We start from the raw sequence: 233,490 nt of genomic DNA, 5'->3' as shown, positions 1-233,490 counted from the left end.
ATATAGATGCCAGAAGACCAGTGAACAGATTTATGAATGAAGGTAATATGCTATGAGATAGTAATACCTTACCATATTTTTATTATATTTGTAATTTTTGAGCAACGTACTATGCTATGACATGTGTATGATCTAAATTATGGCATTTCTATGTAGTTTTAAGTTATATACTATGTAAATGTTTGAGCAGCATGGTATAATATGAAGTCTGAAAATTTTGTTTTGTGTGAAAATTCATAGAAACCGTCATAGTATAGTATGTCACCTGAAAATAAAAACAATGTCATAACATAGTATATTGTTGGAAAAAAATATTTATATATATTTTATAACTTGTAAAGACACGTCATAGAATGCAATGTCGAAAACTGCTATAAGATAGCATGCCAAAAAAAAATTCCAGAAACACCAAAGTGTTGTGTGTCAAAAATGTCAAATTTTGACATGCAAGAGAAATGGCTGAAAACAATTTATTATAGCTTGTAGACAAACGTCATAGCATACAATGTCGAATAAAAGGCCCCATACATCTTAATTCAGCAAGTAAGAAAATGGCTGAAAATTCCACAGTATAGGATGACGAAAAACGGCAAATTTGTCATGTCAAAAAACTGACTGGATAAAACTTCATTCAGCGTGTAGAGACATGTCATAGTAAACAATGTTCAAAAATATGCCAAAAAAGTCGTAATACAACATGTCAAAAAAAATGGCCAAAAATGCCATAGTATAGTTTGGTGCTTTGGCTTAAAACGCTGAAAACGTTTACTTTTTGGACCATTTTGTCAACAGGCTATACTATAAATGTAATCAACATGCTGTACTATGAGTTTTGTAACATTTGGAAATGTCACTTTTTGACCATTTTTCCCTGAGCTATAGTCTTGCTTTTTTTTTTTAAGCTAAACTGTACTTTGGCTTAAATCGCTCAAAATATTGACTTTTTGGAACATTTTTTCACCAGGTTATACTATAAATGGACTCAACATACTGTATTATGAGTTTTGTAACATTTGGAGACATCACTTTTTTGACCATTTTTCCCTCAGCTATAGCCTTGCTCTTGTTTTTTCGCAAAAAACTACTTTGACATAAAACACTCAAAATACTGACTTTTTTCACCTTTTTTATACCAGGCTATACTATAAATGGACTCAACATGCTTTACTATGAGTTTTGTAACATTTGAAGACGTCACTTTTTTGACCATTTTTCCCTGAGCTATAGTCTTGCTCTTTTTTTTCGCCCAAAACTATTTTGTCTTAAATCACTCAAAATATTGACTTTTTGGACAGCTTTTTCACCAGGCTATACTATAAACTGCATCAACATACTGTACTATGAGTTTTGTAACATTTGGAGACGTCACTTTTTTGACCATTTTTGCCTGAGCTATAGTCTTGCTTTTTTTTTTCCGCTAAACTGTACTTTGTCTTACAATGCTCAAAATATTGACTTTTTGGACTGTTTTTTCACCAGGCTATACTATAAATGGACTCAACATACTGTACTAGGAGTTTTGTAACATTTGGAGACGTTACTTTTTTGACCATTTTCCCTGAGCTATAGCCTTGCTTTTTTTTTTTTTCGCCCAAAACTATTTTGTCTCAAAAAGCTCAAAATATTGACTTTTTGGACCATTTTTTCACCAGGCTATACTATAAACTGCATCAACATGCTGTACTATGAGTTTTGTAACATTTGGAGACGTCACTTTTTTGACCATTTTTGCCTGAGCTATAGCCTTGCTTTCTTTTTCGCCCAAAACTATTTTGTCTTAAAAAGCTCAAAATATTGACTTTTTGGACGTTTTTTTCACCAGACTATGTTATAAACTGCCTTAACATGCTGTATTGTGAGTTTTGTAACATTTGGAGACGTCACTTTTTTGACCATTTTTGCCTGAGCTATAGCCTTGCTTTTTTTTTTCGCCCAAAACTATTTTGTCTTACAAAGCTCAAAATATTGACTTTTTGGACGTTTTTTTCACCAGACTATGTTATAAACTGCCTTAACATGCTGTATTGTGAGTTTGGTAACATTTGGAGATGTCACTTTTTTGACCATTTTCCCTGAGCTTTAGCCTTGCTTTTTTTTTTCGCCCAAAACTATTTTGTCTTAAAAAGCTCAAAATATTGACTTTTTGGACATTTTTTTCACCAGGCTATACTATAAATGGACTAAACATACTGTATTATGAGTTTTGTAACATTTGAAGACGTCACTTTTTTGACCATTTTTGCCTGAGCTATAGCCTTGCTTTTTTTTTCGCCCAAAACTATTTTGTCTTAAAAACCTCAAAATATTGACTTTTTGGACCATTTTTTCACCAGACTATACTATAAATGGACTCAACATACTGTACTATGAGTTTTGTAACATTTGGAGACGTCACTTTTTTGACCATTTTCCCTGAGCTATAGCCTTGCTTTTTTTTTTTTCGCCCAAAACTATTTTGTTTCAAAAAGCTCAAAATATTGACTTTTTGGACCATTTTTTCACCAGACTATACTATAAACTGCATCAACATGCTGTACTATGAGTTTTGTAACGTTTGGCGACGTCACTTTTTTGACCATTTTTTCCTGAGCTATAGCCTTGCTTTTTTTTTTCGCCCAAAACTATTTTGTCTTACAACGCTCAAAATATTGACTTTTGGACATTTTTTTCACCAGGCTATACTATAAATGGACTCAACATACTGTACTAGGAGTTTTGTAACATTTGGAGACATCACCTTTTTGACCATTTTTGCCTGAGCTATAGCCTTGCTTTCTTTTTCGCCCAAAACTATTTTGTCTTAAAAAGCTCAAAATATTGACTTTTTGGACGGTTTGTTCACCAGACTATACTATAAATGGACTCAACATGCTGTACTATGAGTTTTGTAACATTTGGAGACGTCACTTTTTTGACCATTTTTGCCTGAGCTATAGCCTTGCTTTTTTTTTTTTCGCCCAAAACTATTTTGTCTTAAAAACCTCAAAATATTGACTTTTTGGACGTTTTTTTCACCAGGCTATACTATAAACTGCGTCAACATACTGTATTATGAGTTTTGTAACATTTGGAGACGTCACTTTTTTGACCATTTTTCCCTGAGCTATAGCCTTGCTCTTTTTTTTACGCTAAACTGTACTTTGTCTTAAAAAGCTCAAAATATTGACTTTTTGGACCATTTTTTCACCAGGCTATACTATAAACTGCATCAACATGCTGTACTATGAATTTTGTAACATTTGGAGACGTCACTTTTTGACAATTTTTCCCTGAGCTATAGTCTTGCTCTTTTATTTACGCTAAACTGTACTTTGTCTTAAAAAGCTCAAAATATTGACTTTTTGGACGTTTTTTTCAGCAGACTATGTTATAAACTGCCTCAACATGCTGTATTGTGAGTTTTGTAACATTTGGAGACGTCACTTTTTTGACCATTTTTCCCTGAGCTATAGCCTTGCTTTTTTTTTTTGCCCAAAACTATTTTGTCTTACAACACTCAAAATATTGACTTTTTGGACCATTTTTTCACCAGACTATACTATAAATGGACTCAACATACTGTACTATGAGTTTTGTAACATTTGGAGACGTCACTTTTTTGACCATTTTCCCTGAGCTATAGTCTTGCTTTTTTTTTCGCCCAAAACTATTTTGTCTTAAAAACCTCAAAATATTGACTTTTTGGACCATTTTTTCACCAGACTATACTATAAATGGACTCAACATACTGTACTATGAGTTTTGTAACATTTGAAGACGTCACTTTTTTGACCATTTTCCCTGAGCTATAGCCTTGCTCTTTTTTTTACGCTAAACTGTACTTTGTCTTAAAAAGCTCAAAATATTGACTTTTTGGACCATTTTTTCACCAGACTATACTATAAACTGCATCAACATGCTGTACTATGAGTTTTGTAACGTTTGGCGACGTCACTTTTTTGACCATTTTCCCTGAGCTATAGCCTTGCTTTTTTTTTTTTCGCCCAAAACTATTTTGTCTTAAAAACCTCAAAATATTGACTTTTTGGACCATTTTTTCACCAGACTATACTATAAACTGCATCAACATGCTGTACTATGAGTTTTGTAACGTTTGGAGACGTCACTTTTTTGACCATTTTTCCCTGAGCTATAGCCTTGCTTTTTTTTCGCCAAAAACTACTTTGTCTTAAAAAGCTCAAAATATTGACTTTTTGGACGTTTTTTTCACCAGACTATGTTATAAACTGCCTTAACATGCTGTATTGTGAGTTTTGTAACATTTGGAGACGTCACTTTTTTGACCATTTTTGCCTGAGCTATAGCCTTGCTTTTTTTTTTCGCCCAAAACTATTTTGTCTTACAAAGCTCAAAATATTGACTTTTTGGACGTTTTTTTCACCAGACTATGTTATAAACTGCCTTAACATGCTGTATTGTGAGTTTGGTAACATTTGGAGATGTCACTTTTTTGACCATTTTCCCTGAGCTATAGCCTTGCTTTTTTTTTTTTTCGCCCAAAACTATTTTGTCTTAAAAAGCTCAAAATATTGACTTTTTGGACATTTTTTTCACCAGGCTATACTATAAATGGACTAAACATACTGTATTATGAGTTTTGTAACATTTGAAGACGTCACTTTTTTGACCATTTTTGCCTGAGCTATAGCCTTGCTTTTTTTTTCGCCCAAAACTATTTTGTCTTAAAAACCTCAAAATATTGACTTTTTGGACCATTTTTTCACCAGACTATACTATAAATGGACTCAACATACTGTACTATGAGTTTTGTAACATTTGGAGACGTCACTTTTTTGACCATTTTCCCTGAGCTATAGCCTTGCTTTTTTTTTTTTCGCCCAAAACTACTTTGTCTCAAAAAGCTCAAAATATTGACTTTTTGGACCATTTTTTCACCAGACTATACTATAAACTGCATCAACATGCTGTACTATGAGTTTTGTAACGTTTGGCGACGTCACTTTTTTGACCATTTTTTCCTGAGCTATAGCCTTGCTTTTTTTTTTCGCCCAAAACTATTTTGTCTTACAACGCTCAAAATATTGACTTTTTGGACATTTTTTTCACCAGGCTATACTATAAATGGACTCAACATACTGTACTAGGAGTTTTGTAACATTTGGAGACATCACCTTTTTGACCATTTTTGCCTGAGCTATAGCCTTGCTTTCTTTTTCGCCCAAAACTATTTTGTCTTAAAAAGCTCAAAATATTGACTTTTTGGACGGTTTGTTCACCAGACTATACTATAAATGGACTCAACATGCTGTACTATGAGTTTTGTAACATTTGGAGACGTCACTTTTTTGACCATTTTTGCCTGAGCTATAGCCTTGCTTTTTTTTTTCGCCCAAAACTATTTTGTCTTAAAAAGCTCAAAATATTGACTTTTTGGACCATTTTTTCACCAGGCTATACTATAAACTGCGTCAACATACTGTATTATGAGTTTTGTAACATTTGGAGACGTCACTTTTTTGACCATTTTTCCCTGAGCTATAGTCTTGCTCTTTTTTTTACGCTAAACTGTACTTTGTCTTAAAAACCTCAAAATATTGACTTTTTGGACCATTTTTTCACCAGGCTATACTATAAACTGCATCAACATGCTGTACTATGAATTTTGTAACATTTGGAGACGTCACTTTTTTGACAATTTTTCCCTGAGCTATAGTCTTGCTCTTTTATTTACGCTAAACTGTACTTTGTCTTAAAAAGCTCAAAATATTGACTTTTTGGACGTTTTTTTCAGCAGACTATGTTATAAACTGCCTCAACATGCTGTATTGTGAGTTTTGTAACATTTGGAGACGTCACTTTTTTGACCATTTTCCCTGAGCTATAGCCTTGCTTTTTTTTTTTCGCCCAAAACTATTTTGTCTTACAACACTAAAATTATTGACTTTTTGGACCATTTTTTCACCAGACTATACTATAAATGGACTCAACATACTGTACTATGAGTTTTGTAACATTTGGAGACGTCACTTTTTTGACCATTTTCCCTGAGCTATAGCCTTGCTTTTTTTCCCAAAACTATTTTGTCTTAAAAACCTCAAAATATTGACTTTTTGGACCATTTTTTCACCAGGCTATACTATAAATGGACTCAACATACTGTATTATGAGTTTTGTAACATTTGAAGACGTCACTTTTTTGACCATTTTCCCTGAGCTATAGCCTTGCTCTTTTTTTTACGCTAAACTGTACTTTGTCTTAAAAAGCTCAAAATATTGACTTTTTGGACCATTTTTTCACCAGACTATACTATAAACTGCATCAACATGCTGTACTATGAGTTTTGTAACGTTTGGCGACGTCACTTTTTTGACCATTTTTCCCTGAGCTATAGCCTTGCTTTTTTTTTGCCAAAAACTACTTTGTCTTAAAAAGCTCAAAATATTGACTTTTTGGACTGTTTTTTCACCAAGCTATACTATAAACTGCGTCAATATACTGTATTATGAGTTTTGTAACATTTGGAGACGTCACTTTTTTGACCATTTTTCCCTGAGCTATAGCCTTACTTTTTTTTTTTTCGCCCAAAACTATTTTGTCTTAAAAAGCTCAAAATATTGACTTTTTGGACCATTTTTTCACCAGGCTATACTATAAATGGACTCAACATACTGTATTATGAGTTTTGTAACATTTGAAGACGTCACTTTTTTGACCATTTTTGCCTGAGCTATAGCCTTGCTTTTTTTTTCGCCCAAAACTATTTTGTCTTAAAAAGCTCAAAATATTGACTTTTTGGACGGTTTTTTTTACCAGACTATGTTATAAACTGCCTGAACATGCTGTATTGTGAGTTTTGTAACATTTGGAGACGTCACTTTTTTGACCATTTTCCCTGAGCTATAGCCTTGCTTTTTTTTTTTTCGCCCAAAACTATTTTGTCTTAAAAACCTCAAAATATTGACTTTTTGGACCATTTTTTCACCAGACTATACTATAAATGGACTCAACATACTGTACTATGAGTTTTGTAACATTTGGAGACGTCACTTTTTTGACCATTTTTGCCTGAGCTATAGTCTTGCTCTTTTTTTAACGCTAAACTGTACTTTGTCCTAAAAAGCTCAAAATATTGACTTTTTGGACGTTTTTTTCACCAGGCTATACTATAAACTGCATCAACATACTGTACTATGAGTTTTGTAACATTTGGAGACGTCACTTTTTTGACCATTTTTCCCTGAGCTATAGCCTTGCTTTTTTTTTTACGCTAAACTGTACTTTGTCTTAAAAAGCTCAAAATATTGACTTTTTGGACTGTTTTTTCACCAGGCTATACTATAAACTGCATCAACATGCTGTACTATGAGTTTTGTAACGTTTGGCGACGTCACTTTTTCGACCATTTTTCCCTGAGCTATAGTCTTGCTTTTTTTTCGCCAAAACTATTTTGTCTTAAAAAGCTCAAAATATTGACTTTTTGGACCATTTTTTCACCAGGCTATACTATAAACTGCATCAACATGCTGTACTATGAGTTTTGTAACATTTGGAGACGTCACTTTTTTGACAATTTTTCCCTGAGCTATAGTCTTGCTCTTTTATTTACGCTAAACTGTACTTTGTCTTAAAAAGCTCAAAATATTGACTTTTTGGACGTTTTTTTCAGCAGACTATGTTATAAACTGCCTTAACATGCTGTATTGTGAGTTTTGTAACATTTGGAGATGTCACTTTTTTGACCATTTTTCCCTGAGCTATAGCCTTGCTTTTTTTTCACCCAAAACTATTTTGTCTTACAACACTAAAATTATTGACTTTTTTGACCATTTTTTCACCAGACTATACTATAAATGGACTCAACATACTGTACTATGAGTTTTGTAACATTTGGAGAAGTCACTTTTTGACCATTTTTCCCTGAGCTATAGTCTTGCTCTTTTTTTTACGTTAAACTGTACTTTGTCTTAAAAAGCTCAAAATATTGACTTTTTGGACTGTTTTTTCACCAGGCTATACTATAAACTGCATCAACATGCTGTACTATGAGTTTTGTAACGTTTGGAGACGTCACTTTTTTGACCATTTTTCCCTGAGCTATAGTCTTGCTTTTTTTTCGCCAAAACTATTTTGTCTTACAACACTAAAATTATTGACTTTTTGGACCATTTTTTCACCAGGTTATACTATAAATGGACTCAACATACTGTACTATGAGTTTTGTAACATTTGGAGACGTCACTTTTTTGACCATTTTCCCTGAGCTATAGCCTTGCTTTTTTTTTTTCGCCCAAAACTATTTTGTCTTAAAAAGCTCAAAATATTGACTTTTTGGACCATTTTTTCACCAGGCTATACTATAAACTGCATCAACATGCTGTACTATGAGTTTTGTAACATTTGGAGACGTCACTTTTTTGACCATTTTTCCCTGAGCTATAGCCTTGCTTTTTTTTCGCCCAAAACTATTTTGTCTTAAAAAGCTCAAAATATTGACTTTTTGGACTGTTTTTTCACCAGGCTATACTATAAATGGACTCAACATACTGTACTATGAGTTTTGTAACATTTGGAGACGTCACTTTTTTGACCATTTTCCCTGAGCTATAGCCTTGCTTTTTTTTTTTTCGCCCAAAACTATTTTGTCTTACAAAGCTCAAAATATTGACTTTTTGGACCATTTTTTCACCAGGCTATACTATAAATGGACTCAACATACTGTATTATGAGTTTTGTAACATTTGGAGACATCACTTTTTGACCATTTTTGCCTGAGCTATAGCCTTGCTTTTTTTTTTTCGCCCAAAACTATTTTGTCTTAAAAAGCTCAAAATATTGACTTTTTGGACCATTTTTTCACCAGGCTATACTATAAACTGCATCAACATGCTGTACTATGAGTTTTGTAACATTTGGAGACGTCACTTTTTTGACCATTTTTCCCTGAGCTATAGCCTTGCTTTTTTTTTTTCGCCCAAAACTATTTTGTCTTAAAAAGCTCAAAATATTGACTTTTTGGACGTTTTTTTCACCAGGCTATACTATAAATGGACTCAACATACTGTACTATGAGTTTTGTAACATTTGGAGACGTCACTTTTTTGACCATTTTCCCTGAGCTATAGCCTTTCTTTTTTTTTTTCGCCCAAAACTATTTTGTCTTAAAAAGCTCAAAATATTGACTTTTTGGACCATTTTTTCACCAGGCTATACTATAAATGGACTCAGCATACTGTATTATGAGTTTTGTAACATTTGGAGACATCACTTTTTGACCATTTTGCCTGAGCTATAGCCTTGCTTTTTTTTTTTTCACTAAAACTACTTTGTCTTTAAAAGCTCAAAATATTGACTTTTTGGACCATTTTTTCACCAGGCTATACTATAAACTGCATCAACATGCTGTACTATGAGTTTTGTAACGTTTGGCGACGTCACTTTTTTGACCATTTTTCCCTGAGCTATAGCCTTGCTTTTTTTTTTTCGCCCAAAACTATTTTGTCTTACAACACTAAAATTATTGACTTTTTGGACCATTTTTTCACCAGGTTATACTATAAATGGACTCAACATGCTGTACTATGAGTTTTGTAACATTTGGAGACGTCACTTTTTTGACAATTTTTCCCTGAGCTATAGTCTTGCTCTTTTATTTACGCTAAACTGTACTTTGTCTTAAAAAGCTCAAAATATTGACTTTTTGGACGTTTTTTTCAGCAGACTATGTTATAAACTGCCTTCACATGCTGTATTGTGAGTTTTGTAACATTTGGAGACGTCACTTTTTTGACCATTTTTCCCTGAGCTATAGCCTTGCTTTTTTTTGCCCAAAACTATTTTGTCTTACAACGCTCAAAATATTGACTTTTTGGACCATTTTTCACCAGACTATACTATAAATGGACTCAACATACTGTACTATGAGTTTTGTAACATTTTGAGACGTCACTTTTTTGACCATTTTCCCTGAGCTATAGCCTTGCTTTTTTTTTCGCCCAAAACTATTTTGTCTTAAAAAGCTCAAAATATTGACTTTTTGGACGTTTTTTTCAGCAGACTATGTTATAAACTGCCTTCACATGCTGTATTGTGAGTTTTGTAACATTTGGAGACGTCACTTTTTTGACCATTTTTCCCTGAGCTATAGCCTTGCTTTTTTTTTTTCGCCCAAAACTATTTTGTCTTACAACGCTCAAAATATTGACTTTTTGGACCATTTTTTCACCAGACTATACTATAAATGGACTCAACATACTGTACTATGAGTTTTGTAACATTTGGAGACGTCACTTTTTTGACCATTTTCCCTGAGCTATAGCCTTGCTTTTTTTTTCGCCCAAAACTATTTTGTCTTAAAAACCTCAAAATATTGACTTTTTGGACCATTTTTTCACCAGACTATACTATAAATGGACTCAACATACTGTACTATGAGTTTTGTAACATTTGAAGACGTCACTTTTTTGACCATTTTTCCCTGAGCTATAGCCTTGCTTTTTTTTTTCGCCCAAAACTATTTTGTCTTAAAAACCTCAAAATATTGACTTTTTGGACCATTTTTTCACCAGGCTATACTATAAACTGCATCAACATGCTGTACTATGAATTTTGTAACATTTGGAGACGTCACTTTTTTGACAATTTTTCCCTGAGCTATATTCTTGCTCTTTTTTTACGCTAAACTGTACTTTGTCTTAAAACGCTCAAAATACTGACTTTTTGGACGTTTTTTTCACCAGACTATATTATAAACTGCCTTAACATGCTGTATTGTGAGTTTTGTAACATTTGGAGATGTCACTTTTTGACCATTTTCCCTGAGCTATAGCCTTGCTTTTTTTTTTTGCCCAAAACTATTTTGTCTTACAACGCTCAAAATATTGACTTTTTGGACCATTTTTTCACCAGACTATACTATAAATGGACTCAACATACTGTACTATGAGTTTTGTAACATTTGGAGACGTCACTTTTTTGACCATTTTCCCTGAGCTATAGTCTTGCTTTTTTTTTCGCCCAAAACTATTTTGTCTTAAAAACCTCAAAATATTGACTTTTTGGACCATTTTTTCACCAGACTATACTATAAATGGACTCAACATACTGTACTATGAGTTTTGTAACATTTGAAGACGTCACTTTTTTGACCATTTTCCCTGAGCTATAGCCTTGCTCTTTTTTTTACGCTAAACTGTACTTTGTCTTAAAAAGCTCAAAATATTGACTTTTTGGACCATTTTTTCACCAGACTATACTATAAACTGCATCAACATGCTGTACTATGAGTTTTGTAACGTTTGGCGACGTCACTTTTTTGACCATTTTCCCTGAGCTATAGCCTTGCTTTTTTTTCGCCCAAAACTATTTTGTCTTAAAAACCTCAAAATATTGACTTTTTGGACCATTTTTTCACCAGACTATACTATAAACTGCATCAACATGCTGTACTATGAGTTTTGTAACGTTTGGAGACGTCACTTTTTTGACCATTTTTCCCTGAGCTATAGCCTTGCTTTTTTTTCGCCAAAAACTACTTTGTCTTAAAAAGCTCAAAATATTGACTTTTTGGACGTTTTTTTCACCAAACTTTGTTATAAACTGCCTTAACATGCTGTATTGTGAGTTTTGTAACATTTGGAGACGCCACTTTTTGACCATTTTTTCCTGAGCTATAGCCTTGCTTTTTTTTTTCGCCCAAAACTATTTTGTCTTACAAAGCTCAAAATATTGACTTTTTGGACGTTTTTTTCACCAGACTATGTTATAAACTGCCTTAACATGCTGTATTGTGAGTTTGGTAACATTTGGAGATGTCACTTTTTTGACCATTTTCCCTGAGCTATAGCCTTGCTTTTTTTTTTTTCGCCTAAAACTATTTTGTCTTAAAAGCTCAAAATATTGACTTTTTGGACATTTTTTCACCAGGCTATACTATAAATGGACTAAACATACTGTATTATGAGTTTTGTAACATTTGAAGACGTCACTTTTTTGACCATTTTTCCCTGAGCTATAGCCTTGCTTTTTTTTTTCGCCCAAAACTATTTTGTCTTAAAAACCTCAAAATATTGACTTTTTGGACCATTTTTTCACCAGACTATACTATAAATGGACTCAACATACTGTACTATGAGTTTTGTAACATTTGGAGACATCACTTTTTTGACCATTTTCCCTGAGCTATAGCCTTGCTTTTTTTTTTTCGCCCAAAACTATTTTGTCTTAAAAAGCTCAAAATTTTGACTTTTTGGACCTTTTTTTCACCAGACTATACTATAAACTGCATCAACATTCTGTACTATGAGTTTTGTAACGTTTGGCGACGTCACTTTTTTGACCATTTTTTCCTGAGCTATAGCCTTGCTTTTTTTTTTCGCCCAAAACTATTTTGTCTTACAACGCTCAAAATATTGACTTTTTGGACATTTTTTTCACCAGACTATACTATAAATGGACTCAAAATACTGTACTAGGAGTTTTGTAACATTTGAGACATCACCTTTTTGACCATTTTGCCTGAGCTATAGCCTTGCTTTCTTTTTTCGCCTAAAACTATTTTGTCTTAAAAGCTCAAAATATTGACTTTTTGGACTGTTTTTTTCACCAGGCTATACTATAAATGGACTCAAGATGCTGTACTATGAGTTTTGTAACATTTGGAGACGTCACTTTTTTGACCATTTTTCCCTGAGCTATAGCCTTGCTTTTTTTTTTTCGCCCAAAACTATTTTGTCTTAAAAAGCTCAAAATATTGACTTTTTGGACCATTTTTTCACCAGGCTATACTATAAACTGCGTCAACATACTGTATTATGAGTTTTGTAACATTTGGAGACGTCACTTTTTTGACCATTTTTCCCTGAGCTATAGCCTTGCTCTTTTTTTACGCTTAAACTATTTTGTCTTAAAAAGCTCAAAATATTGACTTTTTGGACCATTTTTTCACCAGGCTATACTATAAACTGCATCAACATGCTGTACTATGAATTTTGTAACATTTGGAGACGTCACTTTTTTGACAATTTTTCCCTGAGCTATAGTCTTGCTCTTTTTTTTACGCTTAAACTATACTTTGTCTTAAAAAGCTCAAAATATTGACTTTTTGGACGTTTTTTTCAGCAGACTATGTTATAAACTGCCTGAACATGCTGTATTGTGAGTTTTGTAACATTTGGAGACGTCACTTTTTTGACCATTTTTCCCTGAGCTATAGCCTTGCTTTTTTTTTCGCCCAAAACTATTTTGTCTTACAACACTAAAATAATTGACTTTTTGGACCATTTTTTCACCAGGTTATACTATAAATGGACTCAACATACTGTACTATGAGTTTTGTAACATTTGGAGACGTCACTTTTTTGACCATTTTCCCTGAGCTATAGCCTTGCTTTTTTTTTTGCCCAAAACTATTTTTTCTTTAAAAACTCAAAATATTGACTTTTTGGACCATTTTTTCACCAGACTATACTATAAATGGACTCAACATACTGTACTATGAGTTTTGTAACATTTGAAGACGTCACTTTTTTGACCATTTTCCCTGAGCTATAGCCTTGCTCTTTTTTTTACGCTAAACTGTACTTTGTCTTAAAAAGCTCAAAATATTGACTTTTTGGACCATTTTTTCACCAGACTATACTATAAACTGCATCAACATGCTGTACTATGAGTTTTGTAACGTTTGGCGACGTCACTTTTTTGACCATTTTTCCCTGAGCTATAGCCTTGCTTTTTTTTTTCGCCCAAAACTATTTTGTCTTAAAAACCTCAAAATATTGACTTTTTGGACCATTTTTTCACCAGGCTATACTATAAACTGCATCAACATGCTGTACTATGAGTTTTGTAACATTTGGAGACGTCACTTTTTTGACCATTTTTCCCTGAGCTATAGCCTTGCTTTTTTTTCGCCAAAAACTACTTTGTCTTAAAAAGCTCAAAATACTGACTTTTTGGACTGTTTTTTCACCAGGCTATACTATAAATGGACTCAACATACTGTACTAGGAGTTTTGTAACATTTGGAGACGTCACTTTTTTGACCATTTTCCCTGAGCTATAGCCTTGCTTTTTTTTTTTCGCCCAAAACTATTTTGTCTTACAACACTAAAATTATTGACTTTTTGGACCATTTTTTCACCAGGCTATACTATAAATGGACTCAACATACTGTACTATGAGTTTTGTAACATTTGGAGACGTCACTTTTTTGACCATTTTCCCTGAGCTATAGCCTTACTTTTTTTTTTTTCGCCCAAAACTATTTTGTCTTAAAAAGCTCAAAATATTGACTTTTTGGACCATTTTTTCACCAGGCTATACTATAAATGGACTCAACATACTGTATTATGAGTTTTGTAACATTTGAAGACGTCACTTTTTTGACCATTTTTGCCTGAGCTATAGCCTTGCTTTCTTTTTCGCCCAAAACTATTTTGTCTTAAAAAGCTCAAAATATTGACTTTTTGGACGGTTTTTTTTTACCAGACTATGTTATAAACTGCCTGAACATGCTGTATTGTGAGTTTTGTAACATTTGGAGACGTCACTTTTTTGACCATTTTTCCCTGAGCTATAGCCTTGCTTTTTTTTTTTTCGCCCAAAACTATTTTGTCTTAAAAACCTCAAAATATTGACTTTTTGGACCATTTTTTCACCAGGTTATACTATAAATGGACTGAACATGCTGTACTATGAGTTTTGTAACATTTGGAGACATCACTTTTTTGACCATTTTTGCCTGAGCTATAGTCTTGCTCTTTTTTTAACGCTAAACTGTACTTTGTCCTAAAAAGCTCAAAATATTGACTTTTTGGACGTTTTTTTCACCAGGCTATACTATAAACTGCATCAACATACTGTACTATGAGTTTTGTAACATTTGGAGACGTCACTTTTTTGACCATTTTTCCCTGAGCTATAGCCTTGCTTTTTTTTTTACGCTAAACTGTACTTTGTCTTAAAAAGCTCAAAATATTGACTTTTTGGACTGTTTTTTCACCAGGCTATACTATAAACTGCATCAACATGCTATACTATGAGTTTTGTAACGCTTACGACGCCACTTTTTTGACCATTTTTCCCTGAGCTATAGTCTTGCTTTTTTTTCGCCAAAACTATTTTGTCTTAAAAAGCTCAAAATATTGACTTTTTGGACCATTTTTTCACCAGGCTATACTATAAACTGCATCAACATGCTATACTATGAGTTTTGTAACGTTTGGCGACGTCACTTTTTTGACCATTTTTCCCTGAGCTATAGTCTTGCTCTTTTTTTTACGCTTAAAACTATTTTGTCTTAAAAAGCTCAAAATATTGACTTTTTGGACCATTTTTTTCAGCAGACTATGTTATAAACTGCCTTAACATGCTGTATTGTGAGTTTTGTAACATTTGGAGACGTCACTTTTTTGACCATTTTTCCCTGAGCTATAGCCTTGCTTTTTTTTTTGCCCAAAACTATTTTGTCTTACAACGCTCAAAATATTGACTTTTTTGACCATTTTTTCACCAGACTATACTATAAATGGACTCAACATACTGTACTATGAGTTTTGTAACATTTGGAGAAGTCACTTTTTGACCATTTTTCCCTGAGCTATAGTCTTGCTCTTTTTTTTACGTTAAACTATTTTGTCTTAAAAAGCTCAAAATATTGACTTTTTGGACTGTTTTTTCACCAGGCTATACTATAAACTGCCTCAACATGCTATACTATGAGTTTTGTAACGTTTGGCGACGTCACTTTTTTGACCATTTTTCCCTGAGCTATAGCCTTGCTTTTTTTTTTTTCGCCAAAAACTATTTTGTCTTACAACACTAAAATTATTGACTTTTTGGACCATTTTTTCACCAGGTTATACTATAAATGGACTCAACATACTGTACTATGAGTTTTGTAACATTTGGAGACGTCACTTTTTTGACCATTTTCCCTGAGCTATAGCCTTGCTTTTTTTTTTCGCCCAAAACTATTTTGTCTTAAAAACCTCAAAATATTGACTTTTTGGACCATTTTTTCACCAGGCTATACTATAAACTGCATCAACATGCTGTACTATGAGTTTTGTAACATTTGGAGACGTCACTTTTTTGACCATTTTTCCCTGAGCTATAGCCTTGCTTTTTTTTCGCCCAAAACTATTTTGTCTTACAACGCTCAAAATATTGACTTTTTGGACGTTTTTTTCACCAGACTATACTATAAATGGACTCAACATACTGTACTATGAGTTTTGTAACATTTGGAGACGTCACTTTTTTGACCATTTTCCCTGAGCTATAGCCTTGCTTTTTTTTTTTTCGCCCAAAACTATTTTGTCTTACAAAGCTCAAAATATTGACTTTTTGGACCATTTTTTCACCAGGCTATACTATAAATGGACTCAACATACTGTATTATGAGTTTTGTAACATTTGGAGACATCACTTTTTGACCATTTTTGCCTGAGCTATAGCCTTGCTTTTTTTTTTTCGCCCAAAACTACTTTGTCTTAAAAAGCTCAAAATATTGACTTTTTGGACCATTTTTTCACCAGGCTATACTATAAACTGCCTCAACATGCTATACTATGAGTTTTGTAACATTTGGCGACGTCACTTTTTGACCATTTTTCCCTGAGCTATAGCCTTGCTTTTTTTTTTCGCCCAAAACTATTTTGTCTTACAACGCTCAAAATATTGACTTTTTGGACCATTTTTTCACCAGGTTATACTATAAATGGACTCAACATACTGTACTATGAGTTTTGTAACATTTGAAGACGTCACTTTTTTGACCATTTTCCCTGAGCTATAGCCTTGCTTTTTTTTTTCGCCCAAAACTATTTTGTCTTACAAAGCTCAAAATATTGACTTTTTGGACCATTTTTTCACCAGGCTATACTATAAATGGACTCAACATACTGTATTATGAGTTTTGTAACATTTGGAGACATCACTTTTTGACCATTTTTGCCTGAGCTATAGCCTTGCTTTTTTTTTTTCGCCCAAAACTACTTTGTCTTAAAAAGCTCAAAATATTGACTTTTTGGACCATTTTTTCACCAGGCTATACTATAAACTGCATCAACATGCTGTACTATGAGTTTTGTAACGCTTTGGATCGCCACTTTTTTGACCATTTTTCCCTGAGCTATAGCCTTGCTTTTTTTTTTTCGCCCAAAACTATTTTGTCTTACAACACTAAAATTATTGACTTTTTGGACCATTTTTTCACCAGGTTATACTATAAATGGACTCAACATGCTGTACTATGAGTTTTGTAACATTTGGAGACGTCACTTTTTTGACCATTTTTCCCTGAGCTATAGTCTTGCTTTTTTTTTTATGCTAAACTATTTTGTCTTAAAAAGCTCAAAATATTGACTTTTTGGACGTTTTTTTCAGCAGACTATGTTATAAACTGCCTTCACATGCTGTATTGTGAGTTTTGTAACATTTGGAGACGTCACTTTTTTGACCATTTTTCCCTGAGCTATAGCCTTGCTTTTTTTTTTGCCCAAAACTATTTTGTCTTACAACGCTCAAAATATTGACTTTTTGGACCATTTTTTCACCAGACTATACTATAAATGGACTCAACATACTGTACTATGAGTTTTGTAACATTTGGAGACGTCACTTTTTTGACCATTTTCCCTGAGCTATAGCCTTGCTTTTTTTTCGCCCAAAACTATTTTGTCTTAAAAAGCTCAAAATATTGACTTTTGGACCATTTTTCACCAGGCTATACTATAAACTGCGTCAACATACTGTATTATGAGTTTTGTAACATTTGGAGACGTCACTTTTTTGACCATTTTTCCCTGAGCTATAGCCTTGCTTTTTTTTTTTCGCCCAAAACTATTTTGTCTTAAAAAGCTCAAAATATTGACTTTTTGGACCATTTTTTCACCAGACTATACTATAAATGGACTCAACATACTGTACTATGAGTTTTTTAACATTTGGAGACGTCACTTTTTTGACCATTTTTCCCTGAGCTATAGCCTTGCTTTTTTTTTTCGCCCAAAACTATTTTGTCTTAAAAACCTCAAAATATTGACTTTTTGGACCATTTTTTCACCAGACTATACTATAAATGGACTCAACATACTGTACTATGAGTTTTGTAACATTTGGAGACGTCACTTTATTTGACCATTTTCCCTGAGCTATAGCCTTGCTTTTTTTTTCGCCCAAAACTATTTTGTCTTAAAAACCTCAAAATATTGACTTTTTGGACGTTTTTTAACCAGGCTATACTATAAATGGACTCAACATGCTGTACTATGAGTTTTGTAACATTTGGAGACATCACTTTTTTGACCATTTTTCCCTGAGCTATAGCCTTGCTCTTTTTTTTACGCTAAACTGTACTTTGTCTTAAAAAGCTCAAAATATTGACTTTTTGGACTGTTTTTTCACCAGGCTATACTATAAACTGCCTCAACATGCTATACTATGAGTTTTGTAACATTTGGCGACGTCACTTTTTTGACCATTTTCCCTGAGCTATAGCCTTGCTTTTTTTTTTTCGGCCAAAACTATTTTGTCTTAAAACGCTCAAAATATTGACTTTTTGGACTTTTTTTCACCAGACTATGTTATAAACTGCCTGAACATGCTGTATTGTGAGTTTTGTAACATTTGGAGACGTCACTTTTTTGACCATTTTTCCCTGAGCTATAGTCTTGCTCTTTTTTTTACGCTAAACTGTACTTTGTCTTAAAACGCTCAGAATATTGACTTGTTTACGTCACTTTTTGACCATTTTTCCCTGAGCTATAGCCTTGCTTTTTTCCAAAACTACTTTGTCTTTTAAAATATTGACTTTTTGACGTTTTTCACCAGGCTATACTATAAATGGACTGAACATGCTGTACTATGAGTTTTGTGACGTCACTTTTTTGACCATTTTTGCCTGAGCTATAGTCAGAATACAGTATGTTGAGTCCATTTATAGTAAAGCCTGGTGAAAAAAACGTCCAAAAAGTCAATATTTTGAGCGTTTTATGTCAAAGTAGTTTTTGGCGAGAAAAAAAAGCAAGACTATAGCTCAGGGAAAAATGGTTAAAAAGTGACAACTCCAAATGTTACAAAACTCATAGTACAGTATGCTGAATCCATTTATAGTATAGCCTGGTGAAAAAACGTCCAAAAGTCAATATTTTGAGCGTTTTCAGACAAAGTACAGTTTAGCGTTAAAAAAAGAGCAAGACTATAGCTCAGGGAAAAATGGTCAAAAAAGTGACGTCTCCAAATGTTACAAAACTCATAATACAGCATGTTGACTCCATTTATAATATAGCATGGTGAAAAAATGGTCCAAAAGGTCAATATTTTGAGCGTTTTAAGCCAAATTAGTTTTTGGCGAAAAAAAAAAAGCAAGGCTATAGCTCAGGGAAAAATGGTAAAAAAAAAAGTAACGTCGCCAAATGTTACAAAACTCATAGTACAGCATGTTGACTCCATTTATAATATAGCATGGTAAAAAAATGGTCCAAAAGGTCAATATTTTGAGCGTTTTAAGCCAAATTAGTTTTGGGCGAAAAAGAAAGCAAGGCTATAGCTCAGGGAAAAATGGTCAAAAAAGTGACGTCTCCAAATGTTACAAAACTCATAATACAGCATGTTGACTCCATTTATAATATAGCATGGTGAAAAAATGGTCCAAAAGGTCAATATTTTGAGCATTTTAAGACAAAATAGTTTTGGCTTAAAAAAAAAGCAAGACTATAGCTCAGGGAAAAATGGTCAAAAAAGTGACGTCTCCAAATGTTACAAAACTCACAATACAGCATGTTCAGGCAGTTTATAACATAGTCTGGTAAAAAAACCGTCCAAAAAGTCAATATTTTGAGCTTTTTAAGACAAAATAGTTTTGGGCGAAAAAGAAAGCAAGGCTATAGCTCAGGGAAAAATGGTCAAAAAAGTGACGTCGCCAAACGTTACAAAACTCATAGTACAGCATGTTGACTCCATTTATAATATAACCTGGTGAAAAAACGGTCCAAAAGGTCACTATTTTGAGCGTTTTAAGACAAAGTAGTTTTTGGCGAAAAAAAAGCAAGGCTATAGCTCAGGGAAAAATGGTCAAAAAAGTGACGTTTACAAACGTTACAAAACTCATAGTACAGCATGTTGAGGCAGTTTATAATATAGTCTGTTGAAAAAAACGTCCAAAAAGTCACTATTTTGAGCGTTTTAAGCCAAATTAGTTTTTGGCGAAAAAAAAAGCAAGACTATAGCTCAAGGAAAAATGGCAAAAAAAAAAGTAACGTCGCCAAATGTTACAAAACTCATAGTACAGTATGCTGAGTCCATTTATAGCATAGCCTGGTGAAAAAAACGTCCAAAAAGTTAATATTTTGAGCTTTTTAAGACAAAATAGTTTTGGTGAAAAAGAAAGCAAGGCTATAGCTCAGGGAAAAATCGTCAAAAAAGTGACGTCTCCAAATGTTACAAAACTCATAGTACAGCATGTTGAGGCAGTTTATAACATAGTCTGGTAAAAAAAAACGTCAAAAAAGTCACTATTTTGAGCGTTTTAAGCCAAATTAGTTTTGGGCGAAAAAGAAAGCAAGGCTATAGCTCAGGGAAAAATGGTCGAAAAGTCACTTCTCCAAATGTTACAAAACTCATAATACAGTATGTTGAGTCCATTTATAGTATAGCCTGATGAAAAAACGGTTCAAAAAGTCAATATGTTAAGCGTTTTAAGACAAAGTAGTTTTTGGCGAAAAAAAAGCAAGGCTATAGCTCAGGGAAAAATGGTTAAAAAAGTGATGTCGCCAAACGTTACAAACCTCATAGTATAGCATGTTGATGCAGTTTATAGTATAGCCTGGTGAAAAAACAGTCCAAAAAGTCAATATTTTGTGGTTTTTAAGACAAAATAGTTTTGGGCGAAAAAAAAAAGCAAGGCTATAGCTCAGGAAAAATGGTCAAAAAAGTGACGTCTCCAAATGTTACAAAACTCACAATACAGCATGTTCAGGCAGTTTATAACATAGTCTGGTAAAAAAAAAACGTCCAAAAAGTCAATATTTTGAGCTTTTTAAGACAAAATAGTTTTGGGCGAAAAAAAAAAGCAAGGCTATAGCTCAGGGAAAAATGGTCAAAAAAGTGACGTCTTCAAACTTTACAAAACTCATAGTACAGCATGTTGATGCAGTTTATAGTATAGCCTGATGAAAAAACGGTTCAAAAAGTCACTATGTTAAGCGTTTTAAGACAAAGTACAGTTTAGCGTAAAAAAAAGAGCAAGACTATAGCTCAGGGAAAAATGGTCAAAAAAGTGACGTCGCCAAATGTTACAAAACTCATAGTACAGCATGTTGAGTCCATTTATAGTATAGCCTGGTGAAAAAACAGTCCAAAAAGTCAATATTTTGAGCGTTTTCAGACAAAGTACAGTTTAGCGTAAAAAAAAGAGCAAGACTATAGCTCAGGGAAAAATGGTCAAAAAAGTGACGTCGCCAAATGTGACAAAACTCATAGTATAGCATGTTGATGCAGTTTATAGTATAGCCTGGTGAAGAAATGGTCCAAAAAGTCAATATTTTTAGCGTTGTAAGACAAAATAGTTTTGGGCGAAAAAAAAAAGCAAGGCTATAGCTCAGGGAAAATGGTCAAAAAAGTGACGTCTCCAAATGTGACAAAACTCACAATACAGCATGTTCAGGCAGTTTATAACATAGTCTGGTAAAAAAAAATGTCCAAAAAGTCAATATTTTGAGCTTTTTAAGACAAAATAGTTTTGGGCGAAAAAAAAAAAGCAAGGCTATAGCTCAGGCAAAAATGGTCAAAAAAGTGACGTCTCCAAATGTTACAAAACTCATAGTACAGCATGTTGAGTCCATTTATAGTATAGCCTGATGAAAAAACGGTTCAAAAAGTCAATATGTTAAGCGTTTTAAGACAAAGTACAGTTTAGCGTAAAAAAAAGAGCAAGACTATAGCTCAGGGAAAAATGGTCAAAAAAGTGACGTCGCCAAATGTTACAAAACTCATAGTACAGCATGTTGAGTCCATTTATAGTATAGCCTGGTGAAAAAACAGTCCAAAAAGTCAATATTTTGAGCGTTTTCAGACAAAGTACAGTTTAGCGTTCAAAAAAGAGCAAGACTATAGCTCAGGGAAAAATGGTCAAAACAGTGACGTCGCCAAACGTTACAAAACTCATAGTATAGCATGTTGATGCAGTTTATAGTATAGCCTGGTGAAAAAATGGTCCAAAAAGTCAATATTTTTAGCGTTGTAAGACAAAATAGTTTTGAGCGAAAAAAAAAAGCAAGACTATAGCTCAGGGAAAAATGGTCAAAAAAGTGACGTCTCCAAATGTGACAAAACTCACAATACAGCATGTTCAGGCAGTTTATAACATAGTCTGGTAAAAAAAAATGTCCAAAAAGTCAATATTTTGAGCTTTTTAAGACAAAATAGTTTTGGGCGAAAAAAAAAAGCAAGGCTATAGCTCAGGGAAAAATGGTCAAAAAAGTGACGTCTTCAAACTTTACAAAACTCATAGTACAGCATGTTGATGCAGTTTATAGTATAGCCTGGTGAAAAAACAGTCCAAAAAGTCAATATTTTGAGGTTTTTAAGACAAAGTACAGTTTAGCGTAAAAAAAAGAGCAAGACTATAGCTCAGGGAAAATGGTCAAAAAAGTGATGTCTCCAAATGTTACAAAACTCATAATACAGTATGTTGACGCAGTTTATAGTATAGCCTGGTGAAAAAATTGTCCAAAAAGTCAATATTTTGAGCGTTGTAAGACAAAATAGTTTTGGGCGAAAAAAAAAAGCAAGGCTATAGCTCAGGGAAAAATGGTCAAAAAAGTGACATCTTCAAATGTTACAAAACTCATAGTACAGCATGTTGAGTCCATTTATAGTATAGCCTGGTGAAAAAATGGTCCAAAAAGTCAATATTTTGAGCTTTTTAAGACAAAATAGTTTTTGGCGAAAAAAAAAAGCAAGGCTATAGCTCAGGAAAAAATGGTCAAAAAAGTGACATCTCCAAATGTTACAAAACTCATAGTACAGCATGTTGATGCAGTTTATAGTATAGCCTGGTGACAAAAACGTCCAAAAAGTCAATATTTTGAGGTTTTTAAGACAAAATAGTTTTGGGCGAAAAAAAAAGCAAGGCTATAGCTTAGGCAAAAATGGTCAAAAAAGTGACGTCTTCAAATGTTACAAAACTCATAATACAGTATGTTGAGTCCATTTATAGTGTAGCCTGGTGAAAAAATGGTCCAAAAAGTCAATATTTTGAGCGTTTTAAGAAAAAGTACATTTTATCGTAAAAAAAAGAACAAGACTATAGCTCAGGGAAAAATGGTCAAAAACGTGACGTTTCTAAACGCTACAAACCTAATAATACAGCATGTTGAGTCCATTTATAGTATAACCTTGTGAAAAAATGGTCCAAAAGGTCACTGTTTTGAGCGTTTTAAGCCAAAGTAGTTTTTGGCGAGAAAAAAAAGCAAGACTATAGCTCAGGGAAAAATGGTTAAAAAGTGACAACTCCAAATGTTACAAAACTCATAGTACAGTATGCTGAATCCATTTATAGTATAGCCTGGTGAAAAAAACGTCCAAAAAGTCAATATTTTGAGCTTTTTAAGACAAAATAGTTTTGAGCGAAAAAGAAAGCAAGGCTATAGCTCAGGGAAAATGGTCAAAAAAGTGACGTCGCCAAACGTTACAAAACTCATAGTACAGCATGTTGATGCAGTTTATAGTATAGCCTGGTGAAAAAAACGTCCAAAAAGTCAATATTTTTAGCGTTTTATGTCAAAGTAGTTTTTTGGCGAAAAAACAAAAGCAAGACTATAGCTCAGGGAAAAATGGTCACAAAAGTGACGACTCAAGATGTTACAAAACTTATAGTACAGCATGTAAAGGCAGTTTAGAAAATCATAAAAAGATAACATTTTAAAATTAATAAAGATTTCAAATTTTAAAAACATCATTGTATAGTATTTCATCATTAAAATTTGTTAAACCATCACATCACAGGATGTGCTTCCAAAAATATCATAAAATTCTGATATCATACTATGTCTGTAAAAACATGATGAAAATAACCACATTATGAAAAGGAAAGGTTGAAAAGAAGTTTTTTTTTTAAATGTGACAATATAGCATTAAAAGTTATTAAGTTAAGAATCATAATGACACATCCCATAAGAAGGTTAATGAAAAATGTAATTGCATAGCACATCTCAAAAAACATTGTAAGCCTCTCAAACATTAAACAAACACACCAAAAAAAAAACTCAATAAAGTACCTCATTAAAAAAGTTTGTAATATCCCAGAAAATGTCACAGCAAATGTCATTGTCATAGTAATGTATGTCGTAAAAATTTGATAAATTTTAAATATGTCATAGTGACGTGCTAATTTCATTCCAGACATCATAGTGTAGCACGACATGAAAATTTCATAAAAACATCAAAGCCATACAGTACATTAGCATCCTGTGCCACAGTGTACATACATTAAAAATCCATGTACAGTCAATAGAATAGATATTAGTTTCCCTTTTTGTTGGCAGACAACAAATGCATTATGTTCAAATGAGAATTTAAAGCAGCAACAAAAGCAAATCACATCTTGAATGAAATGTTTTGTTCCAATAATAAAATATTCCAGGACATGATTAAGGCTCCTCACCCACTATTATGAATATGATAATCTAATAGTGCAGAATTATAGTAACATCTTATCAAATAATTAAAGGTCACAGTATTTTGTTGTGGCTTTTCTTTCATTTTCAGCATGCAGTTCCATATTTCACCACAAAGAGGCATCAAAGTACAACAACGCAGTTATGACAAAATGAGGCTTTTTTTTCTGTGTCAGCACTGACCAGTATTGCATAATTAGAACTCATCCAGCCTATATTGGTATGAATAATTCAATTAAAATAGCAATTTAATTTGAAAATGTAATGGGGATAAACACATACATAAATGTGGAGTAAAGTGGGAGAATAATACAAAACTGCCTTATGTAGTGCAGTGACACTGCCTCCAACACATATTCTGATATAATGTGTTAATAACAATTTCAGCAAGTTTTAAAGCAACTTTTAGGAGCTGACAGTCTTTACAGAAAGTCGAACTGCTTTTCTGATGTTAAAATTGTGCGGCAAATACGTTTTTTATTAAAATTATTATTATTATTGTCATTCAAATGCCCTGAAAAGTATGCTCAAATTAAGCATTTTTTTTTTTTTTGCATTTCTTCAACCTTAACTTTACGCTATACCTGACAGTGAAGAGATCTCCTGACCCTTTTACATGCACAACATCGGTTACACAACTGGACTTAAGACTTTGTTTTCATTCAAAGGATAAATTCCTAAGTGCTAAATCAGTTCAAAATCAGTCCCACATGGAAAGGTGAAGAATGTGTGTCAACAAATAAACCTGGAAGTTGCTCAGATTATATTCACAGATTATGTTTGCAGCCAGACGTCTGATTTCCTCTCTGATTTCGGTACAAGGTGACCGGCAGGCTGGTCAAAGTGAAGACTGAAACTCAGCCTTTTCATTGAGAGCCACATCAGACGCAGAGGGGATGAGTCTGGATAGAGTTGACAGACACGCACGCACACACTCACACTCTCACACACTCTCTCTCTCTCACACTCACACACACACACACACACACACACACACACACACACACACACACACACACACAGGTTTGTTCTTTGATAAGATAGGTAGATGTGTTAATGCACATGTTGGATTGAGTTGAGGCTCACGGTGTTGGAAACTGAGCTTTCAAGGTATTACTGCAAACTGCTGAGTCACTCACACACACACACACACACACACACACACACACACTCACACACTCACACACACACTCACACAGAGCCCTTTAATTAAGGCCTGAAGCCACCTCCACATACAGAGCATTCTTTTAATCAGGTTCAGACTCTGAGCTTCTCATCTGTGTCCTCCTTCAAATAAGAACAGGATCACTGCGACCAAAGCGGAGCCAGATTACCTCTCTGTATCATTTCCTTTGCTTCTTTGGCCGTTTGTACATCAACAGACACCATGACAACAGTAGCCGGGCTAAATGACCTGAACCTTGTTACACAACTAGATCGATTTCTCTGCAAATGCACACTTCAGTGTCTGATATAAGATCTGTCACCATATCGGAAAGTATGTCACAGGATCCAGTGGTCAGGTTTAAGCTTTAAACCTGACCACCTTCGGTCAAATATTTCTGTGAGTTGTGAGCACTTTAAGCAAAGACTTATTTTTACCTACAGAGATGGTTTAATCCTGGATCACATCACTTTTCTTGTGCTGCCTTCTGGCGCCTTTTACACATTTTTAAATCTTTGAACCATGTGCAAATTGGTGCAATTTGGAAGTAAAGGCATTGACCAACTTGACAGGAAATGTCCCACAAATTGCAATAAATTATATTTAATATTTAGATTTTAGAATATTATTTTTTGTTTTTAAAGATAGAGAAACATGTCTAGGAAAAAAAGCAGTGGAAAAACTATCCAATATTTATATATCATAATTACATTTTGAAAAATTATGCGTCAGAATAATTTCAAATTTTAGGCACTTTTTTAAAAAATTGTTTCTTGTTTGTTTGTTCAATGTTTTTTTGTGTATTTTTTAAAAAACTTTTTCTGCACATTTCCAGATAGTTTTCTTTTACTTTATACCAAGTTCTTGATCATTTTGGGGTCATTCACTCTCAAGTGGCTTGTTGCCTTTTTCTCGTGTTAAAAACAAAATCAAGCAATACTGGACCACATGAATTCATATAGAGCCCTGGAAATGATTCCTTTTATCTTGTTTTTACACAGATTGAATCTTGCATTGGGTTGTAAAGACAAATGTCAGGTTTTGCAGTTAACTTAACAAATATCACAAGAACACATCCTGCACAAGAGGCACATTTTAAAAAGGGCAAGCGGGCATAAATCTAGATTTACAAAGCTGTTACTGTGTATATACAGCTCAGATATAACGTGATCTCTCTGCTGAGAAAGAGTCTTTGATGCCAGAGGAAAGGCCCGTCTGTCATCTCTGATCAGCAAAGCTTTAATGTGAGCTAATTATTGATGGATAGTTGTATTTATCACTTTTCAATCAATCGTCTGCAATCACACTTTCACTTTAAGGTCTAAGTAACAACTGCAGGTTTGAAAGCTCAAAAGCACTAGCTACTCTGGTTTTTTATTTATCTCTTTTTAAATATATATATATTTATGTCTACTCTCTGTCACAGAGAGTTGAGAGTAACGTAATTTCAATCCTCTGTTTGTCTTGTACATACTGCAGAATTGACAATAAAGCTGACTTTGACTTTGACTTTGACTACTCTTATAATGGCTTTGTTATTTAAGTCTGCATTGATTTGTTTGTTGTTGTTGTTGTTGTAGGTTTGGATGGTTTTTTTTGTCTTTTCTGTCTGTTTTTCTGGACCTTTTAACTGTTCTTACCGCAGACTGTACCCAATACACATGGCATCTTTTACAGCACAAACTCAACTGTACGTCTGACTTCTTATTTTGTCAGTTTATTGAGTTTAAAAGAAAAATTGCATTACTATTTATACACATAAATACTGCAGGGAAATGTTAGAAATTAAAGTATTAGTAAGTAAATATCTGTTCTGTTTCTATGTCACATGTTACACAAGGTTATTCCATTAGTTTTGTGTCTTTTTCATCTGAAGTCTAAATATACTTGTAAATCACTGAAGATAATAATTCAAAATTTCTTTAGAAAAAGGAAGTTTTATGATCTACTGCTGTTTTCTTCAAATGTGTTTTAAGTATTTTATGGAAGTATCTATACTTAAGTTTTTATATTTCTGTACACTTTCACTTTTTCTTCACTGTATTTCCCCTCAGCATTTTAGTTTAACAAAATAAGGAAGGAAGGGAAGAGGGGGCGAATGGACGGTTGAAGGAAGAAAGATAAAAATGGATTTCTTTCTTAAATCCCTTAAGTTGTACACAGAAATAAGCTTCACAATTCTCTGAATTCTGACTACCCCTTTTTTTGTCAACAGAATTTACTTGTACTTTTACTTTCAGTACTGAAGTACATATAATATTATAAAATAACTTTTCTTATTTAAGTACAGTGCACATTATAGGTCCTAAGGACTTAAAGACATTTAGGTCGTTTACTAAAGTAATACTCTAATTGGTAACTTTAATTTCTACCACAGTCATTTTTTTTAAACTTTTTTTCCTCAGGTGTGACTCTCAGGTACTTCAGCCACAATAAGGCCAGTTTCTCAGTTTGTCTCCACCTGATATTTAAATAAAGTTATGCTTACCTGATGTATAAAAGCACTTTTTATGACCTCAGAGTTTTAATGGTGGGTTCAGCAGTTCATTTATAAGTGGGTCAATCAGGCTACAAATAGAAGTTTACTGTGTAAAAAGAAACTAGATCCACCTATAAAATCTATAAGGGCGTCTATGCGGTCAAAACGACCTCAAATAGGCCTGTGGATAAATGCACTTCACCTCTGTAATCAAGATTATATGAGAAGACTGGAGTCCTCCTGGTTCATTAGAGGTATAAGGTTGTTGAGTCCTTGTTGAGAAGGACAGAGAATAAGCTTTCCTCCTCCCTCCTCCTCCTCCCTCCTCCTCCTCCTCCTCCCTCAATCAGGCTTTATAAATGAGAGAGCTCAGGGCTGCAGTTGCTCCCGATGTGAGCCCCAGTGAGCTCCTGTGCGTTCACGTCTTTTTTTTCTGCAACGGATTCCTCTTTTATTAAAAGGTCAGCGTGCAGAGAGGATGCTGCACAGGAGACTGATGATTTTGTCAAGGTCACTCATTCATACGAGACAATTAACTTCCTAGAAATACCGAAAACTACGTGAGAGTTCTCTCCGGACTTTTTTTGCTTTTAAAAAATATTTTAATATTTCGGTCCTCTGAGCTCCGCCTCCCCCCGGACAGTGCGTCTCCACCGCGCCGCTATGTGCGCGCTGCTGTCGGCGTGGCTGTGCCTGCTGCTCAGCCTCCTGCCTCTCGAGATCCAGTCCCGAGCTTTGACTCTGCAGAGCCTCACTCACAGACACAGGTATCACTGCCACACTAAAGCCTGAATGCTGATCTAGTTGAGAGCAGAAAACGAGAAATAATTATTGAAGACTTTTATGTGTGATTTAGAGAGTCATTTCTGCAGTGAAACAGCTGTTTCATCTTTAATCCGCATAATTCAATGTAATGAATCTTCAAAATGATGGGAAGGAATACTATTGCCAATTAAATATCAAGATATTGACATTTTAAATCATCATGGACCTCTGGTAAATCAGTATTACCCGATATTGAGTAATATAGTAACTTTATCATATTAATAGACCTACTACTGTGCTGCACTTTTAATGCAACAATCATACTACACACAACCAACACCAGGGAAGGCAGTCTGCAATACATGCACAGAAAGTGTCAGCATGGGAGGAACTTTTACTTTGTAAAATCTCAAATTTTCACTGAACTTTATAAAAAAATGTTGTGGTGAACTTGCTATTTATGATGTTGAAAGTTTCAGCTTTGATTTAACATTTGCTAAAGGCATTTAAACAGAGTTCTTGTTGGAGTTTGTAATATTTAATATTCTAAATTCCAACAAAAATGTCCATTGTTATTGTAATTGCATATCAGTTCCAAATATCGGTTATCGGCCTCATGAAGTACTATTAATCGGTATCAGCCCAGAAAAACCAATATCAGGGGACTCCTAATATTCCAAAAAGAAATTGTAAACAAACAAACAAACAAACAAACTGTTGGGCACTGTTAGAAGTTTAATTAATAGAAATTATATTTACATTTATATTTCATTTATCCCCAAATCACAGTTGTCTGCTTTTACAATCTTAACTACATACTACTAACAACTTAAAAGAAAAATCATGAATACTTAATTTCACAACATATTTTTCTGATGATCTAGTACCTAGTGCTGCAACTGTTAATTTATCAATTAGTCAGTTGACTCAAACCATGCAACAACTTTGATAAGTCACTTATCAAGTAATTACACAAAACTTCTCTTATGTGATGTTTTGCAGCTTCTCTGTTTTATGTTATTGTATATTATGTTATTGTTTGGGGCGTTAGGTCGAACAAAGAAAGACGCCTTGGGCCATGGGAACTTGCAATGGGCACTTTTTTTTTTAGGCTAAATTATCAACCAGTTATTTAGCTATGAATATAATCATTAGCTGTGGTGAAGGGCTGCAGTTGGGGAACATTAAATGTCTGTGTCTGGCCTTCTGGCAGTCATTAATGTGAGAAAAAGGTCCATCAGTCAAATGAGGAAATTCCTCTCAGCAGCAGAAGCTGTGATGGTGATTTAGTGGGATGTGGGATAAGGATACATGTCCATACTGAGGGGACAAGCTGCAGACAGGGCACGATTTTATTTTGTGTAACACCATGCATTTATGTCTGCCTACATGCTATACAGTATTATTACAAGTTTGGTTTTTGTATTTTTTGCAAGATTGAATATCTGATGCTAAGTTTTAAATTCTAGCAATTATTACATATGAAAAACAGGCTTGTAATGGCTTTCGTAGGTTGAGGTGCAGAAGAAAAAAACCTGGCTAAAGAGACAGAGGAGACAGGATCTCAGTGTGATCCAACACTGATGGATGTAACATAATACTGCTGCTGGCACTTCACTAAATGCCTTGAAAGAAAAAAAAAAAGGACAGAGCAAGAAAAATGAAAGGACAGTGTTTTAATTTAGAAAAGCCAGATAGGAAAAGCAAAGGAGAGAATAATGAGCACACCCTGTAACAATAACTGTTAGTGAAACAGTAGGGATCTGACCGGGACAAAAAGTTTTCTTTGCGCAAAGTACTTTTGAGGAGTTACGACAGGTGTGTGTGTGTGTGTGTGTGTGTGTGTGTGTGTGTGTGTGTGTTCAGTGCCTCTGTGAAGAACCCCATGCTGCGCTCTAACTTGGGAGGAATGTTGAAGAAGCTGCTTTTGCCCTCAGACTCTCCACACGTTCACAACCTGGTCCACCACACACACACACACACACACACAAAAGAAAGAGAACAAAAGTGAGTGAGAGGTCCCACTCTGAGGTGAAGATAAAATAGTACAGTAAGAAATATGCACGCACGTTTACTCATACAGTTACATACTGTTATCATGCATTGCTGTAACAAATGTTCAATCTCAAACTTTAAGCAGACTTTTTAGCCGTGCTACAGCAGCTGCGTAACTATTGATGGCAACTTTGGTCTGTCGGTTTGTCTAGCATTTATGTTTAGACTGAATATCTAAACAACGATGGATGGGCTGGACTCTTATTCCCCCCCACAGACACTATTTGTCTTGCATTAACTTGTGTTTTGGACTATTATCTCTGCACATTGCACATATTTGTTCTGCTGTGAACTCTCGCACACCACCTGACCAATAATTTGAACACCCTGCACAAAACAATGCAATTTTTCAAACTATATTTATGTTTTTCAGTTTTGGAGTAGTTTGCCTTATTTTAATTTCCTCTTAATATGTTTAATGTACGTTTAATCTCTTTACTAAAAAAACAAAAGCAAATTCCTAGTAAGTGAAATCCTACTTGTTAATAACTCTTATCCTGACTCTTCAGATTGTGATTCTAAATGACAAACAATTGCAGACATTAATCCCAATTTGGTGTTCCCCTGATTTCTCATATATTGCTGTTAAAGTAACTGTCATTAGAGTGAATTATTGCCACAACTATTGCATAATTATTCTGATATCTGCTACACTACCTAACTAACTAACAACCTAAAGGAAACTTTGGGGATCCCCTGAACCAAATAGTTACAAAACTAAACTACATTCGCATCTGTTGTAGTCCACTTTGTGCTTGTCATTGTGAGCATGTTAGCATTAGCATTTAGCTAAAAGCAACGCCAAAGTCTAACATGCGTGTACATGCCGGTTATTCAAACACTGGTAAAACCACTAAATATAGGCGATAGACTGCATTCCAATTGCCTGTGAATACAGCACTGCAGCAGATGAGACTGCCTGTCTGTCAGCTTGTGTGTGTGTGGTGTTGTTTTGTTGGTGTGTCCGTGTGATGTCACCAACAGGCCAAAGAACAGGTAGATAGCAGTAGAAATTGAGGTCTTTAAAAACTTTTCAGTGATTTCTTCTCTTTATGTATCTCTAACTAATTCAGTCTCTCTTTCAAACTTGGTGCAGACTAACTTGGAATGATGTTAAAGTGCTATTTAGGAGGAGAAGGACGGTAATTAGAGTCGGCATCTCATTGCAGCTCACCAATAAGGAGCTGAAATTACCACGTTCATCTGGGTGTTGTGTTCCTATCAATGCCAATAGGAGCCGGAGGTGATAAATACCCATGTCTACTGCAGAGTCATTTGACCTGGGTGTGAATGACGATCAAACGCATTCCGATTGAATTAATAAGCCAGATGTTAGCGTGTATTAGCGTGATTTTTGTGCAGTGGGAATGAGGCTATACACTGGTAAGCAGTTCAGTGGCCTATATTTCCTTGTACTGAGAGGCACATTGTCGCCAAGTGCCTTTCCCTCCAGAGACAACTGTGGCCTTTAAACCATGAATGTGTGTTTTTGTGTTTAGGAGCGAGATAACGACAGTGGATAAGTGCACATGAAGATTCACATGCAGAGCATTGTAGGTGTGCATATTTGAGACCATGTTTTTATATTAATAAATCTTGGTTGCCAAGCAGTCACATTTCACTTGCACGTGTGTGCCCACTAATGCCCCAGCAGCCAACATTATGACTGTGTGTGTGTGTGTGTGTGTGCGCACGTGACTTTTGTCCAGAACTGCCAGAGTTCAGTATTCATTAAAAATATTCAAAGCTAATAGAGCTGAACAATCTCACATGCTTCCAGTCAATGGTGTAACACAACAAAGAGTTGGTCAGGGAGTGTGTGAGTGAGTGGATGAATGAATGTGTGTGTGTGTGTGTGTGTGTGTGTGTGTGTGTGTGTGTGTGTGTGTGTGTGCGTGAGTGTGAATGTGTGTGTGTGTGTGTGTGTGTGTTGGCAGTGAGAGTGCAAGGTGTCCGGCCAGGAGAGTGATCAGAATACCAGTCAGGATTATCAACAGGCCAAAGATTATATGTTATTCTGGCCCACTTTTCACACCAAACAAACAAACATTATTTCGCTTTGTCTAATCCGTCCCTTTTTATTTTTTGTTTCTCACTTAATAAATAGCCAACGCACTTATGAATGGAAAAGTCTGTGTTTGGACACATAAATATTCTGAAGATATTTTTCCATCCAAATGCCATTTAACAGAGCTCAACATTAAGAGCATTAATATAGCTGCAAACAACTATTCCCAACTATTTGCAAAGTATAGTATTGCAAAAATCGGCTCTAAAATCAGTGGCGTGAAACAGAGGGACCTTACTACCTACTGCAATCAGCAAACCTTACTGAAGGCACAAAGTTTCCTAGCCTCTCCCCGAGGCATGTCCTTGTAGTTGAATCTCCCCTGTTGCCATCAGGTCATTGTTATGCATTACCTGCTTGCAAAACAAACCGCCATTCAAAATCTTTTATCCCTTCAGCGGTCAGACTTCTAAATTCCCTGTGAGTGCTATACACCTATACACTGTTTTCCTGTCATGATTGCTTGGCTCCTGGTGCACTTGCCTTATTGTATATTGTGAAAGCTGCTATGTGTGTTTTTGTGTGGGTTTGTCTTCTAGTTTGTTGACATGCTGTGTTCACACTATGAGCAACACAGCAACAGCGTGACTAGCTACATTATCACAGAGTCGCCTCTGTAGTGCTGCTCAAACGCTTGTCGTTAAGTAGTAACAGGTTTGTGTGTGTTGCCACAAAGAAACTCCACAAAATGCCATCTAAAGTTTGCGTATGGTAGGAAAAATAAAAAAAATAAAAACTATGTTTTTGATCAATACCTGAGCTCCATCTTAACATCACATTTGACGGTCCCACCATAATGCCAATAAAGCTACCATGGCATCAGCTAACTAAGCAAAATATCCCAAAAAATCTGTTTGGTTGACCCTTCACTGCGTTACTGGAACACTGAATAAGGTTTAGCTAAGCTCAACTTCTATTTGTGCATCACACCCATCCACAGTGACGTGTTGGGCGTCAGTTTGTAGCATCGTGTCACTGACTTCCACTCAAAGTGACTTGTAGCCTGCTGCTGTTTTGCGTAGTGCAAACACAGCATCATACAGGTGTCACTGCTGATATTGAGATGCATTGTTGAGGAAGTGTAGTGCCTGCCCTCCTATTAACACTGTTAGCTCTGTCAGCACTGTTGCCCTTGTTAGCACTGTTTATTGAGATGGCACCATTAGCCGCTAGCCACCAGCTCAGCCAACTCTATGTTGAGAACTGAAACCCCAAGCTGGGAATCATAGATGTGCTCTGAATGTGCCATACTGTTCCTTTAAATCTCAAATAAACCCTTTAATATTACCAAAAACAAAATGTTCAGTACATCCCCTGCCTTAATCTAACTGGGTATTTGCAGAGTTAATTAACTGTAGCACTTCATAGGACTTTTAAATTCCTCTTCGAATGCAGTTTAATATTTTTATTATTTTTAAAAAACATTTTCTAATGATAGGATATAAATATTTAAATGAATGCAACCTGGATAAGCTGCTTTTTTTTAAAGAAGAAACTCTTTTAAAAGTCCCAAAAGTGACTTTTAAGACTTTCCATGACCTGCAGATACTTCGTCTAACTATAAACGGGCCTCGCTGTGCGTCAGGGTAGAAAATAGCTTGTGGCTTGATGTGGGATTGCGCTACATTTGCAACTACATCCTTAATACAATTATGGTTAGTTAGTTGTTGTTTACAAAAGAGTTGGTTACATATGTCCTCCGATGACTTGATACAACCGCTTATTTCTGTCACTAAAAAGGGGCATGAGTAAACAGATTACTGCGATATTGTTCTGAGCTTGTTAAACAATCCTCCGCTTCCTCAAAGCTATAGAGCATTAAGTGTTCTTTGTCCCCTGCGACTTTACATGATCTATACCAAGTATTGCATAATTTTTAACAGGTCACGTGGCCAAACAGAGTGGTTTTCTGTGGCGGCTAAGCTCTTGAACGTCTGAGAAAGTGTGAGGGATGAATTTTTAGAAAGAACTGCGAGGACGTGAGAAAAAAGTGTGAGAAATAAAGAACTTCAAACACACTCATGATGAGTGGTGGTATAGGAGCCTCTTACCACAGTCTACACTGTGTTCTGTTGTCGTCCATTTCTTGCTCAGTTCATACTGTTGTTGATTAACTGGAAATGTATGTGTATTAAAAGAAACAGCTCGTCACTCTTTAACTGTATTTGCAGGTGAAGGTGAGTAAGCAGCATTTAGTTGTCTCAAGTTTTTAAAGAAACACAGACATTTTAGGAGATCTGCTTGTTTGCTGCTGTTCCCAGAGTCAGACGAGAGCATCGTCAGTTTTATCACATACTTTGCTTGTTTTGTATAGTTTAGCAACAGTTTTGAGGAAATTCGAGAACTAATGCATGCCAGCGAGCGCTTAGTGCCGGTAGAGGAAAATTCCTGGCGCCGTGCCTGACACAGACAATCAGACGCTCAGTGAAATCAGACGCAGAGACAGTGTGGCAGCAGACCTCCACCTGTTCACCACCCTCTGTCTATCTCTTCTTCTATCTTTCCTTCTCACTTTCTTTTTTAATCCACTCTTTCTCTGTTTCGTTCCTTGAAATAAAAAAGAGACCACAGGTTGAGTAAAGTGGAAATTCCTGACACTACAAGCCTGACTTCCTGTGAGGCATTTTTCATCTTGTCGCAGCGATTCAGTTTCACTCAGAAATTCAAGCAAGCGTGTGTGTGATTTTGTGTTTCACTGCTTTTGCATCTAAACATTATCTCTCTCTTTCTGTTTCTCAGGTTGAATTTACCCAGAACCTCTAAATACCCAAGGTCTTCTAACACCGCCATCACGCCTACTGCGTCTGACCTCCCTGTTGCTGTTGACAACCACATCACTGAGGGAGACAGACATATCATCTGGAGGACCCTGCTGCACAAAGAGCCCCCACTGAGGCTGTCTGACTCATTGCTTGACCAAAGAGACAGTGTGCAATGGGAAGCGCCGGCCTGGCAGCGTGGGTCACGGGGTCGTCGTCACGCCAACACTGCCGCCGGGAGGGGCCATGGCCATCTGATGAGGGTGGGGTGTGTTCTGGGTACCTGTCAGGTTCAGAACCTCAGCCACCGTCTCTACCAGCTGATTGGACAGAGTGGGAGGGAAGACTCCTCCCCCATTAACCCTCGCAGTCCTCACAGCTACGGCTAACACCACACCTCGAGTCTACCAACGCCTTTATTGATAAACGCTGGCAAGTTAGCCAGCTCCGCTGCTGCATCAGTGACAGAATTAGGGCTCAAAATAAGCCTCTGATGTCAGTCCTGTCTCCGAGACATTACGCTCGTAGATTACTAAATATTTTTCCAAATTGCATTTGGATGAAAAATATAATCTCTGTCTAGATTATGTTCAGAAGCAACATTTTTTAAGATTGAAGATTTTAGCAGAAAACAAATGGCATATGTTGTCAGAGAACTTTTTATTTAAATGTTCAATATCAACATTTTATTCACACAAACTACAACAACATTTTCTCATTATGTTGATAGAGAAATATGTGCAGCAATACTTTTTTCCTAAAACTTATTTTCTGTTTCTAATTAGTAACATATACAGGTAATTTCAAGGAGACAGGATTGGTCCTTTATGTATCTTCTGATCTCAGCTGCTTAGAAGAAAACCAACAATTATGACGTATGACCATCATTTTAAGCGGCAGTAATAACATTGTACCTATGAAATAAATTGCTGAGAACTACCCAAACTGCATCGATGCCACAAGAGTGTCCCAACAGTTTATACACTTACTTCAGGTGCGCTCACTTTTGGGTTTACTTGCAAATAATGTAGTTTAGATAATCACGCTAAACCTTTGGCTTGCTGTATCATTTGACCTTATCCAAAACATTTATGGGCAAATTCAAAAAAATTGCACAGCTATCGCAGCTGCTAAACCTGACTGCTAATGACAATGATAGGATATACCCCTAACTGCATTACAAAGCATATTAAGTCTCGGTATTTCTGTGCACATATTTAAATTAGTCAATATGCAAACATTTAAGGCAAAATTTTCTCCTTTCTATGTAAATGAGCCTTATTGCAAAAACAGTTCAAATCTCAAAGATGAGGGCTAATAGCTACAAGCTGTAACAGGGAAATTACAGTGTTGGTGGAGGCTCATTTGTAAGGGGTGTTATCCTTGGTTTTGATCATGGCAGCAGTGATTGTAAATTTAAAAAAATGCCTCTGCACCTTGTTAGTCAGGACTTGTAGCTCACCTTATGAAAAATTTCTGTTTTGTTTTTCTCTCTTCTGTTGTTCTTTCTACTATATTCTGGTCACAAAGGCAACATTTATACTTTATACCACATGGATAATTTCAATTAGTGGCCAATAATGGCAGCTGCACTAGGCTTCAAAACTAAAACGGCATCTTTGAGCTACAATATCATTAGCGCAATATCTTCCGTGAATGGGACCTTGAGATGGGGCAGACGGCGGTTGCAAGTAATACGCAGCTCATATCAGCGACCACAATCGAATTTTCACAATTCGAATTTTTTTCTTACCCCATCAGACCCCGACGTAGTGATGTTACCATGTTCCCAGATCTAAGCAATTATTCTGGTTGTTACAATGTTATCATTACCGATAGATATGATGGTCAACACAAAAATTTGTTGGAATTAATCTGAATTTTTGTCTTGTTTAGCATGACGGCCTCTAGTTTCATGGATGTGTGGGCCAGTTTACTGCAGTGAAACCAGAGTCCTAGGTGTTTTGGCATTTTTATGATTTGTAACAGCCATTTAGACACGATGTACCCAACGGTGGAAAACTGTGAATGAGAGAAACCTCTTTTAAACTGGCCTACCTGACTAATGTCTACTATCGTCATCGTTGGTGATCCTGCTGATCTGAACTTCCTTGAGCTCAGAGTTAATCCACCCTGTCTGTTAAAAGCACCTTCAGCTCCCTCTGCAAACAAGTAGCTTTACTTCAGTGCGCACAGAAACCAAGAATAACCTCCAATCAAGCCCTGTTAACCCTTAACCCAAAACCCCACAGAGCACACAATTAGCCAAAATAACCACTAACCCTAATCCATCTGTCGGGACACTTCTTAACAGATAGCTTGTCTTTTAAGAAGGACAACGATACTGTAGTGGTTTTTTTTCTCCTGCAAAACGTAAATCTATGACGCATCATTTTGTTTTTTGTCACTGTAACGTCTGTTTGAGCCTTAATTGCTTTGTTTGTAAGGCCTTGCAATGTTTTGCCTTTCTGCTATCCAAATTAAGCCTCACTGTGAATGTTGAAAATCAAAGTGTTATTTAAAGCTTTCTGCTTTTCTGTGTCTTTTCAGCATAACAGTGTCAGTAGTTAAATGTTAATGGAATTGCATGAAAGCACTTTATTCTCCTTTACATTCAGTATGACTTGAATTTTAAAAATGTGTTATTTAATTAACGAAAGCATTTTGCTGTAAATACCCCACTTTACTAACTTAATGTTCGTGTGAGCGCCCCTTCAAGGCACAAGTGTCCTTTTGTAAACCGTCTGTGTCGCTTTTTATCTAATGCTTTGTTTTTACAGTAGCAGCATTGTGTAATAAAACTCCAGTCAAAGCTTCACGTGGTTTTTTATCTCTCTAACGGCCGCCTGAGGTGTGAGGATGACGTTTTTAATGTGAATGCTCAAATAGTTTATGATTGGAAAATGTGTCTCATGCTGGTGATAACGAATAATTATCTGGGCTACACTCTACACACACACACACACACACACACACACACACACACACACACACACACACACACACACACACACACACACACACACACACACACACACACACACACACGCACATTAGAAGGCCTGTGAAAGAAAATGATAAGGCGAATCAAAAGTCCAAACCAATGCAACAGAACCAAGCAGCCTTAAGCTTCTTTCCCGCATGCAGTCTAATCCCTAAAATGTGCGGGAACATTTCCTGTTCTGGCTCATGTGTTAAGATCAGAGAAACCACTGCCAACTTCCTCAGATCAAGACCCACTGTGCGTTCCAACACCCAATATTATCATACTATTTAAAAAAAAAAAAAAAAAGATTTAGTATGTCCCAATTCATAGTATGCCAAAAATACCAGGATGTTCTACTACATCCAGTCGGATTTTGCAGCACGCAAGCCAGCATGCTTTTCTGGCTATTCTGACCCACAATCCTCTGCACAGTGGAAGATACATGACATGGATGAGCCCCAGACAGACAACAGCTTGACGGCTTATTATCAGCTGACAGAGGCCACAGCAACACATGAGGGCACATCCCAGTGACTGATGACCCGTCAAATGATCATATTGATAGTTTGAGAGAACAAAATAATCATAAATATTACTAACAACAGAATTACCAACAATACAACACTAACAATGACAAAAAATGATTTTGTAATTTTACTGCGGTGAATTTCATATGTTATGGACACGTATAGCGCCACTCAAAGCCCTACTTGTCGTATTCACCCGTTCACTCACATATTAGAAGCCTCGTGCTGCTCAGTAAACCATCACATCGGCCGTCAGGGGTAATCTGGGGTTCAGTATCTGGAGAAACCAGAGATCAAACCACCAGAATTCAATTAGCGGGTAAAAGACCCGCTCTACCTCCTGAGCCACAGATGGCGTTAGAATCTACAATGTACGCAGTTATAACTTCAAAGTTAAAACTGCATACGATGCAAAGTAACGACAACAAATGCTGTTTGTGCTTTGATCCTTTAGGTAGCGGATAACCTATATGAGCAAGAGGGTCAAAGTTCAGGGTACAAGGATATGACAAAGTAATGTGTCCTAATCAGTGTTATAGCGTGATTTATTATGTTTTGGGAATAATGACACAATAAAACCCATTACTAACAGGGTTTAGGGTAATGTTATTACATTTAAAATGTCTCTTAACTAAGGATGTACGATAATGGATTTTTTTGCTGATAAAAATAACTAATTTGGCTGATAATCAATACATATATATCGTTTCTTATCCCCCCCTAATCTTAGTGATCACCGAGTCTCCTCTGTAGTGGATTTAACATCATATCACGCATATTCTTATAGTGGTGGTCTACCAGCACTTAGAGAGAATAAATACAATGCTTTTCAGTATGTAATATATAAACTGATTATGCAAAAAGTACATCAACGTATAGTTGTTTATTTTGTAGCTGTTCACTTTTCAAAATCAGTTTGTGATACTGGCAGAAATCTGCATGTTGGCTGACTCTGATAATTAATTTTAAAGCCAATGATTCATATCTGCTGATACCAACAATGTACCGATGTTATCATGCATCCCTACTCATACATCCCAGATTAAAACGTTTTCATTTTTCATGCCGCTTCCACCAGTACACCACCAGAAAAGATTATCCAGCTCTAACTTCAAAGTTAAGATGACGCACATTTCAATGTAACAACAGCACAGCTCTCTAGGTTGATCTCTGGCGAGCTCAACAAATAACATCTTGTTTAATCAAAGTAACAGATGTAACAGAAGGCTATATGAGCATATGGGTCAAAGTTCAGGGTGCAATGTTATGACGAAGTAGTACGTCCCGATTGTGTGCATACTGCATGAAACAGTACGTACTTTGTAAGTGCAGCTGCAGTATCTATCAAAGCAAATAGAAAAAATATGCAATTTGAAAGGCAACCAAGTAACATTTCAGGGAAAATGCTGGTTAGGCTGTTTTGTGAATGAAAGCTGCAAGATCGTAGGGACAAGCACCAACAAAGTAACGTCTGTCTCACGAAAGGGACTCTCATATGCATTAAGTGAACCAATCACAAGACTCAGTTGATGATGTATTGAATCCACAGATTGTTTAGCATTTACACCGATGCTTTCACAGGTGATTTGCTAACTAATATGCAATACAAGTTGCTTTTTTTGACAAAACTAGCTCCACACCAGCCATGTTCCTAAAAATACTAAGAAAAATACTACATGTACATCCAGCCAATCCTTTTCTTCTTTTGTTCAGTTTCATGTAGGTTGGCATGAATGTTGCAGTACTGCCATCTACTGGACCGCCACTTTTCCAATCTATCCCAGCATTGCCATGGTACGTGAGCAAAGGTGCAAGATGTTCTTGATTGTAGTGCATGTGTGAATATAGTGAAAATCACCAGCAGTGCCAGAAAGGTTATCCCACTACTTTACTGGGAACTAAAGAGGCTTTATACTACACACCTCCTCATGAACATGTGGCACTCATCAGGAACTCACATAATCAGAATCAGGTTCATTGCATCACAAAGAAGACAGATTTAGAAGGTAATCAAAGTGTAGAGACCGAGATATCTGTTACAAATTTATAGCCTCCAAGCTGAAGCCGAGATAAGCCTCATGACATCATCAGGGTTATTTTTGGACTGCTTCCTAAAGAGCTACAGAAGACATTGTTTTTAAGCCGTGTAGTTCTCCGCACGACCTAACCGATTTCCACATCTGACATAGAGAGAAAAAGACTTCACACATTTTTTAGTAGTCCTCAAACAGACTTTGATGAGGGAAATTTAGTTCCCCTTTTAGTAAAAATGTGGTGGCTTGGTGTGGATCTAAATTTTATCAAATTCAGCCAATACTTTCAAAATTTGGGGCCAGCTTGTAGGGTGGCCAATCAAATCTCAGAGATGGGCCGATCCTTTTCTGATAGCTTTTGCCAGGTGTGTGAGTAACAACAGCAGAAGTGTTTAACTTGGTGAATAGTTAATTTTAAATGTTCTGACATGTTATGCAACAACATTCAATGACACTATTTACAGTGTAAGCGAGGAACCTGGGACTGCTGTGACTGATGCCAAACAGGGCGGCGGGTGACTGTGACTGGCAGGAGTCAACAAATGTTTGGACACTGGTCAACTTCACCTCGTACAACAAACAGATCTGATTTCCATGAAATCAGTCACAAGAACTGATGTATGATCCAACTTATGCAGTGAACCAGAACATTTGATACTGAGAAATCGGAAACCAGTCAGATCCTGGTGTACGTATTATCAACATACCGAATTCCCCAAAAACTGGGACGCTGTGTAAACCATAAACATAAACAGAATGCAATCATTTGGAAGTCCTTACAGTGAGAAGATATTTGATGTTCAGACTGATAAATATTTTTGACTTTTTTCTTAATCGTTTGAGACCTGGACAAATTGGCTTGATTTTTTTTTTTAAAAAACATGGGAAGGCAGCAATGACCAACTTAGGATAAAATGATGCAGAAATATGCAATAAACTTGTAGGAAAAAAATTAAATTAGATAAAATTAAAATGATAAATATAATATAAATATTATTATTATATAAATATAAATATTATTAAATGTATTTCTTTAAATATAAATTATTATTAATTATTATCATACATTATAATAATTCTATAAAATAACTTTCAATTCAAATTTAAATTTTTCTTCAGTTTTTGAAAGAAAGTGATGGCAATCCAGATTTCAAAGGGTTAATATCTGGGCTGTCAAACAATTAATTTTTTTTTAACTGCAATTAATCCAGAATTTCTATAGTTAAGCATTTTTTAATCGCCAAAGATGGATCCCATGGCTGAACCATTTGGGAACCACTGGTATAAACAGTATAGAAGACATATGCAAGTTTTTAACAAATAAATAGATCTGTAAATCTGTGAAAATGTGCATTTTTCAGTAACAAATCCATTATATGGTTAACTAGAAGGGCACTTGCAGAGCATCCAAAATACCCCATCTCGCAATGTTAACAACAGTGAAAAATAATTCCTGTGTCTGATTTGGATCCACTCCACAATTAAATTATTTCTTCCTTTGCATTTCTGCACCTTTCATCCAAGTTTCATGAAAATCAAGCCTGTAGTTTTTCCACTGTGTGACCGAAAACAAACAAAGAAACCAAAATCATTACATCCTTGACGGAGGTAAAATAAGCAACTTGACTGTGGAACAAAGAATTACTGAGTCATCCTACATCAGTCCAAACAGGCAGCCTGCTGACTACAGAAAAACTCCTCCTAGGATCGACACACAAACACACACACACACACACAAACACACACACACAAGGTCAAAGTTCAACTCAGGGTACCCCATTTAGTGAAGTTTAGTTAAAGTGTGACTGGACGTTAGTGTGCATTTAAGTGAACTTAAAGTCCATTATTGTTTAAACCGGCAGGATATACACAGCCAGGAGGAACAGCACAACACAAACTTCATCTGCCCACCATGAGTGTCGTCAACATCGTACGTGTTGCTTCAATACATACTGGGACTATTTTTACTTTTTAAAAGCTATTTTAAACACTTTTACTGCTTGATTTTCTTTTAACAGCACATACGCTATTAATCTTGGAAAAACTTGAAAATGTTGTCTGCACTGTCTGTAATTTCACATGCAGGGTCCAGACCCATCTCTGGTGTATCGGCCAAATTTGGAGGAGAATGCAACCAAAGAGAAGGAAGAATACAGAAACTTTGAGGTAAGAATTCAAGCCGTCAGTTAGCTGATGACAATTATTTAATGCTGCATTGATTTACAGCCTGCAGAGTGAAATTAAAGAAACTTTTATTGCAGTTATGGGAGTGTTATAATTATGCAAAAATAAAAAGAGCCTAAAATTTATTTTTAAAATGATACAGTTAACTTGATGAGAATGTTTGTAAAATGTGGCTGATCTCTTCTGCTGAGGAGGTGAGGAAGGCAGAACTCTGACTTAAATTAAATGCAGTACGTTTTCTGAAAGACAGTGCATCTCAGGAGGTGATCTATGATTATTACTGCCCGTGCACTCAGTTATATTGAGGGCCAGGGAAGGGTTGCAGATTATCCTTTATTTCCCCCATAGAGCGGTGATTTACTTAAAAATTTGAAGACGGTGTGCATAAAAATCTCATGTTGTTCTGAAAATATTGCTGAGTTTCTCTATTAATAATTAATGCAGAAGATGTAGATACACTATTTTTGGCTGGCACAGGATTTAATCTGTAATCTGACATTTTTACTGATCTTGTGTTAAACAGCATTTAAACTGTGTTAAACACATGATCATATTTTTTTTCTTCTAATTTTCCTTCATCCTTATAAAAGTTTATATGAAAAATATATTACATTTCAGTTTGTATTCACACATTTTAAGCACTGTTTTTTTTCTTTAATCATGTAAAGTTCCTGTAGTGGTAGGTTGCTACATCTACTTTCCTTATAATGTGCAGTTTTGGGGGATATATTGTTGTTAAAAAACAAATAAAACATTGCAAAGGTGGGCTAAATTATTGGCAGGTCAGTGGAAATGCTACCAGAATGAAAAATCTAAATTTGTTAGCTGAAAGTTTTGTGTGTGGTTACAAAGAATGGGAGATGCGGGTGTATTTAAATATATAATTAATCTTATACTTTCAACTGACATGAAAAAATTCATTACTTAATAAAAAAATTTTAAACTTGAGACGCTGTAAAATCGATGCTTTTGTTGCATATGTGTGTGTTTCAGAGTGGAAGTCTAATTGACCGTGTGTTCAGCACATACAAGCTGATGCACACCCATCAAACGCTGGACTTTGTGAAACAAAAGGTGAGTAAACCAAAAGCAAAGTGCACAGACATTGCCACCAAAAGGCTCTTTAGTGAGATATGAGGGTAAAAAACACATCAAATGTTACATTAAATTTCATAGTGGCTTATATTTTTTCCTCCCATCTGTTTAAAAAAAAACTTTAATACTATTTTATGTAGTTTTTTTTTGTTGCACAAAACTTTGTGAACTCTGCTTTGCTCTGGATGACTGACTGAGCAAACACACGTCACTGAGTCTTCTGCAGTGAAAGCCAATGGCAAAGAGCCAGGAAATGTTCTATCAGTGTTATTTAATTAACCTCATTTTCGTTTCTACCAGAGGTTACAAAGGAGCACTTCCATGTTTGATTTATGTGACCCAGCTACAGAAGCTTCCCATGAAAGATTTTCAAATTATTTGCAGACAAACCTGATCCCCCTATCCCTGAAAATTCAACAGAAAACAATATTTAATTTTTTTTTTGGTCCAGTTTTTCCCCACAGAAAACTTCCACTGTAATTATGTGACTCTTACCTTGCTGCAGCACTCTGCATGGAGCGTCTGTAACCACACTCAGATGACAATGATGGACGCCATTATGTCTCTGGACAAGCTGGTGGATGAGTCGGATCCTGATGTGGACTTTCCCAACTCCTTCCACGCCTTCCAGACGGCTGAGGGCATCCGCAAAGCTCACCCGGACAATGGTACCATACAGGGAGAGAAACAGAAACTCACACTGTGTACAAGTACATATGTAAACACATCTATGTATTCACAAAACCTCCTCAGACTGGTTCCAGTTGGTGGGTCTGATCCATGATGTTGGAAAAATGATGGCTCTTTGGGATGAACCCCAGGTAGGACACATGGCCATCACAACGCCTGAACTTTAATCAGTTATGAAAACCATGTTTTTATATATTATTACATACAATAATAAGGTAAAATCATTTATAAAAACATGATTTTCACAAGGCACAGGAATGAAGATTGGGTTATTGAAGGGGGGTATTGCACAAAAGTAGAATTTAGATATAAAGGGTAATGGAAAAAGCGAGGCTTGACCTCGTCTCGTTGCTTAATACGTTGCACGTTTGCCTAACCAGGATGAGAAGGTGCTACTATGTCGAAGCTGGGTTTAAGTATTCTGGATAAATGCGCGTTCACGGCTGTCATGAGTAGACTATGTGTGTCGATCACAGCAGAAATGCGTGCAGGAGTTTTCAGTGAGTGAGCAGCAGCTTCTCATGGAAATGCATGAGCGGGTAAAGCATATGGTGTGCAAAAAAATTGAAAATATGGACGTTATAATCAAAAAGGGGAGAAAAATAGAGGAATATATTAATGCATAAGCACTTTATTATTTAATACAATACAACGCTGCAAACATTCGGATCGTTTTCCGCCCGCGGGTCTCGGGTTCGAGTCCCCGTCAATGCGACTTTAGTTTGCTTAGATTAAATTTACATTATTTATTTATTTCCTTTAACTTCAGCTGCACTGACACTTCGTTATTACCATGCAAGGAGAGACTTATGTTTTACAAATCAGTCACTTTGCCTTAAAAGTTAGCAATGTAAATTAATAACGAATGAAATGTAAGCTACTAAGACGATTAATTATTCACACTTATAAAGGCAACGAGTATTTAGACGCTTTTGTCCTCCTCCACCGTGTGTGTGTGTGTGTGTGTGTGTGTGTGTGTGTGTGTGTGTGTGTACTCTGCAGTGGGCTGTAGTTGGTGACACCTTCCCAGTCGGCTGCAAGTTTCAAAACTCCATTGTGTTTAGAGACAATACCTTCCTGGATAACCCAGATGATAAAAACCCCAGATACAAGTAGGTATTTTCATGTCACTTTGTCTGTTTGCCTTTAAAATATTAAGTTAAAAGGGCAGTTGGTTTTTTTCCAGGTTTAAACAGTAAAGAAAACATGTGTATTGTATTATATTACAATTCTGCTAATATAGCCCTTATAAATCTTACACACTGGATCTCTGAATCCCAAATATGTTAAATCCAGATGTAAAATCCATCAATCTTAACCCTATGAAACCTGGATCGACATCACTTTTCTTGTGCCACATTAATCCGCCTGGCTAGATTTTTTACAAAAGTAATTGGGGGAAAAGGCAATAGGCAACTTGGCAAGAAAGTTCCCACAAATTGCAATAAATTAGTTGATTTCTTTTTCAACTTTTTCTGAGTATTATTTGTTTTTATTAAGCTAATTTTTAGGTAATTTTCTTGTACTTTCTACTAACTTCTGCTAATTTCAGGGTCATTTCTTAAGTTGTTCATTTCCCTACACACCAGTTTTCAAAGGGTAAATGAATGTAACAAAATACATTTTGTATTTGTATGCAAAGCAATTAAATGTCCCCCGTTCTTCTATTCCTGTTTTCAACAACACCTAAAGTCTTGTTTGTTGATGTACTGGGAATTTTTCCCAGTTACATAATAATTTTGTTGTTTGTTTGCTTTTTAGTACTGAATACGGCATCTATGAATCAAACTGTGGGCTCGACAAAGTCCTCATGTCATGGGGTCATGATGGTAAGAGATATTACTTTCAGCCCTGACTGTTTTTCTATGATACCGTACCTAAACTCTTGCGTTGTTGTCCTCAGAGTATCTCTACAGAGTTCTGAAGTTCAACAACTGCTCCATCCCAGAGCAGGTCAGCACATCATTACATTACTTAACTGCTATGTTTAGTGCAATTAAAAAATTAACGCAGAACAGAAAATGTGCAATAAATCTCTGCTCACCTGCAGTGCTTTCAGGCTCAGTCGTGGCTCTCCTCTTTTTCTGTCTCTCTTCAGGGGTTGTACATGATTCGCTTCCATTCATTCTACCCCTGGCACTCCCACGCAGACTACATGCATCTCTGCAACGACAAAGACCTGCGCATGCTGAGCTGGGTCCAAGAGTTCAAGTGAGCATCTTCCTCTCTCTGATGCACATCGTTATCCTGCTCGCTGCTTTGACCTGAAGCTGCATCCTCTGTCTTTTTCACAGCAAATTTGACCTGTACACAAAGACCACCGAGCTGCCCGACATCGACAAGCTGAAGCCGTACTACCAGTCTCTGATCGACAAGTACTGTCCTGGAATACTGAAGTGGTGAAACAGACACCGAATTCAACAGCAACACTATACAGACACAGAGAGTGATTATCTGTGTTGAGTAACTCAGACTGATTCCACGTGTTGTTGGCTTTATAATAACACTAAAACTAGATATCTCCTTTACACACGTTACTTAATGATAATGTCTATAACCTGACAATGAAATGACACATTGTATATAACTCATAACTGTTACACATTTTCAGATAAAAATTGCAGAGAAGTATTTCTATTTTATTGTACTTTAATACGTGATTTAAAAAAAAAATTAAAAACACTACACCAATTTGTGTGATGTTTTGTTTTTAACATTGACAAAAACAAAAGACGCGTGAAAACAGGAAAAGTGCAAAGCTGTTTTTGGTTGGTACGTACAGAAACAGACCACAGTAATGAAAACAAAACAAACACACACACACACACACACACATACACACACACACACACACACACACACACACACAAACGTATTTATATACAAGTGCATCGACACACAACCCAAACAGGAGACAAAACACATTTTTACTCTTTTAACAGGCGACACAGCGAAGCCACCTTGTACTTTGAATTCTATATTTCACTCTTTTTAAACGATGATTTGATCTGCGTGACTAGATTTCACTCCGAATGTTCAACATCCGTCAGAACCAATCAGGGTTTTTTTTTCAAATTATTAACATCTGTGAAAGCCTGCTGAATTGAAGGCAAGCTTTGCAGGATTTGTAGCTCACTGTCTGTAGAAACAACATTCAAACGTGGCCCCTCTTCCTCAACTCAATGAGACTGCGAGGGCGGAAAAAGGTCAAGCGAGTGGTGACAACAAGTATAAAGCAGTGAATCACAGAAATTAAATGTTATTTTCCGATTGTTTCCTGTGGTTGGCACAATTTAAGACAAACACCTTCACACAGCCCTGCAGGACGTTGCCGCGGTATTGGAAATGTGTGAATTCAGCTGAAGTGCACACCTCATCCTGTCCGCTTGGTTTCTCTGCTCTGCGTGCGCGGCTAAACCTCACCCTCGATCCAACACACCTGCAGCTCACATCCACAGAGCAGAGAGAGACGACTGGCTGCTACGTTTTCTGAACTCGTGCTGCTATTGGCTGGAGGCTACACACCACCACCCAAAGGTTGACGCTGCCTTTCTTATCTTGTTTGTAAAACGTTTATTGTATGTCGTGTCCTCTGTTTTACGTATACTGCCTTATTTAATTTCTTTAGGGACCTGGTCCGAGAGAAACGGCATTTTGTTTAGCTGTGTATATAGATGATTGACAATAAAGCTGACTTGACACCTAGAAATGTCCAAAGCAAACCAAAATAAGACTAAAATTAAAAAAAAAAAAAACAGGCAGAGGGAAGGCTCTCTACGACAGACACTGCCAAACACTGCTAGTGGGTCATAAGTGAAGACTGAGAGGGATTATTTTAGTGTCAGTGTATATATTGTTTTTTTGATTTTTTTTAGGAAAATCCTTTAAAGTATATCTAAGCTTTTGGTTTCTGATGAGAAAACACATATGCAGGTGGGAAAAGGCAAGTAGAGTGATTTTTTCTGCAATAGGCTGATCAGGAATTACAATCCTCTTTGGTCAATTCGGACAAATTTTACGAAGGCAGCTGGTGATCACAGTCTACTACGGGATTACCTGCATCTTCTTCAAGACTTTCCAAGGATCTCATCTTTGTCTTTCCCGTTTTCATCATCACCAACAGTCTCTTCCTCCTCGCCTTCACCCTCCTCCACCACCTCATCTTCACAGTCCTCTCCCTCCTCCTCCTCCTCCTCCTCCTCCTCCTCCTCTGCTGCCTGCTGTTTACCTGACTTGTCTGAGGAGCCGCCAGGTGCATTTTCCGTGTGATCACTCACAGCCGCCTTATGAGCGTTCGGGATTGCGTGTTTGTTCCTGTTCTGCAATCCCTGGAGCAGAGAGACAGCGGCGCTGCAGGCAATGAGGGTCCAGATCAGGATGTGGGTAGGAACACCTCTGACCTGAGAGCGCACCCACCTCACCACCTGGGCAACAGTGGTGTTGGATGTGCGACGTGCAGGTGATTTGTCCTGAAGGCAAAAGAAGATCAATATTAATCAATATTCAATAGATTACTGAATGAAAAAGGGGCATTTCCTAGCCACATCTTTATTCAAATGTATTAAAAATTTTCTGGAAAAGGATATAAATCCTCCATAGCAACTATACAACAATAATAATTTAACAAAAATATACCCTTTGTTGTGCAATTTATTTAATCTATTTTTGAAAAAGTTAACTAAAGGAGCCCAACCAACATCCTCTGGAAGCTCCTTTGCATGATTTTATGTCACAGAATGTGAAGCAGATTTTTTTTTCTCTTTTCAGAAAAAGAAAATTAAAAAAATAATAATAATTTTAAGGAGATCCCGCCTAAATCATACGTACCTTTCTGAAATTCAATGCATCACTGTAAAATCATATCATCATTCTTGTTTTCCATAACTTCCAATATTTTGTTTTTAAGAAAAAATTACCTTAAGTCCATACTGGTTAAGCATGCTCTCCAGAAAGGTGTTTCCCAGGTGCACTGTGGGATAGAATTCCTCATCGTAGACCCTCCTCCACCAGCGCTCTGGGAGGGAACTACCAACAAAGACCAGCCACCCAATAAATATCCTCATATTTTAAGGACAAATATATGTTTTTTTAAATTAGTGATCGCCAAGGGCAGTACAAAAACAATGACAAAAACAATTAGATAAGGAATTTAGATAAGACAGGACAAAAACAAAAACAAGCGAAACAAACATACAAAACAGGATCAGGCATGATAATATTGGTTATAGTAACTGGTTATTTTATTAAGCTATGGGTGGTTATTGAGGTCACTCGTGTATGTGTTCAGGTGCATGCGTGTCTGTAGCCGAGAAATATGAGAGCGAATAAGCAAATAATACTAAGAGGAAATATAGAATGTAAATAATGCTGGGAGGGATATACATAATACTGCATACACATAATTGTGAATATAATAATAATAATTAAAAAAACAAAGTAAATTCAAATAAAATAAAAAATATAGAAACGTTTTCTAAAAAAGACAAGAAACTTAAAAAAACCTACCTTAACTTTCTTGCAAATCTGCTTAAAATGTTTAATTAATCATGTTAGCGGCTGTTTATTGAGTTTAAATTTGGCAATGATGTTTCAGCATGTGCTAAGTGACGTCTTTCAGCGCACACATTACCTCAGAGCCAGGAATAATCACATTTCCTCAGCGCCTGTAAACGCACAGAGACAGAAGAAGAGAGCACTGACCCGTCAACCTTTGGTTCGGTAAACCAGTATCTGTAGCGGTGAGCTCTGACGAAGGCAGGAGGCTGCTGGTGGAACGGATACTTTGATGCATCTGTCTGGATCAACTCTATCACTGCAGAATATAAAACAAAGATTTTAGAAATCTGCTTATTCTTACAAAAATAAAAGAAATCTCTGACGTCTTTTCAATGGTAATTTGACATTGAATCATTTAGGGTAAAGAACATTTCCTGCACTGTGCTTTAAGGGTTGAAACATTTTAATGTAACAAGTTTGTGCTGTGTCAAATGTCAAACATTAACACCTGCCACAGATACTGTACCGATAGAAAATGTTATTATTTCCATCAAAGTAAGGGCAGTCGAGCAGTGCAGGCATTGGTGTCTGCAGTCACTGCTAGAGGGCAGCAAAGACAAGTTTTTCAGATTCTACACCAAGTGGCTTTTAAGAGTTTTAGGGCCACATTGAGGATTTTTTTTTCTTCGTAATATTATGAAAAAAAAGTAATAATTTTACATGAATAACATCAGAATTTTATGAGAAAGGGGATATTATATTAAGGAAATAAATATATTGCCAGCAAATTATAAAACAGGCAAGAGCACAGGCAGCTTCACGTGCCGTGCCACACAGTCAACTGGCCAACGGATTTTTGTTTTGATATAAGAAAACCAAAATCAGGAAACGAGGTGTTTCCCCTCTGCCATTTAGAAACAGGAGGCTGCCTGTGCTCTCGCCTGTTTTATAGTTTGCTGGTAATATTTTTATTTTCGTAATATCCCTTTTATTGTAAAATTACGACTTTATTGGCGTAAAATTACGACTTTATTGGCGTAAAATTACGACTTTATTCGTGTAAAATTACGACTTTATTTTTGTAATATTACGACTTTATTCTTGTAATATTATAACTTTATTCTCGTAATACTGCCAATTTATTCTCATAATATTATGACTATTTTCTCATAAAACTACGACTTTTTTCTTGCAAAATTACAAATTCTTTTCTCGTTAAACCACAACTTTATTCTCATAATATTACCAGTTTATTCTCGAAATTCCGACTTTATTCTCATAATATTATGACTTTATTCTCAAAATCAAACTTTTTGTTTTCTTTAACATGACCCGAATCCTCTGTCCTACTTTTTAGCACCGACGCAGTGATCTGGGGGACAGATACACTTCTCATCAAAACTCAGACAGTGAGGTCACAGAGGGCCTTTTAAATAAGCTTACAACAACAAAACACCGTTTGTATTATTACTGTTTGTGTGTGGTGAAGTTTTAAACCAATAAAATGCAGTGCAGTGCTTGTTTTCTTTCCTATTTGATTCTGTTTTGAGCTGCCATTTAGGGGGATAAAAGAGTGACAGGAAACACAGTAACAAAATAAACTGTATCACTGAGTCTGAGGGTGCGTACCATCTCTTTTGCCCTGCAGCAGTTTGTACACGAGGCTGCTGAACCACGGAGCCTGCGTGTGAGTCCCGAGGGCGGCAAACCACATCTGCCAGTCCAACCTTGGCTGGTGAGGCGTCACCACAGCAGGAGGTGCACTCATGTTTCCAGGCTTATACATAAACTCTATCTCCTAGAAGAAGAAAAAAGAAACAGACTTATGAGGATAACTTACATTGTAGCAGGACAGTCAGTCTGCACAATTAAAATCAAATTAAATTCTTTGGTGCTGCTTTTATGGTAATATTATAGAGTGAGCTCCTTAAGCCTCCTACAGACTGTGAGATTTTAGCACAGTTTATCGCAGCGACACTGTGCCACATGGCTCTTACTAAACCTGGATAGGACATCAAGTTTGATGTGTGCAGCAGGTACGATGAGAACGCCTACATAATCGCAGGCTACGACATACACCCATCGACGTCAGTACGCAAGAACAAAACGTCACTGCCGTGCATCATCCATCAGAAAAAACTGTCAACACATAAATATAGCCCTCGCTATAGTGACGTTTATGTGTGTCAAAAAAAGTCGGAAGAAAAGGAGGAGAAGGAGAATGTGAATCCTGACTGAGGAAAAAAACAACTTGGCGTGCCAATTTAGCTCAAAATAAATGTTTATAGTATCTTCTAGCATTTAGTAGTGTGGCGCTGATGAGTGCATCATTTCATGCTCCATTTTTATTGGTTGGTCAGTAGATGTACGATATAACAGCAGTGACACAGTGAGATGGTCATCCCAAATTTCTGACACTGTCAGAATTTTATCGCAGGCTGTTTTTTATCACAAGTCTGTAACAACGGTCATCCTTGAACGTCTCTCACCATGCGATGCAGGACCGCCGTTTTAGAGCCACGACCAAAGGTATCATCTTTCATCTGGGACAGCCCAAAATTGCACAGTGTATGCTGGGTTTCATACAGCATGTTTAAATCTTTTTCTCTCACCGTCCACGAGACTCCATCATGGCTTCCCTCGATGACGACCTCTGGCCGCCCGCCGACCCCAGTCATCCTTCTGAACAGGCCGTATGAGTTGGACAGCTGAAAGCGATCCGTCAGCTCATAGGCCCGACGCACTCCCGGCCACAACCTGGCATTAGAGTCATACTCTATGTAGGTGAACGGCACCTGAACACAAGAACAGAAAAGGAGGACAAAAGAGAAAACATATGAGGTTCAGCTGCATTAGAGCTTTGATTTTCTGCCCAAATCCAACCGGACCTAACTCACGGGGTTCGGAAAAGGCTGGGTTATTATTCCTCAAAAATCCCTCAGGCTTGAACTGGGTCGGATTTGTGCCACTTTCACATTGTGTTTGTTCTGAAACTTAACATATGTGTAATGTCATGAATAACCACATTATTACCAAAAAAAATGTTGATAATAATAATTATTAATATTATTTTATCTTTATTTATATGACACCTTTTAAAACAGAGTTCACAAAAAGGTTTGATAATCAAAGCAAAAACAGAAATGGGATAGAAGTCCAAACAACAACAGAAAGCCAAACAGACCTATTGAGCACGAGCGAGACAAAACTAGGGCAAATAATCCAAGATGCAGGATGCAAAATGTTAATATAAAATAATACATACAAATAGACAAGCAATAAGATAAATGAAACATAAAATTGGTAAAAAAAATAAATTGGGACAAATAAAAATAAATAAGAGCTGACGGCAGACTCTTGAAATAACAGCTGGAAAAGAAGAAGTGGAGTGAGGAAACATGTCAACCCTTAGTTCAGAGTAAATGTTTTATTTTTTTTCCAGAGGAAATTTGGGTTTTTAAATCGGTCTAAAGGCCCAAATTGCTCCTGTGGTTTGGGCTTGTGCAGAAACTATGCAGGTTCGTGTGGGGCTGGGCCTGATGTCACTGATCAAAGCTCTAAACTGAACTACACATTAGCATTATGATGTGTGTGATGTATTTCCAGCGTCACCCACCAGGCTAATAGTGAACATCGCGGCTGTGGCGGCAGCAAACACAGTCCACTGGAGAGTTCCCCAAAACCTCTTCAGGAAACCAGAGACACATGCACATCTGAGAAAACACATTATTTTTAATAAAACACACAATGTAGAAAATGCATCAAACTATATAATCAAGCAGACTCAGAGAGAGAGTCCTACCTGAACATGGCTGTGACCATTTCCCAGGTAAGAGAGAGGACACCAATCCAGATAGAAGGGATGGTGACGGTCTTCAGAAACTGGTTAAACTGGTGGTATGTAAATGCTGAAGGACAAACATGTTGATAATAAACAGATATAACGCCACACGGTTGTACGCCTCCGCGCACCAGTCAAGTTACACTTACAGTTTACCTCCATGTCTGTGAAACATGGACGTTTTACACATAGAGGAACCGTACAATCAGCACAGTTTAAGGTGGTTCTTGAGGGTTCTTGTATTTATGGCTAAAACATAGATGAGGTCACCTTGACCTTGACTTTTGACTTCCAGATTCTACTCAGTTTTAGTTGTGAGTCCAGGTGAACGTTAGTGCCAAATTTGAGAAAACCCTCTCAAGGCCATCTTCAGATATTGCGTTAACGAAAATGAGACCGATGCAAGATCACAGTGACCTTGACCTTTGAACATCAAAATCTAATCAGCTCATCTTTGAGTCCAAGTGAATGTTTGTGTACAATTTGAATAAATCCCTTAAGGTGTAAGAATGAGACGAAGGTAAGGTGACCGTGACCTTTTATCTTTGAACACCAAAATCAGGTCATCCTTGAGTGTATTGGAACGTTTGTGCCAAATTTGAAAAAACTTCTTCAAGGTGTTTTTTTTTGTTTTTGGATTGATGCATTCACAAGAATAAGACAGACAAGGTCACAATAACCTTGACCTTTGACCTTTGACCACCAAAATCTAATCGGTTCATCCTCAAGTTCAATTGGATGTTTGTGCTAAATTTGAGGAAATTCCATTATGGCATTCTTGAGATATAGTGTCCACTGGGCCGAATGTACATATGGACGGACAACCCGAATATACATATTGCCTCCGGCCACAGCTGTTGCTGGTGCAGAGACATAAAAATTACAAAATCAAATAGTTTGTATTCATATAAATGTACACATACCTGTCCTGGAGGAGATGCCGTTTTTCTTTGTGTCCAGCTGCAGGTCAAAGCAAACTATGGATCCAAAAATCATGATGGCCCAAACTGCCAACTCCAGCAGGTAACACAGCCACGACCACAGCTTGGAGTCTGACCAGAACAAATACGCTGTTAGGTAAACTTTGGAGGAACGAACAAACAAGAGCTTATCAATGTCTATGTGGATGGTTACATACAAGCTTTATTAGTCAAATCCTAAACTTTATGATTGGAAAAAGTGATCCTGATTTTCTGTATTTTGTCTTTCTTTTTAACTTTACAAGTTCGACAACGCCCTCATATGTACAACAGCAGTTATGTTTAACATACCATTGTTGCTGATCTTGTCTGCTTTGCGTAGCCAAAAGTGCACATGTTGGTCGTCCAGAAGCGACAGACAGAGGGCCAAAGTCAGCAGGTTAAAGAAATTGTAGTTGCCGGTCAAAATGATGAGCACTTGAAGCAACACCTGCACACGAAAAAAAATTACATTTTGAAAATATTTTTGCTAAATTGTAGATTTCAGAGCCAGTTTGTGGGAAAAACTTGATTTTTTACCAACCTGCATATAAAAAGCTCCGAGACGGAGTCTGCGCAGCGGGCTGAAGAAAAGCAGGGGTGCAGCGATCTCGATAATGAAGGTGCCCATCACACTCAGCTTCTGCCACCACACCGGCAACTGGTGGGCATACCAGGCCAGTGGGGTGGGGATGCACTGAGTCTCGTAGTGATACGTCAAAGCTGTTAAACACACGGCGAGAAGGATATTTAATCAACTGAAAAATAAAAAATTGTGATAGCTCACTGACAAAAGGAAATAAAAACTGTTAAATGTTGAATATGCTGATGTCACTTCTTGTTTAGGGATGTAGCCTCACACACACTCTACAACAGTGATTCCCAACTGGTGCAGCCACTGAGTCCAGATTTCTTTTTAGTCATTAAGGTCCATACACAAGAGATATTACCACATATGCCATTTTAATTGACAAAATGTAAATAAAAAATAGACTTAAAACAGAATTCAATAAAAATGTATTACAAGAATAAAAGTGCAATGGGTTAAAACCAGGTGCATTTCTAGGATTTGAGGACATTGCGGGCAAAACCTGGACCTCTGTAGGGAAAAAAATGGTGATTCTTTTTTTTCTAATACATTTTTGGGCTTTTTTTCCCCCTTTAATTTTTTGTTGATTTTTACAACTTTTTTTTCCTTTTTTTTTTAAGCGTTTTTACTTTTTTTGTGGTATTTTTTAAGAAAACATACCTTCCAAAACCACAGGCCCACCAAAACAAAAAAAATCACCAAAAATGACACCATTCATCACAGCCAGAAACATCAGAACCTATAATTAGATCCAAGACATTTTTAAGACATCACGTGGGAAGAACACTTCATGCTTTTTCCCTGAGTCACTCAGGGAGGCTCAAAGAGAAATATTTGTACCTTTGGGGAGGATTAAAAAAAAACCCAGCCACCCCCTCCTCTGATATATAAGTCACTTAGGGATACTCTTATTTTTGGGGGGAAGAAAGGCCACATAATACCAATAACAGGGCAATAAAATAGTTACTATTCTCAAAACAAAACAAAAACTCTCTACAGCAGGAAACCATACATCAAAATAAAATCTCTAAACTGTGTTTTTCACAAACTTAATATGGCTGTGAGACACTTCCACTTGGAACCACAATCCCCTTTTGGACTGGGAACCACTACTAAACAACACTTTCAAAAAGGACACAAAAACAGACTCTCCTACATACCTGTAAGGCCCCACCATGTAGGACAACGAGACGTGAGTTTCACCACGCCAGAGGCAAACATGAGTCTGAAGAGCAACCAGCGGAGCAGCCAGAAGGTCACGCGATCATGCTCTCTGACCCCTCGGGACCCTCTGATTAATGTCAGTGGAGCAGTAAGGATACAGAGGAACCCCGTCTCCAGAAGCAAGTTGTCCCTGTGTAATGATAAATGGAGCGAGCAACATAAAATTAACGGAAAGAGTTACAAGACAGACAGAGAGGATAAAATAATCTTGTTAATAGATGTTTACAGTGTTGCTGCGGAGCAGCAGAGACAAATATTACTACGATGTTACAAACAGGGGACCGAGGATGACATAAACCTATCAGCAAACTGCCAAATCTATCTTGGTATCCTTTAACCAGCTGCTATTCATAACAACATTGTGTTAATTGCAAATAATAAATATGAAGAACCACAAATCTACCAATCATCACTCACCACTGGAAGTAGAGAAAAACTTGGCCCACCTAAAACGAGAAACAAACACAGCCAATGAGAGACGGGACACCGTGACAGCAACCTGTGAGGGAAAACTGGGTTCGGTCTGTTTTATAAACTCACCTGGTACATGGACAGGTACAAGGCCCAAAGGCAGAAAAACACCACGCTGTCTCGAAAAGCCTCCACCAGCATGGCGGCAAGACTCAGCACAGCACCGATGAGACACAGCAGCTCCATAGCGGTGTGCGTGTCCAAGCCTAGGCGAGGTCCCAGCCACAGCAGGGTGGGAGAGGACAGCAGCTGCTCCCCGAGAGACTTACCGCTGTATCGCAGCTGCCAACGAGCAGGCAACAGCCCCTCGTTACCATAGAGACCTAGACACAGGCAAAAACATGGGAAGCAACAGCGTGTAAATAAACATAATATACATATTTTGTGACCATTAGCACAGATGGATTAATAATTTGACTACCAGGGCCCCCCTGGCCTTCATTCGCATAATGTCACTCAAATTAACATTAACAGCAACCAGGAAAAGACTCAAAAAGACCACAAAGAGATGCAAAGGAACTGCAAAGAGACACAAAAATGACTACAAAATGGGGTGAAAATACAACAAGGAGACACAAAATTACCTCAATAATGCACAAAACAATTACAAAAAGACACAAAATAACCAAAAGAGTCACATAATAACTACAAACATGGGCAAAAAAAAAGACAGACACAAAACTATTACAAAAAGACAAAAAAAAAAACAACAACCAAGAGAGACACAAAAAACTTCAGAGTCAGAAAACAACCCACCAGGAGACACAAAACAGCTACAAAAATGGGCATAAGACCCACAAACAAATACAAACTGCAACTGACACACACATAATAAAAAAGAGACACAATTTACTTCAGACACAAAAAGCCTATGAAATCACACAAACAACAAAAAAGACACAAAGTAACTACAATTAAAGCTGCAAGCAGCCATGAACGGGCCTTCGCACTTCCACACGCGTCATGGTATTTGAATTTCCTACAAACTGACGTAGGACTGAGTCGATAGCTGCAAGAAATCCTAAACTTAACAGGTGTAGATTACAGCAGTGAGAAGTATCGGCCCTGAATAAACAATATCGGTTGACCCCTAATATTTATCAATTTGATAATCAGATTTTTAAATTATGTTACAGAAAAAAAAGAACTTTTTAAGGTCTTTTTTTGTCTTCTTACTTTTCTTTTTTGTCACTTATCATCAGGCCATTTTCTTGTAACGTCCTACTAAAATTCTTGTAATTTTTTTGCCCATTCTCTTAGAAGTTGTTCATATGTTTTGAAAGAAATCAAGCCAATTTACTATTACTACTATTACTATTACTATTATAATTTACTACTATTTAGACTTTACTCAGGTTTCAAAGGGTATAATACATCAAAGGGTTACATTAATTAAAAAGTGCATTGCGGAAACAATGGCACTTTGCCCACACTCAGAAAAGTTCATTTTAAGTGGACTGGATTTGAGAAGACAAGTTGAGGTAATTTTGTTATGATTCCACATCTTTTTAAATTCAGTCCACTTAAACGTTTTAACACTAACTTATTTGACTTAGAATAATTTCTTCTAACAGTGTATAAATCCACAAAGATGCAAATTTGTTCAACATACACAGCATCACACACCAAATTCATTTCCTAAAACCCATGGGCGAGGTCTTCTGGACTTTCCCTGGGCGACTAAAATAAAGCGTACTTCACTGACAGAAAACACGGGGTTTGTGGGTAGTGTAGTACAATAAGTTACTACCGTGCGTGCGTCTTTACAACAGGTCTCTCAGCAGCAGTTAGCTTGTAAAGTTAGCAGAAGGCAAGTAATGTTTTGTCTCTGCAGAAAGTTGTCCACCACAGGGACACAGAGCAGCTAACAAGCTAACACACACAGAGACAGTGAGTGAAGTGAGCTAGCTGCTTCTCAGGCAGCAGAGTTGAGTCTCACCTGGTATCTGCACGTACAGGGACACAAAAGCAGCCAGATAGATGACCGCCATGCTCCACAGGAACATGCGCCGTGGCAGGATGATTTCCCCCATGTCTGTGCCGAGCTGCAGGGTGAGACAGCCCCGTCTTTCACTGCCAAACTGGGACGGGAAACAGGGAGCGGGATTCAAGTTATGTTAGCCCCGGGACACGTCGCGAGCCGCTGATGAGAACTTCGCGCGCACTGCCTCGGGATGTCGCTGCAGAGTTTAACCATTATGCTGCATTCAGGTACCATCGGAATCGACACAACACCTGGATGACTTCAGATTTGGAAATTTTCTGACTGCCAAAAAAAAAAAAAAAAAAAAAAGAAAGTATGCACACAATTCTGAAAACTTCAAGGTGAGTCCAGTGTTTAATTTTTCAAATTGAGCAGGAATTAAGGATTAAACTGTAGATTTAATATTTGAAATATACCACTATATATATATATTCTATATATATATATATATATATATATATATATATATATATATATATATATATATGTTCATTCCAGTTTGACATCAACCATTATTAAAACATGTCGCTGCAGAGTTTAACCATTATGCTGCATTCAGGTACCATCGGAATTGACACAACACCTGGATGACTTCAGATTTGGAAATCTTAAAAAAAAGAAGAAATAATGCACACAATTCTGAAAACTTGAAGGTGAGTGCAGTGTTTAATTTTTCAAATTGAGCAGGAATTAAGGATTAAACTGTAGATTTGATATTTGAAATATACCACTAACCCCCCCATCCCCGACCTATGCCCCATTACTCCTTGTCATATTTGTATTTTTCTCTTGAAAACTTTCTTCTTAATATATATATATATATTAAGAAGTTTGACATCAACAATTATTAAAACATGTCGCTGCAGAGTTTAACCATCATGCTGCATTCAGGTACCATCGGAATCGACACAACACCTGGATGACTTCAGATTTGGAAATCTTAAAAAAAAGAAGAAATAATGCACACAATTCTGAAAACTTGAAGGTGAGTCCAGTGTTTAATTTTTGAAATTGAGCAGGAATTAAGGATTAAACTGTAGATTTAATATTTGAAATATACCACTAATTCCCCCCTGCCCTATGTCCCATTACTCTTTGTCATACTTGTATTTTTCTCTTTAAAACATTCTTCTTAATATATATATATATACATTCATTCCTGTTTGACATCAACCATTATTAAAACATGTTGCTGCAGAGTTTAACCATTATGCTGCATTCAGGTACCATCGGAATCGACACAACACCTGGATGACTTCAGATTTGGAAATCCTCTGGCTGTCAATAAAAACAAAGTTAAAAAAAAAAAAAGAAAAAAGAAACAATGCACACAATTATGAGAACTTGACGGTAAGTGCAGTGTTTAATTTTTCAAATTGAGCAGAAAACGTGCAAACATTTGGAAAAAACTGTAATTTTATCATCAGTTAAAAAGTTAATTGAGAGCACATTGTTTTCAAGTTTTCATTGTGTATTCCTGTAGTTCATATACAGCTGACAAAACAAAAACTTTGAATCGTGGGGCACCAATTGTAAAGTGGCACATACTGATTTAATATTTACATTTAGGTATTTAAGACTTAGATCTAGGCTAATATTTTGATTTAATTTTTAGATTTATTTATTTAAATTAAATATTTAGATTTAGATATTTTAACTTGGATTTCGATGTAATATTAAGATTTAGATTTAATATCTAGATTTAGGCTAATATTTATATTATACATTAAGATTTATATTAATGTTTAGATTAAATGTGCAGATGTAACATTTAGATCTAAGGTATGAGATTTTATATTAAGGGTAATATTTAGATTTATTGTTAGATACTAGATTTAACACTGAGATATAGATTAATATTAAAATTTAATATATAGAATTGACATTTAGATTTAATAACTAGATTTAACTTTAGCATTACATTTAATCTGTTTTTTAACAATAAAAGGTAACAGGTCACAAAAAGTCCACAAAAAAGGCCCAAAAAAAGTTCACAAAAATGCTGTAAATCTGATTAAATTACAGCTCAGTGTCAGTGTGCCACTTCATATTTGGGAGCCCACATTGAGTAGCTGTGGGCCCACAGTATTGTATCAGTATCTGATCGATGCGTGGGCAAAAAAAAAAGAGTTTCTTCCCTCATTAAAGAAGATGATCAAACGGATGCATCTTTGTTTGACTGAGTTTATTGTGCAAGACTTACCAGGCGAGCATACAGATTCATGGCAATAAAAAGAGGGTCTGCATGCTGCTAGTCAGAAAGCAAAAGCATCTAAGTATGTACATTCAAGTTTTAGACACAAACATAAGAAACTGATCACAGCAGATTAGAGTACCAATAATTCTCTGACACAGTGAGTCGAAACATTAGGAATTCATTGCACAAGCAAAATGAGCTGCAGGTTTCATAAATTTTACGTTACAAAAATACTAAAATCTGATTTTAGAGAACATTTACAGTTTATTTTCAGGTGGCACCTACACCAGAAGATGCTTTTTTTCCAGCATTAGACATACATTTTTGACAGATCAGTTGCAGTATAATAATTCAAAATGTGATGAATCTTGACGAAAGGTGTGTGAAATATGATACTGCCAAGAGGAACTGATCCTGGAGCTGCAAGAGTTGCCTCAGTGCACACTGCGAAAAGCTGAATTTAGTCTTAACTGTCTCAAAGATTTTATCCTATGACACATCCCTGGTGCTAGACCCCAAAGGGCAGCGTTATACCCATCATCACTTCCCCTCTCACTTCCGATTTAAGTGAATAAAAGCCATACACATTATGCTGTTTGACCATTTTAAGATTCAGCATTATAAATTCTAATACTTTTCATTTTATAAAATAGTCACTGAAATACACAGAAATTGCTGTTTTAAAAGAAAAATCCTTGCCCTACAAAAATACGTGCATATGTCTGTAATCCTGGCCTGTTTTTTATTAGTATTATTATTATTATTATTATAGATGACATCATTATTTGACACTTTATGAATACATTTGATTATCTGTAGGATACTGTCTGTGAGCAATACTGAGACAGCAATTCAGAGGATTATTCATAAACAAAATCTAATTTAGACGGTATTACTGGACATCAAATGAAATGTAAAATAAATTATAACAACATGGCATCACAGGGTTGTCTGGGTTGTTTCGATTCTGGCTTCAAAATTTCTATTTGAATGTGAATTGTCAGAATTGAAATACTTGCCTTGCTTGACACAGTCATCATTTGGCCACTCTGAACTGAACAGATGTGCCTTTAGTCTGCAAGTTACTCGAAACAGGGCCAAACGTCTGACTGTTTTTTAAAGTATCAGATGGTAAACAACTGCGTCCCTTTTGGCATGGCCATTTAGTGGCTCCTCCTGTGAGCTGTGGATGGACAAATTGATCATAGCTGCCTCGCTTGCGCCCACACAGAGAGGAATGGCCAATATACTGTAACTTTGGGGGTCCCCCAGCATGGACGGATTTAATACACAGGCAAAATTTTATGCATAAGGGCGCTTTTGTTGATTTTAAACGTCCATATCTCCTGCACAAATGCTCACTTTAAACATCGGGAAAAACACAGAAACATCCTGTACTCCCGTATTAATCCAGACTGCACGTTTTCGAGTGTGCATGTTGTACTTGTTCTTTATTACCTGTGTCCAAACCTTTGGATCTTTTACAGTTTTAAGGCAGACATAAATGACTAATATTTGGATGGCTAGACTCAGAGAGCGTGTTCACGCAGTTTGTGCGTCCTGCAGACAAAACGAGGCTCCGTGTTTCACTGTCACGTGGCCCCATCTGCTGCACTAATGCAAGTCTGTCCAACATTTGTCGTTGAAGCAGTTGGCTCCTGGTCCGTTTCCCGGATGCAGATGACGGCATCACCACTCACATTAATGAGACACTGAGCCTTGAGGAGAAACAAATACAGGAAGATTAAACCATAACAACCTCAAAGACTGTGAGGTCTGAGGATGCAGAGATTACCTTGTTGTGTATCATGTAAAAATAGATTGTAAGAAATACTTCAGGTGTGTGTGTGTGTGTGTGTGTGTGTGTGTGTGTGTGTACCTGGTTCTTGTTTGGATTTTCCATTAACACACACTCTTTCATGCTGTAGGACACCACTGCATTGCCACCCAGGGCTGCTACATGGGCTCGAACCATCGCAAATACCTCTGCTATGAATGAATGGAGGAAGCCACTGACACCGCCTTCCTGCAGAGGACAAACACACACATTTCATGTGTGCAGCGATGTCTACACCATTAACAAGTGGTTCTCAAACTTTTTTCTGTAATGTACCCACTTTGAAATATTTTTTCAGCCAAGCGTCTCCTGACGAGGACCTCCTTTATAAGGTAAGGTCTTTAAGAAAGGCCAAGTCAATCCTGGCCGACCCGAGCCATCCACTTTACAGTGTGTTTTCACTGCTTCCATCTGTCCACTGATTTAGCAAGCCAAAATGCATGACTAAACAGACTGAAGAACTCATTTTTCCTACCGCCATCGTTTTTTTAAATGATTCAGTGTGAATTTAAATGTATCGTTTTTATTTCATGTATTGTATGCACTAATGCACTTCTGCTAGCTGCACAAGAATTTGCCCCCTTGGGGGACAATAAAGATTTTTTGACTTGAATTGATGAGCGCAAAATACTTCTGGTTAAAACAAAAAAAAAAAGCCTTTATATAGAGGTGCAATACAGCGCTGCAGCATCAGTGGCTGATATACAAACAATAACATGGTAACAGAAAAACACTGAATTACTGTATTCATCGTTTAGAATCCATCACTTAATTATTGGCAAACTAATTTTTCATTGTCATGTAATAACACTAAGACCACATTGTAGCTGCATTGAACTGCATCTTATTGATGCGTTTTACTCTCAATTAAGTGGGGCTGATATTTTTAAGACCTACATTTTTAGTTTGGCTTTTAATTGAACTTTATGTATTTATCTATTGACTTTTTAGTTGAACATTTTAGTCTGTTTTACTACTTGGTATATGATTTTATTATTTTTAACATATTTATCCATTGTTTTATTTTATTCTTTTATTTTTCCATCTATAGCTTTTATCCTGACTCTGGTGTTTCTTTACTTAAGGAAGCCTTTGCTCAGTTTCTGGCTTTAATGAGTCCTCTTATTTAGTGCTTGTATGAAGCACTTTGTGGTACAGTTTTGTTTATATGAAAAGTGCTATACAAATAAAGTCTTATTGACTAACTGACATAATGACATAATTTAAGAAACACTACGACTGTATAAAAGAAACAGACGTAGCCACCGTGACGTCACCCATCAGTTTGTGGACTACTGTTTTGAAGCGTTGAGTGCATGTGGTGCAATATTTTGGCCAAGAGACAGGGGACATTAGGTAATGCAGCCGTCAGCCTTCATCACCACCAGTTCAGTTCTCTGATGCCAGTTTTGTGTCTCTGGGCCTAAAGACATTTATACAATCAGACTCCTTTTTGCAACAAGAGGAGTCACCCCATACAGGCCATCAGGGAGCATGCAAGCTTGAGGCACATTTGCATTGGCTTCACTTTTCAGACCCAGAGTCTACGTCCAATTCTTTTCTACACTTTGTATAAGATTCTGGGGCATTTGCATGTGTAGTGTGTCTTTGCAGTCGTACCTCACGTAACGATGTTGTCTCTCTGATAAAAAACATGTTGATGATCCCAAGGTATTTAATGATTCGTGTCCCAGGGAGGAAGGAGAGCGGTGTCATCTTCACCACGGTGACTGAACTGCCCCCTAACGAGCGGTTGGAGCGCAGCGAGCGGGACCGTCCCTCAGGCACGGGACTGGAGCGCTCCAAAGATGAGACTGCAGGTTCAGAGAGAGCAGGGAGACGTCCAAAAGAGGGAGAAAACAAGAGGCCGGGAGGGGGAAAAAGAAGACGAAAAGGAATGGAGATACCAGAAAACACTCAAAATAGTGGAAAAATGAAAGCAGATATGAAATTTAAAGCAGAAAGAAATGTGGAATGTACGTGCAAAAATGCAATGCTGTTAGCGTTTTCACAGCAGGAGTAACACGTTTGCACTTGTCTGTGAGTATGTCTGTGTGCGTTAGAAACATATGTGACTTGACATGCAGTTGTGTGGATGTGTGGTGACAAGATAATCACTTGGAAAGCGTGCACTGCCATGCATATCATGCATATGAAGCAAACAGACGAGACAGTTAAACAGTGTCTGCAGACAGAGAGACAGACCTGGGCACAGCTGTGTGTGTTTTACAAGTGTGAATACAGCATTTGCAGTACAGTGAAGTACATGAGATAATATTTATATCTGTTTGCATTTGTGAAAGAGGTTTGAGAAATGGAGATGGACAGAGAAAGCTATAAGTTGAGCTGGGCACATGTACATGAGCCAGAGTGTGAAAGATGCTCCATTGTCTTACTGCAAATTTACCTGACGTGGCTTACATCCATCAAACCAGGAACCTTCAGAGCCACACATTAGATTGTAGTTCACTTACTGTGCACAGGACTGAAAATCATACCAGATCTTGCAGAAAAGCATTGCCCCCCGCCCGCCCCACCTTGATCTCGACCACATTGCACGTGTTTAAATTTGTACGTGTACAGCACATCCACAAATCATGTACGTCTTCTCATCTAAAGTACATTCACTTATGCAAATGCAGAGAAAAATCAAATGAATTCTTCCAGTAATTATCATCAAAGTGCAGCAAGCCTTACAGATCCAGAAAAATACAAGCACGCTGAATGCAAAAAGATTTGACTTTCTATTAATTTGTCAGCATGGTTGCCATGGCTACAGGCATTTCAAAGCCAAGCTGCTGACTGTGGATCCCTCTGAGGGGCGGTGCTTCAACGTTCACACTCTAGCTAAAAAGCTGGTGCTTGATTTAAGATTGCTCCGCCCCCCAGCGGCATGCATGGAGGGCTGTGTGAGTGTATGCGAGCATGTATATGTGTGCGTGTGTGTGTGTGATTGGTTGATACTGTGTTCTGTATTTGTGGGTATGATCACCGGAGTGTGCTAGAGACTGTGTCCTCCTACTTGTCTTAACTGATCCTCGTCTTATGGTGTGAGCTTTCAGCCTAAGCAGCTCTAGCCAGGTGCTGCATCTGTCTGCAAAGGAACCGTAATCAACCGAGGCAGCTGGAGAGAACACACATACACACACACACACACACACACAAAAACACACACACACACACACATACAACACACACACGTAGCCCACACCCGAACATACACAAACGCAACAACAACAACGTGAACAAGAGAAAAAAAAAAGGACACAGAAAACGAAAAAGAAAAGAACAAAAGTGGATGAGGTTTGGGAGTGGTGCAGGATAACTCTGTCCGAGACAAAAGGATGAAAAGTCAAAACAGGGCAGTGTAGTAGTTTTGGTAGCAGGGAGAGATGGTTGAGGGGAAGGGGGCTCACCTCTGGATGAGACGTTGGTACTCTCTGGGACACCTGTCACACACACACAGACATCAAAGTCTACCTTTGCGCTTTGCAGGAAGCGAAAAAGGTTCAGGATCAATCCCTTGTTCTCGCCACAAGGCTAGCACAGCATGTGTTACTTAGCTTTCACCTCCAAATCTGTAACGCTCCAGTCAGCGTGCTAGCTATAGACAGAGCTTGCTGCTTGTAACTGTGTTCATATCATGTGACCACAAAGTAAGCCATGCTGCTTTAGGAACATGACGCCTCATCTAGACAACTTCACACGGTCATCTAAGTTCACATCAAAACAGAACACACGGGGCTATGACACATCACTGTTTGTTTACCTGGTGAACGAACCACAACCAGCTGATTTTGGCAGAGTTTTGCAGCTGGGGTGAGTAAAGAGACTGTACCTAAAGTTGTTAGTGGAGGAGATGGGCAATGCCTGTTAATGAAGCAGGGCAGAGGAGGAGGTCGCGGAGCAATAATAAAAAAATATGATTAAAGGCTACCTGAGATTTTGGATGATGGCTGAATGTTGGTGGATGACGGGTCTGCACATAACTCCAGGGGAAACTGCAGCTGCTCTTCTGTCTCACTAACTCCTGAAAAGAGGAATGCAAAATTACACAGACGCATGATTTTAAACATAAAACACAATAGAAGTGATGTTTCTTAAATGTTTAGAGTAGCATGGTCTTAGACTTTGCTGAGACAAACCCTTAAAAGCCTTTCGATGTTTCTGCTGTTTCAAGGCATGTTTAATATTGATATCAGCCTTATCTTAGTTCAGCAGCTGCATGACTATGAGAGCAGCAGCTCCTCTCAGATATAGAGCTTATAAACTGTCCAAAGATACAGTAGACTAATCTAATTTAGAGATCTAATTTAACTATATATTGTAATTAATACATCAATAATTTTGGAAATTCAGATTTTTATATTTCAAGAGACAGAATAGCAACATTAATCTCCCTTTTTTCCATACATATCCATACCTGGAAATTACAAAAATACATTTTCCATACTGTGTAGGAATCCTGAATTAGACGGTCTGACTTTGGGTGAGTAGAAAACATTAAAAACTTCCCCCAAACCATAAATTATCTCCTTTAACCATACAGACCTCTGACGGTGGGCTTGTCTGCTGATTTCTCTTGAGACTGGTCTTTGTCAAACGTCATGGCAACCGCTGTCACTGCGACCTGGGAGACACACAGACACAGGTACAGTAAAGAAAGTAGAGACAAGTAAAGAAAGCCTAAAATCTGACAAATCAATTCTGTTTTGTTTGAAATTTCACAAAGCAGAGCCAGCCTGAAACCTCTCACCTGTATGAGTTCTTCTTCTGGCACTGCTACAGTGAAGTTGAGCTTACACAGACAGCACGGGATCATGGAGCGCAACTTGAAGTAAAAACTCTTCAAAAAAACAAAATGAGTTCACTTTAATATCCACGTTCAAAACACAACCACGATAAACATCTGGTGAGAGTACCACCTGATCAATGATGGTTTTCTTACCTTTAGCAGATTCTCACACAGGTCAGTGAAGATCTTGTTCAAGCCTTGGTTAGTGAGATTGGCATTACTCAACCTGAAGACCCTCACCGATGTAAACATCTGTAAGACAGTAACAGTAATACACAGAATAAACAAAAGAAACAGCCCTGGTTTTTACCTAATTGCACTTTATTTTTGCAATATGTTTTATTTCATTCTGTTTGAAGCCCTAATGTTATTTACAATTTGTCAAATCAAACTGAATATGTGGTCATTTCTCTTATGTGCAGACCGTGAACTAATGACTGAGGAGTCATCTGGACCCAGTGGTTGAACAGTTTGGAAACTGTCAGAAAGTACAGTCAGTTGCTAAAATTATATGTAATCATATTTTTTAAATGGAAATGTTTGATGCTTCTACTGGTTGGAAAATATCAAATGTGCAAAATGGCAGAAAGTGCATGTGCATTAAAAACGGGCCCCAAAATTGTGTTTTGTGAAAGCAACAAAAAACGTTTGCTGTAATCTGTGAAGGTTGTTAAGAGTAACAGTAACCTGAACTCCTGAAGTCCAGTTCAAAATCCCAGGCATGACCTCAGAGTTGCAGCTGTAGAAACCTGAAGATATAAAAGTGGAAATGTTAACGTGGATGATGAAGCAGAGAAACCAGCCCCCACACCCTCTCCCCACACACGTCCACTCTGTTTCTGTGTTCACGCAGTCGGCCACATGAAGTGTCGTCCCACTACCTTATATAGAGTGTAACTAAACCCTCCAACGGCGAGGATGCACAGCTGCCGAGTTACTGACCGTGTGCAAAGCCGTATTGATATTCATATACAAATTAAGTTCATGCGACTACCCTTAGGAATGTAAACTGCTCAAACTGAGATTTAATATTAATGACATTTAATATTGTTGTACAGACAGTAATGTCTTAGATGCTACATTTATATTTAGGATCAAATATGCCCTTTTCTAGTATGTTAATTTTAATTTTAAAGTGCTACAGAACTGTTGCAAAAACTGAGTAGCTTTTAAACAGAGTGAAAAGCCAAATGTTTACAAAAGTAAAAGAAAATAAACGTTTCCTAATAATCTCAGCCCTATGTTTTATTTCTAATTATGTATTTATCATTTATTAATTTACTTATTTATTTAGAGATTTGTTTACTTATTTTAATGGCAAATGAATTATATAGCTGACCAAACTTCTGGTAAACAGCAGCACAGCCTACAGATCCAATAAAAAAGAACATAAAAAGGGAGTAATCTTGATTTTTCTGCATGGTTACCACATACTATGACGGCTCCTTTTTTGTTGCAGAGAGGGAAGTTTGTCCCAAAGATTGCAGCTGTATTTACACCTTACACCCTAATGAAGGGAGCTTTATTTAGCTTTAAAATTGGCTCCACACGGAGTGACAATCCGAGACAAGTGGGAGTCAATAGGGTCCCGTTTAGAAAAGGCATTTTTTTTAGAGCTTTGACCTGTTCAGGAGATAACTGACTGAGCATGTGTGATGCAGTGAGTCGACCGAGCATACCTGCGGGAGTAGGTGCATCAGTGAGGAGGGAGTGGATGTCCTCCACAGCATCAGTGTCATCAATCTATGGAAACGGCCACAAATAGTTACACTTCACCCTGGAAGTAATTGCATACACGTTTTGTTTTAGACATTCACCTCCAAGACGAAGGCATCCTTCTTGCCATGGGAGAGGTCCAGTTCTGACAGTTCATCTGAGCTTTCCGAGTGGGAGCGGAAAAGTCTAGATCGTTGCCTCGGCTCAGGAATCGGAGAACCCACCACCTCCTCCGTCAGCTCCTGTAAGAAGAGGGACGCAAAACCTAAGCAGACGGGATGTCAAAGTGAACACCACAGCAGGCCACATCTGCATCGCACATCTGCCCCGACCGCACTGCTAGTAGAAAGTCTATGTTAATAACGCACCACATGCTCACACTCACTCGAGTACCCAATGAGCTTCACCATCTCTCACACACACACACACACACACACACACACACACACATGGTTGGTGTTAATTTGAATATGGATCTGGAAGAGTAAGGAGTGGCACAAACACACACACACACACACACCATAAAAACATACACAGGTGAGAGTGTGAATGGGCAGGGTAGATGGCCGTAATCACAGATTCGAGTCTACAGTGGGTTGCCCTCAAGTTGACTCTGGAGTGGTTTACACATCTACCTGCTCCCAAACGTCCCGAGTTAAGAGCAGCCATACAGTTACAGTAAAAGTGAAGTAGTATTGCGATTAATAAAGTGAAATATTTGTCATGCTTTGCTGTGTCTCACAGCTAAAAGTTGCCGTGCTCAGTACCATGTTCATGCCGCAGAACACCTCAGGGTCCAGGGCAAATAATTTCTTTAATGACCAGAGAGAGACAAGAGGGGTAAGTTTATCATGATTCACAAAAAACAGACTATATATGATGTATGATAACGTACATGATTTTAACACGAGTGGAGCGATTTATACTTAAATAGTTCAGCACAAAATAAATCTGTTTGTGTACAAGAATCGCTAAACTTTTTGTGTATAATAAAACCTTGTTAACTTGATAAAACAGTGTATGTGACACAGAGGCACGAATCTTAGGTATTTGATAGGGCTGCACAATATATATATATATATATATATATATATATATTTTGTCATCACAACTTGTGCAATAAAAGCATCGCAATACACTGCGATATTGCAATAAGATTTTTTTGAGTGAGTTGAAAGACTATTAATACAAACTGAACTTTAAAGGAATACTTAAACTACAAAATACTCATTTGTATGTCAGTCATGCTGTGTACCTTTAATATGTGAAAACACATAATTTTATAAACTCTCATAAGACTCATGCAGTATAATCCAAGTCTCATTTATCCAGTCATACGTGTATGTGGTCCCCAATTAATCAATCAATAAATAAATATGTTTTCTGTGGAGGCAACATGGTTTTCTTTACAAATTCAAAGAAAAAAAACTGAGTAATTGATACACAAATGTTAATTTATGGGTGAAGTATTCCTTATAATGTAACTGTAATTCATTTTGGATCGGTGCCTTTTTGTGTTCAGCTCAATATGTTATTTGTTTTATAAAAGAATGTTGGCAAAAAAAAAAGTTTTCAGCATAAAAAGCAATTTGTTGTATTTTAGCTTTACTTGAAGTAGCAGAAAGGCAGAAGTGAATACTTTGATTTTTGTTTATCTAAAGTAATATTGTTATTGCAATATTCAATAATGTTATTCTTTTTTTTTTCAATCTTTTTCTTATCAACAGCAGCAGTCAAAGCATGTCAAGGTAAAGATAAAAAAACACCTTAAATTACAAGACTGTTGATAAATAAATTATTGAATAAGTTTCAGTGTAAACAAAATGAACCTTTTTGGACTATTTAACATTGTTATTTGCCTGATATCAGACAGAATTTGCAACTCCTTAAATGTCAACTCAAACTCAATTTATTCAAAGGTCTGGACCCAGGCGACGGTGTATCTCACATATTTTCCTCATATCATGCAGCTTTAGTATTTAATGGCTATAAACTGTATTATTCTTACATCTGACTTCAAAGTCCTCAAAAAAAATACTGGGAAATTAAAAATATTTGAAAAATATTGAAAAAAGATCCACATTTTTTTCTGGGTAAATGCAAAGTTTCCAGCACATCTAAACATCTTTTTTAAATATTTTTTTGTTTTTCTGTTTACAGTATTTATATTTCGGGCTAAAACCCACATGACATGCTGGCTACTGTCGTGTTGAAATAAACATTGTATAAATTTAGCAGCGAAAATCTGGAATATTAAGGGATAATTTGCAGACTTAATCACAAATCTCATCTTCCATACATTAATTTCCTGTCCATGCATCCATTGTGTGTCTCACCGGAGGGTTTATTTGATAGAGCTCTTTGTTCCTGGCTATCGTGTCATTGATCCTTTTCTGGATGGTGAGGATGTGGTGCTCATTGCTCAGGTCACCAGGAGTCTTCCCCGCTATCTGGATGCCACCTGGTGCTGGCAGGGCTGTCAGGTACACGCCTGTAGCAGACTGAACAAACATGTAAATTTTAAGGACAGTGTTGCAGCAAACACTTTTATTGCTGATTAAGCTGATAACCTGAAATGTTGACCTACAGCCAAACCCAGGAGCATGTTTTCTCCGACACTGATCTGTATGTGTAAGCCAAACAGAGCGTTCATGCTCCGCAGCTTCAGCTTGTTCATCAGCTGCGTGTGTAGCTCGTACTCCATGAAAGGCAGCAGGTTGGAGATGGCTGTCGCGTTCACTTCACCCTGGGCCTTTTTTTTAAAACGACACAGTCTGGAAGACAATTAACAGTGGCATTAATACACTTTAATAAATGTCTTGCATGCAAGGCTCCATTTTGCGTAGCCTGTTACTGGGTTTTTTTTAATAACAGTGTTGCTATTAAACTTAATAATTTGTGATTTTATTAATGAATTTCTATACGATCATCTCTATGTGAAGTCAAGCACTGGAATGAAAGAAATAATATAATTTTAATTTAACTTGGCTCTTGGTGTGAGACTTTTTTTTAAGAAATTATATGACACAGCTGATCAGTTACTGATCACACTAAAAAAGGAAGTTAAAAAATACACAAAGCCAAAGATACAACACAAAACAAAACATACAGTATAAAAATAAATTAATTAATAATTATAATAATAGTAATAATAATCATCATCATAGTAACTGGTACATATATGCAAGTTTATGCAAATAAATTAAGCTAAATACATGACTTTCAATTCATAAGATATAATTTACCACAATAACTGGTACCACAAACACAGGCACACACACATACAGGCACACATCAACACATATGAGTGTGCGTCAATGTGCGTGCACAAAGACATCAGTACATTTATCTTAGTTATCATATCTGACAAGAGTCGCTGGAAATATTCCATGCTGTATATGTTCATATCCATTTTCTAGCTGTTTTGGTGGGTGGTACTTCTCAGTTTTAGTAATCATAGCAAAAGACTGAAACCATTTAACTGTGAGGAGGTTCACCTGGCCTGGATGAGGCAGCCCTTCCCTGTGACAGCCGCTTCTGGCGGCAGGTCGATTGTCGTGAACAGCACATCAGGAACCTTAAAAACAAAATCAATTACTGCAATAAATTCATACTTTTTCATCAAAGTGCATTAATTCAAGATATGATAAACATGCATGAGTCTTTGATTTAGGCAAACAAAAATTATATTTGAGACCTTTTGTCGCCTGCAGTGGTAACAGTAGGTGAGCTGGGCGGGAAATGGCATGTTGATCTCATCATATGGGATGTGGCAGAAGCCACAGCTCGGGGGAGACGGCTCCTCAAACCTGAGGAACAACACACACCACCTGGTATCAGCCTCCGTAGATCAATGGCTATGCAGACATAAACTGTACATATGTACACACACACACACACACACACACACACACACACACACACACACACAAGGATTAACATCAGTTTGATCAGTCTCTGAATCACAGCAACCTGTGGTCGGTGATTCCGATGTCGAGGCAGCCTTCACGCATGTAACGAGGATTCAGGATGGCGGCTGTGCCTGATGCTGACAGGATACACACCTCCTCGCTGTGTTGAGGGGAAACGGAAAGATCAAAAGAGAAAGAAATGGAAGAGAATGAGGAAATGACGTGAAACCTCATGTGTCAAAGACATCTGGTTTGTAACAGAAACATCAACTATAGACAAAGCAGGCAAAAACAGATAAATAAGCAATATTTCTCCATGTATGTGCAGGTCTAAATATACTAGTGAAAATGGTCTGCTACAAGCGAGACATAATTATGCGTACCCTTTAACAGAATATTTTCATTTATTAAATATTTCTATTATCAAAGCTTCACCACAACACCATTGCTTCAGTGTGAAGACAGTGGCGGCAGAATGAACAGGAACGGGAGGAGAAGAGCTGGGCAATGTGGAGAAAATCAAATTTCACAATATCCCTGGCTAAATACCGAAATATTGATACTGCGACAATAATGAAGTGTTGACTATTAGTGCTTTCACAAAATATTTACACAATGGGATTTTTGATAAATAATCACGAGTGATTTGGATATAATGAAAAAGTGGGTAAAGGAAAATAATAGAACAGCTAGAACAATCTGTGAAGTTCAGATATTTTACTGTTATTTCACTGTAAATAAAAGATACTTATGATATTACAGTATCCACAATCCAAGATGTTATCTAGTCACATCACGGTACGGATATAATATCAATGTATTGCCCAGCTCTATCCACGAGTTAGCTGATCGTGGGTGGCGTAGTTCTCTCTGAAGGTGAAGAAACAAAAATAAAAAAATGCTAAAAAAGGACACCAAATGTACTTTGGTAGTCAAAAATATACCTGGTTGGCCCGCCCACGTAACATCTATTTTTGGGACACAATGATTCATTACTACATACCAGATGCTAGTGCTCTCGCTGTACCCGACAACAGCATGGCAACCCAGAGCTTTGGCGTGAGATTTGATCTCTTGGCGAATCTCTTCCCACCAGGCGTCACGAGTCTCTGGCTCATCTGCAAAACACAAAATTCTGAATGAGACAGCTTTCACAAAAAAGAAAAAGAAAAACTCTGGCTGAATTATCTAGCAAAACATTAAAGTCTAGCTAATGATGAGTTATCACTAAATCTAACTAAGTATTGTCAGCATAGTCTGATTTCAAAACCGCCTGACAATGCCAAACTTAATCAAATTAATTAATTAAGTAATCATCTGTATCTAATCTGATAAAATAAGGAGACATCAGACAGTGCACTTTGTATTTTCTGATGATACATGAATAAAATGGTGTATCAAAGCAAGCCAAAACCAACTATCAGTTTGTGAAACAAAGTGACGATGAGAACGATGACATGAGAGTTTGAGGATGATGATGAAGGCAAAGTCAATGGTTAGGTTACTTGTGTCTCTTCTCACTGGCTTTCCTTAAATGTGCATTGTCTAAAAATGTATCGTCCCTCTTCTCTTTGTCTCCTTTCAGCCAGCCGCACTAACAGAAAGGACACAGGAGAGAGATTCAGTCACCAGCCGGCTGTGGTGGTCTGACTATTGAAAGGAAATCTTGCTGGCTGGTTAAACAGTAATTATATAAAAGATCCGGTGGCTGCTGTGGTTAGATTGTTCCCATCATTGTGATAAAAGGATTTCAATTCAAAACGGATTGAGCCTTCATCATACTTAGGCTAAACCATGGGTGTGTTTCAATAGTCTCATGAGGCTTTGCATCAATACCACCTCTGTTTAATTGTTCATGAGAGCCTTATCGCTGCCAGTTGTGAGTTTAATCTCACTAGTTTCTGAGTCAATGAAACAGCACATTAAAAAAAAAAGCTACATTAGAGTATTGAGCCGCACCCAATGACTCCCTGAGAGGGCCACATGCTGACGAAGCCCCAAAAAAAGAGAACTTCTGGGTGAGACGGGGAAGAGGAACGAATGAGGGGAAAATAATGGGAGATCAACTGAAAATGAAGAATAATGACTGATGGCCAGGCATCAGGCCCACGAGGTGGGTTCCTTCGAACCGGAAGCAGCATGTCACACAGGCACAGGCTCACCAACGTGCACGCTCATGACCATGTGCACGCTCATGGGCAGAGAAGGGCCATATTCATTCACCAGAGTCCATCAAATCTAGTCTAGTTTGAGTGATATCATCCTTCCTCCAATCCCCAAGCTCATATCTTTCCTTCCATCCCCCTCATACATCCCAAATCCACTTTTTAATTTTCCTCAGCTGCCACCCATCAAATCAATCTGCCTTCCATGCATCCATCCATCCCTCCTTCTCTCGTTCTCTCTCTTTCTCTCAGTATGAATACGGCCCAAGTGAGTTAGGGATGCACATGCCCGGTCAGTGGCTCTTTGTTACAGAGTAAACCTCCTAAACCTCCTCTGGTCTAGACAGGTTTGACTACGATGCTGATTCAGGAAGCGTTAGAGCAGCGCTGGGATAACATTAGGAAAGAGCTGCAGCTCTTCTGTGCAGCAGGATGAGCTGGGTAGGGAGGGGGGGAGCCAGGCCAGGCTGGATGGGGTGGGGTGGGGACACAGCGCATGCTCAACTCAGCTCAGCGCACACTCACACAGATTAGAGAGAGGAGGATGGCAGCTCACTGAATTTATCAAATGACAGTGATACAATATCCAGCTAGTGTTGAATTTGTGGATATTTAGGCAACGTTGGTTAAATGTCAGGCGCTCGCTAAGCTAAGAGGACACACGTTTAACTTCACTGAGCTGCCATCACTCCTGTGGGTGAGAGCAGTAAAAGGGGGAAATACCTGCAGTGACACTATTCCAGTCTAGCAGTTTGTATGAGCGCGTGTTACCCAAGGCTGGGCCAGAACACACCGTTAGTACAGAAAAGAGAGAAAAAGAAAAGAAGAGACAGTCTAACAAACAAGCACAGCACAACAGCAGCACTCCACAGTCACTATGCAGAGACAGACAGCACTTCACTATGCAAAGACAAACTGTGTTCAGGCCTAATAACACAATTCTAAAGAAGACGACTGACGAGGAAAAGAGGAGAAAAGAGATGAGCAAAAGCTACATGTTTGTTAAAAAATTTTAGGAAAAAGAAGCTATAGAGTACAAAAAAGGAGCATGCAGTAGCAGTCTATCGCTTGCATACTTTCTAAACTTAAAAAGGTGTCCTGTGGAGTTTTTGTGTAAGCAGCTTACGTTTTCCCACCAAAACGCAGTGTCAAATGGTACATCGACCTGCACTTGTAAAGCACCTTTATAGCCTTCCAAACCACTCAAAACGTTTTTATACTTCACATTCACCCACACATTCATACACTTGCAGCCAAGGCTACCATACAAGGTGCCACCTGCACACTCATACATTGATGGAGCTGTCATCAGGAGCAATTTCGGGTTTAATTTCTTTCCCAAAGATACTTCAATATGCAATCTGAAGGAGCCGAGGATAAAACCACTTGTCTACTGATTAGTGGATAACTACTCTTCCTCCGGAGCCACAACCGGCACATTGTTTAATCAAATTATTATGAAGATTATTTAATTATTTAATGTGACCAAAGGCTTCCGTCCTACATTTTGTGTATACTTGAGGTCTAAACAAACCCTCCTTAGAAAAGCAAATATTTCATTTTAAATTTTTGCACTTTATCGCCACCAGTGGTCAATGTATTGCATCATCCACATGCTTGTGCATGTGTGTTAGAGCTGGGTCGTTTTCCAGTGTTTTGCCAGTCCAGTCAACAAGCTCAAATGTTTGATTTTATGCAAACTGGCATTTGTCGTTATGAAATGCTCTGGTAAATTAAAGAGTAGCCTACATCGTCAGCCAACAGCGTCACAGTGCTAAATCCAATTTGTATAGCATTAGTAATAATAAGCCATATGACAACCAGATTAACATGATATTATGTATGTTTATGAATCGATTAACAGCGCCACTAGTGTCTGACGGGACTTGAGCTAAGCAACATTTCATGACGGAGATCATATTTCCGTCGAGGTGGAAGGAGGAACAATGAGCACACATTGAGATCATGTGTTTTTTGGGAAAAGAGACGAGATATGGCAGAGTCTCTTAAAAGAAACACAAGGGCAACATATTGTATTTGAAACAGATGAAAGAGGTGTCTTAACTGACTGTAAATGTCACAATATGAAGAGGAGGAGTGGGGCTGCCCCTTAAAAGTTGAAGATTTGAATCATCAGTCGGCGAGAGATGGTCAAGCTCTCTTTTTTTAAATTTTTTTTGCCTGTCCGTGTGCTGTGCAGTTTGCTTCTTGTGACGTTTTGGTCTCCCAATTTTGCTGCAGAGTGAACGCTCCTGACTGTCAAGCTACTCTTTGATTGAAGATGATGCTAAATCCCATTTAATCCCGTTCTGTCTCAGACCCTTTCAAATTTTTTTTTTTTACACCGGCGCAGCCCTAACATGCATCCTTATACTCAATTTTTTAAAAAAAAGGGAGGGGCCTGTTTAATGCTTCATAGTGCACTTGTGGTGACAAACTCCACAGGGTACCTTTAATGTTGCTCTGTAGATGATACAGTAATGGCAAAGCAACAGTGAACAGGGCTCCTTTCAGACTGGTTTTGAAGTTAAATATGCAATTTGGATCAGGGAGAACTATTCAGTTTACACTAGTTTAGACAAGAATAGTGTAGGTTTAATCACTGTGTTAGTAATGTCCTTTTTTTGGATAGCTCGTTTTGGTTCCCTTGTCCATTTCTGAAAAGAACCCCGCTCATCCTAACTCAGCCAACATTTATCAGCCCTCCCGTCTCCCTTAATTCTCAGACCACCTTGATTGTGGTCAAAGGCCTTTAAACCGAGCAAAGGGAAAAAATACTGAGGCTACAGAGTGGACTCAGGTAAAACCCTCAATAAGCAAGTGTCTTATTGTCATTGATATAAATCTAATTTTAACAGTCTACATAATACATGAAAATACGGGTTTTGACAAAAGATAAGAAGCCTGCGTGAAAAAATAAAACACCACAATAGTAGGTCACCATAGCACCACCTGCAGCCAACAACACCAGACAACAGAAGCAGCAGGCAACAGACTGCAGCCATGCACCACGATTGCACCTCACCTCCGGGGGCAGCAGCACAGCACACAATTACACAGCAACCAGAACACACACACACACACGCGCACACACACACACACACACACAGCCATCACATAACTGGCACAAACTACACGTTACACAAAGCCAATCAGTCAAACCACAAGGTGAAAGTTGCCCCTATCCATAAAACTTTGACACAGCTGTTGATAACCTATGCTGACTTTATTTCCATTAAAATGCTACAAAGCTGCAGCCTATACTGTAAGTATGACCAGGAACAGCTTTCACCTGCTTTAGGACTCGAACATAACTTAAGTCTCTCAACATAATTTCTCTAAAACAATCAAACAGATTGGACCATACACAGGAAAACTGTTCAACACAAGAGGTTTGTGGGCAGCATTAACTAACAGCTCAGTTGCAACAAGACCGCACACTTACACGATACTGTAGGTCAATGGAGGAGCTCACTCAAATCGTTTCACAGGACAGTGGACAAGCTACATTAAGACATAGTGTGTTTGTGTGCGCTGCACTTACCAGGGTTGTGTATGCGGTCCAGCAGTTTAACAGAGCGGGCGCTGACCACTCCACCGACATGAATCAGAAAACCAGTTGGGAAAGACGTCAAGGTGAAGAAGGGGAACTCCTGCCGACAGAAAACAGACGGGTCAGTTATAGAAAGGAGAAAACACACTTTGAATGATTCAAGTGTATTTTTCTACTCATATTCAGTGACTGCTCCGTGATTCTAACATTTTGTTATTTTTCATGACTTAAGGTGTCTAAGTTTAAACATTACTTTTACTGTTTCTAATGTGGAGCAAAACATGCAAAAAAAAATATTATTTTACAACCTACATAAAGTTCAAAAGTTTTAGGGCTTCAACAACATTTTTCATTAGGCTTGTGCGGTATCTATGTTTTCATACCTTCATACCTCTGACATTTCAGCGGGTGTATGGTATATGACAGTATTTGTGTTTTTTAAAAAAAAGAAGAAAAAGAATTACGGCCTCACACTAGGGTTGTGCCATATCATACTGATGGTGATTATACCTGTATATTTTTTTACATGATGAGAAAAAATCATATCATGATAATGGCAATATTCTGACTTGTTGACAGAATGATGTCATATTGTCATATGCACAGCAACAACAAGCATCGCTTAAAACAAAATTGCTAATGGCTCCGCACTGAAAATATTAAAGCAATCTTTATTATCACATTTTAAACTATAAAACTTGTAGCAATTGTATGTTCTTGAAATTAATAATATTATATTTTTCAGTGATTCGTCATATCATCAAGAATATCTCACACCACCTTCATCAGCACTCTCCTTGAGGCCTTCTTGGGACATTGCGTTCACGTGAGTGAGATGGACGCAAGGTCACAGCCTTCACTTTTGACCAGCAAAATCTACTCAGATCATCCAAATAAATGTTTGTGACAAATTTGAAGAAATTTACTCAAGGTGTTCTTGAGATATCACATTCACAAGAATGGGAGATACAGACAGTAAACCCGAAAAACATTAAGCCCCTGGCCGCAACTATCACCAGCGTGGAGGCAGCGTGGAGCTGCTGAAGTCATTGTTGCACATATGATATTATCTACCCTACTATGCTGTGTGTCTAATATGTAGTTAGCCTACTTACACAAGTCTTGCTGGGTTTAAATACTAATGGTCTACACAATGATGAATAAATAGGACAAAAGCTGCCTTCTTACATAGATTCAGCAAATATCAACACATCAGCAGGCTGAACGCGAATTACTTTCTTGAGGCAAATAGCGCACACAGCGTTGTCTGTGTCGGCTTCCTCACTTTTATCATCAGAACTAAATCCAGAATACTTGCAGAAAGGGGCAAAGGCATTTTTTTTTAACGTAACATTGTGCTCACACTCACAGTAGCCATCTTACTCAGCTTAGCTGCCTGTTCCACCTGTACACTGTATATAAAAATAGACCATAGACAGCTCCCCCAAAGTGTAACATTTTAATTTCAGTCGCCCCCTGGTGTCTGTCTGCAGTACAGATCATAAAGCCCGCCCCTCAATGTAAGTGAATACGGGCTAATCTAAAAACTAAAAGTGCACACCAAATACATTTTTCCCAACGATGGTTTCTGTATCTGAATGTAGTGGTAATCACCCTGAAGTTTGTTCAAGTAGTTTTATGATAAGCTCGATTTTAATAAGTTATTCAATTCTACAAAAAGGGGATTTTCTGCCATGACTGACAGCTGTGACAGCCAATCCATGTGCTCACATTCAATGGGACTGCTCGCGATTGGTTGGACAGGAGTTTTGGCGGGAACTCCGTCTCTCAATAACATCATCAGCACAAAATGGCAGCATCTGTATCCGGGATATTTCAGCTTCACTTAAACGTAATTGGGGTAAGTGGGTAAGCGTCATCCATCTATGGTTCCACCAGTAGACACTGACCTCTGGTGGTGTGTGCTGTGCACTACAGTACATCGGCTCAATACAACATTTCTATATCAGTTCAAAGAGGAGCGTCTGTATTTTTGACAGTATTGAAAATCATACCTTTTGGATTTCTAATGCCCTGGAGCACCATAATATCTTAATACCGCCCAAGCCTAATCCTGATAACTCATTATCTAATCTTTAAACAGCAGCTACGGGCACATAATTAAATATCTCTGATTTAGTTGTCTCTTTAGGAATAATAGAAAAACAGATGTCTCAGACCAACAAATTTAGATATACTGTGTCATGTGTACAGACTTGGGTAATAATAATCCTGTTACTGTCAGACGAGGCCAACATGCAGCAAGGATTGAAGTGATGGTGTCCCCCCCATGCAAGGTTTACCCCTGAGGAGTCCCCACTCGCTCCATTCCAGCCTACACTTGCAGGCACAAACTTGAGCATTTCAAATAGATCTGGAAGTGATTGAAAAAAATCTACTTTCAATTAACCCTACATTTTTTGTATCATTGTTTTTCATTCAATCCTTTCAAATCTATATAAATGCATTAACTGGAGTTGAAAGTGAAGAACACACACACACAAACACAAAAGGTCCTGTCTGAGGATCAGGACTCTGTTTTTACATGCTTCTCTGTCCACTAACGTGACAGCTGGTCCTCTGCTTACAGTCAAATAATGTGAATGCAAATCCATGCCATCACTCACAAGAGGATCTGCAAATATTTGGACTGCCTGTTAGGATCTTGTTATTCATCCTTGGTAAAATCGATGTCCACCTTTTACAGAATATCAGAAGGGCGTTGTGATTTCCAATCATGCAGGTTTATGTGATGAATGGATCTCATGGGAAATAAAAATCAGGTGGGACTACCAATTCTTTCTTGTCCAGTACTCCAGCAAGGAAGACAGCGACTAATTTGACTGACAGCTCCTCCCACTCAGAGCAAGGAGGCAAGAATGAGGTGATGAGGTGAGCGTGCTCATTCCCATTGTTGGCTCAGGAAAACCAAATCAGACTCAGGAAAGGAAGTCAGAAAGGAGGGAGGTGTTTGACATGAGTATCCAGAAGGCACACACACGCAGAGTCACGCAATCCTTCAAATTTGAAGGGAACGCAACTCCTAGCCTCCGGCCCTCTGCCTAACATGTCTGTGAATCTTTTAGAGTGCGGTGGGTGCCGAGCATTCACACAAGCAGCGGTCACACAAAGGCCCACTGCCATGTTGCTAAACCCATCCGGTCCCTCTGAGATCTACAAACAGCAGAGGAGGGAGGGGTTAGGAGTTGATTCAGACTTGGTGGTGGCCCTCAGCTGGTCAGGGTGTTAGGGGAAAGGTGGAGAGTGAGAGAGAGAGTGTCACACTGATGGGACATACCCTGGCGTTTAACAATAACCCAGAGGAGGACGCTCCCTGAGTAGCACAAACGGTCAAGAGGACAGAGAAAGGGAACATTACTTGCTCTTACACAGACCCACTCCCCATTAAACACTTGAGTGTAAATTAGTGATCTTTCACAAATAATGCAGCTGTGTGGAAAGCAGTGTGTGACACAGAGTATATCTCAGACCATATGTGCGGACTTCTGAGGCTGATATGCAACGCAAACTGGATTTCAACCATCAAGAACACAATGTTTTTAAGATGTTTTGGAAGCACCCGTAGCACTTTATGCTATTTCTGAAGTCTCTCCGCAAGATGTACATCTTACAGATGGAGCAATCTGCATGTGTGAGCAGTGTGATGGCAACTTCGCCGAACGGCAGTATCTGGCTTGCTTGCAGTGTTCGTACTGGCAGCGTTGTTGCTGTCACGCTTCCACAAGGCAGCCAGCTGCTATGAGCACTGTATTTCCACAATTATAAGCACATTTTTCTTATAGTTTGTACAAGCTCCTGCATTGTCAACACTGTCCTGCAAACATTTCACAATAAAATGCCTTGTGTCAACAACTGATCGGATTCTGTCGACATAAATGCTGTCAGAGGACTTTTATTTTAAAATGTAAACAGGAAAGTTTGAGTAAAACTGATACATTGGTATTTCAGGATACTTGACCTTTGACCTATGACCGCCAAAATCTACCAAAGTGAGAATTTGTGTCAAATTTGAAGAGATTCCCTCAAGGTGCTCTTGAAATATCACGTTCACATAATTGTGCCGGATGATGTGACGCACAAATGGACATTCAACCCGAACACAAAATGCCTCCGGCCTCTGCTATCATCGGGGCAGAGGCATAAAAATGAACACCACTGATACTGCAGTCTTGTAAGACTACTTTTTATATATAGCTTACCATTTTTTTTCAGTTACTATTTTTTATATTATTTATAATTTCTGTTTGGTTCCTTTGGCTGTTGAATTTTCTAAATCTCATTTGTTTGTTTTTTTATTTGATTTATTTAGCACATATTAAAAACAACAATATTAACAATTTCAAGAAAAGGAGACATGCAGGGGCAACCCAGAAAACCTTCAAGGGGCTTGACAAGTGAGGTTCCACACAAAAAAAATGTGTCTCACCTACTATGATTGTCAAACTGTCAACTGGCACAAATTGTATTTTTTTCCAGTTGCAAGTTGGATATATTGTATCTGTATGACTTTAAATGCTAATAAAAAGACCTCAAGCAAAATATAAAATTCCACGCCTAGCTCGCTGCTTTGACTTGTGTCGCCGCTTAAGGTTATAAAAATATTTTTTAAATTATTTTAATGATAATATTTTTTTCCTTCTCTTTCATTGCAGTACTGTGGCTGGTCAATCAAGGGCCAGCCTGAAACACTACGTAAAGTTTGTGAAGGGAAACTGAACACTTTGACTAATGTTTTGCAGTGCATGTCGGTCTCAAATGTCTGCATATAATGTCAGTAAATACCCTTATGAGCATGCGTGAGTGTTGAATAATCATACCCTCTGCTCGAGAGCCGTCTGCGTCTGTTGTCTGAGCAGAGTTTTCAGAGGTCCTGCCTCCTTCCCCGCACTTCCCCCGCTGCCCATTCCTGATCACAGAAAAGAAACATGCTTCAGTTTTGTCACTTTTACCACATAGATCATCAATCTAAAGAGCCAAACTGTCAGTTGATTATCACATTGCAGTATTTATGTTATTAAAGCAAATCAAGTAAAAGCAACAGCTGGAAATGCACACATCTTCCTCTGAGGACTTGCTTCCTCCTCATGCTAAGACTAACCTACTCTTAACCTTTTCTTTAATTCAGACATTAATACTGGACCTAGAGTGAGGTTTGGATACATCTGATAAACACATCAAGCCACATGCTGGGGATGGAGCATCCTGAGTCAGAGGTCAGAGGTGTTGTCTTACAATGAAGAGTTGCACCATGCATGTTATTTGTTTCAGAAAACACCACTCAAGTCACTGTTCTCAGGTTTTGTTATTTGATGATTCACAGCAGTCCTACTATACCGTAGGCTGCCGGCAGCAGGTTCTCGGTGAAGGACACGCTCTTTCTGAGCAAGTCAGAGTCTGAGTGGATGGTGAGGGGAGGGGGCAGGGTGGCTCTGGAGGCAGAGCCGTGAACGCAGCCCGCTGAGTCAGAGCCGAGGAGGGACAGATTGTCTGTGGAGAGGGAGCTGGGGCAGGGGAAGAGACCAGGCCTGCGTCTCATTTGCTCAACTATCCAGCAGGGAAAAAAAGATGAAGGGGGCACAGAGAAACACAGATATATTGAGAATGGACAAGCTGAGCAATGAGGGGAGCGGTCAAAAGCACAATATCTGAGAATAAGGAGAAGGATGTGAAGGAAAGACAGTGGACAGTAGCATAGAGAAAGAATAACCTGATTATTGGATTAAATTGCCATTTTGTTTCACTGAATTTACTGAGCATGAAACTATGTTAATGTTAGCCTTTCTCTTGTTGATGTTGGTGTTTTGTTTCGCTCTCACCACTCACTCATCCAATCATCTATGCAACGAGTTACACAACAATCCAACCATTGTGTCATTTTTAGTTGGCATGGAAGCTGTTGTGGCAAGTTAATGATTTTCAGGACAAATGAAAAAAACAGAATTACAGTTGTTATTTCTACAATCTTGCAACCCGCCTGATAGACATTTTTAAAAGCAAACCTTCCTTTTTAGTCTGGCTTTTAATTCTTTATCTATAAATCTACAGATCTTTCCATCTTTTTTATGATAAAGCTTCTGGGGTCAGTGGTTAATATTTCAGGGGTTCAGTTAACGGCGAATATCCAAGCCAAGACTTCCTCTTCGGTGCACTAGTCATTGTTTATAGTTCAGGTAGCACCTTGAGACCGATCCAGGAAACATTTTGGCTAATCTCTATAAACAGATCTCTGTTTACCTGCATGCACCCAGAGCCCGCTCAAACATGAAGATTAGTCAAAGGATTACAAACCGAAGCCAAAACACTTCTAATACAGAAATCCTGTTCTGTTGCCCACAGATTCTGCATGCACATACAGACACCTGCTTAAAGAGCTTATTTCTGAGTAAACAACCTGTGCAACTGCTTTACTCTCATTCACGTTTGCAGACATTTTTAATTGGTGTCACTATCAAGCTAGCAAGATTACGAATATATAGTTCTGATTGGTTTACTGGTTGATTTATTTTTTTTGGTGGGAAAATATCATTAGTAGGAACAAAAGCAGGCTGTGAACAAATTGGAAACATGAGAGGTAATTCAGAGGTCTGAAAATGAACTACAGAGAGAAGGAAAGCAAAGAATAAGAGCATGATAACAAACATGAGTGTGAAGGAGCCATTTAGTATGTGTATTCATTTTTATACTGTTTTGTAGTTTTTTTTTATGTATATACTGTAATATTTTAACAACAAGACGGTAGTATGGGTGTATTGTCTATGACGTCAAATTGGTCACAAGCGATGGAAATCAGGTATTTCATGGTGGAGGGAAAAAAATCACTTTGAGCATAGGAGGAGGAACATATGGTTTTTACTACAGCTGTACCCGCCTCAGAATGATGTCAGCTGAATCAGATTCACCTGTTCAATATGAATATTTAACAGTTTGGGTTTTTTTCTCTCCATATAACGTTTGAAAATTGATCAGGGCTCAGCAGGAAGTTTGGTGTGACAGCTGCATTCATGTAATAAAGTAAATAAGCCAGTAACAACTTTCTCAAACAACAAATTTCTCAGAAGGAGGAGACTGTATCCTATTAAGTTGCTGTGAGCTGTAAATTCACTACTTCTAAGCAGAAGCGAGAACATCATTTTATCTTGGAGCCTTAAAGTGCAGACTTTATTTCTCCTCTGTGCTGCTGCATTGCGTCCGCAGCCTCTACCAAAAAGTAGCGTGAAAGTCAAGAGCTTTTACTCTGCAGCAAAGACCAAAACGTCCCTATAAGTGCACCGCACTGCACACTGACTAGCAAAGACAGTCAGCAACGACAGCTCAACCTGTAGCAATCTCTGTGGACTGAAGGGTCTCCAACTGATAATCTGAATCTCTGACTCTCGGGGGGAGCCCTAGTTCTTACCTTAACCACAGCACAGCAAAAGCAGCAAAACAAACTTCACGTTTTCACGCATTAAGAAGGTAATCTACTCTGTCTTCACTCTGCAATAAATGGTAACAGCACTGTTTTGGACATTTACTTAATAACTGGACACATAAAGAACATTCTTCTCACCTACACAAGGGACCGACATTTCCATTTTACTGACAGTCACAGCAGAGTGAGAGCAGGAAAAGCAGCAAAAAGAGAGGCATGAAACAGGTAGAGAATATGAGAATAGATGAAGGAGAAAAAAGAAAAAAGAAAGGAGATGGAACAAGGAGGAGTGACGTCGGCTTTTGGGACTGCGGGGCCCCTCCTGAGGGGTCAGGGGAGCGGCTCTGGTGAGAAGGTTCAGGCATTTGTAGCTACACTGCATTAAAATGAGCTCAAGTTATCGCTGGGGCAGAGTTTGACCAAACTTACCTTTCCCTTAATGATTAACCATAACAGCTGCTAATGAATAAGTGGCCTTAGATCAACAAAAGCCCCTCATGAGACACAGTGCTTCCACTACAGATGACAACAACAGAGGGGCACAACTGATAAAGGGATGTGGTGAGTCTTCATACAATTAAGCTCATTGTACACCAACTAGACTTCATGTTTTTTTTTCCAATTGTGTGAAAAAAGAAGACTCACCAGGCCACTGAGGACAAGAGAGAGGATGGACACCACTAAATAAATATTTACCATATACAATAAAATAATGTTAAACTCAAACATGAAAAAAATAGAAACTAAATAAATCAAAAACAAAAAAAAAATAAATAAAAAACCACCACCAGAGTAGCACCACAATGAGGTGAGGGAGAAGGGAGGGATGAGAATGGGAGAGGTGGACGGGGCCAAGTGTTCTTACCCGTCTTGGGCGTCAAACTGAGGTCTGTGTCTGATGATGAGGACTGGCGGCTGCATGGCTTGGAGGGAGAGAAGGGGGGAGGAGAGGAGGAGGTGGTGGGAAGGGCTCTGAAAGGGGTTGGCGGGCCGGAGGACGAGATCAGGTCCTCAGCAAATACCGGCCTGCCAGGAGAACATGACACACACACACACACCCATGTCAGTCACCACCTCAACCTTTGAGTGTGTGTGTGTGTGTGTGTGTATATGGGAGTGGGTCAGCGTTTCCAGTAAGGTGCTTGTTTTAATGTGAGATTTGTTTGCTCTCGGGGTGTGTTTGAGGTGCTACGGATGGCTGGAAATCAAAAAAGGCAAGCGGGGGAAAGGAAAAAATTAGATAAACACAAATGAAACGCACACACACGCACACAGTAAACTAAAGAAAGCAACATGGCAAAACACAAGAAGGTCAGATTCAACAGAGGATGACGAGCTGAAGCATGTGTCCCAGGAGAGTGACGCAAAGGTCAGGTGACTGTGGAGAGATCCCAGGCCCTTGCAGAAGGATGCAACTGGGAACCTGACTACCCAGACTCTATCACTGGGAAAAGACGTGACAGGTGGAGTGACTTTGGGTCTGCCTTCCTTCCTCTGTCTACACAGTAGCTTTATGCTACCAGCGTGGCTGTCAACCTACCAAATTCCAGTAAAATTATATTCACTTTTTTCCTTCCATACAAACTTTCTACTCTCTGTATTAAAAACTTCTTCTCTTTCTCTTGTATCTTTTTCCTTCCCTGCCTCTGCATACCAGTGAAGATGAGTGTGGGAACAGAGACAGAGAAGTTCTGGGACAGTCTCTGGGAGCTGCAGGCCGAATGCACTGGGCTGTTGTGGGTGGAGCGGCATCCGTGGGCAAGGGGAGACCTGGACCAATCAGCACGTGGAGGGAGGAAGACAGAGGACCGATTTGGACACAAGCAGTGAGTAACGTCCCAATCCGAATGTTGCCGGAGAGCGAGAGAGGGAGAAAGAGACGCACACAAAAACCAATACCACAACATTGCAATAGAGTGTAAAAGGAGACAAAAAAAGGAAAAGAAGTTGGTATTTACTCCCTCTCTATGCCCGATATTCCATGTAAAGCCACATCAAAGAAGCAGGATACTCATGCATAGCTCTCAGCTATAGATCTCACACAAACATACACAACAGGGATGCAAACACAGCAGAAAAATGTGACAAAGGATACAATCTCAGAGCCAATCGGCTATAGGTTTGATGATGATAACAAGTTATTTCGGGGGTTCCAGTGTAGCCGGTGGATATCTGGATGACAGATATCCACACCAACACTATATCTTCTGCGCAATGTGATTGTTTACAGTACAATTATCAACTTGAGACTTGAGAATGGAGTTGGAGTTGAGAGATGACTGATCTTCAGAAACAGATATCTGCATATGAATACAGATGCATATTTTTGAAAAAAGCAAATAAAACCTGATATCTGTTTTCAAAAGTGCTAAATAAAGATTATTGTCGATATAAATTGTCATCAGACAATAGCCGATAAGTTCTTGGTAAGCATTTCAGTCAATGCTTTCCGCCTCTTTTTCTCTCTACACAAACTGTTTACCCGCGTGCAACCAAAGACCACTCATGAAAAAGATTAGTGAATATTACTCAGCCAACAAGCCAAAACCAAAACACTTCAGGTGCAAAAATCTTGTCCTGTTGGCAACCGATTTTGCACACGTAAGCAGATATGTGTTTACAGAGTTTGGCCCAAAGAGGCACAGTGACACATTTTTAAAAATGCATCTGAACAGCCATTAACAGGAATATGTGGAGCAGCGGCAACCTTTACAAAATTACCAAAAGTTGTTTGCATCCCTGAAACACACAATCTCACACACACTGATGCACAGACAGGCTGTAAAAATGCAAAAAAAATAAAGGAGGCACACATTCACTCAACTGTAGTTATGCTTACAGTGATTAGGCGTGATCACAAGCTAACCACTCAATAGCGAGGGAGAGGACACAGAACAAAGTGAAGGAGCACACTGTTAGAGGATGAGCAGAACACATGCGATACTCACTAAAAGATGCAGCACTAGAACATGCAGAGGCAGAACGGAAAGCCATGCAAGAGCTGTCTAAAAGAGCAGACAAGGGAGGAGGGGGTTGAGGATGGCTGTGTGTGTGCTGGACATGTGTGTGTCTCAGGACATGTTGTGTGCTGTTAGTCTCATGATGCAATACAAGTGACACAAGAGACACAAACTACAGAGGGGAGTCAAAGATTCTGAGACACACACAGGAGTAACTGCTATGCTAGACTTTACAAAGGCTAACATTTAGTACATTTTGTCCAAACGCTCTCCGTCTCATGCACACACCGAACATCTTTTCCATTCTCACAAATTTGCAATGAAACTTGCACATAAAAAGAGGCAGGGTCCATGCTTGTGTTGTTGGTTCATACTCACTCCTTTCCATCCTTTGAGGGAGAGTTGCAGGCATTGGAAGCAGGGGCTGTGTTAGGGTGCACATGTGTGTTGGTGCTGGGGGCGCTTCCAGAGCTGAGTTTGTCCAGCGTGCAGGCAGTGCCTATGGCGCGGACCACCAGGCCCGACTCCCCCTCCAGGTCAAAACACTGCAAGTAGCCCACCACTGCATTCCCGCCCATCTCCAGTACCTTAAGACCTATTTTCCTCTGCAGCTCTCCTAAATAAGGGGATAACACATAGCCACATTAACAAGAGGGAGTCAGAACAGAGAGGACCAGATAAGGGGTTGACTGATTTTGGCTTTTCAGGGCTGATATCAATTATTAATAGTTAAATAGACCGAGAAACTGTTAGTTGGATACATTGCATTTGCAATAAAAATCTGTCAATATTTAGAATTTGCGATATAACAAACTCCAACACAAAACTCTGTTTAAATGCCTTTGAAGAATGTTTAATCATAACTGAAACTTTCACATCAAATACAGCAAATTCCTGATAATCTGTCGACCCCTAGACCAGATTATTCTTCCTACACACAAACATGAAAAGAGGATAACTGGGAATTTTCTCACCTGACATAAGTGAGATGAGCCTCTGACGGGCCTCATTGGAAGCCCGAGGAGTTCTTATACGGTCGATCCACTGATACTCTGGATCTTCATTCACCACAAGTTCCTCCACAAAGCCATGCACCATCACCGCCCTGTAGCACCGTGGAATGGATGTGGCTACCGTACAAAATCAGACAAACACCACAAAGAGTGACAGGACTTTAGATTAAATGGGAATCGTCTTATCAGCAGTTATTCCACTTTTAGCACATTTCAATAAAAGACAGTTCCTTGATTACGAATATTCAGCTGGAACTGACACAGCTTGTAATTTTGCTGATTATGGAAATGACACATTTCTGTCTGTGCACTCGTTACAAAGACATCAAAATGATGACGTCCTAAAATTAGACATTTTTAATGCCTTGCAATGTAGGCAACATCCCTTTTTACTGTCAATCTGCATTTCAAAATGTCTTGTGAGGTATTTTTAAACTGAAAAAAAAAAAAAATCAGACATACTGCAGAAGAACTTGACTCCACAGGAGGACTGTCTGAAGCGGTTCAAATCATTGAAAAGCTCCACTTTGACGAGGACATTGATCTCTCCTCGGATACCTAAAAATAAATTATAGAGAAATACATTAACATGTGGAACATGAGGAAAAACACTGTGCAATAATCATGGTCAGAATTCATTTAGTTTAATACCATACCGTGGATTGTATCATAGATGGGAAACCAGCCAGAGATGACAGAGGCAGCCTCACTGCACAGCAGCGGGTCAATGTCTATGTAAACTTTCCCTATGGCATCATTGGCGCTGTAAGTGTCGTGGTCCAACACTGTGACCTGCAACGGCTCATCCTGCAAGTCCTCATCATCAACCTACACAGCAAGAGGAGAGGAAAGGGCGACAAAAGGGAGGAGAGAACAGAGGTTTATTTCTGAAATTTAATGCAATTCAGACACAATGTGTGATGCATTAAAATAATAATATCACAGCTTTTTGTGTGTCTAGAGGAGCTCAAAGGCCTTTTACCTCAAATTTGAACCACTCTGAGTTCCACTGTGGATTGAGGGATTTGGGACAAACGTCAGTTTTGAAAGTTGTGTTTCCAAACTTAACCTGGGAAATAAAAGGCAGAAGACACATCTTTCAAATGTCTACAATGAAATGCAAAACATAAATTATTACAGATGTTTTCATTGAAAGAGGCCACAAGCTTTGCTCTTAAACCTTCACTCACCTCTACAAAAGCATCAGTAAGGTCACTGGCTCTGTCCATGACAGGCAAGTGGCGCCCTGCCACGATTTTGGCCTTCAGTTTTCCAGGCATGATTCAGTTTTAAGTTGATCTGTAAAAAAGACATATTTATTACAATGATAGAATTGAACAGAATAGAATATACCTCATTTAGAACATACAAAATAATGATAAAATAAATATTATATGTACATAAAAAATAAAAAGTTCAACAGATTTTCAATGAGCAACATAAATTTACATTTTAAGTCTGAAAAGGAGCATGAAGAAGCAAACTGCTTGTGTAGTCCGACTCTGCTCCTGTACTACTTTAATCCATTGCTACACGATCAATCTCATAAACCAACTCTCTGCCCAAGTGTCCTTGCCACAACTACACAATTCTACAATATAACAGGGATAATACCAACACGACATCAGATATTGGCTATAAAATGAAATATCAGAACAGGCCAACATGCTGATTTCTGCCATTATCACAAAATTATATTTTGGGGGGTTTTAATGACAAAATGAACATCTGCAAAATATAAACCCTAAGTTCAAGTATTTTTCTTATTTTGCAAATTAAGGAATATTACATACACTGTAAAACATTGTATTTTATGTGTCCGTCTGTTGGTCAGCCTCACAACAAGAGTATACATAATATGATGTTAATTCCACTACAGAAGAGACTTGACATGATCACTAAAAATAGGTGAGGGAAAAAGTGCATATATCAATATTAGCATCCCTTATGAGCCAAATGAGCTGTTATATATTGGCACATCGGATTTTGGCTAAACAAAATCCCTAATATATAATCAACTAGATCAAAAAATGAAAAACAAACAAAAGAAGAAAAACAGTAATATCACCATTATTATGCTTTACATTCCCATTCCTTTTTTCTGTACCTTGCAAAATCTTTTTAGACTGATGGATATTTTTACTTTGTTTGACTTCTTCCTCAAGTCCATTCCACAATTACAGAAATAGATATACACCTAATTGTAAGATTGGTGCGAGCACATCATTTTTTCAGATCACATTTTCCTCTTAAGTAATAACCACCTTTTCTCTCCAGTTATTTTGCACATTACCAGGAGGAAGATTATTTCTTGATTTGTGCATTATTTGTGCAGTCTTAAACTCCACCACACCCATGAATTTCAATGCATGTGCATTTTTAAAAATAAGTTATTAATGTGTTTCCACCATTGTTTGCAATGCTTATGGCTCTTTTTTGTAGCATGCATAATAATTATAGGGTGCTTGTAAATACATCAATTGCTTTTTAACCGACACCTGGAGTCACTAATAACAGTGAAGACTGAAGACAGAGCCACTTAACTACATGGACATATGTTGTTGACAGTAAGGAGAGCCCCCTCCCCTATTAACTAACATATTATTAGCTAATAAACTAGCTTGCTTCAGCTAAATTAAAATTTAACGCTTCCAGTTTAGCTCTAAATACACCACTGACTTGGTTCAAAGTTACCGTTTGTGGACACGACAGCAACTGACAGTTAGCTAGTTGATGTTAGCGAAGCAAGGCTAGCAAGAAAAGCCACTTAGGTTAACTGCATTGCAGTCAATCTCTTTAGCGCTACCTGATCGGCCATGTTTTTACAATCGCACAGCAAAGCCAGCAACTATGTTAGCTACTATATTATCGTGTTAACTCCCAGTGCAAACCGTGTCGTCCTTACCAGTGCTACAGTATCAACACACAGCTGTCACAGCGGCAGCGGGCTCGTTTTACTCGGACATTTTTACGGTTGACAGCCCGCAGTTCGTCTGACATCCGTGTATCTCCCATAACACGAGACGCTCAGTCCCGAGCAGGAAGGTGTCGTACAAGGTAGAAATTCATCCGCTTGATATTGCGGCTGAATAGATGAAGCTGTACGGGTGAAGTTACGAGCGACTTATCGAGTCATTTCATATATCGCTGGTTAGCGCGCAATGCTAACAGCTAGCTGCTGCTTGATAAGGATACAGCTCGTGATGAATGAGTTTTCATAGCGTGTGCTGCCTTCAGGTGCACCTCGTACACTCGGGCTTCAATTTATAACGCTACATCTATGTTCCTCAGATCAGAAATATAACCAACAAATAAACCTTTAAACAACAACTCGAACTAGAAAAAATAAAAATATATATACATTTGATTCTAATAAGCATCAATAGTAGATTTTTGCCTGTTAAATTGTATTTTACGCAGCTACGCCCTACTTTAATTTTAGTTTTCCCAGATTACCTAAAGGCATCATTAGAGTTTGTCTTGGACATGCGCAAAATCAACAACCTGGTGCCACTACATCCTCCAGGTGATACTGGTTGAAAGCGCTCACCTTTTTTTAATGTATATAATGTCTCTGTGTATAGTTTTATTGTACAGTCATGCTTCAAGCTATATGTATGTGTTTGTTTATTATTATTTATTTGTAGTGTAACAGACATGAATACATTTGTCTTTTTTGTAATCATTTAAACATTGTTGTGTTTATGTGCTGATATGTGTATATTGTTGCTGTTTTTTGTTTGTTTCCTTTTTTATTTCTACGATGGTTGTGTTGTTATGTTTTTTTTCTTCATATGATGTTTGACTGATCCAAAGACTTAAATAAAAAGTTGACAAAAATGACAAAATAAGGTCACAGGGGTGCTGAATGAGAGGCAGGGTTCACCCTGGACAGGCCACCAGACTATCACAGGACTGACACATAGAGAGATAAACAGTCACACTCACATTCACACCTACAGTTAACCTAATCTTCATGTCTTTGATTGTGGAAGGAAGCTGAAGGACACGGAGAAAACCCACACTGACACAGGAACAACATGCAAATTCCACACAGTTAAGGTTCAAACCTTAAACACTCTTGCTGTGAGGCTACAGTGCTAACCACGGCACCGCTGTACATAAAAAAATAAAATACATGCATACATTTAGGGGTACAGCACGGTACTTTCCTCACAATATCAACCGTTTATGTCCTTTATCTTAGCCTTGCATTTCCAGAGCACCTTCAATGTCAACACTTTTTACAAATTAAAAAAAAAATCTCCCAAATATTGGTCTAGTACAGGGGTAGACAACCTATGGCTCTGGAGCCACATGTGGCTCCTTAGTCCCGCTCTAGTGGCTTCCAGTGGCTTTGACACAAAAAAAAGAAATCATCTGATTAATTTTTTTCACATTTTAATTTTTTATGTTTTTTTTCTGTTCTAGGTCTAAATAAATGCTTCCATTTTTCCTTTTTAGAAAACCCACAGAATAATTGAATTAACTTAACTAAAATTTGTGTCATATGTCTATGGTCTGACGCCTTTCTTCTAAATTTGCCAAACCTCAATGACGGTGGCTTGTCTCGAGTTTCCCTTGCTAGGCTAGTTATGTACTACAAATCCAAAAGTCTCGGAGGAAAATAGAAAATGTAACAGTGTTTAAAAAGACTGAGAGACTGTAGAGCAGCCATATTGTTGTAAAACGTATTAATAAATACTTATTTAGACAAATAATGTTGATAGACTTATTTAGACCAAATAGGCTGTGTTACGTTAAGTATAAGGCTCAATTATGTTTTGCGGCCCCAGACAGGTTTCTAAAATTATTTTTGGTCTATTATTTGTTTTTTTTCCGTTTTTAAGCATCAAATTAATTACATATTATCTGATGATACCTTAGACTGACTGGGTCCAACTCACATTTTTCCAGTAACATGCAACTGAGCGCCTCACCCTTAGCAAACATAGGCCAGTAATCTGTGTATTTTCTCATTTTTTCTCATTGTGAAGAGATCCCACAGGGTATTGCACAGGGTGCTCTCTGGAGAGGTGCTGGCTAAGGCGTATTTGTCATGAAGTACTCTAACGCTGAGCCGGCTGTTGTATGGATTTGTCTGAATTAGATCACAAAGCCGACAAATTGTCGCCTCTGTCCACAGGGGGGAAGTCAGACCATAGGTTGGTGTTTTTGGTCTGTATGTATCTATGAAGACAAATGTCTGTGCCATCCCTGGTACTATTGAAAGAGAGTCATCACTCAAGATTTAGTTACACATGTACGACCACCTGAATGTGTTAATGTAAAGACCTCCTTTCACCTGGATCCATTTTAAAGGTTACATTTTTCCGTAGCTTTTTAACATTTCTACTCACTATAAAAAAGGAGTTGTGGATCCCAAAATAGATCAAGTGTAAAAGTTGCATCACATGCCGTCTGGTGCAGTTACACTGAACCTGCCGCTATTTAAAACACAACATGCTTTTGTTCACGTATGCCCACAAAACATGTCACCACTCCGACAGACATAAGCATGTCAGGGGCAGCTGACAACATCAAGGTCAATGGTTTCAAGCCTTTTAACTGGTTCAGAGCACATTTATTTTCCAAACTCAATAAAAAAAAACATTTTAATGGTGGATTTTACTCTGAATACACTCATAAATCATTGCTATTTTTTTTCTTGATTAGGATGCTTATTTTATTTTTTGTCCATTTCGATGGATGAAGAATCTGAATGCAAAATGATAATAAAAATGACAATAAATTATCTTATCAGACTTTTTCTCAACAAAACATATACGATTATTTATTTTTGTGAATAATTAACATAAATCAATCAAAAGTGATGTTTTAAAACACAGTTTTTATTGTTTTTGTCATTATGATTCAAAATATCCACAATTTCTGAAATATCTCCTGAAAATAGTACGTGGAAAACCTCCAGAGATTAATATTCTGTGAACATAATCGATTTGCTGCATTAAAAGCTGACTGTTTCATTAAATTATCAAATCTGAACAATATTTCCTTGTCTAAACAGTATTTCCCCTTTTCATTTTCCAATGACACTCGGATCCACTGTCCTTTCCAATGAATCAGTATTTTTGGGAAAAATCCAGAGTAAAAGCCCAAATTCTTTAATGATATTTTAAAATGTATAAGCAATATAACTCCTCATGTTTGCTTTCAACACAGTTTGAAATTATGCACATTATTAATATGATTAATTGACTGAAACATGCCTTGAGCTTCCTCCTTTCCTCAGGGTCAACAGCTCTTTAAAAAGGGGGCGTGTCTCCACTGCAGTCCACTTTAGATGATGTCAAACACTGTGATTGGCTTACAGACATCCCATCAAATAAATCTGTGCTTTTTGGTGGTGTCAGATGACACTAATCATAGATCTAGACTTCCTAAAAAGTTATGTCCCTTGGGAATGGATGGGGGATGTAAACGGGTCGTAGGATGGTGACAGCTATGTGCCATAAAAACTTTAAATATATAATAAACACTGAACCAATGTTTCTCTCTGCATTATTTACATTTTAGCAGACACACAGGCTATGACCCAAATTTAGCCTCATGCATGTGAATGTGGTGACGACAGAGCAGACATTTATGACATGCTTTCCCGGTAATCCCACATAAACCTGTAAACATCCTGTCAGAAATGAGAAAATTATTGTTTTAGTGAATAGCACTGTCACCTCACTTCAACAGAAAAGTCCTTGGTTTGTGTTTGTTCCCACAGTCCAAGATGTAACTGCAGGTGCAGGTGTAACACGTGTTAGTGTATATTTGAAATATATATGTTTATCAGAATCAGAAAGACTTTATTGATCTCTGGAGGGAAATTGTGGTTCATTAGTCGCTCCAATGTGAAGCATAGAGAATTATAAAGGTAGAAATAAGTATCAGCACAAAGTATGTAACAATCTAAAATCTAAAATAAATAAAACAATTAGCACTGGTGTGTAAATATTTAAAAATAATCAATATCTATAATGTGCTGAGTGTGTAAAGTGAGTAAAAATAGAAAACTTGTGCCTTATGCTACAATGCAATATATAAACTTGTGTGTGTAAAGTTAGAAATTTAAAATATTAGGAGCAGAGGTGACAACTCAAGTCATGTGACACAAATTCACAAATTTGATGACTTAAGACCTCAATTGAAACTGATTTTTATTCAAATGACTTTAACACCACAGACTCGTGACTTCACTTGGACTTTTGACATGAAAATACTTGATACCAAAGCACCAACAAGTATATTATATAAAAAAGTATACAACAAATCCATGTATTTTTCCTTTACTATTCGAATCAGTTAATATTAACTCTTTTCATTCCCAGCAAGTCAACTCTTAATTTCCAATCCAACAGCATCCAGTCAAGAAGCAGGAGAGAGCCATGAAGAACTAAAGTTATTTTAGTGACTGTCAGATGAAAAAAAATAATTTCTGACTGAGAGGTGGGCGGTGCCACGAGGCCAGATATCAGCGTCTTTAGAAACAGAAGAGATGTCTCACTATGTCCTTTTTTCAAGGTACCAAAGATGTCTTACTGACAGAATAGTTGCTGCTGTTGAATAAAGTCTGCTCTCAAAACCATTTAGATTTCTCTGGATAAAACAGCAATAAAACAAATATGGCCAGTCAAAGCTTTTTTTTTTCATGAACAGCGTTTGATGATAATTTTGTTAAAAATCAAGCCATTTTTTCAAGAAGCATAATGTGACTGTGTAGTTATCAGCTATGAGTGACGTGTAGTTATAAACTAAAAGCCATACTTGAGTAAAAGTTCAGATTTGTTTCCAGAAAGGAAAGAGGTTAAAGTCGCCTATCATTTGAGTAAAAGTCCTAAAGTATCTGATATTTACTATACTTAAGTAGCAAAAGTAATTTTGTGATTTTAAATGTACTTAAGTATTGAAAGTAAAAGAAAAGGTAAATGTTGTTAATCAAAAATTAAGCAGTTAGAATTCTGAGAATTATGAAGTGTATTTCTTTGTAACATGCATCACCTTAAAAATTGAACTTACATTAAAATTGAAGAAAAACATGGTCTTTTTTGGCAATTTAAAAGGTTTAAAGAACAAATACACTTTTTCCTTTCCTCCCATTCCTTTATTTGCCTGTCCCCTCCATCCTTCCTCCCTTCCTTCCCTATTTTGTAGAAGTAATTAACATGTTTAAGGGAAATGTAAATTATATATATCATAAATGTATATATCATAATTAGGAAACGTAGTGGAGTAAAAGTTAAAGTTGACAGAAATATGCATGCTAAAATAAAGTACAAATACTCAAAAGCAGGTAATAAGACAGTAGGACAGAGATGTGAAAATAAATATTGGGTTCAAACATGCAGCTGCAAAGAGACAGGAAGCAGCTGGATGTCATTTTACTGCTACACAAGGAGGGAGTGGTCATCTCTACACTTTTTTTAAGCCAGAGGATTTAGTGGAGTGATTCATCTTCTTTGTTGGGGATCTTTGGTGCACAAGTCCCACATATAAAAGCCAAATGCTGTTAAATGCCATTCTGGTTTCATACTATTCTGATACTGGAGGGGCTATTTCCTGCTTATCACTGGACTATTTCTTTCTTTTTTTTAACTTCTTTTTCAAATCTAACAGCATCCTAATTATTTCTTGCACACGGCTGCAACAATGTTTAACGAGTAAGTTCTGTCATCACACAATTTTAAGTATTTTATAGCAAACGTTTTTCCAGTGTTTATTGGCCTGTGAGGTATTTTTGTCTCGGGAAAATAACATTGTCTTTTGTATTCTTGTGTATCTGTGATTTCTCTGGTCCAACAAATTCCACATGGCCGTCACAGTGATGTAAGTCACATGTCTTACTGTACTGTCTAACCTTAATAACAGAGACAGAGTTTGATTTAAACTCCTTTTCTTTATTCCTTTCTCCTCAGTATGAACCACCCTCCATAGGGCCCAAGGTAGAGGCAAAGGTAGTGTACTCATTGTTCATCTTATTTTAAAAATATGTTAATGAATAATGGTGCCATATTGCTGACCTGTTGTTTTGAGTTTGCATGTTTCAGCTTCTCTGGGAGAAAACAGTATTGCAAAGTAAAAATATAAAGAAATAACAATAAAATAAAAAATGTGTGCTGTATTATATTGACTAATAAATTATAATTGTCTTCTTTACAAAGCTCACTAATACAAAGAAACAATGATAGGCCTATTTAGGATTAAACTTTAAGTTTCTCACTCTCTTTCTCAATCAGTTTTAATAGTTAATAAGTTGCTTTCATTTGATCTTACCTGGTCTGTAGGTACATAAATCCTCACTATAAATGTCAAGTAAACTAAAGTTTGTTGTGCTCTTTTGTTCAGTGTCATATGTATGTATGTCAGATGTATTTATGCATGTGCAAGGTAAGGAGACATTTATAAACTGCTGCAGTCTAATGAGATAGACATAAGATACATCGTAAGTCAAAGTAACGTTGTCAAGCCACATATGTGAGCAGCTGCTCTAAAAAGAGGTACCAGTAATTTTGTAAAACTATGAACCTATCTGAACTAACTTGCAATTTTTCTGACAAAAGGTAAATTTAAATTGTATTATAACAGATTAAATGTCATGTGCAATGTGTAATATTTTGTGTTATTTTCAGCCCAAATCCAAGATTTCAGCCTCCCGGAAGCTGTCACTGAAGGTAAACTCATGACCTTACAAACTGTACACCAATCTGTCGTTATGATTTTTCATGCAACACCCCGAAAAATTTTAATGTGATTAATTTCCATGTTGATTTTGATATATCCAGATCCTCTTGCTGGCTCGAGCAACAGAGGAGCTGGAGGCTGAGAAGGCTGCGAGAGAAGAGGAGAAAGTTCGCTACCTGGGAGAGAAGCTTCCACCGCTGCAGCTCATCGGTTTAAACATGGAGGAGCTGCATGTGAGACGGTTATGGCCCTAATACTAACCTATCAAGATTGAAGGGTATGACCCTTTACAGGCCCCAGCAAGAAAAAACAATTGTATTTTTTTGTCCTCGGGGCTATAATAACAACAAGCAATCTTTTTCTTTTTTTTAAACAGACCCCGTAGTTTTTGATATTGACCTAATGGTTGAGATGGCCTGGTATAATACAGAGAAAAAGTCAAAATTAGAGCAAAATTACTGTAACAGTGGTTGTAATATGTTAGCATACCAACATATTTATATTTGTGACCATGGAATTAGTAGTATTACTGGTATTATTATTATTTCCACTCATATTTAAGATTACAGTGCTTTGAAAATGTCACAGAAATGGTGAAAAAGGAAAAACACACTGACATAATTTCTTTCGCCGAATATATAACAGAATAACATAATATATATAGTATTAACAACAGTGAACTTTCATTTTTTTTTTATTTCATGAAAAAATGTAAATTTATTGTCTTAGCATCCCTACTTTTACCATAAAAGGCCAATTGGTAATCATTTAGCAAAACATGGTTTTAGAAAGTAAAAAATCATATTTTTTTTCCATTGTAGATATAATAGATAACATTAAATGTATATTTAACAACAATAAATCATCATAAGAGAATTAATATTTTAGAAATGATTTTAATTTCATTAGCGTAGCTTCGCTAACTTCACCATAAAAGGCCAAATCGACCGTTCGGTGGGGCGTATTTTTTAAAAACTTATTTGACCTTATTAGATTTTAATATTTTGTACCACCACACAAAGCTCTCATGTCTGGAGTGATTTTTCTTGTTTCTAACTTCCTGGCAGGCAGACTCAGACACAGCGACATCCAGTGGATGTTTTTGGCATAACATACTTACACCGAATGGTAGAGACAGTTGAATAAACACATTTTTCATTATTTATTTAAAATGTGTTCTACCAAATGGCTCATCAGGATTTTAAAGATATAAACATAATTATGTGTCTTGTTTCTGTACTGAAACATAATGTGTACCTTTGTTTGCTTTTATTTTTTAGCAACTCTGTAAGGAGATCCATGAAAAGATTGATATCGTGGATGAGGAGCGATATGATTTTGAAGCCAAAGTCATCAAGAACAACAGAGATGTAAATTCATGCAGCATGAAACATCAGATTTACATGATTGACATTAAATAAGTCCATCAAGAGAAAGAATCTTAAAGTCTCCAGCTAAGCTTTTCTCACCGTCTCCAGATCCACGAGTTGAATCTAAAGGTTCGCGACCTCGGAGGGAAGTTCAAGAAGCCGGCGCTGAGGAAGGTGAGAGTGTCAGCAGATGAGATGCTGAAAGCTCTCTTTGGATCCAAAAACAAGGGCTCCATGGACCTGAGGGCAAACCTCAAGTCGGTAAAGAAAGAGGACATCAAACAAGAAAAGGTACGCCTAACCATGCTGACAAATTTAAAATGTTTTAAAGGAAAAACCTGACGGTCTGTATGTGTGTTTTGATACATCAGGAGCTGAACATGGAGGTGGGTGACTGGCGTAAGAACGTGGAGGCCATGTCCGGTATGGAGGGCAGGAAGAAGATGTTTGATGCATGATGACAGGGAGTACGAACCGATACCGGTACAATAAATGAAAAACGAATACATAATGTGAAAAAAAAATGCTGCCCTTGTCTTGGCAGAAGTGTAGAAATACACACGACTCTGAAGTCACTGCAGTTTTTATTTTGTTCTTTGTAAAACAGCGCTGTGAATACACAGTATATTATTGCCTGGTGATGCTGTTATGAACATGAGTATCAGAAATTTGTATAATTTGCTTCCCTTTGATTCACTTACACATATTCATGATAGATTTAAAGCAAACACACAAAATCAAGGCAGTAATCATGTAATATTTTCCCACAGTATATTGACAAAAAAATAAATAAATACATTTTTTTTACCACACAGGGGCATTTGTGGGGAGTGGCCTGAAATCTGATTGGCCATCCCAGGCGCCACCCCATTATGATTGACTATCTGCCCTGTCAGTTTGAACTGTTTGCCAAGTACCAAATTTTCGATTGGTGCAATTCAGTCTTAAACCTGAGAGGCAGTAATGTGCCAGAGTGTTTGGCCTGACTAAACTCCATAAAACTGTTAAAAAGTTTCACACCGGCTTATTTATTTTTAATTTGGCACTTAAATTTTGTTGCCACTTTATACTTGCTATTGTACTATTTACTTTTGGAGGGGCAATTAATTTTAATAAAGTATGGAAGCTTAATTTTACATTTGTGTGGTGTCACTCTGTTATGTTGTGATTGGTATGTCTGTTTGTCTTTTAAACTAAACCATAAAAAGGAATGAAAGACACTCCAGTGTTAGGAATTAAAGTAGGTATGGGTAATGGAGACAAAAATGGTTAAATGTTGACATGTGCGCCCCACATGTGTTTAATTGGGCCACCCCAATAAAAAGTCTGGACACGCCACTGCTGCCACAGGCAACCACACACTGCTGATCAAAATAATCATTACCAAATGTAATTGTAATCACAAATAAACTTAACAAATTGCCATTATTATTAATACTAGTTCTATTACTACAGTGTAGTGGAGTTTTACATGTGGTTTGTCTGCTGTTGCAGCAGAACAAAGCTGACAGGCAAATTCATACAGTTAATGTCCTTTTTTAACATTATATTTGTCACAAAGCCCACATGAAGATGTTTTTCATTTATTGCATATCTGTATTCTGCATAGCTGTACTTGCTTATGATAAATCATATAATATAGTAGGTAAAAAGTTGTCAAATTTTTTTTTTTTTTTCTAGAGGGGACCCCTCTCGCAGATTTGGTCCCTCACATTGCTGACTTCATGGCCAAGCCTTTCGTAAAGTACAGTAACAAAAAGTAGCCTCTGAGCTGATACTGCAGAGCAGAACATTTCTACAGCCAGTAGTTTTTAAGTATTGTTAATAATCCTTCAGGTATAACACTGAATTTTGTGTGTGAGTGCAACAGACTTGACATTGTCCTTTTACAAAGTTATTAAAGGGTGTTGCTTTTGTTTTTCATGTGTCTTCAGTGAGCTATGCCATTGACTTACAGTGACAAAGCATATTTTATGTCAGTGCGAGGATATACTTAGCCTCTCCTCTTTGACTGGAATGAATTCCTCTCCGACAATAACAGTAAATACGGTCACGCGTGGTATAGTAGCCGTCCTTGGACTGACATCGGAGAACACTAGTAAGACAATGGAGGGGTGACAACATGGAGACATTGTTCATGAGCATCTGTGAAAATAAAGCATGTGTGGATGCCATTGTGCAGTCAGACTGTTATTTCTGCTGTGTAGAGCGTTTTTATCACCATTTTAAAGCTTAAAATGGTCCTCGTACAACACAGCTGCACAGCGTCGCCCCACACTTGCGTTTCTCTTAAAACGTCTTGTTGAGAAAATGATACTTCTGCCAGTTGGTGTGTGTGCTGTTGTGAAACTGCTGAATGAAGGCTGCATATACTTGTGTATGCAGCTCATGTTAGCCAGCCTGTGTTAGGGCCGTTATCCCTAACACACCTTATGGAGAGTTTACCACATGCTATATTTTTATACCACACATTTGAATACCCTAAAAAAATGAACATTTTAAATATCTGACTTTTCTGTTTTGGCTGATGTCTCTGTGTGGAGGAAGCATAAAAGTTACACCATGCTCTAAAATCACCCACAGTGGGCCAGAAAACCTTACTTCCCAGATTTTGAGTGAAATGATGAAGTGTAATACAATGAGGGTTGCGGAGGTATGGCTGAGTGAATATAAACACAGTGTCAACATTGTCTGAAATGTCACCCCAGAGGTATGACACCTAATAAATCACATAAATTACAGCTGGTTTTATCTAAGTAAATAAGTCTTAATTAACCCTTAGGGACTGCTTGCATGATTATGCATTTTTGTTTGATCTTGGAATTTAAAGCTCAGCTCCTACAGTAAGTCCAAAATACACTATGTAAACAAAACTGTTACATTCATACTGTTAAGTGCAAAAAAATGCGTCATTGAAACCCATTCAAACTGCAATTTTTGACTCCACAGTCATCAAAGCACAAAACATGCACTGTATTTTTTCTGGGTGTCATTCTGGGCTTTTGCTGTGGAATTTGTGATTTTTTACTATTTTTCCATCTGATGATGTCATTTTTTAAAACTATATTAGGCAAATGGAGAACATACACACTTTTTCTACTAGGTGCACTGTCACAATGTTACTGCAAATCATTGACATACTCCTAGGCTGTGATAAGAAAAGAAAAGAATATACTTAGCATGTAGTATATTGAAAATCCTTTTTTTTTTTCATTTAAAAAGATAGTGGCATCGTGACAAAAACCTGGCATTTGAATGGTTAAAACTCATATCGGAAATTATTTTTATAGACTCGTTTGATTTTGAATACATTTCAGGGGGCCTGGAGAAAATAATCAAATAATTAAAAAATAGAGAAGACGAAAAAAGATTCTGAATTCTGAAAAAATAAATATGATTTCTGTTAAATATCTTTGTTTTTGTATCCTCTTAAGCTTCGTTTTTTAACCAGAGCCCCAGCTAGAAAACAGCTGATGTAAAAGACAATGGACGCACTTTGAAAAAAAGCACGTTATAATGCCTGATTAGAAACTATAGTGCTGATTGGAACATAGAGCTTTAGCCAAAACACAAGAATTAAATTATTTACTAATGGAGGGAATGGATGATTTTTTCTTTAAAATATACTAACAGATCAATATATTACCACACATACCATAACTAAGAATAATACACAAAAAGCACATAAACTCATTGAATTAAATTAAATTAAATAACTGGGTCATGATTTCTATAAAGACATACTGCTGTTGAGTTTTTCAAATGTATTGTTTTGCAGCTTTGAGCCCCACAAGCTGTGTGCCATCTACTTCCATTATACTGAAGAGACCAATATCTTCAACACTTGGCAACTCACACCAAAATAACCTAAATTAAAAGATAACACATTGGGTTAAGAAGAAAAATATATAGTTTGGATTTTGGAGAACTGTCCCTTTGGTGCCGACATGATGCACACCAACAATAAAACCATCAGATTTATGTACAATCTCACACATCCCACATTACATAACAGTGTCTTTACACTGACAAATACTTTATGTGCAATATGCTCTAAAAATGCCATTTCATTGTGATCATCAACAGTGAGCAGATCACGAGGAGATTCTCTGATTTAAGTGACTTTCCCTCAGACTGAAGATCTTTACAGTTCCCTCGGCTGGAGAATTTTCCAAGGATTCATCAGGTTTTTTGGGTCGAGGGCATCCTTGACTCTCTGCATGACCTGGACCGTCATGGGTCCCATCTCCTCACACAGCAGTGCTCTCTTCCCTAAGCCCACTCCGTGCTCCCCTGTACACGTACCGTTCATGGCCAGCGCTCGCCTGGAGGGAAAACAAACATCGATCACTGCCTTCGTAACATGTTTTTGAAAGAAAGTAAACCAATTTGCTCAGGTTTCAAAGGGTTAATGTAGGTAAATACATACCGTATCTGTGTATTTAGATTCTGACAGTCAGCAGTGTTTTCTTATTTGGGATTTGTTCACAGAATCCACGTACACTAAAAAGCACCCTTGCACACATTTTGTACCAACATGTCTGTGCAGAATAATGATTTATTGTGTTTTTTTCCCAATTCTACAGTTGTAGAATATCATAGGATTTATAAAATACATTTTTTACATTTACACTATTCTTTAATAATTGTTTTGATTAATTTACAAAAATGAAACCTAAAAGATGAGAGGTTTTGGAGAAAAAATTCAGAGCTGCAGCCCCAGAGGCCAACCACCCTCACTCCACCACGGCAGTTAATTAAGCAAAGACGAAAATATTCTTGAACAGGATCCCAATGTAACTAAACAAAACGTGAGCATTAGTTTATTGGTATCAGAGACACATTACCTGGCCAGTCTCTCCGTGAAGAGGTGGACCCTGCGCAGCTCCTCGGGGTCATCGGGATCCACCACCATAAGACAGTGGAAGTTACCATCACCCACATGACCCGCTATAGGACCTGAGAGGAAGGAAGATAGCATTCACACTCATTTCACAGGAAAACACACAATTTTTATTTTACTTTCTTTTTCTTTCTTATTTTATAACTGGCTGTGGAAACTGCGAACAGCACTGTACACTGTGTGCTAAAGCTTAACGGCCTTCTCTGTCCGTCTGCAGACTCTCACATTGATTGTTTTTTGTATATAAGTCTACTTGAGCTGGTTCTCTCTTATTTGTGCACGTGTAAAAAACAAAAATCAACGTGGCCTGCACTCTCACAGTATTCTCTTGACGTTGGTCCCCAAGGTTCGCTCAGACTTTGGCAAAAAAGCTTTTGAATATGCCGCCCCGTCCTCGTGCAACAACTCACATAAGGACCTGAAACTGACTGAGCTGATCACTATGGGGGAATTTCAGTCACTTTTAAAAGATGAAAAAACAGCACTCTTGGTCAATGTGATAGCTACTCGAAATCTCACTGAAATCAAAAATTGCTCGTATTAATGTATTTGACTGTTCTGTGTTTCATTTGAACTGGAAGTTACACTTGTTCTTTGTAATGTGTGACGGTGTTATTTGTCTTTATTGTTGTATTTATGCAGCCCTCTTTGCCAGATTGCCCTTGAAAAAAGAGATTTTTAAATCTCAGTCTTTTGCCTGGTTAAATAAAGGATATATATTCTATCCCCTGTCTTGCATTAAGTACAACTGTCTTTCTATCTTGTTTTGTAATATAATTTGCAAGATAATGCACGTTAAAGCAACAATATTTAACTGTTTGATGAAGAATATTCATGACTCTCAGATTATTTGTGAACATTGAAGACAGCTGAGGGCATGTGCCCTTTTCTATCAATGAAAAAACTATTCAAGGTTCCACAATGTAAAATTTACATTTACTTCACGGTAACGCCACAAAGATTGTTGTCTGCAGTTTACTCACCTGTAAGTCTGTTCTCAATCAGGTCCTCCTTTGTCTCCACTATAATTTGAGGCAGACGAGACAGAGGGACACACACATCTGTAGCGTAGGCCTGTGGGACAAACACACACCACCACACACACGTACACTATGACGGATGAAAAAGGTCACAGAAAACAAGATGCAGTTGACGTGGGGGTCTACGGGGACTTTCTCTGTTTTCGAGGCGGCCCCAAGTGGCCATTAGAAAAACTGCAGTTTTTGGCACTTCCTCGTTGGCTTCATTTTTCAGCCCTGGAGGAGTCGCCGGAGTTAGGACTCACACTTGTGTACTTGTACTAATCACACATAGATGGACACACATACACACACATACGGGACTTTTAATAAATAACTACATCAGCATATGTATGTGTGTCTTGTCTTATGTCACAGTGGGAATGGACACCTTGTCGGGCATTATAAGGGTCAGCAGTTATCCTAAGACTCCTTATTTTTGGTGTAACACTCATTCGCTGATGGTGTAAAACTGCTGATTTGTCCACAGCTGAAGTGGCAGACGACTGTCTTTACCTTACAGCCGGGTCTGAGAGCCAGAGCAGCGTACCAGGCGTCATGACGAGCTTTCCACAGCCGGTTACGTGTTTCTGCATCTCTAGCCCACTGAAAATCGGAACCTCCGTTACTCTGAGTGATGTACTCTGTCGAAACACACACACACCAACATCTGTTTAGTTTTGCACCTGCAGAAGAGGGTCAATTATTGCTAACTACTCTAACTTTCTCAGAGCCTAAAAAGGCCACGTTATGTGTCTGATTTTGGAGAAAATTTGCTATTTTACAAGAGCTCAGAAATCTTAAGCTGTATAGCAAACTTTTTTAACCTACATAAAAAAAAATGAAAACCATTGATACTGCAGTCTTGTAATACTGATCCCTTATTATGAGTGGGTTACCTGCTTTTTTTTGTAATTTTCTACTTGTTTTTTCATTATTTGTTATTTCTGTTTTTTTGTATTTTGAATTTTGTAAATCTCTCTTGTTTTATTTTGTGTCCCACCTGCTATCATCACATTGACTTTGTTTATATGTACTTGTATATTGTGTGTGCGACTGATGTTATTCTGTTTTATTGTGTTTTCTGAATGGCGCAGTGGGGATGGGGCTTTGTAGCAGCAGAAACATTAGATGGGTGTATCTTTATTACATCAGTGATAAACTGTATTTGTATGATTTTAAACACTAATGAAACATATTTGATAGTATTTGATTCTTATTTATGCACATATTTTTTTATCCAATGGAGTGCTATTGATTAGAATATTATTGATTTTTTTTTTCTTGTATTTATTTATATCATCATTTAATTGTATCTGAGGCTTTGGCAATATTGTTTTATAAACATTCATGTCAATAAAGCAAATTGAATTGAAATTGAAGAATTCAAAAGACCTTGAGCAAAAAAAAAAAAAAAAAAAGCAATAAATAAATCCATGATTGTTTTTGCTTGTGATGTATGCACTCACACACCGGTTGTGTTGACCTGCTCCTCGAGGCTTTGCTCCGAGCCGTGAAACTCCAGGAACAGGGTCGGGGTCACGGGGTAGGACAGAGAGCTGAACCTGTTGCACGCATCAATCATCACATCATCCAGAAACTCTGGATCAAACACATTCACACAATCACCAAGACAAATGTCAGTACTGGAGATCATTCTTCTGACTTCTGCCGCTTCATGGGGAAATACATATTTCCTAATTGCCAATAAGTGATACTGATTCTATGTTTGGACGATTATCAAGTCAGAATCAGCAGAGGGAGGCGTGTAGAAAAAGATGTTGTGGATAAATAATATATTAATTCCAGGCAACCAGAGAAACGATCACATGAAGTGTTAACATTGTTATTAAATATTTTCCTAAAGTTTTACACCTTGTCCTGATTGGCTCAGTCTCCTCTGATTGCACATGAACATGTTTATTCGGATTATTAGAGGGATATCTGTGTAACACTCTTAAATAAAAACCTCAGTGTGATGATTATTCTTCCTCTTTTACTTGGCTTTTCTGCAAAATGCACAGACATGGTGGTACATCGTTACACATTTCTGCTCAGCTCTGCTTTAAAGCACTACGGTACAATGCATATGTGTCCTGTCTGTTTACTTCTGACTCCCTCTTGTGGCTTAAAGTGGTAACAACACTCCACTATGCCTGAGCGCTGACAGCCAGAGCGCAGAGTATTTTTTCAGGTATGGCCTCTTTTTTGAACTTCTATTGCCTCTAACACATTAACACCTTTTCAGTCTTCATAGATAGTTATCACTGGAAAATCTTATGCTGTAAATCTGACGACTCTGTCGAACACCAGGGACCTATGCAAACCGCCAGGAGGCCTTTATTGTGAAGCAGCTCCAAGAGGTGCAGAGTTAGAGGATTTGTGAATGTAATTTGAAAACTTGGTTTTGTGTGTGCAGTTTTGGGAAAAAGGTGGAAGGTTTCAGGAAATGTGTCTTTAGAAATTATGAAAAGCAGGTCAGTCCTGTATGTGCTAAAATGCACTATAATGCACACGTTTTATCATTTATTGTTTTCTGTCTTGTCTTGTAGCTTCTTTGTTCCTTTTTATTTTTTTTCTTATCTTTCTATTCCTATCTTTAGAGAATATATTTTATGTTAATGTATTGTCTGATAAAATGAAAAAACATAAAGTGTTAAAAAAAGAAAAGAAATTGTGAAAAGCTGTAACTGTCTGATAGGAAAGGTGCAGTTATCTGCTGGGAGGGTGTTTGGTGGTATGTCCTCACCAATGCGAGCGATGGGTACTCCTCCTTGTAGGATCTGCACTGTGCTGTCCACAGCAGCCTGCACAGAGGGAAACGAGCACACAGCCGACACCATGGCCTCTGGGATGCCGTACAGACGCAGGGTAGTCTTAGTGATGATTCCCAGGGTGCCCTCTGAGCCCACAAACAGGTTTGTCAGATTGTAGCCTGCTGCCGTCTTCCTTAGGACAGATAATGACAGAGAAGAAAGGTGTAAGATGCACTAGGCAAAAATGAATATATGTGGGCGTGAACAAGGTTCCTACAGCTTAAGGCAAGTACTTAAGACTTCATTAATACCTCTCGAAATGAAATTTAAGACCAATTTTCCAAAAGCAAAACTGAAGAAAAAAAGCATTAATTGACATTGATTACTTGGGGTTAGGACAAATATTTATTGCACCATAAAACATCACTTTTTTGTGTCGTTAATGTGAAAAGCATTCAGTAAATTGTATTTTTATTTTTGAATTACCAATTATTTGAGATTTTATAATGCAAAGTCAGAAAAAACTGATTCATAAAATCCCAAACCCCATGTCTTTGCATTTTTAAGAAATATTGATTTAAGACATTTTTACAGCAGTTAAGGCCTGATTTTTAAAGTAATGATTTTAATGCCTTTTAAGACTTTTTGAGGATCTGCAGGAACCCTGGCGAATGGCTAATGTGTACCTGGGGCGTCGGCCCTTCCCGGCCGTGTGTATGATAGTCCCATCAGCCAGCACAACCTCCAGGTTTACAACGTTTTCCCTCATAGTTCCATAACGCACTGCGTTGGTACCTGACGCACTGGTGGCAGCCATACCACAAAGAGACGCATCGGCCCCAGGATCTGAGATAATGACAGCACATCAGTAGTGCTCCCTAAAATATTTTCACAAAATGAAAATCTACAACAATCCTCACACACGTTTCAAAACAGTGTTTGATCTAAAATTCAAAACTTATCAAAAAATAAAAATTACCTTCAACTTTTTAACATTTAACCTGGTTTTAAATGCTGGCGTGAGCAGTCTTTTCCTGTTTTCTACCTACTGCACTACTGGAAAATACTGAAGAAAATACAGAGAAAACTGACCAACAGGAAACCACAGGCCGGTGTCTCGCAGGTAGGCATTGAGGGCTTTCCGAGTCACACCAGGCTCCACTGTCACGTTAAAATCCTCCTGGTGGAGATCCAGAACCTGGTCCATGCTCCTCAGACTGAAGCACACACCACCCTGAGGGCAGGGGAAACAAACATGTCAACGTACAGTACACGTATGCGTGTATGTATGTATTAAATTTCCCATCATACTGCAGTTACAGTTAAAAGCTATTACTCAGCAATCTAGATACATACTGTAATTCATTTTTTTTCATTCAGTGGTGTTGTTTGGCCTGTGTATTCAATATATGTATATGTATTATACATACATATATATATATATTTATTATACATATATATATATATATATATATATATATATATATATATTATGGCTGTCACAGAATTTCTATAGTTAATCATGGTTACTCACATTGTTGTCATTTCCATTATTTTGCATTAAAAAACTGTTATGCAGTCAAAAAAAAGACTAGGCCCAATATTAATTTTTTAAACCCCCTCGGATCAAATCATCAGTCATTTCGTCCTGTCCTGCACCACAGCGGTCTGCTGACTCTGTGGTTTCTTTAAAAGTCTAAAAAGACACAAGTCTAAACAGGCATTTGGGTAACTTGTATGCACCTGATCTGTATTTTCTTGTTTTTTTTGTGTGTTTCTTGTTTGTTTTTTTAACTTTGCAAAATAGTTTTGCACTTTTAACTACCTGGCTTTGAAAGTCACCTGATCTTCTTTCTTGTGTGTTGTATATTACCTCTGTGAGGCACTTTGTGACCGACAGTATGTCTGTGACTTATTACTGCTCCTATTGCCAAAGTATTAACGCACACACGTCCTCTCTCTCACCTTGACTGCGCTGACCCCTCCCTCCAGGCCAGTTCCAGTGCCAAAGGGGATGATGGGAAGGTTGTGGTTGTTGCAGACCTTTGCCAGGGCGCTGACCTCCTCCACACAACGAGGGAACAACACCACATCAGGGGGGCAACATCTGGACAACAGCAATGCAACACTCACTCACTAAAGGTTCTCCACTAAACAGCACACACAACGTCACATCATTTTACGCCGAAACGAAACACTCCCGAGCCAAACTGCTGCTCCTCACTCCAGTCAAGAACGTAGCAGTGATGCACCTAAAAGCTGGTTTACCATTAAAACTCAAAAAGAAATAGGAGAAGGTGCTGTTATTAGGTGTCATCATGTCAGTCCTTGAATCACAAATATTCCCTTTTGGTGTAATGCCACACAACTTCTTACTGTATTATTTTGTGTTAAAAGTTAATTTTGCGTATTATTGGAAGAATGCTGACAATACATTATTATGACAGAGACTCACCTGTGTACAGACTCATCTTTGCCGTGTTGCTCTCTGACAGCTTCGCCCAATGAGACGCCGTCCTCGCCACATATCGACCTGAATGCAGAGAGCGCGCTGTCAAGAGCAGCACTCTGGACACACACACACACACACACACACACACACGATTACACATAGTGATGATAAAAGAAATTCAACACAAAGTGAAGTTAGGAAGGCAAAGTTGATGACAAAGATATATATTTGACCTGTGACCTGGGAGTATTTCATTAAATAAATTACGTGAAAAGGTCATATGTTTGGAATACCCTGGAGTCCGGCGTTGTGTAAAAGTGTATTACCCCATCAAATAGTACGCCCCTGCCCTCGATGGTAAGGTCTGAGAGCGGCATATGGACTAGATAAGTAAAAAATACTTCAAGTTTTGCTGATCTTAAAAAAACAAACATACAAACAAATATATATGGTTATTTATTATCAAAATAAAGTAAGATAAAAACAACTTTAAAAAGAATATGTTAGTGCTTCAAGTAAAAAATAAGTGCTGACATAACTAAAAAACACTAAGACACACTTGGGTTCGTAATAAAACCATAACATGATAACTACTACAAGTATCAAACCATTAAAATCTAAGGGTTAGGTTCAGGTTTAGATAGCTGGAAACACATATCGATGAGGAAACAGTCTTCCACACAACACAGAAACTCAGTCAGTCTATGCTACTAATTAAAGTTACTAAATTTAGCACATATTTATTTCTTTATTTCTTGTTTATTTAATGAACATCAGTATATAATACAAATGTAAATATGCCAGAGGTAGCAGGAGTGCTAAATTACATCCATAAACCCTTGGCAGGTAACAGACAAACAAAAACAAAGAAAACAAACAAACAAAAAAAAATTCATACAGAGGACAAAAGTGCAGTAACAGTCACAATGTAAACTGGCATAAAGTGCATAGTATAAAGTACATGGTGCAAAGAGCCTTATCTATGTGCAAAGTGCTGTATTCAACACATGTTGGTTGGGCGCAAGTATCATGGATCGCTACATAAAAGAACAAGGAGCTATATTGCGGACACAGCGCATAAGAAGAATTTAAATAAACTGATCGTCTCCTGCCGCCCAGAGTGGATCTACATGCTGGAGACTTCACCAAAAAAAACAGCAGGTGATTCATATATACATGCATAGACATGCATACATCATTTTTAATTTCTGGCTAGGTTGTTGGGGAGGGAGGGGGCCTAGGGCACCAACTGTGTTAGAGCCGCCACTGCATCATTACTACAAGGTCACATAGATAGCACAACTTAAATGGGCATTTAAGGTGGACTTTTCCAGAGCTAAAATACAGCCATGTTAAGAGGCTAAATAGAGCACAGTATCAAACTCGTATGTGCACAATTTACGTTGTATCACTGCAACACAGTGTGCAACTCACCACAACAAGTGTGCAAAGTAACTTAACGTCACCACAAAATACACAAAGTTTCCACATTATCTGCACAGAAAGTGCAGCTAACAGCAGCTAGATTAATACGTTTGCGTATGACCGACATGTTAACACACTGCGTGCTTTACAAGCTCTGTCACTGAGTTAATATCACGCTGTCACCTTTATTATCGCGAGCTACATGCAGGTACAAAAGTAAGCACTCTGCTCCAAACTTACTCCGGCGGTGTTTAGTGATTTCACGCTGCGACTCTGCACGAGGAGCGGCCGGTGAGACAGCAGCCGTGTGCTCGCTGTCAAGCCGAGCAGCATTTTACACCTGGCACCGAAATAATGTCACTGAACTGTCACAGTGTACAGCTATGATCAGTGTTTCCCAAAACATTGGTCATGACAAAACACACTGGTTTTCACCGGATTTCCGGTCAAAATATTTCAGAATAAAACACAATTACTAAAGCTTTGATGCACAATTACAAACTGTAATTGTTATGCAAAATTTATACAACTACTACGACCAATAATAATAATCATCATTATTATATATATTACACACATATAAATATTTTTAAAATAAAAGTTAATCACACACATATATTTTTAGAATAAAAAGTATTTTAAAATATTATTATTATTATTATTATTATTATTATTATTATTATTATTATTATTATTATTATTATTATTATTATATAACTTGGGGGAAAAAATAATTAGATTAAGTTGATTTCAGAATCAGAATCAGAAATACTTAATTGATCCCCGTTGGAAAAATGTGGTTTGTTACAGTCACTGTGATGCCGAGTATACAGAATTATCGCAAGCACAAATAAGTTCCAGCACAATTATATAAAAATATGAAACATAAAATAGAAATACAGTAAGAGTAAACAGTTATCACAGTATGTAAATATTTATGTATTTAAAATGTAGTATGTGTAGTATGTTGAGTATGTAAGTGTGTAAAAATGTAAATGTAAGCAATACGGTAATAGACAATTTGCACTAATATGTGCATGTATAAATTATAATGAGGTTAATGTGTGTAAAATATAAAACTGTGCCTTATGCTACAATGCAGTGTTTAAAACTAGTATGTGAGTTAAACGTGTGTGCAAAGTTATAACAATGAACAAAAGAATATATATAAGCAAGAATAACAATAGGAATATATATAATGTGTAACATTTTGAAGATTTTTGTTGGAGATAATAACGTTTACTTTGTCACACAGTCTGAACGTCCCAAAATTGCAGTGCTGATGTTTTTGGCAAATCGTATGCTTATATTTTGAAGTCCACCTCACGTATTTCCGGTCATGTTGATAGCGCTTGCGCAATGACGCTCTGTCGTCCGAGGGTGGCGCTGCAGTGCAAAAACAAAAACGTCAAGATGGGATCAAAATAAAGTTTGGGGACGTTGCAGGTGGAGCAGGAAGCTGCCTCCGTCTCTACTGATCTGTCACTTATTCACCTGTAAGGTAAGTTTATTGTTGTGGCGTCTTACCAAACCAAGCCCGCAGTATTTGCCATAAAATCGCCCCGTGATGCTTTATGGGTATTGTGGTCGTTACATATTGGTTTTGTTAGCGTCAGTAAGTTAGCAGTTCAAAGTGCACACAGCTGTCAAGTTAAACTGTCTGTGTAAAGCTGCTTTGCTCGTGAAGTCGCTAAAGGGCGACACTCAACATATTATCTCCAACAGTAACTTTTATAATTCATCTAAACAAAACAAAACACCCAAATGTATTTTATTGTCATAAGTTGAAATGGTTTTGAATGGAGGCGCTTATCACCCATCAGACGTGCACTGTGGATGAAGCTGTGTGAGCTGAAAGTTAATGTTTAGCTCCAGTCAGCTTCACCAGCGGTGAACTTACTGTAAATGTACCGATCTTACCACGAGGAAGTAGCAGCCAAAGATCATAAGTCATCCTCTGATATCTATTCTGTGCTTTCACAAACAAGGCAAACAGCCAGAACAGCCAGTGTAGTCCAGAAAAGTGCAGAATACTTATGTTTAATATCACTAATGACATATCATTAATGTATTAATTAATGTGCAAATTTTTTAGTGCATGGAAAATAACACATTTTTTATGTATTAATCATGTTTTCAGGGAATGCACAAAGTGTATTTTGATCCATTTTTAGATTACTCTTAAATACACTTACAAAATATAGTTATAAATAAAGTAAAATAAAAAAAAACACATTTCAAGTACAGTTTAATTGATTAGATATTTATCTGTTTCAAGTGTATTAATATAATAATTAAAAATACTTCAAGTAGAAAAATGTTGGATTAAAGTATTTTTTGTTTTTTAGAAAAGTGCCGCATTTATAATAAAATATGTACTTGAGTATATTTAAGTGCATCTTAATGGGATCTCAAAGTAGTACATTTAAGTACATTTAATTGTATTTAAGTATCTCTTTAGTAGCAATAAATTACATCATAGTAGTACATTTTGTACATGTAAAATAGCACACTTTTAGTACACTGCTAATAGGTATATTGGGTATACTTTGATTAATTCTAGTTCTGTGTACTTCTTTATAACCTCGGAGTAGGCATATTGTTAGTGCATCACTAATAGCACACTTATAGTATTTTTTTTTTATAAGTATACTTTTGATTAAGTTAAGTTCAGGGTACTTTCTTTGTACGTTGGGTCTGGTGGAAGGACATCTTTACCACAGAACTGGACACAGTCGGTTAGGGACGATTGCTTAACAAGGTCGCTACAGATGTGATGACATTCATAAAGTCAGGGGACACTCTTGCTGTATGTGGATGTTTTTAAGCCGTCGTAAATGTGTAACCATCCCCTGAACAGCTGTATTCCCTTTTAGAGGCCATGTACCCCGTAGACCTTCCAGCTGTGGATGACACCGACCTGACGTCAGCATCTGAACGAAACCTCTCCGCTCTGGAGTCCAGGCCTCCTCGTAATAAGTGGTTTCAATTATCACATTCTTCAGAGGTACCATAACACTCTGAATGACCTCACAATTTCATAATGGATGTGTTTTTACTGTATCCACATGAGAAATTGCATAAATGCACATAGTATTCACCCTTTCATCTCACCGTCACTGATTCACTGTTAACAATTGATTTAGCAAATATCTGCAAATGTGCTTGACAGATGAAACCTTTGAAACATGGAGCAACATCACTTCTCTTGCTTTTAGATGCCTTTCAAAAATATTCAAACCTCTGAGCAAATTGGTGTGATTTCTTTCCAAAAACATGGGGAAAAGGCAATGAGCAACTTGGTTGGAAATGTTCCCCAAATTTCCAGAAGTTAGGAAATGTATTTTTAAAAAGCTAGGGGGAAAATGTATTTGAGGAAAAAAGAAAAAAGGCAGGGCATCTATATTCATAGTTATTATTATTACATATTTAAAATTATGATATTATAATTTATAACACCTTTTAAAGTTTATTTTCTTATTTTTGCTTTTTTTACATTTTGTTCTTTATTTTTTTTATTTTATTTTTTACTGATTTTCCGGTAATTTTCTCGTACTTTTTTCTGATTTGTTACTATTTCCTTTTTTTATTCCCTTCTTCCCATGTTTTTGAAAGAAATCAGTTTCAAAGTTTCAAAGGGTTAATGTTTCATGTTTCCTTTAAAGTTAAGTATACAGCATTGGGTTTGAAATTACATAAAGAAAAGTATGTTTTGGAAAGAGAGCAGTCTTTGTTGCTACTCTGGTGTCTCGGATGTAGTTGAATGCAGTAAGTCGTCTTCCTGTCTGTTCAGATTGCGATAACAGCGAACAATGTGCAGCGGCTGCAGCTGTTTGAAGAAGACCAACCCGCCTGTACGCTGCTGGCACTTCACCCTCCTGATGATCCAACACAAGGTTGGGAACTAAGACTCAGTGGGTCTCATTCATCAGTGTGTTAGTAATAACTTTAATCTCAGCACATTAAAAGATTTTTTTTCTCTCTGTCTTTATTTCTTCGCGTAGTTTCCGCAGGTCAACAGGATGCACTTATCGACAGTAGCTGTAACCTCCTTATATGGTCCTCACAGGCTGTTCATAGGTTGGGATGTATGTTAATTGCTGACTAGCAGGAGCACCGTCAATTTACAATTGATCGACATTTATGAACGTAAACGCGTGCTTACGATCAAATCCGAGTTTCCTGCAGCGTTAATGAAGGTTTTTAGTACCAAGGTGTTCTATGTGCAGATTTACTAACATGTCATGAATGAGACCCAAAGTCTTAATTAGACACCTGTTGGGACGAACACTAATGTTTTCTGCTTTACATTCCAGTTGTGGCTTTATTCCTGCATGAGAAGTGGTGGTGTGTGGACGATGTTTTACGAACGACCAGCAAGTCTAGAAGTGGCTTGATTTCGGTAACTGCACATCTGTTTATGTGTCGTCAACATCACTGTGACACAGTGATAGACAGAGCAGGGTCCCGACACAGAAAGAAATATGAAATAATCTGTCTGTGTAATCAACCAACAATCACTCTTATATATGTGTCACATGAAATCATACAAGCTACAACTCAGCTCTTTTAACCCTTTGAAACCTGGGCAAATTGGCTTGATTTCTCAAAAAAATATGGAAAGAAGGCAATGAACAACTTAAAAACAACAAAAATATCCAAAAAAAGCACGAGAAAAAACAACAGGAGAGTTAAAAAAAATATATATATAAATATTAATCTATTAATAAAAACCCAACAACAGCAGGGAAACAATCTGGAAAAAAAACTTAAAACTACAAAAATTTTGTAATAATAATATTAATATATATATATATTTATTTATTTATTTATTTTTTTTTTAATAATCTTATAAATTTACTAATGCCTCATAACTGGCGAAACATTTCTTTCCAAGTTGCTCATTGCCTTTTTTTCCCATGTTTTTGAAGGAAATCAAACCAAGTTACTTAGGGTTCAGGGGTTTATGTAATTATGAAAGGTGGCTGAATGCAACACAAGAAAAGTGATAAAAAGGGTTAACCTTTACAAAGCAATAGAGACCTTTTTTTACCTGTGTTTACATTTAGTCTGTAAAGCATCAGGAAAAGAAAACATGAAACTTGCTTTAAAAGTCAAGACAGAATTCAAGGATTTATTCGAGGCTCGCCTCCAAGATGTTGTAGGATATACAAGTTAAACCTGCTGCTCTTGTTTTGCTGCAGAGAAAAACACATTTCACTCATGTTCACCCCATTTTGAATGTTTCTGTCAAACTCGACACAAACGAGATATCGCATTCACAAGACTGAGATGAATGCATGGTCACTGTGACTTTTGACCTTTGACCTTTGACCACCAAATTATTATCAGTTCATCCTTGAGTGTGCTTGAACATTTGTGCGAAATTTGAAGAAATTCTCCGAAGGCATTCTTGAGATATCGTGTTAACAAGAATGTGCCGGACGTATGGATGGACAGAAGACCTGAAAACATAATGCCTCTGGCTGTGGCTGCGCAGACATATAAAAAACAAAAGTTCATATCTCTGCATCCAACGGTATACCATGCTGAAGTTAGTTTCAAGTTGGATATTTGACATATGACTCTGAACCCAGCAGCAGATTTTAGTGAATCTGTGTATCATATTTATATTCGGAAAATTAAAAAACAATGACACACAGATTAAGTAAACACAGCAAGACTAAATAATACACAAATGGTCATTTTGCGGCTGAAGTATTCCCCCAAAACATCGTTAATTGCATATATATACTAATTGAAATCTCAGCTCTTGTGGTTTAAGAGTTAAGCTGTGATTTCTGTGCTGTTTGTTCTCATCAGTGTTCACGTGCTTCCTAAGACCGAGTGTTTTCTGCAGGTGCAGTCGATCACGGAGCGGGTGATTGTGTTCCTGCTCAGTCGGGTGGTGGAGAGGTCGTCACAGGAGGAGGTGGCGTTCTCCCTGCACGCCCGCACAGAGAGCTGCAAACTGCTGTGGAGAGACGGCCAGGCGGTCGGCTTCTACACCATCAAACACAAAGGTAGGATGCTGCCACCTTACAGAAATAAATATTTTAACTCTGGTTGTTGTTCCTCTTTAAGGTCATAATCGATTAACTGTATCTGACCTGTTAATTGTACGTCACTTCACATGACAGGACTTTATATCACTGTGGCTGCTGCCTTTTTATGTGGAACTGCACACATTTTTGTTTAATAACATGAAAACATATTGATTTTGTACAAATGGATGATGCACAAATATTAAGTAACATTAAGATTAACTCGTTATCTGGAGTAAGCATGGGAGAAGAGATAAACTGCAGCTTTGTAAAAAAAAATGTTAAAAGGTATTTTTTTATTGACTATTAGTCATATATTATTTTGTAACTTAATTTATTTTATGTATCTATTTATTTATTTTTTGCTGATATCTGTAAAACCAGAAGATGACACATTTTGTATCATGATGGTGTCTTGTAATCCTAAACGAGATGACTGGCATGACACAGAAATAAAAACAGGTCACAACCATCCGTATGTCACAGCAGGATCATTTTCAGATGTATAAAATGGGGAAGCAAAATGCTGCTGGGGAAAGTTGTGTAATCCAAAATAAAAACCAAACGACTGTGATCACCAGGAGTGTGAGAAATCCTTCTCATTTGGTCAGGATGAGAGTCTTTTTTTTTAAATCCACAGCAAAACCAAACCAAAACATTTCACCTGAGTTTCCGTTTCTGGGTCTCATTCATAAATTTTAGTAAATCTGTGTAGATTTGCACACTAAAAACCTACACAGGATTCATGTACGCTGCAGGAATTTACTACGATGACGTGTTTATTTCAGACAGTGACTGTTGTGCGGCTCGTGTTGCAGGCGGTCTGTGTGACAGCTGGAGCGGCAGCTGCTACCTGCTGCCTGTGCTGGACACGGTGCTGGTGAGGAGGAGCTGCAGGAGGAGAGGCTTTGGTCTTCAGATGCTGGAAGATTTCTGCTCCTCGTTCTCCACAGAGAAGTTTCTGGGAGTCAGCTCTCCATTATCACCCAGCATGGCGGCAGGTCAGCTCTAATTTATCCCCCCACTAAGCCCATTTATTTCTTTATTCACACTTTAGTTCTCCTTTTTCATGTTTCTCTAATCTAGAGGTGACTTTTGTCATATTTGGCAGAATACATATATCCTCTGCTACATCCATTTCATATGAGAATAACAAAATTACTTGGATATATTCACAATACAGTAATAAATCAAGTTGTTTTGTCTGGCTTTGTCAATTTTAATCTCACTTTTCCCCCACTGTGGACGCAGAGATGATTATCTGGCAGCTGGGATGTCAAGTCAAGTCAATTTTATTTATCAAGCCCATTATCACAAAACACAGTCTGCCTCAGAGGGCTCAGAATCAGAATCATTTTATTATCCCATGAAGGGAAAACACAAACACAGTTACACAAAAGACAGGTATTCAATGACAATATCAACAGTGAAAATAAGACCCAATTAAAAGTCTAAAAGTCAATAATAAAAGTCATACAAAAAAAACCAATATAAAAGCACCATAAACATATACAAAATCACTAGCAAATGTTCAGTCCAGAGCTCGTACCAAAAATGGGAGAATACCACCAAGTATTGCGAAAAGTGCAATGGTTAAATGTGCAAATAAGCAAAAACAGTGCAGGACGAACATGAGAAACATACAGCATACGACATTTGTCTGCCCTTAGACCCTCACATCATCGAAGGAAAAACTTCCCCAAATAAACCCTGTAACGGGGGGAAAAAAATGGTTGAAACCTCAGGAAGAGCGACTGAGGAGGGATCCCTCTTCCAGACATGCAACAGATGTCATGAACAACAACTGAATTACAACAACGACAAAACTGTGTTTTATTTTTAAGATGAAGGTGTCTGACTGCTACACATATAATCATTTTATTATTTCTTTTTTATTTTAACGAACTAACTCTATAACAACCACTTAACAGGCTGTGTTTGTGTCCCCTGTGTGTTCAGTGTGTAGGAGCTTCCTGCAGCAGCATGAGGAACATGTGGAGCGTCTGTACGAGGTGGAGGCTCCAGGGGGCTGGACTCAACGCCGAAACATCTGGCTCAACATCCAGCTAGGCCGCTACCCCCTCAGTACAGATTATATTTATTATATTTTTTGTGTGTTTTAGTTGCTTGAAACATTTTAGATTTCATACTGCAAAACTAAGTTTCCAAAAGTTTCCAAGTGTTTCTGAGGTCGTCCAGGTTGTTGTTTATTTGTGTTTTTCCAGGTAATGATGAAGACTGTAGGACGACGTCAGCGGAAACACACAGGAATAAAGGAGATGACACCTCTCAGAAGGTGGGAATATTTCTCTGCTTATGTTTGAATTATGTTGACATTTTTATATTTATCTTTTTAAAAAAGCTACTGGTGATGCACTTTGACTGATTTTGTTACATACAAATTATTTATTTATTTATTTATTTATTAGAATTAGTAAAAATGATAAACAGTTTTGGAAAAGTCATCTTGTTGCATGTGAAAAGAAATTGTGTCAGTTATCTCCCCTTACAAGAACAACAAATTTAATTATGTCACTGTTTTGTTTACCAACATGTACATTTCTTAATTTTCTCTCTCTCCGTATATGCCAGCTAGCTAAAATTCAGTTTGATTAAAGTTTGAATGAGATATATTTTAAAACTGCTGGCAAAGTGTGAAAAGAAGGGAAAAAAAGCTTTATGAATCCTTGAAAAGTCATGAAAGGTTTTGAAATTTTATTTATGAAAATGTGTGGGATTGCCGTCATTATGAGCTTCAACAAAGTGGAACTTTTGGTGAGCTCATCTATTGTCTTTTTACATGAATTTGTCCACTTTATGTTGATGACTTTCGGTTGCATGTTGGGATCTAAGAGTCTCCTCTGTTTTTATGACACAGACTAACAATTGTAAAGAGGACCTGACCTCTCCGAGCACCCGTAATGCGAACAGTCCGCTGGTAATAGGCTCCTCCGTACAACAAATGAAACGTTGTGATCAAACTGAAGGAGAAAGCTCCCCGAGCAGCGAGCACTCTGGAACAGGATGTATTCCTGCAACCCACGCCGATGATCTGGACTCTAGATGTCCCACTGGACCACCACAGTCCCTGAACACAAAACAAGCTCTGAAATCCAAGCCAGAGTTGGAGGAAACACAAAAAAGTGCCAAAAGAGTCAGATGGACATAAGGATACAGACACAGGCATTGTGTGCAACAGCAGGAACTGTTCATACTGATGAAGTGGAGGTTTTGTCCACTCTGTGCTCTGTTTATGAAGTTTACACACCCTTTGGGCTGATGGATTGGGGCTGCACGCTATCCTCCAAAGACCTCTCCATCACTCCTCTGTTGCCTTTGTTAAAGGAGCTATTTGTAATTTGCAGCCACCCAGTCCAACTGAATAGGGGGCAGTATTTCACCCTTTTAATGTTAGGCATAAATAAAGACGACTCATAACTGACAGCAGAGCAAGAATACAGCTGGTCAAAATACTGAAAAATATATAAACACATTTTATTATTTGATAAATACACTGATTTTTTTTTTTTTTTTTGCAATTCAGTCTTAAACCTGAGAGGCAGTAATGTGTCGAGTCGAGTCCAGCTTGATTAATTTTACAAAATACATTGATACTTTTAAAATTCTTAAAGTTGGCACAGACTATTTTATTGTACTTTTGTTTGCATTTTATACTTGCCATTGTACTATTTACTTTTGGAGGAACATTTTCTTTAATAAAGTATGGAAGCTTTATTATACATTTGTGTGGTGTTACTCTGTTATGTTGTGATTGGTAGGTCTATTTATCGTTAGAACTACACTGTAAACAGAGATGTAGGACAGTACAATGTAAGTAATTAAAGTAAGTATGGGTAGTGAGGAGGCAAAAATGGCAAATTAAAGCTATACTGACACCTGTGACCCATACTGTCAGTGTCCCATTTCAGCCACCCCATTAAAAAAAAAAAATCTGGACACGTCACTACATGACAGTCATAGGAGCTCTTATATTTTGATAATATTTTATTACTAGATGATACTTGTTTTAATGTCCTTTAACCCTTAGGGACTGTTTGGCGCATTTTACGCACGTTTCATTCTTCGTTTTTTGATCATTTTGGTTGTGTTCATGTATGTGGAATACATTTTGGCAAGATTGTGTATTTATGTTTAATCTTGGAATTTTTAGCTCATTTCTTACAATAAGTCATACACACACACAGAGAGAGAGAGACACAAACACACACACACACACACACACACACAGAGACACACTGTGTTAACAAAAGTCTTACACTCATAGTGTTAGTTGCAAAAATGCGTCTTTAAAGCTCGTTCAAAGTATAAAAACATGAATTGTATTACTTCTGGGTTTCGTTCTGGGCTTTTTTCTGGGTTTTTTATTATTTTCCACCTGATGACGTCGTTTTTACCACATTTGGCATGTGGAGAAAATACTTGCTATTTCTACGAGGTGAACTGTCACAATCAGTGTTGCTGCAAACGACTGACATATCCCAGGCTGTGATAACCAAAAAAAATGTTCTTTGCATGTATCCTTGAACCTCATGCAGCACACAGTTTCCTCATCTCCTGCACAGCTGACAGCCGCTGTGAGAAAATCAAGCGCACCCCTCTCGCGCAGCTGCATGTAGGAACAGGAAGTGTGGAAACAGGAAAAATCTCGCGGAGAGGAAAAGTTACAGTGCAGTAAATAAAAAATGAGTCGCATTTATCACAACGCGTCTTTACAGAACAAACCGGTCCACACGGAGAGACTGGAGCGCGCGTGGTGTCCCTCCGCGTATGAAAGGTAGGACTGAAATACTCAAAGTGAAAGGTAACGATCCAAGTATTCAGAGCAGTTGTAGTTACAGTGTGTCAGTATGATTCACTATGTTTCACTGTGTGTTGTTAAAAACATCACTAAACTGAACTGAAGAAAATGCACAGTTTACATACACACTTCCTATTCATCATTTTGTCGACAGTAATCAGTGTTTTGTATATTCGTCATTATAGTGAATCCGCCAGGCAGCATTGAATCTCGGTAAAACTACAAACCTGTTTAAATAGTTGCTGATAGCAAACGCCCTAATTCATGTGTTTTACTTCACTTAAGTTTACACCTTAAGTTACTTTACAACAGAGATACTCAATTTAAAGCCCCACGGGCCAAATCTGGCCCCAGATAGGCTGCCAGGTGGCCCCCTGACTATTTTCTAATTCACAATAAAAATAAAGTGATTCACTCCTGGAGTTGTTTTTGTAATTTCAGTACACACAAGGTGCTAGAGTGCTTAAAACAGCGTAAAAATAGAACTTGTTTATCAAAAAAGTGAAGGATCCCCGCACCCTAGCCAAAGTCCTAAATTCCTAGAAATGTCCAAAAATCCCAGGAATGTCCTAAAAATGTTAAAACATCCTGAAGTCCAAGAAACATTCTGAAATCCAAGAAATGTCCTAAAATCTTACAACTGTCCTAAAATACTTGAAATGTGTTAAAATCCTAGAAATGTCCTAAAAACATCGAATTGTCCTAAAGTCATACAAAGGTCCTAAAATCTAAGAAACATACTAAAATTCAAGAAATTTTCTTTAAAAAATGCTGCAACTACAGCTACAATCGTAAAACACTTAAAATGTCTTAAAATCCTAGAAATGGCCAAAAATCATAAAAATGTGCCAAAATTCTAGAAATGTCTGTAAATTGTAAAATATATGCTTAAACACAAGAAATGTCCCAGAAACTTATGCTGCGACTGGCCCCTGGCCTCCTGTCATTTTGCAAAAGTGGCCCCAAAGGAAAGTTGAAAGGACTTTTTTTGGCACTGGTTTGTCTCAGTTATTCAGGTTTCTTTGTGGAAGAACAGAAGTGTGAAGTGTCGCCACACAGCTTGATTTTAAGACTCTGTGTTTCCTCTGCACAGCGGCGAGGGAGTTCTTCTGGAAGGAAAGCTGCTGGATGTTTCCAGACATGCTATCAACGATGACAACAACCAAAAGGTACGACAGGATAAATTCAGCTAGCTCTTACCTGGGGCTGTGAGTCTGGCACTGCAGGAGAAGACATCATTCATCTGTTCGTGTTCAGTGTTAAACTGAATACTAACAGCTCTCTCTTTTCCGCCACAGAGTTCAAAGCTAATGTTTGTTTTCACTGCCCGGTTGGGCAAATGGGTCAGAAATTTACTTGCCAGAAGTCACTTTTAACTTTCCTGTATTCAGGTTGTTTTATATATTAGCAATTTCAATTTAATTCATTTCAATTCAATTTTATTTATGAAGCCCATTATCACAAAACACAGTTTGCCTCAGAGGGCTTTACAGCATACAGCATCCCTCTATCGTTAGATCCTCACATCATCTAAGGAAAAACTCCCCAAAAAACCCTGTAACAGGGAAAAAAATAGTAGAAACCTCAGGAAGAGCGCTGAGGAGGGATCCCTCTTCCAGGACGGACAGACGTGCAGTAGATTTCGTAAATAATTAAATAACAGTAATGACAAAAAGGAAAGAGAAAGAGAGAGAAGAAGAGAGGGGAAGGGAGGGAGGGAAGCACAGCCGTAATGGTAACAACAGCGTGTCATATAACAATAGTGATAGATGTAAAATTACTAAATGCACTCTATGGTAACATATGATTAGCAGTTTTCAAATGAGAGGAAAAAAATGAAGTTAATGTGATGTTTAATCTTTGTTTCAGTAAATGAATCAGAATGCAGGCGGGATGCTGTCGGCTCTTGTTGTAGCACTCCAGCGACATTTTTTTAGAAACTTGCTGTGCTTTTGAAAAATGACCAACGATGACGATTTACGAGTCCTGTGTGGAATCTTACTTTCCGCAGACATTCAGGCGATCATTGTTGTTTATTTTGTTTATTTGGTTTTTGAGTTGGCCAAGCTGTGAGTGTGTACTCTTGTCCTTTTGATTTTGGGGATGACAAGCAAATACTGTGGAAAATCACTGTGCAAAGTGACGCATCATCCATTATTTTCTACACGTCAGCTCATCATTTTCAGAGTAAATAACACTGAAAAACAGAATCATTTTTAAAAGCCTCTTCTGTCTTGAATAATAAATTCATGCCGTCAAAGTGTCCCCTGGTTTCCTCTTTTCTTCATCTTTTACTGAACAGTACAACCGTGTCTTTCACCATCAGCTGCTGACAGCAAAGACACAACTTCAGGTTTTGCCCAAATCCGAAGCTTTTTGGACAGACTAAACAAAAGCTCAGACGGACAAAACATACACCTTGTGTTGTTTCTGTCCCTGGCAGGCCCGTTTCTACGTGCTCTACGTCAAACCCAGCCGCATCCATCGGAGGAAGTTTGATGCCAGCGGGAAGGAGATCGAGCCAAACTTCAGTGACACCAAAAAGGTTAACACTGGCTTCCTCATGTCCTCCTACAGTGAGTAGATAACAAAAACATTTGAGCTGATGTTTACATATTCCCTTTCCTCTCCAAACTTTATTCTGTTTTTGTCTGCTATGTAACTTCAGATTTGTGACTCTGTGTGAAATATCAGAATAGCTGAGTGAGAGATCACAAGGCCAGATATGAGATATTATTTGCCATTATTTGAGTTCATAGGCTTAAAATCAGCAGAAGGCAAGAGATTAACACAAGTGGACTACACTTGATAAACTGTGTATATCTTGGGGCCTGGCCATACGAAAAATCATTTTTTCACGATATTTTTGACCAAATACCTGGATATTGATACAGCAGTTATATTGTAGGGTTAACTGTAGGTGCTTTACAAAATATTACACAATGAGATATTTGATAAATTGTCATCATCAATGACTAAAAAGCAAATAACAGAACAGCTAGAACAGTCTGGTAAGGTTAAAAAAAAATACATCACTTTGCTTTAATCATTTTATTGCCAAACATTTTCTAAATCACAGTAAAAAATAAAGTGATTCACACGGTACTGTACTTTTACTAAACATAAGGTGCCAGAGTGTAAAAACAGCATTAAAACAGAGCCTGTTTATCAAAAAAAGTGCCAGTCGACGATCCCGACAGAGGCCCTAATGTCCTAAAATCCTTCTAATGTCCTAAAATCCCAGAAATGTCCACATATCTCAGAAATGTCCCAAAATGTTGAAATGTTCTAAAGTCATAGAAATGTCCTAAAATCGAAGAAATTCTCTAAAATCTTAGAAACGTCCTAAAAATTAAGAAATGTCCTAATATCCCAGAAACATCCTAAAATCCTAGAAATATATATGGGGCCGCTGCGACTGGCCCCTGACCTCCTGTCAGTTTGTCAACGTGACCCCCAAGCAAAGCAGTTTGAGTGTCCCTAATATACAATATCCGAAATCTAACTCAATATCACATCTCAAATCACAGTATCGATCCAATATTGATATATTGCCCAGCTTTCATATATCTGCAGTAATGTCTGGATTATGTCATCAAATTGTTAAAACAAACAACCTGCATTTTTTGCCCATTTTCAAACACAGCAGATTGTTATCTTCAGTAACTTCGTGATCAACAAACGAGGGCAACAAAGAGTGTGTGATATTTTATAGCTCCCTGGAAACATCTGTTTTCCGTTCATCATTGTGTTCATTGTTCCTGTATCTGGTTTTGTTTTTTTCAACATGTTTTTCTCTAAATGTGATGCATGTGTTGTCAGATTCGGTGAAGATATTTTCTTTATTTGCTCGTGTTTTTCATATCTGTGTGAGTTTTCTTTGGTTGCAGTGTGTTGAGCTGTTTGGTTTGATGGACATTTTCTGTCCCTCCAGAGGTGGAAGCCAAAGGGGAGTCGGACCGTCTGTCTGAGGAGCAGCTGTCAGAGATGGTGAACAAAGCTGAGCTGATGAAGATAACAGACAAGCACCGACCCGGCGGGACCTGGGCCTTCTGGTACCCCGAGTCACAGATGGATGAAATGGAGCTGGAAACAGGACAGGACATCCGGCTGAAGACCAGAGGAAACAGTCCTTTCATATGTGAGTCTGTTATCATACTTCTGAGAGGCTTCCACATACATTGTTTGTTTATTTATTTGGTTCCTTAATATTTATATTTTTCTTAGTTTATCTTTATTTTTTCTGTAATAATAATGTAAAATTTTAGATATTTGATTTGGGTTTATGCCTATATGTAAAATTAATTAGAGTATAGGTTTAAATTAATAAGGAAGCTGGTTAATTAAAATTCAATGACTTATGGAGAAGGGTTGGGATTAAATAAATTTGTACTTCTTCTCACTCCTTTCCAAATATGTAATCTGTAAAAAAAAAAAAATATATATATAGATTAAAATGTGTCTGTCTGCTAATAACCATTTCTCTATTTTCATTATATGTTCAAAATAAATTTAAAAAATCAAATCAAATCACTAAAGACAGCACATGTGCATCCAGTGTGCCTTTATATCGTGTAACGGATGTAACCGCTTTGTAATCACCAACATTTTGATTAGTAGCTGTAATTTAATTACATATTTTTCTTCAGTGTAAAGGATCAATAAAGTTGTCTGAATCTGAATCTGGAAACACTGAATAAGGAGCAGTAGTTTACATGGCAACAGTTCTTGTATAAAACATTAAAATTTTGTTGTGGTTGGGCCTTTCAGTCACACAACAACTGTGTCCCAATTCGGGGTCTGCGTCCTTCGGAGGCTGCATTCGAAGGCCGATAACGTCACAGCTCTGCGCGAAGGCTGTCCCATTTCGTCCCAATTCGAAGGCTCCTTCTTATGCAGCCCACAAATGCGGCTTTAATTTAACACATCGCTACTATCCTTCACGGCCTTCCATTTCCCAAGATTCCTTGCGCGCCTGCGATCTTCAAAAATAATTGTCATACTGGCGGCACAAAGCGATCAGAGATCAAAATCAAATGCCAGATATGTTAAACTTAGAGGAACATCTCATAATTTCCTTCATAATACGTGACGTTAGTAATGTTAACACGTAGCCACCTAGCATACTAGCTATTGGAATGTAGAGCCAGTTCGTCCTTCGGAGTCGCCTCCGAAGGAGTCGCCTCCGTAGACCGCGTAGGCTGCGTCCTCCGAAGGATGCAGACCCTGAATTGGGACACAACTCTCTCTGACGAGCTTTACAGCAGGAATCAGCTGATGTGGGGGTAAGGGCGGGAACATCTGGTGATGCGAGCAGGAAATCCTCTGAAGGCTAGACGGTCCCATTTAACAACCGTTGATGCGGCCTTCGGAGGTGCCTCCGAAGGAGTCGCCTCCGTAGGCCACGTAGGCTGCGTCTTCTGAAGGAGGCAGACCCTGAATTGGGACACAGCTAACAACAGCGTTTTGGGGGCCTGAAAATACCATCTTTTGATAAATTTGAAACTTTGAAACAAACTTTTGAAAATACAAACGTGGTTCCAGGTTGTTATCGTTTGAAAACACAAACCCCTTCTGTCGCTGTGTTAACTGGCAATATAGATAGAGATATTCATTTGAAGGTAGTGGAAACACAACGATTCTTATTTTCAGTCAATTTCACATTAAAGAAAACATACTTATTACATCATATTTCATTGCTGCCTATATATCCTGCACACTAGACCTTTATGGATACCCACGTAAAGTCTGAAGTGGATCTTTGTTGAGGGATACAGCAGCACAAGATTTCGTCAGAGCTCTGTAATTTGTTCATAAGATGGATCTGATTTTCAAAGCCAAAGGGTCTTTTTGGTTTTCATGACCCTCACACTGATGAAGCCTGTTCCGATGTTGACCTCCATGGGAGCGGGGAGAGAATGAAATTAAATTAGAGTTTTGTTTTTCCGGTCCCTCGCAGTTTTCACGAGTACGCTCGAGGGAAATGAACAGCGTTTGACCTCTCTCATATTAAAAAACAAAGTCATCCAACCCTTTGATAGAGTCGAATGCTTTGATCTGCTCCCATTAGACAGTTTTTTTTTTAGACAGGTCTTGAAAACACCTTCAGGAGTCATCCAGTGTGATCAAACCACAGCCACACAGTCCTGATAAGGAGGATTAACTCCTGATAAATAGTAACTAAGGATGTTTTTTCTTCCAACTTTGAACTTTGATTGATGGTTATGTCATGAATATTTAATGTTCAAGATAATTATTTGTGAAGTTAAGTTTCTAGGGCTTTAAGATCTGTGGACATCTGTTCAGACTTGCCTTTGTTTGGTTTTTGCTTATCGTATTTATTTTCTTGTACTTCTTCATTCATATGTCTTGTTATGTCTGTGTTGTAAGTCTGTCGCTGTTTTCTGAAGCGCTTAAACAAACTCACTGTCGTCTCTGCTTTCCAGTCTCCTTAGCCAAAGTTGACGGCAGCACGGTGACCAAGTGTAACTTTGCTGGAGACGAAAAGGCTGGAGCATCGTGGACGGACAAGATCATGGCCAACAAAGCAGACGCAGCCAGCACTCAGAAGTCTGGAGGAGAAGGAGAGGGAGCAGACGAGGACGAATGGGTGAGGACCATGGATGTATTATATACATACAAACCTGGAAAACTGCCTTGATTTCTTTCAAAAAACACGAAGCGTAGTCAATAAGCAACTTGTCAAAAAAAATGACACAAAATTTGCAAGAAATTAGTAAAAAGCGACAAGACTATTCCTTGAGATACACAAAAGAAATAAAAAAAGGTAAAAGAACAAAAACTAAAATAAAATATAAAATAAATATAAATAACAATTATAAATTTGTATTTTTTTTCTGTAACCTAATTTTAGATCATTTTAAATATTTTTTCTTAAAAATTCTACCTGGTTATTTAATAATATTTTAATGAATTTAAGGTCATTTATAAGGTCATTTATCTCGCCACCTTTAACAAATCGTTTAGAATTCACGCCAAAATAAAAAAAAACAACAGTTTCCACCGTGAATCCTCATTTTTGCTACTTTGCTTCATGTATATGAAACATCTGTGAATCAAGACAATAACATATGTTGCTTTGTACTTTCACAATTATATAAGCCCTGAGTCTGGGAACTCATCATCTTTGTCCACGTGACACTTGGATGGATGTGGAAAACAAGCTAGAATCTGCGTGTGCTAACAGGAAGTGGGCAGCAGGATCCCTCTGTGGCTGCATCTGTTGTTCACAGTCTTAAATAAACACTCGTCCCACTTTGTTTCTCTCTCAGGATGACTAAGGAAAACCACAACTCTCCCATCAGCCTGAAATCTTGGACTCATTCCAGTCTCCAGGTTGCACTGCTTCAGTTTTGATCCATTCCTGTGTTTTGGATTGTATACTGGACTCGGACGTCTCACTGGGGTGTTTAACCTCTTACATATGTGGCCTTGGGGCTGGAAAGCTTGCGTCACTTCTGCAATATGGGACAAGACTCTTCCAGCTCCACAGAGTGTGTCTAGCTGAGATGCACACTATCTTAAAACTTTGGATCAGATCCCAAAATTTACCCTGATTTTAATTGCAGTCCCAGATATCTGTTGTCCTGACAGCTACGTGCCACAAATATACAGTTTGCTTTGTTAACGTACAGAATTAAAAAAAAACAAAGAAAAGCTCATGTGAGGGTTTGTACCTACAGGTGATTACTCCTTCGTGGCAGGTAAACTGCCCTCTGAGTGAGATTATTTGTAACAAATACACACAAAGTGACACTTGTACTATAAAAGCATTCAGAGGGAGCTGTTTATGTGATTCTCATATTCAAAACAAATTTGCAAATTGTCATTTACATTTATTATATCAATTACTTGCATAATCCAGTTCGGGTCACACGCTCTGACTGCTTGTAGAGCCTCTGTAAATAAGGAATCCACGTAAATATTGCTTGTCATTATTAGAAATTACAATTTTAATTTTCATTGTGCTCTGTAATGTTTAGTTTTGGGCCTGAGGACGATTAAAAAACTCAAATTTGTGCTGTAAAAATAGACCTATTTTATATTACATTTTATATATGATAAAATGTGTATTTTTTCTTTTCTTTATATATTTTTTCTTTCTCGTTTTACTGCTAAATAGCACACTAAAATATGTTTTTGAAGTTATTTGAGGTGAGAAAATGTGTTTTCAGGCCTTTAATACTTCTCCCTGCTTCGGAAATATTGAAGATTTAGAATAGAGTCAAACTTAGCAGATAAATGAACCTCTGACCACCACGAGACCACATCAACAGGACGTGGGCTGGTCTGTTTGGAGTCGGATGGATTTTTACATGTTTGTTGTCCTTTGGCCGGATCTTTTTTTCACCTTGAGCGTCTGTATTTCACTTGCATTCTGGTTGAGTCTTGTTTCAAAACATCTGCAGGGACACATTGGGTGTTTTGGCAGTGCCCTGCAGGTTGTAGACTTCCCACTCCACAACAGTGTAAACAGCATTACAACTCGCTCCAGTTTATTGTTTTCAGCTGTTACATTAAAAGCATTTCGCTCTTCAGTGTGTAATTGTGTTGCTATGTATTGCAAAATGCCAGCGGTTAATGGAAGTGCATTATTTGTTTGTTCAGATCTACAGTATTTACACATTCTCCACATATGTATTCAAATATTCAGGGGAAACTTCATACAAAGTCATTGGCGGCAGACAAACAGACGAGATGCAGGTGGAGTGATATGACCAGGCCACAACAAAAAGGGACACACCATGGCAAAGTTGAATAAAAGATGTTCATAAAATCAATTTAAACCAAATTAGAGGTTAAGGACTGTCAGTAGTGTGTGTGATGCATGAGTGGAAAATGTGTGTGGGTGTTGTGAAGCTGCATTTGTCTTTTGGCAAATGTTAATAAGACCTGGCAACCCTTTATTGATTATGTAGAAGCGAGGCAGCAATAGTCCTCACACCTTTATGCTACTGCTACTGGGTTAAGTGTGGTGTCTGTTTTAGTTAACATTTACACTTCATATTTTATGTTACGTTGTTTTTGTTGAGTTAGGTCTGTATATGTGAACTCATTTCTGTGGTATTTTGTGTATTTTCAATTTGTCCTGTTTTATTATTGAAAAACCAATAAACAGACATTTTTAAAAAAATTGCATAATAGCAAAGCAAAGAACTAAGGAACATAACTAAACAAGAGAAGAGCAGGGAGCTGCAGCAGCAGTGTGGAGGGTCAGACGCTGAGCTACAAGCTGCACACATGCTTCAATAACCTAAAGCGCTCTCAGGTGTTTCCAGTTACTCTAACGAGCAGCAGCAAGGAGAGCACAGACAGGTTATGGTTATCCCATAAAACACAGAGCTTTTACTAAAAAAGACAGTGACCACAGGACAGTTAGTGGCATCATTTAACCCTTAGGGCCCGCTTTAATTTTACACACACTCGTATCCTTCTATGCAGAAAATGTGCTATTCAAAATCAAGCTTTAAAAATATCATAAATTAATGATTTGAATGATCCTTTCATTGAGTTTGTTTTTTAACCAACATCTGTCCTAATCATAAATATCAACTATCATTGATTTTCAGAATTTTAACCCTTCAAATGCTTTTGTGTCACTGTGTTTCAGATTTACTATACTACATGCAGAGTAGATTTTTTTTTTATTATTACAGAATATGTCAACCATTTGCAGCAACATTCATTGTGACAGTGCAGAAAGTGGAAATAGCATGTATTTTCTCCATATGCCAAATATGGAAAAAATGACATCATCAGGTGGAAAATAGTGAAAATTACAAAATGGCAAAATCCCAAAATTAAGTAATACAATGCATGTTTTATGAATGGGTTTAAAATGCAATTTTTTTTGCACTTAACAGTATGAATGTGAATTTTTTGTTTTTAAAGTATTTTATTGTGACTTATTGTTGGAGCTGAGCTGGAAATTACAATATTAAACAATAATACACAATTTTAATGTATGGACACCACACACACACAAACACACGTGTCCGTTGTAGACAATATGGCATCAAGGAATCAGACAGCAAAAGAACAGCGAATGCATGTTTTCCTGGCTATTCTTTGTCGTGCAGCATCCAGGCAGAGGCAGCCGGGGTCATCGTCAGGCTACGGGCCACACCTGGGCCAACGGCAACTTGCTACAGACTTTCCCTTCCCTCCCTGGCACTGCTGCTGTTCTTTTTGGTTTCCACACACATTTTAACACACCCAGCATACACAACTGATTATTGATTTGCATGTTTATTCAGTTTTTTTAAAAATAAATAACGCTTTTAATGTTTGTAAACTTGTCTGGTCGCCCATGTTTGTTGCAGCCTTTGAGCCAGGTTGTAACAGGAAGAGTCACACATTTGCATGAGCAAAGCAGTGTAAAAAATAAGCAAAGTTAGTGATGAAAGCCATATGGATGTGTGTCTGGTGTGTTTTGGAGGGGTTGAGAGTGCAAAACCAAAAACCATGGATGCAGAGTGGATGTCTTTTGATGCAGTTTTTGTAGCCTGGAAGGCCCAGGTGAACGTTATCAAGCCGACGACCCTGATGAGGCAACGTCAGTCTCCAAGATGGGGGAGGGGCGTCTCAAATTACTGAACTGATGAATGGATTTCACCATTCTTGCTTCAATTTTTTAAAAGCTGCCTGCATTTCCAGAGTTTCTTAAGTATCTAAATATGACCTGTTACTTTCACCTGTTAAAACAAAAGTCACATCACAGGACTAAAGGACTCATATTTAACACAATGTCAATGTTTTATTATTAAAAATACAATTTCAGCAACATACAAGAATAATTTGGTTTCATGATTACATCATAAATACACATATAGACATGTTCCCTCGAACAAACAGATAAAAGTTTGTCCTTTGGCTTGTGCAAACCGTTGAGACACTGGTCAAGAAATTGGCAGCATCAAAAAGCTCATGAACTTGAGCCGTTATAATTAACTAATGTAGAATCATTCAGTTTGTCCCCAAAATACACATCTGCTAGAGATTATCATACGTTTTAATCCATTTTCTACTGTAAACAGCTTTGATTGAAAAACATATTATTAATAGGTAACAGGAACAAGAGGAAACAAGTGAATTCAAAAAGTAAATATGTTATAATTTTAATAAAACACAGAAATGTTTTCAAATATATAACTATACTGTGAAGTTGGCTGATGCTATATCTGCATCATGTGCAAAAAAATGACAAACAGTGGGGTAAAAGCTTGTTCCTCTGACTGTTGAATATACTGTATAAATAATGCATATACATAAACATTTCTTTTTCATCACATTTCTTATGAATTATCAGTACTAAACTATGCATCAGACTTGTGTGCTGCCAAAGTTCAGTTTGGTAAACTGTCCGCTGGTAAATTGTTTCATGATTCTTTTCATGATAACTGAGATTCAGGTATGGATTGATCGGTTCTTCATTTTGAGGTGGATTAGTGGGGGAGGAAGGTCTGCAGAGCATCCAGCACCACTGATCTGTGAGGCTCGAAAACGATCAAAGATGGCGTTTCTGCTCTACGAAGCTGTTTCACTTTCAAACCACTCGAGTATCGGGTCTTTGTTCTCGCTGACCCACTGGATGTTGACTTGAGTTTGCTCTATGGCCTGTCTCACCGCCCAGGTAACAGATCCCGTGTCATAGTCTGCTGCAAAACGCTCAAGCTGTAAACACACACACACACACACACACTCAGAGTTAGTACCGTGATGTTAGATGTTAGTGTAGCAGAAAGAGAGTCAGAGATAAAACAAACATGCTTCCACCCAGATAACTCAAGGTGACACAGAGACTTCTGATAATATATCAGGGTGTTTCTGGTTACTCACTGGATATTATCAGCTATTGGTGTGTGACTGGAAAGAGGAGTTTCCTCCTGATGTAACTGTATGCTGGTATTATTATTTTGACATAATGAAACATCAGTAAATTACCTCAGCCAGTTCAAAAGGTGTCGAGAACCTGCTGGTCACGGCCTCTATCATCCCGGATGGATACCTGGCAGCAGAGGACCAATATAAGAAACAGATTTCAGTATATTCAGCAACACCACAAAGCAACGTCACCATGACCATTGAGTTAACAAAAACAGAACATTTTAGCACACATGAAGGCAGACTTTATTGCACTTTATTGTATAAGACTGCATCAGTTTTGGTTTGGTAGCCCTTATAAACTGTTTACTGTAAAGTATTATGAGTTTGATTATTTTCTGACAGAAACATCATTAAAGTCTGGTTAATCAAAATGTATGATGAGGATTAGGGCCATGGAAGAGGAAAAAAAATAGATTTCATGAGTAAAGTTGTATTATTACAAGAATAATGTTGTAATTTTGAGGAAAAAAGAAATTGTTTTTCTTTAACATGGCAATAACCCTCTTTTGTAAAATTATCTATTGACTCCAAGAGAAATTTTTAATTGCTGCTGATTTTTTGATTCTGATCAACTTCAGGTGCCACTGTGTGCTCATGAAATGAAACCATCTGTTATGTCTATATTACTTTGATACTGATCAATTTAGCTTCCTGGTAACGGTACAAACAGAGAGGGATTTATGAAGGACAGCTAATGATAAGCACTGATTAAATAACAAGACCTTTGTATCTGATGACACCACACAAGATTTTTATAAGCCACTGTTTATTGCAGTCTGCTGTTTTATGGCAGTTCTTGTTTATTTAAATGACTGGACTGCACGTCAGTGTCAAGACGCCTCCGTAAACAGCAGCCCGCAGGCTCTCAGATCTAATCTGTGATGAGGCGGTGAGCAGCAGCACGTCCATTAGGAAAATTAACAATTCTTATTGCTTAAACCTAAACAACCCAAGCAACACAGGCAACAAGTACTAACCAGTCAGAGGGGGAGTAGGGTGTGTCTTGCCTTAGCTATCTTAGGAAAAGCAAAGTCCACTACCCACTGCAACCTCAGAGTCAGATCAGGGGGGCGCCCAATTATTGTTTGTATAATTAAGTTTTTGTCAGATATCAAAATATGCTTGAAAATACACATCTGCTTGAAAATACACATCAACATGAATCCAACAGACTGTTAGCAAAAATAAATCTGCTTTTTCATAAGCATGGATAAATAAATACACCGAAATAAAATACAAATAAAAACCATCAAAACTCAAAATTATTAACAAAAAAAAACAGAAAAAAAAAATTGGTGAATTTTTTCAGTTGTACTTGTATAAACTGTTTATAATTATATTTATAACAAAAAAACATATAAATCATATTTTATCAACCTTTCCTGTGTTTTTTATGAAAACAATCTTAATTTGTGAAATAACATAAGGTGTGGGAATATTGTAGTGAAGTCAAAGTGCAATATTTCCCTCTGAAATATAGTGGAGTAAAAGTATAACGTAGTATGAAAAGAAAATACTCAAGTAAAGTAAAAGTACTTAAGTACAGTACTTAAGTAAATGCTCTTAGTTACATTTCAGCACTGCTTACAGTGATCGGGTGCTCAGAAACATGACACCAAATGAAAGATAATGCTGCTGTGTCTGCTGGGTGTGTTAGTGGGCAACAGTTTGCTGACATGTTAGGAATATCAACTTGACGAAATCACAGTATGACAAATGTGTGTGACTTGTGGAGGAGTTCTGTCCCCAAGTGGCCAAAAAAAAAAAAAAAAGATGCAGCTTTAAAGAGCTGTACACTATAAAAAGAAGATTTCGCTCAGAGTTCTCATAATCTCACGGCTGTGTTAGTTTGGCTTCCCCACCTTGTCGAATCTGAACATGTTCTAGGGAAAACCATGAATGTTTGTCATTTTCTTGGAAATCTGTCTGAATAAAGATGACTAAATTTAAACATCCGCATCATGTCTTCCTTTTTATTGGTCAGACCGACACTATCTCAAATACTTGTTCATGACTCAGAAACAGATGCGACAGTAGACTGACTCAAAACAGCAACCTACCCGTTCGCGATGTATTCCCAGTTTGCTCTGACAAAGTTCCAGGCCAGCGCCTGTCCCGCCACATTCTGGGCTATACTGCTAATAATGGAAGGAACATCCATCAGTCGTATCTTCTCAGGGTTCAATGTGTACTCCAGGTATCTGCAAGATAAGAAAGACTGGCTCTTCACTTAATGACAGCTGCATGTTTGGGATTCACCTTATCAAAGGCGTGTCCACAGCAAAAGAAGTTATCATGTACAAAACATTGTTTGTATGACACACCAGGACTTTGTGTTTAACCCTGGCTGTGTTGGCTTCACCTGTTAAGCAGCCAGATCTTTTTGGTGCAGGAAAGAGCGCGACGGAGCTGCACTTTCTCTGAGGTATCACTGGAGCTCTGTAACTTCCCCCAGGCAAACTCCCACTCTTTCTTCCCACCAGCGGCCACAGCTTGGCAGTAGATTACAGACCGCAGGTTGGGGTGGATGCTGAGTGACACACAGACGCACACAGTTGTTTTCCTCACATCAGGACTGTGTCTTTTTCAAAATGTCTTCAAATGTAACACATTTTAATACAGTGGTTCCCAACTGGCCCAGCCACAGGGTCCAAATTTCTCCTTAGTCATTAGTTCAAGCTCCACATATAAGATACCACATTTTCAATTTCATTTCACAAAATGTTAACAACATTTGGGCTTAGCACACAATGAGTAAAACTTACTGCAAGAATAAAGTGCACTCACTTAAAACTGGTGACAAAAAAATACTGCAAAGGCACAGCATGTTAATAGGCCAAATTATACCAAGAACAGGGCAATAAAATAGGTGCTGTAGGGCAAAAAACAGGTTGGTGTGATAAATGAGGCCTTTAACAAAGTTGTTAGGTATAAATGTCAAAATAAAGTATGTTTTTTACAAACTTGAAAACATTAACAAGTCACTTGCGGTCCATGAGAATGAACCACAGAATGGACCCGTGATCCACCAGTTGGGAACCACTGCTTTACCGTATGTATATACATGCATGTGTGTATAGGGTGAGCACATACAGTATACACATTTAATGAAGAGTCAATGGGCCTCATGCAGCAACGTTCTCGTCAATTTATCTTATATCTTTTTCTAAATTTCTGTTGAGAGAAAAATAAAGAGCAGCCAACTTCATAGGTAATGCCCACTAAACATGATATAAGGACAGGAGTGTACTCTAGTACACAACCAATATCTAAAAAAGTGTCAAAAGGAAGAACTTCAGTGGTAGTGAAATTTATGTACTGTGAAATAAAACTTAAATAAAATAAAGAGTGTCAGTGCTGGTGTTACTGGAAAATCAAAACCCAGTCATTACAAAATATAAGGGATACTGTCAGTGGTAGAGGAAGTATTCACATCAAGAAAAATGTATTCAAGGATTTAAAGAAAAAGTAGAAAAAATATGTAGAAAAAATTAACTAATTTAAAGAAAATCTAAATAATTACAATGATCATCAGGTAGATCTATATGATCTCTAAAAATCTAAAAATCAATCTTTGTGTAAGGCCTGCATCTCAGAGCAGTGTACGAGCCATTCAGCCACATCATCCGAGGGTTTTTATAGTTTGTGTTTGGATCAGTGGACCAACAGTATTTCTTTAGCCCACAGATGTTATAATCCAGTCATTATGATTATTTTAAAACATATATTTATCTCAATTTGATTATGTAATATTTTCAGAAACCTGTTTTATGCAGTGATTTTCATCTTGTACATTTATGTTATGTTATATTGCTGCAATACATTCTCATCCCAAGTCGTCACATGTTGCCGCTTTGCAGTGGACTTCTGTGTCTACATGTTATGTTTTAGGTATCATTCTGTGTCTGCTGTTGATGTTTCACGATGCCGCTACCTTGATGTCAACCCAAGCACATGGTGGGAATACACTGCATGTGGTTATGCTTAGACAACACAAGCACATGGCAAACAATGCCAGAACATAAACAAATGCACTTGCTGCCTTATATTGTTAGGATTAGGCGAAGGAGGCACATGGTAAGGTGTAGAAAAAAAAACACTACATTAAAATTGGAAGCGAACACTGGACTCCCACACGAAAGTCCAGGGGCCCTATAAGGCCCTTGTGCTCTGTATATAATGTCATGTTATGCTTAGACAACAAACACACTTGGCAACAAAGACATAATAAATAAAAACAAATATAAGTCAACATTTGTTTGTATATGGTGTTATGCGTGAGGCCCAATGTCTCTCTACTCTAAAGTTGCACCTGGATTCCAAAAGGCTAGAAAGTAAGTGTACAGGAGTTTTGTTTTTCAACAATAGGATCATATTCTTCATGGCTGCTGTAGTTTATGAATTAGTGTCATGGGGCGTTTCCACCAGCAGGTCAGTTCAGATCAGTTCAGGTTATTACTAATTTTTGGGGGTTTCCATTGTGAGAAGATGCTACCTTTAGTATCTTTGGAACATAAGTCTGCTGGCAACTTTTAAGGTGGAACTTTTACTTGTAATGTTATCAATGCATGAGTTGACAACGCAATTTGTCTCTCCTGCATGACATACACGTTTAGTAATCAGTCAAATTTTCTAGCATTTAAAAAAATTAACATAAATTCCAACCAGATTATGTAAACTGCAAATGTTCTCATCCTCACTCAGAGAAAAAAGAGCATGTCAGAACATTGTTCCTGTGCGCTCCGGCAGCACTAAACCCCTGCTCTTGCCTTACAAGGAGTCAAAAATCCAATGAAGAGAGACTCTCACTGCAGCTTGCTCTTTTAAGTTCTGAAAAAGTCACAGTGCAGCCCCGTTCTGTGGATGATAAATGGGATGTGGACTTCACTTTGTATTACTGGTGAACAAGGAATTACAGCGAGTGCTGGACAAAGGAGGGACAAAACCCCACCCACATGTAAGAGTACTGTCTGCGGTGGAAACGCTAAACAGATCTAGGGTCTAGGTACATGTTCGTAGGTGTTATTTTTGGTTCCAAAGGTAGTATACTGAAAGCCTTTGATGGAAACACAGCTTTAGAGTACATGTTAACATAAAATTCGTGCCAAGTGCAGCTTTAAAAATAAGAAGTACAATGCACAGTGGTAACAACAGCCACCAACAATTAACACAAAAAGTGATAAAATGACACCTACCTTTACTAAATCAATGCTGCAGAGTAAAACTACAGAAAATAATGACAGCTATTACAGTGAGACAATTGCTTTTGGAAACAAGTAGAGCTGTGCAGGTTTAGGATCATTTCAAAAAGGTATGAAGTAGACAGAAACTGTAATGGTCAAATCCTAAATAAAAAATACTTGATACTGTGATTAGTGTACTTACGGGTTGGTAGAGTTGCTGTTCATCCACTTAGCAAACATATTCGTAGCCATCTCTATGCATTCTGGGAGTCCATTGTAGCATGCCAACTGTGTGGCGAGGATCTGGTTGTACCTTGAAATGAAGCACAATTTCATTTGATATAATTAGTGTACAGGCAAAAAAGACGTTAAATGTGATGTGTTTTGAGGAAGTCTGAATAGAGCGTCATTTGGGAGACAAGCTAACGTGGTAACATGAGCACAGATATTATGTTAGCAAAACAATGGATACAGAGTAACATTAGCCTTCATATGGAGTAATGTTTGGGTCCACCAGCTGAATGTCCAATATTCAGTCTCTCTTAGTTCTGCTTTGTGAATTACTGCATATCTTAGCAGTTATATATGAATGGTGCCAGCAGGTGGGCTTATATACAAAAATAAGGTTGATGGTTTACAGCCAGGCTCAGTACTGAACGATATCTGATTTGTAATTCATGGTAGCAGAGTGTTATTAAAAGTACACCTGGAGAGTTGATGAGTTAAATATTTCATGGTTATAACTAATCAGTACTGCCAAATTTCCTCTGCATGTTACTTTTTAGGTACTACCTCTGTTGAGGTTCCAAGCAGAACCTGCTGTTGAAGGTGGAGTTAAAACACTGCAGATTACTAACTGGTACAGACGCTGGACAGTCTGAATAAACCTGTAATTTTTAAATCTTCCATCAGTAACGATGGTAATATTTTTAATTCACTCATGTCAGAATTTTAAAAGTAGGTGACTGCAACACTACGATGTACACTACGCCATGCACTACATGCACTACGCCATACAATATACACACAAAATATACTACATACACTACACTGTGCACTACACCATACATTATGTACACACCCTACGTCATACAATATGCCATACAATACGTACACACACAAGTACACTACACTGTACACTTACACTGGCTTACTCTATGTACATTATGCAACACAATACTTACACTACCCCATAAAATATGTACGCACTACACTAAACACTGCGTCCGTTATGCAGTACACTACGCCATACACTACACCATGCAATACATGCACTATGCTGCACATTACATACACTATGTCATAAAATACATACACAAACAATATAATACAATATACTACAATACACTACATACAATATGCAATACAATACGTACACACACAATACATTATGTACACTATGCTGCACAATATGTAGACTGCCCCATACACTATGCCATACAATACATCATATAATACACACACAAACACCGTACACTACCTACACTACACCGTACACCACACCATACAATATGTACATGCACAATACACAACATACAATATGCCATACAATATGTACACACACAATACACTATGTACACTACGCTGCACAATATGTAGACTACCCCATACACTATGCCATACAATACATCATACAATACATACACTCACACACACACACATACACACACACACACACACACACAATAAACTACCTACAATACACCGTACACTTCATCAAACAATATGTACACTATGTCGAACACTATGTACACTACACTGTATACTTCGCCATACAAAATGTACACTACGCCATACAATTGATAAAGTGCAGCCCTTCCTCTGTTCGGTTGCTAATATAAAGATTCAGCAAATGTTGCATTTAAGATGATGGCACGGCAGTTTCTCACATCATTTCTCACGTTGGTGACCAGTCAAAAATCCCACCTACACTGAGAGGGTACTATATGCAGTGATAAATGAAATAGAGAAAGGTACCTGATACCAGAGGTGAGTTCGGTCAAACTGAACCATGCAGTGGTAATGGAGCAAAAGCGCTTTACAGTGGATTAGTCTTATGTAAAAACATCTTGTTAGGTTGGTTGCTTTAGCGCTTGGTAAGTCGTTCTTAGTTTACTTGGTAAAGAGCTACACATACAGAGGTAATCTATAAATTAATACCAAAGAATCTTTCAGTCACGTTTAAAGTCTTCTTCTTTCTTTTTTTTACTCCAAATAAGACTTCTTGAGAACTTGTTCCTTGTAAGCACACTACATATTGGAACAGGTTTATACTACACATCTGTTGCTAATATGTTTATAACAGATGATGTGTATAATAACAATACAAACTCACATCTGTTCTGCATTGGTTCTCTAGAATGGATTGTGAATTTGTAGAGCTGTAAACTCATTTGTCCTTACTGTAAGGAGTGATCCTTTGGGACGGTTGAATGGTCTGTGTAGTTCCTGAGAGAGTTGTACAGGCCTTTAACCTGTTCCCGGAGGTACGCCTACAGGAAGAGACAGCAGAGTTACGGGAACACATGCAGCAATATAACACTTTTACGGCACATCTGTTTATTGCTCAATATGAGTCACTTCAGTAAGTAATGTTACAAAGCAGGATACATTTTTTATATCACAAGTTATAAAGGATGTTTTGATATCACATGCCTGCATGGGTCCATACACCTCAGAGCGGTCAAACATGAGGACAATGTACTTGAGGTTCTTGACTGCCAGTTTCCAGGGAAGGTACGCTCTCTCATTTCGAAGGAAGCGTGTTGAATTAAGAGCCAGAGTGACTTCGACCATTTTGGCCCTGAGGAACAGAGAGGTTGGACTTGGTAAAATCAGGGAGGCAAACTTGCAACCAGACATGATCTTAAAAACAGGTGTGATCACAACACACATCATGCAGAAAACTACAGTATAGCAGTCTGGATCAACTGAATCCACATTATTACCTTGCCAAGAAAAATGCATCATCGAGAAGCTGCCCTCTGTTCATCAGTGGGATCCGCTAAAAAACAAGAACAAGACGAGGGACAGTTGACATTTCAGTTTAACAGCTTCCCAAATAGGAAGGTATCTACAATAGTACTCAGTCATTACAGCAAAATCAATATGAGAACAGGAAGTGAAGACTTTAATGCCTCCTGAGAAGGGCAAATAACCTAAAAGTTAAGTACTGATCAGTCAATCAATCAGTTAAATAAAATCATGAAAACATGAATTTAGTAAATCAAAATAGTTCTGTCAAATTGCAGTCGCGGTAGTTATAAATAAATATCAATGCTCAGGACAAGTCAGTGTCACCATTCTCAGCCCCTTCTTATTCCGTAAAATATTGCTGCATTGACAGTGCTTTTGGCTTAATCGCAATCGCAATGCCAAAATGCATGAGGGCGTCAGGTGAGTATGCGCGAACAGAACCATTTGTGGTGTTATTATACGCTGGCAAGATGACACCTGCTGCATTTGCATGAAAAACAGCAGGACGTCGTCAGGTTGAAACACTGACACAGCGTAATCCTACCATGTGCATTTGTTGACATCCCGGTAGCACCATCCTGGAATGTCAATAACAGACACAGAAGTCCACTGCAAAGAAGCAACATGTGACGACTTGGGATGCGAACGTGTGGGCTTGAGGGTAGGGTTACATTGAAGTTTTACGTTTTCAAAGTCAAATATAGCCCCACCCTTCCAAAAATTGCCAGATTCATATGGTGGAGGGGTTTGCATACCCCTCCAAACCTGTGTTGTCCACACCAAATAGCTCCTTGTAGGTTTTCCTAAAGCTCCTGATGGCTTGTTTTGGAGGGGTTTCCATGAAATTTGGTAGAGATATTCATGCTAAAGGATGAATTGCAATAAGTCAAGTAATACTACCACAAAATCTGACAAAGCTTAACGTAATGACCTTTGACCTACTGGCTGCACTTGATGGAAAGTCCAGGTATCTACAGAGTCATTAGGATTTCATGGGAACTATAAATGTCTGTGCAAAATGTCACGACAATCCTACTGTTGGCAATCAACAATCCAAGACATGTCAGTCTGGACCAAAGTGGTGGATCGCCCAGTCCAACGCATTGCTGTCCTTGGACATCATTTACATTAACCACATGCTGATGACGTAGTTAAGGCAAGTACCAGAACATCCAAAACATCCATTATGTAATAGGTGTCCATGACGACAGGCAGGACTGTTCATTAAATCAACAGTTGGAAAGAGTCAAGAAATTGAGGCTCTCATTCTGGATTCAATATAAATCCTGTTGTGCAAGACTAAATTAACAGCCAGGGAAACGTATCAGCAATGAATGAGTTTTTGTTTGACACCTCAGATTTGAATAAATGAGTCAAGATGTCATTTAATCGCGAAATCTCAAGGAATATCAGGGCTAAGCCTTCAGGGGTAACCTGTCGCCTGTTGTCATTTACCTTCTAGTAAAAATCAGCTTGTAAAATGTCCTCATTCCTCATTCAGTCAAATAAACAACATCCACATATAGGTTTTTTTGTGATCAGTTCTATGATTTGCTAACTCATTATATGGCTCAGTGCTCACATCTGGGTTTTGCTCCAGCTGAGTCAGGAGGCGTTGCCAGTTCTCTGGGTTGTAATTGACTCTGTAGTATCCAGTAGAGTTGATGTTTGCCAGGATCCACTCTCCAGCCTTAGAAATGAATTCGCCTTTCTTTACTGTTCAAAGGGCAAATATCATAAATAATCAATAGCACAGTATGAATACAAACAATGTCCAAAGTTCAAGTTTTTTTTCTCATGAGTTTTTATATCTAGTCCTCTAGAGATCTAAACAAAAGGTTGTTTGTCTAACATGAAAACAAATCAGTTAATACAGGGTTTTAGAAGAACAGGGTGTTTATTCCAAGGCTCTGTTTTGTGCATTTTGTTACCTGTGGTGCTGGATTCCAACCAGACAAGGACAGGCTTAGATGTATTTGACATGACTCTGATTGGAACGTACCACCAAGAACTGAAAAGACAGAAAATAACAGACAAAAAAACATAATGAAACATAATGATTATTCAGCTTCTATACACTTACACAAGGAAATGATTGCCGCTCTCATCGCACACAAACTGGCACATCAGGTTAGAGTGGGAATGAAAACCTAATAAAAACAATTAAATATGCACTGTAAAATCTGACAAGTTCATTTTACTTAGAATAATCTTAGAAACCAATTGCCTTGAAAAGGCAAGTAAATATAACTATTATTCTTAATTTATGTTTACTACTTGAAAATTGACTTAATTTTGTGACATTGTTGCAAATTAAAAATGATAAGTGAAATTATGTTGTTCTTTCTAAGTGTTAGCAACTTCCGTAAACCAAGTAAGTCTGAGTTAACTTGATCATTTCCAAATGCCAATAGTGAATTTAGGAGATATGTGAGTTTCTTTTTCTAAACATGTTTAAGAATATGCAAATATGATTGCACAGAGACATAGCTCAGTTAACTTGGTTCACTGAAGTTGTTAAAAGTTATAAAGATTGATTTAATTAAAGTTGCCTTCACTTCACAAAATTAAGTACATATGATTAGATTTTTAGTAAACTCTAACAATTAGAAATAAAGAAAACATTGATGAGGAATTATAGTTATTTTTACTTACATTTTTCAGGGAAATCGATTTCCTAGATTTTTTTTAAGTAATCAACTTGTCAGATTTTACAGTGTATACGTGAGCAATGAAGAGTCAAAATATCAATCTAGAAAAAAGCATTTTTTTAAAAAAAGGTGATTCACAGTTATCTGTAAATGGAGCATGGAATCTAATCTTCTGCATAATGTGCAGATACCATCATGCATGAGTTCGGACCTGTTATGGTCTGGGGATGGCCTAAGCAACAAAACTATGCCAGGTCACATTATTGTGCAACCAGTGTTATGGAGCACATAGTTACAACACATTGTTTCAAAACACTCCACATGGCCAACAGTGTAATCTATTGTAATCAGATGCAGTGATTTCATGCAGGGCTTGCAGAGAAATACTTGGTTAATAAAGACACCACTGAAGCATTTACTCACTGTATTTTGCCAAGCAAAACAGACACATGAACCTAACTTTTAAATTATTTGGTGACATCTAATTTCAGAGGGACATAAACACTGTGAAGTGATACGCTCACTGGAGGACAGATTTATGATCAAACTTTGGTCTCTGGAAATATATTGAAGATTAGGGATATTTTTCAATTTGCGATCCAATAGGTGGTGCTTACACTTGAGATGTAAAAAATAAATACTGTAGGAGGGTATCATTATTTTGGAACCACATTTGGACCATAAGTTTCCTGCTATGCTGCATTTTCTCACATTTCTAACACCTAAAATCTAAAATGTCTGTAAAGTTGACAGGATTCTTCACACCGGTGGCTCATGTTGACCATAAACTATGGTCGATGTGTGTATAATGACACAATAATATTACATTATTATTGTAATGTTAAACCTGCATCGATTGATTTTTTGGCCTATTGAAAAATAATGAATAATGACACTAAAAACCTTTGTAAAGTTGTCATGAATTTTGAAATTAGCTATAGAGACCAATGTTTTGTTTCGGTACCTGAAAACGTTAATTTCGGCTCTAAAGTTGGGTGTTTTAACATGGGGGTCTATGGGGACTAACTTGTCACTGTGGCCATTCTAAGAATTGTAGTTTTTGGCACTTTTTTGGCTTCATTTTTCAGTCCCAGAGGCTGCCACTTAGGGAAACTGCTCCCTGAATTGGTTGATAATTCACTGTGGATGCATGGATCCACCTTTCACATAAAAGATGGCCGTTTGATCCATTGTTTATTTATGAGACAACTGTAACTGTGTCATCATTCAGTAAAAAGTATTCAACTTTCCACCACTCTTGGAAGCGGTGGTTATCACTGTTGACGTTATGCCTCTTTACTGTGGCAGGAAATGTCTGCTGGTAGAAAACTGATCTGTTTGTTTGTTCATCGTCTGTTTATGAAAACACATCCGTTCTCCCTGCAGCGTTCCTACTAAAGCCCCGCTATAGTGAGGTGAAGTAAAAATGCAAAGTGATCTTGACATTAACCAATATTTTCTGATGGGTCCCATATAGTATATTTTGAAAAACAAGCCAACAGCCATTTAAAATTTGTTCAAGGGTCACAATTGGTCCCTAGGGCGGTCTTTGGACATGTCTGTATTAGAGGGACAGTTCATAAATGTCATGATGTCCTTTATCAATCACTTATTACAAATCAATAAATACACCAGCCACGTTCTTCTTTTCTTGCTCTTGTGACTTCCTCCATTGTTTCTATACTAAAGATATAAATCTATTTAAATATACTAATTTTCGCTCAAGAGTTAATTCCTTTAACACATGTTCAGATAAAGTCAAGACCTCAGTTATCTAATTCTCTTCATGTTATATGGAAAGCAAATATAAATGACTGTAATTACAAAACCTATAGCATCTGAGACACTTTGAAGTATAAACTTAAATGAAGTTGTTATGATCATTATCTTTGTCCTGATCTTCCACCAAAACCTTTGACACTGGAGCGAGGTCCATTGAGCACATACCTAGATTCGGAAGAGTCATTGAACAGGAAGTGCTTCTGGTAGACTTCTCCATTGGTAGTGTTGATGGTAATGACAGGATAGCCAATTTGATTGGTCCAGGTGTTCATCACCTTAGCAACTTCGGTGTGACCCCCATTATCATGCTCGGCCTGTAAACATGTAAAATATCAGACAATATTTGGTGATTTAAATACCTGATCAGTGACATCAGCATTATCATCAGCAGCATTATCATCATTGTTATAACAAACAAAACATGCTTACAGCTAACAACAACAATTTGGCATGTAAAAAAAGGTGATTAAATACAAGATTTTACCTTTTGTATATATTTCCAGAGGTCGCTCTGCTCTGTGTTTTGATACCTGAAGTCTGAGAGGTATGCCTAAAACACAAAAACATAAAGAACCAGAGAGAGGTTCCAGTTAACAGTTTCATCCTGTGCTTAAATGATTGTTTTCAGAGGGAAAGTTTGCATTCAGAATTGCTGCTGAGAGTTGGATGAAAGTATCCATACACAGCTGCCAGCAGCAGATCCCAAGAGGGGGATGTTGAAATAAATGTCTGGCTTTAATAAGTTATCTGTCATTTTCTGGCCAAATGCGATTAAACCGCAATGATGTCGTAGGTTTGTATGGGAGTGTTTAGCAATCCTGCACCTGCCTGCTCCTTTTTGCTGGAAATTACAAATGCTCTTAAGTATGGACTGTGAACCTGTTTTTGTCTTTTCACACTGCAAATAAATACGTAAAAAAAAAAAAAAAACAGATGTTAGACTTCCAAGCAACAATGATGGTGTTATTGCAAACCCCAGTAATGAGTCCAATAACCAAGCGAGCCGTTAGCATTTCAGCAGCTCCAGTTCCCTCATTTCAGTTGGTTTCTGAATGTGTTTTCAGTTAGAGGTTTTAAATGACTTCTTCCTTTCACACAATCTGAACGTGAAACGTTCCCGTTTTTTTCTATGAAATAAAATATGTCAGTAAATGACTCGCAAATTTCGAAGCTCTTGTACATCATAAAGCGATTGCAAATGGCTAAATGAGACCACAAGATGTTTTTACACTGAATTGCTTTGAACACGCCTTTACAGCATCATAGCAGTGGACATGACTGTGTTGTAGTTTGTTTTTGCCCAGCTATAATTTACTACTTACTTACTACTACTTACTTAGTACTTAATTTACTATTTACTACTACTTTACTTTTGGTGATTAAGGAAATTATATCAAAATTATATGTGTATATATGCATTCTACATATGCAATAAAAACTGTAAATTACTACTGAAAACTATTCAATCAGATGAATGTTTTGAAAATTTCTTATGCAGTGATGATTGCTGGGAAACGTGTGTATGTTGTTGTCCAATCATAAGTCTCTATTTGATCACGTGACAAAACGACGAAAGCTCAGCACACCTGAGCAAGCTAGCAGTCATTCAAACACAGAAATGCGGTGGCAAGAAAATACATGAGAGATGCAGGAGGAAAACAGGAGGAGAAAGTTTCAGAGCTCCCTTAAATAGTTTCTTTTGGATTTTTGACAAACAGTTACCAGCTCACGGACACCCCCACTCGCCGCTGCCCTCAGAGGTGAGTCAGCAAAACATGTAGCAGTTAAGCTAACATTAGCAGCAAGCTACGTAACGTTGGTCTAAATAACCGTAACGTTTGGCTGCTGTGTTAGATGTGATTTTTAAAACAAGGCATACATGTGTTGTGTAGGCTAAATTGCGTGCTATTGGTAAAGTCGTGCATCTATGAGGTGGATAATCGGCCTATAAATTATTATGATGAGCTAACTAATAACCTGGTAGATGCTGTCTGTTCATAGCATTGGTTAAACGTTATTATTTACATATTTTCGGTCGCAGGTGCAACCAGTCAGAGACAGAGTCAGAAACATTCAAACAGGTGAGTACAAGTGATTTTTTTCAAGGGGATTTTGGGGTACCTGTTGGGCTGTCATGTCCCTGTTTCAAAGGTTGTTATTATTTAGGAGTCAGGTCGCTGCCCAGCACCTGTTTCATTGTGTGTGCGTACTTTTGTGGGTAAACTGTGCGCGTGCCACTGTGGCTGGACAGTTTTAACGACATATTAATGTTTGTTGATAAGAAATGTAGCTTTCTTGTCTCTTATTTACTAGTCTCCTGCCTTTATGTGGGAGAGGAGTGTTGTTGTAGTGAGTCCTGATGTTGTTGTACTAAAAAAGCCTGAAAAAGTCTGCGGTCATTTCAGCAGACAGTTAAATTTTCATCTCCTCTGCTCTCAGCTGCTTGTTGTTGTTGTTGTGCTTGTTGTTCACTTTCTCTTTGACCTCTGAACTCTGAATTCCCACTATTAAATCCAACACATGGTTGGTACTTTATATGTACAACTAATTGTGTCTGCATATCGCTGTGTGTGCTTCTCAACCAATGAGCCCAAAGGCCGTCATAATAACATGCACTGGGTTTGTCATTACTAACTTAATTAGCTTCATTAGCAAAACAAAACTGGGGAAACCTTTCAAGTGTTGCATGTATTTTGTCTGTTTTGATGATTTCCCCCATCCAGTCTTTTTTTTTCTTATCACATTGAATCATAATTGTCTTGGTTTTTCTTGGCTAGAAAGTGACGGCTGATTTGTGTTTAAATTTTTCTCTCTATTCTGGCAGCCGACAACACAACAAGACCATATTTTAAGACTCCTAAGTAGCCTATAACCCCATGGCAACCCATGTTATTCTCTGCTTAATCCTTTGTTTTGCCTTCAGCTAATACCATGAAGTTATTGTGATGTTGGCCTAAGAGGGTCTATTGTCAATAGATTGGATTTGGCTACATTAGACTGTGTGTCAATATCTGGCACCCTTTGACCCTTTGAAACCTGAGAAAAAGAAGGCAATTAACAGAGAAAGAAGAAATGACCCAAAAATTACTTTTTAAAAAAAGAAGGAAAACAAAATTTGAAATAGGTGCTTAAAAAAACAAAATAATTCTTGAACATTTTAAATATTTAATTGTGATAATTATGATAATTATATTTTTTTCCTTATCTTATCTTTATCTGAACATTTGTTACTAAGTTGTTCATTGCCTTGTTGTTATGTTTTTGGAGGAAATTGCGCCAATTTGCTCAGGGTTCAAAGGTTTAAATACTTGTGAAAGGTGTTTGAAAGTAGCACAAGAAAAGCGATGTCACTCCAGGTTTCAAAGAGTTAATCCATTAAGAAAACTTCCATGCAGCACTGACAGTTTTGTAATGAATGAGGAGACTCTCTAAAAGGAAAAATGCAGTGTTGGCTTTGTGTAGTGTGCTTTGCTTTTTGCAGCATTCAGTAAATTGTTGTTGAAGAAAGTAAACCAGACACACACAATATTATAAGCAGCTGATGTGATTTCAGGAGGTTTCAGTTTTTTCATTACCCAAATCAAAGCATCAAATACTGAAGTTTGGTGTGGTAGTTTGCATATCCACCATGTTGTAAGTCAATAATCAAAAGAATGCATCTTCTCAGGAAAAAAACCCGAAACTTTACCCCAGGTATATTCTTAGTCTTATCATTCACCTCGTGTTTTGAGGTTAAATAGAGAGTTAGAAGTCACCTTCAGTGCTGAGTGTCAGGGTCAGTGTGCAGAACCCCAACACCTGTATTCAGAAGAATTACAGCACAGTTTCAGCCCATGTAAATAGATTAAAAGTTGTTGCTTACTTTGACTCCTATATTGAAAACCCTTTCATCCACGATGTCTGCCAGCATTCTCAGCACAGCCGCCCCCTACAGAGTCAATAGCAAATACATGTTAATAGATAGATAGATAGATGGAAAGAGAACGTATTTATTACTTGTCTCGTGAACTCTCTACCTTGCAGTAGGTTATGGAATCAAACATCCCAATAATCTGAAAGTATTCCTGGACCTCTTCTGGCGGAGGAGTGAGAGGATGGGCTGTTTCCAGAGAATCCTGCTCAAATGCATCATGGAGGTTGCTCATGATGTGTGTTTCTTTCTAAGGAAAACCAAATGACACAACAATGTATTGTTTGTTTTGCACCAAGCTTTATTTTCGACTATATTTTTTTTATTGACCATGAGTACTGCAAGTTGAAAAGCTTTGCAACAGATAAGAAAAAAAAATTTTCCTCTCATTGAAAATGAATGAAATAGCAGAAATACATATATAATTCTTGGACGCAGTGTCCTCATCAGACAGAGGGCTTCAGCTATGGCAGGGAAGATCTGGACTGAACTTACCAATTGAAATGTAGGCTCAACATGGTCCACTGCCAAGAATGACATGTAGGTGGCAAAGCCCTCATTGAGCCAGATTTCATTCCACCATTTCATTGTCACCAGATTTCCAAACCACTGTCAACAAAAAGACAATATGGATAGTTGAGGTGACAGTGATATGTAACACTAAGAAAATAATGCAAGATGTTGTTGGAATAACGTTTTTGCCATTTTGTCAGTGCTCTTATGCAAAAGTACTTGTCATCAGTGAGAAACGGTTAGTGCTTTTATTTTAAAAGTGACAAGTATAATTAAAGACATTTTTCTAAATTTTAGCAACTTCAGTAAACCAAGATTACTGTGCTTTTTATCTGTATTCTGTTGTTGGAAACTAGTCAGTCTTATTTGTACTTTTATAAACGTGTTAACAAAACAAATCTCCTGACTTCATCATTGGCAAAATCAAGTTAAGTCAGACTAACTTGGTTTACTGAAGTTGTGAGCACTTACAAAGAACAAGGTAATTTTACTTACCTCGTTTTTAAGTTGCAACAACTTCACCAAATTAAGAAAATTCAGCTAAATTTTTTCAGTAAAACTAACAATTAGAAATAAAGTAAACATAAATCAAGATTTATAATCACAATTACTTTGCTTTTTCAAGGCAATCATTTCCCAGGATCATTTTAAGAAATGTTAACTTGTTAGATTTTATAGTGTATATTTTGTGTGTTTTTGATATTTTTATACTCTGCTCTAACCTGATGTGCCACTTCGTGTGCGATAAGAGAGGCAATCGTTTCCTTGTGTAACTGTGAGGACACGCCTTCCTCAAAGAGCAGGCCTCCCTCCTGGTACGTGATCAGTCCCCAGTTTTCCATTGCTGCAGGATTTAGGTCTGGCAGTGCAATTTGATCTGGAGGAATCACACAGATATAGTCAATAATCTAACCCTACTTTTGCTTAACCAGCATACATGTGCACAGATAGATCCCAGGTGGTGCTCGAGCACCAGCCTCTGACTCTTCTCAAATATAAAAACCTTTAAGGTGGACACCCAATATTAGTGTCACCAAGTCAGTATCTGACCAAATGTCTCCTTTTTTTGTTCCTGAGATATGACATTGACCTTTGCGTGAAATTCTGAGTCTTGAGTCAAGTCATGTCAAGTCAAGTCAAGTCAAGTCAAGTCAAGTCAAGTCAAGTCACAGTGACCTTGACCTTTGATCACAAAGTTCATTTTTGAGTCCAAGTGGACGTTTCTGCCAAATATGAATAAATTCCAGCAAGACATTGTTGAGGTGTCATGTTCATGAGAATGAGACGGATGAGGTTACAGTGACCTTGACCTTTGGCCACTAAAATCTTAGATCTTTAATGATTCGAAGTGGACATTTTTGCCAAATTTGAAGAAATTTTCTTGTGACATTCTTGAAATATCATGTTCATAAGAAGAGATGGGACGTATGGGACAGACAGATGGCCTTTAGCCATGGCTATCACTGGCGCGTAGGCATAAAAACATGAGCCTTCCACCTGGGACCCAATTACATTGGCTAACTGAAACAGTATTGCTGAATGCAGTTTTTATGATAAAATAACAAAAGCAGTAAAAATGTCATCATGGAGACAACAAGCATCCGGTTTTTAAAGTCTATCCTATTAAAACTTGACAAAGATTACCAAGCTTTTTCTGTTCGTAATTAATTTCAAAAAAGCTCTCGTAGAACTGAAGAATCTTTCCGGTGATGTTGGCCGCATATTTAGTGTGTCCTGCTTTAGTCGCTTCAGGGCGAGCATACGTCTGTAGGGGCAAAAAATAGAGGCAAGTTAAAACACCAAAGCAGGAACTAGCCCCCTGCATACTTCTGTTCTGTTCTACTTGTGCTTAATCAAAAACCTGCAGTGGCCCCGAGGGTCAAAAAACAACATTTCTAAAAACACTTCAACATTTCTCTAAATACTCTCTGAAATACTGTAGTGTTATGGGAAATGTTAAAGCGTTTAGAAAATGTTAGAGGCATTTTGGGAAATGGATTAGTGTTTTGGGAAATGTTGTAGTGTTTTGGGATATATATAGTGTTTTGGAAATTGTTTTGGTATTTTTGGAAATGTTGAATTGTTTTGACCCTCAGGCCCACTGTAAAAAACTGTGGGAGGTCAAATACCTAAATGCTACTACTAATACTACTAATACTACCAATACTAATAATAAAAACAATAATAATGTTTTTTTAAACTTAGCTTGCAAAAAATGACAGTGACTGTAGACAAGGTAAACTACACCAAAAACAATGACACATTGAATCATTTTGAATATCTTCAGTGCACATACGTTAATTATCACGCGCTCATGTGAGGAGGGAGTTGCATCAAACTCTGAAACTGTGAAGGCAAACAAGTATGTGGACATCTGCGGTGTTGGATGAAAATGAGTGTATTTCCATTCGTCGTCTAAGAGACTGGAGTCTGAAAGAGAGGAAACAAGGCAAAACAATATAAGGAAGGATATCTTGGAATTATTTTATTACTGTTTTACTCTCGGAGGAGCCATGAGCTGTAGTTCATTGTACGTATTGGCTTTGTCAGAGGAGACTGTTTTTACCTGACTTTTCCGCATTCCCTAATGCTGTCGTGTCTCTTCTGTGGATGATTGTCACATCAAACTCTGCCTTCATTTCTGGCTCATCGAAACAAGGAAACACAGTCCTGGCCTCTGATGGTTCCATATTGGTGGCAACAAGGAATCTATGAAAACAGATACAGTCAGCCTTTAACAATTAGGTAGAGACTGCAGATAAAAGTAATGAGGAAGCGAGTCAGATATCATAAAGGACCTGTTATGAATCACTCTGAATTGAGAAACTTAGAAAAATTCACCTTAAACATCTATCCAAGGCTTTCCCAAAGTACCTTGACAGCTTTTCTTATTCCACTTGTACTCTTACATGCAGTGTGTTGTTTGAAAGATAAAATGCTTATGTTTTTTTCTCCAAACAGAATCAGTGTAAGTGCTCCTGTCACAGATTTATATCAGTTTAAGTAAACTGAAACAAGATGTTTGCCTAAATCTTTCTTGAAAAAACATGCTGTAGATGACTGGATGACTGGGCGATATTAGCTGGAGAAAAAAACAATGGTGACATTGTATGCAGCATCACACAGTCCAAATTCACTGTAGATAACAATATCATAGAAAATAAACCTTTTTTCACGTTTTCTAAGGCTGTTTCCAGGAACTTATCAAAAAAACAGGCTAAAATTATGTACTTAATGTGTGAATATGATGGAAAAACAAATCAATACAGACATAAATGTCTATTTAGGAGCTTGCTGTTAATAACAACACTTATAGAAAGCCTAAGTTTAAAAGAAAGATTGTTTTTCCCCTTAAAATAAGAGCAGCCATTTGTTTATTATTTCTGTATTTCTGTATTAGTTTGTGGTGCAGGTAAAGGGTTAAAGTCTGCGATGGAGTTTCAGAGTGGCATTTACTACAAGACCCATAAGCCTCAGCCAATCGCAGTAGCTTTTCTTGCCTTGAAACAATGTCAAAAATTCAGTTTTTGACATCAAATTCTGACTGTTTGTGTCGGACAGTCTGAAGATGCTGTGTGGTGAGTTTGGTGTGAATTGAGTTAAAAATGTTGGAGGAGATAGGTTTCATTAGTTTTACAGTTTTTGTTAAAAACAGAGTGATGGACTTCACAATTTGCACTAGGTTGTAGTTTACAAAAGTGTCTTCACAACTGGGCCTACAGTTTAGTTTAGTGAAAGTTGCAAAGCTGTAGGCAACAGGTGACTTGTTATGACTTTTTAAGCACTGAACTTTAAACAGTTGCTTTACTGCCACCATCAGGACTATTGGTCCCCAATTCCCGTTAAGTTGGACATCAGACTGAACCTACGTGCCAAGTTTGGTTTATTTTCATGCGTGGAAAGTTAGGTTTGCTTGGGGGAAGGAGAAGAATATTGGCAAATACATGAGGAGACAGCAGCAGAGTTACCCGGCCCTCAACAAGCAGCTCCTAAACAACAGCCCACACCGTTAAAGACTGCAAACACATCTGATGTTCGTAGTTTTCTGGAAGGGAACTAATTGGCTTCGGTCCAGATGTAGGACAATTTGTATGATCATTTTTGGTCACTTTATTTATTTTCTGTCTTAACATCTCAGAAATCAAACTTGTGAGTTGTCGAAGTTTGTTTTCTTAAAAAAGCTAAACTTTGTTTGGCAGGCACGTTAAAGTAGTGTAATCTTTAGTATCTTTTCTGGGTGATTAATCAGATTGATTCAATATTGAGCACAGCGGTTCATCCTTGATTTTGAAGGTTATATTATTTTATTTAGGGTTGTTGGCGTTAACGTTTGTTGCCGGCAATCACGGCCAACATTCCTCTTTTTAAGAGACTGTACTTGGCTGTGAATCTAGTAGACTTATACAGTACCAACCATGTCATGCTAGCCTTACAGGAAGTTACTTAAGCTCAATAGTTGGGATGAATTTTGGCGAACAAAAATGGCATGGCCATGTCACCTCAATATATTTGAATGAAAATGGGTTATTTGCGTCTCCCTTTTTTCCCTTTTAGTTTGTTTAATTGTGTTAATCACCCGCTGACATTCTCGTCTTAAAGAGTCTGTACTGTTATAAAGTTAGAGTGACGATACCAGTATCATACAAAACTACGAGACTGAATGATCCAGTGATCCATGTCATGCTAGCTTCCCAGGAAGATTGATCATTTGACAGCCCTATTTTCTACAAACAAAACTTATCATCATTTGAAGAGAAAAAAAACATTAACATTTAACTTAGTTTCTTACTTACCTCTGTGCGTTTTTATCGTCCTCAAAGGCTGGAACACCTTCAGCATATGTGCTTGCATACATGCCATCAAGAAATGTTGACATTTCTCCCTCGAAAGCTAGAAACAAACTGTAGTTCCTTCCTGCCTCCAACACTTCGTTCAGTTGGATCTCCAGAAAGTAACTTCCGTCGTCGTGCTTTTTCATTGCAGAAACACCGATCTTCTCATTGTTGTCCTTGTTCATCACCACTGGATCAGAAAGCTTCAGGTCAGTGCCGCTGTGGAGGTAGATGGTGTCTGTGCTCTGGGCACATTGAAAAGTAACGGTAGAGTTCCCGGTGAAGAGATGTGTCTGATTCGGACTGGTGACGTTCACCACCTCGATGATGCGGGTGTAGAGGTGAGGCTGGAGGAAGACCTTGTAGCTGAGAGGTATGAGATTCTTTGGCAGCCGTACGACAGGTGGAGGACCTCGGGTGGTGGACGCGAACGTTGGCCGGGCCGTCGGATTCAGTCCACTGATCTCACTGTTATATAAGATGATCATGATGACAATGCCGGCGATGACAGACACAGTCAGAACAACAAAAGCAGCGGCGAAAGCCTTAGATATGGAGGATTTTTTGGGCATGGTGGCTGCTTCCTGTGGTCAGTTGTGAATGTCCTGCTGTTCGACTGCTCGAGATGAGTCTGATGAGTCCCTGAGCTTGTGTGCCTTTGGTCTGCAATGATCTGTTCACATACAAGTAACCTCCCTCCCATAAACAGGGCTTGGCCTTAGCAATTAGGGTCTGTACTTTGATTAAGCATTAACTCAGGCCTTCCCCAAGGAGCAAAGAGTAAGCGTTATAGTGTGAAGAGGGCGATGTTTATTGGCCTTGTAAATAATCAGTCAGATTGTGCTCTCAAACATCTGGAGGTGGTTACTGTGGTCTTACCACTAATGCATGGGTTAGGTAAACCTCAAAGAACACTTCATCCTCACTTACACTCCCGTCACACACACTCCCTCACATTCCCTTAGCGCACGCTGCTCGAAACCATCATAATCGCACGCCTGAGTGGAAACAAGAGCTGCCGCTGAAGAAAATCCCTCACAAGGAGAACATCAGCGTCACCACAATGGATCGTAGGTGACGGTGGCCACAGTTCCAAGATGCAGTGACGTTCCCTCCAACACCTGCCCTCCACGGTCGGGTAAAAGCTCAGCACAGGGGGTCGGATGATGCTTTCCAAAGATGCATGTCAACAAAGATCCTGTGCGCCTAACAAACTTGCAACAAACGAGAAGCATATGACGGGAGGAGTGCTGAGTGGGCTGGATAAGAGAGGAGAAAAAGAGGAGGAGAATAGAGAGCAGAGAGATTTCGCTGGAAAGCCCAAACTTCAGGGAATCATGACCAACATGACCACCACATACACACGCACATTCCTCACCTCAGGAGAGGAAACACAGGGAGACAAATTTAAAAAAAAAAAGGGGAACAGTGTAGGAACAGAGCCTGGGCTGGGTGCGGCGCTCGTTGTTTGTACTCAGAACAGATGTTCCTGTTGCAGGATCAAGGAGATCAGAGCAGCCCGAACATATTGAAACACTAAGATGGTGCAACAATGGAGGTGAATCATCATCGCAGTTAGACTACAGCCAGGTGGAGGAGCAGCCAAGCCAGACCATATGCCACATTATCTCTGATTAATGGCCTGTTATGGGGTGCGATGATGGTTATGACACTTGTGGGAGCTTTTTTTTCATCAATTTGAAAAAAAAACTTAAAATTAAATCCCCATTCATTTCATCACTAGTGTAATAAAAGCAAATAAAACCCACAGAAACAGTTCCCCAGTGTTTACTAAAAAAGATGTTCCAGTGGACTCCATAAAATTCAATTTATTACATATTATTTACTATGTGAAAAAAGTGGTCCAGACCAGATGTTACAACATCTGTCCAAATGTCAGGGCTTTCTACTCACACACTGTTCGTGTGTTGATCAGGAGGTACGTTCTGGGATCAGAGCTGTCATCTGCAAAACGATTCATGTTTTTCAGGGAACTTCAAGCTGATCCCTGCACACACAGCAGGGACAGTTTTACACACAACCTCGTGAATGACAATCAAAGCAACATTGGTAACTTTCATGAAAACAACTTTTTGTCATATTTACTGACAATGTCACTTTCTTCTGAAAAAAATTAAATGAGACAGATAGTCTGTGGGGAAAAAACATCTGATGGCATTGACTAGAACCTAAGCACTGATTTATATTTGGTCAGCACTGCTGAGGAGAGAAGGGCGGGTGTATCTCTTGATCATCGTATACTCTAATATTGAGTACGTTGTGGCAGCAGTTGGTGGGCGATATGAAAACGCACAAGTTTAGCCTGTAGTTCGAGCAACAGTCACAAAAACCAGCGAAATTACATAATTTGGCAGAGTTTTTACCGGGGGAAAAAGAGATGTCTAGGCACTGGTTAGATGGAGGAAAGTTTACCACGGTTCATCTACACATACTACTCACTATTGCTGAAGTACTCAAGATCAGTCTTTTAGACTTTTAGAGGGTCTTGGTCTCATCTCGAAATTAAACACGTTTTGACTCGGTCTAGTCTCGGTCTCGGATATAGCAGATGGCTGCTACCCTTCCCCGCCAACCTTCATTGGGAACCGAGAAGTACGTCAATTCATCTGTCATCAAGTTTCTATCTATCTGTCTGTCTGTCTGTCTGTCTGTCTGTCTATCTATCTATCTATCTATCTATCTATCTATCTATCTATCTATCTATCTATCTATCTATCTATCTATCTATATATCTATATATATATATAGTCTTGGTCTCCCCCTGCTTTGGTCTTGGTCTTGACTCTGTAAAGGTTTGGTCTTGTCTTAGTCTTGGCACACTCTGGTCTAGGTCAGGTCTTGGTCTCGGTTAGTATGGTCTTGACTATAGCAATACTTCCCACACGGTTTTGTCAAGAAGCTGGTTGAAAATCTGCAAAGTATCCCTTTAATACATTTTATTATCTTGCCTTTTCCCCCGGAGCCTTTGTGCTCTTTTATGTCGCAGGTTCTCATGAATAGTTGCACCTGGGTTGTCGGTCATTGTTTTGTTTTTCAATTGTGAAAATTGAATTTAATATTTAGACAGTTTAAGCAAATATGAAAAAAGTTGTTGTTTTTTTTTTTTATAAAAGTTACCAACTACAGCTTTAAGATTTAATACAGTTCTTTATGACGAGTCTCGTGAAATGTTCTACACTCAAACCTTACATCATATCAATCAAATCTCACTTATACAATGAAATATAAATACTGCCAAGCACACATCTGCTACTCGCACAACAAATGAGCACAAGTACTGGAGTGAAATGTTCAGAATCCATAGGTCCATCAAGAGACAATGTTACACAAGTGCATGTGTAAAGTTTCTGTTGTACGACCTTTGGGAGAGAAAACTCTGCAGTCAAATCTTGGACAATAAGGACCTCTACTGATTAGACAGATAACTGCAGAAGCACTGATTCCATCTCTTAGCTGTCAGAAGCAAACAGTTTTAGCTTTTTGTAATTAGAAATGAAAATAAAAATCCAGCTTTTTTTTGCTTGTGCTCTATTATAGTTCTCTTTGAATAGTTTGGAGGGCATTCTCCACACCTCGACATCACTCTCTGTCATCAGGTCTTCTTTTTACATGCACACTTGGCTCAGGGTTGTAGTTTATGTTGTCAGTTTTTCAGCACAGAGCTTTGGTGGAAATGAATCTAGGCCGACACAGCACAGTGCAGTCAGCATGAAGCACCTTTGCTTTTTGGAGATAATGGGCAAATTAATTGAAACAGTTGTCGACACGTTGTGTATCATTGTCCTGGGAATGTGTTTCGAACTGTGACAGCAGCTTTCTGTTTAAGAATGGGGAAAAAAACTGCAGTCCCTTGATTTAATTTCAAGTGTGAACCTCTACACTGTAAAATATGACAAGTTGAGCTTACGTTAAATAATCTCGGAAACAGATTATCTCAATAAAGGTAAGTAGATATAACTATAAACCTTTGTTTATGTTTACTTTATATCTGTGTGTTAAGTACTCATGAAATTCATGAAATTTACTTAATTTTATGAAGTTGTTGCAGCTTAAAAATGACAAGTGGAATTACTCTGTTCTTTCTAAGTGTTATCAACTTCAGTAAGCCAAGTTGGTCTGATCGAACTTGATTATGAAAAAGAGGATTTTGCCAATAATGAAGTTAGGATATCTGCAAGGTATGTTTTATCAGCATGTTTAAGAATATACAAATATGACTGACTTGTATGCAGCTGGCAGAATACAGATAAATAGCATAGTATACCTGATTTACTGAAGTTGCCAAAACTTAGAAAGACTGATTTAATTAAACTTGTCATTTTTAAGTTGCAGCAACTTAACAAAAAATTAAGTAAATCTTACTATAAAATGAAGGAAGCCCCATACATCATGGATCTATTATAAATTGCAAATGGGCACTGAGAATTGTCATTGGTAGAAACTGCTGTCATTTATAAATACTCAGAGTGTAAACATGAACAGCGCCACTCTGCCATTGCAACCCCGCAGCTTGAATGACAGAAAGAAAACGCCTTTATTTTCATTCTTTCACAGCAGTTAAAAACCTATGTTGTTACAAAGCAGATTTTTTTAGCCCATTAATTTGCATTTTTGGCAAAGGTTGCTCTAATATATAGGTCTGTGGTCTGCACAAGGTTGGGGCGTGCACATCCCCTGAAGTCTGCATGTAGTTGCAGAGCACATATCCCCAGGTATGGACTAGTATAACAAAATTAAAAGTAAACATAACAATTAGATATAAAGTTAACATGAATTAAGGTAAATTTTAAAATTTCAAGGCAACTGGTTTCCTGGATGTTTTTAAAGTAAAATCAACTTGTCAGATTATACAGTGTGAGAACATGTTCAGTTCATTCAAATGGGGACAAATATGGCGCGATAAAAACAAAACATCACTAACGACCACGTATGGAATGTACTTAATTTCAAGTCACACAGTTGACTACCACAGCCAGCTGTCTAGATGCTGAACACAGTAACAGGACTGTTCCAGGATCGCAGACAGCTCCCCGTAGCTCTCCTCTCTCCATGTGGGAAGCAGCCTTTCATTGTTGAGGGCCTGAAGCTTTGGCGTCCCCTCCCGGAGGACGCGGTAAAGGCAAGGCCACCGGCTCTGGATACTCAGCCTGGTCCTCCGGTCCAGCGTGATGCCGCGGACGATTTTCTTGGCTCGAAGCTCGCGCAGGGCAGGTAGATTCAGGCAGGAGAAGACCAAACCTCGGCTGGGCGACACATCCAGGAACTCCAGAGATTGAGACTCCAGTGTGTACGAGATGCCCAGGTTCCTCAGCGGCACCAGGATTTGCAAAGTCAAACACTTGAGGTTAGGCAGGGATTTGGTAAGGGTCTGCAGCGTTGTAGGAGTCACTCCTTTAAAGACCCAGAAGTATTTGAGCTCGAGGACTCTGAGCTGCTGGAACTGGGTGAGCAGCGACACAGACACATCCGACCAGTCGAAGTGTAAGCGCATCTTGGAGATGCGCGGGCAGCTGTGAGTGAGTTTGGTCAGCAGTTCCTGGAAACTGGTCACCTATCAAATCAAATCAAACAAGTAAACCATCTGCTGGGAGATTTGTCTTTATAACAAGTGACATATTAGTGTGGACAAGAACACATCAAAACAGTGACTCCCAATTTTTGGTAGAAACTCGCTCCCGACATGTAAAGCGATTGCATTTTTTAATCCACTGGTAGCACTATCTCACTATAAACTAGAGATGGGATCACACCAGCTGTGACACCAATTTGCATCTTAACCCTTTGAAAACTGAGCAAATTGGCTTGATTTCTTTTGAAATACAGCAAGAAGGCAATTAGTAATCATAAAAGAAATGACCCAAAAATTAGCAAGAAATTAGTAAAAACAAACAAGAAAAATACCTGATAATTATTTTAAAAGGCAGAGACAAAAAACAAAAAGAAAGTTAAAAAACAACAGGGAAATGACCTAGAACAGTACTTAAAAATGTATAATTCTGCAAGATAATTTTATACATGCAATTTTGATAGTTTTTATGAGTTTCTTTTCCTTAGCTTTTTAAAAATCATATTTTAAATCTACTAATTTCTTGCAATATGTGTAACATTTCTAAGTTACAAGTTGCTCATTACCTTTATCCTATTTTTGAAATCTGAAGAATCCAATCTGCTCAGGGTTCAAAGGTTTGACTACTTGTGAAAGGCATCGAAAAGCAGCACAAGAAAAGTGATGTAACTCCAGTTTTCAATGGGTTAATACGAATGTGGGCCAGGGGGACAAAGTGGGGGGGCCAGTACTCGTCGGTTCAATTTGCGGTTTTGCCAGTTTAGTCCAGTATATGAGCTTAAACATGCAAACCAGATAAATGGGCATCCGTCCTTATGTTGCAGTCTGGCAATGTTAAAAGTAGCCTACCCACTGCCCTAAATCTGAGTCCAATTGCATTAGTAATAAGCAATATGACAGCGTGAATATGTCAATATATATGTCAAAATATATGTCAAGTTTTTAATCATTCATTTTAAGTAAAATCAGTAAAATTAAGTTACCTGGTCCATCTTAGTGATGCTGTCCTGGTGGGAACTGGAGCTGGAGTGCACCCTGAGGTCCAGTGGCTCTAGAAGAGTAAATGTCCAGTTAAGGTCCAGGTGGCTGAGGTCTCTGCAGTGGACATTATCCAGCAGGTGACTCAGCAGCTCGCCCCACTTGTTGCAGCGATCCCCGAGGTCGAAGCTGGCCTTCAGCGTGAGCAGGCTGGCTCTCCGGGAGATCAGGTGATGGGTGTAATGGTGGACCCAGGATTTCCACCTCTCGAACTCTCTGTTAGAAACAAGAAGCCCCTCCTGACCCAGATGGAAGACGCCGCGACGGGAATAATCTGCCACCCGCCACAGCTTCCATGAGCGGACGAGGCAGCTCCAGCTCAAGCAAACCAAAGCACAGCTGCATTTATCCACCTCGTTCAGAAAGGACAGGACGTGCAGCTGGCACTCCACTGGCAGGAAGTTGAAAGGGAAGTAGTCGTCCGCAGCTTTCCGACGGCTGCTGACAGGGATCAGGGGTCTTTTTCGCGGTGACATGATGACTGATGATGAAAGGATGTAGGTGGTCATTGGCAGAGGTCCGAATCTGCACCGGTGGTCTTGTGGTCTGACTTTGCCATTAATTTATCCGGTCTGGGGAAGTCTTAGAGATAATGAAAGGAAACAGAGAGGAGATGATTTAACAGGTTGACTATTTTGTTTCCCTTTTCAACTTGTTCAAGGTAACAGGCAGAACACCTGCTCTGGTTCATATGATGGATTCAGATTCAGAGGATTAACATCAGTTTTCTTGTGCTGCATTCAAACACTTTTCACATGCATTTAAACCTCTGAAACCTGACAAAATTAGTTTGATTTCTTTCAAAATGTGGCTGAAAAGGCAGTCAGCAACTTGACAAGAGATGTCCCACAAACTGCAAGAAATTAGTAAAAGGTGTCCTGAAAATTAGTTTAAAAAAAAAAAGGGGGGGGAAATTATTAAATATTAATAATAATAAAAACAAAATAGGCACAAATGTCCACTCTATATTCATGGCCTATAATTCTAAATACAGTTTTCTGGAAATGTTTCCTTTTTCATTATTACAATTTGTGTGTGTGTGTGTGTGTGTGTGTGCTGTGTGTCTTTAAAACATTAGCAAATTAGTAGTTTTTTTTTAGAAATCATTGCTACAAAGGCAATGACAAACTTGGCAAGAGATTTCCAACAAATGACATGAAATTAGGAGTAGGTGACAAGAAAACTACCGGAAATTTAGTTTTAATAAAGAAAGAAGGTTAACAAAAGAGATAAATGATCCTGAGTTAAAATAATAATAATAACAATAATAATAGTAATAATAGGGAAAAATGTACACAAAATTATATTTAATATGATTCGAATTGCTATTTACTTTTTTGAATATCTTTTTGTTTGTTTACCTTGTCTTGTTCGTTTGCAGGTGTTGTTTTTCCACATTTTCTATTTTTTTCTTTCTTCCTTTGATAATTTTGGGTAATTTTCTTGTAACTCCCAACATTTTTTTTTTTTAATTTTATTTACTTAAAAAAAGGAAACCAGGCCAAGGCTTGCAATTTAGTTTCAAAGGGTTGAAGTCCTTTATATAAAACTTCAGGGTGGTGAAAACTGTAATCGATCTCATGTTATTATCAGTTATCTGGAAAGTTGACCAAATAGCCCACTTCTAACAGCTGCTGGTGTAACATAAGGACTTAAACAATGCCTGAACTTACGAAATGTGATACACACGTGCTCACATTTCTCGCGGTATTGAATTACAGTTCAGTATAATGGGCCACAGTAGCTCCAATATTTCCTCTCCTTTGCTAACAATTACCCTCCAGCTTCTGCCAAAATACCGGACTCATTCCTAAAATCTCAGCGTCTCCCCGCACAGGCCGGAGAGTCGTGTGGCTGTTTTACTCTGTTATGGAGGAAAAAGTCTTTACCTTTTGGTCGAAACGCGCTGTTTTCCGTCCTGAGTTTAGAAGCTAAGCTGCTAACGACAGAAGCTAGCAGAAAACAGACAAAGGAGTTAAAAGTCAAGCCTAATGAAAGCGCAATGTTGCGGATTTTTTTAGAAATTGTTACACACCCGAACGTATAATAAACTGTCAAGCAATTTAAACAAATCCCATCTTTAAAGAGCAGCGATGCTGAACTAGGCCGGCTAGTTAGCTGCTGAACAGCTGAGCTCTGTTGTTGTTTTTGTTGTGCCTCGCTGCTGATGACGTCATCAAAATGCGTTGGGATGCTCCTCTTCCTGTTTTTTTTTTTTTTTTAAACAAAACTTTATTTAGAAACAAATTCTGGCAATAACACCAAGTTGGACGTGTGGATAATAGAAATTATCGACTGGACATAAATCAAAATGAATAAAATAGCAATTAAATAAATGCACGCACTGTTCTCTCTGTTCTCATGCTGAGTGATCCTGCTCCAGGATCAGCTCCAGTGGGATCCAGTGTCTCATGTTTCTGGACTTTAAACAGTTTGATCTGAGTCAGTTTGATGATGGTGTGTTTGTGATGGCAGCAGACATTTAGATTTGACAGTTTTCACTTTCTGATTTTTATGTTGTCGTTTGATGTCGTTTGTTTATTTGATGGGTTCAGCTGTGTGAGATGTTAGTTAGCCTCATGTAGTGGGCAGATATTGGAACTATCTATCTGATCGGTGAATCATCCGATTGGATGTCTAAGATTTGGTGTTATACAGGAAAGGTGTGACACTGTTTCAGGACAGTGAAGTACAGGTGAGTAAAAACAACATCAATTCAAGTCATCTCAGTGCAGAAATAAAAACAACAACATTTCTGTCTGATTGGCTTGCAGCTGTCACTGGTTAGACTGGTTAGACTAGACTCATTCTTGATGGGTTTTTTTTTTTTTTTTAGACTTGGACAATGAAGTTATGAGCGGGTGACACCGTCGTTCGGATCAGATGCACACAGACATGAAGGACTGACAAGGAAGAAATGAGCAGCTTCTTCTCTCCCAGAGTTTCCTCCTCACACAAAGGTGGAAAGTGTCTGTTAGTCGACCTGAAGTGAGTTCAGCAGGTGAGAATCCTACCAGAGGAATCTGGAAATGTTTGATTGTCACATTGTGGTGCATCACTTTCCATCGCTTTCTACTTTTAAGAGACAATTGAAAACTCAATTGTTCCGAGAACACCTAGGCACTTAACCTGACTCTTCTCCTCTTTGCCCTTTGGGGTAGATTAAGTCAGATGGTCCAAAACCCAGCACCTAATGATTATCTAGCACTGACAAAGTTGTGTGATGTTGTATGTTGATTGTCATTGTAAGTAGTGATACTGAGATTGCTGAATCTCAGATGCTGAGATTGCTACTGGTTATTACTTTGTTTTCCAAAAAGGGGAGGGGTGCAGCACTTCTTCTGCCACTAGACGGCAATACCTGTGACCAATCACACCTGAAGCACTTTTTGCACTTACTAAGGGTTTTTTCCTTAAGTCTAAATTCTTGCTTGTGTTTTACGTCGCTTTGGATAAAAGCGTCTGTTAAATGAAATTGTAGAATTGTAGAATCACTGTTTAACTGCACGACAGAGAGGTTTCTGGATGCTGATTTAAAATATGTTTGAAATATTTTTGTAGAATTTCTCTCTTGAAAACAGTGATTTAGAGAGATTTAAATCGCTAACTCTCTCGGTCCATACTTTGCCTTCACAAACACTGGGATCATCTGCAGTTGGTTTAATGGAGTTTCCTAAAATCAGTCAAAAGAAAATTGGGGATGCAGTGTTTGTCAGTTACGCCTCAGAGCTCTGGACACTTTACTCCACACTGTCGCCTTTAACTAGTTCTGATTTAACTGCTTTGTTTTTTGCTTCACACTTACATACTGCTGCACCTTTATAAAATGTTTTATTTTCCTTAATTTCATGCATTTTATGCACTCTATTTTTAGATTTATTATTATTAATATTATCTCAGTGGGTTTTATTTTCCATCTTATGTTATGCATTCTGTGCATTCTTTTTTTTATTGTCATTTTTATCTTACTTTTACTAGTATTATCAAGTGGGTTTTAGCCATGTGAAGATGCACTCTATGTATTCTTTTCTTTTCTGATCTGATCTTATTTTTACATGTGGGTTTTGTCATGTCTTCTATGTCTTTTCATGTGATGCACTTGGTGCATATAATTTCTTTGCATGTTGGGCTGCATTTCTTGTATGAATGGTGCTATACAAATTTTTATTATTAATATGTGTCTCTGGTAAAAATGAGCTGCAGTTTGATTGTAATCTGAGTTTACATGATCAGTGAAAAAAACAGGGAGTGTCTGAACGTGTCTGACAGGTTCAATCAACTTGGCTCAGATGCTCTGTTTTTTTTAACTATTAATACTCTGAAGTGCATGGATGAGGTACTCAATAAAGCCACCTTCCAGCACTGACACTGATCTGATTTCGCTAAAGACCCTTTAGCACAGTACAAGTCTCAACTTTTCCAGAGGGTTCAAAATCCTTTTTAGATGGATCAGAGCCAGCTCAGGGTGTAACTTCATGGCTTCTGAGGGCCCCTCAGCCGACAGGGGCCCCCGAAGGAGCACAACATATGAACGATCCCGTGTCTCTCTGTCGGACTTTTGTTATAATTTGAATATTTAAAGATGAATACCAAGATTTAGAGGCATGGACCTTGTTTGTCACCTGTCTGCACCCATAAATTCCCCCAAATGCATTTTGCTCTTAACAGTCTGTCAAGAGTTTAGATTTTATATTATCACAAATTTTAGGATTATCCTGTTTAACAAGGTTTCTGTCACCCCAATGCTGTAAAGCTTGTTGTAATTTGCAGGTTTATCTCACCACATCACGCTTTTTGTCTTGTCATTTGTCTCAGGGGTGTCGAAACTTTTTTGAATGGGTCCCAAATTATATAATATGAAAACACCTGGGGGCCAAGTGTTTCTCGCATCATATAGCTTATTTAAAAAAACAGCAACACAAACAAACAATTCAAATGCAACAGTTTCTTCTTTCACTGAAGATGTATTCAGTTTTTTCCTGAAAGCAGCGTTCCTCACTGTCCACTTTACACTTCTTTGCTGTGGCCATGTCTGCTTTATGACAAGGATTATCTGCTGTTAGGTAACCATTCAGTTTGCTAGTTTACTCTCTGTTCATGAAAACACATTAGTTACTGCTTGATGCGTGTCTATGAGCTGTATTACAGTCCTTCCATTGTGAACTGAAGGGAAAACATGCAAAGTGATCATGCTTGATTAACAAATATTGTGTGTCAGGCCAGAGTATAATTTGAAAGTCAAGCAAAGAGCTGCTTAAAATTGGTCCGAGGGCAACACTTGGACCCAGGGCTGGACTTTGGACTTTGTAATACAGTGCGTGCTACTAATTCTTATTTGTTTGCTATTTTTTATGGTTGTGATGTTTATGTACTTATGTAATTTGTTTGTAATTTGTTTTGCAGGCAGGTGTAGCCAGCCTGTGGCTGCAATCTAGCACATTTACATGCAAATGTTCATCAGTGTGCACTGTCCCTTTTCTTAAATAGATTTTAAAAAATATGTTGTGTCTGTGTGAAGGTTTGGGCTCTGCTATGAATCAGGGTGAGGACAGAGAGGGGGGACTCGCTCCCTCTAAAACCAGTCTGTGTTGGGAACATGACAGCCAGACCAAAGCTCAGAGGTGAGATGAGCATCTCTAACTGTCCATGACTCAGATCACTTCCCCATCAGTATTCACAGTCAAAGATCTGTGTGTGTTGAACAGACCAGAATCTCCTGGACCTGGACCTGAAGCCTGCTGTGTGTCCTCTAAGAGTGACTGGTCTTTGGATGGACCTGTTAACATCAACGATGGACATCCATTTGATCAAAAGTAATATTTTTTTCTCAAATTTTGATGTCACCAGTTTCAAAACATCCAAAATTCAAAATAATGTTCAACAGAATTTCAGTGTTTTCTGTGAATTCATCAGTGTTCGTGTTTCTGTTAGGATCCAGCATGAGAGACCAGATCTGTCCTTTCAGAGTGACTGGTCTATTGTTGAACCTCTAACCTTTAAAGATGGACACCAGTATGAACAAAAGTAATCATTTATCACAGTTGTTATCAGTTTTAAAACATTCAAAAGTCAACACAATTTTCAGGAAAAGTTCAGTTTATCTGTGAATGTATTAGTGTTTGTGATTCTGTCAGGATCCATCATGCGAGACCAGACTCTCCTGGATCTGAACCTGGACCCAGTTGTGTGTCCATCAGGAGTGGTTGGTCCATGGACAAACCAACTGTGTTTAAAGATGAAAAGCACTCTGATAGTCTGAGGTAAGAGTATAAACTGGAAGTTAGTTACAATTTTAATACATGTAAAGGCAGAAAGTAACACAAGCGACACAAAACATATTTGATGATATTTGATTCCTCTTTAAGGAAAAAAAAAGTCTACCAGCGTACACATTCAAAAGCAGTTAAATATTAGGTGCTGGACAGAACAAAAATGGATACAAAAATAGAGTCCGCACACTAGATGATGCTCCCATTATCATCATCAGCATCATCTAGTGTGCGGACTCTATTTTTGTGTTTTTGCATTATAGACTGTTCCTTTACCACAATCTCTCTGGGCAACACTGCAGCTCATCGTTTGGCCCAAGATAAATACCTACCAAATATATTATCAGCTGCCAGCAAGAAAGCTGTGAATGGTTACAGGCCGGACCTCCGACAAAGACTGACTAGATGGATATTGTTACGACTATTCAAGGGATGGAAAGAATAACTTTTTTATTAAGTTTACGGACTGATGAATTTCTAAGGTACTGGGAGAGATCGATTGTATATGTGACTTCACAAGATGATCACTGAATAATTACCATAGGAACTGACTTGTATGAACTAATTAATTAATTTTTATTTTAGTGTCATACCACCTAGTTGCCCATCCCCCATTGGATTATGTGACACCTTTACAACAAAGAAAACAATAGTCAACAGAACGTATTTCATTACATTGCTGTATTGCTTGTATTGCTGGCCAAAAATCATAGTTAGAGCTTATATATATATATATATATATATATATATATATATATATATATATATATATATATATATATATGTATATATGTGTGTGTGTGTATGTACGTGTGTGTGTGTGTGTGTATATATAGTCTTTTCTTGAATGTATTTATTTATTATTTATTTATTTTAGACACACACACACACACACACACACACACACACATATATATACATATACACGCACATATACTGTATGTGTGTGTGTGTATGTATATATATATATATATATATATGTATGTATAAAATAAATAAAATCAATTCAAGAAAATAAAAATAAATAGGCATATCCATTAGTGAAATTGCTTGGAAAAAATGATTATATTTATAATAATTATTATATAGAATAATGAAAAATTCAGTATAATTTTCGGCATTGTTGTATCTCCTGCACGTTTATCAGTGTTTGTGTTTCTATCAGGCTCCAACAGCAGGGACCAGTCTACCGTGCACTCAACTCCGTATCAATGAAGAGCCATGGGTCTCTGTATTGACCTATTGGGTTCAAAGATGGACTCCACTCTGATCAAATGGAATTATTTATCTAAATTGTTGTTTTTAGTATTAAAACAGTCAAAGGTAAAAATAATTTTCAGCAGAATGTCAGTATTCCTTTAAATTTTTCAGTGTTTGTGTGTCTGTCAGGCTCAAACAGCAGGGACCAGTCTACCGTGCACTCAGCTCTGTTTCCATGAAAATAGACCACATCAGAAAGTTAAACTCCAAGATGCAAGAAAAGTGTTTTACCAAGTAAAGTACTCTTTTTATAAATGGCTAAATATAAACAGTATCTTACCCAGAAAGATTTGTAAAGATGTCCTGTGTTTGTAGGAGGATCCAGCTGTGTTTCTACCAGGATCCATCAGATCACACCACTGTAACACTGTGTACCTTATTTGTTTAAAGTCATCAAATTTGCTCCACAGAGTTCAGCAGCAGAGATCAGAGGTTCCCAGTTGTCAGTCTGCCCGGCAGCATCAAACACACCTGAACTCCATATTTATGGTGTGTAAACATACAAACACAACATTATTTCCTACAAATCACAATCATATGTTACTAAACGGCTTTTATTATTACACTGCACTGGCAACTTAATCTCGGCCTGGATTGTTTTTTCAGATAACATTTTTATGAATGAATTCCATTTTACATTCATGTATCAGAACGTGTTTGAAAAGTTAAGGCTGATAGCTTGATGAAAACTGAAAAGAAGGTCAAATCATGACAGAGCCTGTGAAAGGCAGATACAGACACAGATGTTGTACTTTAAATCAATGCAGACTTTTCCTGTATGAAACCAGACAAGGATTTTTGTCTAAAAAAAAAAAAACAGAACTGTGAGAGTTTCAACAGAACCAGAACACAGTTTCATGATGCTGCAGTCAGCATATTTTGTTGTATGATCATATAATTATGAGTAAAACTAATAAACTATGGGGAATATTTTCAAAGAAGACAACATCTATAATGCATTATGAAGGCATTCGTTGTGAATTATAATGCATTTATAATGCTTTATGACTACAATTATAAACACATAATGCTTACTGATGCACTATATCAACAGTCATAAAACATCATAGATGTGATTTATGATTTATACGTGTAAAGGGTCTTTTTTGATGCCCTTGACTAGTTATAAACTAGAGTTTGACTGATAGGGCTTATAATGCATTATAAATACCTATACTCACCTACACACACATCAACAATCAGCTCTAGTAAGGGCTCATAGTGTGCTATTACAGTCCAGGCAGTATCATTTAAGTTATTGTATTTGTTACGTAAAGTGAGGTACACATTGATGAATATATTATCACGTGTGCTTCATCATAATGTTTTAATTGTTGGTGTTAAGCAGAATGTGACACATTTTCATGCATTTATAAGAATCTATGCCGCATCATATGTGATCAATACCTACCAAAGATCCTTTTTATTCTGTTCCAGCTGCTGGAGGATAACATTGTCAAGTTTGTGAAGAAGGAGCTGAATAAACTCCAGAGAGTTCTGAGTTCAGATTACCCAGAATGCTCAGAGAGTCAGAGTGAGGATGACGAGGTGTTGGAGGATGAAGAGCAGAGGAAGAGCAGCAGAGAGGCATTTCTGAAGATCACGCTGAACTTCCTGAGGAGAATGAAGCAGGAGGAGCTGGCTGACTGTCTGCAGAGAAGTAAGATGGTTATAGTAGTATATATATATATATATATATAGTATTTATTATATGCCTGATTTGTCTGATGCACCTTTGAGGATGGTATGTTTTGTTTTTTTGTTTTGTATATATTTTGTTTATATATGAATTACTCTGGGTCAGAAGCAGTCACAAATTTATCTGATGTGATGAAGAGTTTTCATGAAGGAGAAGAAATATCTTGTTTTAAAGGTTATATTCATTAGATTTATTGAAGCCTCCATTGATTGAGCTTCTTATTTGTCCATCCAGGAGGTGCTGTAGTGTGCCAACTTAAACTCAAGTCTAACCTGCAGAAAAAGTACCAGTGTGTGTTTGAGGGGATCGCTAAAGCAGGAAAACCAACCCCTCTGAATGACATCTACACTGAGCTCTACATCACAGAGGGAGGGACTGCGGACGTCAATAACGAACATGAAGTCAGACAGATTGAAACAGCATCCAGGAAACCAGACAGACCAGAAACAACCATCAGCCAAGAAGACATATTTAAAGGCTCACTTGGAAGACACAAACCAATCAGAACAGTGATGACAAAGGGAGTGGCCGGTATTGGGAAAACAGTCTTAACACAGAAGTTCACTTTGGACTGGGCTGAAGACAAAGCCAACCAGGACATACAGTTCACATTTCCATTCACTTTCAGAGAGCTGAATGTGCTGAAAGAGAAAAAGTGCAGCTTGGTGGAACTTGTTCATTACTTCTTTTCTGAAACCAAAGAAGCAGGAATCTGCAGGTTTGAGGAGTTCCAGGTCGTGTTCATCTTTGACGGTCTGGATGAGTGTCGACTTCCTCTGGACTTCCACAACAATGAGACCCTGACTGATGTCACAGAGTCCACCTCAGTGGATGTGCTGCTGACAAACCTCATCAGGGGCAGACTGCTCCCCTCCGCTCGCCTCTGGATAACCACACGACCTGCAGCCGCCAATCAGATCCCTCCTGAGTGTGTTGACATGGTGACAGAGGTCAGAGGGTTCACTGACCCACAGAAGGAGGAGTACTTCAGGAAGAGATTCAGAGATGAGGAGCAGGCCGGCAGGATCATCTCCCACATCAAGACATCGCGGAGCCTCCACATCATGTGCCACATCCCAGTCTTCTGCTGGATCACTGCTACAGTTCTGGAGGACGTTTTGAAGACCAGAGAGGGAGGAGAGCTGCCCAAGACCCTGACTGAGATGTACATCCACTTCCTAGTGGTTCAGACCAAACTGAAGAGCATCAAGTATCATAAAAGTACCGAGATGGATCCACACTGGAGTCCAGAGAGCAGGAGGATGATTGAGTCTCTGGGAAAACTGGCTTTTGAGCAGCTGCAGAAAGGCAACCTGATTTTTTATGAATCGGACCTGATTGAGTGTGGCATCGACATCAGAGCAGCCTCAGTGTACTCAGGAGTGTTCACACAGATCTTTAAAGAGGAAAGGGGACTGTACCAGGACAAAATGTTCTGCTTCGTCCATCTGAGTGTTCAGGAGTTTCTGGCTGCTCTTCATGTCCATCTGACCTTCATCAACTCTGGAGTCAATCTGATGACCGAAGAACAAACAACTTTCCATGCAGTCAGAGAGAAGCCTAAACGAACACATCTCTACCGCAGTGCTGTGGACAAGGCCTTACAGAGTCCAAATGGACACCTGGACTTGTTCCTCCGCTTCCTCTTGGGTCTGTCACTGCAGACCAATCAGAGACTTCTACGAGGTCTTCTGACACAAACAGGAAGTGGTTCCCAGGCCAATCAGAAAACGACCAAGTACATCAAGAAGAAGATAAGCGAGAATCTGTCTCCAGAGAGAAGCATCAACCTGTTTCACTGTCTGAATGAACTGAATGATCGCTCTCTAGTGGAGGAGATCCAACAGTCCCTGAGATCAGGACGTCTGTCCACAGATATACTGTCCCCTGCTCAGTGGTCAGCGCTGGTCTTCATCTTACTGTCATCGGAAGAAGATCTGGACGTGTTTGACCTGAAGAAATACTCTGCTACAGAGGAGGCTCTTCTGAGGCTGCTGCCAGTGGTCAAAGCCTCCAACAAAGCTCTGTAAGTGCATGTGCAGTCGTGGCTGAAAAACATTTTTTTATTTCATTGTTAATAATACAGTGAATTTGTTTTTGATTCAGAACCTTAACATATCCTTTTACCTCATAAAATAAATACTGTCGCATTACTGCCGTGCTCAAATGACGTTAAAGGACACCCTTGAGTGTTATGTTACAATTTTACAACTATTACCAACAAAATAAAAATGTGTAATCAAAATGTATTCGAGTTCTGGGGCTATTAGCTCTCAAAATACACAGCTTTTAGCGACTCTTATTACCGTTTCCATGGAGATACATGGAGACGTACTTATCGCTGGAAAACAATCAGACACATCAGTAAAATCCTGTATGAAATCAAACCTAGTTTATTACTCCAGCAAGTAGGTCGAACCCTTGTAACGACCTATCAACGGACACATTTTCTAGTCCCTGTTGAGTCCGCCGGCCACCTTGTGCTTATGCTTTCAAGACATCGTGAGGTTTCCCAACTAAATAAATAAAGCAGATACAAACAGAAATGCTCAGTTTACTCCATCTTGGTACAGCTGAGATCACATTACATCAACAAACTTTACCTGTATTTTTAAGCTAGTAGTCTCGAATCACGGCACAGCTGATGGAGGATGCTGAACATTTCCAATAACTCAAGAGCAAAAGTCCAAAGGCTAAAATAAATGAAAAAAGATAGCGGCATCATCATTTACAAAATTCACAGCATGCCATTTAGCCTTTTAAAATCAATGTTTTCGATGCAATGAAATCACTCAGCCTGTATTTCCCATCAGTCCCAGATCTGGACTGAGTGTTTTTTAGTTTGCAGTTAAGTTTGCTGTTTTATGTTCATACATGCAAATGTCACTTTTTGTCAGGATTTATAACGTGTCTGTTCAGCACATCGTGGTTTATGCTGGTTTATGTCCTCTTTGTGTTAGTTTATAGTTTACACCATTAGTGAGTGTAAGGAGTGAGTGCACCTGCAGTCGTAGGTAGTTGTGATAGATCTTTGGCATTGGTTTTTCTGGCACCAAGTACACTTATGAACCTCCATAAACACCAACATGGTGTTTGTTATGATTGTTGTCCACGTGAGTATTGAAGTCCCCTAGAAGACCTATGGAGACCCCGGTTGTTACCCTTTCCAGTACGCCGCTCAGAGCCTCTAAGAGGGCCACGTACTCCAGACTGCTGTTCTGTGCATCAGCACAAACCACAGTCAGAGACCTCTCAACGCCACGAATTCTCCGAGACGGTCAAGAGGCTTCTTTACCCGAGAGTCTAAGATAGTTTTTTGGTTTTGTTTCAGGGCAAACCCAAACAAATACATATGTGGACAACAAAATATGTTTCAATTCCACAATGTACTTAAAGAAATTGTGTATTATTTGAAAAAGAACATGCAAGGTGCCAATATTTTTGGCTATGACTGTATCACAGGAAGAATCAGTATTATCAGGAAGTAAAGCAAAAGATTTAAAGTTGAACATTTTGCTTTTGATTCTGTCTTAATTCTTTTTCAGGTTGAGTGGGTGCAACCTCTCAGAGAGAAGCTGTGAAGCTCTGTCCTCCGTCCTCAGCTCCCCGTCCTGTAGTCTGAGAGAGCTCGACCTGAGTAACAACGACCTGCAGGATTCAGGAGTGGAGCTGCTGTCAAAGGGACTGGAAAGTCCACATTGTAAACTGGAAACTCTCAGGTCAGGATTTGCCTGTTTGTTATCAGCTGACCATTTAAATGCGTCTTCCATGTAATAATTATGTAATGACAATAAAATATGTATTTATTGATTTTTAGAGCAGTATTAGAATATGATGGGGAAAAAGCACACCAACAGAACAGCAAAAAAAAAACAAAAAACAAAAATGAAAATAAAAAAAGGACAGACCAGAAAAGAAACCCCACATACATTATCAAATGAGTTGCAAGTTATTGAGATACGACACAATGATACAGTTAACCTGTTAGACCGTTGTGACAGAGAAATTTCTTATTGTAGCAGTGACATCATAGTGTTTAACAGCCAGTCAGTGCTAGATACACACAGAAGACTTGATTGATTTTATAGGAAAAGATGTAAAAAAAAAATACAAAAAAAGAAAGAGAAAGAGTTTCTCCCTGTTTGACATACTAAATCTTATTTTCAGTGTTGCAGTACTATTGTAGTACATTGCTGTATTGACTTTTTCCTCATTTCAGTCTGTCAGGCTGCCTGGTCACAGTGGAAGGCTGCGCTGCTCTGGCCTCAGCTCTGAGCTCCAACCCCTCACACCTGAGAGAGCTGGACCTGAGCTACAATCACCCGGGAGACTTAGGAGTGAAGCTCCTGTCCTCTGAAAAGACGGATCCACACTGGAGACTGGACACTCTCAGGTATGGTCAGACAACAACAGCACACACACTGTTTCTCCATTACACTGGCAAACTGAGGAACAATGTCTTATGAGAGAATGAGCTGGTCTGGCTGTGTTTCCTCCTCCAGGGTGGACCACGGTGGACAACAGAGACTGACACGTGGTCTGAGGAAGTGTAAGTGTAGATTCAGTTTGATTCGTGCAAAAAGGTCAGCACACGGTCAAGTCACGGTCAACAATGGGCCTCATGCAAAAAAAAACTATATATAAAAAAACAAATGTTCTCTTATGTTTGTTTGCTCGTATCCAGGATTCGTTCTTATTTTGTTAACACCCATGGATTTTTGGGATTCACCTATGTTTTTTTAATTTTGCTTTTCTCTTAAGTCAGAGAAAATTGTACGAGTGGTCTAGAGCACTCTGATCAAGATAAGAGAAAAACATCTCGCTCTCACAGTCCACAAATTGTTGTCCAACACAAAGAAAAATAAGTTATATAATTGAGGAAAATTATAAATGCATTAATATCATTTAATCAAATTTAGATGGGGTTTTAAAGGAATTATAATGACTGGATTATCACATTTCAGGTGTAAAGGGATACTACTATACTCAGTCTATTCATTGTAATTATTGTAATTTCACTTGCTGTGTGTCCCTCTGCTGAATGGAGCTGAACTGTTATTAAGTACATTTACTTGTACTGTACTTATCTAAGGGTTACTTTTACTTAACTTGATTATTTTAATCTCATGCCACTTTCCACTTCTATTACACTACTCGTTTTACTCCACTATTATTTACAGAAGCCCTGAGGGACAAATGAGAATTTGGTTTTCAAAATGAAAAGTCCCCTGGTGGTGCAGTTCAGCCTCTTGTGGTCAAAAAGAGTATTACAAAAAGAAACACTTGATAAAATGATCCTTATTTTACTTTAGAAAAAAAATGTTTTTCTTACCCCCCCCCCAAAAAAATTTTCTTGCCCCAAAAAGAAATTATTTTTGCCCCCCCCCCCAAAAAAAATTACTCCCCCAAGAGAAAACAAAACTTTTTTTTTTCACACAAATCAAAATAAATGAAAATATACAAGTGTAGCTGCAACAAGTAGTTGATCCATTAAAAAATTAATTGGCCACTATTTCTTTTGTGTAAGTCATCTTTAATGCAAAAAAAAACATGGTTTCAGATCTTTAATTCTTTTAATTATTTTGATTTATTAAATTTATTTAAACCTTTTTGCATGTGTACTTTTACTTTATTACTTAAATGTGCCTTCATGAAATCACATTTTATTTTCTTTAAGTTTATTTTACAGTAGGCCTACATCGGTCTCACTAATGCAGAAGTTCTTTCTCTTCCTCCAGTTTTACTTGGTGCCACCTCTACAGTCTTATGCATGTGACCAAGTCTTTGCACACGCACAAAATCTGCCCTTATATAGAGTTTAGGAGGTGTTACCTCTGCTAATAGGTGACTTAGGATAAAGTGGGATTCATCACAGAGCACACCTGGGTAAGAGCAAATTTGGGTGGTTAAGAGTTAAGAGTGCATCTGGAGTTGACTTCTCTTATATTATATATATATATATATATATATATGTATATGTATATATATATATTATTTTTTTTACCAGAAAATTTAGAAAAAATGTAAGAAAAATGTAAAAGAATGTTGCTGCATGAGGCCCATTGTTAGTAAATTTGCCACTAAATGTTTACAATATTCAAAGACTGTCGAATTGGCTACATTATTTTAATCATCTTTAAAAAACACTAAAATTTAACAACATACTGATAAATATAGGGGGGAAAATTAAACAGTTGTATTTGCTGATCAGCTGCTGCTGTATTATGTCTGGTTCTCTCTTTCAGGGTCCTGCAAACTCACACTGGACACAAACACAGCAGACAGATACTTAAAACTGTCTGACAAAAAACGCAAGGTGACGGTGGTGAAGAGAGAGCAGTCGTATCCCGATCATTCGGAGAGGTTTGACTGCTGGCAGCTGCTGGGTCAGAATGGTGTGACTGGCCGCTGTTACTGGGAGGTGGAATGGAAAGGGGAGGTGTGTGTAGCAGTGACTTACAGAGGAATCAGCAGGAGACGGCACAGAGATGACTGCTGGTTCGGAGGGAATAACCAGTCCTGGAGTCTGCTCTGCTCCGATGATGGTTCCTCTGTCTGGCACAATAACAGAAAGACATCTTCATCCTTCTCTGTCTCTGACAGAGTGGCAGTCTATGTGGACTGTCCTGCTGGCATCTTGTCCTTCTTCAGTGTCTTCTCTGACACACTGATCCACCTCCACACCTTTAACACCACATTCACTGAACCTCTGTATCCTGGCTTTGGATTTGGGTTTAAGTCTGAGGCGTTTCCTGGTTCCTCAGTGACTCTGTGTTCAGTGTGAGAAAGAAATCTTCCTCCTTTGTACAGAAACAATGGCGCAGGTAGCCTTCTTCCTTTATCTAGTGCATGTACAGTTTCTTTAATGATTTTGTACATTTGGGAATTCTGATTTTTTGGAGGCAGTCTATCATCTCCCATCCCTCTGCCAATTCAGCGTACCCAGCCCAGTTATCCTTTGGGTCAATCTGACCCCAAATCTTTTGCTATCAAAATATATTTTTTATACTTATGTAAACAGATCTATTGGCCCTAAATTCCAAAACGAAGGGAAAAATGTTTGGTAATGGGTTGGACTGAAGTGAACTAAAGTAACACAGAATTGATTGACAGTTTATACAATATGCCTTAAATAACAGTCAAAACAGGTTCATGGCAACAGATCTAATCTAATGTTCAAAGAACTTTTTAAGGATGTTTATCGTTTATAGCACCTGCTACCAAATAAGCTAGAGTGTAGCTTCACTAAATTTGAACCAGAGAGATTCAAAAGAGCTGCTCATCAAACTAAGTGCATACTTTAAGTTTTCGTATCTTTTTTGTCTTGGGAGAGAAAGCGTGCAGTACATATTTGCATGTAAAAGGTGTTTTCAACAGTTTGAAAAAACAACTTTTGCTGACTTGCTAACCTGGTGCCGCATTCACAAAACATCTTAAGGCTAAAAATGGCTCTTCAAACGAGCCAAGTTTGCAGAAACTCCTGACAGTGAGGGGCACGTCAGGCCTGACTTCAGAGGAGTATTCCACTGATTTAGCACTGTACTTCTCTATCGTTTTTGGCTGGATCGCAGCTCGCGAGGCCAGCCATATCAAAGCGAAACTCCGTTAGTGACTGAGTGAAAGAGTTTGCACCACTGGTCAGTATAACTGATGGTGTGACGTTGCTGTTTTCTATGGAAGCCCTGAGGGGCAAGTGAGAAAAAATGTATTTCTGGTGATCCATTTTCGAAGTTCAAAAAAATATTTTTTTCATTTGTGAAATAGAGTGAAATTGCAATTGCAAGAAAAAAAAAATCACTTGGTTCCACACATGAAACAAAAAAAATGTTTTCTCCGTGTGTGGCACCGGTGAAAAAAAAGATTTTTCAGGAGGAAAATAACGCTCATTTTTCTAGGTGTTTCTTTTTATAATACTCATTTTGACCACAAGAGGCTGAAGCACACCACCAGGGGACTTTTCTTTTCTCTCACAACACAACATGCAACTCTTATTATTCAAATTCTGATATATGAAAGTATGTTACATAAAAGGTTATGGTCATAGTGGTCACCTGCAGTAGTTACAGCACACTGCGTTTGTGTTTTCTCATGTTTCATCGTCAAAATGCAAAATGTGACAGTTGTTCTTTCAAAGTAAATAATAGACACAGACACAGTGGACAGGCTGACAGACGCTGGCAGAGTGTATTACTGAAACGTTATTCCTCATTCTCAGAAAATAGATGTCATAGTCTACAATTTAAGTTTTATTTTGTTTGTGATTCATCGTTCACCAGTAGATGGCAGTGTGAGTATGCTGCAAAAATCCCTCCGTTCTCCTCTGCTGAAACTGATCTTTCTCTTCACTTGTGGACCTTTGTGGAACCAGTAAAACCTCCAGTCCAAACGGACCGTTTTAACTGGAACAACAAGTTTAAAGCAATATCCGAAGAGCGATCACATCTTAGTCTTTGGTCAGTGTGATTAACACAGTGCAGGTCACCATGACGACCTCAGGGGGGAAATTTCCATCTGCTCGTCTTCAAGCTTCTTTGTAAAATGTTTAATTTTTTAAAAAGTAGTATTAACTCTTTTGACATCACTTTTTTGTGCTGTGTCCACTCAACTTTCACATGTATTTAAACTTTTAAATCCTGAGCAAACAAGTTTGATTTCTTCTCCAGAAACATGGGGGAAAGATGTCCCAAAAAATGCTTGATTTTGTAGATTTAGAAATTTTTTTTTTAAAGGCCAGGGGGAAAAAAATCTAGAAAACTATATTTAAAAAGATCATAATTACATATGTAAACCTATGTTATAGAATCACTGTTATTTTTAAGCACATTTTAACTCATTTCCTTTTGGAAAATTAGAAAATTATATTTAAATTATATATTGAAAATTATGTTGCAGAATTCTTGCTATTTTTTTAGCACTTCCTTCCTTCCTTTTTTTGGCTATCTTTCAGTTATGTTTTTGTACTTCTTGACAAAATTTTTTTTTTGCCAATTTTTGGGTAATTTCTTCTTAGGCTGCTCATTGCCTTCTTCCGTTTTAGAAAGAAATCAAGTCAGATTGCTTCAGAGATTGAACCTTACTAATGGACATCTGTGATTTTCCTTCTGTTTAACCCGCAGTAGGAGATGAGGTAGTGAAAGGGGATCCACGTCACCGTAAAGTCAGATAACCTCTATAAAAGTCGCGTCTCACTTCCTGCAGTTTGTGCATTGGTGACAAATTCCACACTGTGCGTTTCTCTTTATAACCAGAGAAAAGGAGTGTCACGTGGAGTGTAAAACATGCCCAATTTTGTGGCGGAGGTTTTAAAAACACTCTGGAGGAATCCTCCTAAATCACAGGTTGAATGTAAATAAAACGTCTACTGTACTTAATAGTGAGATTTTGGGGTTCCTCACTTGGGTTGTTTCTTTTAATGCCACTTTTTGCCCGTACTCCAGTACGATTCAGAGGGAAATATTATACTTTTTACTTTATCTGACAGCTTTAGTTTGTTCTTTAGAAATTAAGAAATTAAGACTGAACATATGACAAGTTTATATGGCATAATATTTTTTTGATAAATTGAACTACCCAGCAGTAGATACAGGTACAGGTGGAAGCATTAGCTGATTAACAGAGCATTAAGTGTTATTTTATTAATTTTTAATTTCATTTATTAATTAAGTTTTTTGTTGTTATTTGCCCCCAGCTGCTATTTCAGTTAGCATAATAGGTTTTTAATTAACATCTTTAAAAACTGCTCTTTAAACCCTGATGAAACTCTCTGTTGTACCAGTTAACCCTTTGAAACTTGAGCAAACTGGATTGATATCTGTCAGAAACAGGAACAGGAAAAGAAAACACTTTTTTTTCTGTAAAGACACATAACTATGTAAAAGTTACATATATATATATATTTTTTTATTATTTTAAACACTATAGGCCCTGAATATAGTCTAGACATTTTTCCCTACTTTTTGTTTTTATTATTATCAATGTCTAGTAATTTCCCTCTATCTTTTTTAAAACTAAAATACTTTAATGCTTTCAGGTATTTGTGGGACATCTCTTGCCAAGTTGCTCATTGCCTTTTTTCTCATGTTTCCAAAAGAAGTCCGTCCAATTTGCTCACATATTAATCCTTTGAAAAATGAAAAAAATTGCTTGTTTTTTGCTTGCTTTTTTTCAAAAAGCTTGATTTCTTTCAAAAACACGAGGTGGAGGCAATGAGCAACTTAAGAAGAAATGACTCCCCCTAAAAAATAGCAAGCAATAAGTAAAAAGTAAAAAAAAAAACAAAAAAAAAACCTGAGAATTAGCACAAAAAATAAAATAAAAAAATAGAAAATTAAACAAAAACAAACAAGGAAATGTTCTTAAAGGTGTTTAAAAATAAAAATGATTTTGTAACATTTTACATATGCAGTTATAATAGTTTTGAATATAGTCCCTTGAAATTTGTCTCTGGCCTTTTTAGATATACAAAATCTTGCAAATTTTAGGACCTTTTCCCCCAATGTTTTCGATGAAGACGCCAGAACTGTTTTCTCAGTGTTCAAAGGGTTAAATATTTGTGGAAGGCGTCTCAATGCATGACAAGAGAAGTGATGTTTATCCAGGTTTTAAGGGGTTAAAGGTTTAAATGCATGTGGACGCAGAACAGGACTTGTTAAAATGTCACGTAAACACACCCAGCCCAACACCCTCGTGGAGCAATATTTTGACGAGGGGTCCCACTACCAGCACGCACGCGCGCGTGGACACATACCACAGCACGAGCCCTGTGCGGTGTTCAAGGACACTTGTCTGCGGATGTAAACAACAATTGCGGCAGTGTGCCAACAATCATCTGACCGATATAAGTTTTAAATAGACTTTTCAAAGGGTGAAGTCAGGTCATCTGGGACATTTGGTAAAATGGGAAAATACGGTTTTACAGTTTGGGATGTTTGAATATAAGCAGCCATTTAACAGACATGTCCCTGAGTTGTTGCTTTACACAAAACAATCTCTCTCTTTTTTTTTTTTTATTGTTTTGAGATGGACAGGGCAAAAAGTAAAAAAAAAATCCAGAAAAAAAAAAAAAAAATCAACAGGTCCCAGAATGTAGGAAAGCCATATGGCATGTTGATTTTACCTTTTTGGTAGCTAAAATAAGGGTATAACAACATTCAACAACAAAATCATTGTAGGGGTGTTGCTTTTTATGAACTTTTTGACTTGTTAACAAAATATTGTCACGACTCTCTTTACTTTAATGGGAATATCTTTTCAGTGAATACTTAATGCATTCAAGTGCAAATTAAATCAACATGTTTTTAAACTACCACCCTGTAATATTACAAACATTTTTAGTTTTTTTTCATTTAAAGAATATTAAATACGATGCTGTAAGTCCATGTCAGCCACAATACTCAGGAATTAGCCATAAGTGTTAAACCCATGCATGTCCATTGTGGACAATATGCCACCCAGGAAAGAGGCAACAAAGGAGTGGGCAAAGCACTGCAGAAAAGATGAATTTATGATCAACTTGAATAAAACAAAGCTTTAGCTGTTATGGTTATGAAAATGTGTTTTGTTTAAATGTTGCTTTTGTCAGAATCTTTATTGTTCTCTGGGTCAGAAACAGCTCGATATGGAGAAAAAGCAGCGACAGAGCCAGACATGGCCCATATTATAACTTGAATTAATTTAAAAAACACATATTGACTGGTATACATCATCTAGTAAATTAATCTTAATAATTGTATCACTGAGGTGATTAATATATGTTTAAAAAATTAAAATATTTCAGAGAGCACTTGGCAAGAAATGTCCCACAATTTGCACAAAAATAGTTATGAGTGACAAAGAAAATGACCTGAAAATTAGTTTGGAAAAACTAGTTTCATGAAAGATTTGTTTTATCAAAAACTAGAGGAAATGTCCAGAAAATTTCATCATATCATTATATTTAAAGTTATGTAACTGGGATATATATGCATACATACACACACACATGCATGCACACACACACACACACACACACACACATATATATATATATATATAAACCACTAAAATACATTATATTACTTTAAAACGACATGAAATGAAATGTCTTCGTCTGTCAGATAGTCCCTGAAAGCACCACCGGGTTTGTTTTGGTCCTGCAGGGCCGTGTCCGGGCCAACCAATCAGGGGCGAGAAGGGGCTCGAGGGTGTCATGTGACCCCTGCCTCGCAGCCCAGCCCACGAGCCCTGTAAAGCGGCGCGTCCGTCATACTTTATTCATTCTCTGCCAGTAAGCGGACCTGCGGAGAGCTGCTGCGTTATCTGACTTCTCAACAAAACTAGAGCGACACTTCGCATTTTACCAACGCCAAATAAAGACAGACAAAAACTAAAACCTTCTGGTCTTTATAAAATTAGAGAGAAAAGAAATTAATCGCCGAATAACCGAAATAAAACCCCCTGCGACACCAGTCAGGATATAATATCAACTCGGTGTTCAGAATATTCAGCTTATTCCTTTTTCGATAAAAAATGAAAACCAAATTCATTAACGGGGTTTCTTCCTCCCCCTCCATGTCGCTGGGTCTGCTTGTGACCGAGAACGCCCTGCAGGTCCAGCCCGACACCGCGGAGGACTGCAAGGAGCTGGTCCGAGCCGACCAACCGGACCCGGACACCCGGCGCAAGGCTTATCGGTGGTGCCGGGAGTTTCTCCATGGAGCCTGGAAGAGCCTGGCGGAGGACGACTTTCACATCACCATCATAAGGTACAGGGTGTTCACTTGGTGGAAACAGGCCTAGTTAGTGGGAGCTGGTGTGATACGGCTGCTACCCAGTCCAGCCTCATGATGGAGCCTAAACCGTTTTCAGAGAAAACGCCCTAAATACTCTGGAAATAAATAGGTTATTTCCATAGAAGTGCACTCGACGTAAATCAGATGCAGTTTCCCGGAAGACGGTAGTGATGATGTTATTCGTGTGAATCACGGCTGTTTATCTGGACTATTTCTACATTTCAGAGTAATATTCACTGTTAGTGTGACAACTCCCCAAAACTGAGTTTTGCTTTGTAATTTAGGGAGACAGTGATTTATTGATTTATTGATTTATTGATTTATTGATTGTTTAGTTGCATTGGTGGATGACGCACCTGAAAGCCACACTAGAGCAAAAGTACAGATCTCTTACAAGTTGGAAGTTAAAAATAATAATAGATTTTATCTGTAATGCACTTTACATTTGGAACAAAGGATATGTATTTGGATACATAGGATATTACTCCAGCAAAAGTCTTAAAAGTATCTGATATTTCAGTGTCAAAAGTAATTTTATGATGTTTAATGTATTTAAGTATTGAAAGTAAAAGTACAAGTAAATGCTGTTAATATAAAAACACGCAAAAAAATGGTGCAATTTTTGATGATTTTTAAAGAAAGACAATCACCATGACGTTTTCTTTAAAAATTCACAAAAAACTCAAACAAAAGAATAATGGCAATGTTTTTAGAGAAAACATGTCTTTATGTTTTCTTTAAAAATCAGCAGTAAAATAAATACAAAATCCTGCCATTTAAAGTTGAATACCAAAATAAAAAACACAAGTCCCTCCCCTGTACTTTAAAATTTTGACATGCCATTTTTTTGCACCACCGCCCTAAGTTAGATTTAAATATTCCGTTCTAATTCTGTTCTCAATTGATTTTTTAAAAATAATATATTTAAAAAGCTATTATATAGTATTATATATATATTATATAATGAAAAAGAGCCGATAAGGAGTATGACGATTGTTTAAGAGAATATGTGGTCTTGAAAATTTTTCTCAAAGTCATGGATATTTATCGGTAAAAATGTGCATGAACCCAAACTACACTTGAAATTTAGTGAAGTAAAAGTGAAGGTTGACATAAATATGAAAACTAAATTAAAGCACAGATACTACCCAAAAAATACTCAAGTAATGTAACAGAGTATTATTACTTAGGTAGACTAATCACTGCGTACATTACAGTCACATAAATTGTAGGTATTTCTGTTGCAACTTAAGAGATTTAAAGAACAATACAAGTGAAAGTTAACAGAAATATAAAACCTCAAAATAAATAAACAATTAATCATTTCTATTTACATTCAATGTTGGACCCAGGGACACTGAGGCCAGACTGTGATTTAACAGGCTGACAGACAGAGGAACAAAAGAGTTTCTCAGCCTGTCCAGTCTTGCCTTTGGCACCCTAAATCCTCTGAGTAAGCCCAAAGTCTTCAAGTATGGTATTTATTGGTAATTATTCCTATTCTGAGCTGGACTTTGTCGTTTAAATGGTAATGTGCGACACTGGGAGGCTAATAACGGTGGCAAATTTGTTCTTATTTGCCCAAGCTGCTATTTTAGTTGATAACATAATAGGTTTGATTTTGTTTTTATTAAAATTTCCAAAAATGGCTGTTTTGATTCTTATGAAATTCTCTGTCCTACCATTTAAACCCTATAATACCAGGCTTGATTTCTGTCAAAAACACTGGAGGAAGGAAATGAGAAACAAAAGAAGAAATTACCCCAAAATTAGTTAGAAATAGAAAATATTGAAGAAAATTGCTTAAAATTAGTAAAAATAAATAAACAAATACATTACAGGAAGGAAATAAAGAAAGAAAGTTAAAAAAATAATAATAATACCATGCAAGTGATGTGGAAAATGTGCTTAAAATCTTTTGAATAATTTTGCAACATGATTTTAAATATGTAATTATGATTATTTAAAATTATTATTATTATCATTATTAAAATGATTTTTTTGTCCTTTTTTTTACCTTCCACCCCTTTTTTTCTAGACATTTTCTCTAGCTTTTTAAAAATCAAATAATTTCTTGCAATTTGTGAGACATTTAATCATGATTTTTTTAGACGAAATTGCACCAATTTGCACAGAGATCATAGGCTTAAATACCTGTGAAAGGCGTCTGAAAGCAGCACAAGAGAAGTGATGTTGCTCAAGGTTTCAAAGGGTTAAACAGCATGACATTTAGCTCCCCAGCCCAAGACGATAATGTATGTAAGGCTTTTACAGGCATTAGTTGAGCGAGGTAAAGTGAGACTGTAGGAATTTCTAATGTATCCTATGCTATTATTAGATTTAAACTTGTAGAGTATAATGAAGAGAGATACAAGAGTTACAATAGCTGTTTGAAGCCATATACATGCTATGATGGTAATATTCACCGGCTGTCTGACTGTCTGTCCTCCAGGGGTGGTCTGAGCAACAAGCTCTTCCTGTGCAGCCTCCCTGACAGCCTGGACACTGTGGGGGACGAGCCCAGGAGCGTCCTGCTGCGTCTCTATGGGGCCATCCTGCAGGTGGGAGCCGCATCTCTTATCACACAGCTGAACAAACTGAGTCACAAGTAATACACACTCCTCACAAGGATGTGTTGTTGTATCTTAGAAACTAGTTTCCCTCAGTAGTGTGTAGCTTTTTGCGTAATAGTTAAAGTTAAGCTGCTTTTAATGAAGATAAGTGCTTCTATACTGCACACACACACATAACAGCAGAAATGTAAAAATCCTGCACTGACTTTCTTGTAAGCACCATTACGAATGTTTGACTTGTATGCCTTCATCACAGAGATGACTCGTGTAACCGGGGTCAAAGGTTAGTCGACAGTTTGAGCTGATAATAACAGAAACCAGACAATAAACCAAAAAAAGACCTACAACTGTGCTATGTGACAGTGCCATCACCACACGTTGTTTTGTGTGTGTGTGTGCGTCTGCAGGTCACATGCTTATGTTAGTGTATGCATGCATGTGCAGTTATGTCTTCACGTGTGTATGTGTGTGTGTACGCATGTGTGTGTGCGTGTTAGCCATTGTTGTACATGGTGATGTACCCCCATGGCTGTACATGCATGTGTTCTTTGCCGTAGGCTTCCCAAAGGAGCGTGCCTTGGGCACTCTTGTTCCCAGGTGAACCCACCAAAAAACACGGTACAGTATGAGATCTCTGAAATCTCAGCCTAATACAAAAACGTAACACACACTCATGTAGCATAAACCTGGCGGACAAAGCGGGGAAGATACAGTGAGGAGAGAAAACAAAGTGCTGAAACACCTCTCCTGTCCGTCTCTTTTCTTCTCTTAATCCCTGCCTTGTGACTCTCAATCGTTAAGAAGTCAGCTGAACTTTTAAACAGGCGCCAAACAGAGGAGCCCGAGGATGAGTCGGCACGTTTAACGCTCGCTCAGCCAAAAAAAATCAAACGGCAACAAGAGAAGTCTAATGTGCAGTTTGGCTTGTTGTTGCTCAAAAGCAGATAGAGTATCTTTGTGCGGCAGCACAGTGGTCACAGATAGTCTAAGATGATGTGGCTTGTTTGTCCAAGGTTCATGATCCCAGTGCTGCGAAGTGTTACAGAGCAAAGATAACCATTTAGTCACCATCCCCTCCTTCAGTGTATTGATTAAATTTACAAATATTTAGTGACAAGAGTTCAAGGACTTTGAAGCATTTGCACAGACTCCTGATTACAGCAAACTCTAATCTCCTGCTGGTGTTTGTAATCGTTTGAGGTGATGGTTTTTAGCTGTTTGTTGCAGCGTGCCGCGATAAATAAACAACAGAGCCAAAACAAAGACACAGCGATACGGGCTGCTTTCATGCTGCTTTCTCAGCCGTCAAATTTTCCCAATGATACCTGAATTAAGTATTAACTAAAAGTCTGCGTAATAAAACCTAAGCATGGCTTTTATTGCTAGGGATGTCTGAGAGGGCAAAAGCAGCGTGTCCTTCACCAAGGTAACTGTCCCCATCTCCATCAGGACACAACCGCCTCTCAGGAATTACTGACGTCTAATCAAAAAGCCAATATGATTAAGGAACTTTGTGTCATTATTAGAGTGCACAGCTACTAATGAATAAACAAAGGCTAACGGCACCGGAGACAGCGTTTCTCAGCAATGAAGATATGTGGATAGCATGTAGGATGATGGGTAGATTCACCAAATAAATATGCCTTTTTTTTTTTTTTTAGCTCCAGTTTTATGTAATCCGCAGTAAAAAGCCACATTCAACAGCAGGTTTTGAGTCAGTTAATAGAAGATCGTGTTCTTACTCCTCTTCGGAGATAACTCTGCTATCTCTTTGATCTCTTTCTCCGCTCTCTCTTTCTCGCTGTTGAGACAAGCAGTTAGTCAGGGAAAACGCAGCAATCAGTCCGACCAATCCTCTGCACCGTCATGTCCAAAAGACTCGGTGTGTGTTTGAACTCATACTGTACTGTCTGCACTGCGGGGATGGTTAGGTTTCTATGTTGACGCTCATGGACGGCTTCACATGTATTCATGGATAGTTCTTTCCTTTTTCTTTTGTTGATAGATGTCCTGTAATAAAGGGGATTCCCGACAGTCAAACAAAGAAAATCACTTCCAAGTAAGTAACTGATGATGGTGCCACCATACAGTGTGTTCCTCTGCCCAGGGTGTCACCCAGTGTCCGTCCAGTCACCACGACACTCATCTCATCTTCACACCCGTGTCTGAACATATTCTTTTGCTTCCCTAAATTCTCCTCTGACTCATGTTGAACTCTCTGTCGGGTTGCTGTGATCTCCAACAGGGTGATATAACAGAGAAGGCTGAACTTTTGTAACCCTGTGGGGTTTTGAACTGAAGTTCAGAATCGATTTAACACCTGTCTCCACTTACTAACTGCTGCCAGAGCATGACTTTAAAAAATTAAATTGAGTTTGGAAATGCTACAGCCACTCATTTCTTTTCTGTGGAACTTTTTCGTGCAAACCTGAATATACGACTCTTATTTTTGGGAAATCTGAGCCCGTCTGGCTTCAATTTAACACCTGGATCTATATCAGTTTTCTTGAGCTGCATTTAAATGCCTTTCGCTAGCATTTAAACCTCAGAAACCAGAGGAAATTGGTTTGGTTACTTTCAGAAACACAGGAAAAAACCATAATGAAATCAAACAGCAAAACACAAGTAAAAGGTGACAAGGAAGTTATCTAAAAAAAACTCCAACAAATTGCAGGAAAGCAAGAGAGGGTGGCAAAAAAACTTGAAAGTTAATTTAGAAGAAAGGCGATAACTAAAGAAAAGAAAAAAATGTTGAGAAAACTATATTAATACTTTCTTAATTATATATTTAAAATTATGTGTCAGATAAATACTGGTATATTTTTTAGCACTTCCTTGAGGTCATTTTCTTGTTTCTTGTTTATTTTTTACTTTTCTCTCTGTCTGTCTTTATTATTATTTTTTGCTTATCTTCAGGGAATTTTCTTGTACCTTTTCACTAACCTCTCGCTTTTTTTGGGCCATTTCTTGTTAAGTTGCATATCGCCCAATTCCATGTTTTTGAAAGAAGTTCAACTGAAAAAAAATATCTCGAAAATAAAACAGTAAGTACAGAAACAACAGAGGGTTTTTTTTAAAATAATCTGCCGCAAAATTAATCCGATATGTTCAGAGAGTCACTGCTGGCAGCCTGAAGCGCTGCCAAGCCTCATACCCAGTGGCCTAGATATCTCGACAACCTTTGACCCTCACATGACATCGCTGAATCACAACTCCCTGTCATGTGACGGAGGTGAGGTCATCAGCTACGCTGTTGTCGCCTCTCTGACATCCTTTCCTCAAGAATGCTTATTGTCCTCTGCAGTTAGTTGAGCGGCTAATGCAGAGCTGACCCCGTGTCAGTGTCTCTGCATAACCTCTCCTGGATCCTAGCATTCAAAGTACTTTTTTTTATATGTTGTATAATGTCACAGTACATTAACAGATCCTAATGACTCTAAAACAACTCACTGGATAAACGGACTTGCTTGTACAACCGGTAGAATAAAACGTTTGTTGAGTGTGCTGCTGCAAAGCCGATATTAATGCCCATAGAATCAAAAATGTACAAAGTGACTACTACATTGTTTAGGACAGCACTTAATGTGGCTCTCTCTGCGTGAACATGGAAATGGAGTAAAAATGGGAATGGCGAGGGTGTAACGCGTAACGAGCCTTTATAGAAATTTAATGGAGGCAAAAGTACAATATTTGTCAGTCAAATTTAGTGGAGTCAGTGTAATAAGTGGAATAAGTTTTAAAAAAAAGCCCAAAAACCTCAAGTTCAGACACTCAAAAACTGTACTTAAGTAAATGTACTTCGTTACTGTCCACCACTAATGCTGTCTGATGAAGGTAAATCCTATTTGGATTAGACAGGATGACACCGATTATACCCTGTGGGGATACTTCACACGTCACAGCAGCAAAGCAACACGTCAGATATACTGTAGATATAAAGACCATAACATGGTGTACAAATGACAGGTACCACAAAATATACTCAGTACTATGTACGTATATGTGCCGATACAGACAGGTTACAGATATAAATATGTCAAATTTTCAAATAATGGTCCCAAACTGCAAAAAGAATCATGCCTTTAATTGAAAATAGCTTACATAAGAAATTTTACCCCTAATTTCCCTTGTCAACACTTCGTTCGTGTTGTCTTGTAAATTAAGTATGATGTACGTTTCCATTCCATTATTTCCGTCAGTATAATAAATGAGTCAAAAATGCATTACGTTAAAGTTAAATAAAGTACTGTTATAATTAAATAAATTAAAGCAGAACTTATGATGCTTTTGTTTTGAAAGAACCAATTCATCTCTGGCTGGAAGTGTTTGTTTTGTGTGAATTTGTAGCCTACAGTAAACAGCTGGATGTTGGGTGGTATGAGCGGTATGAGGATTAATCCACTCAGGTCTCCAGTTCATATATTAATAGTATTTTAAAGTCATAGTGGTGCTCCATTATTGAAAAATGTGACAAAATAGTTACAGTTTGGAGCTCTGCAAAAGCCCTGCTTTTGGGGTGTGTTTCTGTGAGATGCAGAGAGCTGTAGAAGAGGGTAAAATGAAACACCCGGTCAGTGTCTTGTGCTGAATCCCCACGTTCAGTATCACTTTCCAGCTCCTTCATGTTTGCTTGTTTTGGTTTCGTGCATGTGTAGACGCCCCCTCGGCCACACAGATACAGACACAAAGCCATATCAGATGACGTAAACAAAATTTACGCTGTAGCATAATATGACACAATAGACTTTTTTTTGTCCGCAGATGATATATTTCATCATATCGCACAGCCCTACCCACCTCATGAGAGCGTAAAAACTGTTTTTGAGATAAATGTGAGGTTTTTTTAGTTGATGTGTTTCCATTTGGCTTATTTTATACTTGCACTTTCAGTTTGTGCAATTCGAGGGTCAATGTAAACCTGCCTACTGCTGTTCTTTGACATGAGTTCACCTCTGCAGAGAGATAAATGGAACAAATGTTTCACACTGGTTCAGTTCAGGTCAAAGGGATCTTAGCGACCTGCATTTAATAAAATCCCCCCTTACCGGTTTCTTGACTCACATTCAGTAAGAGATAAGTATTTAGGTTAAAGCAGCAGCTGCTGGCAGCGTGCAGTGCACCTGCTGCATCGCTCCAAGGCCAACTGCTGAATATCTCCGAGCTGAGTAGCAACACTGATATGTGACCAGAGTAACAATTTAGATTCAAATGTGTTTAAATATCCAGAGAGAACATGGGTTCACAGACTGGGATTTTACATCCATTCAAAAAGTATATTCATATTTACTAGAGGAAGTAACTGTTTCCTGTCCAAAAGCAGGAAATAGTGCTATAAGAGTGTTGAAATTCCTCTGAACAGTGAGCTGGCCTGACTTGTTGATAATTAACTTTTGAACGGCCCAGAACTAGTCTTGGAGTGTAACCAAATCAAACAGGCCGCTAAAACAAACAGTGGCATTTAAAATAGGTCAGAGGAAATGAAAAAGAGGTTGATGAGGGGCTGTGGGGCTGTTCGATGGTCGATATGGGACCGTCAGGTTCACTGTGTGGGACACTGTTCCAGCCTCTAAAGAGCAAAGGACGGATGGCCTGACCGCCTTCACTGACATTTGTTTCTTGTTTGTTTGTTTTTTGTTTGTTTATCTATTTCGAACAACAAAAAAAAGAAAGAAAAGAACAGAAAAAAACAACAACGAATGAAGAATATGAAGTTAAAGCCCCACAAACTTTTTTCATTCAGCTCCTTACTACAGTATGAGTTATGAGGTCTAACATGAACAAGCTGTTTTGTCCAAGTTTAAACTGTTTTTTTTGTTTTTTGTTTTTGTTCTTTAAGAAATGTAAATATCCTTCGTTCTTTCAGTATGGGGTTGTGTTGCTAACTGGCAATCTTTCGGTTTCCAGTTTTGATAGATGAATACAGACGACCACCGTCTGCTGGTAGTGTGGAGTATGGACCGCTGGTTTGCGGTCGTGTTTTCATGTGCAACTTTTTGGCAAAGACACGGCAAGTCAATGCGACGCAGCAGGGTGCTTTCATCACCGCAAGTTCTCGGATGTGGGCTTGGTGTGCCACGGCCTTTAGATTTGCCCCTCACCTGGGAGCACTTCGCCCTGGCAGACCCTTGCAGAAGCTATTTTTCCTGAACAACACAGCTTCTGGTGTATTTCTTTACATCTTAATGATATAAAGAAATACCTGAAGTCATTTATTCAGCGACTTTAATGATGTTCAACATCATTTCAGGCTACAATGTAGCTGTCTTACTGGTGCCGCCAAATTTACAGTCAGTGTGTCTGAGTACAACTATTGGATTGCCCCATTTTTCTAATCACTAAGGCTAAATTTAAATCAGTAAACTAAACAAGAGCACAGTCAGCATCACTATTGTTGGCATAGTTGTACGGCGCTGTCCTCAAATACCTGCAATGATATCCAAGGGTTATCTCTTGAATAGAGCACAAACCGAATCCTTTACTTTACGCTTTGATCTGCAGTTTTACTATCGACCCAGCAGATGTAGGTTAAAACAAACCAACCAAACCTCTGCATATTCAGAAGGTTAGTTCATTTATAGGCTGAATGCTGCAGATCTAGGTCAGTACAACGACCATTACAGAGACGATGTACTCGCTGACTCACTGAAGTATCGTTAGAGGAGTGCCCCGCAGTATAAGCCGACCCCTCAGGTCTTTGCTCTGCTTTAGGAACAGGCTGCCAGATGGTTTCTTGTCTGGCAGTATGTGTGTCAAGATGATTATGGTAATGTGGATAATTCACGTAGGAGATTTAAAACAGCATGTGATCAGCACTCTGCAGATAAAGCATTACATAACGATGGAGAGTATTTTCTAGGCGCATGCCCTGGGAACGAAGCAGATTGTGCTGCTGTCCAGACATTTCATCCCCTTTGTTTATGGTTTTCAAGAATTATAAATTGTTTTGCTGTTTCCTGTGTTTACATCATCAGAGCTTGCTCAAGAACTGTTCTTAAATACAAATTTGAGGTACTAAATAAAGCTTTACCAAATCAACCAACCGTTTTATAAATGTAAGCTGAACAAATTGCCACCTTCTCCTAGCTGGCATACAGGTGGACCGTTGCCATAATTGAAAGGTCAGTTCCTTTTTTTACCCTTTTTACAGCGCGGTGCCCTCAAAAATGATCAGAAATTTCGCCTCAGAGTTCATTTTGGACGCTTCATAAACCTTAGTTGGCCTCATCACAATTCATAACAATTATATTCTCTGAGTAAAAGCTGAACATGTGATTGATTTTCCACCTTCTCTTTAGAGTGTAATGTAATTTCCAACTTTAACACAGCAAAGACACTGAGTCTCTGAGAGGGAGAATGAGTATTGACCGTCTCTGTAGGTGGTGTTGTACTGTTTTGTTTTGAGAAATGTGACATCAAGGCGGCCACAAAGCAGGCAGTATTGTTTCCTTTGAGCCGCTTCCTGCTGGACGCTCAGTGTGAAGCACATTCCCTGGCAGGTAGCCGAAGACCCTGGCGCTCACATCCAAATCTTTGCCTCTGCAGCAATTTCTCTGAAAGTTATTCACTTCAGAGGGTTAAGATGGGAATATGTTATATTGATGTCTGTAGCAGCTATTGTCAGTTAGATGGAAATGCAGAAGATTGCAGCATTAGCTGGTAAAAAAAAATATATTTTGATGATGATGATGATGATTATTGTTATTATTATGTATATATATATTATAGGGGAGTATTTTCAAGTACTTTTCTTGTCATTTTTTAAATCTAAATCTGCCTATTTTTAGGGCCATGTCTTGTTAAGTTTTTTATTGGCTTCTCCCTGTGTTTTTGAAGGAAAATGAACCAAAATGCTTTCGAATTGTTCTCCAGAGAAGGTTTTAAGCAGTTTTTTTTAAGAATAAGTAACTCTTGTCAAAACATACAACACTGCTTACTAACTTGAACTGAACTGAAGTAAGTGGGGTTTTTGGGGTTTTTTTTTTGCTTTCATGCCACTTTAAATTTGACTCATTTCTGTCCTCATTACAACTCTGGCCCCAAGAGATGTTTTTGTAAATATAACCTCACTAATGACAGTTTTCAGTTTCTCACAGTTTAAATCTGTCCTCTGCTAATGACCTCCTGTCCATTTGGTGCAGAGTCTTGTTTTCTGTCTGAGGAGCCAGCATGCAGCTCCAGGGCATGTGTTTGTGCTGGTATGAGAAAAGGTTTCCCAGTTAACCTTGAGCCCCCGTTGGGCTCCAGGCTACGTGTATTGGTGTGTGACTTTTGTCTGTCTCAAAGATAAAGGTAGAAAGACAAGGCTGTCCTCTTTGCACCAACAACTTCACTACTGCTTTCAGCGGCCAAACTCTTCCTGGAAGTTTTAATCTGCCTCTTGTGCTCTCCTCAGCGCTCTGACAGGCAAACCCAACTAACCCTAACCAGAGCTTTTCTCCTCATTCAGACTCCCCCGTCCTCCTCCTTCACCCCTTGTTTCCTATTCACATTGAAATGCAAAGTAATTCCATTACAGAGCATGCTCAGTGTTATAGTTTAGATGTCTTAACATACACATATGTTGTCTATAAGCTGATAACACAAAGGCCTAGTTATCATACCATATTCACAAGGAAATATATTTGTTCAAAATCAACAGCATGTGTTCATAGGAGTTAAATCTATAATCCTTAAAGAAAAAGTTTTTAATTTTTTTTATTTTTTGAGGTGTGGATGTTCTTATCCATACAGAATATGTTAATTACAAATAGCAGAAGTCAGTCAGTATGCCCCAGATTTTACCCACCTAAATAAAAGTCCCACCTAAAAAAACAATATCAAAAGTGTATGCTGCATTTAGAATATTTTTATTGCTTTACCTCAATGTCAGACAGGGATTTCCAACGGAAAAATGAAGCCGTCATATTTCTTTTTCAATACCAGACTCTATTGTGGCACCCAGTGGCTCACCTGGCAGGGCAGGTGCCCCGTGTACAAAGGCTGACACGACGATTGTTTCATTCGTTACTCAAGCCGTACTTCACCCTAACTTTCATGTTTTCAGACACCGTGACCAGAAAAAGATCTTAATCTCATATCTTATTCTGTCCTCACTGCTTCACAGCACGTGTGGGTAGTGTCTGTCTGTCGTGCTTTAAATGCTAAGCTGCTAACTTTCTTACTGTTGTGTGTTTTCAGGGGGCCGAGGCCATGGTGTTGGAGAGTGTGATGTTTGCCATCTTGGCAGAGAGGGAGCTGGGACCCAAACTCTATGGTATTTTCCCTCAGGGCCGACTGGAGCAGTATGTCCCTGTAAGTTACCACGCTGTGCTTCATATTCACATCTCTTTATGTATCCAAGTGAGGAGCAAAACTTTGATGCATAGTAACGCACACACAGGCAGAGACACAGAGTCATTTTATATCACAGTATACCCCAAATTTGGATAGATGAAGTTGATATTAAAAAAGCTTCTTTTGAGAATTTAGCCCTTGGACCTAGTATTTAAATATGTAAAATTTTCATTTAAATAGGATGTTGGCTCCACCTTTAATGTGTAAAGAGGGTTCATTTGCATGTTTGGAGTTATCTTTAGGTAAAAGTACTAATGCCACACTGTGGTGCTTAAGTAAAAGTATGTAAATTTAAACTGAAAATCTTCTTAAAGTATAAAAAGTAAAAGTACCCAATGCAGTGAAATATTTTTAAAAAAGTAAATACATAAAATAACATCTAAAAAATTCAAAATTGTGAAAAAAATTGAAAAAGATGTAAACGTTTACCAAAAGTAAAGGCATTTATTTTTCTTGCAATTGACCAATCAATTAAATCATGTAATTTTTTCATCTGAATTTGTTTAAACTGTTTGGGGTTTGTTTTCCAACAAAATATATTTTATAAACTCTTCCTGTGATTTTTATGCAAAAAATTGCAAAGTAACCAGCAACTAAAGCTTTTGCAGAGATGTAGTGAAGTAAAAAGTACAATATTCCCTCTGACATGTAGTGGACTAAAAGTATAAAGTGGCATGGAAAGAAAATACTCAAGTAAAGTACAAATATGTCAAACCAATTGAGTAAATGTAGTTAGTTAAATTCCTCCACTGTCTTTAGGTTGAGGCTCTTGGTGGGATTCTCTGGAATTAATCATACAACAGGGTTTGTGTATTTATGTGCGGCGTACTGTTCAACGATGCATCATTGATCGATGTTCAGGGAGAGTTAATAAACCATAAAACATCTGCTCCTAGTTAAACAGAACTGTGTTACACAATTTGCTTTACTCGCGGGGGAAAATCATTTTGACCTCAGCTGTAAAAGAGCAGCCACGAGTCATTCAAACAGACTCTTTGACCTTTAATTCTGGGATATTATTTCTCAACCTCAGTAAACTGCACAGTGCCCGCTCATGTTTACCCAGCGGGCATGTGTGGACTGCTTTAAACTGATTGGATATTGGTGTCTCTAGAATCTTAGAGTATTTTAGTTTTAGTTGTTTTTTTTTTTTTAGTGAATCTGGGTTTAGTGGCATCATAAATGTGAGAAATAAGATTCTCTATATAATCACTCAGCGGGTTTCCATTAACTCTCAAATTGTGCAAATTGAAATTTCTACTATGAAATAAGCCGGATGGAAACATGTTTAACACTGAACACTTTTTATCTCTGACGGTGGATTTATGGTTTGTTGAGCCGCCTCAGTCAAAGAGAGGCTCTGTTGAATTTGCATCTTATTATTATTATTATTAATATTATTATTAACCATTCATAATATCCTGTTGACAGAGTCGTAAACTGGACACCTGTGAGTTGAGCGACCCCAGCATCTCAGCTGAAGTTGCAGAGAAGATGGCCAAGTTTCACGGGATGAGGATGCCCTTCAACAAGGAACCCAAGTGGCTGTTTGGAACCATGGACAAGTAAGTCATTTAAAGTCCCTTTTACACGGCAGGAACTTTCCTCACGAGGAACCTTTTGAGGAACTCGTTGTGTTGACCCCAGGCACCAGGGTCTTAATTAAGTTCTAGTGATATCCTTTTACCCAAACCCAAATGATACCCATCCTTATTTCTGCGTCTACATACTACGCCCTATACTGTACTAGGTTTCCTTCTGTGTCATAATTGGGTGACATTGCACGTGGTCGTGTTTAGGCAACAAAGGCACATGGCAACCAACGCTGGGATGTCAACAAACGCACACGCTGGTACAGATGGTTAGGATCAGGAAAAGGAGGCATATGGTAAGGTGTAGGGAAAAAAAACCATCACATTCAGACTAGAAGCGAACACTGGACTCCTGAATGAAAATCCGTGGTTTGTTAGACCCATCCTCCACCCCATTACATCAGTAGGGGGAGCGTTTCCACCTGACGCCGTTCTGTGGCGTATCATTTCGGTCTGGCTGTCTTCTCAAGTGACACCGCATATGCATGTATCAGGCTGCCGTAAAAGGTGGCTTTTGGCTAAAAGCACTGTAAAAGCAGTGGTATTTGACGACTTCAGAATGAACCGGCCTTTTCACCGCTGCAACAACCTCACGTCCCGTCATGTTGTGTTTTCATACATCAGCAGAGTAATTTGCCTAATCACCAGCCTTAAGACGACCTTGGAAACACAGATAACAATGCACTGAAGTTCCCTAAAAAATAGTATAGTTACTCACAGGAGATTTTGGTGGAAACATGACTTAAGTTTTGTCAAAGCGATATTCAATACTGCCCTACCTTGTGTCGTTTTTTCTCTATTCAGAAAACCCTCTGGTTATCTGGCTAATACCTGTTGTCCATGTAAGTTTACATTAAAACAGGTCTCGAAAGAGAGACTGAGAACGAAGTTTAATCCTTACATGGTGAGTCGGCTCACTGATAACTTATCAACAGGTATTAGGTGACAGGTGGCTTATCAGGATGCAAATCTGTTATAATTACCAACAAGTTTATTTGTTGGGTGTTTACGAGGTTTACATTGCACAATATTTGTCAGCGTGTGGCGATAAAGTCCAATGTCCAGTTTTCCTGATTTTCTGTGACGGTACTGACCACTGTTGACTGTTATCATTTCCCAGATGTATCACAAGCATTACTCACTCTCCGTGGCCCGTGACCGATTTAGTAAATTTCCATGTCAGAAAAGAAAGAGGATTCACATATCAGAAATAGAACATGTTGTATTAATTCTATATCACATTATTCTAAGCTTAAACAAATAAAAAATAGTGTATGCATAAGAAAAGGTGGTCTAATATGTGTGTAACACTCTCACCAGGTACCTGAGCCAAGTCATGAGGCTGAACTTCACCAGAGAGTCCCACCTGCGTCGCTTCAACCGCCTGCTCAGCTACAACTTGCCGCAGGAGATGGATATGCTTAAGTATGTTCCCACACACACACCGTACAGCACAGAGTGGATCACAAATGACACATGCACTGCAAAGTTTCCTAATGTGATGTTATGTAAGCGACTGTACAGAATGTGTCGGTCCTGTGCTGGTGCTTACCACAGGAAAACCTCAGATTAACCCGAATACGTTTTGAGAGACCGCTCAAAAAACAAACATTGTGTCACTGATATGACAAAGTTCAGACTTGCAAACAGATAATGAAGAAAAAACGTGGGCGAACTGGCTTTTGTTCTTCCAAAAACATGAGTAGAGGGCTGTTAATAATTTAAGAAGAAATTACCCAGAAATAAGCAAGAAATTAGTAAAAATTCCAAGAAAAGTATCTGAAAATTTGCACAAAGAAACACCCCAAATAAACAAAAAACAAATTTGGAAAAAAAACAGACACGAAGGGCCACCAATCGGACTCGAACCCATGGCCGCTACGACAAGGACAAATAGCCTCTGAATATGTGGCGTACACTCCTCAGTCATGTGGTTTTGAAGCCAAGGGGCCCTGATGGCAAAGGCATGGTCACCTTTAATTTTAAGCGCTGACTTTGGAACAGCCTCACCTAAGGATCTATGGCTTATACGGGGTCAACGCTTCTGTTATGTAGCATATAATGAAGTGAAACACAGAGGTTAAACTGTATTTTGAAAAAGGAGCTTGTTAAACGCGGCTGATTAACCTTTGTATGTTCAGGTCTCTGCTGGAGTCCACGCACTCTCCCGTAGTGTTCTGCCACAACGACTGTCAAGAAGGTAAAACATACCGATGCCGACAACCCTGGTATTCTGTGCAATTGCTTTTCTCCATTAAAAAAAAATAATATTCCTGTGTGTTGCTTTCAGGGAACATCCTGCTGCTGAAGGGTCGCCAGAGCTCAGACAAACAGAAGCTGATGCTCATTGACTTTGAATACAGCAGCTACAATTACAGGTAAGTTAGTGATGCCCCTAACGCATTTCAATGAACTGATCGTACTCACACGTGCCGTCTGTGTATCCAAAGCCTGATATATCTTATTTTCTGGAGAGTTTCATTTTTGTCTGAAAACTAATAAAACAAAACATTGCATGTTCCCTTGTCACAGTGAATATGGGCACAGGTTCAGTTCAGCAGCGTGACGTTCGTATTACTGCTCACAAGAATTTGTAATAATCCACAGCTGAAAGGAGTCTCCCACAAACTTACTTTTGTATGATTAACGTTTACTGAAAACAACAGTGTGCAGCTGTGTTAGACAAATACTTTGCATAAAAAAAACAACCCAAAAACCATCACACTGTACAGTTAAAATTAAATTCAAGATGCATCCTCCATTTTTATATACAGACTATGTCAGTAGTTCCAGACTGGAGTCCTCATTTATCTTTCACTCACATTAGATTATTATTTCAATTTTATTTCACAAAATGTTAACGATGACACAAAAATCAGCAAGAAATCTACCTATTAGTAAAAAAGAAAAAAACAAGACAAAACAAACACACAAAAAACAAATAAGTAAAAACAAGGAAATGACATGGAAAAAGTGCTTGAAAATGATAATTATGACATTTTCCCTGGCCTTTTTTGTTCCCTAGACATTTCCCTGCTTTTTTTTAAATTTCTAAATCCACTGATTTCTTGCAATTTGTCATCATCTTTTACAAGTTGCTCATTGCCTTTTTTTGTCATGATTTTGAAAAAAAAAATCAGCTCAGTGTGCTCAGGTTGAAGAGGTATAAAGACTTGTGAAAGGCATCTGAACACCATAAGAAAAGTTATGTTGTTATAGGTTTTAAAGGGTTAATACTGGACACTTTGGGGTCCATTCTTTATGAGTGACTTGGATGTTTTACACACAATGCAGTCCACCGTGCAGTGTCTGATCCAAACGCTCCCTTCACACTGGCAGCACTGCTGATGCTTAAATCTCCTTCAGCTGCAACTGCTGCGTCACTGTACCGCATCGTCTCGCCAGTTCTTTGCCTCCCAACTGACCTTGGCTCTGCACTCGGTGGATGATCGGTGGTCGGACAGTCTGATATTGAGGCAGAATATGAGCGACAGACAAAAAGAAATAGAATCACCCAGATACTGAGCCAGAAAGGAAGCAAAATCTGAGGGAAAACAGGATATTTCTCTCTAGCGGTTCACGTTCATGGCCACCTCCCTGTGTTGAAATATTTACTGCAGCTGTTATGTAACTGGAATTTGGCAGGCCACTGAGGACGCACAGGATGGAGGCAATGGAAAGACCTTATCCAGACCTGTCAGTGTTACTAACGGTGATGATAGTGCGGTGGATTTCCACTGCAGTCGTGCACAAAGGACTGGGAGTAAGGAAGAGAATAACTGGATTTCACATCTGAAGCACTTATTTACAGCATCTATGACTTCAAATGTGTTCGTTCCTCAGTGTGTGAATTCCTGAGTGGTGCATTTAGGGGAAATGGCAGAGAACACACTAGCCTTGGTTCACAGTCAATCTCAGACAAAAGTCCCTCTCTTTCTCTCTCCTACACACACGAACAAAAACACTCCCTCCCCCCCTGCAGCTCCTTTCAGCGTGGCCCCTTTAAGTCTCCTCATATGTTGCACTGCTGACACGTGACCATCTGCACACATATACCATGCATGTGAGCACGTGTGCCATCATACATGTACAGGAAGACCACACCCACTATTGTGGACACACACACACACACACACACACACACACTTATACTGAGGGCTTTTTCTCAGAAAACAGAAATGGTGCACTGCATACACTCACAGCAGTGGGAGGATTTGTGATGGAGAAAATTCCTGGCTCCTGGTAACAGTAGGGCAGTGATACTCAACTTATGGCCCGCGGGCCAGATCTAGTGTAGGGTGGCCCCCCATCCATTTTCATATTCACAATTTTAAAAAAAAAGCAATTCACATGGGGAAATGTTTTTGTACTTTTGGTATACATAAGGTGCCATAGTGCTGAAAAAAACATCAAAATAGAGCTTATTAAAAAGTTCCAGTGATATATCCTAATATAGATAGGTCCTAACAAAGCCCCTAATGTCCTAAAATTTTAGAAAGGTCCTCAAATCCTAAAAACATATTGTAATCTGAGAAATGTCCTGAAATCCTAGCAACATCCTAAAATCTGAGAAATGTCTGAAAATTCTAAAAATATTCTAAAGTCCTAGAAATGCCCTAAAATCCTGGAAATGAACTAAAATCCTTGAAATGTTGTTATATCCTAGAAATGTTAGAAGAATGTAGAAAGGTCCTTAAATACTAAAATTGTCCTAAAGTCCTAGAAACATCCAATAATCTGAGAAATGGCCTAAAATCCAAGAAAGTTCCTCAAGTCCTGGAAAAGTCCTTAACTAGAAATGTCCTAAAATATGTACAGTGTCTACATATACACAAAAACACAAAAACTGACATTAGACACCACAAGGTTTCAAAGGAAGTATTTATTCATGGTTTCTTTATTTATTATGCGTCATCAGTGTCTCTGTCTCTCTTCTGTGCACTTTGCAGGGGATTTGATATTGGCAACCATTTCTGTGAATGGATGTACGACTACAACTGTGAGGAGTTTCCTTTCTTCAAAGTGAACACTCAGGCCTACCCTTCAAAGGCCCAGCAGGTGTGTGTGATAAGTTAATGATATTTTCTGTGTTTTTCACTGCTATGTTTCTGTATCTGTGTGACTAACGGAGACCAGGCGCAACACTGTGGATGGGCCTAACGGGCGTGGGCTAATGGGGAATCAACTAAACTAAACTAAGCTAAAAACTAATCTAAACTTGATGTGGACTTGTCATGTCTCTGTACAGCTGCACTTCATTGAGAGCTACCTGCGTGAGTCCGATCAAGGGTTTGACAACCTGAGTGAAGAGGACCAAATGAAACTGAAAGAGGAGCTGCATGTGGAGGTCAACAGGTGAGTTCAGATGTGACACGAATTGACAAAGAACAAGACAACGTGATAGAAAAGTTTAAAAAGTGACATTAAGTAACCTTGTGTTTTTGATTGTAGGTTCTCCCTGGCATCCCACTTTTTTTGGGGCTTGTGGTCCATCATCCAGGCACGGCTCTCCACCATCAAGTTTGGCTACCTGGTGAGGAAAAGCTTCATTACTTTACTGCTGGCTTTTTTTCTTTTCTTTAATAACTTAAACGGTTGTAATGTATGAAGGAGAAAATAAACCGTATACTGGACTCAGTGAGCTGAGGTAGTGAAAGGGAAACTTCGCCGATTTTCAACCAGCTTTGAATCAAAACAGATGACCCTGACCTGTGTAGATGACCTTATCTAACCAATGCCTAGCTATGACATAAATTTCGTCATTTGGCGTTGGCTCTCACGCTGTTGCTCAAACTGCAGGCTGTACCTTACACATTTTCATATTGACCGCCACCCGTGTCTTCGCCGTGGATACAAAGAGTCTTCTGCTGGATCAAGAGACACACCCACCCTTGTCTCGCTCTCTCTTTTGCACACTCGGTAAAACTAGGCAGTGTCTCCAAATGTAAATCAAGATCGTATTACTGCATGACTGCCTTTTTCTCGCCTAAAACAAATTTAAACACCCTGTTTAACTTTAATAATGAGAGTTTGCAAACAAAAAGTGGTTCTGCTTCCTGCACGGTGAAAACGTTGGCCAAAAAAAACGGAGATCAATCAGTAAAACAAATCAGATGATCAAATTTTACCAAGATCCTGTTACTGAGTTGGATATTTCTCCCCTCAAATGTTTTCAGAAAAATGTTTTAGCTTACTGTTTAACTTTAATACAAGATCACTGGCCGCCTGTGTTTCACATTGATCAGTCTGTGTATGATGTCATGCACTAATGGGAGCGTTTATTGGTCTGGTGTAGCGCAGTGCATTCTGGTAGTTGTAGGTTTTCTACCTCTTGTGCAAAAGTAAATGCCACAGTCCTTTTCCTCCGTTTTCCTTGGTCATATAGCACCAATTTCGTGTCTTTCTGCTGCAGAGACGGCCTAGTTTTATACAAGGACTCCATAACAGTAAAATACTTATTAAAAGACAATAAGTAAGACATAAACTGTTTTGTCCTGGAGGGTGATGCAGTATCAATGTTTACTGTGATAACAGCAGGTCAGAGGAGGCCGGGTTAGGTCAGCCTGACAACATATCATCGAGTCCGACACAGAAAGGTTGGCTCTGTCACAACTCTCAGGGCGAAACAATTCACCCCTGTTGAAGTTGTTTCCACACAACAACCTTTTTAGAAATAATCATCACTAGCATGGATATAATGACTGAATGAAATTTTTGCGAATGTATATATCAAGACTCTGCCGTACTGATAATGATGTTATGTTATTATTATGTATTGTTATACCCTAACCCTACCCTCCCCATTAACCCTTGAAACCTGACCAATTTTTTTTGGTTTCTTGCAAAAACCTGGGGAGCGGCAATGAGAAACTTAAAAAGACATAACCCAAAAATTAGTAAGATATTAGCAAAAAGTTACAAGAAACTAGTATAGAAACTATAGAAAGTATAGTTTTTTGGAACACAATTTTAAATACGTAATTACAACTATTAGAAGTTTTCTGTACATTTTCCCTATTTTCTTTTTTCTTTTTTTAGTTTTCCCCTTTTTTCTAAACTAATTTTCAAGTATTTTTTTGCCAACCTCTACTACTTTCTTGCAATTTGTTGAACATATTGCAGTTGGAGTCATTGCTAATTGTAGTTCAGAAAATAGGAAAATTACGAGAAAAAAAAAGGGGAAAATGTCTTGAAAAATATGCTTAGAATTAGTCATTATATATTTAAAATTAAATCACCGGGGGAAAAAATGCTTATTTTTTCTAGCACTATTTTCAGGTAATTTTTTTATTGTTTGTTTTCATGGTTTTTTTGTATTTTTGATTTTAAGTCTCATGTAACTTTTTGCTAATTTCTTGCTTATTTTGTCTTTTTAAGTTTTCTCATTGCCTTTTCCCCATGTTTTCAAAGGCATCAAACCAATTTGCTCCAGTTCGAAAAGGTTGGATAGCTTGTGAAAGGCATCTGAACGCAGCACAAAAACACTAATATTAATGCAGGTTAAAGTAGTGTCTGTGTTATATACTGTTTATTCATGTCTTCATTGACTGTGTTGTAGGAGTACGCCCAGGCCAGATTTGATGCCTACTTCCAGCAGAAGAAGATGTGGGCCGTCTAAAGGAGCAAAATGTTTGGACTGACTGGCAACATGTTGAGCCAATTGGCAGGAGGAGGACATACAGGCTGATAGCGACTCCACCATCCACGCTTTACTTCTACTCCTGCCTCGAGAGGATTTGCTGGCTACTGTTGATGTTATGCTCACCAAAGCCAAAACTTGATCATGTGGCTAGGTGCTTCAGGTACGCCCCACAATCCATTGCAGCTCAAAGTTTACACTGTGTAACCTAACTTTCATCACTGGTCAGAACTGCTCTCTGCTTCAGCCGTCTTCAAACCATATCACTAACATGAGGGTTACATCCTGAGCAGGAGAGAGGTGGATTTCGGTTACAGCTCGATTGGAAATGTTAACATTGCATCAATGTATATGTATTGATCATTCCCTTATGGAAATGCTCTGTTGGAAATGACCAAAATGTGAACTTCTCTTAATGGATTCCTGCTTCCCGAAGCAGCCAGTTGTTAACTATGTATATTATATATAGACCTCAAGGTGCCAGTAAATAGGTCCTGTCTATTACTGCTGGGCTGACTTGTTGGCTCATGAAATCATGGCTTGATCGACAGGTCAGATTGATGTCTACACTTAGATATTACACACTTGCTATTTGTTTGGTTTTCTATTTTAAATGGTTCTATTTGACTTTTCTTTATGCCAGGGCAAATACGGTTATGTGGTATTTTCAAGCATGTGATGTTTGGGTTACCTTTTTCTGGGCGACTGGTTAAACTCCACCGAATCAAGTCAAAGACATCAAACATCAGGTCATTCCATTAAAACCAGCTCCGGTTCTTTGTGGCTTCCTGACTAATATTGCACTTACAGTGATCAGTTTTGACTTTACTCAACATGTTTATGGTATTATTATGGATAACTGTGACAAGTAGATCCACATCTCTGTATAGTTTACACATTGGGCATTAACATCTGCATCGTCTGATTTAGCCAAAATTACATTCCATCCGCACCCAAGCCTGGGAAAGTGTTGCTACACTCTCTGTTGAACACTTAAGTGTGGCACTGGGCCGATGTGAAAATTCTCAAACCGGTTTGATATTAAGCCAAACTCTGGAACGGATCTGTTCACCAAATTTTACAAGGTGTCTCATTTGATCCAGCAGTCAATCCTGAGTGGATCATAATGACACCATGTCCCAACAGAAAGCGAGTGTCTAACTATCACGTAGCATTGCTTGTCACTGCAGCTCTGAATCCATTCCATTACACTGAATCTTTTAATTACACACCTGTTTTACCTAATGTAAACAAAACCACTCAGCTATCAGCTGTGCACTTGTGATCAGACTGGAGACATAAACACTTTAAAGAAAGATGAGAAGGCTACTTGATATCTTCCTACATTTGTAGTGTTACTTTTTAAAAGTAGAAAACACATGCTTTATACTGTGAAAATTGCTATTGCTTTACATACAACATAACCAACGGGGCACCCAGTGGCTCTGTGGATAGAGCGGGTGCCGCATGTACAATGGCAATGTGCTACAGTGGTTGCAGCGTTGCTTCCTGCTCATGGCCCTTTGCTGCATGTCATCGCCTCTCTCTCCCCTCTTTCATGCTGAAAATCTGTCTTGTCAAATAAAGGCAAAAAGCCAAAAAATAATCTTTAAAAAAAAAATATAACCAATAGCAAGTAACGTCTGCCCAGCTTATTTTTAGCGATGGTCAGAGCAGAAACTCTCTTTTGTAGTGAAAAGGGTAGGTTTTGTATAAATAATTCCTCATTTCAACCTCATAAATAAGCTGGTAATTGTCCACTATGGCACTTTCAAAGCGAGCGACAGGAATAAATAGATTTACAGCGTCTGCCAAAAGTTTTGTCGGCTTCACATCCAAATTGTTATATGTGTGCAGTTTAAGTCTTTTTAAGACACAAACTCTGCCATATCTCCATCACCCCAAAAAGTAAACAAAAGAGATGCGGCTTGTGCCCCCCCGCTGTCTTTTTCATGTTGCCGACACCATTCGCCTTGGCTTGGCTGTGAATTACACACAACCTACATGACATTAGTTTGTCCATTAGTAAGTTTACAGACATGATATAATATTAATCAAATTGTCATTTTGCCTATTTCTAATGTAATTTGAGTTTGATTTAGTGCTGTGACTGCCTTTAAAATTGCCAGAAGTAATAAATGCCGATTCAGTTGGTTTGAATAAATCAAACCTGTTTAATTTTGTACACTGGACTGGACCGGTGTACAAACCGGAAAACGACCCAACTCTACTAGGGAGCTATCTGACCATATTTTTGCTTTTTTTTCTCTGATGTATGATCACTGCATAGAAGAAAATGTTGCACAGTACACATGACAATGGTTCATTGTTATGGTAATGGTTTCTGTGGTGATGTCAGTGGTGTTTTGGCACAAGTGCCTTCTGCCAACTTGCCTCATCATCATACCCATAATCCAGAATAATGACACAGGTGGTCACATCAGACTGCACAGCTGGATTTCGCATAGACTACGTATTTAGACAACTTGTAGCTGTGCAGTAACTCTATTAAAGGGGCATTTAGTAAATCAGGTTTTGTACAAATTAGTAAACGTGTACTCTGTTACTGAGAGCTGAGTCACTGGTGTCAATCACCTCGTCAAACCCACACACACACTGGCTCAATGGCAACTGTCTGCTCCAGCACGCTAAAAGTCTTACGTAGTGCACTTGTAACAAAGGAGGACAGCAGGGGAACAGTGAGGCACTGTGTGCATCAGGCTTACCTCATAGCTCCTGTTTTTAGGCTTTCTCCTATGCAGTGGGACAATAGCTCACAGTTGTTTAAAATGAGAAATGGAGATTGAAAACTCAATCACCAGCTATGCTATTATCCACAGATACATTCAGCACATTTACATGCACAGTTAAGTTAAGCTGTGTTTATAGCTTTATTAGGTCATTTGGTTGGGCTACTGTCCGTGTCCCAGAATACAAGTATGAGGGAGCATTGATTCATTGACAGAAGTATGTCTGACTCTGCTGCTGCAGGTGGTGATATACGCCCATTCAGCTAGTTTCTATTGGACCTTCCTCCGGTTGGTAATTATATTTAATATTCATGGGGCCGTAATCTAGTGTGCAGACGTTGTTTTTTCTTCTATTGTATTATCTACTGTCCTGCACCTAGCCTTTCATCATCTTGATGTGGGTGCTTTTGTGAACTTTTTTTTAACCTTTTTCGGGTTGACCTATTACGTTACATACCAAACAAGTTAGCAAGTATCTCCTCGTCTGTCCAAAATTGCATGCTTCTCATGCTTCTTGCTCTAGCATTTTTCATGTTTGTGCCTTTGTCTTGTTTTATTTTCTTCCCTTCTTCTTCTTTTGTTTTTTATGCTGTTCAACTTCTGGGTCAAAGCCCGGGTCAGGGGCAGTGGCGCATGCACACAATGCTTAGGCCAGTTCAAGTCCGATTGAGGCTTATACATGAAAGAGTACATTGACTCTCAATCACATTATCTAGGTGAGTTCGTCCAACGAGAAATTCAACTTGGTACGATTTCAGTGGGACTGACATGTTTACATGTGTTTTAAAAGCCCAGTTTGAAAAATAGTAATAATACATTTTATTTATAGAGCACTTTTCACAATACTCAAAGCCACTAACACAATAATTCAACTTTTTCTAACATCATGTAAACGTACTGAGTGGTTTATCATCTTTTTGCAACTCTTTTTGCATTCCTCTTCTCACTGTAAGTGGTACCAGTGATCACGAGCTAGCCTCTTTCTACAGGAGCTGTGCCTGTTATCATTAGAAGTGCTAACAATGCTAACAATGTAGCATTTCACATACTGAAAGGGTATTCAGTGAATAACAGACTAAAACTGATTTTCAGAAAAGCCCACCTTTTTATTTACTGTTGCTAACACGCCTGTCAAGCTTTCCAACAAATTAAGTTACCAATCTAAAATCTAAAAATTCTCAGTAGCCGGTCGATTTTGACAGCGGTTATGACAGCTGTCACTAGCATATTTTAACAGCTCTGGCTAGCTAGCTAGTCAAGCTAATGTAGGCTCCATGAATTTATTAAAAATACTGTCTGTAGCTGACTGTTATTTTTTTCCAGATAACTTGTTTTAATACAAGATCTCCTGTAAAAGGCGCCTTAAATATGCACTTGATAACTACATAATATCATGCTAAAAGAGTGAAGGTACATGTCCCAGGAACATAAGTCAGCATCCTCACCAGTTAATGATTTGTTTTTAAGATATGGAAATAAAAGAGCAGAGGGGAAATAGGCCTACTACACAATCTAGGCAGTAGTTGTGAACTAGGCTTGGGCAGTATGTAACATTTCAAACCTTCACGAAATTTCACCTGGGTACATGTATATGACGGTATCAGTGTGCAAGGCTAAACCCTGAGCCCCCACTCCCTCCTAAAAGCGAGTATGCTACTTACTTTCAGCTTTGCAGGCTAATAAATACACAATAAAACCCCCAGTTAATACAAGTTACACTCTCACACCTATGTTCATTAATGAACAGAGAAATATAACTGTACACCTTTTGAATTCAATTTTCTCTCAGTAACGGAAGAATGATGAGGCGTAATTGCATTAATTATAAAACACGCTACATCTAAACTCAACAGATCAAACAAACAAGCAAAAAAACCTCACCCAGAACCATCTTAGTTATTCTTGTTAGTAATCTAGTAATTAATTGTTCATTGCTCCAACAATCACCACCTCTGATTTGGTCAAAATAAATGCTAAATTCACCAAGCCAGATGTAAAAAACATGCCATTATTCCCCACAGTCTCTCTCTGCCTTCTGGTCGCCGGCCGTTCACGGTCCTGTAACTTCTCTCTCCACCACTAGGCATTGCAGTGTCACTCAGCTCAGTTGCCTGTTCCACCAGTACAGACTGGAGACTGTACTCTGGTGGTGCGTGCTGTGCACTGCATACAATGAGTTAAATACAAAGCACCTGTATTTATGACAGCATTGAAAAACATTCTTGTGGGATTTCTAAATACCCTGGTAATACTGTCATACTACCCAAGCCTACTGTGAACAAGACTTTTTTTTATGTAACCCCACAAACTAAAATAGGCTATTGATATGCGCTTTTGCCTTGCAATTAGGCTCAGTTAGTATTGTATGAAAGGTAGTTAGCTGCACATGCTAACAGCTGCAGTTTATACTGAAGCAGCAACACATGCTGATTAAAGCATTCCTAGTATTTTTGCTCTTATTTCTGGTTTGGAAAAGACTGAAAGAAATAAAATTATTCTCCACATGTGGAGAAATTACCCAAAGCTGTATGGGCCTAATATACTTAGTTTCACTTGCTGAGCCGTGACTGGACATTGTAGCTAAAATCACTACATAGGGGTTTTAGTGAAAGTCAGTTGAAAAGCTAAATATCTGCTTTTGGTAGTATTATATAATTCTACATGGAAACACATGCAGATGCTTGTTTGAAACAATATGTAAGACTACATTCCCACTGTGATTGACAAATGAAAACTGTGCAACCTCTACACAGGCTGACATGATCCTGTTAAGCTGTAGCATCGTGTACATCGTTTCCAGTCTACCTGAGCACTGAGATTTAGTGTGGAAGCCACCAAACGACTCCTGTGAAGTGTGTTGTAGGCATTACCTCATATTGCTTGTGAGCATGGCTACACTGTGATCTACAGTGTGCACAGAGCTAGATCCTGAAACTAAACTAAACACTTCACTAGTCACCTGATACTGGAACCATCCAAAGGTGTTTGAATGTCTACTGTGGCACTTTTTGTATTAGGAGTGGAAAATAAAAACACAATATACTATGTACTTGAGTATTTGTGTGTGTAAACATTTTGGGGGTTTTTGAACTGTGACTGTTGCTTTATTTTACATTCAAGTTTATTTTACTGTATATTTCCTTGTCATATTTTCTTTCTAATGTGTGTAATGTATAGTTTTAAATGTATTTTGACAATGGATTATACTGGAGGACTATTCAAATTCAAAAAGTGTTTTGGCTACATCAACCATGTAGCAAGTCTTTATTCTTTTTTTTTTCAATACCATTCAGAGGCTCTCTGTCTAACCTGAATTGTATATAGTCGTTTTCATGATTGAAATATATTTGGCCTGACCTTTCGCTACAAGCTATTTCTGTCTCAATTTTGTTGTCCGCTTCGATTATATTTTACATTTGTTGTCGAAGAAAATGGGCCATGATCTGCAACTAGTACATTCCATAATTGTTACTTCACCTTCAGTATTGTGTACAGTTGACTAAAAGAACTGCAATTTGGATCTAATTGGTTCTTCCGATAAAATTGTAATTTGTCCAAAGTAGAGAACAAACACCCTCACTTATGTTTATACGTGTAATTAAATGTATGTAATATTCATAATCACAAATATAAAAGGTTATGCTAAAATTATCCACATATAAAGAATGACAAACGTGTACCTTATCGTTCTTCTGAATGTACATTGTGTGAATGTAATACACTTATTTGTTCAAGAAACTTTCTGTTCTGTGATAGCACCAACAGCTACACTATCATGTTAATCGTTGCTATCTATGCAGCTATACTGAATGCATATGTACTCATACAAATATACACTGACATTAAAAATGTTTTAAGTGAACTGCTACAGCATAGAATTGACCTTGTGGCTATAAATGTACTTTTCTGCTTTTGCACAAACAATAAAGAGAAAACAACAGACTGGCTTATGGTTTCTTTTGTTTGGACATGTATTCATGATAAATAGAACAAATATTGTACAAAAAGGTCACGAAAACCCTGGTGACTGAGGGATTGCAGCTTGTTTACTTTGAAACTCGTATTCTCACACAAGTGATAAGCACAGCTTTTTAGTTAAAGAACCAGACTGGTTTCATGACTTAACAATAGAGACATGGCTGCCAGGATGCCAATGTTGGTCTGTCAGTTGGTGCACTGCTTTGGACTGAAATATTCCAGCAAGTATGGGATGTATTATTATGAAATTGTGTGCAGACTTATTTCTCAATGCGATCATCAAGTCAACATTTTGATTTGTGATGATGAGACGATCTTATCAGACTCCCACAGCAGTGCTCTGAGTTAAATGTTAACATTAGCATGCTGCAGGCTTGTAATGACTATGCTAACATGCTGATGTGAGTAACAATAAAACTGATCGTGTTCAATATCAGAGTGTAAGGAAGCGATACTAAGCTTCAGCCCACAGACCAAATCTGGCCTCGATAGGGTACTTGATAGGTGGGAATTGTTTTTGTACTTTGGTACACATAAAGTGCCAGAGTGCATAAAACAGCTTTAAAATAGAGCTTGTTTATCAAAAAGTGCCAGAAGAGGATCCCCTGCACCCCCCAACAGAGGTCCTCACTAGCTCCTCATGCTGTAAAAACCTAGAAACGTCCTAAAATCCTTGAAATGTCGTAAAATACAACAAATGTGCTAAAATCTCAGAAATGACCTAAAATCCTAGAAACGCCTACAATTCTAGAATCCCAGAAACATCCTTAAATTTGAGAAACATCCTGAAATCCTAGAAATGTCCTAAAATCCTGGAAATGTTCTTAATTCCTAGAAACATCACAAAATCGTAGAAATGTCCTAAATTTTGTGGAAAGGTTCTAAAATCCTAGAAACATCTGCCAATTCTTGAAACTTCTTAAAATCCGAGAAATGTACTAAAATCTTCAAAGCATGCTAAACCTCTAGAAACATCCTAAAATCTTAGAAATGTCAGAGAAACATCCTAAAATCTTAGAAATGTCCCAATATCCTAGAAACCTGTACAGTAAAAGCTGCTGCAACTGGCCTCTGGCCTCCTGTCATTTTGCAAACAGAGTAAACCTACAGCCATGGCTGAAGGAAATGTCTTAATTGCAATTTGCAGATATTTGTTTCGAAACTTGACTCATCTGAGACTGTACAATGCTGCAGTAACAGCAGCGATGAAACGGACTTGGCTTGGTGAAGTAAAGCTGCAGCCAACTGCACCATCCACACATGACAAGATCACCTAAGCCAAAGTCACATTGTTGCCAAAAACAGCATCCCACTCACACTGTTCTCTCCGAGACGCTGCAGAAACTTCACAATTTACAGGACAGCTATTAGCTGGATCATTGATAACATGGTTTGCCACTCAGATCAAATTCTGTTTTCCAAGAATAGGACAATAATCCATCTGTGTGATTCACACTCAGTCCTGCTTCAACAAGCTGCGTATCGTTTTATAGCTGGCTGAGCTCATCTGCTCACCATTAGCTAATTGTGCTCCTTCACTTTTTGCAGTGTCATGGCTCTGTAGTCCTGCCAACAGCTGATAGAAAAAAGAAAAAAAAAAGCTGCGTAATAAAGTGAAGTTGGAAAAAAGTTAAAATGCTTTCTAGCTGCACAGTGCAGCCTTGTCAGATAATACATCATAGATTTTAAGAAAAAAAATGTAGCATTTGAGCCATTACTACCAAATGGATGTTTTGCAGCCAGGAATTAAGTTCATTTAAATCCAGAAGGGGAATGACCCTGGATGAAGCTCAGGTAGAACAAGAAGCAACCACCTGCTGAGACACCTGTCATTCAAGAAAACACGATTCCTAAACTTTTATCTTTTATCATAAGTTAATATCTAGTTAATAAAGCACCTGTTGCCAAAATCCCAGCCAGGACACTCAAGAAACTAACTTTTAGGAACTTAAACTCGCTGTAGTAAGACATTGAATTTAGTACAGACCTGGTGAGGTTGTTGCAGTTGCCACTAGAGGTGGACGCTATCAGCCAACTGACGTCATTTCTGCTTCTTGTTGTCTAAACACACAGCATTGCATGTTATTACTAAATATTTTTCTGCTTTCACCCTTCATCAATGAGTAGCTTTAAAGTTAACGCAGAACAATATCAATATGTGCAATGTGAAGGTTGCTGGTAGTAAAAAAATAGCAGAAAATGAACCACAGATCCTGCATTTTAGCCTCATTTAGCATCTTGTTTTAATTTTTAAAAATATATTTACTTATTAAGAGGGAAATAGGTTTGATAAATCCACTGCTCTCTATCTGCCAGAACCAAACTGCAGAGAAAAGTAACTATCTGGCAATAAAGGGGCCAAAGTAATCTGTCAGAACTGTAATTTATGCGTTTTTCAATCCACTACCATTATGTAAATAATAATAGAAATAAGTAAATTAAGTTAAGAGGAGGGTGAACAACATGGAGTTTAGAGCACCAGTCAAACCCCAAATGGTGGGCAAACAGGGGCATAAGTATTAACCATAGACTGTATATAAAGTATGTATATTATATTACAGACAGTCTGTGGTATTAACAGTGCAGACAAAATAAAATAACAAATACTACTTACATGTAACGGTACAAAATTACTAAATAAACCCATGAAGGTACAAAGTCATCTTTATTATGGTGTGTACTTGTTTATGTATCAAACTCTGATAAAATTATAGACATATTCTACATATATATAAAACAATCAATAAACTATCGAAAACTATTCAATTAAATTAATATTTTCTTATTTTCCTTGGTCTTCGTACAGAGGCCATGAGGATTTCTGGGTAACGTGCGTATGTTGTTGTCCAATCTAACGTCTCCATTTAATCAAGTGACAAAACGACACAGCCGAAGCACACCTGGGTAAGCCGAGCGAGCTGTCATTCAAACACGAAAGCGGTTGCAAGAAAAGACAGGAGAGAAGAGACAAGAAGATTTCAGAGCTTCCTAAATTAGTTTCTTTTGGACTTAATTTATTTTTTTTACAAACATTGCGAGCTCACATACAGGCCCGTCGCTGCTGCCCTCAGAGGTGAGTCAGCAAACATGTAGCATGTATGCTAACAATAGCAACAAGCTAGTTAGCATTGGTCTAAATAAGCGTAATATTAGGCTGTTGTGTTACAGGTACATTTTAAAACAAGGCATGTATGTTTTATGTAGACTAAGTCGTCGGCTACTAGTTAATTAATGTCTCTACCGGGTGGATAACCACCCTTTGAATTATTATGGTTAGCTAACTTATAGCCTAGTAGATTCCGTCTGTTACTACCGTTGGATAACCGTTAATATATTTTCAGTTGCAGGTGTAACCAGTCAGAGTCAGAAACATTCAAACAGGTGAGTACAAGTGCTTTTTTAAGGGGTATCTGGGGTGTCTGTTGGGCTGCTGTGCCCCTGTTTCAAAGGTTGTTGTTATTTGGGAGTCAGGTCGCCGCCGAGCACCTGTTTCATTGTGTATGTGTGTGTACTGTTGTGGGTAAACTGAGCGCGTGCCGGTAGCGGGACAGTTTTCGGGACATGGTGTTGTTTGTTGATAAGTGTTGCAGCACAGGGGTCGGCAACCTTTACTATCAAAAGAGCCATTTCTGGCCCAAAACAGACAAAAAAAAATCTGTCACAATACAACACATAGTCAAACTAGCCTGTCAATGTTATTAATGGGTCTATATGAGCATTCATAAATATGTTTTACCACTATTTATTATTTTTTGTTACATTAACTTTGCAGTATTGGTATCCAAATATCCAGATTCTATCCAAATGATCGGCAACCTTTTTTTTGTTACATAATTTAATTAAATTCCTTTTCTTAAACTCGTCATGATGGGAACTGAAATAGTGGAATCTCACATGCAGACTGTGAAACAAAATCACCCAGAAAATTGGCCAGAAATGCCAGATATTTCTCACTTCCATTGGTTAACTAAATGGATACTTTTGTGATAATATCATATATTCATTGTCCTCCATGTGTTCCACTCTAAAAACATTTTCAACATTTAACATAAATCATTTAACTTTGTTCTTTTCCAAAGTTATGCTTTATGCTTCAATAATTATTTGGCCAAAATAAAATTGCCCCTCTTCATTTTTTGTTGTTAGAAAATTGCAAGTAGCATTAAAATATTCTTAAAAAGTCTTAAATCTACCTTGCCTTCAGCTGCAGGAACTCTTAATATACATTTCTGTTCTTTTCTGTTGCACTGCTGTGGGCTGCGATGACAGCATTTCATCTTTTTTGTGTTAATAGATACGTACGAAAAATGACACATAAACTGAATCTTGAATCTTGAAATGAAATTTGGAAATTGTTGCTCACAGAAAGCAATAATGATGATGATGTGCTGGCTGTTTGTCAGCATCTTTTGATGGATTTCTGCCCCCTAGCGGCCAAACTGATAACTGCAGCTTGAAGTAAAAAACTTAATTCTTGATGCACAAAATCACATTGGACTGCAAAGCCACACCCTGTTTCCCCTTGAGCGGGAGCTTCATAATGTCAAACCTGACGCTGAGTTTTGAGTTGCTCTAGTAATCAGGCAGAGTAGTATATACAAGAGCAAGCCAAAAACATATTGGATTAATGTGATGGATAGCACAAAACCTTTCAGTGTGATATATGGTTGGTGCTTTCTTCATCAGTGCAAAATGTGCACTCGCTCAGGCAAAAAAAAAAAAGGTATTTCGCTGCTCCTTTGAGATGTATCATGTTACCTCACTTAAACAATGAAATGATAGGGTCTGTCAGAAAAATGTCAGTGAGTACAGTACAGGTCATAGCCCTTTGTTTTCAAAAGATTCCTGTCGCTGGTGACAATAAAGCAAAAAGGGCAGAGAGACAAAGGCAGGAGGGACAATGAGAGTCGAAGGAAAGAGGTAAAAGTAGGGGAAAGTAGGGGGTGTGTGTCTGCATGTGTGCTCGTGGTTGTGTTTGAGATTGAAAGGAATGCAAGGTTTCAGCAAGGAGAGACTGGGGGGAGGGACGAAGGTCACTTGCCGCTGCTTGGGGGCTGGAATCTTTCATTTTATGTGTTCATTAGCATGTCAGTGTCTTTTCTGTTGTAGAAAATCCACGGGAGAGACAGGAAAGTGGATCATGGTCAGATTATTTGCTAGGTGGAGCTGGTTCTATTTTAGGGATCATGCAAACAATGCCAGCAAAATATAGATATCAGTTTGCAGTTTGGCTTCCTCATTGTTGAGACTGAACTGGATGGGTTTGCACTGGATTCTTCCTCAGGATAAGTGATGCTTTAAAAGGAGTAAACCCCAAATCTTCGACCTAACATCTTGTTAACCAGTGAGGGAGATTGTGTATCCCAGAGTCATGCTGAAGCATTGGTTCCCAGTGCTGACACAGACGCAGACAGGGTGGCAAGAATGCAGTAGAGGAATGTTAACAGAGACAAAGAGTAGTGGGAGGCTAAAGGGTTGGCATGGTCAGCTGGGGGCTTTTTCCCAGGCAACTTGCTTGTTTACATCTATGTCAGGCATGTCAAAAGTCCGGCCGGGGGCCAGTCGTGGCCTGTGGACCAATTTTAAACAGCCCGTGGCTTGTTGTTCAAAATATACCACATATTAGGGCTGGGCGATATGACCTCAAATCAATATCATGATTAATTGAGCATTTTACCTCAATTATGATTAATAAATTCTTTTTTCCCACCATAGTTCACTAATAAGGATTGTACTGTAAATATGTTCAACTAAAAGCCAGGATATTTTTGTAATGAAAGAGTGCATATCTATTCTTTGTGGTTTTGAAAAAAATTGAAGGAAATACACACACAAACTATTTATGATTATTTATTGAATATTTCGAACAATTTATAAGAAAGGTCTCTTAAATGGACAGCTAATTTGTTTTCTTGAATAAGGGAATCCTCCTTAAAAAAAAATCAACATTTATTGCTTAAATTGCAATATTATCTGTCTACACTGTGCACTGAAACAGTTAACAAATCAAATTATGTATCAGCTGAAGAAAAAAAACTAGTTCTGACGTACGTTAATTTACTGTGTTGAAGGGGTGCCTACACCTGCTGATTCTACTCACTGCACCTTACCACCCCCTAATTGGAAACTATTTTTGATCAACATTAAAGTAGTTTTCTAATTTTTTTTAAATAAATGTTGTTGAACATTTCTTAGCAAGTTGCTCATTGCCATTTTCCCCATATTTATGGAAGTACAAAAGTGATGTTGATTTTGAGGTTTCAAAGGCTTAATTACATGACTAACAATATTTTGAGAAGAAATGAGTTAACACTTTGCTATGATGTTTGTTTCTTGCCGTAGTTTATTCTTTAGGTCCCCGGCCGGTCGTCCTTGTATTTTAAATATGTTGGCAGGATGAGGGTTAACTCCTGCAGTCATTGGAGTACAGACTTACAATGTTTACCTGATAGTAGTCCAACATTGCCATCTGGTGGCTGATGAACCTGACAGACTTTGCCCAAAACATTAAGGAAACATTTAACAGCAATATAATAATATAAATTTGTCGAAATTCATACAAGTGTCAAAAAAAGGAAAACAATACACCCTAAATCCCATGGAATACAGTAAATAGAGTAAATAAAAAGGCAAGGTGTGAGCTGTGGTGAACTCCAGTGTTTATGTGTTGTTTTGGTGGCTGTAGGCTGTGAACTGCATTGACATATCTTGCTGCTTCTATGGAGCTGACTCTATTTTCTCCAAGTACATGTTGCATTTTAATGTGGTCAGAGAGTAAAGAACGTTGTTTTAATATCTTTATATGTGCTACTTTGTAGCAAGAAGTGTTGTTCTGTCTCTGCCTCTCTCTGTGGACAGAGCTGAACCTGCCTGTCCTCTGCAGGCAGCCAGGTCGACCTGTTTCGGGCAGTCTTGATTGTCAGGCTGTGATCTGTAAATAGTCAGTGTTTTTCTCAGTTTCTTATCTGTCTTGGCGCTTAGATTGTTTGCCAGTTGTCCTCTCTCTCTCTCTCTCTCTCTCCCTTTCTCTCTGTTTTTGTTTACTATTATTATTATTGTTGTTGTTGTTGTTGTTGTTGTTGTTGTTATTGTCTCTTTTTTTAAGTATATATTGAAATATGTATTTATGCCTTTCTTTATCTTGAGGAGGGGAGAAAATGTGCATGTGTGCGGTATTCAGGGCTCGAGACAAAATAAGAGTCATCATCATGATCAGTTTTCTGATCATAATGAAAAGAGACACAACTCACCTACTTACTTGTCACCTTATTCCTCTGAATGTGTGAAACAAGTCAGTGTTTCACACTGACTTGTTTCACACCTGTTGACACGGACAACAGGTCTACCTGTTACAGGTAGGTGAAGTAGATAATGTAGTGGAGGTCATTTCACTCTGCATTTACTTAAAATTCACACCTGAAACAATGAAGCACATCCTTTCATCTTGGAACATGTATTTACGTCTAACCTGTTGCTCACGTGTTATCAGAGCTTCCCTGTTGACGCACACAGTTAGATTAATCAAATGCTGCATGTCAACTTTACAGGTTGTGCGGGTGATATCATACAGCACGTTTCATGGCAGGCACACTGGCAACTCATATTTTCTGAGAAATCAGTTGTCATAAACAATAACAAAGACATAACATGTCAATCACAATCATTTACTTTTTCTGTTGTATGGCTACTGATCTTGTCCTCTCTGGGTTAGGAGCTCCCGAATTTCATTGTTTTTCCAGTTTGTAGACATTCACAATCTCTGTCCTGCTTCTTTGACTCAGCTGCTAATGGTCAGCAAATATTGATGTTCTGCAGTGTGTTCACCAACATAATGCAGAATCAAAACGTCACACCTCCCAAATCCATGGTCACGTCTTTTACCTGACACTGATCAGTTTAATTTTCAATGGTTATTTTTACTGATAAAAAAATAAAAAGAAAAGAATATAACAAATTGTGAAGAGATAATCACATAGACGATGTGGATGTACACATTTCAAAAGCAGCATTTAAACTATGGGGTTTATAAAAATAGAGAAACCCAGTAATGCGTCCTAAAACCTGGCAATCAGTTAGCATTTCAGCACCTCCGGTCCCCTCGTCTCGAAGTCAAAGGGTTTTATAAATGGGTTTTTGATGAGAAGCCTGAAATAAGGTCTGTGGTTAACACTATATGTAGAGACTTCCATGTTTTGTTCTAGAACATAAAATACATTAGTAACTACCCCACTTGCAAACTTTAACGTTTTTATGTGCCACGGTTGGATTAATCAAATGCTGCATGTTAACCATTACAGGTTGTGCGGGTGATATCATACAGCACGTTTCATGGCAGGCACACTGGCAACTCATATTTACTGAGAAATCAGTTTTCTGATCATGATGATAATGAGTCACAACTCTCCTACTTTCTTGTCACCTAAATTCTTCTGTGTGTTGTGATTAAATTTAGTATCAATATTTTATTGAAAAGGGGAAAAAAAAGATTTCTTTTTTTTTTTTAAATGAGCTGTGATGAACTCCAGTGTTTATGTGTTGTTTTGGTGGCTGTAGGCTGTGACCTGCATTGACATATCTTGCTGCTTCTATGGAGCTGACACTATTTTCTCCAAGGAGATGTTGCATTTTAATATTGGTCAGAGAGTAAAGAACGTTGTTTTAATATCTTTATATGTGCTACTTTGTAGCAAGAAGTGTTGTTCTGTCTCTGCCTCTCTCTGTGGACAGAGCTGAACCTGCCTGTCCTCTGCAGGCAGCCGGGTCTGCCTGTTTTGGGCAGTCTTGATTGTCAGGCTGTGATCTGTAAATAGTCAGTGTTTCTCTCAGTTTCTTATCTGTCTTGGCGCTCAGATAGTTGTCCTCTCTCTCTCTCTCTGTTTTTGTTTATTATTATTATCATTATTATTATTGTGTTGTTGTTGTTGTTGTTGTTGTTGTTGTTGTTATTATTATTCTCTCTTTTTGAAGTATATATTTAAATATGTATTTATGCCTTACTTTATCTTGAGGAGGGGAGAAAATGTGCATGTGTGTGGCATTCAGGGCTCGAGACAAAATAGAAGTCATCATCGTGATCAGTTTTCTGATCACGATGATATGAGACACAGCTCACCTACTTACTTGTCACCTAAATACTCTGAATGCGTGAAGGCAAGTCAGTGTGAAACTGGACGATACAGGTCTACCTGTTACAGGTAGGTGAAGTAGATAATGTAGTGGAGGTCATTTCACTCTGCAGTTACTTAAAATTTACACCTGAAACAATGAAACACATCCTTTCATCTTGGAACATGTATTTACGTCTAACCTGTTGCTCACGTGTCATCAGAGCTTCCCTGTTGACGCACACAGTTAGATTAATCAAATGCTGCATGTTAACCATTACAGGTTGTGCGGGTGATATCATACAGCACGTTTCATGGCAGGCACACTGGCAACTCATATTTACTGAGAAATCAGTTGTCATAAACAATAACAAAGGCATAACATGTCAATCACAATCATTTATTCTTTCTGTTGTATGGCCGCTGATCTTGTCCTGTCTGGGTTAGGAGCTCCCGAATTTCATTGTTTTCCCAGTTTGTAGACATTCGCGGCAGCTGTCCTGCTTCTTTGACTCAACTGCTGGCCAGTAAATATAAATTTGCTGCAGTGTGTTCACCAACATAATGCAGAATCAAAACGTCACACCTCCCAAATCCATGGTCACGTCTTTCTGGCTTTACATTTAAACCGACCTCATTTAGTAATTGCTAATTAGCTAAATGTCAGAGGCGAGACCACTTTGTCCCCACTTCCTGCAATCACAACTTCTATACAGAACGACGAGGCAGAATATTGGCATGATAATCTACATGTGGCTACTGATAGACATCACACATTCAAAATCAAACGTAATGAAAAATGATTTTCAAAACCAATAAATAGACACAGAGTGGAACATTTCTCACAGTAAACTGTGGTGAGATCCTGAGTGACTGTTAACATACAGAAACTGTTAACTGATGAGAGCAAAAGATAAGCACAGTTGAGCACCACATCAACATAAAAAATGAGATTATATAATCTAAAAATATCTGTCACTGATCCTTTGATAATTTTACCTGACACTGATCAGTTTAATTTTCAATGGTTATTTTTACTGATTAAAAAAATAGAACAGACTATAACATTGTGAAGAGATAATCGCAAAGACGGTGTGCATGTACACATTTCAAAAGCAGCAGTCAACCTATGGGGTTTAAATATAAAAATAGAGAAACCCAGTAATGCATCCTAAAACCTGAAAATCAGTTAGCATTTCAGCATCTCCAGTCCTCTCGTCTCAAAGTCAAAGGTTTTTATAAATGGGTTTTTGATTCGAAGCCTGAAATAAGGTCTGTGGTTAACACTATATGTAGAGACTTCCATGTTTTAAATACATTCGTAAATACCCGACTCGCAGACTTTGCCGTTTTTATGTGTGTAAGTGTAGTTTGTTTATAGCCTCACATTAGTTTTTTATTTCTGGCGATTACAGTTAAGCTTCAAACATTTTGAAAGTGGTGTTCAATTGCAAAGATCATCTTACTGAACAAAACTTGTAAGTATTGCAAATGTTTGTATATCACAGAGCTTATTTTCTGCAATGATCCGAAATCCAGTGTAAAAAAAATCCCTTAGGCTTTTTGACGAAGGAACCAGGGGATGCTAGCTTCCAGTTTGGCCGACAGAAAAACATCAGCCCTGGGGCGCTCTATAACTGCATTTCCATACGTGTGTGGCATATTGATATTTGTTTTCTTTCATTTTACTTGCATTTAGTTTCTATTAATATTGTTATTGATAGGAATATTTAAATTGTTATTAATAGCAAGATATTTTGGCATACTTTCAATCAGGGCGTCAGCAAGACAAGCTACTTCTTTCCAGTTGACATTTATATTTAAGCACACATTTTCCTTGTCCTCAGTTTTTTCCACCTCCTCAGGAGCACTTTATAGCCTCACATTAGTTTTTTATTTCTGGCGATTACAGTTAAGCTTCAAACATTTTGATAGTGGTATTCAATTGCGAAGATCATCTTACTGAACAAAATTTGTGAGTATTGCAAATGTTTGTATATCACAGAGCTTATTTTCTGCAATAATAATGTTTTTAGTTTCTATTAATGTTGTTATCGATAGGAATATTTAAATTTTTATTAATAGCAAAACACTTAGGCATACTTTCAATCAGGGCGTCAGCAAGACAAGCTGCTTCTTTCCAGTTGACATTTATATTTAAGCACACATTTTCCTTGTCCTCAGTTTTTTCCACCTCCTCAGGAGCACTTTTCGTTGTGGAAGGTGTTGGAGGTGTTATAGTGGTTGTAGTTTTGGACAAAGAGTTCAGTGATTTTGTCACAGCCTCTGCGGCAGCTTTTTCCATCTCCTTCCACACAATGATTTCTGTTTGCTCCAGTATGGCCTCTTCAAATGTCACCCTGAAGTGATTTCTCCTCGTGCACCAGTTACTCCATGGAAACGCCAGAACTAATGAGACGACAGCAGTCAGCAGGATGCAGATGAAGCCAATGACCTGCAAAACATACCAGAGTCAGTTTAAAAGCACTTTTTATGAATATTTTATTGACCGTTTCAAGGCATCTTTCAGTTACTAGTAAACCACATTGTTATTCCACTCAGACGTCCGAATGAAACCACTGCATGTGAAACACTGCGGTCCTCCTGAACTGAAATAGCAACACATTTTCATCCCAACTCATCACATGTTGCCTCTTTGCAGTGGACTTCCACACGATCTAGGTATCCTTCTCCACTGCTGACACTCAAGCACATGGCATCCAACAAAAGCAAATGCTGGCACGGATGGTTAGGATTTGGCAAAACGGTCATGTATGTTCCCATTGCATCAAAAAGCCAGATGTTTGTGGGTGTTAGTGCTTTTTTGTTCAGTGGGAATGAGGCTTATGGTAGCGCCCCCATGTGGGGTTAGTCGGGCTGCAACAGCGAATCGATAAAATTGTTTAGAATTGATTATTAAATGTGTTGGCAAAAAATAAAATTATTGATTCCTTGCGTCACGCGATTATTACATCACTCGCTGTGCTGCAGTTGTATAAGCTGTCAACATTTAATTTTTGAATTGTTTCATGCTTGATTTTGTTTTTATTTATTATTTATAATTTAATATTATTTTGAATCTGATTAATCGATTAATTGAAAAAATAATCGATCGATTAATCAGCGATCAAAATAATCGTTAGTTGCAGCCTTAGTGGCTAGTATTAGTGTGCAAGCCCACTACAGTTTGAAATCCATCGAAGGAAACAACCTATCCTTGAGCAGCAAGGACCTAAACTATTTTTACCATTTTCCACAGTGTATATTCAAGTTCAGGAGGACTACATTTAAGAAAAATTACAATAAACTTACCTTGTACAGTTCAGTGTTTCATGTGCTGTTTACATAGTGGCTTGACTGAAAGTCTAAGTGGAATAATGATATTGTTTCCTGATGCATTGAAACCACTGAGACAGTCTATAATTGGCTCTGTCCACCAGGACTAAAGTTGAACAGATGAGTTTTACTCACCAGTGATTGGTTTTTCAGGTTCACTTTTCTTGCCCTTTCAACCGGACCCATCTCACTCTCTGTCATACACGATAAGTTCTTGAAGTCTTCTGAGGTGCCAGGCCCACAGCACACGTACCAGTCTCCATCAACAAGCACTGACCCACACCAAAGAAATGCAGATGTTGAAGCTTGGAGAAGGTATATGAAGAACTCAAGGCAGAATTTCCCCCTGCACTTCCTTCTTCCCTTGTTGACTGATGAGCTGTAGCAGCTGAATCTGAAGATCCTTCCAATGCGGTTGTCATTCCATATAATCACACTGGTTATGATGAGTGATGGCAGCACCATGTAGCTGTAGCAGTGAATGATGTTCCTTTCTGAGGTGCATGGACATGCAAAGTCAATTTGCAACCAAAGGTGATACCCCAAAAGTACCAGTACAAGTATAATCTGACGATTGGCACTCTGTGTAACATAATCTAAACTTGGAAGGTAACCCCAAATTGCCAGTTGGCTGCTCCAGACCATGTTGCTGCATTGACTGAAAGCATCTGATCACAGAGGCAGATCTGAGCAGCATATATCTCTTTGCATCTAAAGGCAGACATTTCTCCAATGTTAAAGTCCCTCCTACAACTCTCTACAAAGTATGCAGACACAGAAACAGAAGTTGTGGGAGTTGCTGATAATACATCAGGTAGGTATCTATTATCTAGAATAAAATGTGGAGGTCACAGCTGTATTTTGGGTCTTCTAGATTAGATGAGTATAAAGGGAAGCACGGTGGTGGGCTACTGGGAAAAAAAGCCGATATATACACATCACATGAAGGTAGTTGATCAGCTGCTTAACAAACTCTGATTACATGATCTGAAAGTTGCTCATCTTGAACTTGATGTCCTTTTCAGTGTCCCAGTGATGATGCTTTTGAGGGGGTTTTATAATTATTTTTTATGATGCTTGCTTGTTTGTTATGTGTTATTGATGATATGTTTTTGATACTATTTTATGATCAGTTTAGCAAAAAAATTATTGGGGACAATAAATAAATAATAAATAAGTTTTATTCATCGTTTTAAGAAGCTACTTTTACAGGGGACCCCAAGTCTGCACACATAGTCATATAGCATATTCCAAAATTCCCAATAACAAGGTTGTGTGTGGCACACCTCACAACACTGACGTTGTCTTTGTTGTGATCTGTTTGTTTACTGAGAAGGTCTTATCATTCCTGTCCACACAGAGTGTTTCAGCTCTTTGGCATTTGGGCCAAAGACAATTAGGACATACTACAAGTTCCAGGACTTGAACCTGTGACTCTGTCTCTGTAAGTACTCTGAACCAGCAACTGTAGCGCCCCTTCCTTGTCACAGATAGGTAAAAAATATCTTACATTTACCCTGTATGTAGGGAACATGGTGTAGAGGGGATCACTTTACTCACTTTGACATCATTTTTTGATGTTATTATCCAGCGCAGCGGTACCCCTTTCATAAGAGATGTGCACAGGGGACACAGATGAACTGATCCTGCCTTGATCTCCTGCATTTACGGAGTTAAAATTCTGAAAATACGGTAGTTATGATCAGGTCTGGTGTTGGTTGAAAGTCAGTGAAAGTGGAATTTCATATGAATACGTGATATTTTTATCAGGGGTCAACAGATTATCAGCCTGGTCGATTATCTGGGCCGATTTTTGGGATTTTGCCAATTGTCTGTATCGGCGGTTTGTTTTAATGATCGCCAATAAAACTAATTAATGAAAAAGTAGCGTTTCACACTAAACCAACAGCAAGGAAGGCAGTATGAAATACATGCAAAGGAAGTGTCAGCATGGGATTATCTTTTACTTTGTTAAACCTCAGGGAGCCATTTTAACTCATTAATCTTTTTAAATTTAAATTTCATTGAACTTTAACTTTCTGTATATGATGTTGAAAAGTTCACTTTTGATTGAACATTTGCTGAGGTCATTTAAACAGTTTTGTGTTGAAGTTCCCAAATTTTAAATTTCAAAATAATTACTTTCATTTTTATTGTAAATGGATATTGATGCCAAATTTAGGGGTCAACAGATTATCGTCTTGACCGATTAATGGGGCCAATATTTGTCAGTTTATTTTGAAAAATATTTTTTTTTATAAATATGCAAGTAATTTTTATCAGCATTGAGTAGATTTCTTCCTTGAGTTGAACACAATTAATCCAATAAAGTCTGGGCTCTTTTTTTGATCTTAATGTGAATTGTTCTGATAAAGGTTGTGAAAAATGTGCGAAACCACTGAAAAAGTGTCGACACATTTGTAAGATAAGACTTTTGCAGTTCTAAGAGGGTGATAACAGAAATCAAGTGGATCTCAGTTTCATGTATCCTTATATTATTGCTGTTGCTAATCGAGCATGAAAAGCTCAATGTCAAGACGGTTTAAAGTATGTCCAGGTTTATTTTTTTGTAAACTGTCTGCCCAAGAAATGCAGAAAGCTTAATTTTTTCTACTTTAATTCAAGCTCTCTGCAGAACCTTGGAAAACTTTGGCGTTTTTATGTGCCACAGTTAGATTAATCAAATGCTGCATGTCAACCATTACAGGTTGTGCGGGTGATATCATACAGCACGTTTCATGGCAGGCACACTGGTAACTCAGTTACCAGTGTGAACCAGATAGTTTGCCAGTTGCTCTCTCTCTCTCTCTGTTTTTGTTTATTATTATTATCATTATTATTATTGTGTTGTTGTTGTTGTTGTTGTTGTTGTTATTATTATTCTCTCTTTTTTAAGTATATATTTAAACATGTATTTATGCCTTACTTTATCTTGAGGAGGGGAGAAAATGTGCATGTGTGTGGCATTCAGGGCTCGAGACAAAATAAGAGTCATCATCGTGATCAGTTTTCTGATCATGATGATATGAGACACAACTCACCTACTTACTTGTCACCTAAATACTCTGAATGCATGAAGGCAAGTCAGTGTGAAACTGGACGATACAAGTCTACCTGTTACAGGTAGGTGAAGTAGATAATGTAGTGGAGGTCATTTCACTCTGCAGTTACTTAAAATTCACACCTGAAACAATGAAACACATCCTTTCATCTTGGAACATGTATTTACGTCTAACCTGTTGCTCACGTGTTATCAGAGCTTCCCTGTTGATGTGCCACAGTTAGATTAATCAAATGCTGCATGTCAACTTTACAGGTTGTGCGGGTGATATCATACAGCACGTTTCATGGCAGGCACACTGGCAACTCATATTTACTGAGAAATCAGTTGTCATAAACAATAACAAAGACATAACATGTCAATCACAATCATTTATTCTTTCTGTTGAATGGCCGCTGATCTTGTCCTCTCTGGGTTAGGCGCTCCCGAATTTCATTGTTTTTTCCAGTTTGTAGACATTCACAGTCGCTGTCCTGCTTCTTTGACTCAGCTGCTAATGGCCAGCAAATATAAATTTGCTGCAGTGTGTTCACCAACATAATGCAGAATCAAAAAGTCACACCTCCCAAATCCATGGTCACGTCTTTCTGGCTTTACATTTAAACTGACCTCATTTAGTGATTGCTAATTAGCTAAATGTCAGAGGCGAGACCACTTTGTCCCCACTTCCTGCAATCACAACTTCTATACAGAACGACAAGGCAGAATAATGGCATGATAATCTACATGTGGCTACTGATAGACATCACACATTCAAAATCAAACGTAATGAAAAAGGATTTTCAAAACCAATAAATGGACACAGAGTGGAACATTTCTCACAGTAAACTGTGGTGAGATCCTGAGTGACTGTTAACATACAGAAACTGTTAACTGATGAGAGCAAAAGATAAGCACAGTTGAGCACCACATCAACATAAAAAATGAGATTATATAATCTAAAAATATCTGTCACTGATCCTTTGATAATTTTACCTGACACTGATCAGTTTAATTTTCAATGGTTATTTTTACTGATTAAAAAAATAGAACAGACTATAACATTGTGAAGAGATAATCGCAAAGACGGTGTGCATGTACACATTTCAAAAGCAGCAGTCAACCTATGGGGTTTAAATATAAAAACAGAGAAACCCAGTTATGCATCCTAAAACCTGAAAATCAGTTAGCATTTCAGCGCCTCCGGTCCCCTCGTCTCAAAGTCAAAGGTTTTTATAAATGGGGGTTTGATTCGAAGCCTGAAATAAGGTCTGTGGTTAACACTATATGTAGAGACTTCCATGTTTTAAATACATTCGTAAATACCCGACTCGCAGACTTTGCCGTTTTTATGTGTGTAAGTGTAGTTTGTTTATAGCCTCACATTAGTTTTTTATTTCTGGCGATTACAGTTAAGCTTCAAACATTTTGAAAGTGGTGTTCAATTGCAAAGATCATCTTACTGAACAAAACTTGTAAGTATTGCAAATGTTTGTATATCACAGAGCTTATTTTCTGCAATGATCCGAAATCCAGTGTAAAAAAAATCCCTTAGGCTTTTTGACGAAGGAACCAGGGGATGCTAGCTTCCAGTTTGGCCGACAGAAAAACATCAGCCCTGGGGCGCTCTATAACTGCATTTCCATACGTGTGTGGCATATTGATATTTGTTTTCTTTCATTTTACTTGCATTTAGTTT

General features: G+C 37.9%; 12 protein-coding genes and 2 long non-coding RNA genes across 29 annotated transcripts in view; 9 read left to right on the top strand and 5 right to left on the bottom strand.

The window, feature by feature from the left end:
• The first annotated feature begins 28,652 nt into the window (after positions 1-28,652).
• Positions 28,653-38,746, top strand: adm2b (adrenomedullin 2b). The gene is made up of 2 exons (XM_088079840.1): positions 28,653-29,050; positions 35,911-38,746. The coding sequence occupies exons 1-2, from the start codon at positions 28,947-28,949 to the stop codon at positions 36,317-36,319; spliced, it is 513 nt and encodes a 170-aa protein (XP_087935966.1). The 5' UTR covers positions 28,653-28,946; the 3' UTR covers positions 36,320-38,746.
• Positions 38,747-43,247: 4,501 nt separating this feature from the next.
• miox (myo-inositol oxygenase) lies at positions 43,248-48,136 on the top strand. The gene is made up of 10 exons (XM_042495977.2): positions 43,248-43,406; positions 43,562-43,642; positions 44,654-44,734; positions 45,261-45,423; positions 45,509-45,576; positions 46,448-46,557; positions 47,207-47,274; positions 47,349-47,398; positions 47,544-47,656; positions 47,740-48,136. Exons 1-10 carry the CDS (start codon positions 43,389-43,391, stop codon positions 47,846-47,848), a joined length of 861 nt encoding a protein of 286 aa, XP_042351911.2. The 5' UTR covers positions 43,248-43,388; the 3' UTR covers positions 47,849-48,136.
• lmf2a (lipase maturation factor 2a) lies at positions 48,077-60,213 on the bottom strand. Its single transcript, XM_042495976.2, has 14 exons — positions 59,965-60,213; positions 58,095-58,348; positions 57,972-58,000; positions 57,491-57,684; positions 56,286-56,464; positions 56,054-56,192; positions 55,706-55,834; positions 54,744-54,849; positions 54,558-54,654; positions 53,554-53,736; positions 52,571-52,739; positions 51,146-51,257; positions 50,362-50,470; positions 48,077-49,914 (listed from the first exon to the last, which is right to left on the bottom strand). The coding sequence occupies exons 1-14, from the start codon at positions 60,056-60,058 to the stop codon at positions 49,513-49,515; spliced, it is 2,196 nt and encodes a 731-aa protein (XP_042351910.2). The 5' UTR covers positions 60,059-60,213; the 3' UTR covers positions 48,077-49,512.
• An 83-nt stretch (positions 60,214-60,296) lies between these two features.
• On the top strand, positions 60,297-62,120 carry LOC121950065 (uncharacterized). The gene is made up of 4 exons (XR_006106312.2): positions 60,297-60,350; positions 60,569-60,662; positions 60,901-60,994; positions 61,233-62,120. It is a non-coding gene; the product is annotated as an uncharacterized LOC121950065 (long non-coding RNA).
• A 59-nt stretch (positions 62,121-62,179) lies between these two features.
• c2cd5 (C2 calcium dependent domain containing 5) lies at positions 62,180-94,836 on the bottom strand. Of its 11 annotated transcripts, XM_088079839.1 has the most exons (33): positions 94,494-94,836; positions 92,779-92,887; positions 92,571-92,657; positions 92,245-92,416; positions 92,051-92,146; positions 91,550-91,705; positions 90,954-91,191; positions 88,481-88,641; positions 85,539-85,748; positions 85,022-85,110; positions 83,482-83,517; positions 80,175-80,283; positions 77,354-77,407; positions 75,469-75,583; positions 74,527-74,625; positions 74,252-74,363; positions 74,052-74,131; positions 73,142-73,328; positions 72,891-73,055; positions 71,322-71,366; positions 70,656-70,796; positions 70,518-70,581; positions 69,526-69,587; positions 68,992-69,090; positions 68,800-68,889; positions 68,595-68,673; positions 67,981-68,073; positions 67,813-67,881; positions 67,460-67,492; positions 67,036-67,167; positions 65,664-65,857; positions 64,086-64,232; positions 62,180-63,924 (listed from the first exon to the last, which is right to left on the bottom strand). In XM_088079839.1, exons 2-33 carry the CDS (start codon positions 92,866-92,868, stop codon positions 63,799-63,801), a joined length of 3,630 nt encoding a protein of 1,209 aa, XP_087935965.1. In that variant the 5' UTR covers positions 92,869-92,887; positions 94,494-94,836; the 3' UTR covers positions 62,180-63,798. The 11 variants fall into 11 exon arrangements, with proteins under 11 accessions (XP_087935965.1, XP_087935956.1, XP_087935953.1 ...); XM_088079830.1 differs by lacking the exons at positions 67,460-67,492; positions 85,539-85,748; positions 88,481-88,641 and adding an exon at positions 89,270-89,385 and having other exon boundaries at positions 67,036-67,137; positions 94,494-94,835; XM_088079827.1 differs by lacking the exons at positions 67,460-67,492; positions 85,539-85,748 and having other exon boundaries at positions 67,036-67,137; positions 94,494-94,835.
• Positions 94,837-100,409: 5,573 nt separating this feature from the next.
• On the top strand, positions 100,410-103,237 carry LOC121950185 (troponin I, slow skeletal muscle). Its single transcript, XM_042496108.2, has 7 exons — positions 100,410-100,421; positions 100,516-100,554; positions 101,230-101,271; positions 101,383-101,514; positions 102,562-102,651; positions 102,760-102,942; positions 103,023-103,237. The coding sequence occupies exons 1-7, from the start codon at positions 100,410-100,412 to the stop codon at positions 103,107-103,109; spliced, it is 585 nt and encodes a 194-aa protein (XP_042352042.2). The 3' UTR covers positions 103,110-103,237.
• ldhd (lactate dehydrogenase D) lies at positions 103,219-115,635 on the bottom strand. The gene is made up of 11 exons (XM_088079826.1): positions 115,447-115,635; positions 113,785-113,897; positions 113,295-113,436; positions 112,422-112,563; positions 112,016-112,175; positions 111,323-111,522; positions 110,047-110,175; positions 109,090-109,217; positions 108,538-108,628; positions 107,499-107,610; positions 103,219-106,976 (listed from the first exon to the last, which is right to left on the bottom strand). The coding sequence occupies exons 1-11, from the start codon at positions 115,537-115,539 to the stop codon at positions 106,796-106,798; spliced, it is 1,491 nt and encodes a 496-aa protein (XP_087935952.1). The 5' UTR covers positions 115,540-115,635; the 3' UTR covers positions 103,219-106,795.
• A 947-nt stretch (positions 115,636-116,582) lies between these two features.
• On the top strand, positions 116,583-124,990 carry fam169b (family with sequence similarity 169 member B). 2 transcript variants are annotated; one of them, XM_088079825.1, is made up of 9 exons: positions 116,583-116,707; positions 118,083-118,213; positions 119,000-119,102; positions 119,523-119,608; positions 121,067-121,229; positions 122,069-122,251; positions 123,210-123,335; positions 123,476-123,546; positions 124,129-124,990. In XM_088079825.1, exons 2-9 carry the CDS (start codon positions 118,088-118,090, stop codon positions 124,417-124,419), a joined length of 1,149 nt encoding a protein of 382 aa, XP_087935951.1. In that variant the 5' UTR covers positions 116,583-116,707; positions 118,083-118,087; the 3' UTR covers positions 124,420-124,990. The 2 variants fall into 2 exon arrangements, with proteins under 2 accessions (XP_087935951.1, XP_087935950.1); XM_088079824.1 differs by having other exon boundaries at positions 122,039-122,251.
• An 875-nt stretch (positions 124,991-125,865) lies between these two features.
• arpin (actin related protein 2/3 complex inhibitor) lies at positions 125,866-134,627 on the top strand. Its single transcript, XM_088079823.1, has 6 exons — positions 125,866-126,045; positions 127,163-127,238; positions 128,513-128,645; positions 130,004-130,210; positions 132,516-132,679; positions 133,362-134,627. The coding sequence occupies exons 1-6, from the start codon at positions 125,954-125,956 to the stop codon at positions 133,368-133,370; spliced, it is 681 nt and encodes a 226-aa protein (XP_087935949.1). The 5' UTR covers positions 125,866-125,953; the 3' UTR covers positions 133,371-134,627.
• A 2,194-nt stretch (positions 134,628-136,821) lies between these two features.
• anpeplb (alanyl aminopeptidase, membrane like b) lies at positions 136,822-161,049 on the bottom strand. Its single transcript, XM_042496746.2, has 20 exons — positions 159,785-161,049; positions 157,558-157,700; positions 157,288-157,421; positions 156,636-156,756; positions 155,714-155,868; positions 154,974-155,087; positions 154,585-154,728; positions 154,431-154,496; positions 151,053-151,118; positions 150,734-150,882; positions 148,067-148,146; positions 147,718-147,851; positions 146,108-146,163; positions 145,815-145,962; positions 145,563-145,651; positions 143,362-143,472; positions 140,339-140,506; positions 140,037-140,177; positions 138,034-138,097; positions 136,822-137,763 (listed from the first exon to the last, which is right to left on the bottom strand). Exons 1-20 carry the CDS (start codon positions 160,393-160,395, stop codon positions 137,617-137,619), a joined length of 2,841 nt encoding a protein of 946 aa, XP_042352680.2. The 5' UTR covers positions 160,396-161,049; the 3' UTR covers positions 136,822-137,616.
• Positions 161,050-161,595: 546 nt separating this feature from the next.
• On the bottom strand, positions 161,596-168,638 carry LOC121950161 (uncharacterized). Of its 2 annotated transcripts, XM_088079821.1 has the most exons (4): positions 168,484-168,638; positions 168,338-168,400; positions 166,394-167,030; positions 161,596-165,395 (listed from the first exon to the last, which is right to left on the bottom strand). In XM_088079821.1, exons 3-4 carry the CDS (start codon positions 166,955-166,957, stop codon positions 164,808-164,810), a joined length of 1,152 nt encoding a protein of 383 aa, XP_087935947.1. In that variant the 5' UTR covers positions 166,958-167,030; positions 168,338-168,400; positions 168,484-168,638; the 3' UTR covers positions 161,596-164,807. The 2 variants fall into 2 exon arrangements, with proteins under 2 accessions (XP_087935947.1, XP_087935948.1); XM_088079822.1 differs by lacking the exons at positions 168,338-168,400; positions 168,484-168,638 and adding an exon at positions 167,810-168,297.
• A 3,309-nt stretch (positions 168,639-171,947) lies between these two features.
• LOC121950684 (NACHT, LRR and PYD domains-containing protein 3-like) lies at positions 171,948-185,962 on the top strand. Of its 2 annotated transcripts, XM_088079816.1 has the most exons (12): positions 171,948-172,069; positions 172,154-172,261; positions 172,380-172,472; positions 172,583-172,708; positions 174,107-174,211; positions 174,388-174,466; positions 175,415-175,637; positions 175,911-177,702; positions 179,222-179,395; positions 179,896-180,069; positions 180,179-180,225; positions 181,922-185,962. In XM_088079816.1, the coding sequence occupies exons 1-12, from the start codon at positions 171,948-171,950 to the stop codon at positions 182,458-182,460; spliced, it is 3,582 nt and encodes a 1,193-aa protein (XP_087935942.1). In that variant the 3' UTR covers positions 182,461-185,962. The 2 variants fall into 2 exon arrangements, with proteins under 2 accessions (XP_087935942.1, XP_087935943.1); XM_088079817.1 differs by lacking the exon at positions 174,107-174,211.
• A 1,785-nt stretch (positions 185,963-187,747) lies between these two features.
• Positions 187,748-209,894, top strand: chka (choline kinase alpha). 3 transcript variants are annotated; one of them, XM_088079820.1, is made up of 13 exons: positions 188,280-188,419; positions 190,899-191,007; positions 191,577-191,637; positions 193,025-193,078; positions 200,197-200,310; positions 201,784-201,917; positions 203,265-203,369; positions 204,086-204,144; positions 204,235-204,322; positions 206,894-207,002; positions 207,193-207,299; positions 207,396-207,477; positions 209,503-209,894. In XM_088079820.1, the coding sequence occupies exons 2-13, from the start codon at positions 190,991-190,993 to the stop codon at positions 209,560-209,562; spliced, it is 990 nt and encodes a 329-aa protein (XP_087935946.1). In that variant the 5' UTR covers positions 188,280-188,419; positions 190,899-190,990; the 3' UTR covers positions 209,563-209,894. The 3 variants fall into 3 exon arrangements, with proteins under 3 accessions (XP_087935945.1, XP_087935944.1, XP_087935946.1); XM_088079818.1 differs by lacking the exon at positions 191,577-191,637 and having other exon boundaries at positions 187,753-188,419; XM_088079819.1 differs by lacking the exons at positions 191,577-191,637; positions 193,025-193,078 and having other exon boundaries at positions 187,748-188,419.
• Positions 209,895-219,204: 9,310 nt separating this feature from the next.
• The window catches only part of LOC148189143 (uncharacterized), a 29,783-nt gene continuing 15,497 nt past the window's right edge, over positions 219,205-233,490 (top strand). Inside the window, exons 1-2 of the long non-coding RNA XR_015776952.1 lie at positions 219,205-219,384; positions 219,653-219,692. This is a non-coding gene — a long non-coding RNA (uncharacterized LOC148189143). The remainder of the gene's footprint in view (positions 219,385-219,652; positions 219,693-233,490) is intronic.

This window comes from Plectropomus leopardus, chromosome 7 (genome assembly GCF_026936395.1).
Source record: "Plectropomus leopardus strain MGB_pleo_1.0 chromosome 7, ASM2693639v1, whole genome shotgun sequence".
Taxonomy (NCBI): Eukaryota; Metazoa; Chordata; class Actinopteri; order Perciformes; family Serranidae; genus Plectropomus; species Plectropomus leopardus.
Note: the sequence above shows the minus strand (reverse complement) of the source record. Positions and strands in the feature narration are given on the sequence as shown.

Excerpts from the sequence above, each read along its gene's own strand:
- miox (XM_042495977.2), top strand. Across the intron at positions 45,577-46,447 it reads CTCTTTGGGATGAACCCCAG|TGGGCTGTAGTTGGTGACAC; the intron begins GTAGGACACATG and ends TGTACTCTGCAG. Across the intron at positions 46,558-47,206 it reads GATAAAAACCCCAGATACAA|TACTGAATACGGCATCTATG; the intron begins GTAGGTATTTTC and ends TTTGCTTTTTAG.
- ldhd (XM_088079826.1), bottom strand. The coding sequence starts at position 115,539 with ATGCTGCTCGGCTTGACAGCGAGCACACGGCTGCTGTCTCACCGGCCG. Across the intron at positions 113,898-115,446 it reads AATCACTAAACACCGCCGGA|AGTGCTGCTCTTGACAGCGC; the intron begins GTAAGTTTGGAG and ends GTGTGTGTCCAG. Across the intron at positions 109,218-110,046 it reads GGAGCAGGTCAACACAACCG|AGTACATCACTCAGAGTAAC; the intron begins GTGTGTGAGTGC and ends GTGTTTCGACAG.
- LOC121950161 (XM_088079821.1), bottom strand. The coding sequence starts at position 166,957 with ATGACCACCTACATCCTTTCATCATCAGTCATCATGTCACCGCGAAAA. Across the intron at positions 165,396-166,393 it reads GCATCACTAAGATGGACCAG|GTGACCAGTTTCCAGGAACT; the intron begins GTAACTTAATTT and ends TTGATTTGATAG.
- c2cd5 (XM_088079839.1), bottom strand. The coding sequence starts at position 92,868 with ATGCCTGGAAAACTGAAGGCCAAAATCGTGGCAGGGCGCCACTTGCCT. Across the intron at positions 74,132-74,251 it reads ACCACTGCAGGCGACAAAAG|GTTCCTGATGTGCTGTTCAC; the intron begins GTCTCAAATATA and ends TTTGTTTTTAAG. Across the intron at positions 70,582-70,655 it reads AGGATGCCTTCGTCTTGGAG|ATTGATGACACTGATGCTGT; the intron begins GTGAATGTCTAA and ends CCGTTTCCATAG.
- adm2b (XM_088079840.1), top strand. The coding sequence starts at position 28,947 with ATGTGCGCGCTGCTGTCGGCGTGGCTGTGCCTGCTGCTCAGCCTCCTG. Across the intron at positions 29,051-35,910 it reads AGCCTCACTCACAGACACAG|GTTGAATTTACCCAGAACCT; the intron begins GTATCACTGCCA and ends TCTGTTTCTCAG.
- LOC121950684 (XM_088079816.1), top strand. The coding sequence starts at position 171,948 with ATGTTGTGTCTGTGTGAAGGTTTGGGCTCTGCTATGAATCAGGGTGAG. Across the intron at positions 174,212-174,387 it reads CAAGAAAAGTGTTTTACCAA|AGTTCAGCAGCAGAGATCAG; the intron begins GTAAAGTACTCT and ends TTTGCTCCACAG. Across the intron at positions 180,226-181,921 it reads GACACGTGGTCTGAGGAAGT|GGTCCTGCAAACTCACACTG; the intron begins GTAAGTGTAGAT and ends TCTCTCTTTCAG.
- chka (XM_088079818.1), top strand. The coding sequence starts at position 188,184 with ATGAAAACCAAATTCATTAACGGGGTTTCTTCCTCCCCCTCCATGTCG. Across the intron at positions 200,311-201,783 it reads GACTGGAGCAGTATGTCCCT|AGTCGTAAACTGGACACCTG; the intron begins GTAAGTTACCAC and ends TCCTGTTGACAG. Across the intron at positions 207,300-207,395 it reads CTGCATGTGGAGGTCAACAG|GTTCTCCCTGGCATCCCACT; the intron begins GTGAGTTCAGAT and ends TTTTGATTGTAG.
- anpeplb (XM_042496746.2), bottom strand. The coding sequence starts at position 160,395 with ATGCCCAAAAAATCCTCCATATCTAAGGCTTTCGCCGCTGCTTTTGTT. Across the intron at positions 155,869-156,635 it reads TTACGAACAGAAAAAGCTTG|ATCAAATTGCACTGCCAGAC; the intron begins GTAATCTTTGTC and ends TGATTCCTCCAG. Across the intron at positions 140,507-143,361 it reads AACAGCAACTCTACCAACCC|CATCCACCCCAACCTGCGGT; the intron begins GTAAGTACACTA and ends TGTGTCACTCAG.
- lmf2a (XM_042495976.2), bottom strand. The coding sequence starts at position 60,058 with ATGGGGGAAATCATCCTGCCACGGCGCATGTTCCTGTGGAGCATGGCG. Across the intron at positions 57,685-57,971 it reads GTTTTTCTCTACTTCCAGTG|GGACAACTTGCTTCTGGAGA; the intron begins GTGAGTGATGAT and ends ATCATTACACAG. Across the intron at positions 56,465-57,490 it reads TACATGGTGGGGCCTTACAG|CTTTGACGTATCACTACGAG; the intron begins GTATGTAGGAGA and ends TGTGTTTAACAG.
- LOC121950185 (XM_042496108.2), top strand. Across the intron at positions 102,652-102,759 it reads TCATCAAGAACAACAGAGAT|ATCCACGAGTTGAATCTAAA; the intron begins GTAAATTCATGC and ends CACCGTCTCCAG. Across the intron at positions 102,943-103,022 it reads AGGACATCAAACAAGAAAAG|GAGCTGAACATGGAGGTGGG; the intron begins GTACGCCTAACC and ends TTGATACATCAG.
- arpin (XM_088079823.1), top strand. The coding sequence starts at position 125,954 with ATGAGTCGCATTTATCACAACGCGTCTTTACAGAACAAACCGGTCCAC. Across the intron at positions 128,646-130,003 it reads CTTCCTCATGTCCTCCTACA|AGGTGGAAGCCAAAGGGGAG; the intron begins GTGAGTAGATAA and ends CTGTCCCTCCAG. Across the intron at positions 130,211-132,515 it reads AGGAAACAGTCCTTTCATAT|TCTCCTTAGCCAAAGTTGAC; the intron begins GTGAGTCTGTTA and ends TCTGCTTTCCAG.
- fam169b (XM_088079824.1), top strand. The coding sequence starts at position 118,088 with ATGTACCCCGTAGACCTTCCAGCTGTGGATGACACCGACCTGACGTCA. Across the intron at positions 118,214-118,999 it reads AATTATCACATTCTTCAGAG|ATTGCGATAACAGCGAACAA; the intron begins GTACCATAACAC and ends CTGTCTGTTCAG. Across the intron at positions 123,547-124,128 it reads GAGATGACACCTCTCAGAAG|ACTAACAATTGTAAAGAGGA; the intron begins GTGGGAATATTT and ends TTTATGACACAG.